This window comes from Barbatula barbatula (genome assembly GCF_947034865.1).
Source record: "Barbatula barbatula genome assembly, chromosome: 18".
Lineage (NCBI taxonomy): Eukaryota > Metazoa > Chordata > Actinopteri > Cypriniformes > Nemacheilidae > Barbatula > Barbatula barbatula.
This window is the reverse complement of record NC_136781.1, coordinates 7,045,245-7,327,375: the sequence shown is the minus strand read 5'-3', so window position 1 is coordinate 7,327,375 and position 282,131 is coordinate 7,045,245. Positions and strand designations below refer to the sequence as shown.

Genomic DNA, 282,131 nt, shown 5'->3' with positions numbered 1-282,131 from the left:
AGATTAAATGTGAAGACTGCACCATTTACGAGTGTTCGCTATCGACATATTATAAAACATTCGTCTTTATGTACGTTACAAGATGTAAAGGTTGTGTACGTGTTGCGCTGCGAGCCCTCGATGAGGAAATGTCTTCACTTAGAAGTTAATCGAGTTGAGAAATATGAATGCTGTACGCGCATTTGAACAAGAGCACGATATCAACAGTGCAGTTGCTCGTCGTGCGTGAGAGTATATCGGTGACAAATGCGAATCTTTCGTTCCTATCATTGATGACGACCACGATGTATCAATGACCACCCGTAACCCCTCCCCCCGACACACACACTCAGTCGCGCTAGGGCGTAACGTTGCATGAAATGGTTATGGGCTTTAGTCTAAAGACGAGGGACACATTTCTTACCTTACTTATTAATTTAAGTATTTGACTGGAGACGATTTCTCTATTGTAATTAAATATTGTATTTTTAAAATGTACTCCACAAACACATTATTTAATATTTTGCTTCTTTCTCGTTTATTACTATTTGTAAGGTGAATTTAAGGTGGGTTTTTTTCTATTTCGAAATATGCAATAGAATACGCGGAAATCCCAGAATTAGGTCTATATAAAAATATTTTGTTGTGCATATTGTACTCGTGCGTTGTATTTGTTGAATGAGCACACACGTGTGACCAGCCTACATTATTCTGTACATGTGTACTAATATTTAGTTTAATGTAACAGTTTTAGTTTAATGTAACTGTGTTTTTTGTGTAATCACCACCTATCGCACTTTTTTATATTATTTAAGTTCCTCAGTAACACTAACACTCGCACTCACAGGTACAAGCACATATGAAAACAGCAGCTCTCATGATCAGGGTAAAGCGTGTTTAAAGTTACAAGGCTGACACCTAGCGGCTGACACCAGACACTTAAAGAAAGTGGCTCTTATGCTCACGTGATGAGGCTGTTTTATAGACATAACTGTTGCAAAAACTAAACGTTTATTGTTGTTTAACATTTTTTCAACTATTTTCAATAAACAACATTATTGCTTATAATAAAATAATTAGTGATTTATCAGTTTGAATGCATGCATTGCATTAAGTGTAAGCTAGTTGTACATTGCATTAGGGACCCTAATGCATCTTTAAAATATTGTATCTTTAAAAGATTTTTTTGATGTGGTTTAGATTGGATTTACTTTTCAACCGCCTTTATAATGTGTGAATGTAACCTGGTAAATTATATTAGTAAAACTTTGAAGGGGAGGTTGTCTGGGTATCAGGCTCCTGCTTGGGAAGTTGTTTTATTTTATTTGCACCAATCAGACTTGGGCTATACATTTTGACACAACATTATTTGGACATGAAGGTTAATAGATTTAGCTGTTTGTCTATGTCCATGTTAGATTATAAAACAAACAAAGTTTGTGTGCATTGTTTTTTGCCCGTGTGTTGCTAATGGTGCATTACTTTTGTAAATGTGTGATTGAATAAATTACATTTATTAGACATAATGCTATGTCACACAATAGGAAACATGCACGGTATATTTGTCAACTTCCCTTGTATAGTTCAAAACAATGGACATGTTCATTGTGCAGTATTTCTCAGATACTCAGATTCTCTTCCTCCGTGATGTGGCATTATTTATTCTCCCATGAAGGATTTTTTTGATACTGCAATAGTAAGTGATGCATATGGAAGGGGGTTTTAATCTTGCTGAGTTCCATTCAATGTGATGGAAGAGAAATGACCATCAAAGCCAGAGTGAATTCAGCCCAGTGGTGAGAGACAGTGTAAAATGGGCACTACATCAGCACACAGAAAGGCAGCAATGGCTTTCAAATAAATAATAACACACACAGGATAGCAAACAGCTGCTTTGAAGTTCTTTGAAATGAACATCAATGTAAAATGAGACAGAGATTCGGAGGAGGAAAACAAGCTGTAGTTAATGAAAGCTGACAAAATCTATGTATACATTTATAGTAAATGTGTGGATAATATGTCAATTTTTATCCAAAGTGATTTCAACGCACACTTGTATTATTTTCCCTGGGAATCAAACCCATTAGGGTCCCTAATGCAATGCTCTATGAACTGAGATAAACACATTTTTAGTTCTGCTTGCTTGCGTGTTTCTATCAATTTGTTTTTTTTCAATATGCTCAATGACAAACTTTCAAAAAAAAAATTCAAAGTAATGTGGCTGCAGTCCTTTTAGCCCCGTGCCCCCCTAACTGCCAGTGGTCTTTGTGTGAATTGCTAAGTAAGGTAGCTCAAAGGTGCACACAGGCTACAGCCCAAGCTACTTTGTGCAGCAGGAGTCACTCAATCATGCAGTGGTTTGAACTTCTTTAAGACACTTTTTCCTCGAAGCCTTGAGCCAACACTTTCCACAGTACACAGAGAATTACTGATTTGATGCTATATTTTGCCACTAAAGCATGGCACACTTCTGTAGCTGGTCCCTTCTGCTCACTTTGAAAGGAATATCTGAGGCTGGCTGATATGTTGCTGCCTTATTACCCCTGCAGCCTTGCTGCTGCTGAATAGCAGGGGCGATCACTGAGACTCAGGCCTACAGGTGTCAGATGGAATAGAGAAAGAGGGAGAGAGAGGGGCGAGGAAATAAGAGAATGCAGAGAAAAGGGAATGAGGAAGGACAGTGTTGTATTTTTTTATTTTAAATTGGGCAAGATGGTGGCACTTGCTGAAAGGACAACCCAATTATGTTGTTCCTCTTTGGTATTTTTTAGGAGTTTGATTTTCTCTAATGATCGTGGCTGGAGGCAATATTTAGGATGACTGACAGCCAAATCCACAGGCCTAGCTTCTATGATGTCTTGCACTGCTATCTGTGCCTTGATTAATCTTAAAAAAAACACAAGCTCCCCATTTGAATCCCCCCGACCCCCTGCTATGCTTGGAGGACACTGTTGCACCAGTATCGAAATACTTGTTGTTTGTCTACTTTTATTCTGAATACTTAGGAAACACTATTGATTTTAAATGTTTTATGTGTTGGATTCTAAATATTCTGTGTTTTGTATTCATGTATTTTTCCTTTTAAAGGGAATACTTTTCTTGTTTCCAGTAACTTACTGATCCTTGTTGCTGTCCTTTGCCCCACTGGTTAACAGAGGTCACATTTAAAGATTTTGATCTGTAGCCCAACTTTCCTGCTTTACTGATCAGGACCTTGAAACGACCCGTCAAATATTTTAAAAGCAATTTAAAGTACAGTACACAAAAAAGATCTTCAACTAGTTGGCTACAATGCTTTGTGTTTTACAGATGCTACAGTAGCTTTGATGAAATTAAAGCATTGGTAGATTATATTTACATGTGTACAACAACTGTGAAACCTTTAAAAGCAATTAATATGTGCTGAAAGGTTTTTAGCAAAGGCTGTTTAAGATTGCATTTGGCAGAAAAAAAACTTATAGTGTGAAATGAAACTGCTGTTAACTGTTGGTGGCAACTGTTTAAACATGCAGAGCAAAGATGGGCTAATAATTTAAATGGACAGTTCACCTAAATATGAACATTCTCTCATCATTGCCTCAAGTTATTTCAAACCTGCATACATTTTATTGTTTCACTAAACACAAAATAATATATTTGCAAGAATTTTTGTTACCGAACAGTTCTGGTGCACCATTGACTTCCATAGAAACTAAACTACTATGCTAGTCAATGGCGACCCACAACGGTTTGGTTTTCTACATTATTCTAAATATCTTCTTTTATGTTTTACAGAACAAAGAAATGTATACATATGTGAAACAACACGCGTGTGATTAAATGATGATAGAATGTTCACTTCTGGTTGATCTTTTCCTTTAATTTAGTTGGTTTTGTGCCAAAGCCATTGTTTATCGATACAGAACGTGTCTTAATTCAAATGTGTTTGAGGATGGCATTTTTGGATTGTTACTACACTACACCACACTATATGATTTAGAAATATTTCTCCAGCATTTGAAGTGCCGTTAATCTGACACTGCATTTCAAGCAATTAGTCATTTTAAAACAATTAAAATAATATGGCCAGCTTGGCCTCATAATGTCAAAGACTTGCTAGCAGATCTGGAGTGGGCATACTCGAGGGACGAAATGTACACAGTAGCGGCAGTCACGTCGTAGGATTCATGACTGTAACTGGCACTCGGCACAGCTGCAGCCAATTAGATTTCACTCTACTCTAGGCCCAAACAAGATTGAGCTGTATTTACACTTCATTGTGGAACTTATGACGGCTGCAATTGAGACTAATAATTAGTAACCCAACATCCCATTTGCCTTCAGAATGACGTGTTTAAGAGCACTGTGTTTTGTCTATGCAAGATTAATTTGAACATTTCAGCATTTAGATAGCAATTAATACATGTAGTTCCGCCATCTTTATGGCAAATTGAATCGCTTTAGGTTTCATGTCTCTTTAATTGCTGCAATGGCTTTTTAATAATTTCCGCTTGAGGTTTGAATCAAGGGCACAAACATAAGCTACTTTTCTAAAATGCACACGCCCACTTTTTTATTAATATTACCTGGTTTTCAGCATCATATGATAGCACGTTTTCCATTTTAGTGGCAATGTGTAGCGTTCTTTTCTCACCTCAAGAGCACAATCATGTGTTGAATGAACCACTAGAGACTGGAATTCCAACCTGATTACCCCTGTATGAAGAAATCAGTGGCCTTTGTTTAGTACTCGGCATAAGCACAAAGACCACCTCATACTCAGAAGTAACACGTTGTCGTCGTCCTCACGCTGTTTGCATCACCTGGCCATTAGAATGTGTTTTTTGTAGGTCAAGGCCTGATTGATGTTAGAACATGTAGGGTAAAACACCTGGAAATGGGCAGCCCTGGGTGGGGCGGCCCTTTGTCTGATAGCATCAGCAGGATGGAGAGCTTATCAGCCTCTGTCCCCTGGGTGTGTGTTTACAGCTGTTCTCTAGTCAAGACAAATTAGGAGAATGTGAGGCATTAGGCCACTTCAGACACTTTTGTGTGTTTGTAAAGCTGAGGAGGTTTGTGTGCCAGCGTGCGCTCGCGTCTTTATCTCTCTTTTGTTCGGATCGTTGCAGGTAAATGAATGCCGACGGGGGGTGTGAGCGTGATAGACAACAGGGCACAGACTTTAGCCGGTCCTGCGCGCAGATTTGACAGCATGTGGTGAGAACATATGTGACTTCAATATTTATTCACAGGGGCTTAGCAGACATATTGCTGTTGGTTATTTTCCTATCTTAAATATTGTCTGTCTAATCTAATATCTAAATATATATTTCTGAGTGGCGGGGAGAGCTTCATGCCTCGTATTACTGCCAATCTCTTCTGGCATCTCGAGTCAATTGTTAGTTTAATCCCCAGAAAATATGTATTGAATAGTCTGAATTAAAGGTCCAGTTTGTGATGTTTCTGAGGATCTATTGACAGAAATTCAATATAATATACATAGCTTCGTCTTTAGAGGTGTATAATGACCTTACATAATGAAGCATTATGTTTTTAGCACCTTAGAATAAGCTATTTATCCGTCTTAACAACTAGTCACATTGACAAGCAGACTAATCAGACTTACTTTTCATATGTCAATTATCCCAATATCCCTTTTTTACGTAACTGATTCGAAGAAGTTATGACCAGTCTTAAAGAAAAAAAATAGACTTCTAAGTCTAGCTTCTAAGACTAGTCTAAGCTGTTTATAAAACCGTCCCCTGGACTCTATAAAGTCCGTTTTTTGTTTTGTTTCCGTGTACTCAAATAGTTGATGTCACAAGTCATTCAAGAACAGCAGTGTCTGTCCAGCGACCGGTTCTCGAAAGCACTTTTTGTATCAATTCCTTCATGTTATGCTTTATCAATTGCCTTTTGTGTTGTGTTCAGACTGAAGTTGCATAGCCCCCACAAATCAGATTGGATTTTGAGTTTTGTGTATATGCATGAGACGGTCAGTAAATGGATTGTGAAGGCTCCTTGGGGCTGAGAATAATATAAGCCTACATTAAATATGTATTAAATGCTGGTATCAAAGTAGATCCCTTGTCATAACAACCAATATTGATATCTGACAGAATATTCAGTAGGTTGTATCATTGACTCTCACCCCCTCAAAACATGCACTCATATCAGTTTACCTTCTTTCATCTTTTTGCTCCAGATCTCATAATGTTCAGTCTCTATAAATGCCTACAACAAACCCATGAGAGAGATCAAACAAACATTGCCAGGGAGGAGCTCTGTCTGGTGTCTTGTAACTGTAGAGGCTTTGCCAACTCGGTCTCGACAGTGTGACAGGGAATTGCAGTTTTTCTATTTGGAGGATGATATCAATAAAGGTAGCAGTCCGCCGGGACTGCTGTCAATTCAATTCCCTCCTCCCCGAGGAAATAGCTTCTGCGTTGTTTATGTGTGCGTTGTTTTCGGCTGACTTTCTACACGTACTCGGCAATGCTGTTTGCCCCCCTGCTATTGGACGAGGCACACGGCCTAGAATTAAAGGCAAAGGGGGAGAAAAATAAATTAATATGGAAATTAGCCTGTATAATGTCTTATTAAGGTGCTTTAAGGGGCAATGAGAAGATGCCGGTTTCCAATGAAGATAGCTGCTCAGGAGCAAACGCGGGGGATATATATAGAAATGTCGTTCTCTTCTCCTCTGTAAGGATTAAGGAAATAGCTTCTGAGGGGCATGGCATGCTGTTTAGAATGCGCTAATTGCACATCCAGTATTGAAAAGTCTGTTCGCAGCAGATTGTGGTTTTGTGCGTATTTTCAATTTTTTCACATTTCGTGTCTGCGATCTCTGTTCCTTTACACCACGTGAGACTTTTACGCTCCGATCAGTCATAGCATGACTAGCTTACTGCTTGACCTGATATTGCAAGCAGACACGGCATAGGTGAATATTTGCTCCTTAAGAAGGTATTCCCACTGTGCATGTGTAAACTGCGAACAGGTCAAAGTGCGACCGTGGGCTGCTTTACTTGATTGATCTGTCTATTTTTATCCTCTGATTTTTATCTGAGGTTGGCCACCCCACCCGGCATATCCTCAAGGCAAGGTACATTGGAAAACATCACCTCTCCCAACGTTTTGGTTTGCAGTAATTGTGCTGGAGTTGGCTGCAGGCTTCATTATCTGTCTTTGCAGGTAACAGACATTAGTGTGTATAGGAGGGTGGGCAGAGAAGGAGGTGCGATGGCCTCAGGTTATGGGAATTCCTTTACTATCAGTGGCAGCCAATGTTTACTTGTCCCTCAGGGACAAGGGAGGATCACAGGGTTTCAAAACCCTCGGGACCCAATGTGTTGGTTGTGCAGTGGAATGAGAATTCCCTCGGTGTCAACATTTGTTTTGCTACTATGTCATTTTCCCAAAGCTAGAATGGAATAGACACTTTCAGTATGAAACAGAGACATTTATTTATAAACCGAGTTCGTATTAAGCTGTTACAGGATTTTGCAGGACATTCAGCTCAATGAAAAATGTTATTTACGGCCCCTTGTGAAGAGATGCAGTTCACTAAGAGAAAGAAATCTTTAAATTTTACATGTTGATTTGTGTTTTTTCTGCAACTTTATTCCAAGACGAGGCAAAAACATTATGCAAATACATTAAATTTCTTCACAGCACAGCCTGAGAATCTTTTGATGCAATTTTCACATTGAAACATGATGATGTGCTATTTTGCTACACAATGCATTTCTAGAACTCTGTTGTAAGACACACTCATTCAACTTCTCTTAGGAATTTTATGTAAACCATGGTATTGGTTGTGCTATTGACAACAACAGTGTGTTATGATCAAAATGCCCATTTTCTAAAATAGTGGTTCTCAACCGGGGGGGGGGTGTTGGTGTGGTAAGCGGGGCGTAGCCCACAATGTGACCCCAGCTGATCTCCAAGGTGGCCTCAGGATAACTAATAATTTAAAATGATCATTGAAACACACTTTAAAAGTAAGAGAAACCAATATTTTGGGATATTTTAACACTTTTCCAGTTAATGTCAAGCTCTGAAATATTTTATTGGGTAGAATTTATTTGTTTTTGTGAGCGCATCTTATAATTATGTTAATGAATATTGTTGAATACAGTGGGGGGCCTAGGAGTCAAAAAGGTTGAGAACCCTTGTTCTAAAAGCTAATAACTAAAATCTTTTCCTTTTGAGCTTTTGCTAAGCTTTCTGTGATCAATCACTGGCAGTTAACAATTCCATCAGGAAGCTTTTCCTTCAAACAACACCATTATCATTTCATATGTGATGAGGTTTATTGGTATTGTTAACTGCGTTTCGTTCTTTGTTACATGATCGTATGCCTTCATGCAGTGTCACGTCTCTTGATATTTTTGCTTTTTAAAAGGCATGTGTAGATAGAATGTTTATGAGTCAACAAGATCAGCTATCAAAGCCTATCCTTTGAGCAGATATGAGAGCTGTGGTTGAACAGGTGACTTCTCCTCTAGTGATTTTATGTGTGGGCATGTACACAAATGTGCATTTGCAAAGAAAGAAAGTGCTTTCTCTGAACCCCAGAGCAATAGTGTTTCCATTCACACATGCAACATACTGCATGCATTTGCAAATTTCTAAAGTCTGAAAATAATTTAGTTGATAGTTTTTCATAAGCTGCTTAAGTAGAATGTGCCTTGCCTCAGACATGCTTCTTTACTGAAACCAATAAGATTTTAGTATTTGTTCAAAAAAGTAATGACAGTAGCTGTTCCCCGCTATAGATGGTGTGAAAGGCCAACATCATTCCCTATTGTTTACTGAAATGGTGGTGCTTGTGATTACTGTGACTGAAAAAGAGATACCGTAGCATTTTAAATCTGGATTTGAGCTGCAGTAAATGCTTTAACTAATCTCCTTGTGCTGCATGCGCATAGTCCGGCTTGGTTGATTTTTTCTGCCCTCAGGGTGGGCTCCCTGGACTGGAGAGGAGGGACAAATTTCCACCACCGAGGTTTTTCTATGAAGAACAACAGAAAAAAATGTCGACTTACACACACGTACAGACGGATACACAAACAAGCCTCCTCTAAAGGCACGGGTGATCTTTGCCAGCACTAGTAAACAAAGGAGCAGGAGAGCCTAATCCGCCAGTAAATCTGAGGATCATAAATAAATCACCTATTTTAGAGATTAAGTCCCATAACAGTCTGAAAATGACAGAGGAACAGAGATATAAAAAGTGTGTGGGAGGGGCTTGTTTTCAGGTGTTTTTCAACGGTGCTTTGTTTTCTTTCACCTCACGTGTGTCGCTGTTAGATAAGAATGTAATATGATATACTCAAAGCTGGGGAACTAATCTGATATTTCACCTCAGCAAGCGATAGGAAAGATATAAAAACACATTAGGAGTGGGCACTAAGAGGATTACAGTATGGAAACGGATGTGTGGCGGCTTCCTAATCCACTCATGTTTAACCCCTTCGAGCTAGCCAATCGCACGCGAGCATAATATTATTCTTGTCTCGTCTATGATGCCGACTTTCCGCACTAGGTTTTGCCAATCCCGATTTCGACCACCCTTGGGAACAAAAGCCCCAACCATGCCTGGACTACCACCCCGGCCTGTTGACAGCGCTATGCTCCGTTTGGGTGTGTTTTAATCTGCTGGAGACTGTCATTAAGAGTTTAGAAGGATTTTGCGTCTGGCTGCTGGTATATTTGCGGTGGAGTGCGCCTGTGTGTTTTTGTATTTACGTGGATTTGCGCATGTCTGAGCGATTGTTTCAAACACAGACCGGCGGACTTTATTTTACATGTGTAAGTCCGCAGAGGGCACTTAATCTTTCGCCTAACCTTAGTCCCTTTCTTCGATAGCTGGAGCTCTCAAACCATCCACTGCAGGAATGATTAGCTCAATCCAAAGTTCAGAGCCTGTTGCTGACCGAGCCATCATTATCGCTGGATATGAAGTCTAACACTTGAGAAGTTACTCAGAGGTGAGGTGGGGTGATAGTCATTTTACCCCTGGAGGGCTTTCTTCTGAAGTTAAAGATCCTGGCTCGAGGCGCTGACCTTATGTCGCCGCCCTTAATTAGCACATATTAGAGCTGCGTGACCTTCAGAAAGGCCACAGGCATCAGAAACAGCCCTAAAATAACAGGTGCCAGTCTTCATTACGGAGGATATGATTCCCTTCAAAATTCCGTATCAATCATCATTTAGGAGGAATGAGGCCGAGGACACTTGTACTATGTGACACCCTAATTAATTGCCGCTCGAATGGGAAATCGACACCCCCTCTTCTTCCGTAATCCCTCATGTCACCTTGGACTGCTCGTACCGACTGTTTCACAATTAGCTGATGTGTAATGTTAAGTTCCAGTACATTTAACGGGGCGCCATTGGACATAAATGCACGTGAAATGACACGCATGAGCATTTTAATGCAGAGCTCTGATGAGTTTAAATTCGTGCGGATTCGTATGCACGATATATGTGGAACAACCCGGCGTATTCTGCTTCATTAATAGCCCGGCAAAGCGATATAATGCGCCGATGCTGTGAAATCACAATTGGAGTTCCATTATCAGATTAGTTGCGGTGAATTAAAAGAGATGTCATTTGAATATTTAGTTGACCCCAAAATCTGCACTACTTTATGCGTTGCTAAAATGCAATATCACTCCGGCAGTGTTTTACTGGCTGATTAAAGATTATCCGCTCGGGGGAAAAGAACTATAATAATTAAGTGAAGAAATGTGAGAGGAATGATGAAGAGACGTGGCTTCAGACACAGAGTAAGGTACAGATATAACAGTGTTTGCTCTCTATAGTAACACAATGAATGGATGACAGTTTCTTGCGAGTCTTCTCTGGAAGTCTCTGCTCCAGTTAAGCCCACCCCTTCTGGGCTGCTGTTCATTACAGGGCCAGGTGTCTGCATTCTGAGGGGAGCTCGTTGACTCTGGGTTCCCTTGAAAGAGAGGGTAGGGTTCATTTTCTGAATCTCTTTACTCTACATACAGAAGTTGGGTTGTACTGGAGCGCCTTCTGTCCCTACTGGTGGGTAAGGCTGTGTATTGGCAAGTGCCTCCCGATACATTACATATCACAATAGATGGGTCACGATACAATATATGGCTATGTATTTCGATTTGATACACATTTGCTATAAATTATTTATAGAAAATCTGAAAAGTAGAGCTAGTAATACAACATGCTGTGCACCACCTGGGGTTTTCTGTATGGAAAAGTGTAAAAACATCCTTTACCACTGCAGAGTGGCCATGATGTGTGGTGCATTAACCTTTAGATCAGAGGTTTGGGTTCCCAAATTGTGAATTGCACCCCTCAAGTGGGGGTATGCACAGGGGAATAAGTTGGGTCATGCAAGTCACTTGGCTGTTGTGGTGTATTTACAGTTAAAACAATGAACATGGGCAGTATAAAACCCCTGGTTCATCTGTGCTGTAAATGCGCTGGTGTCACATCCGTGAAAGCACAATAAATGTCATTGTTACTTTTTGGAATAAACTTTTAGTTTAATGCACTGCAGTAGCCAAGTGATTTGGTGGGTCACGACTTGGGAAACTTACAAACAACATTTATTTTCTATAACTCATTACTCCATGATTTATTTTTAAAACCAAAGCGCACCCACACATCAGCTCAGAGAGCTCGAAGCATTCTTATATTTTTAGGCATGCTCGCGTCCCCTTTTTTTGACCGTATGTATATTGACATGATTTTTAAAAAAGTATCGATAGGAGAGGTATCAGTATCGAAAAAAATAATATTACGGTAGTTACATCTATCTATATTTTTGCACAGCCCTACTGGTGGGTATTTCCTAGCAATCCATGTACTGAACAGTTTTATGAGGAAATTAATTAATTTATTATAATGTCTCAATTATTTATTATATGTTCCCCCAGAGTTCATAAAATGACATGTTATGCTGCTCTTCAAAACATTCGCTTTAATATTAAATGTTCATGTATTATATTTAATTTAGGTTATAGTATTTAAAAATGTATAATTTAATAATAAAAATAAATAATAATGTAATATAATGCTTATCTATTTATGTTTTTTCCCGTATTATGTAATGATATTGCTCTACAAAACATTTCCTTTTTATTTAACTATGAAGATAACTCTCTTAGTGGGCGATCACGCCTTTTCAGTTCGAAAACGCAAGGCGTGCTGTGCTAGTCTTGCCTCTCCTTTCATTCGATTGGACAATGGGAAAAAAAGGAGAATGACATCAAGCGCTTTTCTTCTTAGGGTTTAGTTTTTTCAAATTTAGGCACTCAGAACGCTCCACCAAAAACGTGCAACACGCGACAAATTAAAAAGAATATATACATATAGAGATTTATACAAAGATACTTATAGATACAGAAAGTAAGTTCATGTTTTTTCCCTGCCAAATCACGTGATCCTTTCTATTTGCATGGACTGGTTTATTTAAAATTTAAATGTTGTTGTTATTGTAAATTAGACCCACACTTGCAGGCTCTCCCCATAGCCTTTCAAACGTCTATAACCCAACTAAGCCTACACAAATTCCATACAAATGTCTTGTCCATATATATGTAATTTCCATCGATCAGGTGTGTTTTTAATACCGCCGCTCAATCGTGCTCGGCTTCTTAGCGAATTGTCAGCCAACTTGCTAAGTAAGTTATGGGCCCTATGGGGGCCTCAACAAAGTGCACCATTGGCAGTTTCTGCCTTGTGTTACCTTGGGGCCGGTAATGCTGCTCTGATAAGTGCGATGACAGCCCCCTGAAGCCGTGTCTTGGTGTAACATGCTAAATGACTCCACAACTGAACACCTGCTTCAGAGACAGAAGATGTCTCTCGGGTCAGGACTCATGTAAATGCTCCTGCAAGAGATGCCGCATGCGTTATATTGTAGCTGAAGCCATGAAGCTTTAGGATGATCAGATGTTAATGGTGCAGCCTGGCAATAAAAGCAGGTGCATTCAATTACTTCATGGTTGTTTATAAGGAGAGCTAAACCCTCCAGAGAGTGTTTGGCACTATAAGATTAAAAGCATAGTTTAATTACATTTCATTCATTATGTTGAGGTGTTTTTCCAGAGCCAGAACAATATAAATGTACAGTAGGTGAAAACGTGTTTTTGATGTTTATTCCGCAGTAGTTGTGGGGTTTTAATTGCTCTGTTTCCAGACATTGTGAGCCGCCCACCTACCTGCTGACAGCATTTTAAGACATCACAGACACACATAAGCAAAGGCTTCAGTTGTAGAAAAAAATGATTCTGTCCTGTAAGATATCTAGTTTTGAAATTCTAAGTGTCTATGAAGGAAAGCCAATCTTGCATAGAGATCATTGAAATAAATAACATACAGTATATATGTGTATAAAAGCATATGTGTTTATGTGTATGTGTATAAAAATCCTAGTTTAGCAACACTAAACTGAGTAGAGTGCTATTTTTGTGTCACAGAGTTGCTGCTTATGTAGATCCAACTTCAAACCTTTGTTAAATTCAACATTTGAAGTTTTATTTTTGTTGCTATCGTGGAAGGTGTGTACATAGACAACTCTTTTGGGTCGACAACAATGTAGCTTACTAGTTCATGGAACAAATCATATGTTAGCAAAGTATCTTGGACATTAAAGGGAACCCGTTGTATAGAGAGATGTATGGCTAAATGCGTTGTAATAGCCTTACAACACTAGCGTTTGACGTTAGAAACACATCAAGTATTTTCAAATTGTACAAAAACCTAAATGTAATACTCATTTTAACCTAAGGAGGCCGCCATGTTCTTTTTCGATAACGTTAACTGGTTGCACGCACAGCTAGGCAGCCAAACTAAACACAGACACACTAATCAGTTCTTCAGTAAATATAAGGTTCTGTAGGATAATATATATATATATATATACACACACAGTATATTTATAATGCTAAAATAAGACAGAAAGAAAACAAAGATGTCAGGGGCGTCACTAGGCCCTTTTTAGCGGGGCTTCAGCGGATGTGACACCAGCGCATTTACAGCATAAATGAACCAGGGGTTTTATATGAAAACATACTTTAGAAAACGATCATGATTTATTTTAATTTACTTTTTAAAATTTAAAACATATTATTGTGTATCTCGGCATTACATTGTGCAGCCATGTCCAGAAATGGTTAAATACACACATCATTGTCTGAAAGCAACAAATGGCACAGAGAGAGAAACATCATGTGGAGTTATTTTGTTTTGTAATATTAAATATTTTTTTGTATTAAGTAATAATGAATCATTAGTGTATCATGATACACTAGAGTAAGAGTAGAGTAAAGGGATTTGTGTTTTATTTTAAGTAATTGATTTATAGAAGTGGCAAATTGATAATTCATGATGTTGTTTTTAATAAATAGAAATAAATATAGAGCAGATTAAACATATTTCCAATAGACAATTACATTAATACATGTTTTGTCTATATTCTTATACATACACTTCTGGAATACAATGAAATAGTGGATAGCAATAAGGTTAGTAGTATACAAACCTACCCTAATAGTCGAAAACGTGTGTGCTTCGATTTAGTTTGCAACCATTTTTTACATCACAAATTTTGACGCAAAAAATGGCGGCATCAAAAACTCAAATTCAGCCATCTAAATAAAAAATTTAATGTGTTAACATCAAACACAAAAAAACAATCAGTGGTATAGTATTGTGTTAGCAGCACAAAAGATTGTAGGTTTGATGCCCAGGGAACATACATAGGCCTACTGATCTATAAAATCTATATCTTGAATGCACCGCAAGTCACTTTGGATAAAAGTGTCTGCTAAATGCATACATTTAAGTGTAAAATATTCTCAAAATTAGTAGCAAATCAAATGAACAGCCGAATAAACTTACATTTGTGACCCAGTCTGTGAAAACACCTAAACATATTGTGCGTCTAACACACAATGTGTGCGTGTGTTCATGCGTGCATGTGTGTGTTTGTTGTGTGAAGGTTGGGGTTCAGTTTAAGTCCCACTCAAAGTCCATCAGTTGATTTCTTTTTCTGGGGGACCTTCGACCTCAACAGGACTACCCTTGCTGCCTTTTTCAGGATTTATCCCAATTAAACACCTAAAGAACAAATCTGACATTCAGAATTAGTTTGGGGAAAGAATACGCAGTGAGATAATGTAAACATACCAAAGTCTATTCTTTTATCATCAACACTGCCCTTTTAGGTGTAGATAATGTAGCATTTTAGCTTTGTTTAGTTACACATTGTTCGTGTAAATACATATTTAAACATGGTTTAGATAAAAGAACAAGGAAGCATGTTTGTGCTTATTTGCTCTATATGAATAAATGCCTATGCCTATTGCATTGACTTTATGAATCCTTCAAAAGGATTAAAAAGAAAACAGACAGTTCAATACATACCAAGAAGTATTTGTCAAAGAGTTGGAGGTAGTACAGGTCGGTGTCCTTCCAACATTTGAAGAATGACATTGACATACCATAGTAGGAAAAAGTCCTTTATATAAATAAATATATATATATATATATATATATATATATATATATATATATATATATATATATATATATACAAGAATGTAGTACAGCAAATAGTTCTGGGGGACTTTAGACTACCATTGTCATTTCTCCTACCATGGTAGTCAATGGGGTCCAAGAACTGTGTGGTTACAAGCATTCATTCCATATTTCTTTCTCTGTGTAAAACCAAACTAAGACATTTATAAAGGTGTGGATCAACTAGAGAGTGATGCGCAGTGTGAAAGAAACAGCAGAATGAAAATCTATTGCATCATAAGCGAGACTTGTTCACGAGATGAAATATTAATGCTGTGGACGAGTGCAGTAAGCATTTGGAGATTCTCGCCTGATGAACGATCACAGGGATGTATTTGCATTGGAGATGAAAATGTTGAACAAGATTCATGGTTACACAGTTGAAATGCAATATACGACTAATGTCGTAATCTGCGGTATGCCTTTCATTGAGTGAAAGCACAAACGCAGGGGAGGGAGAAGCCAGTGAAGCTGCAGGATGCAAACATTTTGTGATTGGAGGGGATCAGGGGATGTTTTTTGGGGGAAGCTGTGTTTTTATTAGGTCATTGTCTGGCTCTGTAGTAATTCCGAGATCTATTTTGCTGCAGCCTCACAGCTGTTGCGCTAATATCCACATTAATTTAAAAGTGACAGCTATTAACAGAGCAACTAAGCTCTTGGACCGAAATTAGAATTTTTCTTTTTGGCGGAAATGTCGCAGTGCTCTGCTGGATTTAAGGGTTCATGCTGGTTCTTTGAAGGAGCGCTACATAATAATTGCTCCAGCCTCAAATCTGAACTCTCAAAAATGATATTCCAAAAACTGTTGGTTCCTTTTCTGTCGGTCTCCGACGTTTTGTCGAGACTGAACAGGGTTTGAACTAGAGAACCTATCCCATCTAGGTGTCTAAAAGAGCAAGTTTCTTTTCGGGTCTCGCTGTGACCTTAGATGCAGCTGCCTTGTCCTGTAACCCTATAGGCACGATACCTACATTCCGTGCTTGGGCCTAAATTTTGGAAAGAGGATGTATGTTTGAGGTTAGCAGACTGGGGTTAGAAAAACATCTCAAATCACATTAGCAAGTTTCAGAAGAGAATATCAAGTCCAGTAGGATGTATTCAGGGAAATAGGGATGTGTTTCCAATGACACAAAGTGGCCCAGTTTGAACATATATGTGTTTTAATCATATATGTGTCAGTCCTATCTCTCTGAAGTGCACTCTTAAAAATTAAGCTGCTTAAAAGGTTCTTCACAGTAATGCCATAGAAATTTTTTTTGGGTTCTACAAAGAACCATTCAGTCAAAGGTTCTTTTAAGATACACCTCTTTCCTGCCATTTTGTAATCTGAAGAACCTTTTGTGAAAGAAGTTCTTTATGGAGTCATTTCCACAAAAAAGGTTCTTCTGCTGCATCAAAAAGTACCTTTATTTTAAAGAGTGTGCTTTGACCTTACAATGTCAGACTCATGTTTACAGTTTTTGGCTCTCCATGTGGTCCTGCCTAGCCACTTTGGGCTTAATCAGCTTTTGATTCGGCTTAATCCGTCAGTCTCCACAATGAATCCTGATCTCCTCTGTTCTCTTTGACGCGAAATCGGCCTATAGCTCTGCCTATTCAAACAGTCTCGATTTCAGCTGAATACATAATCATTTCTATTAAGAGTATGAATGTAACCGACTTTAAGAAGCCAAGGCAGAGATCCGCATTTATCCGAATGTAAGCCAGCCCGGGTGAATACAAAATGGCTTCGCTAAATTCCAGCGGCTTCAGTGCTGAATATGATATAAATAAAGGACAGATGAAGAAAGAGAAAGAAATAATTTCTCCCCTGAAAACAAGAGCAGAGACAAATGTCTTCGGGAAAATTCACAGAATGGCTGGCTGAGGGAGAGATGCCGAGCTCAAGGATCTGTATTAGCACAAGGCCACTTACGTCGCCCAGCGAAGGGCACTTAATCAACGCATTTGTAATAGAGTATTCTTTTCCCCTCGCTGTTCTAAAGCACACTCACCCACATCAAATCCAAAACTGTTTTTTTGTTGAGGATATAAGCTTGGAGCAAACTGCCTCCTACAAAAACCAAGGTGATATTCGTCTGATTCATTTCCATGGCTTGAAGTTGATTCATGTAGGATAATGTATTTTGCTCACGATCAAAGAGAGGAACGATTTTATTGCTGTGATCATTACTCATGAAATACTTAAGAACGTTTGGCACAAAGCGTTGAATTGCATTAGTGTCACAGCGTAGCAAAAATTTCCGTGAACGTGTGCACATGCGTGTGTATATTAGTCACAGACAACACATTAAAGATATTGCATGTGAAAATATTATAATTAAGCATCATTGCTTTCTGTCTTACTTCTTGGCAGGCTGAACCCTCCTCGTGGCATTTTGTTGGAACCCACAAAGTCACTTAAAAGATGCAATCGCTGTCTGCCTCTGAGAACTTGCCGTATAACTGCATCATCCTTACCGTCCAGAATCTTCAGCCAGAGAGATTAAGAGAGAGACGCTCTCTTCTGCCAGTCATTGCCTTGATGTCTCTGATAATATATTATCTGCAGGTAAGGCCTCTAACTTAGCCAGTTACTGAGAAGTCACTTGGAGACTCTCCACCGCTGAATCATCCACAGTCATCAGTCAAACGGTTTGTTCACTATTCTCAGTCATGCAAGTAAAGCGAGCAGGTAAAGCTTGTAATAAATTGAGGCGGGCATATTTTAACTTTAAAATATTTCAAGGGATAACATTTTCTTTACCTTTATCGACATAGTTAATTTATGGTCTCCGCAGATGTGTCCCAAAGCGTACATCAAGTATCCTATTTTACAAAGACGTCTCCACAAAGTTCACATTTTCACCCGGTGTGTTTTCAGCATTAATCAATTCTAAGGGCCCCACCGGGACCCATTACAAGGACGATAAATCAATACTGAAATAGAGCTTCAAGTTAAAGTGAAAGTAGACAGTTGTCAAGTACACAGATATTGAGTTTGAACCGGATTGAACATTACACTACTAGTGACAGCTGCAATCCAAAAGAGTGCATAACCATTGTACACTCTGTAACTTCGTTGAGAGGCAGTTGTCAGGCCTTAACTTGACTTGGGCGTTTTTAGGCAGGAGAAGGAAGGGCAAGCCAAGAAAGAGAGAGAGGTGGAAAGTGACAGTGTGTTATGGAGGTGTTGCACATCTTTTCCTAAAGTAATAGCCCACTCTGCAACAAGCCACTGTGAAGGAGGAATAGAAATTGGCTTTGATTTGAAAGGGAATGGATGGAGGCTGTGACTCTCTCACTCTCGCTCTCTTTCTAATGATGTCTTTATTTCCTCTTGCTGAGGAGATGAGCCATGTTGGCTGGGAGTCCTGTTGTAGGTATCAGGTGCTGGTTACCAAACATGTCTTTCCAGATCACATCTAAGCTAATACAGCTTTTATTCTTAAATATGCTCAAGTGGAATAATTTAAGCCTGTCCTGATTTTGCATGGGGCTTGAGTATTTCTGTCACACTTGCACTTCTGATTTTCATTCAAAAGGAGGGCACAGGGCTTTATAATGGCTTTTTTTGAGAGTGCGTCCATTCTCATTTCAAGTAATTAGCAAAATCCACCATCTGGTCCTCCATTTTTTAAGTGTACACATTTGCTTATTTCCAGAACTTTTTTGTTGTTTGTAAGGCAATTACTTACAGTATGTATGCTCAACTACTGGCGCAATGCTAAATGATGGTATGTTTGCATCATGCAGTGTTGCAAACAAAGACACTAAAAATAAAAGAACAAAACAATGGTGCAACTCTGAGTGTTAATTGTAAAGTGTGTATACACAACCACTTACAATGACAATCTTGAAAATAAGATATTGTTTCTGCCCTCTCCAGAGGGCACAATGTGTTGTTATGGATGCCTTAGGTTTCGTCAAAGATGACTAAATTGGAATTTCTCGTGCTTTTACAACAACCTAATTTATATCAAATAATGAATGGGTTCAAAATGTTGCATCAGAAGGTAAACACAAAAGTACTGTAGATACCATGACAGCTGGGGTACTATGGTGCCATGATAAAAAATATTGTGCACAGTGCATATTTAAAGGGATATTACATTTCTTTTTTGGAGAAGACGGCGATATATGTGCCCGAATTTAGATGAAGTTTAAGGAAGAGAGTTGTGAATACATAAAGGGGAAGTGGGTTTACAGAGAGACAGTTTACAAAACATTTTCTACTCTCCCTGTGAGCTCACAATGCCATAAATAGATTATTTAATAGACCTGCACAATAGACAATGCAACTCATTCTTGTCTCTACTGCATCATTAGAAGAACATATTGATGCAGATAATTCATGGGTTCAGTCTTCCCATTCACAGAGTCAATTTGCAGTCACATTGTCTGCCTAACAGTCACAAGAGCAGAATAGATTGGAAAGATATTGTCCAACTGAGAATGAGAAGATCATAGTGGCCTCTTAAATGCAGTTTTCAGTCCTCTTCTTAACATCTTATCCTATTCTAAACACAATTCAGTTGGCATTTAATTAGCATATTGTGTAGTTGTGTACAGAACTAAAACCTGGTAGCGATTCATTAAAAGCACCTTTGAGGTGTATGTAATGCTATCAAATCTTAGAATGGGTTCAGTTTGCGGAGCACCCAGAAATAACCAGGATTAACTTAACTGTAAGATGCAGAATGATTTATAAATGATAAACAAGTATAAAGTCTTAATTAGCGAGACCCTGAATGCATGTCAGATATAGCATACTGTATGTGTTGGTGGAAATCTTGGCAGATCACTCATTGAACACATGCTACAGGTCATGACTATGAAATTATGTTTACAAGTTTTAAAGTTTTCATTTGTCAACTGTCACACACACTCATGTTTTTCCAAACCATATGATTTTTATTTCCATGTTTATTCTAAATTCAAAGTTCAAAATGTAAAGAAAAGCACAACAGATATGGTATCCATGATTCATGCGCTATTTTCAATGTAATGTAGTCTTTTGACAACTGACTGGAACTTACATTTACAACTTTTCAAAGTGACATTGGTCTTTAAATACAAATGTATACAGTAAACTGAGCTACCAGGTAGATTTAGCAGGAAAGGTGAGTTTGATGTCATTTGACTTCGAGTGGTGAAAATTCTGTAAAATGTTGTTAACAGAAAAGCACAGCGCCCCATTCACTTTTATTGTAACAAATGCAAGCGAATGGGGGAACATTCTTCAAAACATCTTCTCTTGTCATACAGTTTTGAAATGACAAGAGGGCGAGTAAGTGATGACAGAATTTTCATTTTGAAGGTGAACTACTCCTTCAAAAAGACATGGAGATATGTACTCAAATGTTACGGACTGAAGCTTTAACAATTTTGACAAAAACAATTTGTCATTCAAATATGCTGCAATGATAATAGGAATATCCCCAAAATATAAATAAAATAAAATTTGTTCACAAATTTATGATAGAGAACTATGGTAATCCCCCATATCCCCACTACAAAGCTGTGCATCCCATACTTTTTGAGCCACGGTTATAATATGGTAGCATATAAAATGTACTGTAAATCACTTCTCAAATATAGTACATGGTCACGTTTAGATGCTAAACCTTGCTCTTTGAAATACAATTGGAAATTTCATTTTCTGCTGCCAAGGTTAACCTGAAATGTATCAGTGTTACATGTGAAGCTCTTAAATATTTACGAGGGTTATCCTAAATGCTTAACTTTATGAAAGTTAGTTCAGAAACTTTTTTTATCCATACCGCAGCGATGAAATCAAGGAAAAGTTGTTTTGTTCAGCTCCTGTTAAATAAAACCATATATCCTGCAGATTTATGAAGGAAGTATTAAAGTAACGCAGGAACAGCACACTGAGTATAGCAAAAAGCCCCCAGCATGCTGTTGATTTGGCACAATGGAGTAGACTGTAGGATGCTACGGTGTCAAACGTTCAAGTTGTCAAGTTCTGTGCTTTGGCTTAAAGTTGTTTTTCTACAAAGTCCAATAACACATGACTCAGATAAGTAAGATGTATATGTTGTGGAGAAAAGCTGCAAGGTTCCAATTCCAATGTCTCATCCATGATAATTTACTATCTATACAGTATTTAAAGTGAATTTCCATAAGTACTGGATAAGACATTATAATAGGAATATTTTAGCTATAATATATCTGTACTAGCATGTATCTTCTGAATGATTCTGGAACTTGTGTTGGTTTTTGTTTGTTAAGATAAATTACTTTGTTTTAATATGTGTGGCTTTAATAATGTTTTCATCAATGGATTCATCAATGTTAATTGTTTTCAAATATTATGTTCATGTTCAGTGCAGTCCAGTGTATGAAATTTAGCAGCAACTTGCGACTAGGTTGCGAATTGCAACCAACGGCTCACTCCACCCCTTTACCAGTAGACTGCATTTATTAGATATTAATTACTAGAATAATCTTGCTTGTTTTTTTAAACACCATGCACTGTGCTATGTTGTGTTTTTCTTATTGACTCCTGTAAAGCTGCTTTGGAATAATAAACATTGTAAAAAGAGTTATATAAATAAAATTTAATTGAATTTAACAGTCCGCCTTGAAACAACACAAAGCCGTCTGATCTTAGAAGTAAGCTGTCGTGTTTACAATGGTTGCTATAAGAATTCATCACGATCGAACAAACGCTTAATTCTAAGTTATTCTAAGTCTGCGAGGTTCACGGCATAAAATTATAATCATATTGTTTCTGTTAACTTTTGACACGTTCGTGAATGTACACCGGTCTGTTACTGCAGGGACATTTCCACACCTCTAACATGACGTGGCACAACGCGATTGGTTGATTTACATGTCATTCATATGGCCTCTCGAGCGGGCCTTGGCCAAATAAAGCAGCAATAGAAATAACTAATTCTAAGGTAATAAAAACATAACGCTTCATTGTGTAAGGTTTTTATACATATGTAAAGTTATGTACTGTTTATTATATTTTGCATTTCTGTCAAATGCATCCTCTACAAAATTACACACTGGACCTTTAATTATAAAATGTTAATTTTGATCAAAACATCATAAGATATTGTACTGATCATAGACTAGATTTGTTCCTAAAAGTTTATGTATTTTTTCCCAATTTAAGTACCGACCATCTGCTCGTAGCCTATCGTGGATGAGAACGCACACACGTTGCAGTAAAGCCACACCCGGCACTAGCACATTTTAAGGCATTGCTGTAACGTTGTTCAATTTTTGTATGAAAATGCATTCTGGTTGTATTTGCAGAAAAAGCACCTTTATATTTCTCTGGGTGAGAATGAAATACGGCCAAATACCAAATAGCTTCGCCCGCAGATGCGAATAGAAAAGTGTCACGTCTTTTTAAAGCAGGCTTATTGAAATGTGTTCTAAATGAGACCTGCTTCACGTCTATGAAGCGGCACGGGAGGGCCTGTCAGAGCCCGTCACGCCTCAGATGTTGCTATTGCTGGGCTATTAGAGATTTGCTTATTAATTCTGCTGCGAATCACCGCAGCCCCTGTTTTCGTCCGGCTAATCTTGACTTCATAACTGGTACATATGGCACAAGTACAGTTCATTACTGCTCGGCTCTGGCTCCTTGGCCGTGGTGTAATTTAATTCCAGCGTGGCGTCAGGTGAACTGAGACTGCCTGAAGTTAGCTGTTCTCTTTCTCTCTGGATGCACGCAACGGCACACGGGTGTGCTGCGCTTTCAATGAAAGGAAGCATGGGACTCGTCTCGTCGGGATGCGAATGGGGGAGTTTGTTCTTTGTAGTGAAGATAGAGGTAGAAATGTAAAAATAAATAGGTAGCCTGTATTTTAACAATATATATGTGATCTGTCTATTTATGAGATAGAGAGAAAGAGAGTTTTTATGTACTTGTCACAGTGTCTTGACACCCGCGGATGTCTTGCGGGAAACTGACAGTTGATGCGACTAGCATAGCACAACCGTAACAGGTGTGACAACATTAATCTGTGACTTCATCCGAGAGATGTTGTTTCTTTCACGGTGTATCATGTCACGCTTCATATTGTTTAAAATAAAAAATCATATTAATTGCGTCAGTACTCAAAAATGTTATGATGATACATAAAGGCCGGGTCATGCTGTTATATTTCTAACCTTTATTGTGCTATTATTTAATAATTTCTTAAATGAGTAAACACTGGTGTGTTGCATAATGACACATTAACGCTTGTTTTTAGAACATTTTGTACGTGTTGTGCTTCAGCTTCATGTCGAGAGATCACCCTGTGGTAAATTTCCGAGTCAAACCCCACTGTGAACATCATGCACATTCATATTTAGTTTTTCCTGGACAGTGAGCTTCTGCCGTTTTTTGTGATTGTTCAAATGCCTCGCCAGCGTTTACGACATACAGTATTGACATCAGCAGTGGTTTTAGGGACCTGTTGCCAATACAGCCTGAGAAGGCTGTCCCACTGGGTGGGACTAATAGCCTACATGACTAAACAGACATGCCAACAGTCCCCCACAAATAAAAAACACATGACCGCTTTCTGCCGGGAACTCTATAATTATTTACAAAAGCAGCTGCCAGTCACCCATGTGTGCAGGAGCATGAATGTTGAATAGAAGGGGATTTTCTCTGTTGCTTGCTGTCATATGAGCACCAGGACATGCAGAGCAAGAAAAACCCCGCTGGTGTGCTGAAACAAATACTGCTTACATTTTAAATGCAGAAACCTATGCTGTTGTTGTCTATATCACAGTAAAGCTTTATTTATTTAGGGTCCTCTTAAAAAGCTATTACTGTCATCAGGCGCCCTATATTTTAACTACAATCGTGCAAAGGGTATGATAAAATCAATGATTTGAGATAACTTTCATTCAGCACATTAACACACTGTTAGATTATTTCTACTTTTATAAGTCATGTTTCGAAAATCAATTCCCAATTACTCCTTTGAAGGCACAGATTTATTTTCTCTTCGCATTAATCAGGTTTGTTGCATCAACAAACATTCAATCCGAATGTTTTACGCTGTCTTATTGCTTTTTAAGTGAACCACTAGGGGGCAGTAAGCATGTAATACTTCCCCAGGGTAATCAACAGCAAAAGTCCTTGATACATGTTAGCATACAAACTGAGCAAGTACTGCAATTAGCAATCAACACCTCGGATTTCAACCAACACAACTGCATACTGCAAAGACTGGTCGGAGCAGATGGGTGGAAAATGACAGCAGCAATATAAAGACCTTGTTTTAAAATTCTGCACGTTCTTTCCTGCCCACGCTCAGCTGTATGCACACCTTTTTCAAAATGTGAGTTTTCCCTACATCAATACTTCCTCTATTAAATGACGTTAAGATCTCTGACTGCTCAGGTATGGTGAGGGACTGGTGCAAGAATTACTGACTGATGCAACGTAAGTGATGCGAATAGAGCGACTCCAGTGGCTTCCTGTTCTTGAAAGCTGTGTCGTGGGACCTGAGTGACTTCATTCAGACAGCGGGTGTTTAGCTGGAGAGATGGATCACTTTGGTGACACCACGGTATTGTATTAAGCTTTGTTGTTGCTGTTCACATAAATTAGGCCAGCCGATCTTTGCGCCCTGCATCGGGTTATAGATGCTGATTAGTGTGTAGACACAATCACTCGGAGAAGGGGATTTGGCTTGTCAGGTGCCAGCCGGCCCTCAACCTTCACCTCGGGGTCAGTCAGCGGGCGAGGAGAATAAAACAGCTTGGTTTGGTGCTAGATGCTGAGGGTGGAGTGCAGAATACTGTAGTATACTGCTTGAGCCCAAGTCGACCTCGACCAAGCGTAATGAATATCAGGTTTTATTTGTGACACTGTTCTTATTATCGTTGATTTCAAATGCTAAATAACCAATAGACTGTATGCACGCAGAGTGATGACGTACTTCCACTAAAATCTCAGCCAGCTAAGCCAGTTTTGCCTTCAAAGCGCTGAGGTCATTTGTCATCAAGCGATAATGATACGTTTGCAGAAAAAAACGTTCAAATTTAAGCAAACCGACAGCTCTACGGCTGAGCATTGTTGAGTGCCTGTGTCATCATGCCTTCAATAAGTACACATGTTTACTTCGTTTTATTTTCATATTTGTGGATGTAGCTTGAAACGTATAGCTTGAAGCCTTTTCACTTTTTGGTTGTCGATGTATTATGAAGTCTATTTCAGGTTATTCCTGGAAGTCATGTTATAATTAAACATTAACCTTTGAAATGTTTATCATCGCACAATGCATTATATACAGTTATAATATGCTGTAAATTTTGTTGCACTGTACTTGTATGTGTGTAATGACAATAAATTTAATCCAATCCAAAAATACAGTATTTATAGTAAGCTGCGATTCCATTCTTATCATAGCACTGTGAGGTAAATATACATAAGCTTCATTCCCAGCATGGAGACCTCAAATATATATTTTTTAAAGAGTGTGTACGTCTGTGTTTTAAGTGTGTGGGATACATGACCATAAATCCACCACATGGTGTTATTTTCAACATTTGTTGTTAGTGGGAAGGTGTAAAATTAGCACATTGCTGCTCTCACCCAATAAGGATTAGTGATCTACATAGTGCTCCTTCTTAGCATGGCTGTATCACGTTAAAGCTGCTTTTAGTCATAATTCTAAAAAGCTATTGTTTATTTTAACAAAGAGGTTTTTTGCAAAAGATCACTCTAGTTAGAAGTTCTGCAGTATTTGTGACAGATGTGTTTGTTCCTTTTTAATTTGTTGACCCAACCAGATATTTTTATTTATTGTATGCATTCATAGTGCAACAGATACAAGTGACTGTGTGGTGAAGCTGACTCTATAATTATATTTACTTACCTATATGGAAAATCCCCCACCATTCCTCAAGTGTGAATTCTGACGGAGGACAAGGCACCAGCCAGCCAGCCAACAAATAACTGATGATCTTAGAAAATCTCTCCCTATTTAAATCACAGATGAAATTGTGACTATTTTTTAATGCGAGGTGGAATACATTTATCCCTGTGTTGTCAAGACCCATATTATCTCTTCCTTTTTATTATTCTTTTTAAGCTTTACATCGCTTGAATCTCTGAACCTTTTATTGCAAGATCTAAGACTCATGCTGCACATAAAGCATCTTCCAAACTTTTTGTTACCTTGAGAAGATTTCTTTTGGGAGAAAATTTCCCATGGTGCTTTGTTTGCTCTCTTTAATGTCCTGCATTTGCATGGATATCTGTTTTCTACAATGTTATTTTAAGCATTGCTGCCTTTGTGAAAACCAGAGTCGTTTTCTCCGCTTGATATATGCAATAAGAAAAACTCAACCGTGCTTTGAGAGCGAACACTCTACCAGATTTAAGTGACATCCCCAACTGTTCTGCAGACAACATAAAAACTTAATGACTCCATATGTAGTGTGTTCATCTCCTTTTCTCAACAAGTCACAAGCTAAAAAGGTTGGTGACTAGTATGTAATTCACACTTGATGAAAAAGTGCTGCACATCCTGCACGCTGGCAGTTTATTTTCTTATACTCGGCAGTGGTTGTATTTCCTCCGGTAGCCGTGTGAAGTTGGGGGAATGAACGCGGCACTCGCAGCGAGTCGGATACCAGGTACTCATTACAGTTGGACCACAACTGTCAGTGTTTATAAGGCAGCAGAAGGAAAGGAGAGAGGCAGAGACAGGTGAGGGAGTTAGAGAGAGTTTTTCGAGACGGGACGGAGGCAGACCGACTCTCCGGAGTGTTGCGGCATGGCTGATCTCTCCTCAGTATGTTTGCTCTTATTCACTGCGACAGCTGTGGGCAGCATGTTGCCTCGGCTCACCTGTGCTTCTCGCCAAGCCCACCAGACATTCATCAAACCAAACAGCCCACATTTAATTGGTCCACATCCCCACCTGCTGTCACTCACCTTTGCAACACATGGTTGAGAAACACAAACGTAATGCCACAAAAACTCGCTGCACACACAAACCAAGCAGCGTCAGGGTCATCTGAATTGCAGATGCGAGAAACTGCGCCTGAATCTCATCCTTTGTTTTTTTCTACCGGGTTGTGTGTGGGGACGATAATGATGTGCCCTATCAGGTTACCTGCAGTCACCCTTGGCATCCCAGGATGTCCTGGGGCTGAAGACATGAGAACGCATTGAGCATCCTTCGTCTCCACCAGCAAGACTTATTTCGTATTCATCTTTTCTGCTACTTAAAAAAAGTTTCCTGGACCGGCTTAATAACGCTGCCGACTGCGTCCCTGGCATAATACCCTCTGTCTTATTTGAACCTCGCATGGCACTTCAGATATGAATTGCATATGCGCCACAAGAACCGTGTGGCACCTAATGAGCCTTTTACATTGTGCGGCTAAACCTTCCATAAAACATCCAGTGTTCCTCTTTCAAGGAAATTCAGTGGTTTGAACTATTTGGCTCAGTGGACATGAAGCAAAAAGTGACATTAATTCAGGCTTTTTCCTTTTAAATAAATAAATGCTCAAGCTCTTTTGGTCAGCTGCAGATTAGGCCAGAGATTTAACTCTGGCGGTCTGAAGAGTTGCTTTAAGTGCAGCGGATTTACATTTTTTTCTCTTTGACAGAGAGATCCACACAAAGCAGATGAACAAACTATGCAAAATTGACTGCTCATACCCATTACAGTGTGGTGTTGGAGACCAGCGTTCTTGATTTTAAAAGAAATACAGGAACAGACATTGGCTGGTGATTTGGAAATTTAGTTTTAAAGGCCTTAGAAGTTATTAACCTCAGGAAATAAAATGAATTATGATGTATAATTTCAGTGCAAGACTGGCTTTAAATGAAAATGTATATTTCCTGTCTAAATGAACTGGTATTTGTATATTTATATACACGAAGCCAAAAACTGGAATGTGTAAACAACTATTGAATATATTTTTCATCCTTATACATTATCTTATACATAGAATTATCTTCGATCTATAAGTGTTTTTGAATACCAACATTTCGAAAGCTTGCCCAATTAGACGCTTTGTTTAACAAACAAAATACAAATAAGGTGTCATGATTCTGCTGCATCATGTCATGTTTCTCTTAGTGTAGTGGCAGGATCATGACAGAACCTCATGTTTAATGTGGAGAGAGGCAATTATTATGGTCTTACAGACACTCTCTCTGGTCTCGTCTTTGTTCCCATCCTCTCGTTGTTGATTAATGCCCTACACCTGTTTCCCTCTTGATTTGCTCCCTTACTTAATGCCCTTGTGTCTTCTGTCTTGTGCTGGTTCATTGTGATTTGGTTGGTGAGTTCATGTCTTGTCAGTTTAGTTATTTGTAGTTCATGTCAAAAAAGTTAATTTAAGTCTTGTTTAAGTGTAGTTAGTTTTAGTCCTGTCATGTTATTGTATCCCTGTTTCGTTCTGTTACCCCCATGTGGGTCTATGTTTTATTATTAAAATATGTTAACCCCTTACCCGCTGTCTGCACCTGGGTCCTCTCTCCGTGTCTCACCACGAGAATCATGACATAAGGTCTATCTGAAAGACATTTTGACCTCAGTAAATTTCGAAGCAGCAATAGAAGTTTCTTATAGTCGATTGAGATTAATTCAGCACTCTTATTACTCTCCAACAAGCTTTTTCGAGTCTGACCGACTGCAATAGAAAATTCATCTGTAAAGTGAACTGCTCCTTTAAAGGCTGTCTTTTTGCATAACGGTTGGGGCCATGGCTCCAGTGAGTCGCTTTTGACTGAGGCCACCCCCGTGCCAGAGCCGAGCTGACAGAGGTGTACTTCTCCGCATTCAGCAGCCTCATTAAAAAGCCGTCCAATTAAACAGCCGTAATTGATCGCCTGTTTAGTAAATGCCTGCTCTGCTCTCACAGAGGTGTGCTGGAGGTCAATTTCAAACGCTCCAAGCCGAGAGTTTGCTTGTGTCCCCACGGCCAGACTCTGGCCTTCCTCCACCTCTCTTATAAAGACCCTTAACATCTCCCTTTTAAAGAAGATGAGTCAGTTCTCCTAACAACTGCATGCCGTGCTCCTTCGTATGATATCACAGACTAATTTAGCGAAGGACCTGGCTCACGGTCCGTGGTGTGGGAGCTTTAGTTGAATGCAAATAAACCTTTCACAGACCCTCTTGTGACTTTTGATTAATAGCAAAGATATAGCAGTTATTCAGGACCTAGTGTTTGTCAAGCACAATGCAAATCTAGGCCTCTAGGTGACAGGAAATATATTCAGTCATTTAAATGAATTTGAAGTCTGAGTAGAGTTTAAACATTAGATCAAAGTCTGGACGCAGTTGACGTGTGCTTCATCTAAAGCTATTTTAAACAGCATTTTGCTAATTCTTATGCATGGAGCTTTATGACCACATATTACTGAGAAACTGGATGGAATATTGTGCTTTTAAAATCTATCACACGACAGGATGATGTAAAAGGATCTTAAGTGGCAAAAGGTATCAAATACCAAAAGATATGTTGATCAGAGTCAGGACTTAAAGGTCCAATGTATGCAATTTAGCTGCATCTAGCTGTGAAGTGTTGGAGTAGTATATGAGTGCACAACAAGGAGTATTGTCCAAAAGGGAATGTAATACTCCAAAGGAGCATAAACACAAGAACACAACGCACACGCTAAACACAAATAATACCAGACAATGAACAAGGGAACAGATTGAGTATATATAGTCCATTGGTGATGAGGCTGATGACAGGCAGATTTGGGGATTACAGACACGAAACAGGTGCGGGAGCGTGAAGGATCGTGGGAAGGGAAGTCCTTGGGGAAAACACAGGGAGTAACAGAGGGAAACCGTGACACTGGTGGCGGTTCCGAATTGCAACATCATCGTATTTTCGCTTCTTAGCCAAAATGAGATAATGCATTTGCGAAATGCGCTCTGTAGAGCATGTTGTCAGTTTAGGGCTACTGTAGAAACAACATGCAAGGGGACCTGTGGTCTATGTAGATAGAAACAGCTTATTATAAGGTTATAAAAAAACACTTCATTATGCAAGGTGTTTATACACCTCTGAAGATATAGTTTTGTATATGATATTGCAATTCTGTCAATAGATCCACCAAAAAAATTGCAGGATACAATACCTGTCAGAAGTTTTATCTGAAATGTTTCTTGGGATCAAACCCATGACGTTGCATAGCTAACAGGAACACTTGAATACTTGGAATTGAAGTTGGTTGACAAAATTTAGATTTTTACAAATTCTTGGAAAGGAAGGGCTTCTTTGAGGATGCTATCTTTTATCTTTGCTACAACTTAAGTACCATTAAATCTGGGTAAATTTCAAGAAATGTTTATATAACTATCCAAATTGTAAACAAATTTGTAGTCATTTTTTATTGTATACTTTTTATTATAAAATGTTGGGAAATATTAATAACAAAAGTGACTAGACTTTTGAATGGTAATGTACAGTGATATTAATTATTAACACAATTACTAACAATGAAGTCATATTAATTATTAACATTATTAATATAAAATATTGATGTTGATTTATGATGCTCAACCAGCATCAAACACTCAGTCTGATCCAGTCATTTGTTTTTCCATGTTAGGTAATCATGCTCCTTGGAAACCAGAAAAGGGTCAATTATAACATCACATTTGGTGAGAATCCGGCAAGCTCAAAGTGCATGAAATGCATTCCAAGTTGATGTATTTGTTAGTGAAATTAGAGCCGTCCTCAAATACGCAACTTAAATGTCTGCAGCCAAATGACTCACTGTGATTTACTCTGAAAGACGGGACAGATAATGGCAGGATGGAGACACAATTCAGAGACAAAGCACTCACAAAATAAAAGACGACCACCAAAACTATTAACCGCCCAGTTCTTGTGCTTTAAATACCTATATCTGGCTGTGCACTTGTCTGGAGCCTCGGATGTCTTTGTAGACTCCTTAACTGCCATGTTATTGAGAGAGACGGGGCTCCATAGCTTCTCAAGTCCGTCAGTTGTAAGGTCCTAATCATCTCTCAATTAGATCTATCCCTTAATATTACTACTGTCTCCCTTGATGTGTACACAGAACAAGACAGTTCCGCTTACTCCATTATGAATAGAGACACCGCCTTATGTGGTCTCATTATTGGTTAAGTAAGAGGATACAGGAGGCAGACAGAAGTTTTAAGCCCGGCCAGAATAGACGCCATCCCCATTAGCAGCAATGCATTAACAACATCAGCGACACAAATGATGGGAGGAGAGCAAGAGTGAGGGGGGTCCAAGAGCATCAACTGTAATTACAGTGATGTTGCCATTTTGTTTCAAATTGAACATGTGTATGATTATTGTAATTGGGTTGAATAGTAAAAGACACAGTTTGTTAAACATTTCTAAAAGTATGTCAAGAAATAAACAGGTTTAACAATTTGTAATGTGAACACTGGGGAAATAGGTGCTGTCTCTTTATTAATAAGCTGTAGGATGACCATTTGCTAATAATACAGCTTCTCACAATACAACGTTTGAATGTCTGTAGTGGAATATAGTACTATTTGTCAATCAGAACATCATCTAGTTGCTTAAAAGGGGTTAGATATATTTAACTATGTAGAGTATAGCTTTCAAAACATCAAAACTATTAAATGGGCTCCGATTTGTCCTTTTTGGAAGTCATCCATTTCATGAGTTTCTTGTACTAACCACTGCTAAATGCAATGGCACAACTTGTTCGAAACCTAGTTTTGGCATGCAAGCTAGATTATATAAAGTAACCAAAGCATAATCCAATGTTTTCGTTTTCACATAGTCCAATGGGTTTTCATCAATTTGATCAACCCCACTAAATGCCATTTCATAAGGAAATTCATATTGTATGCTTGTATAAAAACAGTTTTACTTTTTTGCTGTGCTGTGTAAATAACATGGTATATATAGATATGGTAATTATTCAATACTGTGGTACAGTATATCAAGGTCATACTACTATATTTATTTGTTTAACATTCTTCATAAATCATTGTGTTCCTTAGTGAGTAAGACAATGTGGCAAGAAAACAATTCCTTTATTTATTATGGAAAATGTTGTGATTTATTTTATAATATAGTGATTAAAATAAAAATATGAAAAATATATTTATATAAACATTTAAAATATAATGATTACATGAACGTCAAATGACACGTGCATTATGCAGGTTGGTGAGATGCAGGCCACTGTATTTTTGTGGTAGTTGACGTGAAATATCACTTAGCTGAAGAGCACGTTTTTATTGCTGAACCTAAATAGCCAAAATATTGTACCAAAAGTCTTTCATTGATATCATTCATTTCGCTGATAAAAGCTCTTAGTAATTATCAATTTTGTTTTAAGCACATCGCAGTCCCAAGCAAGAAGCATGGATGGAGAGACAAGTCCTTCCGATGTGTGTCACCAAGTCATTAAGCTGCCTTTGAGGGAAATGAGCGATCTGATTCATCACTGCAATAATAAGCCAAAGATGAACTCATCAATTCTATTTTTCCCTAATATTACCCATAGACGTCTCACTTCATATCTCCTTACTGTTCTGTCTGTTTTTCATTATCTGTGTTCTCTTACCTCTCATACCCTCTCTCTTATTTCTGCTGTGTGAAGGAAGTGATAAGGCAGACATGTGTGCAGCCGGTGAGAAGCAGGGCTTTAGCATATTTTTAAGGGGCTCAGACTGGAGGCTCTCTGCTCCACTGCCTTGCTGTCTATCTGCCTCCCGTCCGTCTCGTCTTCCTTGTCAACTACACTCTTCACGACATTGACATGCCTCCTGTCACTGCTCACTTACTTCCAGAAAGCTCCTCTCCGGCCCTTTGTCATTCATATGGGGAAAAAACAGCATCAACCTGCGCTGGTCTGGCTTTAAAAGTGGAAATATAAGAGCTGAATTGACATTTGGAACATGAATAATGTTTATAGAATGTTCAGCAATTTAAAAATCAGTGTACTTGTGGTTTTTATTTGGTTATTAGAAGTCATGGTCATGGCGAATTCATAATTGTAGTGCCTTGGCAACCATCTGAGGAAACCATTCACTTTCTACTCCCACTGCTGTTAAACTGGCTCCATCTTTAGACGGGTTGACTAGTCAGTTAGTGAGTTTGATTTGGTTATACTTCACAATACGGTTGTATTTGTTAACATTAGCAAATGCATTTACTAACATAAATATTTTTGTAACATTTATTCATCTTTGTTAATGTTAGTAATGTTAATACATTTCTTCATGTTTTTTTTATGATGCATTAACTAATGTTAACAGTTACAATGCTTGATTTAAAAAAGGTATTCGTAAATGCTTAAATTAAGATTAACTGAGTTAAATAAATGCATAGGGTAATGCAATAACTAACTGTTAACGAATACAACACTTTGGTAAAGTGTTAGCAGTATTTTTTTGTGGTGTTGATTGACATGCTGACAGTGTCATTTCTACAGACATACAGGTGTATTTTACGCACTCTGACGTTCGCTATCCTATGTTCTCGGATCATGTCTAGATTTTAGATTCAAAGGTTCACTTCTGAAGCAATTGAACCCATTTCTCCCCTGGTGCTTTATGACAACCCATATTGACCATAACTGCAGATTAATGATTCATGAATAGGGAATATAATGGAGAAGCAGCTTCTCTAGTTGTAATTGAGTGGAGCCATTCTGTCGAGCCTGGGCAGTTAATGCAGCCCGCTGATCAAAGACGAGCCCGGCTCTGATTGGCATGCGATGCATCAGAGGAAGTGATGGCGTGGCACGACATCAAGGTGCTGCCTGAGCACCATTAGCATATCTTTGAAAGAACGATGGGAGACGTCCCATTTCGGGAGCCTCGCTCATGCTTGTCATCTCTCCTGAATTACAGGAGAGTGTCCCCCTCTAGGTTAAGAACTCCCACAGACATTCTCTTTTGATAACAATGCTGATTAAAACAGAAGAACAAAAATGCAGAAGCCAACACAAGTTTTGGTCCTTTAGACGTCCCGCACTGAACTCTGGGAGCGCGCCTTTAATTAACAGACTCGCTTTAGATCATCTCTGTCATTCTGTCCAAAGAGAAAATGGTTCAAGTGCACAGTGGAGTACAGCTTCATTAAACCACAATGAACAAGAAAGTCAGGGTATTACACGAATGCAGCGCTGTGGGGAGACATTGCAAAAGTCTCATCAAACCAGCCTAGAGACACAGCAGGTCAAGAAAGACAGGAAATCTCATCAGGAAACAGAATTTTAGGATCTATTTGCAACACAGCTACATATGGGTCATATATTAAACCCGATGGCAAGCCCTTGGAAGCCAGACTGAGACGTCTTTTATCTCAGTAGGGTTTGTTGCAGTTTTCCTACTAGTGTGTTTACAAAAGTAACATACATGAAAACTTAAATTGCTTGCATTTTCCCTTGGGTTAAAGCGAATGTAATCATTTTATAAAATATGCTTTTACCGATTCTGTTTATCTTGCAGTCTGACCAATGTAGACACACACAAGAGATACACCAAGAGATACACAGAGAATAAGATATAGCTGGAGCGAAAGAGAGAGTCTTTCATCTGTCTCCGAGCATGTGACTGTGTGGTGGGTGAGCACCCTCCCACCCTCACTTATGAGACTGCTGTGCATGCTGGGAAAGAGGTAATGTTGACAATTCCCATCTCTTGCCTTGTCATCCAACAATCCCGTGTCACACTTCACCAGCACCACCAATTTCTGACACCGCTGTCAAGAAATGACATTTAATTTTCACACCTCTACTTCTTACCATATCCGTTCTTCGTGAAATTTTTGACTTTTTGGATCAGAGAACTGCAACAACCGTGGGCCCATGGGCTGCTACGTGGATATCGATACATTTGACAGGCTGGAAAGTATTTTCCTGTTTTAGCCCTCCCACTCTCTCCTTTTAGTCTCTGTTACTCCCACGATGGTTAACTAGGCAGAGTTCACGCGAAAGCGGTAAGGTCGCGTGTTCCTCCGAGCTCTTCTGTGTGGTCAGTGACTCACATCGATTGGCATAACCACTTCAGCCTTGGGAGATTTCGCAAATGAAGACTTAGCATGCACGCTGGAGGACTAACAGCATTAAACCGAGTCGAGTTTTGAGTTTGCAATGAGTGGAAGATGGACAGCTTGAGACACGGCCTCTGATGGGGCGCCACTGATCTTTTTCGGCTGATCTGATTTAATATGCCCACTTTGACCCTCAATCCATTACGTGTAACGGCAGTTCTCCAGTTTCCTCTGGTTTCCATTTTATCCACACCCCATAACAGCTGCACGGATCAATAATCATACCTTTATAAGCTAAATTGAAGGCTGCCATCAGGCATTTCTCCAGATATGCAGTCACGTGGCCGGTGGGTTGTCCTTTGTGGTCTCCATTGTGGCTCTTTGACCTATTGGTTGTTTTATTCTTTTTAGTCACAGATTCGCCCCTACCTCCTAAATTAGACACTAAAGGGACATCCATCCGGGCCAGCAAGCGTCCCAATTTCAAAATCAAGGGGCCCAGAATTTGAGATTATAAGTGATTACGTTCAGCCGCTCTCGTTTGGAAAATCTCTTTAATCCTAGTCTCCATGGCTGCCTCTGACACGGCTGGCTGGTCAACAGCCATCAAAAGGCAAAAAAGAGGGAGCGTATAGAGAAGCAGGAGAAGCCCTGGCCTTGGATTGCAGGGAAAGTGGCCAGTTGGCTCTCCATCAAGAGGTGCGGCTTCTGATCAGGCAGTGGGAGCTGCCGCTTGGCCAGAGATCACAGCGGTCAGCGGGGAGATATCTGGATCCACTTTGTGCTCTGGGAGTTCTAGAGGCCGAGCACATCAAGCTGCTGTTGACCTCAGCGCCATTGGAACCGTCTGTCAGGGTGTCATAGTCAGTCTTGGGTCTTTATGCTGTACTATATCATTTCTAAAGGCCCATATCAAACTGTCAGGTCAAAGCAGACGCTATGAGTCTGTTCTGTATGGTTGTCTATTGATGGACGTGTGAATCAGCAAGATCCACCACATGTGGGTTTTAATGTCTTGAATGTTAGCATTAAAATTTTCACAAGCAGGCCTTTATAGCCATTGCATGTTTTTCTAATATTTTTATTATTATTTTATATCTTGGTGTGCGCTCGTATTTAAAAATGTAAAGGATTACTCTTTAAATGTAAAATTACTTCTGTTTGTATGCAAAATTATATACAGCAGCAGACCATTCCAAATTTTCATTTAATCTGAATTTCTAGTTGTATTATGGTAATTTAAACTGCAGAAGTGACAAAGTCATCCAACACCAATGTGAAAGACTGATAGTATGACAAGACACATGAAAACTATGATAAAAATGTAGGTCTTAACAAATTTATTTTTTACTTTTCCTAAAAACATGTACAAATATTACTGTCTATTACTTCTGTATTTCTTCAAACCTCAATTTCTGCAAAGAAAATAAGTTCATATTTACTTTAAGCTTTAAGTTTTTTTCTGCTCAAAAGAAAATATGAACTTGTTTTCTCTGCAGAAATTGAGGTCTGAAGAAATACAGAGCATCTTTTCTGTTATGTTGACCCGTTTCTCCAGTTTAAAATTTCTGCAAATAAATGCGAATAAAAACAATATTTGAAATTTGGGAGAAATATTGTTAGTAGTTTACAGAATGAAACAAAAATGATAATTTTACCTAAACACATAAATATTAAATTCAGAAAAACTGAAAATGGTATATATCGTTGTATAATATATACATAAACGGTATGTATATGTACAGTATACTGTATAATAAACTGTGTATACTATTAACACACACAGATTGAGGACGGTGTTATACTTATTCAGCTCTCTATTCAAGTATGTTTAAAAAACTGTTCGAAACTTCATTATGACCTCATTAATATGCAATTTGGACCTTTTGAAAAGTTGGGCTTTCAATAATACATTTATTAGTGACTTTACTCATAGAAATAAAGAATGGCTTTCACCTGAAATAAAGTCATCAAATTTCATTTTTTTAAGGAATGGCGGGATTCTTTTGTGTGTTTTTGTAGTTAATGGAGGACACATGACGCAGATTCCATTTAAATTTGAAACTGACAGCAGCATATTGATCACCCACAGACTTTGTGCTTGTTAAATGCCGCCTGATAGGTCAAATTCACTCTAAAACCCTTTCCACAAAATTAGTCCCTTTCATTCACTCGGTGCCTCTTTTATTCTGCAGTCCTTTAGCCGTGAGACAGAAATAACAAGGGTCTCTTTGATCAAAATCAATTTGGTATTTATTCCTTCCTCCGCTGTTTGTTATAAAAAAGGAGTTCAAGGTGAAGTGTCATTTGGATCTTTTGCATCAGTCAGGGAGGCCGGAATTATGATGAGTAGAAATTATGAACACCTGTGGTATGTTTCATTTGTGTGTGTGTGGTGTGTGTGTTAAACGCATTAGTCCTTTATGCTGTTTTGAAGTGTTCTCTTTACAATGCAGTCAGCAACTGTTGCTACTGGCAACTCCAATCGGTTCACCTGAGTCTCTTTCAAAACTATAAAATTATATAATTTCGTATGCAAAAACGTGACTTATGCAGACCCAAATTGTCATTCTACATTCTTTAAAAGGCCCTTTTTACTGTTCTAAAAAATATGCAACATTACTTGAATAATACACAATACATCTGGAAAATAACATAATGTGAAATGAGCTTCACTTTTGAGTGTTGTTGGGAAACTGTAGCTTTATTACAATATTCTTTAGGCTGCATTTGACCAATGCTCCTACATTCATTCTCTGCTTTTCTCATTCAGAATAAGAAAAGGGCACCCTAGTATTTTCTCTTCCACATTCAGTGGGCCAAATAACTTTTTATTAAAAATAACTTGTTCATAACAGGATTTCATGACCATAACTATGTGCCATTGGAGGTGTGCAATCACCACATTGCAGAGTATCTTGAATTCATTAAAAAAAATGAATTTTTAACTTCTATTAGCTTTCGGCTAAATTATTTTTATGAACCCAGTAAACAAGACTTTCACACAGTCATTCCTCCTCTCCTCTGCTGGGTTTCTTCTTATCTTATTCAATGTTATGTACTACGGGATGTGTTTTTAGTCTCATTCAGAGATAATAAGAGCTTAATGATCTTGTACATTAAAGACACTCATTAGATGACCTGAATCCCACTTAAATTGTTCTGGATAACAGTGCCATGCATGAGATTTGGAAGAAATTCTTGATCTATCGCAGCATTTGTATGAACACTGATCTATCTGTTCTTACAAGAAACAAAGTCACGCTGTTAAGTTATTCATGTTGCCCACAATGAGTGAGGTCTGGGCAATGCCAGCTAAAGCAGTAACCATTGATATTGACCTCAGCCCACCCTCATGATTCATTCATTAAAGAGTTAACTGTGTTCAGCATGTCAACAGATTGTCTTTGAAGTGATAATCTTAACATTGAGAGAGCCCTTGAATTTTTGCTTTTAATTACATTGGTTAATGGGAAATGATCTCTGTAATTCAATGAGGTGAAGTCGCTGGTAGAGTTCCAGTTAGAGGAGCTGTGTCTAATAAATTCTTCAGGGAGCAAAAGCGTGGAGAACGGGAACTGAATCTGGAAGTGCTTTCTGTCTGGTGTGAATCCATTTACTCGTAGAAATGGGACATGGAGTTTGGTTATCCAAGTGTATTTTATTTATTAGGTTTTCGACATTTTCGTCATTTTAATTAGGTGTTTTTTTATTTTAAGAAATGGTAGAGGAAGGAAATGATGTCTGACCTTGAGTGAATTCAAACCCTCATGTACTAATTCATATGACTGAATGAGAAAAGTTCACCTTGCAGAGTTCTCTGTATCTGTTGTGGTAATGGCTGTGTTGCAAAGTGTACTGGAACTGATTCAGATAGGTTTAAAAATGTGGTGCTGCATATTTCAAGGGCCTTGTGTGACAAACTAGGACGATTTCTGAATCTGTAATGGCAAGCTTTTCAGCACATTTTTCTGTGGATCACAGAATACACCCAACTCCTTGATTCACTTGACGCATGGTTTCTAAATGTTTTGTAAATGAAAATACTTCAGGAATACTAGATGGATAATACGCTCGGTTTTCAAAAGCACAGGCAGAAAATCGATCACTATCGCTCTGTTGATAAAACAGAATTCTGGGGTCCTGCCTGGGATAATAGATTTGCTTTTAATATGACCTGTCACGTTAGCATCTTCTGTATTCTGCGCACAGATATAATAATAGCATTTCCTTCTTTTATGCAGATAGCAGTCATGAGACAACTATATCTGGTTAATATGATCCGAGACTTCCAAATGGTCTCAGCCATTTCATCCTATTCTTGGTTTAGCTAGTAAAGACCTCAAAATCCAGAGCTTTGTGAAATTTAGACATATGCCACCAGATTAATATGTTCATATGTCTCTCAGTGGGGGACGGGATCAAAATGTACAGTCACTTTTTGATGTGTAAAGCCAGAGGAAATTACCTGTTCAATTCTATAGACGTGGATGGATATGGCTTAAATGTTAATATACTGAGAACAGACTTTACAGTTTACAAGTGAGCACAGTAGCGCTGCACTTAGATTAAATTTAGATTAAACCTAGATTAAATTGTGTACGTGAGTGTGTGTCTTTGATACACTCCTTGCGTTTGCTATTTCGGGTTGCTATGATTCGGAGATAAGCACTACTTCTAATAACTAGGGCCCTTCCTCCCCTGTGACCTAGCCCTCTCCTCCAAGCGAACATATTATTTCATGTGACCCCAGCCGGTTCGAAAACACACTGTAATCTCCATTAATGAAAGTGCTAATTCCAGCTCTAGAAACAGGCTACATAGGAGCATGCACTCTGCTTTGTCTGCCACATGAAATACTTCCAGGTTTAAAGCATTCATCTTTTTTCTGAAGATCTTTGTGGGATTAATAGTGTGGCCAAGGTGGGGTTGTACCAACTAGTCGATTAGCTCTAATAATAGTCAATGCTTTAAGCATATGTTCTCACTGATCGTCATATATCTTCATAGTGTATATGTGTTAGGGCTGTCACGATATTATGATTATTTTGAATACGATTACTTTCACGACAAAGTTACCGTGGCCAAAATGATATCATTAAATATCAAATTTATATAATTATATATCTAATACAAAAAAAATTCCATCGGTCAAATTCATCTTTCATTTTGTTTATTTTGCCTTTCACACTCAGAATATGAGTTTAGGGAGGCAGAGAGAGTTTATAATCATTGTGATAAAAATTCTTAAAGGTCCAGTCAGTAATATCAAGTGTGCGAATTGCAACCAACCGCTCTCTTTCGAAACACTACTACGGGTGAAAGAACATGGCGAATTACATGCAAGAGGACCCGCGGTATATGTAGATAGAAATAGCTAATTCTAAGGTAATAAAAACATAACGCTTCATTGTGTAAGCTCTTTATACACATCTGAAGACATAGCTATTTATATTATATTGCTTTTATATCAATAGATCATCCCAAAAATTACACACTGGACCTTGAAGGCCAAATAAATTGTAATAGGTGTTAAAGATGAAAAATGAAAATTCAGTCATTATTTACTCACTCTCTATTTGTTCCAAACCTGTGTAAATGACATTGTTCTGCTGAGCACCAAGGTATGTAGTAGATATTAGGAAGAATGTTAGCAGTTTTAAGTTTTAATCTTTAACATTATTGACTACCATAGTAAGATGTAAATGTCGAAGATGCCCTTGAAATGTTTGCTTTTGTAAATTCCTCAACATAGCTTTTTGGGTTCAACAGAACAAAGAAATTGGTTTGGAACAATTTGAGTGTTAATGAGTAAATGGTGACAGAATATTCATGACACAATATCTGCAGTAGAAGCGTGGTTGTTAATATGACTGTTATTGACACTACCAAAATTATGTAACACTTCTCATCTGTATACATTTTTACTTCATAGCTGTATACCCATGCACGCAGATGGCACTAGGGAGGGGGGGGACATGAACTGCCTCAATTGTGCCTGTAGTAGCAGTTACCATAGTGATCAAATGTCATCTTCTATGACTGAGCTGGTGATTTTTCTGGACTGCATAGCTGCCACATAAAGGCAATGAAGAGACAAAAAACAATCAACTCGTTTTTTTTCAAAAGCAAAACAATGTTAGTATCCTATGCCTGTTGACTTTTTCCAGATGTGGCAGATTAGTTTTGTTATTTATTTGTATAGCTAGTCTTTTGTACTTAGCAAACAAAGCAAAACGTTGAGATAATGACTATGTAATTAGGTGAGTGGACAGAGGCAAATAGCGAATTAACACAAAAAGAATGGTTGGGTAAAATGGAAATAATGTTTTATCTGGATTTGCAAGACTAAATAAGGGTCCTGGCATAACATTATCATCTAACCCAAGGAGACTTATGTTTAAATTATTAAATAAAGCATATTTTGCTGAAGGCATGACGTTTTGGTGGGTCATTGGCATGCTAGACAAATAACAGTTTGATCATGAATTGCTAATGTTGATCATGTAAGCCTTTGTTCGTTGTTCTTTGTCCATGATTTCAAATGTCATCCTCCTATGGCTTAAATTGTCCCCCCAGTTAAAAAATCCCATCTGCGCCCCTGTGTGTACAGTACACACATTCACATTCAAACACACATATTCATTGATATTATGACAGCAAAAGGAACAATAGTTAGTGGATGACCCCTCGAACTATCTGTTCATCTGTGTGTTAGAAATCAAAGTGGGAAGGTTGCATTGTTTGTGACAGGGCAAGCAGTCTCAATGGATTCATCACAGCTGTGCAGAACACAGCTGGCCCTGAGAACATAGATGCTGGATCATCTACTTAAGGTAAACAATGCATTGTCGAATGAGTGGCTGTGCAAGTCATATACTTTACAAGTAGAGCTTGTTTTGTTTGTAGTTCCAGTGTACCTGTAATGTAGATTGTGCCTCTTGTTTGTTAGTACTAAACCATTTCCATGAAGACCTTGTACTGTTCGAACCCTGGCAATTTTTCAGGACAGTTTTTAAAGGGAAACTTAATAAGCATTACTGTATATCGACTTGCTTGTCAGCTCATTCATTTGCAATGTACTCAGAGATTCAAAAGTAAAGTGTAATTTAAAAGTTGATGGAAATGCTTTAATATCCCACATCTAGTTCCCAGGGTGTACAGCCACCCAGTAGCATGCAAAAAATACTCCATTAGAGCAGGAACACTCTATTTAAGGTGAAACAGATTCTCTAAATTGAGCACGAATACCCTCACTCAGCAATCATGCGTTTATAAAAGCGTTCAGTATCCCAGAGGAGGTTTTCTTGTGTAATTAAACTGTATATTTTTAGACAAGCGCTTCTCCGAAAGCCAGACGCACTGGTGTTACCGTGCAGCATTTGGGTGATTGGAGCAGATGTTTGCTGGAGTCTGGGGATTTGATGTCAACTCGAATGCATTCTCTTGTCAGAAGGTTCTCACCTCCCAAGGCGTCTATAAAAACATTATGCCAGCACAGCATCCACGCCATCACTCTTCCTGATGGCAGTCCGTCGCAGCATCTCACCTGCCCCGCCGTGTGCAGATGCACGGTTGTGTTTGCGCATCTGGAATCTGCAGACGGTGAGACAGGAACCATTAATTTAAAAAAAAAAACGGCTACGGAACACAGGGCTGTTAAATTTGTTCATGTCGGCGTTGACAAGATTCAGACAGATCATAATATGGCTGTTCCTTCTACTTTTCAGATATGCACAAAGCATTCGGATAGAAAAATGGGCCATTAATAAGAGCAATATAATGGTGAAACAAAACTAGTTCAAGAGTTTGTAAGTCTATTTTAAGCAAGCGCTTTACTCTCGCTTCATTAGGTTCAAACGTAATTTTTGCTTTTGATCTTAATGTTTTCCGTGCTGCAGAATGCATGCCTTCTTTGTACGCAGGTTATTACATCATTACTGAGGGTCTTCTTATTAGAAATTAAGCTATTTTTTCATTTCTCTTCTGTTGTATTTTATTCTTTTATGTTGTGTTCCACTCCGTTTCTTCATCATACGATTAGGCAGAAGTCTGAATCGAGTGATACTGACAAAGGCTTTGGGCTCAAATAAGCTTGACGTTGCTGTGTAGTGGGGACTGGATCTGTTTTCATTGTGTTTGTGTGCCTTGACAGAGCTGATCTGACTGGTCAGCATTCACCTGTCATCACAGAATATCTCCTCACAGCTTCAAGATGTTTATATCTGGCCTTTGCCTCCATACCAGCCACCCATGTTTGCAAATCAGACTTCCTCTGACAGGGTCTCATAAATATTGCTCTAAAACATTAGCGATTAGTCTATCTTGTTCAGAGCGTTCTATAAATCACTGTAATTCAGGGTCTGATTTATGCTTGCAGTAATATCTAGGTTGACCTGGTTTGTTTGATGTTAGAACTTGCTGTTACTGTAATTCACATGGTGAGGGAGTATTAGGAAATACGGTTGTCGGTTGTTTTTTTATATAAACTGATGTTGTTGAATGTGTATATCTAACCTTAGGAGGCATTAGCATTGGCGTAATTTGCACTTTTTTGGAAGAAATTAAGAAATGCTTGCAGAAGTTGTGTATTGTTTAGGGGCTATTAACATCTAAAACTTGTGTAAAGCGAAGGTTGCGCTGCTTTCAAACCATATCCTGTTGCTCACACTCATAAGTGATAATTGCAGAATATTAACCTATACAATAAACATTCCCAATGAGTTATTACAGAAACAATTTATTAAAGTATTGTTTATGTTGTCTTTGTTCCCACCACTTGTAAACATTAAAACCGCCACTGCGCATTAGTAGAGTTTTAATAACCTCAACTACTTGCAGAAAACAAAATGAATGTCTTCATTATATCATGCAGAATGTTCTGTACTTAAACCTGCACTGCCTATTACTGAGACAGCATTTTAAGGCATCATACAGTATGCAAGCTCACAACATCTGTATTCCCAACAAACATATCTTAATTATGCTCTCTACTTTCATTAGATATACGTGGTTATGGCCAAAATCTGAGGCATCTTGGAGAGAGTGATCGCATATGATATATTTCATGATGGTCACTTAATAACATTAAAGGAATAGTTAACATTCAAAATGAAAATGCTGAAATCATTGACTCACCCTGTTATTTTAAACCTGTGTGATTTTCTTTCTTCTGCAGAACACACAATAAGATATTTAGAAACTATTTGGTCCTCATTGAATTCTATTGTATGGGCACAGAATCAATGCAAGTCAAAGAGGACCAACAGTGTACCAACGTTTTTCCAAATATCTTATTTTGTGTTCTGCAGAACAAAGAGAGTCATACAGGTTTTAAAGGTGAAATATCCGTTTAACATACAAGAAAGCATAACCAATGATCTAATTAAAGTACATTATTTAATCTCCGTGCAATTGTTGTATTGTTCCTAAACATCTCACTGCCATTTGTTACTATGTATTAACTATTATTATCGTTGGTTAATTTATTTGAATTTGTAACGTCGTATCCGTATGTTTTCTTACAATCTGCATTTGCCCCATACGCATTTGGACCCTCATGCTTGATTTTGTCGAATATGATGTTTCCATAATAGCCCAATGTGTCATGAGATGAATATACTGGAAATTCCTTGTTTATTTCTAGACACTGGCTTGAGGATTGTTTGTGTGTGGTGGCAATGCCTGTGAAGACTGGCACTTTAATGAGCCGGTCTGCCTACTTTGGCAACATGTTATCCAACCTTACAGAGGTCTTTGGGTTAATTTCACACCTGTTTTTGAAAAAACAACTCCTGCAAGAAGGTTATATTTGCGATTTAATTAAAGCATATATGGAACATATACACACAAGTGTATGGAAGTGTATGACCCTCGTACACTAACCCTCTTCTCTCCACAGGTAATGGTCTAGCTTTTGATGAAACTAGTAACTTTGTATTAGCACCTATTGTACTATCGCTCTTTTATGACATATCGCTTATTGCTCCTTGAACTCTTTGTAAGTCGCTTTGGATAAAAGCGTCTGCTAAGTGACTAAATGTAAATGTATGATGACTTTTAAGGTTGCTACTGTAAAAAAGAAAGAACATGCAAACATCCTCGAGGTTGCAACTTTTCATTAATGTGATGTTTATTAAGGTCAACATAATTGAACACCACGAGACAAGAAATTAAATGTATGCTGCATCAACTTTCTTTTGCCATGATTCATTCATTATAAAACAAATGAAACTAAAAACACTGTTGACCCTTGTATGTCAAATGCTTTTTGAAAATAAGATTTTCTTATTCTTTTTGGTGATTTCATCTTCTCTTGAGTCCTTTAAAAGGACAAAATTAGTATGGAAAAGTAGCACTACGAAAGTAAGTTTCGGGAACGCTACCTTTAAGGTGGAGGTTAAATGTGATCGCTCTTGCTGTGAATCATTTTGATGACCCACAACAGCTGAGTATGCAGTTTGTCATCCCTGTTTTAAAGGTACTGTTTTACTGTATGTAGCAAGAGCAAGCGTTCATTAGAGCAGAGCAAGGTTTTACAATCGCTTGGTTGTCAATGAGAGGAGCTGTGGAGTCAGATACATTTCAGACTTCCTGAGGAAATAAGAAATAGAGAGAGATGTTACATTTAGAGTTCATATAGTCCCATATGACACTGCTTTGGCTTTTATATGTTGCTTTCACAGCAGGCTCGCATGCAACCAGATTGACAATCACACAATATTCAAAATGCCCTTTTAATGAATCAGGCGGTGAAGCAAACAGAGAATATAAGATACGGAAAAATAAGCAGCATTAAACAGCGCTTATAATGGGCTAGCAGCAATACACAAGTGATCTTTAAATTTATTCACTTTTTTAAAAAGTTGCTAAAGTACAGACACTAATGAAATCTTAAAGTACATAATATTCGGGTCTAAATCGCAACATGCAGTACTTCTGGACACTATGTTACTTTAGTACTTGTAAAAAGTTTTTGTATTTCTTTTCTACATAAATGTAAGTTGTGATTGAAGTGGTGAAATGCAGTACTTTGCCTAAAAAGACAATTTCATCTTTGATGTCTTACTCCATGTGTTTGCCTCTCTCATCTCGTATCGAATACTGACAATTTTCCATAGAACCGCTGAGCCGGGGGACGTGGGGGGATATGTAGTTCTATAGAGATGTGCATTTCTTGAAGATTTTACAAAGCCATCATAATAAATTGCTCTTTTTTTCCCATTGCTTTGAAACTCAGGACGGTCACTGTGTGTCTCTCCCTCTAGCTGATGCTCCAATAGCAGGTGCTCTGCTGCCATCACCAGCTGCAACACAGACTGTAAAATCATGCTGAGGCTCAGTCGAACGCCGTCATAGCCGCAGGCTGCACGACTTACATATGAATATTTCCTGATTGAGTTCAAACCGGATTGAAGTTAAAAAAGGGGCCAGGTCTGAAAAAAATGACTGTAATCTCCACGTTTCTCATTTCGTGTGAAACCGCACTATGGATTTGAGACGGGGGTCATATTCGAATATACGATCAAAAAACAATCAAACATAAAAAGAAAGAGTGCAGCATTGCTTTCATGAAATGTTTTTTTTACGTTATGATCGCTTACATCAGGTGGTGTTTTTTTTGTGTGCAACAACCAATGTATGGCCTGCTTTATAGTTTTCGTTGTAATTTATTACTTTTAAGAGGTCATTTTGTGCATTTCTACAGCAGAAACACTTTAATTCTCCTGAAGTCATTCGGTGTCAGCATTTACTGACTGGTGTGCCACACAAGTTGCATCTATTTAAACACTGCATGAGTTCCATCTGGAGATGTGCCACTTCCTGAAAACACTCTTAATTTACAAGCGTTTTGTGTGTCGCCATTACAGAGGTCCCCTCGGATTGATTTCATGTGATCTATTGTGAGCGTGCGCGATATCAACCTCAGTCGCTGTTCTATTCCTGTTCTATTGTCATTCCACGTTACAAGTAAGTTACGAGGCGTTATCGCTCAGCCGTGATGGAGACCAGATATTTCACCAGGCAAATGTTAATGCGCTGTGGAACACGCTCCCGTTGAAAGCTTTGCAATTATCTCACGCGATCTTTACGCATCGGGTCGTCGCGCAAACAGGCACAAGGGTATGCAAACAAACAGAGATTTGTTGCGCTCAATGTCGCCGCAGCCCAGAGATTGTAACTATTAAACTGGCGTGTATATGAGCAACCTGTTAGGGCCGGGAAAGGGGGTAATGGAGGTTTCCTTGGGCACTGTCACTTCGTGCTCTCTGACCCCAGGGAATGGTTGTGGGAAAGTAATGGCCACGGCTGCAAGATGTAGCAGTCACATTTAATCAAGTCTGGTGCTGTCACTCCCGCTGTATTGATCTCTGTGAACTCCCTAGGCAACTGGCAAACTTACTAGGTTTTCCCCACAACAACTTTTCGCTTGCCTTTCAAACAACTCCTGCCACAGCGGACGATTTAATCATGCTATTTCCCCAGCCATGGTAAATAAGACCAAATGAGCAGAGTGCATTTATTCGATAATGTGTTTAATGTATCTGTTCGGGATTCTGTGTGTACAATGCCGGCATAGAATGAGAATGCGTCTGATTTAGCTATAGTTTAATGATCCACTGTTTTACATTGCTCACCTGATCGGTAAAGTCAGGATTTTTAAAGAGACTGGAAGCAGCCAGACTTTAATGTCACAGCTCATAGCAGAGATCTAATTCTACTGGTCATTAGAGTGGATCGCAGAGCCTGAGTATTACCTGGGTCATAACTCGGTATGACAGTGAATCGTGGGAAGAGAGATAAGAAAAGGCGTTTTAGTTTCTCAGGCTGTCGTGAATTACATATCTCTTATGGTAATTCAAAATCACAATTTCGTGAATTATATTCACACCTGTGAAAATAAAATTCAAATCATAATGTACTATGCATCACTATGTAAAAAGAGGATGACGGGATCAGCGGTCAGAACCACGATGTCCGAGCCATGAGCCGGTGGAGAGGTCTAGCTTTATATCTTGCCCTGGGCAAATCCTCTGACCACTAATGTTGTGCCCCTGAGCAAAGCGTTTAAATCCTAGCTGCTCTGTGGTTGATGCGAAGTGTTTGGCTCTCTGCTCCGACTAATCTGAATGTCTGGATATTTCTGATTACAAGTAAACAGGCTGAATGAATTAAAATAATGCATGAGTTTTATTATTCTCATTTATACATTGTATACCCTCCTTTTTTTAACACGTAATGCTTCTCCAGGTTAAGACAATTGTACTGTAAGTTGAATTGACAAATAAAGTAGTTGTGACTTGTGGTCTAAACATTGCTTCATTTTTTTAAATGACCTAGGTGGCTAATTTGTGTGAATTCCAAGTTGTGAATTGTACAAAAACATACGATTATTAGAAAAAGCACCTACATCGTCACTGCTGTGAAATCAAAAGCGTACTAAAATGTACGACTGAGAACGTAATAATTCATAAGAATTCGCCAAAATAAGCCACCTCGTAAAATAATGACGTTGTGCCGTCATATCGTTTTGGGTGGTGCTTAGTGGTTTGTTTGACAATCATTTTTTTTATTTATATTCTAGTGGTTGTAAAATGACTTAATCTAAACGTCACTCTGCATTTAAAAGATAGCGAATTAAAGCCCCAAAATGTGCTCACTTAGTAAATGTGAAATGTTCTTTTAAGGATTGTATTTTTACATGAGTGCTCGCTCTCATATTTCCTGGAGCTCACTTTAGACTCTCTTCTGACATTCTACTTTCGGTATTCAAGTATTTTCAACTGCCTGTCAACTAGGGATAGCACCAAGATTCCAGCAATTTTCTTTTTACAAAAATACTCGTATCATTTTCGTTATGTGTACAGATGTGACATTCTGATGGCTGAAAGAGTTGAAAGAGAAATGAACGTGTGACGTGAAATTGTAATGCGAGTCTACCAAAGAGTTTGGAGAGGATGCAGAGAGTGAACATTTGGATGAGCGATGACGACTTGTTGTCGCCTTGCTTTTGCTTCCGTTTCAATGCTCTCTTGCTCCTATTAAGTGGATAGAGAGAAATTGCATTTTCTTTCTGCTTCCGTTATGAAAACAAAAGGATGATTATATTAAATCAGAGCCTCGCATATTTCCCCACAAAACAACTGTCAGATTTGTCACTTTCAAAAATGACATTCCTATTAGACGCTAATAAAACTTGGTGGCTGAATGGGGCCAGGTCACATCAATGCAGTGATTTATCTACTGGGATGAGACATCAAGCCGAAAACAATATTTCTATGCTTTCTATAAGCCCCCCGTTTCCTAAGACTTGGGCTATTTTGCTCTTATCACAGCAGACTGCAGCTTCTTGGGATCCTAATCGATAGAGTAAATGCCAAAACTGAGGTTTGGAAGGACTGAGCCCAGCTGTGACTGATGCCTTTATCTGCCCAGCAGATGCTGTCTCTATCTCTGCAGAGGCCAGGGAGTTAACAGCATTACCTTCCTCTGGCCCCATCCACACGTTTGCTCACCCAAAAGAAATCATGCTTATTTCATTGGACTCACACTGGGGGCTTTGGGTTGTGTTCCACTGTTCCCTACAGCCTCTAATAGCGCACATGGAGGTGGGAAAACATACCGACAAAGGTGCGTTGTGTTTCAAACATACGCCTTAAAACTGCCTTTTAAACAGAATACTGTATTTAGTATATATATATTTTGTTCATGAGAGGCGAATACAAAGGAAGCACACAAACCCAAGCAGTCAGGTTTGTTATCAGAGCCTTTAAAGCCTATAAATACAAAGGATATAAATTATCAGCACAACTATTACAATAGCGCTCAAAGTCAATGTATAGTCCATGTTTTATTAGTCGTTCTTTAATTGCTGTACCAAGAATGAAGTCGGTGTAATTACTGTATCAACTAAGACAAACAACAGAGAATCTATATAAATCTCAAAGATTATGTACTTCTCTATATCTATAGACCACTAATTGACATGTGATGTTCCATGACGCTTTGTGTAAGTCGCGCTACGCTCTTAACCACTTTGATTATATTTGTTGCTTATTACTAGAAAAGTAAAGCCTTCAAGTTTTTGTATTTTATATTTCATAAAGCAAACATATAAACACATCTTAGTACCTTATGGCAATTTTGCAGATTTTATAAATAAATCTTGTTGTAAAGAATGTTATACTGCTAAACAAGAACAGTTGTTTGTGTTTTACCAAAAGCTGTATAGCTTACCTTAATACTGTATGTACATGTATTATTCTTGCATATCCTCTTGGGACCCAGCATACAATGTTCTGTTTTATTTAATGATGTTTTGGGCGCATTTTGTATTTTTGCATCTTTACTTCTGTATATTACCAAACAACCGCAAAAAAATGATGTGGTGTATATTCCTGACATTCTGGTAGTAATAATTATTTTCAGCATGTACATCTTGAAGAAATTTACAAAATCATTTGTCCTCTATATTGCTGTATCCCTGCTTTTCCCTTCGTTCAATAATTCTAATAATTAATGTAAAAGTAAAAGTGTCAATACAAAATCATTCATCCCAAAATAACTCTCCAAAGAAAATACATAATTATTATCATTTATTATTCTATTATTTGTCAAAGAAATTCCACCAAAACATCAAATTGAAGCGACGACAAACTCTATCACATGCACATTTCCTGCAGGGTTCATCCGTGATGCGTTTAAATGACTAACACCCTGACCTACCATGACACCTGCTGCTTAATGAACAGACCCGCTGTCAGTGGCCGTCTGCCTGAATCCCCTGGGCTGCTCACCTCCATGTGGCTGATGGCTACCTGTGACATGCACTGGGACCTGTGGACCATGCATAATGCATAAAGGCCCTCAGTCAGCGAGGAAGTGGGGAGACCGTTCAGAGAACGCAGAGACGACGGCTGACTGGAGGTCTTGTTACACAGCTTCGCTTTAAGATGTCCTCATTCAGCCAGGGCTCGACAGATGTCCGGAGCGGGTGCTTCTGTTGCCGGTGAATGATGGTTCAGTCACACTGTGTCTCTCTTTCTCCAGCAGGGACTGCGGTGGCTCATTGTATGTGCCGGGCATGTAGGACAGGTGCATTTACATTTATAAAGCAAAGGGCAGTCAGATTTATGGGACGCAGACACTTTGTGTGTAAATGTTCATTTTAAATGACTTGCTCCTGTTCTACTCTCTCTTTTAACGTGTCTCTCTCTCTTTCGACATAGCTGATTTATAGATGCATTTTGTACAAACAAACTCATGCCTACACACGTGTAAACATTCAGTGGGTGTGATGTTTGCATGCCTGCTACATTTATGAAAATCTCATTTCTGAGATCTGGATAAGATAACCGGTATAAGTATTATACAGTTTGTTAGTTAGCTTATGCGGCGTGACACATTCATATTTATGAAACATTTGACTGGTTATTGAATAAATGAAGATGAGCATTTTATTTACCTGGAACATAATTGAAATGAAATGGATACAGTAGCAGCAGAGATCCCAGAACTAGAATGAAATTGAGCCTGCTTTTTTGGTTACGTTTCTTGTTTATTCATTCATTTTGAGTTTTCAGTTTATTTTTTGTGGAATCATTCACAAATAGTCATGTAAATCATGAACCTGTGGTCAATTTTGATGAACCCTCATCTATGTCATATAACTCAAGAATGATCAGTGCAGAGTCTTAGTTAAAATAACCTTTAGATCCTGGTGTTTTGTTGTAGATTCTTGTTATAATCTTAACAAAAAAAAACATGAATTTGATAAACCTAATTAACTAATCCAATTGTGTTTTATTTAAATAGTTATACGTCTTAATTTGCTTGTGCTAAAACAAGTACATTTGTCTAATTGAATATGCAATAAACACACAGATTATATTTTCTCTCAAAGATAAAACACAGTTGTGGAAAGCAAATAAGGTGGAGAATTAGTTTCTCTTAAATGCAATACCACATGGGAATTTCTAACGTTACCCTTTTTCTTGATGGAGAGTTATGAAATAGATTTCCAGGCTAAATGTTTATGCATGACTTCATTGCGCGAGGAAATTGGTATTTTGGTTGATTCATTTTACCTGACCATTGAGACATGATTATCTTAAACCCATAATGAATTAAAATAGCAATTTCATTCGGTCGGAAAAGTATCTAGAACTCTCCAGAATTATGAATCTGGTAATGAGTAACTGTAGCAGATCCCCTGACAGATATTCCCTCATTTATCACTTATTCATTCATACTGAAGCATGTTATTGTATGCCTGTGTCCATCACAGTCACAAATCTTTGAAAACAAGCGGGTCTAAATTACAAATTAAAAACAAAAAGGTACAATGCAAGTAAGCGACAAGTACTATAAAAAATAAACTGAGATAGGAAAAAATAAAAATATATTATAGATAGTTGGCAAGATTTTTCCTCTTGTTTATTGTTCATGCTGTTTCCATAACGCTTGTTCTTTGCAGTCAAATTTCGTCTTTTTCATCTAATGTCATTTGGGAAAATGATCAAGTGTCACACAGAGTTATGGCGACAGCGACTCTAAAATATGTGAGGTATCCATGGAGTTTCACCTGAGAATTGAATAGTGTGACTAAAAGGTTGAATGTATATCAAAATAATAAATCATTCTAAAAATGGCACTAATTGATGTCTGTGAAAAAGTACATTGCATTTTGTAGGTGGGTTTATTATTTCCAGCCTTGTATTTAGAAAATTCCAAAAAGTGAATTCATTCTAGCAAGGTAAAGATTGTAAAGCTATAGAGGCTCACATTTGTATCTCTTGTAGTCAAAGCAAGTATTGCCCACAAATACAACCTGTTTATTGTAAGAAATCCTCTGCAACTGTTGTCTCACGGCGAACAATCGTATCATACAGCGCTTATAATCGCCTTTACATGAAGCTTCATGGGCAAGACTGAGCTCTATAGCAGAATGTTTAGTTTAAAACCATTTGGTAATGATGCTCAATGATGTGTAAGTTAAGGACTGAGCTTGCAGTAGAGACGGCTGGGGTAACTGTCCGTGTTTTGCTCTCTGCATACAAAGAAAGGGCTTTGACAGAAGCTCACAGGATGACTAACTGAAGTATCTATGCACATTAAAACATCATACACACCGTAAAGAAGACATAAATTCACTGGCCCTTCGTGCATGTAACTGCTATTGGTTGAGATGTCTTGGATGTATACGCAAAGTACTGTACGCTTTGATGGCAAAGACGAAATGCATAAGCATTCATACTTTAAAAGTGTACAGAATAGTAAATGTTGAATCCCTAATTGTTCAATCTGCTTTATAGTTAGAAAGAATTCCAAAACGATTTATGATGAAACTAAGGTGTTTGCTTAATGTTAACTTATTTCTGTAAACTAATTATCAGATGTGATTCTAGAATTTCGGTCATCGGGGAATTTAGCCTCCAATGCAGTGTGAGAATGGTACAGATTGAACACTATAGAGAACTGTGCATGAAATATTGTGGAATTGTCCAATGCAGCTCCTGTTTTCATTAAATCTGAAGAGAAATTGCATAAACAGAGCTGATGCAATAACACGTTGTGTTGCTGACAAGTTAATCACAGGTTTTCAGGGCTCTGAAATGAAAGATGAAGCCCTAGCTTATTTCCTTATTTTTATACCCCAGCTGGTTGTGAGAAGACCCTATTTATCAAATTATTTGTTGATCAATAAGGTTTAATTCCTAAATTAACCTTTCCACCCGCCCCCAACAATTACCAGATTATTTGTAACTCCAACTAGCATGCTAAGTAAATGAGGTATTGTCCTAAATTCATCAAAATCAAAGAGGCTTATGAAACATTGTTTGCAAAGTCCTGTGAATCCCTGTTCAAGTGTTTACGTCCTCTATAATTCAGCAGACTCGACAGAACATTAACACAGTGTTGATGAAAGACGCGTAAGTGCAAGAGCGAGTCAAGGTTCTGTGATATGGAGATGGGAATAATTATTTCCATAATCAAGAGGAAGCTATTCGGCTCTTCAGCTTGTTTCCCCGGCCTGATGTGGATTGGAAAGTAGAATGCAGCTAATAAGATTGAGAATTAGTTCTGTCCCACCAGTATGAGAGATGCGATCTAAAACTTTCTGAATGAACATATTCATTTTACCGTACTCAGACACTGTTTAGAAGTTAGGTTTTGAGATTCACAGCCATAGATACAATTGAAAGTTTCATGCAAGAGTATTTCGAGGGGAGACAGAGTTTACAATAAATTGTGAAAGAGGATTTCCATCTTCAATCCACTTAATAACAAAATGCAATGCAATTTGCATAAGCAAGTAAAGTGGGATTTTCTGCATCAGTTGTTTAAAAATGCAAACATATATTCCCTGGAAGGTTCTCCCCATTGAATCTCCATTTCAACCACGTGATATTGTCCCAACAAACTTAAATTGAAGTAAAAGCACCATTACAATCACACAAATGTTGTTTTTCTCTCGTCCTAAAGTATATATTCATAAATATTCAAATATCGATTTTTAAACATTGCAATGTAACTGCTTAAATACTGTATAAATGATAAAGGGAGTCGTTACAGTAAATAAAATTTACCCAGTCGTGTCTATTTAAGTGCTCAAATGTAATTTATTCCAAATGACTTTTCCTTCAAGTCTAATCTGAAATCTCTCATTGCTAGTCAGCATTCCAGGGACCTCAGAGATTTTCATCTCTTCAGCACAAATGCAGTTTTGTTAATAATAATGTGGTTTTAAACAACAGAAACATTGGTGCTGAAACTGAATAAGCCACCCGTCTGTATCAGCATTTCTGCCACTCTGATTCAATCATGCCCTGATTTCCCTTGCTTTCTCAGACCCTGTCACTTCAGATGAATCTCTGATAGACTTGAGCTCTGACAAGCCAGCCGTCTGCTCTACACTGCATACGTTTCTGCTTCTCTCTTTCCGACAAAACCAACGCTTCCCTTTAAACCTCTGACTTTAAGAGCATTGTGGGGAAGGAGGACAACATACTTAATATGTAGATATATTTTCACAGAAAGTGATGGTCTTGAATCGGATATATCATATTATAATCCTAATTTGTTACGCTCTGTCCCCATTTTGCATTCAATCTCGTACAGCTGTCGAATGATAATGAATGCATTTGTTTTATTTGGTTTTATCTCTTTCATGAACAAGGTTTCAGTACAGTTATAAGACTTTTGTTGTTTCTTACTGTACGGGTTGTGAACAGATGGCAAAGATTGGGGTAGGCAGCAGTGCGCGTGAAGGTGTTGATTGTGTGTTTCGGGGTCATGGAGAAAGGTGACAAAAGAACATTTTATCACAAATTAAAAGCTTTAAAGATTCTTGGGGTAAATCAACACAACACAAATCAGCACTGGGGTTTAGCACAAAGGAAGGGTTGCGTTTAATATACTAAAGGCAAGTTTTCATTTGCAGTACTAAAGCTGGAACGTGTTTCCTAAATATTTTTTACGCAGAGTTGTATATTCATTCACTGCAGGTTATTGTTTGCTGTTGCTTAATATCTCATGACCATCTGCCTAGCAGAATTCTGCAGAAAGAAGAAACTAAATTTTTGGGAATAATTTGTAGTGCTTATGCTATTATTAAGCGTTTTCTCAAATTCACAAATGTTCCTCCCAAATAAGCGCAGAATATATGGATCGGCATGGGTTTGCTCATGAAATGTTTTAATGTCTGGGTCTCACCCAGGTAAAGCTGGATGAACCCACTGTATGAATTTTCTACTGCGAGTCTACCCTCCATGTTTCATGATTTATAAATTCACCAGCAGTGTGTTTTATTGCAGTGCTGTGGCATAGATCATTGATACATTCATTGCACATTTCCTAGGCAATCAAACTCATCCAGATTCCCCTCCCGGCCTCAAGATTCAGCTCTCTTTTCTATCATTTAATCTTTCAGGGAGTTTGAACGCTTAGGCAGGAGACGTGCACACGCTCTCATTCTCATGGACCGACAGTATGGAAGTGAACCATTTTTATGTTCATTTTGTCTGTTCTCTTGTGGCTGGTCTTTCTGCACTGAGACAGGTTGAGGAATGTAGTTTAACTCCATTGTTGAATAAGAGAAATAATATGACAAGCCGCACATAATGGCATGTCTCCTGCAATCAAATTTAGAGGAGATTGACACTTAATTAAAGCATGAAGCTGGAGACGCTCTATGATTCTTAATGAGTTCTGACCAGGATTCTGCCCAAACTCATTGAAATTACTCGTCCAATTTCCATTATTCATGCCTCCTTCATTCAGCCTGGATAAAATAGATTCACCAATTTACTCAAAATGTTAAAAATGAATACCGCAGGATGTCCATTTGTATTGACGGGTGTTTTCAGTCTTTTTAAATCGCGCATTGACGTGTCCACTATATCATTTATCTCGTAACTCGATTCCTCGACTGGCAGTGATGAAGATAATAGATTATCACTTTTTTTCATTCTTGAACACATGAAATATCATATAACCAAAACACTGGTGCTGAATCAAGGTGTTATTCAAGAATAGTAAATGTCTGGTGAATCTGTAGAGTTTATACTGTACATGCAGAATTACCTTGACGTATTTCCTAACAAACAGCTGAGAAGACATAGGCAAAGGCAAAAAGTAAATACATTGAAAAGGGGGCGTGGTGAATGATACAAAGTTCTGAAATTCATACACATTTAAGTCAAATTCTTATGCTAATATTATTTGGAAACGGGTTGGATTAAATAGGAAAGGAATATGAAATAGATTTTCCCACTGGTGATGTGAATCTTTTGGACACCACAGTATTTAAGACCTTATAAGATACGTAGTCGGTTACTAAGATACGGGAACAAGTACTGCGTATGTATGGTACTTTTTGTCAGCCTGGATATTACGGTAAGTGTCTATTTCTAGACATATCCATGCCTTGCCCTTAAAAAGCATATTTTCCAGTTGTTTCTAGAAGGCTTGATGGCCACACATCAAAAACCCAAAACACAGAAACACATGCTACATTAAGTCCTTTCTGATTCTTTCCCTCTGCCTGGCTGCTTGCCAGAGGTCTCTAGCACTAAATCCTACTTCTACATTTTTATAGCGCTCAAATCCCATTGCCTGAACCCTATAGCAATGTGTCAGAAATAGACAATTTTAAAGTAAGAAAAGAGGACCTGTTTAAGAAGGCTATTTGATCGCATGTGGCAGAGGTCTTTATGTAGTTGGAGTTAGTGACATGCAACTCGTGGAGCTTCGCAAAGTCCTCAACACGTGGTGGAAGCATTCGCCAGATCGTTCAGTGTAATGTATGCAAAGCTGAGTCCTTATGAAGGGGGAATTAATGGGTGGAGTCAGTGTAACTGCTTTAAACAAGGGATTAGGCCACGCTTGATGACTTTGGGCAGAATGATGGGATTATTTACATTGCTCTGGTGGCATGGGCCAGGTGTCATTAAGAATACAAATCCCCTAATAAATCTCAAAAGTGTGGGGATTGAGACGGGCATCGTCAGAAACAATACTGGAGTCTTCTGCAGACTCTTGGGATTTTCCAGATTAATCTCTCTGTATTAGCAAATTTGGAGAGAGAAAGTTTTGCCTATTTGTCACTAAAAGTGGCATGTTCAGAATTTAATTCTCACAGAAGGCTGGGGAAGTACAACAATGACATTTCAGGATTTAAGACATGAAACGTTTGGAAACCACCTGATTTTGCCTAATCCTATTACAATTCATTCATGTTATTTTCATATATCTTTAGGAACTGGTATAATATTTAAATGTAATCATAACAGAACATTTTAAGTTTATTTTAAATAGATTTTACCAATTATAAGTTCCAATTATAAGTTCTTTACTTTCTATATACTTTTAAACCAATCGTCACTGTACTTCAAAATCTCGAATGACCAAATTTACTTCTGGAAAAACTGTGTTTTTTTAATGATTAAATACTGTGTTGTCAAAGTTGACATACGTTTATTGTTTAGCGACAATTGACAAACATAAAGGATGACTTATCACAAAATACAGAAATAATGTTTCAGAAGGATAGCAGCAAAATGTTCAGATTAAGCTATCTGGCATTTCCATTTTTGATTCATGATGCGATAAAAATGTTGTTAAATGTCTGTTAAAAATATCTTGTTTTATTATACAGTCTATTGTCAGAGAAATGAACTCTGTGGTCCTTTTGTGCTTGTCACTGCTGCTGAAAAGAAAAGATAAATCATTATTGGCTTGAAATATACAGTGCACTGCAAAAATATCACCATACCAAAAGCATTTATTATTTACTTCTGTTTCTGTTCTGTGTTTGAAAAGTTGGAAAGAAGTCTTAGGTGTTGTGAACTACGAGAACATTTTAATTAGGCCTACAGGGCAGCAGGTGAATTTTATCAAATTAAATATCACAAAAATCTCAAAAAAGAGTCAAAGCCAACATTGAATTTGGTCAGTACCAAAACATCCAAAAGGAAAGAAATCCCAGTTTTCTGGTAGATAAAATAATAATACATATCTTTTTGAAAGAAAGCCTGATCTCATATCCCTTTCTACCTTGTTTGGCTCGTCTCTAGGGCAAATTTAGGCCTGGGGCACATACACATTGTTGTGCAGACAACTGTTAAACTAACACGTTGACGTTAAGTGCTTTTAGTTTGCCAAGGGGAAAATTATATCTTATTAAGCAGAGAGTACGTTTTAAAGGAGAACCCACAAGAGATAAAGAAAAAATATATGGGGAGCAATATAAACCGAGGTACTCGGCCAATATTCTCCATCACTGGCTGTATGAAGAGATCTACAAATTCTCGGCCACATATTTAGTCCTCTGCAGCGTTTCATGACCCTGAATTATGAATGTGTGTAAAGTTGCAGTTTCATAAATGTAAAATCGTTCAAGCACTCCTCCTGTGAGATTGAAATGAGATATCACCGTGTGGCCTCTACTTGCTCGTTTAAGCTTTTAGGCAGCCACAAAACGCATTTTAAACTCTGTGATTATGTGTGACAGATAAACTGTGACACCGAATGCATTCATTATTCCGTCTTTCTTTTCCATCTCCTTTATTCTGAAAAGTCACTTACAACTTTTCGAAACTTGAAATGTAGGACAGAAATTTGACACGTCGCGTTTGAAATGTCCTTGTGACGACATCCCTGTGGGTGATTGGACCGCTGGTAAGCACCCACTCAATAGCTCAAATTAATCTCCAGGGATTGTGGTTTTCAATCAGAAGGTTGGCAAGTGCCTGCAGCTAATTGTTAGTTTGATTAAGCTTGGCTATGTGAAGTGGGACAGGCTGTTAATTATTGAAAACAACGAAAGCAATGAAAGAATGGACAATTGAAAAGAAAGGATGATGGGAAAATGTGTACGGAAGTGAATGCCGAATGCATTTGTGTTCAGTTTTGATTATTTCACTATCACAGAAATTCAGAGAGAAATGTATTCTGTTGTATTGGCTGACTAAATGATCATAATTTGACTATATTTCCGTTCTCTCAGCATGGGGTAGTACAGTCTAGCTGAAAGCCCACATTAGGGGGCCTGGTTTTTATATGTCAGGTATATTTAGAAAGCGCACAGGTGTGCCCCACATTGGTGTTGGGCTCTGATTTAGGGTTGTTAACCTCCAAGTCTACGTCCTAATTCATCAGCCCCGCACAAAATTCTCAATTATGTAGCAGTAAAAACACCTGGCCAATGTTGCATGACTGTCACGAAGGGGCGCTTTATGAAGAGCAACAAATGTTGCTGTCCTAACAGGTAGTAAAGCCGCAGGCATACACACTGATCAATTAGAGAATAATGCAGTTGTACTGATAGCGTAGATATTGCATATAGTTTTATTGAGACTAACTGTTATAGAATTTGCTCCCTTTGAGCAAAATATGCGATCAAAATGTTCTTTACATATTTATTTATAGTAATTGTTTCAGTGTATTTTAATACCTTGGTCTGATTTGAACAGCAAAAGATTTAAATAGCAAAAGCGAGACACACAAAGTAGGGAAATATCAAGCGAAGGAAACAGCACATTGCAAGCTCTCCTCCCCTCTTCTCTAGACATTTGTACTGGTGAGGGGTGTTGCCATGGCAACTTAACTTTATTAGCTTTCTGCCCTTAACTATCTCGTGGTAAATATGAACATAGTCCCGTTCACCTAATTTTGCATTTTAGAATGTATTGTGAGTCATGACTACATTAATTTGCAGTACGATTTCAGATGAATGAGTGCTTTATATTCACATTAACATCTGTGTTTTTTCAAATGCACTCTAAAAATATGAATCGTGGCAATGGTAGTGTATATGACATTTTTATTTTCTGTTGGTATTTTTAGAGACAGTTTAATTCAGCAACTCTCCACCTTTCTCCTGCACTTCAAATGCCCCCCACATGCCTGGTTTTCCTGCATTAATTCTGCTGTGCTGACAGCTGTTCTTCTTTATGAGGGTCTCTCTCTCTTCTACATGCAGGGTCCTGTCAGTCACAATATGTTGTTTGTCATCACGGTATCTCTCCTATTCCAGCATGTGTTTGCTTTTATTTTTATCCTTTACTGCATAAATTCATTTTCAGATGGTTTATAATGCACTTTGTATCTCTTGAGAACCTCACTTTTTACAGTTGTGATTGAACAAGCAATACAGAATCAATAAAAGTACTGCATGTTATTTAACTATATTACTATGTAGCACACAATGCAGTCTACAGCAGGGGTATTCAATTAAAGTTTCTTTATAGCTTTATAGTTTCTTCCAACCGGAGGTCCGGACAAAAAAGGTTTTTGAAAATAAATGAATATTCAATCAATTTAGCCCAGTTGGATATACTGTATAAAAGATATGATCTTATATCAGGCCATTTATTTCATATTTTGATATGTGTATGTATAGGCTCTGAGGCTTTAGTGGAATGCCCTCTTAATAGAAGTCTGATAATTAATATTTTTAAATAAATAAAAAACTACTGACAACATGCAAGCTGCAAATGTAATGTAACAATTAAAATCATAAACAGAAAACAGAGTTACTTACTAAATTTTCATTTCCATGCCATTTTCACCTTCTATCTTTAAATAATTTCCCAATTAAAAACTTGTTCATTTCAAAATGTGAAGCTGCTTGTGCAAACCCAGCAAACGTCCTTCAGAAAAACATCCGACAGAATATTCTGTGAAAATATAACAATATATTCAATATTGATGGGATATTACCAAAATCTTAGTGAATTTAAGGCTTGAAATTAATCTTTGATGCTTTTTATAATAATCGAATAGATTATGAGATGTTAGCCTGGGTTTTCACAGCGTCACAAATGTTTACATGCTGATCAATAATGCTAATGCTAAATGTAGATAAATACGTTATGGATAATAAAATATCACAAATCTGGTTGAAAGATTCTATTTTTATCAGTGCTTACAGAATGATAATGAAAGATTCATTGTTTACATTTACACATTTAGCAGATGCTTTTATCCACAGCGATTTACAAATGAAGTAAACAATGGAAGCAATTGGAACAAAATGTGGACAACTGTTAACTGAGGAACAGAGAAATACTCAAAAAACCATATCCATTGTTTTTTAGAGTTATTAAAACAAATATAATTCACAAACCTGAATTGCTTTTAATAGTTGCTTACATGTTTTTTTTGTGGTTAACAGGATAATTACATGCTCTCAAATTTATATTTAAAAGAACAATTGAACTTTATAAATCATGTTAAGAGGAGTCTTTATTAGCTCTTTTGTATTTGCTCTTGACCCTCATGTCAACGAATAGCCTACTGTTGTGAGATATATCAGTTCCAGGAGGGTTTCATTTATGTGTAGCCTTTGGTACTCGCTTTAGAAAGTATAGTGATCATTGCATAAGACATTCAGCTTTGGTTTTCAGTAGAGCAATTCATTTTCTGGACCAAGATTTATAGCTTTTGTAGATTTAGGTGCTATATTTTGCAACATGGTAACACCTAGCAATGACCAGATATTAATCAGTTTGGACCAGCTTGAAACCAGTTACCAAGTTCCAAAACAGGGTGATTATGTGGACAGCAGCTATAACCACTAGGGGCAGTTCGGAAATTCACGTGCAAAGGGATATTTCAGCCAAACCTTTTTACTCGCCCTTATGTCATTCCAAACCTGTACAGGAGATATTTTGTAGAATGTTGGTAACCAAACAACATCGGACACCACTGGCTTCCGTTGTATGGACATAGAGACATTTCTTAGAATATCTTCTTTTGTGTTCCACAGAAGAAAGAGTAAAGGTTTTAAATGACATCTAAGCTGCTTCGTTGTATTCCTTCATCAGAGTTGTGAGGACAAACACCTCAGACACCACAAACACATTAAACAATGAAATGTCTGACAAGGTGAAAGGATGAGTTTAGCAAATCTCTATCTCTCTGTCTCTCTCTCTCTCTCTCTCTCTCTCAATAAAAAGGTGCATTGGAAATGAAGTGTGCAAATGAATTGGTCTAATTACTCCTTCACTCAAACATTCAAATGAGCCCCAGCAGTGTTTGCAATGTCAGGGCAATTAGATATTCTGTGCTTAGAGGTTAAAACTCTTCTCTGCAGACTTTAGTTTATACGGCATATACAGTATACTGTAGGGATGCAGATGCTAGGCAATCTTGTGTGTAATTGATATTAGCAGCCATATAAAATAACAAGAAATGAAAGCAAACAAATTGCATTTGTGGTAAAGAATACAGATGAGCAGAAGGCTTGAGAGAAGGTGAGGCAATGGATAAACAATGGCCAAAAAATGTCTCTGCCCTTCATGAATTATGGATCGAGCTAAACACCAGATATAATCGAACCTCTGAAGTGATTTATATAGCCATGAAATAGCCATACAAATTGTGGTAAAGGCATTAATATAAGCTGGCACTACTTTGTGTTACGACCCACGGCTGGTATTAGTCATCAGCTTTTAGTCAGGTAAGTCGACGCAGCCCACCCGTCAGAACAAAAACATGACCACTAGCTTTTGGTTTGTTTGTTTTCTGAAGTGGCAGAGGGTTAATCATAACAAAATAATACTTCCTCAAGCGAAGTGTACACAATTGTTGGAATACAAAACCTAACCAATACCACCATCTGACCGGCAGTAAACCAGGAGTTGCTGCAAACCAGGCAAAACTACAAAATTTTCTGAAATGATTATTATTTATTCAATGAATTACATTAGCAGCCAGGTAAAGCTAAGCAACGATACATCAGCTGAGCAGCAAGCAACCAGACAGACGATTTTTTATTTTCGTGGGAACCATTTATTTTCAGTCAATTTGTTATAATGGCCACTAAACATTAGATTAATATAGCTCTAGTACTGACAGTCATTTCTGATAGGATGAGCTTCTTTTAAAGCTGTAATAAAGGGCCAGTAAACACACATATTTGACGGCACATGTTGTATTAATGCGCCAAGTCGCTATTTTGCATGGCAGCAGAAATAGCCAACAAAAAACTATATGACTTGGCGTGAAAACAGTTTATTCCGATTATTTTCATTAATAGATCTAACATTTTGCTGTTGCTGCTTTTTTGTAAAAGCTATAGTACAAGATACTGGAGGCATTGCATTACAGTCATTTTAATCTGCCATGCGTTGCGCTCAAACAAGCAAATGTTTATATACACTGTATACACATGTGTGTATTTTATTTTGTTATGTACTGTACAGAATTAAAACACTTTGATTTTTGAGATTCAAAATGAGCAAGAATAGACCGTTTACTGGTATTATTATTTTTAAGAAAAAAAAGAACTACGTTTATGTTTAAAATAAGTGTAAATTAAATCTACTGTAAATTGCTGGCAAACCTGCTGCAAAACTACAGCAATGTTTTACAGTGCAATATTAAAATCACACTATAAGATGATGTTTAGGCCAGTAGATCAATAGTGAAGATTCCCTTTACTGATACTAATATGATAATCCAGTCTCTAAACACTGATACAGTCTCATTGGCTCGGAGCAACAGGGCGTCATAAAACATCTCACCCTTACCAGAAGCACATTACTAATGACCATGTGATTTCATTTGCCAATTTAATGAGTAAATTAGTCAGTGGTGTGTACTTTCATCCTCACTCCTGGCATATACTAATAATTCCAAAATTATATCCTACATTACCATCATTTGCCACGAGTGCTGAAGTCAGAGGACATTAACATTTTATAATTTGTGCCTTCATTGAGTAAAAGCTGTGGATTACTGTAAACAGGCACATACACACACAAACACACACACTCAGACTGACATTCGGGGCTAATGAGTACTTCTCTGTGAAAGGAGAAGGTTGTTTATTCCTTTAGCTGACATTTGTGTAAATGCCACATATCCGCATGGTTTTGGCTATGCCTAATCCACAATATGTTAATATCAACATCCATATCAATGTACAAATTAGCCATAAAATATCATGCGATTTATAATTAGGGTCTGTTTCGCATATTAGGTCATCTTGGGAAAAAGATTATTTGATTTATTGCAGCTACTGGGTAGGTAACAATAGCTTATACACATCCAACTAAATCCTTTTTCACTTTAACTAGTGTTGAATTTGTGTGTGAATACGGGGGTGTATTCAGAATTTTTGGTCTTATTTTGAAAGGACAAAAACGTCCATCCCATGCTCTGCATCTGTATCTCTGTGTCATATAGTAAGGATTTCACATCAGTTGGAAGCCACAGGTGCACTGCCACACACAGAGCCCTGATAAACCGGTACCATTCCACACAATCCCGTCCAGCCCACCACCAACAATAAAGCCTGGTTAAATGAAGCAATCATCTCTACTGAAGGCGTTGTAGCATGATAACTGCCACATATATCACCATCCACCATACGGTTAAAGTAGTCAAACCCAAACCAATCGTTGCGTGCCAATTTGTCACGGTGGAGGCAAACATGATTAAATAGTTCGTAGGAAGCTGGGCAAGTGTCTCTGACCGCTCAGATGGTCATCATCTCCTGAGATTGGAGGCAGCAGCTGCTATGCTGCCCGTACTGGAAACACCTTGTTTCATTTCACTTTATATTGTTTATTTAATTCTTCTGTTGCTGTAGGCACACAATGATTTATCCAGTTTCTTTTTTCTTGGGAATGCTTGGTGTGGAAGACTCACTGGCTAAGTTTTTTTCTCTTAACTGTAGCTTGGAAAGTTTGGAAGTAAAGACGTTTGGAAATAAACAAAAGCAAATTTTGAGCAAAGTTCAATTTAAGCAAAAATTTAAGCTTGTAAGACAGAAAATTTGCACAAAACAAGAATAAAATTTTGTGAGTATACACTAAGGGTTGTGTATTAATATTAGTTTTTGCTTAATAAATGACTTTACTACTGTCTTTAACATCGGTAACGGTGGCAGACAACCAAAACTCCAATGATGAACAAATGAAGAAAAAACCTCGGAAGAAAACAGTCTCAGCCAGGAGTGCCAGTTCTCCTCTGATGCATTACAGCTGCAGTCAATGACTTTTAAGTAAGATTACTGAGTAAATGTTTATGATGTACAGTACATATCAATACAAATTATCTTTACCATACCTTAATCCATGCTATAAATTTTTTTTTTAAATTCACGTGCCCTCAGAATTTCCTGTTCAAATTTGAAAATGCCCTCCAGTGTCTAACCAACTCAAATAATTAAAGTTAGAGGGTTTGGGCGGAGCATCTGTAAACACCTCCCCTTTCAACTGTCCGTCTGCTCCCAGTTCTGTCTTGTTTTAAAATGCAACAGCTGTTTTTATACATCCAATCAAATCGCAGTGGAAAAACAAACCACGCCCACTTATTCTAAATTCCATTTCACAAGGAACTTCCGGTTCACAGGGACTGTAAAGGACTGATGATTTCACAAAAATTTTACCAGCATCAAAGCTCAGAGCTTACATGCTGTTTGACTGCGACCTTCACAGTTTGTGTGTAGACTCTCCAGACCTCATTCAGACTGTCAAGAACATGATTAAAATGGCTTTCAGAAGACTTCAGAGTAGGACTAAGTTCAATCTAAACTTGACATCTTTTTTTCATGCCAAAGATGGCAAACTCAAGAAGAATAAAAATCTATCAGAAATGAATGATAGAAAAGTTTATGGACGTATGTGACTTTGTCTCAGCAGAAAGCTTTGAAATCCTTTTGAACGAATTACACAGGATAATAAAAAGGGTACTAGCATCGGGGCTACAATGAGGCAATTTCCTTTTGTATTTTGTATCACTCACAGATGGAATGCATTGTGCGATGATCACATATTCGTCCTTCCTGGTTTGTGTGGAACCAAATCAATAGGAAGTGCTATACAGCAGACAGGGACTACAATATTTCCCCAGACTTCATCATTAACTCTCTGATTGCTACTTCAGCTTCTGGGCTGAACATTTATAGATTCTCAGTGAGCGTATTGATTTATTTTTAATACTAGAGTAGGACTGTGAGAATTGAGTTGATGAACTTAAGATACTGACGTTGGTTGTCTCATAGGCTTACAGATGACATCTTTTTTTAAGTTCTGGGACTGTATCAGATAACATGTTGTTTTCATGCATATTTCAAATCCAATCCAAACATAGCATAAGGTGCGTTTAAATCTTGGCAGGGGGCCAGGTGATGCTGAATACCTAAATACACCACCAAATTTAGAGCCTTTGAAGTCATTATACTTCAGTTTACACTACTTTGAGAATGATGTTTCATAAAAGTCCAGTTAACCTGTCTTTAAGATCATAAACTATTTATCAACCTCGTCTTGGATGGTCTTCAATTGTAAGCCAATGAATGTAGAGAACATTATGCTTCAATGTAATGTATGTGTCAGTCCATGCTTTATTACGATTAATAAAGAAAATGCAAACTGGAAAATGAGAGCACAGGATACGTATTCGGCCTGACGTTAAAGTGATGAGGAGTCTCGCTGAGTAATAGAACTGCCGATCAGCTCTCCACAATAATTGTGCCTGTTTTAAAAGAGTTTGTGGAAGATTGATTCGAGCATGTGCACAACAATCACATTGAGCGATGGTAAAATCACTGGCTTTACTCTTGTGCACATTTACTCAGAACAGTGTTGACTTTAATCACCCTATTTGTTGTACGCCGAGACCTGTGCTTTTTTGTGGCCAGTTATTCATTCTTTTCTCAGCATTATAGCTGACCGCAGTCAAAGGTGTTCTTCTAAAAAGAGGTTGCAGGAAAGCAATTTTCACACACCTGCTGGAGAGTGATCTGTTTTCCAAGAAAATACTGAAATGCTTCTGTGAATAAAGAACAAATAGCCCTGCACCCGATCTTTCATGAACTCAAAACATTGTATTATTAGAATTGTTGGTGTACTTTTCGTCCACTTGATAAATCACCCGCCACGCTTTCTTTTGTTTTCAAAGTCATGATGTTTTTTTTTACAAATCCACGATAAATCAATGACAGCCCTATAAAAAAGACCAAATTAACTCAGGTAATAATGGGTCAGGAGATTTGTAATTGGTTGATTTAATTAGTCGGCACAATCTTTATAAAACCTTTCCTCACAAACTATTTAAAGGATCTTTGTGGCCATAGCAACAATCTTATTATTAACTCATGTTGCATTTTGACCCCAAGCACGAAATGTTGCACTTCGTGTTTATCTGCGTCGAGGTGCAAGTGCTCTGTCAAGAAATTGTTACATTAGTCGGTGTTATTCCAAAACATTGTCTCAAACCGATCTTGGTTGCTTGGGTTTAAAATACACTCATTTTACAACACAAGAATCCTGCACAGCTACATTTTTATCAATGCTTAATCAAACACATACACCTCCCCAATGAGGTTTGTATGATATCCCACTAAACAACACTTCATATTTTGTTTATATCTGAGTCCGTACTTGAAGATGTGCATGTCTTTGATGAGCATAAAAAATTGACATTATGTACGTGTCGTAAATGTTTGTATTATTGTAAATAGTAGTTTTCGTTTCTGACAATTTTTCCAAGTGTCACGTACAAGCTTTTAGCATACCGTCAACCAAACTATTCACCACATGGTGGCCCCACAGCTGCCCTCCCTCTCGTCATATTGGTCCTTTACTCTCAGTTTAAAATCCATCAACTCGAGGTATTTTCTCCAAAGAAAGTTGCAGTGGTGTTGCTGCACCCAAATCTACAGGATTTAATAGATAAATTGGAGTCCATCTGCCGAATACTATAAGTGCAATAATTAAAGATTTGCCTCTTGTCATCAGTGAGATACGGCTTCTACAAAAGCTTGCCTGACATTTTAGTCCAGATAAATAGATTTAATGTTGCATAGCTAAGACGTTAAACATATTATTATTAAAAACCAGTGCGCTGGATCACAGGGTAAATGGGAGAACGTACCTCATATCAGAGATTCCTGGATGTCAAATAGGCTGTCTGCAGGATTAACACTTGCTGCAGCAGATGTTCATTTCCAAACCATATGTCAGTGCTTAAGTCTGGTGTAAACAGAAGCTGTGGACTGACTTTATCAGTTTTGGAACAGACTACATATTTACAATGCCTTGAGCTGGTCACAATTGAAATGTTGCCATCACCTGGACATAATGGAAAAATCAAACGTACAAAAGAAGAACTTAGGACAAAACAAATTATAAGAGAAACTGGAAAGTATGAAAAAGAACTAAAGGAGGCATTCAAGTAAGTCATTTATCTCAGCGCCACAGGTAGCGTTATTGTCACGGAATACTGCTCGTGTAATCCAAAGCACGGAGACACAGATAAATGTACAGTATAAGGCAATCTTTAATAAATCCCAACACAAGCATTACATAGACAACACCAGACAAAGAAACCCAAACATGACATATCTTAAATAGTATCAGTGATGAGTTGAGGTGATTGCTGACAGAGTGCAGGGAATGTGTTGAGGGGGAATGATGGGAAATGTAGTCCTGATGATGTGACAGACTGGGGTTGTGACAGTTATAGCATCTGCAGCCAGAGGTGTTTTAATAGGTTTGGTGTCCATGGATGGTCCAGGAATCTTCCATCTGTTTCTATTCCAGTTCAAGGTAAGAGAGGGTAAATCACCTCTCCTGACCATCCACATCTGTTTCTGGTGGATAAACAAAACATGATTCATTCTCAAACCAAACTGGTGTTAATTATTTTGTTAATAAGCATCTCTGGGTGTTTTGTGGCTATTCCAGTCCAGTGTCTGTTAAATGTCAACAAAATCAAACCTCAGGAGTGACATGAAGTCATCCAACAGAAATGTGAAAGACTGACAGCATGACAAACCCCTTGAAACCTGTGATAAAAATCACAAATACATATATATATATTGAACTTTTCCTTAATACATTTTACAAAATTTAAAGCTGATTATGAACATATTTTCTTTGCAGTGTTTGAGGTTCTTAAAAAATGCAGAGCATCTTTTCTGTAATTTTGACCTATTTCTCCAGTTTAAAATGTCTGCAAATACATGCAAACAGAAACAATATTTTTTTTTTAAATTTGTAAGAATTTGTGAGTTAGTACAATAGATAAATATAATTTTACCTACACACCTGAAAAAGCAAATACAGAAAAACTGAAAATAATGTTCACTTCATTTTTTCAGCGCTGAATAAAGTAAAGTTCAGTCTAAAGGCGTGTCTAGTCGAGACGAAAATGCTATCGGTCAAGTTGAATTATAGACTTTTAAGTATATGCTTTTTTTCTTAGTTGACAAGATAATTAAAATTGAATGACAGCTGTGTTTGTCTCATTACATTGTGCGATAAAAGAACAGAGAACAATAGTGCCAGTACAGTATGTTACAGAAAAATGGTTTATCTACGGAAACTGTCGCATGCTTTAGATATCTTTTCGATCCCACAGCTTCCACCGTGGTGGTCTATTACAGCATTTAGACATTGGAGTTCTCATTCCATCGCCAAAGCCAGAAAATCCTTCACGACCAGCTCCGAGTGATTAGCTGAAATGGAAGTCAAAATGGACTGATACACGGCTAATTATGCACATACTCAGAGCTCCTGTGTCCAAGACTAATGTAGTGTGCTATGCAAATTAGGTTAGGAAGTTACATAAGGGCAATCAAACAGCAAAGCCATCAAATAAATGAGCTCTCATGGACTTGGCAGCTCCCCAGCCCTGCATTGTCTACCTCATTTGATGAATTGGAATGAAATATGACAAATCATATTTTTTTAACGGCCTTTCCATTTTATGCCATTTCCACATTTTTGTTTTTATACCGAGTTGTTAATCAACTCCAATCCAAAACCTCTAAATAAGAGCTCATTGCTTCAAACATTGAAGTGCTGTTATGCTGAAATCAGAAATTGCAAAATATATGAGGAATATACAGAACTGTAAACGCTTTTGCACAAGTGACTTAAAGGTGACTTTCACTCACATACCCTTTTTTTATTACGACGATTAAACTTTGCAATTATATTTCGATCTTCCGAAAAAGGTGATCTTTTGTGCCTCTACAGATATTTAGTTTGGAGTGGTGTCCACATAACAATTGTAAATAATAAAGTTCTATAAATGCGTCTATCATGTGGATGATTCAGAGCATGCACTCCAAACTGCTGTTACTGCCAACACGATGAATAATGAATAGGCCTGGTATAATGTAAAAGCTATACAGATGAATGTAGTGCAGGTGAATATATTGGTTTTTGAAGAGAATTATATATCCAGCACGATGCAAATTATGTTTGTTATACATGATTCGTTTTCGGTTCAATTGCTTCTTCTTTTTTATTTGATCTCTGTGCATTGGCACAAAGTTGATTGCTACATATTTTCATTGAATGGTGAAGAAATCCATTTTGTTTATTGCATAGAAAGTGTCAAAATTTGATGTAATTACTATCAATTTGCAATTTTGTATACGTAGGCTGAGAAAATAATCCTATTTCATTAAAGAAACAGTCCCGTCAGAAGTCTCTCAAAGAAAAAAGTACAGGCCACAATTTGGCACCAGATAACTCGCTTTAAAAGACTCAATTACCAAATCCACTGCAGTCAGCAAATTGAAAATTAAGATTTTAGCACCACAGTCACACATAAGAAAAAATTATTACAGAAACGAGGACTAAGTTGTGATTTAATGATCTAACAATAGCTCATACTGTATGATGCAGAATATTTTATGAGGTGCCCAGCAGCCAAGTAGCCTAATACATTATACAGATAATCAGCAACGTCTCTGGAAGGGCATTTATTTTGTGGTTGACTTCATTGACTTTGAGAACAAGTCTGATCATTGGGTGGTGAACAACCGGATGAAAGATTGACAGATATTTAACCTCTTCTGCAGTTCATAGAAGGACAAATGCAGTGGGAAGTAAATGAACATTTACGCTTCATTAATTGTTAGTTTGGCACTGTGCAGTCAGGCGTATGTGTCTGTTTTGTTGCAAAATGTAAAAAAGAAATAACTAAATGAATAATAGTGCACAAGGGATTTAGTTTTTGTCCCAGATATAATCTTTTGCTTAATTACTTTATACTATTTATGTTTACTGTCTGCTTCCAAAGCATCTTTTCTGATTTTACAGTACATATCTGAATACAATTTATTGACTAGATTTACTTAAACAGTAAACAGTGACCTTCATTTCATGTGGAGGTCATGATTGCTTTTTTAATGGAATCAATGGCTCGAGATCAAGGGCTGGAATATCTTCAGATACGTTGTGCATGCAAATGTGTTTAAATTATTTGATGCCATTTTTCATTGAAAGGGAGGTTGAAATCCAGAGAAATGTATTTTAAAATAGGTCACTCTTAGGTTAAAATATCTGCATACAAATTCTGCGTTAATCTTTCTGTTTTTATTTAGAAATCTTTAGTGATATTCCAAAGGGATTAGGCCTTTTTATATCTGACAACCTACATGTTTCATTTAAAAGACTGCAAATATGTTGTTCTCAGGCAGAAATCCACATCAACAGGCACAGCTTGGAAAAGCTTGTAGTGTTTGGCCTCTGTTTTCTTTTATTGCCCCATTGCGATTTATTATGCTTGCGTCCACGTACTTATTTATTCGAAATAGCCTTTTTGCCACTTTCATTCAGAGTTTAGTAGAGAAAGGGCAGGAAATTATGTGGAACAGGATTGTTCAATGTTGCGAATCGGATTCAAACTTGTGTCGACTGCGTGAGCATCATGCTAAATGTACTGGAGCATGTAGGCCACCACTTTCAAGAAAAGAATGGCGTTTAAAATAAAATCATATTTTTAGGGACCTTTTATAGATTGTTGGTGGTTTTGCATTTTGCATCTTTTTCTATAAATTGAATGTAATCTTCTATTTTGTTGTATTTCTGGCTATAGAATGCTTCCGATTACAAATACACATGAAACTCTATTAATTTATGTAGTAGACATGCTCTGCATGGTCACTTTTTATGTTTTTGATGACATTATTTTGCTATACTGTATCTGTATGCAAGGACATTGTGAGCTCAAAGCCGGTTATAGTTTGAAGGCCATATATTGGTGGCGATTCTTAATCTTAAGGGTCTGATAAAACCATGAAATGAAATCCAGAACAGCAGACAGAGAGTGTGAAATCAAATGCAACCTATTGGGAAGTGATGAATTCTGTCCTCTATCCACTTTATTTCTACTTGCAACATTTCACTTCTGAAGTTTCGATGATCACTTGAGGATTTCCTTGTCTTCAGCTGTCAAATATAAAACAATAGTGTCAATTGTAATATTTGTCAGATATCTCAAATGTTCTACTGAGAGCAATTTCATTTTCTGAAATTAGCTCCACTAGCCAAAATTCCCTCTTTTGCAGTTGCAGATGTATTGCACTTCTTACAACCTAGTGAATGGTTTAACTAGACATCATCTTTAGCCACCCTTGGCACACCAATAGCAATGCCTTGCAGTTCTTTCAAATAAAATACAACTTGGATGTTTAAAGAAATATCTCTGTCTTTCAGTTGCGGCTATTTGACTTACGTGAAAGTAAAGCCTGTAGTCTAAGACCGTATATATTAAAAAAGGCTGATATTTTTCACCCAAAAACTTAAAGGATGTTAAAAATACACTCCAATATAAAAACAGACTGTTTAAACAGCTTGGCTTGATAAATGTGTTTTATATATGTGAAATATATTAATACCTTTTCTTTTGCTGTGAAGGCAAAGGTGATTTCACTTCAGAAGTTCATGCCAACTCACGATTAGTGAAATTAACTATCAATTAAGGATACACAGTTGAGGATACATTTAAATGTGAAATCGCCTTTTCACAATGTCACTTATACAAGTCTTTACCAGAGGAGTAATTATGTAAATTTAGGTCATTAGGAGATAGGAGGATATTCTCAGCCCTGAAAAAATGGAAGTTGTATGAAACATTCGCTGTCTTAGATTGAAGCCCAATGGGAATTTTTACCACGTGAAACAAAGGAAATCTGCATCTTGAACTGACATACACACAGCCCAAGGATATGGCAACCTTGGCAAAGAGTCCATTTGCCCGGATGGAGAGAGACTTGTGAAAGTCAAACACATACTTATGAGACGAAGGTGTTTGCCAGCTGACATGAAAAATCTGGTGCCTGGCCTAAGGGCAGGGCAGGGTGTGGATAGTGAAGGCCGGGAGAGTTTTGATTTCGTCCTGGATCCCGCCGTGCTCGGCGTGAGGAGCTTAACTATACAAGCTTGGAAGTTCACGGTGACCTTTGGACATTGGTTATGTAGACATATTTAATATTTAGGCTTGCATCAGTGTGGTGCAGCCTTAATACGGTATTGTATGTTTTTGTATAGACATATTCTTTACGATATGTGCAAAGACACTAAATTATTTTGATTTATTAACATTATCAACATCACTGTGGCTCATTCAGTTATTATTATTTGGGGGGGGGCATCTTAATAGTTAGACAGTGTTCACTTTTTAGACATTTCGTAAATTAAGAAGCAGGTGTGATAACACTCAATAAAGTCATTTTTCAATTTTCAACTACATCCCTAAATAAAAAGATCAAATTACCCTCCACTCATTCTCATGTGATATTGAATTAAAAGAGTTTATTGCAGTAAAACTTAATATAATCATGTTTTTTAAAAGTATTACCTGCTGTAATGCCTGCATTAACATGATTTAATGAGTAGCTTAGTCTCTGGTCTTATCCTGCATTGAGAATACATTAGAATTGGCCCATGGCCTATACACTTTGTATTTTTGCAAATACAATTAGCACTTACAGTATATCTATTGGCAATGACATCTTTTTATTAAGCTGCATTTGGGGAAAGAAACTCACTTACATTTAGTAAAACATTTAATGCGAATAGTTTGTGATTGCTCACCAAGGGCCTTTGGAGTTAATGGTATGTCAAGGCTGCTTTTTTCTTTCCATTTACGTGATTTCCCACATTCTAGATGATACACAGAAATGAGCAATTCCTTCTATCCAGGTTTTTAAAACGGTTGAGTTTTTCAAACATTAAAGAAGACTTTAATTTCTCTAAAACAGAGAGAAAATGGTTTTGTGTTATGGCTGCCTAGATAATTTTTGAGATTTGCTATTTCTGGTGCTCTGAATGGTATTAATATTTAATCACATTATGAATTGGGAAAGGAATACAATTACCAAAGTAAATACACCTATCCCACCATGCAAGAAATTGCAAAAACCCCACAGCGCACAGCTTTCCTCCCTCAAGGTGAAGAGCGGGAGAGGTATGTGCCAATATAAAGATTTGCAACACTGTACTTCTAAAATCTATTTATTCACTTTTAAGCGTGCGCATTCAAATATTTTCCTTTAAGACTAAATCACGTTTAAATTCATTGACTAACTTAACTTGCATGAGAAATCTAATACAATTAACAAACCTTTGGGGCAGGCTGTACACGTACTTGCACTCTACTCTTCTTGGGCCTATTGCTTTTTAAAAATAAGGCATATTGAAAAGTAATTCAAGAACTCTTTTAATTAGATTATTGTGCCTCAATGTCAATTACACCTGATGAATTCAATAAAAAAGTCATTAAATTGAATGCCTTTATTTATTAGGTCAGTGAAAGACGGTGCAGTAAATTTTGCCTTGATGTCCCTTCGATCTGAAACAAGATTGTAATGTTCAGCCTTGTGTGTGCGCTAAATTGTTATCCCCTATAAACACAAAAGAAAACAAATATATTTATCATCATTGTTTGTAAGATTGTTATTGGTGGATTAAATCTCAAATCAATGTTTACCCTCCATACTGTACAGAACAGAAACAAAACAAAATATATCCTGAGGTTAATGAGTTCAGTTTTGTTGGCCGGGGACGAGCGCTTCATCTGTGTGTCTTTGCCCTTCGTTTCATGACCAGGTGACACCAGGCAAGACCTTAGAAAGAGGAGGATAGGATGGTGAGCTCCATTGGCAGTATGTGTGGGTGTCTTTTGTGGATCTTTGACAGAAGAGACCTTGGCAAAAGAAAAGAGAAGATGAGAAAAGAAGGCTGTTGTCTTTGATGATGTTGAGTAGGAGAGCAAATGAACAAATCTTAAACAAATGAAACTCGCTTTACAATAAGACGTGGGAAATCCATGTGATTTCATTTAACATTTTTTTGGTAAACAAAAATATCAATCGATGTCTGCAGAGTTCTTGTTATAAAGTTAGCGTTTTTAAATAATTTCATGAATGCTTCGGCGAAGTTTCGCAAAAGTCTGACATCGACTAATGTGTGTTTACACATGGCAAGAAGCTGAAGGATTTCTCAGAAATCCGGCTTGGTTATGTCTGTGTTCGCATTAATTAACAGCACAAGCCTGCGGTTCACATAACGGTGCACAAATAACCGTGAATATTATGACGATAGGCTTTATGAAGCTGAAGAATATCATTACAGCGTACCAAGGTGACAACCTCCAGTTCACAGTGTTCACAGTTTGCCTGATTGGAAATGAGAAATTTACAGTAAATCCTCCTTTTTTGCAATAAGAAATAATTGGTATGTCACACCACTGTTTGATTTATGTTCTGCATATAGCAGCACGTTGAGCTGTTTTACGATTGATCTTCTACAGTACATAGGGATCTGTTAAAATACTTTGTTTTCAATTTCATACTCTCTTGCGGTTTTCTCTGCTTTTCACTTCTACCAAAGAGAGTTTTCCTTCTGTGCTGCTGTTTGTTTTATCGGCATGGTTCGGAAAGCCTCCCTCTGCTGACTGGAATGCTGTTTGGAGGGAATTTCTTTTGAATCTGTATACTGTAGCCTATTTGTTGACAGATTCATCAATGTTTTGAGTCAAATTTAGACAACCTAGTCGTCAGGAAATGTGTGGAAATGTCATGTTGTCCCAATCCTGTATAAAGTTCTTTGTTCGGATGAATAAAAAGAAACATATTTGAAAAATGATAACAACAGACATGTTGGGCACATTGTGACTACCATTGTAGGAAAAATGATTGTATCGTTTTTTGTATTATTGTATCGTCATAAAATAAGACATTTGTAAGAATGTAGGAAAGCAAACAGTTCTAGGGAACCTTTGACTACCGTTTACATTATTCCTACTTTGATAGTCAATGATGTCCTAGAAATCTCAGTTGCTAAAATGTTTCCACATATCTGTCTTTGTTTTCAACAGAACAAAGACATTTTAACATTTGGATCTACTGGGGTGGAGGTAGATTATCCCTTTAAAGCAAAGCTATAGCAGGATCTGTTATGTATTTACTAATACTATTATGTACATGTTAAAAAATTTGATTTTACTATTAAGCAGATGCTTTATTCAAAGAGACTTGCAAATCAGAGAGCATGTAGCATTAAAAAAAAATATTATAAGTTGTTTTCATTTACAGTTACAATGTTAAATGTTTAACATCACAGATTAAATTCAATACTTGTTATACATTTTTAAATCTAAAAAGTGCCACAATTATTCTGGCTCAATCATACAAATGTTGCCCAAAGCATTAGTTTCTTAACATTTCAATGATCTTAAAATGCCCTTCACTTTCTGACATGGTTAAACTTAAACCACGTTATATATTCATAAGTATCTTCGTGAGATGACCTTGTAAAATGTTTGAGCAAAAATGAAATATTTAAAAAATGAAGGCCACACCAGTCTTTGTCTTTGCACTTTTTCTCTTTTCCAACAAGGATCATCTTTCCACAGAAGTCAATGTCCTGGGTCGAACGTGCAGTGAGATAAGGTATGCACATGCCTCAGATCTCTGCTCACCTCTTTTATTGAGGTCAACAGCGATTTCTGTGAAAGAAGGATTCGGTAGTGGGTTACTCGTGAGAATATCGCTCGTGGTGAAGGCAAGTGGTCATTTTAATGTTCTCTTACAACTGAAGCTAGGTTATAAATATCACAGCTTTTATCCGTTATCCACAGCTTAGAGTATAGACCTCAAAGCTATGACTCAATAAAAGCACTTCTGTAATGAGATACTGTGTATAATTTCGTTTTTCATGTTGATTTGTTAGTCAATATTGGGATGTGATCTAGGATACATGTCTTGAAGAAAGATTGGTGCTTTTGATACTTTTACTTTTATTTGATATGTTATTTAAGAATGAATCATTTAATATGGTTCAGAATACTAAATGTACACTTGCAAAGTCGATTGCTTGCTGTGAAAAGACGGGAAGACATTTCAGTGCCAAAGTGAATTCTCTTGCTGGGGATAACTTTCTTCTCATCTGTTAACCTAATATTTTTCATTTGTGTGCTCTATGTGTTGCCTTCTAAGTTAGGATAGCCACAGTAGCCATCAACCTTTAAAGCGATAGTTCACTTATAAATAAAACAATTATGTCATAATTTAGTCACCCTCTTGTCATTTCAAGAGCCATATGATGGGCTTAATTTAGGACATCTGTGTACAGAATGAACCAAAGGAGGTAAGATTTAAGTTGTTCCATCCCATCTGAAAAAGAAGCCCTCCCTCTTGAAAGGAATCCCAAATTACCAATGGAGTGAAAGTTTGACGCTTTGGCTCCCAGCGAGAAAGTTTTCTACTCCGTGTGGGTGAAGGTTTCCAACGGAGCTTATCTTTGGTCTAGCTGCAGTTATGGAGAGCCACCTTTATTTCAGCAGTCAACAAGTGCTTTGCAAAGATGTGAGTTTTTATGGATTCTTTGATTAGAATGTAAGTTTTTAATGAAGTGGTAAGATCATTTTCTTAAAATAATGGTATTCATTTCTTTTATTTCTATATAGAAAATGATTTTGTTCCTTCCAAAACACTGAAAATAATTGATGAAGTGAATCTTCAGTTCATTTTTAAACTGTATTTTAATTGCTCTAGTCAGGGTTTGTGATATGTGACAGTCAGGTATGGTAAAAATGTTAATTATGTGTGACTACACGTTTTTAAAGTGTTCAGTTGTTTTGTATCAGGGACTCAGTGCTTTTTCTCCAGCTGAGTGTCACACTCTGTGAGGGTAGACGTTTGATATTCTGCAAATTATTCCACATGATTTACAATTAAATAATTAAGATCATTTTACCAGCTTTGTATATGCAATAATATATCTGCTGTGCCAAACATTAAGTTGGTGGACTTTTTTCAAAAACAATGTATCGTAAGTATTATATTATTTCAGACTGTAGAAGTAAAAATAACCATAGATCTGAGCACCGTGTGAAACCTCAACATCAATGAAAATTGAAAAATAATAAAACCCTACTTGTGTCTATTCATTTCCCTACCATCACCTCTATTTTACTGTCTCTATTTTCTTCTCTTGTGTAAATATCTCTTTCTCCTTCCCTTCTACCCTCTCTTCCCATCTGATTCTCTCTTTCTGTCTTTCTCATTTCGCCCTTCTTGCACTCTCTCTCATCAGCAGGGGGCTCTCGGCTCCCTTCATCACCATAGACTCATACTCAGAGCTGCCTCGCTGACTCTTAACCTTAAACCGGTTTAATACGGTTTTGCTGGCAGCCCTCTGTATATTTTCAGAACCATTTATATTCTGAGCAGATGGAACTTTGTCCTCCAGTCAAGTTTCCACAGCTTATGCAACCTCTGGATTGCAGCACTAGTTCTATTGACATTTTTGCTTCATTCAGAGGGAAATTCTTCTTTAGAGGAATTTGGCGTTTCTTTGATTGTTTGTCCTCCTATTTTCCATAATGTGCAGTAAAAGACTCATGCCTTGATGATTTTAACAGGGCGCTTATGACCATTTCTTAAAGCATAAATAAATATTTATATTTGTGTTACTTTTTTCAATTCCCTATTGAGTAAGTATGTGACAGTTTCACCGGACACACGTGCCTAGACCGAAGTTAAGTTCAAGTCTGTCTCTGGTTTTCAGTCTGGCTAGTGGCCAGTAATGACAATTTATTTTATATTACATTTATATTCATTTTTATTGTATTTGAATTGAATTAAATTAAAACTACTCAACAGTTATTGATTCTATGTCTAGGTTTAAGGCCACATAATGTTTGGTTATGTTGTTGCTGCTCAAACCAGACCGTATAGAAAGAGTCATTTTTTCAGTATGATCCATAACAGTGTCTTGAGGTCCCGGAAAGACCTAAAAAAAATTGTTATATGTTGTTGTCGGAGGCCCCTAATACATATAGTATTTTGACAGTTTTGATGGAAATGTTGTAACGTGTTGTAGTGTAGCAAACTAATTCCGTACATTAACCCAGTCACTATGCGGCAACTTACCAAACGCATTCAAATGTTGATGTGTTTAATACATATTTTCCATCAAGCACGAAATAGACCACAGAATGATATGAGACATTAAAACTACTATAGTGTATGAGATTGGGACAACGGTCAAAAAACATTTTAGCAGCCATCATACAAACATATTTCCCTGCAGACAGTCACGATTGACAGAATCAAAATATATTCCAAAGGTGTCCTGTAATTACAAAAATGTTTAATTCTTAAACCACAATAACGCAAAACTAATATCCATTGGCCCAAAAGGGAATAAATTACCCTTCGATTTTCAAATTAGGTGAATATTTATTTTGTTATATAAAATACACTCATAGTCACGGCAGCGTTCTCTGCCATATAAGCTCTTCTATCAGCAAGAGACAGTGCTAATTGAAGCTAGTTCCTCTACATTTATAATTCTGATTGGCCATGTCCTAAGAGATAGATAGTGGCACACACCACTGCGAATATTGAGCTTATAAACTCTTCCACATGGAGCTCAGCTGGAGCAAAAGCCTCTCTTTATTAATTTGCGGCCTTAAGCTCCGGGAATTTATTCCAACAGGCGAAATTTTAATTTGGAACAATTTTAATAAATGTGACCTTTTGTTCCATCTCAGAAGTACTGAACATGCCCACGTGACTATTTCTTTCTCAGCTGAGCACTGTGGCGTATGTGTGAAATCTCCTAATATTCTAAAATATTTTCTGTGTCTTTGTCCAGGTTGAGCTCGGGAAAGAAAAGGGGAAAAGGGTCAGGTATCGCAGATACCTGTGTGTTGCTGTTACTCTGAGCGTGGTGTTCCTGATGTTGGCCCTTTGTATCTTCAGTCTGAGATACATATGGAGAGCAAGCCCTACAAAGGTAAGAGGAATTTAACTATTGTGGAGGCCTGGAGATATTAGTTAGAATGGAGCATGACTGTGGATTAATTAAGACATGATTAGAATAACAATTGTGCAATGGAAATGAAAGACACAGAGACATCTGCACACATTATTGAGCATTCTTGGAATGGACTGAATCCAATCTTGATTTCCTTGGGATGAACAATAACATCACAGGGTTGAAGAAAACAGCAGAATGGATAGATAAATTAAAACAGAGTTTTTGTAATAAATTTGCGGAAATAATCGGAAACTGCAAAACGTAGATATTATTCATAGTTTCTCAAGTTTTGCCAATGTGCAGAAATGGACAGTGCGTAAGTAATTGGCAATACCGTCCTGTCAACAAACAAACAAATAAACCATTGCTGTACTATATTATGCATAAAGTCTCCCTAAGGATAGTGCTCTTTTAACAATTTAACAGCCATTCTTTTAGCACATTTGCTGAAGCTTCACTTAGACAGACTTATTTCTGCATCCGATATTTCACGGCCCTGCTTGAGAAGTCATCAAAGAAGGAGTGATGATTCTCACAGGACATATAATGGGTTTAATGACACTGGAAGTCTGGAGCCATAGAGATCGAGAATAAGTGCGCACATTCGTGAAATGCTGTGGTCGGCTAAGCAAAGACTCAATGCTGATATCCAGCAATGGGCACTATAATAGTACTTTAAAACACAATGATAGGACTAACCATTAGGGGGGCTTTTTAACGGCAGTATGGGGGAAATATTAGGCCAGCGGTAGGTGCGTATGTGTGTTACACAGCTGCAAGTGCTTACATCGAAATGAAAGCTGAATGTGCAACTATTGCTGCTTCAGGCATCCCAATTTTGCAGCTTAGATATGAATATTTCAAAGCAACATTGCATATTTCATAAGGCCCGCCTCCCTTTATTTAGACTTGGTTGGTAGTAAGTGTTTATCGCTTTTCTTATTGTGCTAGGTAAGGCATCATCAATTATTTCTATGCTTTTAAAGGTATAGCTGAAGACAAACTAGTTACATTAGTTTAATACATCAATACAGCTGGAGATTGTATTTGTCAGTCCATCAGTGTGGTGGTAGGGACAGGCAAAGGGGTCTCCTGTGCCTAGGTTTGCATAAACTGCCATGGAAAGCAAGGAAATTTGCTCACCATATTGTTTTTCAATATGACATGGTAATCGCTTGGGAACTTCTTTTAATTACTAACAAACATATTTTGTTACAGAAGCCCAGGGAAGATGAAGCAATTGCCATCATTCTCCGTGCTACTACAGTATTTGTTTAAGTGTGCAAGGGGTAAGGTGTGTGGTTGTCACCGCATCTTGGCTTCCGACAGTGCCTTCATGTTTATCATGTCCTAATTATTGTTCTCTTCAGTTTCTCTGGGATTAGATACCTGCCATATCACCTAAAAAACAGCATTAAAAATAATGGTATGAATAACAGCAATTGCTTTTAAATTCACAATACATTGGATCGACTCGCCTTAATGATGCCTTTGTCGGATGCAGAATTTCTCTTTACCACCAACTACACAACATATGACTGTGTTACATTATATTGTGACATCCCTGACATGTTTGCTATTGAAAAAGTACACAAAAATATGATTCCAAAAAGATTTCAAAATCAATTTGAAGTTTTCATCTGAGCCTGGTATACCCAAATTGCCATGTTAAGCTGATGTCATCTATTTTATGACCTTTTAAAATATCCATTGTCGCAGCAGGCAACTGTAATTTGACAGACTGGTCGAAACCTCACATGTGCGGCTGACAGTCTATGTTTTTCAGTCTAGCTTATCAGGTCTGAACCACCGGTGTCTGTCGTATTGACCGCAATGTCAGACGACATCTCCAATAGATCACACGCGCAGCGGTGGATAGGTGCTGTGAAATTGCCTTTGCCACACGTATGTCAGGCTCACCAGACGTGCCCCCATTATTCAAGCTGAAATTGCCTCACTCACCTTGTTGCCACGTTGTGTTTGCAAGGCAGCCTCGCAAAATGTGCCCCCAACCGCATCTTAAGGACTTGTGTGTACGGAACTCTATCTTAATGAACACAGCTGCACCTGCTCTCCGGTTATAGTGGCAGGTGCTGGGCAATGATGGCCCCCCCGAGCAGGTTTGTTTACTGTTTGTGTCCAACAAATGGTCTTTTTAGACTGTCATGTTGTCCTCATCGCAGGAAAGACTTCGTCAAGACATGCTGGTTGACCTGTTTGTTTTCTTAGAAAAACGTTCCTAAAATAGCCCACATTTTTGAACGCCCACTTCTGTTTTTATACATTCGAGTGTAATTCCTCAGGTCTTCATATGTTGAGGGAGAAGGGCTACAGTAATGAGGCAAACCGGCCAATATGAGCAGCTGCTTTTGTAACCCCATGCAGAGATGCAACACTTTTGGTGTGCAATCTTGCTTTATTTCACTCATCAGATTCATTTACTCACTTACAAGCTGATGCAACAGCCTCTCACCTCCACCTGGATGAAACAAACTGTTCCCTTGTAAAGGAGCGGCGAGGGAACAGAACAGAATCAATTCCTTTCAGTCAGGGGCTCCCGGGTGGATTTTGAATGCCTTTCAAAAAGTGGTTGAGGAGGCATTAGAAGAGTTCCTATCACTTCTGTCGTCTCATCTTTTTTGATAAGTTCTCTGGTGGTCTCCAGCATTCCTCTTGAATTCCTATGAAGAAGGAACCTTTGATACTGAGGCTTGACAAATGCAATAAGACTGTGGTCTAGAGTGGCAGAGAAGAGAACATTGTGAAAAGTTCATTTACATCCAAAGGCAGAACAGAGTTAATCCTATAGGCAAAAGCATAAATTCATCATCCAAATGTTGCGTCATAACTTATGCCGGATAACTGATCACTTCAAAATAGAAATGCCCTGCCAAATGCAAGCTGCAGTAGTCTTTCGCCTGAGTTGGCGTCCATACAAATTTTCTGCAGAACACAAAAGAAGATATTTTGAAGAAAGTTGGTAACCGGACAGCACTGGCACCCATTCAAAACCAATGCCAGTGAATGGGTGCCGGTTTACACAATTTTTTTTAAATATCTTCTTTTCTGTTCTGCGTCAGATAGAAAGTCTTACGGGTTTGAAATGATAAGAGGGTGATTAAATGATGACTTTTTTTGGGTGAGCTATCACGTTAAATGGTCTATATAGATGATATACCGTATGTAGAATTTTCTGTATAAAAATACGGTAAATGCTTATGTGAATTATTATTTAAGTCAAACAGGTTTGAAATTACAAAAACGGTGAGTAAATGATGACAGAATTTACATTTTTGTGTGAACTATCACTTTAAAGTGGGTATAAAAATTTACATTTACGCATTTGGCCGATGCTTTTATCCAAAGCGACTTACATTGCATTATCGTATACATTTAATAAAAGTAAAATTAAAGTATCTGTGCGATAAATCATGTTGGCACTTTCCGTCTGAGAAATGTCTGCAGCCATAATCATAAAAAACACAATGATTTGAAAGAAATATGCAAGGTATAATTCAGAAGATTTGGCAAGGTCCCCAAAAGTACAAAGTTAAAGCTCTTTCCTTTCTCTTGCACAAGTACTGAGAAGTAGTCCTGTCACTCTCTCACACCTGAAGAAGAGAACAGATTTCAGCAGATTAATTCATCTGAAACTGCTCCTAACACCACCTAGATCTACAGGATGTGCCTCATTATTTCAAGTAGATTAAGGTTTAAGTCTGGCAGACAGATTTAGAAATTCACAGTCATCGATGTGGGTGGAGTGCAGTAACTGAGACGATCCCATCTTGACATTACATGGGTGTCCGAAATATAAAGGAGATTGGGTAAAGTTGTCACACGTGCATGTTTCTCATGCTTATTTTTGAAAGATATATGGGGCAAAGTGTCACAATGGAACGTGGCATTAAACAGACTTTTTAACATCATTAACCAGTTATTGAACACAAACCATTTTCTCGACTAACAACTTCAAAATGTGGCAACATGGCCTAACATGATTTTATGAAAAATAACCTTGTCCTCAGAATATAACTTTATGTTAAATCTACCTTTACTATATGGTTGACCACAAAAAAATATATGTTACAGATTTCCAATGAGAGAAGCAATGCATGCAAAGTTTTAACCTGGTTGGGGTCGGATTGCATTGGAAATTAGAGTTGTCTTTTAAATCATTGACATGAAAAGATACCATAAAAATGGTGTAGCTACAGTATATAATGCTGAAAAATAGGAAAGACATGACATTTGCATGGCATTCAGAAAAATACACCTCAAGACATCAGAGATGAGAATCTTCGAAGTGTTTTAATAAAACAACACATAGCTAGTATTTTTTTATTTGACACAATCTCACCTTGAAATTGATCTGTGCATAATTTATCTCTTCAACAAATGTTGCATATGAGGCAACCGGGTATATTTTCTATGAAATAGAGAACAAGAACCTATTTTCTTTTAAACAACAATGAACCACATTTCTCATTTTTTTTTAATGTTTAATAAATAAACTGCCACATGTTTCCCCACACTAAACAGATACTAGCCATTAAGAGCAACAACCATCACTGAGACACAAACTATATTGAGCAAAAGGTGTGGCGTTTCATGTTAAAACCCTACAGTATCTTCCATCTTGTTCATCTTTTCCTAACTTCAGTTCGAGTCCTATATGTAAACATAACTTTGTAGTTTACACTTTTTGTTAGCTCATTAGACAAAATGTTAAATCTTTCATTTGCACTTTAAGTCACTTTGGATAAAAGCATATGCGAAACGAATAAATGTAAATGAGAAAATCAGAAAGCACACATATACAGTATTGATAAATCATCTCTTTTCATACATGCATAAATGTCTGTCTGAGACCATCATAATAACCTTTCAAAATGCATTAAATGAAAATCAAGTAACAATTATACAAAGTCAATGATGATTTCAATATTTCAGTTTCAAAATCACCACAGAAATGTCTTATATGGGAAACTTTACTTTTTTGGAATAGTATAAAAAGCACCTTGTGGATATTAAGTTGCTGGAATGTGAAATAATTTTCATCATCAAAGCCGAGTTCATTTATCTACTAAACACTAAGCCAAAGTCTGTGACAACAAACTCAGTAAAGGTGTTGATTCGCTGTACCTGGGTCTATAATTTTGCTCTTATAGAGGCATTGAATGCACACAGCAAAATCAAGTCAATTTAGTTCTTAAAAGATAATCATATTAAAAACCGTTACACAGTGTTGTTGTTTGCAGTAAACACAAATTCAACACACCAAGGTTATTACTGAATACAGCTTTCCAAAAAGCTACGCGAGGGTATCAGCTTATTTTCCAAACGCTTTGAATGCGCTTTAAATCTCTTCATCATTTTATAACTGAGCATGTCATTTAAAGAGTTTAATGGGGCAAAATGATGAAACATTCAAATAAATCTGATTGCATTGGAAATTAGAAAATTAGCCTCACGCATGTATAAAACATTACATGTTTCGGGTTAAAGTGACATTCAGAGAGCTTTCTGCCTCCGTATGCACTTCAAATCTGCAGTCGGCAGAAGAGTTTGTGTATCCATTTACACACCAAAGGTTAACACCATTTTGCTGCTGTTAAGTTCAAAGCCATCTTTGCGTTTAGAACTTTGTGTTGACACAATCCTCCAAGCACGAAACCTACTTGCTCTCCGTGATACCAAAAAAAACTAGCTGCAAACGCAGAAGCGAGTTAACAGTGAGAGAAAAAAAGGAGGAAGAGTACCAACACTTGATCACAAAACTGCAAGAACACTATGTTCTCAACCCAAGAAAAGCTGTGACATGTCACGTAAAGCTGCAATATATGAAAACCACCAGCTTCGGATTATGAAACATACACATACTGTATGATGGAGAAATGTATTAATGTATTGCACCTATCTGATCTCAGCTGTATTTGAATTAGTTGTACATCATATCATTACACCATACTGTATTGTAACCAGAGGTCATTCTTTTTTCTACCTATTTGATCTCAAATACTTTTAATGGCAAGAAAGGGTTGTTCCTTTGAGGTTATGTTGACTCATCTGTTGGCTAAATTGTGAGCTTTTGATAATAACTTGTAACTAATACCTTGAGAAACTCTGTTGCAGGCTTTAGATTGTTATCCTGTCCAATACTAAGATAGAAGCCTATGATCCTTCACATCCCAACTCTTGGCTCATTTAAATTTTAAGCTTTAGCGAGCATCTTGGAGAACTTGGCAAGCTTTTATTTCTTTATGTAGAACTATGCATACAGCCTCGCTCCTCATAATCTTGAGCTAAGCTTTGGAGACCAAAATAAACTGCTGCCCTTCGATTCACCCAAGGCAAGAGCGTAGAAGAATTCAGAAAGTGAGAGAGAGTAGAACATTGTTACTATGCGAGCGATGCATTATGACTCCCATCACTGGGGCTTTGAGGCAGCAGTAATGCCTGAAAAAACACTTTAAGAGCAGAGCCGAGCGATTCCAGGGCTCTTTCTGGTCTCATTGCCTGCCTCGGGTCTCCCTGTTTGCCACATTGCAGGATGGAGTGCCAGATGAGTAATATTCTACTTTCAAGCCAAGGGTTCCTATGAGATACGTTTTGAACAAATTTAAGTTTTCAAAATAAATACTTTTAGGTGGAAAATGATGTTGTCCGATCGCCATTTCCATTTTCTATCCCCAAAATTGTTGAGAGTTTAGTGTGAGGTAGCAGTCCAGTAAACACATCTGCTGGTTATTTTTCATTAAATTTTCATAACAATCAGAAAACAAAAAAATGGTCGTTTTCTCAGAAAACCTTTAGTTTCTGGACCCTAGTCGGTGGTTTTAAATGAAAACAGCTCTCTAATAGTTCTCTTCAGCCAAGCTATATTTTTGTTATCATTAGCGGCTAATGCTGTTCATCACATTACCCTGGGAGTCTGAAAGCTTGAAAACACTCGCAAGCTGCGTCTGAATGCCACTTAGCCACAGGAGTATTGAATGTCTTCAGTCAATTTAATCATTTTGAGTGACTCTGAGTAACAATCAGGGTCAACGCGTCCTCTCTCGCTCTGTCTCTTTTTGCGGTAGAGGTGACATCCTTTGTGGCTGGATGGCTCTGACGGTCCTTCAATGGGCATTTAGCTCTATATTTGGCCGTGTGAAATATGTTTTACATTCACAAAGAAGTACCAGAGTGTGCCAGGATTATGAGCAGCTTTGATGAATATTTCATGCGCTATCTCTTGTCCTATTATGACAGAAGATTGGCCTGCATTCTTATACTGCACAGGCATTCAGAGGAACAATCAATTACAGAAATCCTTGTGTGTTTCTCACATGGATAGCAGTCACCCAAACCCAAGCGGGCCTGCAAAGCAATGAGAGAAAACAAGCAAAAAAGTACAAGAGACTCACCAGAATGCTTGGGAAGGTCTTTTGTCACCTCTTGGATTTATTTATAAACTTCACTTCAGTCGCTTTCACCCTTCAGCACAGAGATATCAATCACAGTTGCGAGCTGAAGCTTGGGAGCGTTGCATCATCCAATGTCCTGAAAGTGTTCTTTCGTCCTGTTAAAAAATACTTTAGTTATTTCCTTTGAGACGACTGTTGGAAGCGACGGTTTGCAAGTGAAAGCAATGTCTCTGAAAAGGAAAAATTCTAATATCTCTATGTCTAATGTTAAACCTGCACACCTCCACAACTGAGGTTAACAAAGCTTAACCATATCAAAACCATTTGTAATCCCTTTATTCTCAAAGTTATCCCAGGTAAATGTGAGTTAACCCAACAACATAAAAACAAATCCGAGCAGGATTTTGAATGCCATTGAGCTGTTTGTTGATTTTCAACACATCATAAAAGCAAACAATGTGTTGAAAATCAAACCATGACGTCCCAGTCCCTGAGCTTCCCTTACGATTGCATGCTGACTAGGGAGAAAGCGCAATTGCTCCCAATGCTCCACGGTTCCCCCCTCCTGAACATAGCTCTATTACCCGCACAGTAGCTCAGATCAAAATGATTTATCGCCAGCGAGAGCTCAAGTTGTTTAAAATGGCTGGTGCGATTAGTCATGTATGCATTGGCTCTGAAGAAAGGGACTACGGTGCCCAGGCAAATTAAAAGCAGCCTCGGATGCGAGTCGACCACAGCAAGGTGGTCAGACGTGGTAAACGATAGAGAATCGCAGGGGATCCAGGCGGTGAAAGTGGGTCATTACGCCCCCTCGCTACGGAAGGGGAGAGGTGAATCAGACGTATAGGGACCCTTACCTGTAAGGAATTCTTAGTAAATCTTTGGTGTATAAACACAGAGAATGAGCTTGTACCTCTCAAGCGTTCGGTTAGTGAAATTCCTTCATAATGCCTTCCAATTATGCATTTAAAATTCCACAGGGAGTCCAGTTCTATTTAAGGAGCTATAAAGAGGCATTTTAGTCAATTTAACAATTTACACTGTCTTTCTTCTAGAACGTGAATTATGGCATGTAATTACGTTTGTAATGCCCACAACAGGGCTAACGTTGAGAAATATGTTCTGCGTTATTGCATCACTCTGTGTGCACTAATGTGATTTGTATTGTGTTGAGTGCCGGCGCTTTTCATTGTTTATATTTGTCTGGCACATTACAACTGCAAGTTATGCATAAGTAGTGATTCATACACTTTCTATTTCTACGAAATGTCTGCGCTGGACACTATTTACTGTATTTTTCTAGCAATGGCTTTTTGGCAAAACGAATGTTGATTTCAACTCTTACTGTTGACAGAGCTATAATAAGAACTCAAAGAGGCACAAAACGCCTAGATGCTGTTGGCCTTCTCTATGGAGGTTCCTATATATATGGTTACAATTAAACATACCAGAATAACAAGCCTGCATTCTAAAATGTCATCAGTTGTAGTTATAACTTTCAGATGTGCCTTTCATGCTTAGTCTTTAATTTTAACAAATAAGACCTTTATGGTTAAGCTTTGCTGCTACTCTAGGTCACTAAGGTATTGAGACCTCGGGTGACTTTGGAAACAAACTTAGATGCCTTGTGAAGGTTTTTTTAAATAACAAACTATAACCCTACAAAGAAAATTCATGTTTGAAAAGCCCAAGTTCCTTAAGGAATCAATGTCATCCAGTACTACTGTACTGGCTAGTGGCCATGGTTATCCCATTTTCAAAACCGGCGTCTGTTAGAAAGCACCTACTTGTCTTCATTGGACACCTCCAGATGCTGCACTTAAGGCATCTGGCAGCCCTGAAAGCGTTCTTCTTTCATTTATCTTAACTGTAATGGCCATACAGTTTGACAAGTCTTGTCATCAGTGTCTACTTCCATAATTCCTTTGTCTCAAAACAGCAAAAAGTAATATTAGTCTTTGTGCCCACACCAAATACAAACACAGTGAGCGGTCTGCGGTAATACCTGATGTCTGAGGCTTTTAAAGGGACAAATAAATGGAACAGGAACACCATTTGCATATCACAGATGTGGACGCACAATGGAAATGAACCCGCTGTTATCTGGACCATTCAGAGCAGATAAAATGAAGTCAGGCCAGATCAGGGCTGTAATGAAGAGCCCATCAATGGGCGAATTGTTATCTTTAGTGCGCGCCGAAATGAGAATATCATTTAATTCCTAGAATAATAACCGCACGGTAGCTCACACAGTAGCTTTTGACATGCGTTGGCCACATGTGAAAGCCATTTACACTGTCTCCTACCGATCTGGGAAAGTTATTTCCTGAGGGTATCTTCATTTTACAGCAAGAGACTTTGCTTCTTTCTTTCAGGGTGTCTCTTTTTGTCCGGGAATCAACCTTGTTTGGCTTTCATTACGGCTCACGCACTAGTGTCTCTTCATCTTTTCTGTGAGATGAAAGGCAGGCTGCCGATTCCACAAAGTGCGCCTTTAATTTTCTTAATGGCAAAAGAAACCAACGTCAGTAGGGGAAGTTGTACGAGTTTGAGTAGCAGTGTTGCTTCGGGGGTTGTTGTGACAATCGCAGCTGTGTTCGCTTTCGATCTGTAGGAAAAATGTACTACTTTTCACAAGAAAATGTGGGAAAAGAGATAGGAAAGTAAGCGGAGGAAAAACAACATTTCAGCAGGGAGCTCAACCCTGGGGAGGAATTTGCTCTGCTCATGTGACTACCCATGTGAATAGTAGTTGTTAAATCATCATTCTCAGGGAGTGCAGGGAGTGTGTGGAGAGCGAGGTTGGTGGAGAGAGGCAGTTGCAAGAGGACTGCAAACCATGCAGATAATTCACAAAACAGGTTTCTGATGGCTCGTTGCAACCAAACCAGAGCTGAAGCTTTCGCTTTCAAACCTACAGCTGTACCGATACGGTCGCCAACTAAAAGCCAGTTAGTGTATATTTCTTTGGGTGGCATCTGTCAGCATCCATCTGTCTGATGGATTTCTCACTCCTAGCACACAAAAACCATAACCAAAAGATATAAAACAACAATTCTGGGTGGAATATGGATATTCACAGACTGTGAAAAAACAACTCACTCACATGCTGTCGTGTACTAACTGCTGAGCAAGGACCGCTCGCCCTTATATGGCAATGAGGGTGACCCTGGTATCTGTCAGGTCCTGTCTTAGCATGGGAGCGATACAAGCAAAGCCATTGTCTCTGTTCTGAATGACAGCCGTCATGTTGCGCTCTGACGGGCGGTCATATCTCAAGGCCCTTAAGGACGACACTGGGACACGCTGTCATGAGCATACGAGCCTCTCTCCTCTCTTCTCTACTCACCTGTGACAGTCTCTGTACAACCTTTAACAGGAACCCTCAGGGGACCGGTAGGGCTTGATGATGTAAACCACTCTCAGACTTCATTGGCTTTCTTGTCTGTTATTAATTCTCCTCAGGGCGAGTCTCCCGAGAGCCACTGTATGCAGGGTGAGGACCACCTTAGAGACATCTAGGAGATGAAAAGAAGTAAACAAGAGAGCTCTGAAAACTCTTCCATATGTTATCTGTAGTAAGCGCTCAAAGTCTATTGAAGCCAGGTGGCATCAACGGGAAGTAATCTTATTGAGTTGTGAATGCATATAGTGTGTCTGAATAAAATCATCTCCTGTGGTGGTCACAAGACATACCTGCAATAATGTAAACTATAAGTCAAAATTCTCAAATGCCTTCTTTATGAAAGCAATGAGCAGAAATCGAGAGCTCAAGGTCTGGGCACTAGGGAAGCTTTTAACAATATATCTTGAGCAGACCTTGAACCTGACAGTACATTTTTATGATCTCTCAGGGATACAAGATTACATTTTCCATGTCCAGTAATACAGCTCTTTTCTTTTGTTTGGATACCAACTAAGTAAATCGATATTATGAAAAGCATACAGACATATGTGGACAATATAGTTTGTTGGGTGACACTTTACAATAAGGTTGTATTTGGTTACATTTGTTAATGTATTAACTAACATATATTAACAATACTTCTTTAAAATGAATTAATCTATTTATATTAATTTGAGCTTTTAAAAAACAAGTTAACATGCACAGTGAACTAACATGAACAATTGTATTGGTATTAACTAAGATTACTAAATGCTGAAAGACTTTATTGCTTACAGTTAGTTTGTTACCAATGTTAACCAATACAACCTTACTGCAAAAGATCAGACTTGTGTATTTCAAAACAATGGTTTTAAGCATCTTTTGAATTTGAGCACTTAATGTTTTATTTAGTATTCTAAATAGTGGAAACTGAGCCATACAATTTTCATTTTGTGGGAATGAGTGACCAGCACATTCTTCATAATATCATATGCTTTGTATATTATAAGGGTTATTAATGCAGTAAATTGTGATTTACGTGTGAAATATTCATTAAAAATAATTATACTTAAACCAGCCAGGAAATATTTAAACCTGGCATGATCGCCCTAGGATTATGTTTGGAAAGACAAACCTTACCACCCAAGTTAATGAACGCTCAAGGTAAACTGATAGACATATGAGCTCTAATGAATAAGTCTCCTTGCTTTTCACCTTGAAATGATTGTACCCGTTGTACTGTAATACCTAGGAGCTACTGTAATTTACTTTCAATATCCAAATTTTTGGTATATACAGATCATTTTGTTATGGAAAAATATCAGGTATTCACCATTAAAGCAATGAGAGTACAAGTTTAAGTTGGGTTACTCTTGGTCAAGAAATCGTCTTTAGGGTTTGTCCTAATACAGCAAAAAAGCATCATGAATAGATTTAATCAGAGCTCACTGATTTCATTTCATAGGAGCTCCTCAGTGGCTTTGCATGTTGTTGGTTTCCTAAAAATCAAGACAGAATTGCATTAACAAAATTAGTCCTTTGAACTCCAAAAATCTAACAATATTTTATAAAAGGTTTAGATTTCTATTCTAGAAATTGGCATCTGATCAGCTTTAAAATGACTACAAACACATTTATATTAATGCACCAAGTTGATGCGTTACCTAGCAACAGCAAATGGACGGCAGTTAGACTAATGAACTGTAAAACATGGAGAAAATGTGTTTATTCCAGTAATAACTGATAAATTTAACTGCTTATTGAACATTGAAGAACACCCCATACCTGTTGTAAAATGACTTTAATGCATATCCTCTCATGGCCTATTGCTTTAATACTTCATTAACTCCAAAACGCATGGTGGGCCAATCAGTTCTGCTATTATCTGTTCTTAAATAACTTACTTTCTGTATACAGATGAATACCAATTCAGAGTCATGCAAAAGTTACATTCAAGCTCATTTCGATACATTACAAGCCTCCACAGCAGCGCAGACAAACAAGTTACTATTAAATGATGTGTTTACTGCTCTGTGCTACACTGCATAAAACACTTTAATAATCAGAAAAGGCGTTGATTTGTGACATTAATCATAATGCAGTATTGTATTTGTGCGCGTGTGCGCGTGCATCTTTCGCCGTATGTCTAAGGAAAACATATTACTCAGAATCGCTACTGAGACAGATGAGGGTGAGCTCAGTGATGTAATTTCTCATCATAACACAACACACACATAAATATTAATAGCAAGGTTTTTGGCTGGTGGGCATGAATATTTTTTGTAGACAGAAGAGATCCACCCATGCATGCCCAAAAACAGCATTTAGGAAAAAGCAGAGATAAACAGCAGCGCTCCGGGATATGGCAGCGTTTATTGCTTCCAAGACCTCAGACAATCAGACGAATCAGACATGTGTTGAGTCTACTTGAAGCATACTTACATACTGACTGAAGGCGACTGCCAGATCCTATTCATTAACAGAGGCTGTAGTCATGCTGGCTGTCAGTCTAAACAACCGTGTGCACTCACTGGCTTTGACACAGCAGGCATGATTCTTGATGAAGAATAAGGACAGAATCATATTTTGCGGTCATCTCGCTATTTCAGGTACCTGAGGACAAGCATCATTCTGTTTCATTGAGCGAACCAATGCGAAGCATTGTCAAAAAAAAACTAATCGTTTGAGAATGTACAATGCATTCGACGTTTTCCAGGCACCCCGTTTAAAAATACATGAATGCCATTTCGTACATAACAATAGATCAATACAAATGGCATTTATTTGAAAGATGGCTGAATACTTTTCAAAATATATTTTAATAAAAGTTTCTTGAGTTTAATTGTGAAAACTGCCTGAAAACAACAGTTTTAAACTATTAACATTCAATATTTACATTAACTATTTACATTAAAAGAGCAAAAAACATAGTTTGTGTCTCTTATGTATAAGTTACTCCATATTAAAGGGATAGTTCACACAAAATTGAAAATTCTTCCATTGTTACTCAACATCATGTCATTTCAAACCTATATGACTTCCTTCTCCAGAAAACAAAAGAAAACTTTTTGATGAATGTTGCTAACCAAATAACATTGGTCTCCATTGACTTCCATTGGAAGGCTCAAAACCACAGAAGTCGCATGTGAAAACTCAATAATACTGTTCAAAACCAAGACATAACATCTGCCGGAAAATTCATACAATTTTAAGACTGCAGATTGTTGCAGATTGAAACATGCCATGGTAGCTACTTAAATGTAGTTTGTTGTGTTGTATCTCTCTCAACAGGTGTATGACCATCAATATAAAGCTGTACTGGATGAAAAGGAGACTGAAAGCATAATGGAAATCCATCCTGCCCAGCTCTTTGAGACATTCAAGATGGGAAACGGTACAGATGAGGTCTTGGAGGTGCACGACTTCAAGAATGTAAGGGGGTTTCACAAATGTCGAAAATATTTTCATAGTGACGTAATTCACATTCTCATAATCCGCAGCTCAGCCGAAGAACTGCTGTCAAAACAGAGAGTATTTTCTTTGTCAGAATGATGATACTGAATCTCTTGAAAATCACTGCGCTAAGCGAAAGGAATCTGCTGCAATGACATCTCACATCAACATTCATGCACTTGTTGCTTGCATCATCTTCCTAAATTGATGTGGTCAGTGGAGCAGAGCTACAAAAGAGATTAGTTTCATTCGATGCATTGCCATGGGAAACTACAAAACAAGCAAATAGGTAAAATCATTTAAATCACATGCTGAATCAAATGAAAAGTGAGTTCGAGCATCAAGCTTTCTTCTGCACTTCCTGTAACTTCTACTGACGGTTGGCTCAGACATTGGAATTGATTTTCTGAAGGAAGGATGTTGCAAGTCATTACACACACTAAAACTACAAACCGTCTCCCTTAGGCTACATCCCGTGAATGGAAATGCAGTGATAATGCCGAGAGAAGCAAAAGCCTTTCTCCATTGTTTCAGCTACTCCGAGCATCCTCTAGAAACGAAAGATGATGAGAAATCCACAACAGAAGCTTAGAGGGAAAACCAACGAGACTGTGTTATAAACCAAAAGCTATAAGTATCCTTCAGCACAAGGGGAAAAGAGAATAAACATATCTGAATAGAGAGAGAATGAGAGGGAGCAAGAATAAGAGACATCAAGAAATGCAATAGGTGTTCATGGTTTGGAAAATTAAAGCCAAGCATATCTGAAAACGTGAATAGCATGTTTATCTCAAATGTGATAGTCAAAAACCAGTTACAAAGCTGCTGAGAGGAATGTCTAAAGGGATTTGGTCAATAATCACTGTCTGGGCCCATCAGCATGATGAATTGCAATGCTTTGTTTGTCCTAAACAGACAAGATGAGCCGTCTTGACACCCATTTAATGCTAAGAGAGATCCATAAAGAGCCCTTGTTACTTTTTAACAAAGTCAAAGTCTGTTTATGATTTCCTAACACAGAAACCGTATACTGCAAGGGTCGGTTTCCCAGACACAGATTAAGTCTGATCTTGTATTGTATAATGTCGTTAATAGCGATTCTTCATAGCCAAATCGGTTTAGCTCCAGCCGTTGACTTCACCCCAATCCGGGAAGCAGCATTTGTTGCCTCCCAAGCGAATACCTGCGATGGAGGAACAGGTGTGCCAACATACAAGTAATGTGCCAATGATTGGGGCATCGGCACTCTGCCCCCTCTGCCAATTACATCATTGGGTGCTTCCAATCGAATAATTGTTCAGCTGGAAAGCTGTCTCAGAGCATACACACATTTAATCTGGCTAATGGCAAACCTGTACTTCAACACTCTTTCTTAAATCACATCCCTTTCGTATTTTTATCCGTCTAATGAAGAGTCTCTCCATTTTCCAGTTGACCGGGCTCAGCGCTAAATGCATTTCATCAGGAGATAGGTCCATCTTGCGTGTAAAAGCAAGCCATTACCAGAAATTGAAGAGCAATTTGTCACAATCATTTTAGGCACAAACAATGCACTTTTCCACTCCTCTCATAACATACGGCTATTTTTCTAACTGATGAGCTTAGGTGAAAATGACAATCGCTGTATGCTGTCAGAACACAGTTTAACGGAGGTAATGAGAGCACGGGAGATAAAATGTTTTATGCTGCAGTGAAACAGATTTACCTAAGATGCTTCCATTAAAACAGCGAAACCATTTCAGACCTGCGCTAAATAACAACTGCATACAACAGAAAAATGAGAGCAAATGTATTCCTGACCACAGTGAGATATTGTTTTTTATCCTTCTGAGTGAAGAGTCTGTAATGTTATTTCCCTTGAAGAATACTTTCAGGCTGTGAGAAACCCGGACCTTTCTTTAGACGTTTCTGCTGAAATGTAGGTTTCTCTATTCAACCGTAAAGCAAACGAATTGTGTACGGCAGACCATCGGTTTTCAAGAAAAGAAGCTCTTCACTTCACCACACAGATTAGCTTCGCAACACAGAGCATAAGTGCTGTAAACCAATGGTCTTTGCCTACATATAATCATGGCTTTAAGAAAGAGACAGATAATCTTTCTCTGGCTGAAAAATGATTCATGGGGCTTTAGTTATTTAACACATTAATTATATTTGTGCTGTATTGTTAATATCACCTACTGGTTTTGGTAACATTTAAGGTCCTATTTGTTAGCATTAGCTCACATTAGCTAGCAATACGCAATATACTTTTACTGCATTTTTATTAAGAAAATAGAAAATGTTACATAAATATTAAATATCAAGTTCATTATTAGATTGATTGTATCAAGTAAGAAATGGAACCTTATTGTAAAGTGTAAGCAATTGTGCTATAAAAAGCATACAAATGAAATGCATTGCTTGAAAGCACTGTCATTTTTGGGGGGGGACACTGCCAAATGCATAAATGTAAATAATAAAAATGTGTTTTTTCAAGGGCATAATGGGAATCCGCTTTGCCAAACACCATAGATGCTACATCAGAGCTCAGACCAAGGAAATACCCAAGCTGGTTGATGTGGACACAAAGACTATCGATGTAGAGGTATTCTAATCTCTCCAAGCATATCTGTACAAATAAACAAATGAAAATCATGAATTTTGCAACAGAGCACATCGGAAGAAAGATGTAAGGTTGACTAAAATGAAACTTACTCCAACCATCACTATTTATCCTTCATTCAGCTAACCACCACACACCCCCTCCCCTGCCCCAACAAGCCCCCACCCTCATCTTCCCTCCAGCATTTTTCACAAAAGTATAAACTTGGGTCTCCTGTGGCCGTGAATCCATCCGAAAGTCCACAATCCTATAACCCCTTTGTGGCACACATCAAATGGTGTTTGCAGTCAATCCTGAACTAATATTAATTTTTAATCATCTCTTCTGAAGCCTCAGCCCAAACAGCCTTAAGGAGAGAGAGAGGTCCTTGGGAAAGGTAAGCCATTAAAATGGTATTTGAAGATGTTTGCTCCGTAAATTTCACTTGACTCAGGGCTGAAGTGATTCATCTCTGTTCTCCTACTCTAATGGCTGTCTGTGATGCTCGGAAAGAGTGATGGGCGAAATTCTATCAATCAAGAGTCCAATTTATGGGTGTCACAGAGAATGGCAGGTGGTTTTAAATGCGCTAAACTCTCTTTCAGGAATGTTCCGTCGCAGTTCATATTTGAAGGAATGAAGGAGTGCCAAAAAGTGTTGCGCATCTTTTGTGAATTGCATAAAAAGTGCATTGATCTATTGTCATCCAAGTCCCCGACACCCTCTTTGACTTTTGGAACAGAAGGTATTACAGTCAGAAACAGCCTGGTTGTTCTCTCCCTCATCGTTTTAATGTCTAATCTGTGTTTACAGATACTAATTGCGAAGCAAACGCCATATGTCGCTGCCATCTCTCCCTTTTTTGCTCATTGTGAAACCTAATTAGATTTTTCGCCCAAGCTTTTTTTGACAGATGTGAAATCAATCAGAGTTGGCCAGGGCTGAAGCAGTGAGGCTAGAGAGAGACAGGAAGAGGGAAGGGTAGACAGAAAGAGAGAGAGAGAGAGAGAGAGAGAGAGAGAGAGTGATACGCCTGGTTTTTCAGAAGGGGAACAGGGACACGTGGAGCAAGATGGAGCAAGCAAAGACGTAGCTAACCCGAAGAGCATTCTTATAAATGATCTCTCATTTATTGCCTAAACCAGACTAAACAGTGTAAAAGCGATGCACGTTGTGGGCGGAAACTGAAGGCAAAAGACATTGAGCAGGACTGCTTACTGTCTTTATTTACATTCCTTCTATCTCTAAATCTTTGATTATACACATGCAAGCATGGACAACTGAGATAAATCAAGTTGCTATTAAGACCAAATATTGTTATTGTGTGTGTGCGCGCGTGTGTGTGTGTGCACGTGTGTGTCGGACCGGGAGAAAGAGAAGCAGGCCTTTTCGCCAAGCTTGTGAGCATGTAAAGGAAGCAGAGGTTAAAACCCACATTATTAGCACCAAGTGCACCTGAGCCGCAGGGCATGCGACTGTGGTCCCAAAGCAAGCTGCCTCGACGCGTTTCACCACAAAACAATGCTGGCTGAGGAGAAACTGCATGCCACTGATAAGAAAATAAAGCAGGCTGCAAGCACAACCAGGTGACAAGCTGAAATTGTATGCTGGCAGTTTGTTTACCATTTTCAATTTGTTCGGGCTGGGAAATGATGAAAGTAATCCCTGAACTTCCTGCTGGTCTCCAACCGTCCGAATGTGTCCGATGAAATCACGACGGCCTGCTCACACCACAACTGTTCAGTTTTGGGATAAGTGTGGGCTTGGTCTTATCTCTGTTTCTCATACTTTCCTCCTAGAAACAATTATACATGCAGACATGAATTGCACAAGTTTAAAAAGGATAACTTTCAATAATTCTGTTTAGATGTGTCTTTAGTTTTTACTTTCAAAACCTCTCCTTCTGCAACATTTAGATGTCCCTTTAAAGGGATACTCCACCCAAAACTGAAAATTCTGTCATCATTTACTCACCCTCAAGTTGTTCATAGCCTGTATACATTTTGTTGTTCTGTTAAACTGCAAAGAAACATTTTTAGGGGACAAAATGTTAGCAACTGAGATTTCTGAGGTGGTTCTCAAAATGGCAGTCAAAGCTGCCCCAGAACTCTTTGTTTTCTTAAATTCTTCAAAATATCGTCCTTTGTGTTTAACAGAACAAAAAATAAACAATATTTGTTTCTACTATGGTAGTCAATGGTGCCCCAGAATTATCAGTTGCTAACATTCATCCAAATATCTTTCTTTGTGTTCTACAGAACCAAGAAATGTATTCAGGTTTGGAATAACTTGAGGATGAGTAATTTATGACAGAACGCTTATTTTTGGCTGAACTATCCCACAATAAATTTCTGTACAATTGCAGTATAAGCCGTCAAGATCAGCAACCTTTATTTTCTTCCTTAAAAGGCATTTTGATGCAATTTAGATTGCCAACTAAAGCGCTCTATTTAGATTACTCTCTTAGTTTTATTTTAAATTAAAATAGCAGCCTTCATTGCTCGAGTCATGCAGGCTGTCTTTCCAGTCATCATTAGTATAGCGTGATGTACAAGAACTGACCGTCTCAAAGAGAGGAGTATCTGAGCGAAGCTTTAATGGGATGGAAATGGATCTGCTACACTTCCCAACAAACAGGAAATGGCAGTAAAAATGACTTCCAATAAACGGAAGCGGGAAGTAAAGGTTAAGTGGAGGTGAGGCAGCGAGGAACTTAATATAAATGACAGTAGTTCAGACAATGGCCCCAGGATTCTCCATCAAGCTTAACTATTAATGTGCAATTACGCCTCAGACGGGGAGAAAATCACCTTGTAAAAGTATTTGTCATGGGAGGAGTGGTTTGTTGGTATTTGTATTTACACATAACTACAAGCTCAACAAACACACATTTCATGCGATTACATTACCCAAAGCTCATTTCTAGATCTCAATTAGAATCGAACTGACATACAGTCACCATCATTAAGCAGTAATAGTTTACTTAACAGCTCCTGAACTGCAGAGTCAACAAATTAAGCATATTAATATTAGTTGTAAAACATTAGTAATTGGGGGATGCGGAACGTTGTACTTTGTTGTGTCTAAAACATAGGCCAATAGGCTAGCACATAGTCTTTCAAGTCAATTTAAAGGATTTTTTTAACCATGTCGCCTGAATTAAAATGCAACACCTCTAGTGCCGTCAGAAAAGGGCAAACTAGGAAAGAAATAAGTCTGTTTCACAGGAAAGTACAACTATAGTCTTTAAGAGAGGTCAAATGAAATATTTTACCTGTGGTCAGCAGTTAGTTTCCTGATTCCCTGCTGAGAGAGAGAGTAAAATCAATCGAAGTGACAGAAATAGGCAGCGTTAGCTTCATCTTGATTGGACCGTATGAATGAGACGTTTACATTGTATTCACAGTTGGATGAGGAGAGCGAGGGAGATATCCAGGTGGTGGACTCACAGATATGGATCCCTGCAGAGGAACCCATCTCCAATCGAACGTTTCTGCTCAATTCAAAGATCTGGGAGATTTGCCAAGAGTTGCCCATTCATTGGATCCACCCATCTCCTCTCAGAGGTGTTTACAAACTCTAAATTAACCATAGAAATAACATGTCATATTTTTATAGCTTTCTTGAAGAGTCAAGCCCTTTCTTTTTTGCTTTACTTATCTTGTAAGTCAGTGTAATGGAAACAATCTGTAAATAAATAAATACCTGTAGCTCAGTGGTTAGAGCATGGCGCTAGCAACGCCAGAGTCACAGGTTTGATCCCAGTGATTGACATACTCAGAATTTAATAGTGTAATGCAATGTTAGTGGCTTTGGATAAAAGCAACAGACAAATGCATGAATGTAAATATGGAGAATTTGAAATTATCACATAATTTTGCAGTTAATGCTCAAGCAATAACACAAATGTTGTAATCAATCAGAAACGGCAAGGTAAAAGAAAAGTTTCATGAGTGCCTACCACAACTTCTAAACTTCTAAAAACAGATTTATCTCTTTCTTTGGGGATTATATAGGGTTGGAGGATTTTATTCTCAAGAAAGATCAAAGAGATCACAATATCCATTTTTAAAGATCACAATATAATTTTTTCAGGACCATGTTTAGCAGCATGTGCACTGATGACTGATCCGATCTTTATCTGTTCCTTCCAACTCAGATGCTGAGTTCCATGATGTAGAAGATGTGGAGGAGATGCAAGAGCTGGAGGCGAGAGGACCACGTCAGACCAGGGATGTCATGGACCAGTTACCAGTAAACGACTACGTAAGCATGAGCAAGAAGTAATGTTCAGACTATGGTTGAGCTAGACAGTCATGCTTTGCTCTTTCTTCATATAAATCGTTCATTAATCGATGTTCCCTTTCCTAGCTTAAAACAGACTATATGGACCACAGGGCATTGAAATTGCTCTATATATCTACTTAAATCAGGCCAGTTCACTTATGACTCCCTTAATGACTTGCAGCTAATGGAGAGGGATATTTTGCCTTCAAAGGAAGCAAGCTTTCCTCAAGCCCTTGCAAGAATTTTTCCTGCCTCCCTTTTTTCGATTTTATGTAGCGAGTGATGTACAAAGTCAGGCTCCCAAGGTCGCTCATTAATGAATAGATAAATATATTAATCATTCTTTAATTATCAAAGCATGAAGAATCAAGCGGCTAAAAGATTGTCCTTTATTTCTTTCTTGATGTGAAGCATATGTTCAATGATTAATTATCCTGAAGTCACAAGCGGTAGCGTGGATGAAAACGCTCACGCGTCGCACACCGTGACTGCAGTATATACCTCCCTTAACTAGCTTGCGACTTCTCAGAGCACAGGGACAGAAAAAAAAGAAAAACATTAGGGGGAAAAAGGCACATTTATCTGCAGAGGCCCAGAGAATGTCTAGCCTGCCTACCTCATCCAGCGACAGCGGCCGCAACGCTCCGTATAATTAAAGCAAACCCAGATGAAACCACCTTTCTTATTTGAATTCCTCTCTTTCTATCAGCTGGTTAATACACACCAATCCAGCCAATTCCAAGAATAAGCGCTGGCGGGCTGTGTTTATGGGCAGAGCGATAACAAAGGCTTTTGTGAACGTCAGAGGGGATGTAGCTCAGGGTAATTGGAATCTGGACTCATGTAGATGCTGCTGGGAAGCCATACATCCCAGACCTTTCAAAGGATCCCAGACCCGAGCCAGTTGGCTGCCCCACTGGCCAACGTCTGCCGGTGTGGTGTGGAATTCATTTTTCACTAACCCTATTCCTGTTGTGCACTTTTTATAAATAATCATCAAAGTTCACAGAAGGCCTGAGATATACGGGGTTGACCTTTCCCGAGTCCTGGCAAGCAGATGCGACGTGCACAGGCATGACTCTGGTTATCTTTCAAACTGAAAAACTATCATCCGGCCGCAAAGAGAAATTGCATCATGGTCCTTGACCTAGATTGGGAGGACGAGTCTATGATGATTGGGTCCAGTTGGATCTCAGGCTTGCGGTGCAGTTGATGATGGTAGGCGGCGTGACCCTGCGTGCAAGCTGAAAGAATTCTGGCTTACAGATCACTGACTAAACTTGAAGAACTTGAAGATACACTGCACGGTCAAGCAACGGTTGAATCAGGAGCGTGTTGTCTGGAGAAACACATAGGCAGCATTCCCTAAAAAACAGTGGATGAAATAATAACAACTATTAGTTCACATAAAGCATAGTACCTTCGATACACTTGCAGTATTTACCTGAAGACTACGCCAACCCAAACTAAAGGGGAAAACGACCCAAATAAGGTCACGCATGTGCGCACCACTTAAAAAGACAGGGATAAGAGGCACAAGTTCCCATACAAAAATCATTTATTCAGATTAAAATAATTTGGAGGAGAAGCGAATTTAACCCCAAGATGACTATATTAAGGACATAAATCAAAGAAAACACAATCACCCAAAATCACATAAGGAAATAAATCAAACAAGGAGCTGAGGCATCCTACATTAAGGACGGGCTAGTACGACAGCACCGACTGTGCAAAGAAAGACCACACCAATCAAAGTCACAAGACTACACAGCAAATTATAGCATGGCAACAGTGACACAGCAACACTTGGTACAATAAAGGACCAGCCCGCCTCCGGATGCACTCAGCATAACAGTAATGTATACAGAACTCGTAAGAGAACTCTCTTGGCCACTACAGCAGCCACAGCTAATACCGTTAAATAGAAGTACAAGAGCGGGAGCCCTGAAGGCAAACCACACTCCATTGCTCATAGCGATGAAAGTTTTTTGTGTGACTAAAACAACCGGTTTATATAACCAGCCAGGCAAATACTAATTGGTCACGTAATCGTAAATGTCTTTGATTGGTTTAAACATACCAGGCATCACTACACAATCAGCATCAAGTAGTAAAAAAATGTAACTTGTTTTGGCTATTGTTTTTAAAGCAATATAAATAATGCTATGCATTTAATACAGTGTTCATCTGTTATGACAGAAGCAGAATAAGACAACATGTTTTGTTGTTGTGAAGAGAGGAGTGCGAATGAGAAAAATATCACAATTAAAGGTGTCAATATTGGAGAATTACAATATTGCTGGTGTTACATACACTGTACATTTGACCTAAAAATATATATATAATAGCTTTGTAAACATTAAAGGAACAGTTCTCCTAAAAATGAACATTTCTTCCGCAGAACACAAAAAAATATATTTTGAAGAATGTTGGGAAACGAACAACGGTGGTACCCATTGACTTGCATTGGTTTTGTGTCTATACAAGTCTTTTGTTTTCTGCAGAAGAAAAGTAAGTAGTATAGGTTTGAGTTGACTTGAAGGTTTCGCTTTAAGAATTTCAGTACTAGCAGATGTACTGCTGCCACCCCAGAAGTCTACCACAGTCAAGTTAAAGGAACTTCACTTTAAACTTGCCACAGACACTTTAATGAAGCAAAATCTTCCTCAGGTCTGCTGTTAAATCCGCCTGTCCAAATAATTGAAAGTTAAATGCGTGAAGGACTGTATACTCCACATACTGTAAATATATATTTAATGGAACTCTGTTGGGAAATAGCATATCTCTAGCGTCCTGATTATCTCTGAGATGATTTATACTCTCAGAAATCGTGGTCTGTGAAATAACTCGGCAGGGCGTCAAGTTAAGAATCAACTGTATGATGAAAAAAAAAATTGAATTGATGTGACCTGCCATAATAAATGAGCGGATTTTATACATCTTGCATTAAATATAACTACATCACACTGGGCTGTCTGTAATGTTAAACACAACAGAAAACATGACAGGGATTTTGAAGCTAACACAAAACAATATAGTCGGCTATAGGAAACTTCTCTTAATTATTCTTACTTGTTTATGCATGACTGACAACGTTTCCCACAATGCATCATTCCTTGTCAGTCCAACATACAGTACACTGGCACATTCCATCTCAAGCATGTTAGTTATTAACATACCCTTGTTTCAGAGGGATCATCAGCTTGATAAATTTGCCTCGGCGGAACAATAGCATTCATACTCGGTTTGTTTTATCCTAATCACACATAATTTCAACGGCAGAAAAACGCTTATTTGCACAAATAACATCCACCTTTCATGCCCGCAGGGGGTTTTCTGTGAAAGCCTGATAAAGCAAACAGCGCCACGCTGACAGGCTTTGTGCCGTTTCCAAAATGAATTGTTGTGTCAACACTCTTGACCCTAAACGTGACAAACATTATGGATCAGTAATTGTCTTCATACATTTGTGAGAGTAATAAATCAAATAGTACAGACATTCTCCTGCAGCAGTCCAATCATTAGGAGAATGCAATTTTTCCAACCATTCATCACCACATACTGAGCTCATGAAAACTCATACATGGTACGTTTATGGGGAATATAATGAGGGATGGGTCTCCAAAGTGGAAATGAATGTCATTATGAGTCTTCACACGCACAGGCACATACACCTTGTTTTATCTCGAAACTGAAAAGATAAATAAAACGTTAATGTATACCTGTTTATATGCTGGGTTTCAAATTTCGAGCAAAACAATGCAACACAACATTTTACCCTATATCTGAACCATTGCCACACACCTAGAGAGCTACAGCTTCATCTGTCAATCGCATGCACATCAACTGATGTGACGAGACCCGCGTTTTTTAATCAGGCAGATAACGTCATATTGTCTCTGCGTCCTCAGCTAGGAAAGATTGAAACTCAGTCAGATGAAACAGTGCAAGTCGACTGTTCTATCTGCTCCAACAGTTACGGGAGATACAAAGTTAAGTGGTACTTCTCAGAGCCCATCTCGCTGCGCCGGCGGATCAAAGGCATGGCACTCAACCCTGGGTAGAGGGCACGCGTACACGATCACAATAGAGAGGGCCAAGGGCCATTAATTCTACCCAATTTACCTTTCACTCCACTTTCATTTAGCCCTTACACCAATTCACACCCTGGCTGGGAGAGCAAATAAACCGATCCTTGTTGGGTGATCATTACCATGTTAATTGCTGTAGGAACGTGCCATTTGCTTTATGCCAAAGTCAAAGGAGGGCAGGCGATTGCATGGGGGAGAGTTCTCATTTCTAAGCTCAAATGAGCCCAGGGCTTGCCGCTCGGACCGAGGCGCCTAGGCTATGCCTTTATGGGAACGGGAGGGCTGCGATGAAAGAAATAGCATGTAATTATCTCAGCGGCTGTCTGTGTCAAACTCGCTCTGATTGAGAACGGTCAGGCAGCCGGGTTAAGAGACTCGAATCAGAGATGCTAAAGCAGAACGATGCCACCTGCGGCATAATGGAAAGGTCAAGGGCGTTATATCACATCTGATACCCCAGCTTGGCATATCAAGTTCATCTACTTTAAATGCCACTGTCCTCGTGACATATCTGAGCATGACAGGGCTTTTGTCATTGCATGTATACGCCCCATAATCACTCTTCATTCCCCTTTCGAGCCGAGGCTTTTTATTGCTAAAATCAACCCATCAGTCATGAGCCCCACGGTGAGATTGCAGCTATTGTTTGGCCGGTGTTCTGACCCTGTTGACTCACTGTGTTCGCAGAGAGAAATTGGGTTGGAGCTGGACAACAGCCTGGATGAGCAGGGCTACTGCTGCCAGTACTGTCGTCGCGGGTACCGTTACTGCCGGCGATACTATGAGCCCCTGGGTGGCTTTTCACCGTATCCCTACTTTTACCAGGGAGGACGGGTCATCTGTCAGATTGTCATGCCTTGCAACTGGTGGATAGCAAGAATGCTGGGACGTGTTTGAGGAAGACGGTCTGAACCAGCGGTCCTATGCTGCTCAGGGGTATGCGTAGACCAGCTTCATTTGTGGGAAGCGTCACATTCTTTGTCTAAAACGTACAGTATATGGTTCTCAATATTTTCATTTTAAATGTATATGTATACATACAGTATATGGGTATGCATACCACGTCCAATGTTTTAGTTTTGTTATTTTTCACAATGTTAACTGTTCCAACTACGCTAGCTCATTTTATATCTTAAAGTATGACAAATTGCCAAACATAGAAGTACAAACATTCTATGAAGGATCTCTATAAATATTGTCGTTTAAACTGCATGTATGACTATTACAGAATCAATATATTACGGTTATATAAGATTAGTGTATTAGATAATAGCATACAGCATACGGTCACATCGCATGCCATGCCAATTACCCATATGTAATTCTCTTCTATACACTGCTGCATTTTGTAAGATTGCTGATTTTGTATGAACTAATATAAGTAATCTTGCACTTTTCTTTATCTTCTTTAAAATGCAGAACAGGAACTTGAACAGAATGCTATGGACTGTTACTGTGGTCTGAACCATCCATTTACATGTAGTTACTGTTGCTCAGCAAACAGAAATTGTTTTAGTTCCATTTTGTGTGTTTTATGTGTGTGTATGTTGGACACAAAAGCTGTACATGACATGAACCTTGTTGAAGGCCCTTGATCAGAGGCATTAGAAATCCGGTAATATGAGTAAATGTACATTCAATTGCATTTTTATATGATAAAATATTATTTCAAATGTATTTAAAGCGTAGATTACCCAAAATGAAAAATCTTTCATCAACCTGTATAACTTTCTTGTTTCTGTAGAACACAAAAGAAGATAATTTGAAGAACGTTGGTTACAAGACAACATCGATGCCCTATTGACTTACATTGTAAGGACAGAAAACCACTTCTCCAAAAATCTCCTTGTGTTTAACAGAAGAAAGAATCATATACAGGTTTTGAAGGCATGCGGGTGAATAAATGATGACCAAGTTTTCATTTTTGGATGAACTATCCCTTTAATGCTAAAATATGATTGCTTAGAACTCTGAATTCATTTCAGAAAAAAAGCCTCATTTTCAGTTTAGAACAGCAGATCAAACAGTTACAGTGACATTGTTAACCCTATCATTTTACATTTAAGTCTCTGAGTTACAATCAATTCTCGTAATCTAACAGAAATGCTTTATGAAATTCATTTATTGAGTCTTAATGCAACTTTTTTCTTTTGAATAAAAGTTTCAAGGTCTGCTACTAACTTGTTGCTGCGTAAAAAAAAATTCAGTTGCTGCTAAATTATCTAAAAAGACACAGTGTCATAAAATGGATGAGGAACAGTGACAAGCAGTTAGTAAATATCTCTTCTGCAGATTCATTGGTTTCTGCAAATATACCGTAGACAGAGACATAAAGGTATAAAATAAGAAGCAGTTGTATTCAGAAAAGAAAGTGATTTCTAGTTACCCACATTAAACATTTCCCTTCAATAACGCTCATAAATTACAAAGTGGTTATCAGGAGTGAGCAATCGGGATCTATTACAAATTTTATTGTCGTGAAATGTAATTAACTTGACAAGTGGGACCATATCTACATCCAAATTATATTTAATCCATCACCAGTGCCATGTACCACCAGCTAAGCTTCGGGACTATACAAAACCAGATAAGCAACATGTATATTTTTCGATATTCTCACAAGGCACAAGCAAACCTTAAAAGGCATTATACTGGCAGCACACCAATACATCAATTCTGAGAAAGCAACAAAAGGAGCAGAACACTGGGCTTTCATCTCAAAACAAAAGATGCCACATCTGTGACAAACAACCGCCATAAAGCCACAAATCAAACATACAGGAAGTTAAAACTCACCTTGATGTTTATCTGTTTCACATCCACGGTCAGTTTTCTTTTAAATGCAATCTTCATCAGCCATCTCTTTTCTCAAAACACTTCATTCGTCTGCAAATACTGAGATCTAATTTACTAGAGACCCGGGGTAAATGGATCAAAGCAAAAACTGAAAACATCTCATGGAAGGCATATTACATCCAATCCTGTTTTTTAACACAATGCTTGAAAGTCCTTTGAGACACCGGCACTCATCTTGATGCGACGCTGTCAGAATGATACCTCAAACATAACCGGGGCCGTCATACTGAGGGTTACATAAAGTCTTAAAATTTATTACTAAATAGGGAGTAAAACATCAGTTATTATAAAATCAGTCTTGGGACACAGGAATTATGCATTTCGAGTATTTTTTTACCAAAAAACAAATAGCCGTTAAATAAGCGAACACGTGTTCGCATTTTGAATTCAGCAAATAATAGTAAGACTTCAGCAGCAGTATGTAGCTATAACAACTAACGGCCACATTTAGATGTACTGCAGATAAACAAACCTAAGAAAATTTCACTCAAGCACTGCTAAGATGCAAAAGATTGAAAGTACTGTAAGCCTGCAGTAACAGTGACTGCATTAGTCTGAGGGCAAAAAATCTGCGAAAGGAGGTGGAGAGACTGCACATTGCACACAAGTAGGCATGTGAATTAATTCCTTTTGTTAGCACATCAAAAGTGCATTGTAATTTACCTCCAAGCTGTTTGTTTTAGGTCCCAGGATTTAACTCGTATACTTGGAGCAGGTTGCCTGGGTTTTCTGCTCGAAACCAGTCTACGGCCTTCTAGGGGAGAGAAACGCTGTGACAGAGATGTGTCACTACTGCCCTCCAGTGTTTCTATGTGCATATGGTAGTAGTGTTATGCATTGGGTTGATATGACATGGGAAATAAAGCAGAGTGTTGATCGTTTCATTTTTCAAAGCTGAAATTTTATCAATTCAAGCGGCGGAGGGATACAGGGTTAGAAGTTTAATAGCAATGTCAGAAAATTGCTTTTAACTTCCATAAACGCTCGCTGTGAAACGACCGCTTTTTGATGTTAATATAAAGTGATGAACAAAGGACATAATTGGAATGGATGTCATTAGTTTTAGTTCAGTAGAGAAATGAGAGCATTGTTTGGTCTTCTCTGTGTGCGCGTGTGTAAAGCAATATCCTAGTGTGTGAGTAATCTTAGCACTGCTCCTCGCTGGAGGCAGATTTCTAATGACCACCATCCTTCAGCCACCCCGCCACTCCATACTAGAGAGAGGCCATGATGCCATAAACACTCGCTCTCTTCAAGCATGTGATTGGCCTCCAGCTTCTTGTCGTCTTACTTTAAAAATAGACCGTTCCTAGAGCTCATTTTTGCAGCTGTGTTGATTTTAAAGACCTGGAATGACTGCTGAATCACGACTGTCTGCAAATTTCAATAGGCCTACTTTTCTTGAATTCTTCTTTTTGAACTATAAAAGGTTGCTTCCGTTTAGCAGTTTGGGGATTATAAATCTTAAAAATAGGTTTTCAGGAATTAAACGGATATTATTGACATCTAAGATTTACTTTTTAGGACTTACCACATGTAATAGGTAGTTAACATGTCAGGTCACACAGTCGGAGTATCCTGCAGCGCATGCTACTGTATAATTCATCTTCACACGTTATATTTTTACACTTTTTTTTTAGAAATTGAAATAGCTTGTAATTGAACGCGTGTAGTTGATCTCATATTAATTTAGGAGACCACACAAAGCATTTGTACTTTTAAAAATGTAGGTGTCACATGGCAAAGGAATTATGGGGAAAAAAAATCAAGTTACACCACACTTTAATGTAAGGTAGCGTTAATCTCAATAACTTCCCATATGAAAATTTACTCTACATATTCTGTGAAAAAAACTTTCACAATTGAGGCGTATTGTTCCAAAAGGTCAAAAATGTGTCTTCTGTATTGTTTCTGCGCAATAACTAAAATTATAGAATAGTATTGAAGAGTTGCTTCACAGTGCAATTCATGAACCATTTAAAGAACCACTGAATAATATCTGAAGAAACTTTCTGTTTCACAAAGGGTTCTTTGTAGTAGAAGGTTCTTCGGACAATAAAAATAAATAAAAAATGGATCTTATAAGAACCATTTTGGTTTCCCAACCTTTTGTAGCACTTTATTTTAAGATTGAGTCGCAAAAAAAAGGCTTTTCACTGGAATATAAAAACTAGCTTCAGTCGTCCCTTTATATTCATTTTAACTAAATTTTTAAATGTCCATGTTGATGGGCAGGGGGAATTTTATGCATGATACACGTGATGCAATATTTGTAGAAAAGCGCAAGAGGATGTTCAAACCGTGCCAACCGTTTTTTAATAAATAACCACATTCAGTTACCATTTAGCACAGTTCATACTTGTAGCTACAGTTGCATTTAACAGTTCGAGTATTGTGTTTTCCTGGATGTTATTGTTTTATTTTCTGTGTTGCCTGTAGGGTTCAGAGTGCTGTGTAATCTGCAGCTGTGTGTGAATAGTAGACTTGGGGGTAAGAGCTCCAGCATGTACCAGCTGCCAGATGGCTCCATCAGCAGAAACACATGCCCCCCACCCACACACAGACACACACACACACACACACATCCCAGAGTGTAGGCTACGACCAGCGAGCGCCTCTCCAAACCCAAGCCACTGAGTAATAACACAATCATTTCTATCCTCTCCCCAAGTCATGGCGCACACAGAGCTGCAGGTGTGAAAACCGTTTTGTGTCTGCAGGACGTACATCCAACATTATAGTTGTTTACATTTGCCAACCAAATTCATTTCATTCCACATAAGAGAAGAGCGGACGCAGTTAAAATGCCTATGCTCTTTCTCACCCACTCAAACGAGGGCACCCGTTAGCTTCTCATCTTTGATTGTTCAATTACTCTTTTGCCTTTTTATTTTCTGTAGTTAACAGATTGCGCTCGTTCTGCCCGCGCCCGATGTTGCTGCGGCAACTGTATATTCTCCAGACGGAAGAGTCGAGTTGAATAAGAGCGCATATGGTTCGAAACAGAGCTCCCTGCAGCAGATTTGATTCACAGCAAGATGTTGTGAGATACCTGCGAGTGCATCTGACCTCTGTTAATTCATATTAACAGAAGAAGCGCTTGTGGGGATGAACCGGGAACAGAAGCTGTTTTAAACAATGGAACGGTGCTGGCAACAACCTTCTTTTTCTCAGGTAATATGTAATCTTGAGTTGAAATGTTTCAATGCAAAAGGGAACAGGATATCACAAGTTTCTGTTAAGGCAAAATGTGTTTTTATTATATTTCTTCTCCTTTGGTTGTCTCACTTAAATTTTTTTTTAGAAAAAAATCTATTCTATTACAAGAATATTAAAAACAAAAGAAAAGCTCCAAGAAAAGGCAAGGTAAAATTATAGGAAAAGCACTGGCATACGTTTACCCTTAAACGTCAAAACCTGTGGTCGACAACATTTTACACAAAACAGGTCACATGCTGGCCATAGTGCAGTGCAGCGGAACAATTCTCTTATAAGAAAAAGATCACGGATTGTCCTGTTGACATAGTATTGCATAATACAAGTTGTAGCCACGATTGTCAGTGCACCACTGTCAATATTTCGCTGAGCTCTGGTTCCAGACGAAAAGAGTTGGGGCAGAGGCCTGCTGCCCACCATCGGCTTCTGGGTGTCAGGACGTCCACATTTACACCTGACTTCACTCAATTTAGCTCGAATTTTGTTTGTGATGAACAAGGGGGCAACGACCACACGGTCTGCTAGTGGAAATGAAGCTATTAAGAGAGTGTGCTCTAGATTCATTGTATATAAATGAGGCGAGGGAGGAATTGAGGCCAAACACTGAAGACTGCATCAACTACAAATAAATACATTTAACAAGTCTAGAAGCATCTATCTAAATGTCACAGACAACACCAGCTGCGCCTGAGACAAAATCGGTGTTAAACTTTGTCCTGAAAAACTGGTGCGTAAAGAAAAGCATCAATAAAGTAAAAAAGGGTAAAAGTATGACAGCTCGAAAGGCAGAACCAAAGGCATTTATAGCACATACGCTCTGTAAAAATGGCTTTAAACATGTCACAGTGAACAAGAACAGCATAAAGCTCATAAAGCTACTTTTGTATCCCCGTATATTGAAAAATAGATAAAATATGAAAGGTGTGCAGATTACATGGAATGCTCTGAATTGAAAAATACAGCTTGCGATAACAAACATACTAGTTTTATGTTATGGGTAAAATTAGCCCTACACACTGCATAATTTCCCTCATTTTTGCATTCGTTTAAAAAGACTTTTATACAGAATTTTAAATTCAGAAAATAAATAAATTTGTGGCCATAAATTGAATCTCCGTTGTATATTATATTTATATATGTATATATACTGCGTTCCATTTCATATGAACAAGATTATAATCGGGGAAATACTTCAGCAGATGATTTTGGAATTTGTCGCTATATTCTCTAGTCTTATTATATACACACACAAAGTCTACTTGAACTGTCTCTTTGGACAGACAATGCCCACTTCCGTAAAAAAAAGCATTGCTTTGAATTTGAGCGTGATGGTATTATTGTAAAGGGAATGAGATAATGTCCTAATTCTGTTTGAAAAACAGTGTATATTTAATCCTCCCTTCAACCCATCACTTCAAAAAACAAATCATTAAACACCTGCAGCCTTCCCATGAGGCACTCTCTCTGTCTTATTCCAAGAGGCATACTTATGGGGTTTGAAGTCCAATGAGATCTCTACTTGAAAGAGAAACAAAGGCATCTCCACTTGTGAATCCTAAGGAACTGTTTTATCCTGAAGTCAACGGTATGTTGTTGGTTTTATTTTGGCTATCCACCAACTCCTGTGGTCCGTCGGCTGGATTAAGTCTTTGGATTTGTCTGTGGAGATGAGCAGAGACGAAAACATCTCAACTGGCACATGCGGTGGGAATTTCCCTGGTTGGAGAACGGCTGCTCTCTTGGTGGGGTTCAAAGGGGGTGACAGAGAGCAGGCCAAAAAGAGCTTTTATGACATCACAGTCGGTATCCCTTAACGTTCAATATCAAAAGTACAATTTCACAACAACATTGAGTAAACGACAGTCTTCAGGTCAGCGGTGATTCTAACAATCAAGAGCAATAAATCACAGATCATCTGCTCCACTGAAAAAAAATCCAACATGTTGGCCGATTGTGTCCATGTTCCACCGCTGATGCTTTAGGTATCAGCCGGCTCTGTTTTTACCTGGATGAAGTGGGAAGCTGACATCTGCATGGTAACCGGCAGTTCCTGCATATCGTGAGAGACCTCTTGAGAGAACTCTTTGGCCTCATGTTCTGCGTGCAGGGCGACTTCTCCCCTTACTTCCAGCTCATCCACAGGGGTGAGACCCTCACTGGGGCTGCTGGCGAGCAGACCCACATTTAAGTGTCCGTTGTGGGTCTGGCTCAGCTCCTGACCTGCATTGTTGATGATCACAGTCCTGTAGCTCAGCTCCGCTGCTCCCTCGTCGACCTCCTCTTTACAGTACGCGAACAAGTTGGGGTTGCTGTTGACGAGACACTGGAGGTACTGGGGGTCTAGCATCTCCTCTTTCAGTTGCAGGCCTTGAAGCTCACTCTGCTTCAGGACGGTAGCGATGACCGTCCCAGGCTGCTGAGCCACTACAGGCTGCCCATTGCCGTTGAGGGTGACCAGGCGGGTGATGCCGTTAAGACAAGCGGTTTGCTGTTGCGTGGTGCTGATGACTCCACTGCTGGATGAGCTCAGCGTGGAGACAAGGAGCTGCTGGTGCTGAATGCTGTCTGTAGTGAGAGAGGCAGTCTGGATGGTGAGCACATCTTTACCCCCAGGGCTAGAGGAAGGCACGGTGTGAAGAATGACCCGAGGCGGGGAGGCGTGGGTGGAAGAATCCCCAGTGCTCAGAACGGAGGACAGGGGCAGGGTCTGCAGGGTGACTGGGCCTCCTCCTTGCGATCCTGATGTGATGACCATGGGAACAGAGCCGGGCATATTAATAGTCCTGAAAGATAGAGAGAACACTTTAGACGGAACTTAAAATAGCTTGTTGACTATTTCAATCATGTTGGAATAAATATAGTTTTTTACAGTGGTGAACAGACAGGAAAGCATTAGATACAGACAGGGGAGTGGGACCGGCAAAGGACTGCCGAGACGGGAATCGAACTCGTGTTGCACTGCTAACCACATGGCTATTGGTGCCGACACCAAATTTATAATCATCTTAAAATGCCTTATTTTAAATTTTATGCTTTATACTTGTTTTGCAGAAATAGTGGTTATATAAAATCCACTATTTATTTATGTTAAACATATTAGTAACTTTACCAAATTTTACATTAAAGCCATATTTTGAGATAATCCAAGACAGCATAAAGGGTAAAGAAAGTATACCTATCAACAGTTTAACATCAAACGTAAGGAATCAACTGGATTTGCTGTGCATTTTAAAAGTCACTTACGAGGCATAATGTAATTTAGGATGCTGCCTAAAAAGGCAGCTGCCTATGTTGGCAGTAGGCTTCAAAGCATGAGTTCACACGTACATACATCTCTACACCTCCTGCTCACATCTGAGGTATATACTAGGTGTTTGTGCAGATGCACGGCACGCCTCTCACCTTACGGAGTGTGTAGGCGCAGGGACTGCAGCTCCCTGATTGGGCTGAAGAACGTGAACCGCCTGCAGCAGCTGTTCTGCTTGTCTTCCGTTGCTCGTCAGATGAGGGCTTATTTCTCTTTTCACCGTCTTGGCCTGCGTATTTCCTGAGTTTTTCCCCTGCGCGCGCGATGTGCCACGCCCTATCCCCCGTCCGTGAGGAGCGGAGCGGTGCCCTGCGTATCCGGGACTGGGGTCGCCCCCTTGGCTTTCGTCCTCATCAATAATGACCAAGTCTGGCGGCATCTCCTTAAACTGGTAAACAAGCCTTTGTCCTTCAACCTTGGCCAGTATGCCCCTCTGGTAATAGTACCTAAAAGAGAAAAAGGAAATAGGAGTTCAAGAAAAGCAGTTTCTCAGACTATGATCGATCCCCTTGGGTGATGTATTTTTAGACTTTGGCTCACCTCAGGGCTCTACCCATGGTCTCATAGTTCATATCAGGCTTGTTTTTGTGCTTGCCCCACAGCTTGGACACCGCCTTGGAGTCGACCAGCTTAAAAATGCCTTTCTCTCTTTGAGTCCACTTGATGTATTTGGGACAGGTGTTTTTGTCTTGCAGTAAGGCCAGAAGGAACTCCCACAGGTAGATAGTGTTACCTATAAGAATGAAGGTCTTTTGTTTATACCTCCATTGACTCATTAAAAGTTTAGACTTATAAAACGCTTAACCGCCTTTCATATTTCACACCCGATTCCTCAGGTTTTATTTAATAACCGGAATTGGCAGAGGTGCAATTATTGTATTCGTTCTCATAACCTTAATAAATCAATTCTGAGTTCAAGCTAGCCTGAGCAGGGCTGGAAATTAATTAGAGGAGCTTGGCAGTAGATTATTCTTGTTTGTCGTGTGCTTTTGCCAGAAGTGGTTAAAAACAGCTTCCCCGGCAACCGGGGCTGGAGAGAGACCAGACCTGAGTGTCAGGGTGATGTATATGTATGCGGCCGGTCTCCTCGCCGAGCTGGGAACGGTACGCATGCATAAGGGCCTCTATCAGGACAGCATCGATGTACCCTCCAGCCCACTATCACTTTTAGTTCCCTCACAAATGCAGCACTTTGAGAGCACCTCATCAATTAAGCAGCCTGGTCCTGCCGCAAAGCCCCGGCCAGCGGTGTACAGCTCATACAGGAGATAGATCCGCTACCTTCCAACTTTTCCTCTTAACTCTCATGAGGCTGTCTGAGGTCACGCTTACCTTTGCCCTCCTTGCTTTTTTTCTTCAGTGGGAAAGACGGATTGGTGATGGGGGAGCAGGGCCGCACCGATCTTGGTTTGCGCACTGCGGGAAGATTGCAAGAATGGATATTTTAAAGAATTTCAGACGCCATCAGAGCATCAAATACATTAAGAAGTCTTTTGTCCAGAAGGGTAGAAACAACATAAAAAGTGGGAAAGGCACACTGAATAAGTATAGACTTTATCAGAGTTTATAAAGTATTTCAGGTGACGTTATATTCAGCACATAGTCAACTGGTTAAGCGACATTATATCACAAAAAATAGTTCGAAAGAACGCAAAAATATCCAAAAGGGGTTATAATCATTTTAGTTTATGATACAGAAAAGCAGACAGGCAACAATGATGTGCACACCGCCCCATACTGGAGGATTGTGGTACCTTTCTTTCTGGCAGGCTTTGAGTTCCTCTGAGGGACTTCATCCATCGATGACGTCTCCTCGTCCATATGAATATCCATGCCATTTGAAAGATGCTCCGGGCGCAGGGAAATGTAGGTCAGGTCTGATTCCAGTATATTCCCATATGCGTGAACTACGGAGCAGTGGAGGTCAAAGAATGTGAATTTGTTTACAATGCAGCCTTCTCAAAAACTTGTAAGAAAAAAACTACTTCTACAAGAAATAGCATCAGGATGTGCTAACATGACAAGACCGTATAATGTGTTTTCAGAAAGTATTCCCACAAGTAATGCTGAATAAACATTAGAGTCTAAACAGCCAGTGAGTCATTACATACTCATGCGCTTCTCATCCAGGATGTTATTAGGAGATTCCATGTTCAGCAGGGCCTCAGCTGCCACAATTGTTTCCATATTGTCCTCTCCGCCTGAGACTGGGGTCTCTACTATGGAAAAAACACAACAAGCAAATAGTTATATTTGATGAAATACTGGTCAAATCTATGATCATGGGTTTCTTAAAATATAAATGATGCTGTAAATAATACATTAAATAAATAGCATATCTACAAATGAGCTGCTCCTCGATTCTGATTGGCTTATAGTATACGGTCGGACTCACCAGACAGCCCCACATCTCCCATGATGTTTTCCTCCACCACGTCCTGAATGGCGTCCACCATAATGCCATTCGTCACCTCATCTGCCTCCAATCCAGAGTACACCTGCATGAGGTCAGCGGCGGGCACCTGCTCCACGATCACGGCTGGGAACACTGAAGGGTCATCCAGCTGTAGGCAAACAAACAAAGAGGTAAATGCGCCATTGATCTAAAACCCAACAAATACATTCACTCATGCTTTTAGCGGAAAGTGCACTATAATTGCTGTAAAACACATATATTTGCCCCTTCATGTAGACGAATCATTCTCAAAGGCTTCCGCTAATGGGCCATACATAATGGCTTTAACCTAAGCAAGTTCAGTCACTTGTACAGACAATATTCATGGAACTCAGACAGGCTCGTGTGAGATCATGTGATGCCTTGTGAGCAGATGACGTAAAAATACAGCCACAGAAGAATGTATCCTAGCTCCAGTAAGAAATTATGTACACAACAACCCTGTTTTTTCCCAGAGATATGAGCTTCATGCCAGGAACACCGGTTAGGGCTTCCTCATTTCCACTGTGGCATTCCTGAGCGAGGGTGGAGATTAAAGTGGAACTGCACATGGGGGAAGAGAGGAAATAGCTGGTACTAGACTCCAAAGCCACAGGAGACCGGTCTTCACCCCACCATAGACACAGCAACATGTACTAATACATCTCTTTGGTTTTTCTGTTAATAGTCAGTACGTGTGGAGGACACGTAGTCAAGATTCATTTAACAATTTATTCATCTCGCTCACTCTTTTCTATTCACAGCAACAAAACACGTTTTCATATCCTGCTGCGGTCACACGTCTAAGCCAATCAGTAATGAGATTAACACAGCATTAAATGCAACTATAATGCTTGTAAAAGATAAACAAGGTAAAACAACTTTTTTTTACCCAGCCTCATTTTAAACATTCCATTATTTGAAAGTATATTTATAATTTGTTGTCACGAAAGGGTGCCTTGACCTGATGAGGCATGAGAAAAAAAAACTTTGCATTGATGTAACATTGTCAGGGTTGCACAATTTGATAAAACAATTATCGAACACACTACATTCTTGTGACTGTGTGCACGAGCAAGCGGTCAAAAGAATCTCAATAACTGAATAGCAGCCCTCATTAGATCTTTTGCAGACGATACGTGCAAACAAGGCAAAGGGTATCAGATATGAGTGAACACTGACACAGTGACTAATTTAGAAGAAACAGCGGTCTGACCAAAGACGTGTGACTCTCTGGCGGCTAAATGTTTCAAGACTGTATTCAATTATACAATGTATCCAAATGCATGTCAAATGTGAGTAGAACGCAGAAGTGTTGAAGATTAAAATTTGGTATATTGTCCACATTTCGTTTGTATTTAAAGTAGGGGGTTAGTTTAAAACAAAAATAGTTGTTTTGTTTACTTTGGTAGACGACAAACATTTTTGCTTAACAACCTTAGGAAAATAGACATAAATATACATGAGATTCACTAAGTTACCACCAGATGGTAGCAGAGTGGAGGGCATCCCCTTCACAGCTGTTCAACTGTGATCCATGATAAGAAAACAAACCAATGCAGCACGTCTAAAATCAGCAGTCATTATAAAAAAAAATATGATAATAATAACTAATAATAATAATAGCTAAACAATGTAAAATAATATTTCTGTATTGTTGAAGACATGTTGCTATGCCATATAAAACAATCGTGAAACACATGAGCCATATTACATCGTCCTCTGACAGGAATTTCTGTTTTGTGCCGTTATTCTCAGACTATTCGCTGTTGTTATGGCACTTTCCCCTTGAGACTCTGCAGATCTTAGTTCAAGGTCAGATTCATTCACTGTGTGATACAAAGAACTACAAACAAATTCACCGGAGAGTTCTATCTACAACTGTGCATTACCAGAGCAACACTTTTTGTTTAATCGAGCAATACATCAAATCAAAGTTATAGTTCACTGTAGGATTTTTAAGTATATTCGTGCGAGTAAATTAGAGATTTGCACACGAGACTAGCTATAGACAGTAATGAAGTACTTTTGAAGGATGCCAGTCATCAGTTTACTTCAAGAAGCATTTTAACTGGGCTAGACAGATAAACATGTGAGTCCCACGCGCCCCCGTCTCCTGAGTAGGCAGGAGACACATTCCTGCTCTCTGCATCCATCGAAACTTGCCCTGCTATCCTCCCAGCTTCCCATCCTGTGGTAATGCAGACATCATATATCACGGATTATGCAAAAGAAAACCTTTGATCAGTTTACGTAGGCTCTTTCCTACATGTAGATGCAAAATAGTAGAATGTGTCCGATCTGACGCTATACACTTCATAGCACAGAATTCATGGCATTTTGCCTTTAGCCAATTTGTCATTACTTGTTTTACGTAGCTTGTAATTTGTAAACGCAGCTGTATCATATTCCCATCGCTCAGTCTATATTATTAGACAGGTGCATATCAGTAGATTCCAAAGTTCTAGTTTTACTGTTAGACAGTGCGGACACCTGCAACATCCTTCTTTTTGGCAGTAATCAACCACATTTGTAATAGGGAAATATCAGATAAAGTATTTGCATAGCGCAGTTCCGTGTTCTTATAGATGAGAGCATGGTGGATGTTCCGCCGTTTTTTTTTCTTCTGCTTTACTAGATGCTTTTTACAATAATAGACTTCGCTGTTGATGCGACACAAGACCCTACTTGCAGTATCGGAGATGAATTTCGTGTTTTTATATCATTCACTAATACCGAGTGATATCACACAACAAATAATTTGTCTGTCAATACTGAAAGCTGCGTGATGCCAAACAATGACGGCTATCAGACCACATTTGATGTTTAATATATACGGCAGTTATGTGGAACTATGTTTTGGACGAGTGCATTACATGGTTGGCATTACAAAGTAATGGAAAGCACTTGCATCACTTGTAAGAACAACACAGTTATACAATATATGAGTGTCAAATGCAGACGAAAACTGGGAAAAGCTAATTGACACTGATATCTATCTGTACTGGGCTCAAAACTCATTCAAAACCCGAACAAGTACAAATTCTTGTTTTCATTCAATTTCTGTAATGCTTTAAACTAAAACCATGCAGTGTTTGTATTGCAATTAAACGCTGCCACACAATGTCACCAACAGAAGAAAAATGTGAGCAAAGTGTCACAGTCTGACTTGGTTACAATTCGCTTATCGCTAAATGTCGCCAAATTTCATACACTAGACCTTCAAAATGATATATCATAATTATAAGATTTGTATTGTGTTAACATAAAAGGTTACAGATTGCAGCTTTAAATGTAACAAATATATTACATTTTTTTTAAATGACAGCATTAGTCAAAATAAAGTTATTATCAATACTGGCACATACTAAAATGAAAGCATCAATACTTTAACATTGTCCCAAAAAATGGTATTGTTGCTGGATTTATCGCACAGTTGCTGTTGCGTGCAGTAGCCAAACACATTGGATTAATAGCATTTTACTCCCGTTACAAGATGCTTCGACGTATGAAGCTAATTATTGACTGCAGAATTCAGTCCAAGACAGCTAATCATTACAGTAAGAGAAAGAGCAGATGAGATCTTCCTCCTCCACCATGGCTGTGTGTGAACAAGATTTGCACTTAAGATCATAGTCTTGTCAAAAAGGCAGCTCTACTGTTTAAAGAAGAGTCAGAAAGATATTTTTTACTTTGGGGCGATTGGTAAGTAATATTTTTGTGACTGTTGTAATAGAGTAAGTGGGTTTTTGGGAGTGACTAAGAAGCCAGTGTCGTTTCAATACAATGGTAGATTTCTGGGTGGAACAGGACTCTTCTCCAGCACTGCCTTGCAACAGGTCGGGCAGGTTAGGCCTGAAACTAGCTTTCCGTTTTCTTTCAGCCTGTAAGGGAAAAGCCATGGAACACAGTAGAAGACCTGTCACGCCTGATCTATTCACATGATGACACAATCACACACAGACACGCTGGTAGGATGAAGATTTGGATACTGGAATCAACTGAGATCAGACGGACATTGAACAAATTCAGACGAAGACATATTGCAAACATCTACACACTTAAAGGAACAGTTTACCCCCAAATTCTGTCTTTATTTACTCACCCTGAAGTTGTGAGAAAAATGTATACATTTCTTGGTTCTGATGAACACAAAGACAGGTATTTTGAAGAATGTAGGAACGTGAACAGTTCTGGGGCACTTTTGACTACCATTTAAATTTTTCCTACCATGGGACTCGATGGTGACAAAGAACTGTTTGTTTTCCTAATATATTTTTCTGCGTTCGACAGAACAAGTAAATGTACGCAAATTTGGAACAACTCGAGGGTGGGATAATGATGACATTATATTTTTGGGTGACCTGTCCCTTTAAAGAAACACAAAAGCCCACTCTCATGTTGATCTAAATCTATTTTGGCCAGTCAAGGTAAAAAATGACAAAACACCAATAAAGTACCATTCAAGTGGTAAACATTAACAATTCATAATTTGGTCTGTTATGGATTATAACATCGAATTGAAACTTGTAAACTTGTTGTTTGCCCTTTACCATTTCGACTGTATGAAAGAAGAGACCTAAATTCTTCAAAAATGTACCAAACAAAGTCATACATGTTAAATGACATGTTAAAAGCTTCCGAAAATAATAAAACAAACTGTAATTTATAACGATGAACTATCCGTTTACTAACCAAAAATAATAGTAGTAAAGGAAATGTCATTTTTGTGTGAACTAGTCCTTTAAGTGTCCTTTGCCTCTAATAGTACCGTTATTCCCAGCTAGCAGTACAAACACACAGACTGGCTGGCAATTCCAGCATCTCAGTCTTTCCATCTAAACCCTGCCAGCAACCCACACATCCATCTCTGAACCCTCTCATCGCTCTCTTCATTTTCCACCTTCCACCCTCCCCTCTCTTCACCCCCTTCATCAAAGGCGCTGACCTCCGCTCACCCCTCCGCTCATCCCAATCTTCCTTTTTATACCTGGCAATGCGCATCTGAAGTAACAAATATACTATTTAAACACAGAGAAACCACAAGTTTACATGCCTATTTCTGGAATCAAACTATTTGGGGGCATTTAGGTCAACCGGATGTCAGATACTGAATATTCCGTGCACACAGAAAACAACAAACTTGATTGTGATGTACCTGATTGATTTCATCCATCCCATTGCTGGCGAACTCAAAGACAAGCTCGCTAGACTGGACCGCAGTGGTCATGGTGTTGTAAGGAGAGAGAGGGTAGGATACAGGCTGCCAGGCAGAGGGTTCCTATCCCTCAGTACACTCCCCGGACCGCCTTGCTCCGCACCACACCCCTCGATGTAGGAAACCCTCTGATGGCAAAAACTATTGGTCCTGACTTTATTCCAGCTGAAGAAATAGAGAGTGTGGCTGTTGACTCAATAGAGCAGTGGAGACACAGGTTCTTGTTGCTCTGGTAAACAATCCTGCTCCAGCTGCGTCTGGGGCATCTAAACCTTCAAGGAGAAAAGAGAGAAAAACAATGAGAAAAAGGAACATTAGGGAACTGTGACAGCAAAATGGGCTGCGTCACATCGTCGGGGCTCTGATGGCCAGACGAGACAATACCGCTGGGACCTGAGGCGAGGGGCTAATTTTCTGACTCTGTGAAGCATTCGCTCACTCCAGGGGAGACATTCGGCTCAGACTGCCAGGAGCTGCCTCGTAGTTAAGACTTGAAAGAAGTCTGGCCGGGCAGAATGAAAATGGATAAGTGGAAAAATGTGCGCTGCTTTCCAGCAGCACAGTGTCCTTTCTGTCATTTACCCTAGAAAGCCCACAACTATTGCATCAATCCGCAAATGATAGAGGTTATGTTTTTAGGAAATGTACAGCAAATTGCAACATTTCGTATAGTTCATACATGTGCTGCCAAGAAGCAGGCTTAAAAAAGCAATAATTTATTCAAGTTTAGCTGTGATAAGTAAAACTATGGTTGGTTGTGGTGGTGCTAGTGTGGAGAAAGGGGGGCATGGATCACCACAGGATATGAGATCACCCAGCCTGATCAAAGGGGTACTGTAAACAGGCTTGGACTATCAGTCACATGAGCAGAGGAGCCCAGAACAAGCCCTTATTCCAAAGTCCACAACCACTCCACTATATCACTCGCGAGGAACCCTAAAAAGCAGTCACATGGTGTTGAGAAAGCGTACCCTCGGCCCTCAGGCGACGAGGAGGAAGAGGAGGGGTCTGGTTAAAGATTAAATGAATGCAACGGGGAGAGGTGATGAGGCTTGGCAGAACCACTGAAGGGGTGGGGGGTGTAAAATGGCAGTGCGGCGGCCTGTCTCCTCTATGGCAGGGTGGAGCTTGTTTGCTTTGAAAGGACAGTGTGTGTGTGTCAACAAGTGCATACTATGTTGAATGGTGTCCGGAGGGGGGGGGGGGGGGTATAATGGTAGGCAGTTAAAGAGAATGAGAAAGATAGTTTGCCGGTCTGTGTGGGAGAGTGGGTGGGAGAAAGGTCAAACAAATGTTCGGTTAAGACTTAGTTTTGGCTGTCACTAAGACCCCTTTAGCTCCTGGAGTCTTGTCCTCAACATGTGGCCTTGTCCAACATCTCCCCTGGGAAGAGAGTAACAGGATGGGGTATCCCAAAACAGAGAAGCCAGCCTATTATTATCGCTAACCAGACGGACTCCCCAAGAGTCCCAGTGCCCTGCCTCCCTCTCCTACGGCATGCAGCCAACATCTGGAGCACCCTGTTCCCATTCTGTGTTCATATAATATATGAGGCGTGTATATTTATATGTATACATAAATTCACAAACATAGGCCTAGACAAAAGGAGTAATATTAATGCAATATCGCTCGAGTAGGACTGCGATATTGCTCTTATATCAGGATGGCTGTGAATAGGCCGGAGGCAATCACATCCGCAAATATAAGAGCACTATCACACGACTACGAAAGCGATATTGCATTTATACAACACGGCACAAGTATAGATATATCAGAAACCGTGGTGATCCTGGAGGAATATCTCATTGGTTTTCAGCCAATCAGATTCGAGAACCAGAAAGTTATATATATTTATATATAAATATATATATTTTATATATACACAATGTTAATTTTATTTAAATATACATTCATTTATATTAATGTAAATATTTGTTATAGAGGTGTGTGACAAGATCTCGTGAGAACCGGTGTGTCTCACTTGATCCGATCAAAACATTTTGCAGTGTTTACATAATATTAATGCATAGTATAAATCATTAAAATAGAAGTTTAATTTGTTTTATAAAATACAAGTTGATTTTGTAATGCCTACATTTATCGCAATTTGTGTTTTTAAAAATAATAAGAGACTTTTAAGAGAGATTTTTCCCTATGTATTTCATCATTGAGGATTTCTTTAAAAAATGAACCCAGTCTCGTGTCTCGTCTCGTCACACCCCGTTACACAGACACAACTATGTAAGTGCAATTATTTATACAAACAAATATACATGCCACACATGTATATTATATACACACAAACATTTATTTTTTAATCAATTTATCGCAACATTTGACAGCGCTAGAAAAGATCTAAATCCAAAAGTACTGCAAAAAGATCTTCAAGATCCTTCCTGCAAAGCTATCTTAAAAACTGTGCGACAAACACTGTTTTAAGGGCAGATGTTGGACATACCAATTTTGATTTGGTTAAGTTAAATGTCTTTTTGTTGCATTTTTCTGAAAACATCCTTATTTACAGCATTTTCTCACACGCGACTAAAACATTTATCAGTACAGTAATTTCCAAGTAGGATGTGCAGAGCATGTCTTTGTTTGTTTTTGTTGAATGTTATATTTAAAGAAACAGTTCACCCAAAAAGAACCCTCAAGTTTACTCACCCTCAAATCTGTATCAATGTATTTGTTATGAAGAATGCAGAGAAAGGTATATGGTAGAAGGCTTGTAACTAAACAGTTCTTGTTACAATGGTAGTCACTGAAACCATTGTAACCAAGAACTGTATGGTTACAAGCATTCTTCCAAATATCTTTCTCTGTGTTCATCAGAACAAATAGATTGATACAGATTTGGAACAAATCGAGGGTGAGTAAATGATTTGTGAGTTATTTCCTACTTAGACTTAAACAGTGTACTGTATGTTTCTATAAAACGTATATAAATTATCAGATTATCAGGATGCCCCTTGTACAAGACCACACACAGGGTGCGTGCAGTCTGGAAAAAACAGTTAGCCTTCATGTCTCCAGAGCATGAGCAAAGGGTCACAAACATTGCCGATCGAGAGCATAATGTCAAACTTCTGACTCATCCATTACCATGAGGCTCGAATTCGCCCTGAATCTTATTTTCAGTTCTTCTTTCTTTTTCAAAAAGCCCTCTGTACCTCAAACAAAAAAATGGCAGCTGCATTTGCGCATGCAACAGCCAAAGCTCGCAGCTTGAAATTCTATTTGACAATCTCACTGAGAGCCCTACGGTCTTGCTTTTGAGTAATGAAGTCATCCACACCATTTGATGGTGATGTGCTGGCAAATGAAAGCGTAAAAGTGGATTGATGGGTGCATTTCGCAGACAGATATCTGCCTGGTGGGGAGCAAAATTGTGCAAATCTGTGATTGTGCACATCACGCTGCTTTCCATGCTAATTCCCATCATCCCTCTACAGGACTCCCAGCGGTAACTAACCAGCGCACGTGGCGAATGATCTCTGTCACCACAACGGTGATGTATAACAGCAGAGAACATGACAACAGCTGCCTTGTTCTGACATATACAAAAACAAACGGGCCTAAGCAGGGGTCGTAGCCAGCCTGCCAGACGTCATCCAGAGAGGCCGAGAGGGAGGGACGGCCAGCGTGCTGGAGTTACTCAGTACTCAAGACTTCAATAAGCAAACAGTCAGCAGGGTGGGGCTCTCATGGAACCAATCCATGGTTGAGGTCTGCCAGGGATACATGCTCAGTATGCATCGCTAAACTTTAAGGCGTCTCAAAATACATGAAAAATGCTGTGAAGTTATCATCCATCCAAGTTTCTAATTGTCTTAATGCAGCAGCTGATACAGGTGGCAAACAGCCCAGGCCATGTTGTCAAAAAAGTAAATATAAAGTCTGAAGTTGACTATAAGTAGGGGTTTTCAAGGGGTTAAAGGAATAGTTCAACTATGAAATGAAATATCTGTCATCATTTGTCATTTGTGTTCTGCAGAAGAAAGAAAGTCATACAGGTTTAAAATGACAAGAGGGTGACCACATGATGACAGAATTTTCATTTTGAAGGTGAACGATTCCTTTAAGATGGCTCACACTAGCAGTCAACTCAATTTCCGGTGGTCACTTGACTGCATCTTAACTCATATTTCATTCCTAATTACAAGGAAATGTAAATATTACTCCACTAAACGATAACTGATGTGTATCTACTCCCTCATTTCCATTTAAAAATATTTTGTTGGGTCTTGGAATGAATGTTTGGGAACCCCTGGTTTCGAAGGATGAATGATCTTACCCCATGACCCTGTAGACCCCCTCCCCTCGCTAAAGTGTCCTCAGCTGATCTCAGTGTTGACCATGAAAGGAGGTAATTTGAGCCAAGTGAATGACTAAGCCGCAAGTCGCCCTGACAATGGAATTAATGAAGGATCAAGCAAATTCAAACATGAAAATACTCATCTTTCATAGGCATAACATATTGATTGCTAATGTGCAGGCTTACAAATGTATTATATAAATATAAGCTGACAAAGTTCGATGATGTAACCAAGGTGGACAAAAATGGAGGCTTTGGCAATGGCAAAACGCTTCCCTGTTATATGCTGTGGGGAGTGATGTCAAGGCAATAGTGATGTCAAAGTATTTAAGAAAAAATGCTCTTGAGCCCCTCTCAAAATAGCTTGGGATTCTAAAACCTTTCAGAGAGAGAGAGAGATAGACTTGGAGAAAAAAGGGAGGAATTTGGAGCACTTTTCCAGCTCGGTCAGGCATTCCTGGCATTTCAGAACACGCCAGGTCTTAATCTTTTCACCAAAACGAGCTCCTCAATGCTCCACACACCATCCAAAACGCTTTGTGTTGAAGCATTTGAAGCCTTGTTTCCACTTGCCAAGGGGAAAAAAAACACTGGGGGTGTATTTATGCCAACAGCACCCATTCAATCAATATGGAGGACAAAGCCTCTTTCAACAAGGTCATACGCATGACTCAGCCGAACATGCCGGTTTTAGGCCAGTTCCTGGGAGGATGTGGTGCTTCAACAAAGTCAAGTCCTGTAAGGCTGTGATAATGAACATGGGGCTGTCAAGGGTTGGATAAACTTGTGCGACTCAGTGGACAATCATCTATTCACCGGCAATGGTATAATATCATAACAATGAGGTTGCAATGTGTAAACAGCCCTGAAGGAAGCTAATAGCCTGCTCCTTTACAATGTCAAGCAAAAAGCTGTCTATTCTGAAATTGCTGAAAAAGTGATGTGAAAGTAACACCAATACACACCCCTTTACAGAAGTGGAGAAGAGAGAATTATGCGTCAAGATGATGGGGTCAACTCCCTGTGAAATTAATGTATGCTAATTTAACAAAACAAGAGAGAGGGCAAAAAAGAGCTAAATGTCAGAAGCCACTTCTGCATCTAAGAACAATGAAACAACTGAGAAAACTAAACCACAGCAGCTGGCAAATGCTCTATGCAGGCATGGGTCATGATCGTCAAGTTTGTGAGTAGTTTATCCCAAAATTCCCTTGCAAATTTAATAATAGTTTTGATATTTTAGTATTGGTCCGTCAATGTATTGCACAAGACATTTTAAAATCTCTGAGAATCTCTACATTCATCCTCATGAGAGAGACAAACGCTCTGCTTCAAGATCTAACAATCTCATCGACATCGAAACAGGAACCGCCTCTGTCGTACTAAAAACAGAACGAGAAGAAAGATTCTGCTACCTTTGCGGAGGTTGCAACGAATTGAATCTGCTCTATTGCAAGTAATTTTCCACTACGCCTCAAGGCGTCGAAAAGGCTCCAAGTCAAGGCCCCACACCCACCTGAGACTGGAGCTGTTATCTGTGAGCCTGAAGCTCAGCTCTCCAAACATCAAAGGTTGGGAAGAAGAGACTGAGAGAGTATGTTTACACGATAAAAAAAGGAAACGTTTTTGAAAAGTTTCATGTACACATGACAGCATTATCAAAACTATCTGCATATGTATTATGCATGCCAGGCCAGGCCAGTGGATGCCGATGTTGCGCTGTAAAGAAACACTACATGCCTGCGCACATACGCATACCATGTTTTCATCTAAAAGCTCTTTTAATACACGTTGTCAGCTTGTATGTGTGTTTATAGTAATGTGCATATAAATACCACGTCTCCTCTCCACTGGTTGTAATGGTGGAGGAAATTTTCCTTTTGCTGGAGAAATTATGATAATAAGTATGTCACGCGGCACAAACAAGCAGCATGGAGGTCTCCATTATTGTTTGGGGAATACTCTCACATGACTGAACATGTAATACGCATGTGTATGAAGTCATCGTTTTTGGAAAACGGCGCCTTCAGAGTTTACACGGAAACAATAATGCTTTTCAAAATATTGATTTTCAAAGACTTGCACTTTGAGATCCGTTCTCGAAAGTTCGCGTTTTCAGTCCCCCAAAAGCCGTTTTTGTGTAAATGAACGTAAATGAATGTACGCATCAAATGTTTTCCGTTTTAAGTTGAAAATGGTCTCGTGCAAATGACCTTTTAGGACAGGTAAAGGCAAAATCCCTGCCACTAAATTCATTAAGGTGTAAAGATGCTTGTTTATCATCACTAGAGTTGTATTCGTCTCTGAGAGTTGACTTCTTTGAGAATAATGTGATCGTTTTCTAATTTAAAAGTCTATGATGCTTTACCAACCATTGTTTTAAGTTCAGCTTATATTTTTTATTTGCTTAAAAAATGGTTTAGTGCCTTTGAAAAAATATTCTAAAATCTGCACCATCTTACACAAGACTTGGTAGAAGGAACCCTAAAATGAAGATGGATAAACGCAAAAGGAAACAGAACAGCCACTAACTGACCTGTGAATCTTGCAGTGACAGGAAATGCATCATCGAGCAGTGGGTTTCTGCTACTTCCTGACTGTTAGACCACAAACAAGCGAACACTTCTCTCTCATTTTGAGAGTGGAAACTTGTTCCTCTTATACTCTGTATTTCTCACTTTTAATGTGCTCAATACATTTTAGTGAAACATTTTAATAAACAATCAGTACAAAAAAACGAGGAACGATAAAAACATGACACGGTCTACTCATCAACCCTAAGACTCTTTAGACTTTAACACAAACCCCCCTTTTAATCAAATCATGTCACCCTTCAGTGGTTAACTTCTGAGAAAAACAAAAAAACAAGTCTGGTTCTCAGAATTCTTATATCTTAAAACATCTTCAGAATGCTTCAAATATCAGATATGACCGCACAATGAGCCGATATCAACACGATCAGAATTGTTTTAATTAAAACAATAAACCAGCACAATTAAACCCTAACAATACTTTATACTCTTCCTAAAGTATAAAACAAAACAAAAAAACGTTTAGAAAAATGCTCTCTATGTATTCCATTTTAAAATACTAAATGATCACAAGCTGTACAGTGGGGGTACTGAGGTTGAACACTAAGAAAACAACATAGAGGAACAGAACTTGATGCACCCTTACTCACTTCCTCTATCATACATCTCACTCTCTGACATCTCATGCTACAAAACAGTTACCTACTTCCTCTATGTGGATTCAGTGTACTGCGGCATTAGCACAAATAACGACAGTCAAGAGAGGCTGATCTTTAAAATGCTTTCAAATGTAGGTAGATTGGTCAAGTCTTACCAGCAGCGAGCGAATTCTGTTGAACTTCTTTAAAGGCGCATGGTGTGCTACAAAATGTTAAAAGTGCTCTTCCCTGCGTTGTGTTTCTACTATGTGGCAACAGGCCGCACACCACAGATAGGAAGACACGTCAGAGTTGTGAAAACAGGACAGGAAATTGCTACAAGGGCTAAAAAGACTAGGGTCCTCCAACCTCGACAAATAAAGAGACAAAATGTCACAGCGCACAAAGAAATATTTCATATTTTGAAGCGGACAATGATGTGTTATGGATAGGATTATGAAATGCTGACTAGGCTTCCCAGTATCTAATTTTTAGGAACTTTTGAACTGTGTCTGTGCTGCCACCAGCTGCATTTGCAATTTGAAAAACATTTCAGGTATTTCTGTAGGGAGACAAAATGTTTTGGCTTCTGCACTGCAACCATTCAGAGCATGACAAGACTAGAGAAGCTCAGCCCAATAAAAAGTGTAAGCACCGCCCTCTGACTCTAGTCATCTGACCATTTTTAGAACCTGTATAATCGGTGACATATTAAACACTTTATTATGTTTGGTTTAATATATCTTGATAACTCCCAGAAAAACATCTAAAGAAAAGTCTCTCACCATCTCAAGCATGAGTCAGAAACAAACTAACTTGACAGCTCAATGATCAACATGCACAATGAATCAAAGTCCACTTTTAACTTGGTTTCAGTTTGTAAAATGAAATCATCAAAAGTGTCCCTGCTTTACTGGGGCTGTATAAAACATGCTTGTGCCTATGGCGACATATACACAGTTGTGAAATAGCGCCACCCCCGCCATCTTGACTCACCCATCCTTGATGTGTTTACACTCATACCAATACCGACGTGTCACAGCACATGTCTGAAGAAGAGGAAAAATGCACCCTGAATGCAGCAGCAAAACACGCCATTAAACGCACACGCATGATTAAAAACTATATCCCATGAACCATAAACAGCCACTGATGGCAGCTAAAAACCTCAAAGTACTGATAAAAGTGTCATTGCAAGGTTTTGTACCTAAGCAGTAAAATTCATAGTTCATTTTTTAACTTTCATTCACAAGAAAGCAGGTGCAGTGCAATAATGTCAATTCAGGCCTTTGGGAAGACAACCATGCATGAGAATGCAAGCGAACGCTTACAAAGAAACTGTCTGTTAAAGCAGGTAAGCATTCCAAAAAGGACTGGACATAAACTACACATGGTGTCCACATGGACAAGCTGCAGTCTTGCCTGCAAAGTAAGGGTCTAGCCAAAACGGTGTCGTTTTTTAACCCCTCCGAATGTTATGACACTGAAAACTGCATTTAAATATCAGTAATGCAACAACAAATGCTTCAGATCAGAAAGCTTTTAAATGGTTTATGTAATGTTCATTTCAAGCAATTGAAAGGAATTCCCAGATTAACCGCAATTGATTCACACCTAATTGTTATCTACAAAAATACAACGAATGTTCTTAAATATATACCTCAAGCAGGTTATTAGAGCAAATTGAATCTGTCTCTGTATTTATCAATTCCAACAGACACTAATAAAATCATCAGACAGTGAAACTAAAGACATATTCCTTGCTCCCCAACTGACACTCCTTGATATGCATCATAAAATACTTTATAGCTAACAAAACCTGACTTTCATTACATTTATCGTATCTTATGTAACGTTTGCCTTTGAGCTGCAGGGGCCATGTGCAATATGCACCGTAGTTCTCATTTCCAGTCACTTCATGTGGTCTCAACTATAGCATTATGGAAGAGGGGTTGCAACACGTAAGGAAGTTGCTTATGTCTCCATAAACTACTTGCATATCGCTACACATGCGGCCCGATTCAATCTATATTCAATTCCGCACACAGTATAAGCTCGGAGAACGTAACAAACCTAATAAAAAATGGTGTATATGCGTGCGCCTGAAGCTAAGATTAGACTTATCATCCAACCAGACCGTTCACTTTTGTTCTCCATATCGGCCTGAGTTTATTAAACTACAAACATACCACATACAAGCTCGAAACAACATGTTGACAAGCTCTCTGTGGTATTGTCCATGTGGAGTTCATTGATTCTGAATGGGCCGATATATGAAGAGCTCTGCTGTTATTATACTGCGGGAGCTTCATGAGCCTACAGTATGGTAAGTGATATGTTTAGACAGCTTTCGGATCCATGCTGGCTAATAAAACCCAGAGGGGAGTATGTACAGGCAAACATCTCTGTTCATCGACTACCGACTGCAATCTAATTGCACGCAATTACTCAAGTCATGATCCAAAGCTGCAACTGCAGAAGCTGCAATTTCAAGCGCAAAAAAAACAGCGATGTTATGAAATCCACACGTACAATCAGCTGTGAACGGACCCTCCGTAATTTTCTAAATTACACGCATGTACTCCTGACACAATGTCTGTTTGCTGCCATACATCTTTGAACGGGTTGGAAATTGTGCTGATGTAAATGTGGGCTTAGGTGTCACCTGCACGGTGAAAAACCGCAAACACAGCGGCAATAAAAACACGCCACGATAAAATAACTCTTCTCTCCCCTGTCCATCCGTTTTCATAGTTTGAATACAAGAAACGAGAGAGGAAAACCTAAATAAATACAGAAACTAGATCCAAGGACTGTCAGAAATAAGTGATGGAAGGAAGATTACAACCTGCCATTTTGTTGACGCCATTTGTGGGGAAGCCGCAGATGGCGGAGGGGGTTTTATTCAGGTCAATATTTGAAAAGGAATGCTGGTCTTTGTGGAGCCATCGTTTGTTCATGATAGCGACGAGATGAGAAAAGCCAAGCATTACATATAAGGCTGTAAACAAAGAGGTTAAGTAGCTATCGTCTCACTTCTACAGATAGCAGATACAATATCCTGAAATGAGGCGAGAACTTACAAACAGCACCCTTTCAAATGACTGCAATAATCTTCACCAACGTCGTATCATTAATCAAATCCAGAAGGGCAATTTGATACTAAAGGATTTGGGCTTGTGGCAAGGCACAAATAACAAAGTGCATGGCGCTAATTTGTGTGTAGGCAATAGACAGAGTATCTCCTGAGGACTGTGAACACTAAATGAGATCCGCAGTGAAAATGTAAACAAGGAGTGGCTGTTGCTTGGAAACCGGTTGTGATGCAAAAAGTTGAAAACAAGATATATTCCAACAATATATAGTAGGCTCGTTGTTTCATGTGCTCTGTTAATTACATTAATTAATTTTTTGCAGAACACAAAAACATATTTTGAAGAAAGTTGGTAACTGAAGATCGGCGGCACCCATTCACTTCTATTGTATAGACACTACAAAACCAATGCAAGTGAATGGGTAATGTCGCTGTTCGGTTAACAACATTCTCCAGAGGAAAGAAAGTCATACAGGTTTAAGATGACAAGAGAGTGAGTAAAGGATAACAGAATGTTTGGGTGAACTATCACTTCACATCTTGTTGGGCTGGATTAACAGCTCTGACAGCACCAATATAAATCTAAAAGCCTATGTGCTCAATGTAACAAGGTCACATTTGACAAGAACAAATGAAGAGTTTGGTTCCAAAATGAGATAACTCATCCAAAATGAGATAACTATGTTAACTCATTAACATAAATGAGATGATTTTTTCATGGAGCATTCCAATAATATCCGTCAAACTGCAATTGGTTTGCTTTATTTAAACCATAATAACTCAAACAATCCAGCTAACTAACACAAGCAAAAACATGATAACATAATAAAAACATGATTTTTCACTTTTTTTAAACCGAGTTATCTCATTTTGCACTCTTCAAATATTTTATAATTGTAAACAATCCCATGTAACTCTCCATTAGAGTAATGTTGCATTGTTACAACATGAAGAGAGGGGAGAGAGCGGGGGCTAGATGACATCGTCAGTAAAAACCAGGTCTGCTTACATGTGTATGTTCGATGCTCAAACAGTTGAATGATCTGCATATATGATACCAATACAAATCACATTCAAACAACAATCCTTTAAAACAAAATTGCCAGCTTGCAAAAAATATTTGCCAGATATTACTCAGCTTGGCCCCCTAGGATGTGATGTAACTACAGAATTTGTGCGTAAACGTTCCTGTTATTGATGTAATGGGGTTTCCTAAAGACTTGAGTACGATGAGATCTTAGATGCATTAAATGTCCACTGAAGCCGCATCACAATTTTCCATCAACATTAGCTATAGAGATCCAAACGTCACTCAAATGATGCCTCAGTATACTGCTTTAAAAGATGACTGATGGATTCACACTTAACAATGACGTGGTTAAGGAATCACGAAGAAAAGATAAACAACATCATTACAGCTGCTTTGCAACAATGCAAAACTGTGTAAAGAACTATAGAAATAAACTTTAACACAGAACACAGCTTACTTCGTTTAAAACGTGTTTTCTGAAGAGTCATCTGAAGCCAAAATGACACTGCATAAGTGTATACTATGAACATTTAATTTCCAAACGACAAACACTTTCAGTCTGCATTCTTTGCGTATATATTCTGCGGTTCTGAACCATCACATCACTAACGTGCTGGCTTCTCATGCTTAACATGGTCAACTTGCACTCCAAATAGTTTCAGAACGTTTTTAATAAGTCTGGATCCCTGTATTGTAACAGGCCAACAAGTTTGTGTGTCCAAACTTTTGACTGGTACTGTACTATAATATACATGAAGAATTTCGGCCGATATATCGATATCGCACTGTTTTACTCCCTAATATTGGTATTGTATCGCCCCCCAACAAACCCATATCGGTCGGACTCTAATAGGTCCTCAAGATCAATATGGGATTGACAGAAACTGAGTTTGTTACCCGATCTTTAAGCCGTCAGAAACTCACACGTTTTCATTAGCATGTCTTTTTTAGAGTGTGCGACTTGTGGTTTAATGTTCTGTTAAACACAGCCGCCCACAGCTTTTAAAAACCTGTCTGCATTTCTCTAAAATGCTAGATACTCGCATAGCTCTCACCACACGTGTTGCATTAGCTCCTAAAAGCCTTCCCTTTTATTCGCATCTTATAACCTGTGAAACCTTTTGCTCTCGGTTTTTGTCAATCGGAACTGCAAGCACATTTCAGAATGCGCCACACTTCTGTCTTAAGCGGTTCCTGGGAAGAACAAGGAAATGTCATACCGAATACCAGTCACATGACAGACACACATTGTTTACAAAGGCAGACTAAAATATGGATAAAGGAGTTGCCCATGTGATGTAGTTATGGGAGGCAACCCCTAGGCCTCATGTGGCGTATCGCTTAAGCACTGGTTAGTGTGCATACAAATAAACAACTGTGTTGCTAAAGCACTACGAGGTAAACTCTTCATACTCTGGCCTGTGCATAACACAAAGACTGTGCTACTCAACACTCAATTAGTGTCAGCAGTAAATATTTTATTGCATGCTGCAAATGTGTAAATGTAATTTATGTCCTTTTGAGTCTGCAAGAGGGAAAAAACTGCTTGAATGCTTTTTAAATGAGAATGCCAGGCGGCTGACAAACTTGACTCTCTGTGTATAGTTAGCACAGAGAGTTGGTTAATTACAGACAGAGCCCTCTCCTATCAAAAGAGGAACTTGCAACTGCTTTGAAAAGAGTAATGAGGTCTGGAAAGCACAGTGTTTGCCACGGATTGTTTCATAAGATTTGTAAAGCTTTCAAAATTGTAATCCTGTTTTTTCGGTGATTTTGTACCACTCTGTCATGAGACACTTGGCTATGTGATGTTTTTCTGACTAATAATGTGCAAAAGCGTATAAGCAGTGTGGTTTACATGGGAAGTGGGTTGACGTATCATTCATCTGCTAACATGTGACGTGTAGATCATCTATGTTGAGATACGACTATTGTAATAAGCAAAGTGATATTGAATTTTATCATACTGACTCAACTGTATAAAAAACATGGACTTCTTTATATGTCTATGGTCAGTTTGGATCTGAAAACCGATCCGGACTAACCTAGACAGACTTCAACATCTTGAACTGACCCCTCACTTCAATTTGGGCTTGTTGACCTCTTCCATATTTTATGATAAGTTATCAAGATTAGGTTGAGGCCTAATACAATAGATGATAATATATGCCTTAAAATGCAAATGGCCATCCCCACCTGAAGGCCAGAGCTTCCTAATCAATAGAAAGAACAATTTAGTGGATTAGTAAATTAGTAAACTGGAAAATCACCGACCAGATCTTAAGACAAAAACAAAACGGGTGTAGTATGTGGGTGGGAGTCGTCAAATTCTTCAACAAAGGAGAATGTGCAAGAAGAAACTGCAGGCCACTGTAGCCGCTGTCCTTCCAAAATCATGCAGTTACATATGACAAAACTTTTACTACATCATCTCTAGCTGCTTGGAATTGGTCAAAAACTAAAGGAATATGTTTTACATTTTATGTGTGACAAAGAAAAATCTAATTTATTTTAGTTATTTGCTCTATGTAGCAGAATCGAAAACAGATTCATTTTGTCTTTATCTACGACAGAGTATCGTCCTCCAGTATATCTCACTATACCTGAGAATTGAGGTTTGCCAGTCTGAGCTTGTTTCAGGAATCAGACCGTTTCGACACTCAGAATGTGTGTTGCTCAATGGAAATGGGGAGAGCAGTATGAAAACATGATGCAAATCTGTCTGGGCAGCCAACAACATATAGACAAAGGAATGATTGCCTGAACTATTGCAGTAAAACACAGAAGCTTTCAGGATTCGTTTTTAAAACTACCCAACGGCAAAATGATTGTCATCTAGTATGATGACCTCGTTTCACTTTTTTTGCTTCTAAATATCTCAAGTCTTTTTGCATACAGAGGTCATAAGCATCAAGGGATGTTTGAATTAAACATTTTAGAAAATAACAGCTTGTAGGCGAACACCTACATTGATGCCAGTTGGTGTGGTCTTGGTCTGGCTAATGGCCCAGTATAGTCATGCTGTTTACCAGCAAAAAATGTTGGTCAACCAGTCTGGTTTATCTAACGAAGCTTAATTACCACAGCAGTGTAACTGCCTTAAAGATGATTAAGCTAGTTAAGAAGTTTGATAATGGTACCAGTTTTAGCTTGGGACCAACGTCCATCAGAATTGCTTCAAAACTCAATAGATATCGTTGACACATCCAACATTGCCACCAATCCAGCAGGTTCCTTAATCTAGCATGTCAACATGGTTTTCAAGCCATAGTCTGCAATATGAGCCTAAGCAACTCTCAAAGCATCAATGCAAGTAAGTCAGGCACACAATGCTATGACAGAAATAGGCAAATATTCTTTCTCAGACTAAGCACAGCCCTCTTCTTTTCTCCATGCTAGACCAGCTAGAGCAGTTTAAGCCACTCCTCCTGCACCACGGACCTAATGATCCAATTACAGGCATGGACTTGTTGATGTCGTTTTATGCGAGAAGCCAACCTGACACTACCGGCCACTCTGCCAACATTGACAGAAACTCAGCCCTGAAGAGAAGCCCCAAACAAAGCAATTCTCAACAGAGGGGCCTATGCCTGACTACTAGCCAATTCCAGGTGCTCCGGCTCATTTACAATACAAATCAGAGACGGCTGGGTGGGGGGTAGATGAGAATGGTTTGAGTGGAGTCCGTATATTCTGCCTAACAGGGGGTCTGACAAGATAACAAGGCCATTAAAGCAAAAGCAAAATCTGATATTGTCCTGAACACCTGGGGTCATATGACATTGGGTGTGGGGGAAATTCCGGAGAATCCCAAGCTTTCTGAGCTCCACCAAACTGCGTTGACATCTGAATTTAATGAAAGGGACATTTTATAGATAATTTAGACCAAAGCATGAACTTTACTTTATTTCATTAATTACCAAAACAATGCATTGAAGAGGGGCAAAACTCTGAAGATATTTATTTAACACTCCCAACTCCTTTTTAGCCACAAACCTTATGAAACCCTCTTCACACATCCTGTCAAAAACTACTTTTTTTTAAGGTCAAGAACCAGTTGCCTGCTATTTCAACGCATGCAAGGGAGATGACACAAGTTACTATAGAAAGCACAATGTCAGACTTAATTACACGTGGTGAATTTAGGCAATGTTCAGACGTTCCAAACAGAGAGGATTGTATTTTTTTAAATAAAGAGAGATTGTAGAGAGATTTAAATATAGAGAGAGCGTACAAGATTTGTTTATCATTCTTTTCTGAGTCTCACTGACATTCTGTGGGGTGTAAGCACAACAGGCTGAGCAACATTCAGACCAAGTTCCACAGTAACGATGAGGCCCGATAAGCCAATATAAAAATCTAACTGAAATCTACACAAGCCCACGTAATGGAATCGATGACACACTCCAGCAAAAACTGTGACTTACACGTACAAAGGCACGTCTGAGTGCTTAAAAGATATAATGCACGGTTCATATTTGGCAAATGTGTGGGTGTAGGGCCAAAACTGATGAAGATGTGATGAGCAAAAAAGTTTGTTTTAACACTGCAAACATTGTATGGGCTTGGTCAATACGCTTGCAAAACATGATTGCCTACCTCACTCTCAGTACCCATATAAGGCAATAATTCTTTCCAAAACATGTCACTTTAATACTCTATAACCCCACACACTATATAATAAACATTATTCATGATAACACTGTAAAGGGTCTTTCAGGTAAAATTACATTACGTACTCCACAATCTGTTTTTCACACGTCAAGAGTGATTTAAATGAACGTTGATCGAAGATGAATTTAGTAAAACTAGATTAAATGCAAAAAATTATTTGTACGAACCCATTAGTCCGAATTTCTTTACTCAAACTTTGAGCTGAAAATCAGCTGATGCACTTTCATGAACACAAAATAAGCGTGTATGTTACATAGTCATCATATCTTTTTTAAATTACGAATCAGGCTTACAGAAGAACATTTTGCGTCACAAATCAACGAAAGATCCAAACCTGCATGCTATTACATAATAAAATAGCGCCACTAACCTCAAAAGTATGGGGTTTCCTGTCAAGCTCCATGGTCGTGATGGAAAACATATCAGAAAAAAATGTAGATTAAAAATTATCTTAAAAAGAGTGCGATTACATTGGCGGGTGAAAAAAAATCCAAGGGTGTGTCTACAGCAAACAAAATGGCATGTTCAAGGTGCTGAACACTGACCTGCCCTATGCCTCTCCCATTCACTTCAATGGTAGATAGAGCGAAAAGGAGAACACGGTTTGGGAGGGCAATGGCTGAGGGTTGAAATCTTAAAAAAAAAGAGAAGTACTGAAACGCAAAGCTCTCTCTCTCACTGTGAGTCACGTCTCCTGAGCAACCACTGACAGATGAGCTCTAAAACAGAACTTTAGATTGGTCCAATCGGCTGCAAGGGCGGGCCAAATATGCAAATGACTTCAGGTGAGCTTAGGCTCCGGTTTCGATTGGCTGGAGACAGCGATGGGGGAGGGGGAGACCTGGACAAAGTAACAATCGGGCTACACCTTGAGCTATGCGAGAGGAGTAACACAAGACTGGGTGAGAGTGTAAGGGTTTTCAATTGGAAATGAATGTAGACGTGGCAAGAATTCAGTTGAAATGTGGAATAAATGCTGAGAGATATTATAGGAAAAGGTAAAAAAATTAATAATTGAACTGATAATAAACATTTGAGCATTTGAGAAGAGGAATTTCGAGTGGCCCTCCAGGCTAGAAAACGCCCCATAACGCAGGCTTTATGTTTGATATATGGGATGAAAGAGGCCATACATTTTCAAACTGGGAGGGCAGCCCCACCTGAAAAGAACAATGAGGAGAAACCCTAATTCATCTGAGCCCTCACCCACAGTTTTTATTACCGTCACCTCTTCCTAAGAGAAAATGCTGAATTGTGTTAAAACTCTGCGTTGAGGTTTTGCTGATACCTGGTTTAAGTGTGTCACAATATTTAAATGTTATTGTTCCGGCAAAAAAAGAACATATTTACTCTCTTCTGAGAGAACAGAGATATTTATCTGATAATGAGTTATTTCGTCCAATAAAATGATGCATTCCTTCTTCCTAATATGACCTATTTCTAATTCTGACTAGCAATAACAACTAGCCAATCATGTTCAAGTAAATCTTTTTGTGTCATGGCTCAACTTCCTGTTTCAGTAAATATGTCAACAGAAGTACTTCTTATGCAGCTCTCATACTTTAGATTTTCCTCATGCATGCAATTTTTGTGAACACAGGATCGGCTAAGAATAGACAAGCAAATAATGTGCAGGTCACCTATAGGCTATGTACATGATTTTTTTAACATTAAAAAACAATATTATCATATTGTGACTCACTAGCCTATATATTATAATATATAGTTAAAATATATGGTAATGCTAATTCCTGACCTCTACTAAACTAACCACAGAACCAAACACCCTTTCTGCGGTACTGGCCCATATGGCCAATTAAGGTTGCTTACATTGTATCTTTGAGAATAAGGAGGCAGTCACACTTTTTTTATCTGAGACAATTTGTCTGACAAACAGGAAGTCGGGGTCTGTGGCATGCTGTGGCTGCAGGTTTTATCAAAGCACCATTTAGGGGAGTATAGCAAGAATACACTCTAATGAAGTTATTTTAGTTAACACTTTTCAAGCTACAGCGCCAGTTATGTTAGAGCTTACCAGCAACTACCTGTCCTTTTCTAAGAAAACATTAACTGCACCAATGAACTATTGAGAAGTGACAGAGTTGTCAGGCCTCTTGGGCAACGTTCATTGTCGTGGGCGTGTTCTACACTTCCTTAGGAATATAAAGCCAGCGGTGCATTACATTGCATACTGTCATTTTAAGTTTAAAAGAGAATTTCCAGATAACTAATTTCTGGAAAATCTATTTAATGCAATGTCAAAAACTGTACGCAGCAAGCACATGCGTATGGCATTAGAGAACGACAAACAAACCCGTATGTGACGTCAACACAAATGGGACACCACAAACGGGTTCAACCAGCTCCAGGTTATCCTGATAAACGCATAAGTCGTTTGCATAAAATATTTGTTTTCACCTGGAAATTGTACTAAATGCTAAATGGATAAAAAGAAAGTGACATTTTTTGTTAACAAACATTAAATAAAGTTTTATTTATAATCATACCTGTAAATCAGGTGACATTTTGCTCAATAAAAAAAGACTCATTAATGCATTAACACGGTGTTTATTTTGCCAGCACAAACACCCAAACATATAGAGGTGGTTTTTCCTAGTTCCTAAGCCTAGTCCCAGACTAATTTTGATCGAAAACAACTTACACTGACATATCTTAAAATACTTCAGTGTGATTGTTTTGTCTCAAGATGCACATTAGTAATGATTTTTGTTTGTAATGAAGTAATGAAGTATGTTTTAAAAAACTATTTAAACATCCTAATTTATTTTTATAAACCTAGTCCTGTTTAAAAAAGAATCCCTGTCTGGGAAACCGCCCTATAATCCTTCAACTTCATCCACAGATCAATGTTACACTGTTACAATACAACTCAACCTGCCAACATATACAAACAAACAATGTACAAAGAAACAACATGTGGATTATGTGGTTAAACGGTTATGTCCAAATAACAATAATACACTTGGCCTTTTAAATGAATGTGTGTAGAATTCGGTTGCCCTCATAGCAACCAGAGCTACAGTTCATCACATGCCTCTGCTGACAAAGTGCAAAGACACACCTTTATATAGCCTAAAAATAAAACCAGCCCACTTGCTTTTACTAGAACTGCATGACTGAGTCCAAGCTAAACACATTCGGGCCACAAAGTGGCCTTATTTTTTGCTGCATGTTCACTTTAAAACATCCTAGATATCATATTTTGGTTTTGCCCATGTCCGGAATGGGTGTTTTATTCATTTCTTTACATTTACTGTAAATTAATTGCTGACATAAGAACTATCCATGTGGCCTGACTCCTGGCTGTGTTGTTTTAAACTTATGTACGCTTAGTCAATGTACCCAGGCCAACAGACGTGTAATTATCTCAACAGAATCCTCTTTAGTTCATTCAAAGAACTTGTAAATGTACTTTTTCCCAGGTGACACAACACAACATCATACTGCACTTATTTCAGTTCATGACTGTGAGATGGAAAAACATTGGGATAAATGGTCCAGAAATAGACAAAACCTTGAGATAATCGACAAAGACAAAGCATTTCTTAGGGCTGGTCACGTTGTTTGTGAGAATCTGAGGTCAGGTGCTGAATGCTTCAAGAGCCTTTGAGCTCAAAGGAAAGCCCTCCCACCTTACAAAACTAAATTTTCAGGAATATACTGGAAATTGTATAATGCAATGTATTAAATAATGCTTTTCCATATATTGGAACCAGGTGCTTATATTTTCCAAATATTGCAATAGTGTAATATATGATGACTGTATTATTCTTAATATTTTCAAGTTTTAAATAAATTGACAGTCAATTTTCTTTGTGTAAGGACCTCTGTACCATCCTGCTCTTAGCGCCATTCTCAAAGTTAAACCCAGACAGAAGTCAAGAAGAAGATGATTTTCTGAAGTTGAGATCGGTTAAATTGAAGGTTAACATTCTTGTACATTCATAAAAAAGGTTTCACTAGGAAATTAGCCATACCAAGAGTCTGACTATAAACATGCCCTTCTAAACTCCTAGGTGACCAAAGTTCAGTTCATTACGTGCTTCAATTCACTGACGAATAAAAGATGCCATGCTACAATTCACAAGTACTAAATGGTGCTCTAAAGTTGGAAAACACAAGGTCAACCTTAAGAAATATCAGCAGCTAATAATGACAAAAACAAGATGTGTATGTGCTTCAGAAGGAACTTCCGTTACTACACTTGAGATGCTGACTCATTGCTTCCGTGACCCACTTTGTGTGATAAACCGGCCACACTTTGAAACAGGTAAATAAAGACACTCCCACTAAGGCCTCCAGCAGATTAAATTAACATTGCAAGGTTAATATATTAACCTGAACTGAACTTGTAGGCTAATATGAGAGAAACAAAAGTTGCTTTACATCTTTATTGTCATTTTTATTCCAAAATATTAATATGTCATCATTTACTCACTTCCTTTTTAAAAGATGTAAGCCTGAACAAGAAAGTTACCACCTTTTGCTATACACGCCTCCTCACAAAACCTCAACCAATTAAACATTACACAAAGAGCAAGGCCAACATTCCAGACAGCCTAAATCAACTGACAGTATTGACCAGAGAAGTGGACAAAAACACATTCTCTAACCACACTCAACCCTATATACATAGCCTAACTTCTAATCGGTTTGAATTAAAATATGAAAAAACTCGCAATGACTTCAACTCACATTATTGTGGAATATATGAAAAACGGAGTGGCTACTGCTGGTGCTGGAGTCTGTTTCAGAGCTTAATTGATCAAATGGCATGTTTTCTCTCCGAGGACACAGACACTGGAAAGTATTATGCTAGATGAATACCTAATGTCTCCATCCATTTAAATAATTTACATCTAAGCCCGAGGGAGGAACGTCCGATTGTTTTGAAATTGCCTTTACAGAAAAACTAAATAAGTAAAGAAGCATAAATAATGTTCGCTAATGCTTTAATTCGGTTATATTCTCCGAATTAATGTTTACTTAACAGACTTAAACTGACTGCTCTGCAGTCACTCAGTGCGAACAGACCTATATTTAACTTGCCGTGATACTTTACATGTTAAATTGTTTATGCCCGAAGTGTAAAAAGCTGCACGAATTAGTCACATCTGCTCCTTTAATGGATCTAAATCTCTAACACTCACAAGAACATTTACTTAACATCCAGTGTCATTTATTCCCACACAGTGACTCTAAATAAAAACTGAATGTTACAGTGTACTTGGATGACTACTGAAACATAAGCCTGGTTACTCTTGTAACTTTGGGGCACTGAAGAGACAAATAGATAATCACAAAAATACTACATGATCTCATGCCTTTTTACAAAACGGTCTCGCTTTAGTCTTTGTTGCTTGGTTTAAAAGCAAATCCACCACCTCATACACACACACACAACGTCATTCATATTACCCAACACCAACAACGTGTCTGCAAAAATTCCTTTCTGTCTTTTTTTAGTCAAAACAAAGACAGCCAAAGCTAAGTCAAAGGAGTTTAACCTTGTATCTTCATAATGTCTTCCTTAATGGGACTCCCACATATTTGGCTACTGACATCTGAGCAGCGAAGCTACACAACCATGACATTACACTAAATATATCAATCTGTTAAGCTAACATAAAGGCAAACAGATGGCTAAGATTACTTTCTAAATCTAGGATTGTGGCATAATGATTAAGAAAACGTACACAACAAAGTAACTGATTTTGGGCATTCAAATAGCTAAAATGGGTGGGAAATGGCTATTTCTCTTAGTATGTTACAAAAATTCCTATTGGTCTAAAGTCATTTGTAATTGAATCAAGCACAAAGAACAAAATTAAAGTACACTTTGAACCATTACACATGACTTGTATGACAACATCCTTCTTCGTCTTTATCATGTCTCATATCGTTGTTGCTTGTATATGAACAACACCACCTTGTGGAAACATATGGACTTCACTCAGTGTGGCCCAATGCAAATTTATAACATCTGTTTTTTTGTGTGGTTGTCAGTCTTTTAGAACTGAAAGGCATATTTAAATTAAAATATTTACTCAATAGACAGTGACTAGAATTAGTTTTTTCTACAGACACACGTTGTACGCTGTTTGATATTAAACGGTGATGTCATAGTTACTGAAAAATGATGCGTCATCTCATGCATCTTTTTCTAGCACGCTCCAAATATATTTGCTGATGCCTGTAATCTGTCTGCAAGACGACGGCTCATGTTGCACATAGCTCTCTCAGCTGATGATGCCCTGGTGATGCAGTTCCTGGATACAGAGTTTAGAAAGACTGATGTCTTCAAATGTGGAGACAAATCAATAGCCAGCCCATTAAGCCACATCAGATTTTTCTATACCATCAGGCCAAGCCGAAGTGTGGAGTGAAATGAATCAGGTTGAACTTCTCCACATATTCCAACTTCCATGTTAACATCACGCATTTCGTGTATATTTCAAAGTGAGCATACGTGAGCTACACCACAATAGTGGAATATGGGGATGTTCCCTGGATAAGGCGACCCACATACATCTCATTGTTGTTCTGGGATATCTCAGCCATGTGCCTCATCTGCTGAGATGCAGTGAGAGTCTGAGAGCCCCTTTGTGTCTTCTGGCAAACCAGTTCAAAGGCACAACGCAGCCATCGGGCATGAGTTCTGAGGCGTAGTCAGAGGAAAAATACGGGGGAGTACTTTAACCGTTTTTGAAAGACAAGGCTCTGCTAGAATAAGGATGTAACCAACTAAGGGGTATATAGGGCTTCTCATTCAGTATAATTAGTTTCAGAAGACTGGAATTTCCAGCTATCTAAAGGCCTCTGGGGTGTGTAAAGGGGGCTTTAATGGGAGGGCGGTTTCAGAATCAGCTGATAACATTTCTGGATGAACCGAGCTGACTAATTTCACAAACTCCCAAAGCAGGAGAACACAAGCCCTCCCTGGCCCTGCACCTCCCAATGGCCGGTATCCTGAAATCACCACAGGCCTACTCCAACATGGACAGCCCCAAATATGTAAACATCTGGTACAAGATGAACATTTAAACAGTCGGATAATGGCTGAGACATCAAGGCACAAAAACAGAAAACACATTAACAAATTGACGACACCTCCTCAAATGAGTTCATATGAGCGGCTTCGATACTCTGTTAATGGGAAGTTATGGTGACACACCAGCCTAAAAAATAAACGTCCAGAGTTTGTCAAATCAGTGTTTGGACTGGACAAAGACAGTTTTGGTGCACAAAGAGCTCAAGCACAGATAACTGGATAAATGATTGTTAAAAACTCATGTGAAGCCCGTACTGTCAGACAATGTCAGCCTTACAAAAGAGGCTCTTACACTAAACAAGTCATTCTGGTCACATGCCCTCAATCATCCTGGAGCAACTCAGTGCTCATGGGAGAGGGGCACAACGAACTCTGCTGTCTATCCGAGAGGCTTTAGAGAATGATGACTACAGTAATACGTTTCCAGGTGAAACATTGTATCTTATTATAAAATCAACGTAGTCATATATGGGATTCGTTTGAACATCATCACGCGCACCTACCAGAAGAAACAACAACAACAACAACAACAACAACAAAGTACTTAGAAACACGCAGAGTTCGTTGGATGCCACTTTACAAACACTTACCTTTCTGTTTCAACGTGCCATAACAGTGGTGCAGATGGTGACTTCGGCTGTTTAAAGTTTAACACGGGGTAAATGGAGACGGATACAGTGCGATCATCTCAATGAAACCAATACTGAGCGATCGGTCACCATTTCGGTCCTCCTTTTCGATTCACTTTTAAGATGTCATCAATGACTTTATTCTCTCTGGCAAACGGGGAAAACTACCGAAAGCTCATCGTCCCCGAAACTCCAGAAACGCGAGCTCTGTCGCGTGCTCCTGCATGCCTAACATAAGGTTACACTGTTTTCACTGCGTGGGGAATTCCTTGCGCTCATATTTTCCCTCGAAAGCGATTGGCCCGGCAGTCGGCATATACACCCCATCCACGCTACGAGGGAGCGACGCGTCAAACTACAACGCCACGGTTTTAATCAACGAATCTGTCCGGGCTGAGAGGGCACGACTAGCGTTTCAGTTTGTGGATAGAATCCCGACGTTGGAGCCCGGTTGACCAATCGAAATACGCCGTTTCGTGCGAACAGTGTAGGCAACGTTAGACTTTAGATGATTAAAATAAATTTGTAACCTATTAACTTTGTCGTTTAACTAACTGAAATGTTCTGATAAGCTGTGAAACGTTTTCTGAATATCATTGTGATTGCCCGACCCCTTGGTTAACCACTCACAAGGACAGCCCCTAATGTTTACAAAACGTAAGTTTGATGGGAAATAAATTCAGACGACCCATTGAAGTCAATAACTGCCCCGCCCATTATCGGAAAGTGCCTGTATGGGGAATTTCAGGGTGGGATTTTAGTGATGTTTGTGAGGATGTTATTTAAATGATAGATACTTTTTCTCCCAGGCTTTAAGACAAAACAGTTCTGGTACAACGTCAGTATTTTCCGACTTATTTCCAAGGAAGATTTATTCGAGAACTGACTGTACGGCAGCACATTTTATTACAAAAAGCGCACAACCTAACCGCAGTTTATTTTCCTTTCTTACCACATCGCGTTAATTTAAGCGACATTCCCTTTGGTCTCTTTTAAACTAGTTTATTACCCTTGAATGTGTTTTGCAGTTGTTACAGACATATAAGATAATTGTTCGCTTACATGAGAGCGAACGCAAACTCTCTGCGTCGCTAATGTTGTTTAGTTGTTAATTGTCGCTTTCTAAACGTCAAAAATTTTGCTTCCCATACCGGGAGTCGAACCCGGGCCGCCTGGGTGAAAACCAGGAATCCTAACCGCTAGACCATATGGGACACTGTCAATGGGGCCGGAAACACTGAGTAAATGCCTATTGCCACTTAACATTTAGTTAATTAGTTGCATCTTGCAAAAAGCCTGCTTCCCATACCGGGAGTCGAACCCGGGCCGCCTGGGTGAAAACCAGGAATCCTAACCGCTAGACCATATGGGAGGTTGACGGACGTGTCGAAAGTAGAGCATAGATTCGGCAGTAGACCTATTTATTTTTGTATTATTTCAATTACTTTGTATTTCTTGATCTACTGTTAGCCTAACACATAACAACCGAGCGCATTTTATGGTAAATTGTAATTGAACTCCAAACACCACGTGTAACACTTGTCTTTACAGGTCTTCAAATGTTGTAGTTGCAGCTTTACAACAGCAGATGTCAATCATTCTCTAAGCCAAAGAAGAAATCGCCCGCAACAATTCACCGAGGAAGTACCGTTTTGCTGCATTCAGTTCCTGTCTCACGATATATTTGTTTTTGTATGAAATATATTATAAAAAAAACATTCCAGTCAAATTCCGCATAAGTTTGTATTAAGCTCAACGCATTTCCATACGAGACAGCTTCTGTAACGTTAGCCTATTAGCTTCCCGGTGGTGGGTGAGTATTTTATCTACATGCCTTTGTTTTACGTCTATTTGTTTCTTATTTACATTTATACTTATTTTACATGCTGTCTTGTCACTATACGAAACCATATTTCAGTTGTTTCGTTTTGTTTACTTTACATACAGAATAACGAGCCAAACATGACCTCCAAAACAAAAAAAGGTAACGTTATTGCAACACACATGTATTCACTTTATATATCTCTTGCATTCATAATTAAAGTATGTTACTGTGGTGGTATCATTGCAGAGTATTTTATATAAACACCACGTACGGTCTACGTATATCTAATGTATGAATCGGCGTCCCATGTTGTTACCATAACATACATGACTATAGAGCTCCGGCAGTCACGTGACCCTTTTCTGTTTACACCGCCATCCTGGCAGGCAAGAACAGGTGGTAACCAATATGAAATGAATGTTTCCAGCATGAGTTTCAAGGCAACGTAATAGATTAAACCTAACAGATCCCTATAATGATTCTAACAATATAGAAACGGACACATGTCCTAACTTGCAGGATCCTAATATCTACAACTAACTTGCCTCATCAACTTTTCATCGTCCTACTCCAGAGACTCTTTAAAAGCCTGGAGTGGTAAAAATTGACATGAATTTGTAAAGTATATTTAACTTTGGAGTCTGTCGTCATTGGAAGAGTAAGACGACCGTGTTGTTAGCTAACGTAATCGACCCTAGCTGTCCTTGTTTAGGATTTGGCAGTTAAACATTTAATAGTCTTCAGGTATTCAGGATCTTAAGGAATATGATAAAATATTTAGCATTTTCCTTTCCGCTGTTCTGGCATACAGCAGCTGTCCATCATGTTAAAATAGTGCGATTTATACTGCCGGTTTATACATTATTGTTTGAGCACTGTTAAAACCAATGGTACAGCCGCTCTAGCTCTCCTGAATGCCTGTCAAAATGGCCGTATTCAGATTGTGTGATGTCAACTCCGAAGCTCTATAGATCCATTAAACAACATTATTGTTTCAGTGGGAAAGGTTGGGTCTAAAAACAAAGAAGATGCTCCTCATGAACTGGAGAGTCAGTTTGTTCTGCGGCTTCCTCAGGTCTGTTTCTTTATAGTTTCATTTGTTTTTAAATAAAATGTAATATTCCGCCCAATGCACACATTCAGAACATTTGAACCGACATTCATCGAAATAATGGGTGATTTGAAAGTCTTATTTGGTATGATGACAGCCTCATAGTTATGCATTTATGATGATGATAATTCAATTGATGTAAAGCTAAAAACAAGATCACATATCATATGTTGTTAAAAAATAACCAGCTACGCTCTTAAGGAGTTACAAAATATTAGGATAAGATAATGAACTTATTGTGCAGTTATTCAGCATGACAGTATAACTCTATACACGCTACACTAACTTATTCTAACAGAATATTGTATTTAATTTGGAATATACCTATATCTATTAGTGTGTGTAATTGTGGGAAAACTCAGTCCACTGTCAAGTTAGAACAATAATGCCAAGTCAGTGGGATGCAAAAACTGTTTTTGATATTTTAAATATTAAAAAAAATTAATTGAGTGATATATTGCCCCTCTAGGAATATGCCTCTACAGTCAGACGGATTGCCCAGTCCAGCAGCATGAACATGAAAGACAGACTTACTATAGAGTTACATGGTAAGTAGGAAAAGTTCAGATGGATCCTCTTATAGGGCTGCATGATAAATATGGGGTATTGGGACAGTATGGGGTCAGTTGTGGCCTCGGGGTTAGAGTGTGGGCTTGTGATCAGAAGGTTGCCGGTTCTAATCTCAATGCCAGTAGGTCATGACTGAAGTGCTCTTGAGCAAGGCACCTTACCCCTGATTGCTCTGCAGTAATGTGTCACTGTAAAAAACGTCTTGTAATTCGCTTTGGATAAAAGCGTCTGCCAAATGGATAAATGTAAATCTTATTTTAATTGTGATAAAATTGTACATTTTTGGAGTGTTTAGATGCTTTGAAATACAATGTTGGAGAAGTAAAATTGCAGTGGATTATAACATATTCATTGGCTGTAAAGTATAATAAACACTCTGAAGTGAAATTATTAACCAAAGTTTTGACCTGCCAAAGTAATCTTGTTTTTATTAAATGTGATTGAGTGCATTTTACCCATAATCGTGCTGTTCTAGATTCTCAGTTTATGAATCAAAGTCACTTGTGTATAATACAGTATATGTGCCGAGCTGACACTCGTTTATGTTTTTGGAAAATAAATAAAAATGTAATAAATTTTGCCCAATTGGATATACTGTATATACTTTATAAAAAATATGACCTTTTATCAGGCCATTGTATATCACAACATACAAACAGAAAACGTAATGTAACAATTAAAATGCTCTCGTCATAAACAGAAAACAAAGTTACTTACTAAATTAGCCTTTCCATCGCATTCATAGCAGAACTACTTCTATATTTAAATAATTTTCTAATTAGAATGTGTTCATTACTAAATGTGACCCTGCTTGTGAAACCCCAGAAAACGTCTTTTTACTGTTTTCTACATAAATTCATTCTACAGAATATTCTGTGAAAATATAACAACAATATCTTCAATATTGACCGAATAATCATTTTAAAGATTGAAATCTTAGTGACTATTAGTGGACTATTATCCTCCCAAGAGGATACATGCAACATAGGGCGGCAACATGCAACATAGGGCGGACGTCAGCTTCATGCGGTCCGGATGAAACTAAGAAAAGGTCTTGATCAGGCAAGCGGTTCGCTAATTGAGGATGACTGGTTTAAATTGTTACCTTTTAGCTGATGGTCGCCATGGGATTGTACGTGTGGACCGTGTTCCTTTAGCATGTAAATTAGTGGATTTACCCTGCATCCTGGAATCACTGAAGACTGTTGACAAAAAGACATTATACAAGACTGCTGATATCTGTCAGGTAAATTCTCTACTTCCAAAACACTCTGAAAAATGCTAAATGGACCACTTTTAAAATTTTAATCCTAACACCAAAGTCCCTGCAACCTGAATTTTTAATAGCAATAAGTATTTTTCAAGTGCTCTAGAATCTCTATTCCCTTTTCTTGTTTTAGATGCTTGTGTGCACTCTGGATGGAGATCTCTACCCCCCTCTTGAGGAGCCCACTGGCACTGCAGACTCCAAAAGCAAAAAGAAAGATAAGGACAGAGACAAGAAATTTGTCTGGAACCACGGCAGTAAGTACCCCCACTCTCTTCTTCTAGAATTTGTTTGAATAGATTTGGAATAAGTGTGAAGACAGCCTACGAGTAATTGAGTGATCAAACTCATGTAATATCCATTTACATCTGTCTCTCCTTAGTTACCCTGCCTCTAAAGAACACTAGAAAGAGGCGGTTCAGAAAGACGGCGAAGAAGAAGGTAACCTCATTTGATTTCCTTCAAGCGTTTTTCCAGTTTGTCTTCTCTTTTCATCGCTCTCCTTTTCTGATTCCAAAATCAGCCCTAGTTGGTAAAATGTTTACTCTTGCAGGAAAAGATCAATGAGTTTATGGTAACCTACGATTTACATTTAAATAAAACATTCCATCTTCATTTGCCACCAAGGTATGCAGGAAAGCAATTTGCCTGTGGCTATGATTGAAGTGACTGCGAGTGAGTGCAAGGCTCTTGAATAAATCTTCTTGAAGTTGAAGCCGGCTATTGACTTGGCATCCTTTTTTAATCGCTAATGTGTTCTCTGGAACCCAGCCAGTCCCTACTGTTAGTATATGTGTGCATTTAGATGCATGTGTGTTTTCCCGGGGCAGCATTCTAACCTGATTTATTTTTACAGTACATTGAGTCTCCTGATGTGGAAAAAGAGGTGAAGAGGCTTTTGAGCACCGATGCCGAAGCTGTCAGTGTTCGTATCCTTTTTGTTTTTATTTTGTTCTTACTCCCTCTCTCTGTTTGCTGGATGCAAATGTCAGAGCCAATTTACATGCCTGTGTCATGCCCTATTCCGTTTTCTTTAATACCGAGCATTTCCACCAGGTGGCAGACTTGCTCACTGATAAAATGGTTGGTGAAGTTCAGAATGACCGTATAAGAGGATAAAAGATGTCACGTATTTGTGGGGCTTGACGGCACAATGATATAACAATTTTAGCTGGTCTAGAAAGAGATTTAGGGATTATTAGGTTTCCATAAAGGGATTATTGTTTTATGAACCTTGACCCTGCGGTCAGGATGGGAGATTATTGCTGAAGATGAAAGTAAAGAACCTGACAACAGCTTATCTCTATCCAACCTTGAGTCCTCACCTGGAACCTCTGGACACAAGGGTCATGGCTCCTCAGGTAACTAAGCTAATAAACTATCACCGTAGGCATCGTAAGAGCAGTCACGATCCAAACGATGTTTTGAATGCCTCGTTCTCGCGTAAAGCAAGCTTTTCTTGCCAATTTAGTACAACACGACGAGCTTCGGGAGATCTTCAACGACATCAGCAGCAGCAGCGAGGATGAAGATGAAGAGGGAGAACGGCACGAGGATGAAGACCTCAACATCATGGACACTGAAGACGACATGGTCAGGCAACTCCATGAGAAGCTGAACGAGAGTGACGGAGGACGAGATGAGAACGACAGGAACCGCCAGATTGGTAAGGGCTGACTAAATCAGCACTGCAGCACCCAATTTAAAAACCTGATTCAGTAGCGCAGGCCGGCATACTAACAACAGCCGACCTAGATTAGCTTTTGAATGATGAGCGTGCTGCTGTATTTAGGTCAGATGTACCGGCCTTCTGGAGCTTTTACCCATAGTAGTGAGTGACAAACACATGACCTTCGTCTTTCAAGCTTGTAACCTGGCAGCTTTCATTGCCACATTAGCGCTAAAGCCAAACTGACAGGAAATGTGCCATGCTGCTTATCATCATCATGTCATTATGGTCTGATAATCGTTAAAGAAAAGGGTTTGCCTTTAGATAAACCTAAATTAAGCTACATATTAGAACATGTATGGTAAATATGAAATTTTTCTTAAAGCGATAGTTTACCCCAAAAAACTTTTTATTTTACTCAACCTGATGTCATCCCAGATGTATGTCACTTCTTTTCTTCAGTTAAATACAAATAAATAGGTTTTATATTAAAATCCAGTTATCCACTTATTCAGCTCTCGATATTTTGCCATAACCATATGGCGGCAATTGATTTGAAATCTGATGGGTTTTTGCATGTTTTAGACATGTAAGAACCAGTGATTTAGCGTATATTAATGTGCCGCCTGAAGAAAGGAAATCATATACATATGTGAAGCAATAAGAGTGAGTATTAAAACTAAGTCACATAATGTTTGCTTGATTTGTTGAAACATCTTTCATCAGTTCCTGTTTATTATCCACAAAGCTTGGTAATGTTTATATTTCACCATTGGAACCAAGAATTGAACTGCCGAATGTACGAGCTGCCTTTCAGTATTTATGCAGTCTGAAGAGTGTATGGAGTGTGGAGGGTTTTACGGGTAATTGGGACCTTAGATTAAACGAACGTTTACAGTTCAACTTGCTCTCAAAGGTAAAGAAGAGCTCTAAATGAGGGCTATCAACATCAGGGCACGCTACTAAAGCTCACGCGTGTTAACCAGGATTCTTGCGTAAGGCTCACAAACTCTATTTGATTTGCAGTAATGGAGTACGAGGTGCAGATCAACAATCTGAAAGCCAAACTGCAGGAAACACGTGCCCGCAAGAAGCAACAGGAGAAATTGATCATGGAGGTGGAAAATCAAGCCTTGCGGGTGAGTTTATTTTATTTACATTTTATCGGTTACGCATCTTTTGTGCTGTGCACCTTGTAAAATGACTGGAGGAAAGTTTTGGGTATCTTTTAAAGGCATAAATATTACATTTGCCACAGTCAGCTCTTTTTACATAACTCAAAATAAAGTATAAAAATGCAATGCACTGCCAAGTGCTCAATTGGGAGGATTTAGATGCAGTAAAACAGGGTTGGAAATGTGCCTTAACACTGTCATTTTAGCGGGGCTGTGTCGACGGCCACATTTGTCAGCGGTCATTACAGTCACAGCACACAGGGAAAGGTCATGCTTATCTGAGCTCTAGTCACCGGCCACAAATCAAATAGATCCGTTTACAAGCAGCTGAGACATTCACAAACAGCAAGCATCAAAACTGTGTAATGTCCATTTCATCAAACTTCTCTCTCTTTTTTTCAGGATCGCTTACAGTCTCACTTGAACGACATGATTCATCAAGAGGAGCAGGAGATGGAACAGGTTAGATTATATACAAACCCAAAGGCCTGCATGAATGGAGCATTGAACATGAATTACTTTGCATTGTGAATGTAGTTTTCCTCATGCAATATTGTTGAGCAGTATAGCGGTATTGTTGCATTACATGTCTTCTACTTAATTCACCCCATCCTAAAGCCCTTGATCAGTGTCACTTTCTTCTGCACTGTTTGTTTACACCTATACTGACTTGTTGCCTGAGGGTAAAAAAAGTAACAACGTTGGAAGTGCTGTAGAGCATATTTCACTTGCCTCCAATTATACCCCTACTGCTAGCCATCCATCATCTCTATTCTCTTTCAACAGCTGGCCTCCCTGCAAGAGCAGCTGGACTCGCTGATGGACAAGTGATGCCTGACAGTTAAATAGATAATGCATTACAAAGAGCCAGAGACAACCGCACTCCACAAGTCTAAGTGATTTTGTATTGTAACTAAAACTTTAAAGTGATGAAAATTTTGTCTTTACTTACCCTCTTGTCATTTCAAACCTTTGACTTTCTTTCTTCCTCAGAACACAAAAGAAGATATTCTGAAGAATGTTGGTAACCGAACAACGGCGGCACCCATTCACTTGCACTGTATGGTCACAAAACCAATGCAAAGTCAATGGGTAGCGTCGTTGGTTCGGTTACCAACATTCATCAGAATATCTTCATTTGTGTTCTGCAGAAGAATTTAAGTCACACAGGTTTGAAAAGACAAGAGGGTGAGTAAAGATAGAATCACACTTTTTGGGTGAACTATCGCTTTAAATTGGTTGTTTGTTTAAATGATAAACTTGGAAAGATCTTTTTGTTCTGAATCAGATTTGGTCTTGGGGGGCCACTGTCCTGCAATGTTTAGTTACACCTGAAAAAAGTTTTTGTGATCTTTTAATATTTCTTGAAGATTACAGACACGTGTTATGGTTGGAGCTAAACTCTGGAGGACAGTGATGCTTCAGGACAGAAGTTAAATAGATAATCACACACACGCTTCTGTCATACCTTTTTTACGAGATTGTTTATGTGTACTTTGTATGGCTACTGTATTGAGTCAAATAAATTCCTTTAAAAAATGTTTTGTGTCTAGTTCATTTGAGACAGCAAATTTGAGCTACCCCATTACAAAGTTTAACAAACTGGAAAGTCAAAACTAGATACTTCTAAATCATTCTGTCTGCTGCAGTTTCCGCTCAATTATACCAACAAACACTCTGGGATAACTGACTTCTATTGCCTTCCAGAATGATCCCAACTCCCTCTGTGTATTGAGCTCTGGTTGCCCGTCCTTTCTTACAGGGGATTATAGTAAAGATTCAGGAAGGTTGAAGGATTAGCCTAGGCAGATTAAAGTGGCTATCCTCAACCTGTTAATCCAGCCATCTGTCAGAAAGCAGACAGGCAGCTCTGGGCTTCGGGGTGTGATTCATCTCTCTACCTCAACCTGCTAATTAACGCTGCCAGAGACCTGCACTCACCAGCTACACGACATTACTTCTCAGACTGATTCAATAAAGTGCACATCAGAAGCACTCTTTCCACGAGAGCAAAGAATGGAAGAGACGTATCTGCTTAACCATCCCGGAGTGAAGAAGAAGATTCTGCACGGGGGTCAAGGACCGCTGCCGCATTTTCCGAAGGGTACTAAGGTAAGAGCGCTGGATGACGTGAGGGGGTTTCAGATTAATGAACTGCGGTGATAAATGTGTTTTATTAGACGTTTGTTTGGATGCGTTAATGTCTAACCATTTGCGCTGATTGGAAATCGTTGTCGCCTGATTTTATTGATGATGGAAAGGTTGTATCTGTGACCCAAAACATTTGGTCCATATAATCGCTCAAAACACATTTGGCAACCCGTCGGTTTGGACAGCGGCAGAGGTACATGGTATCTGTGCCAGGTGACTTTTCCCCTCTTGCTCATCCAGCCATATGGCCCTCATCCTGGAGAGGATGACAAACATTTTCCATGGCAATGCCAACATTAATCCCTCCATTTACCAGCTGTGTTTTGTATTCTGTGTGCTCCCATTCCATCAAGGGGCCTCTGTCAAGATACTTACAAATGGCAATATGTTCAAATGTCCTTTTGGAGTTCTGTGTTGGTTTCCTATAAACATTAAGGGCCAAAAATAAAAATGAGAAATTGGAAAAAGGTTATATACATTTTAAAGAATGAAGCTTTAGTCCTGCCTTTCTCTGCATTAAATTACAGGGTGTGAATTAGACGGGAATAAATAATCTCTTTAATGCTGTTCTCATTCTCTTGTCCTCTTTTGTTCTACCCACACAGCTGGTGTTCAACTTCCAGACTATGTTGGACGACTTTGAAAGAACAGTCATTGACGACAGTCGCAAAAACAAGCATCCCACTGAAATTTTCGTGGGGAAGATGTTCAAGATGGAGGTGTGGGAGGTGCTGTTAACCTCCATGAGGATCGGAGAAGTGGCAGAGTTCTGGTGTGATGCTACTGTAGGTGCTAGAATTAAAATGAATTGTCTTTGATTTGCCTTCCCTTGTTTGTACTCTTCCTGCTGGTGTAATCGCTTCAGTTTATATTGGATCTTACTTAATCTTCAAATGAGGATGGATGAGAATTCCTCTAATTCATTAGGCGTTCCAGACGACCTTTGGTGGCCTCCCACATTTTCTATTAACATTCGCATTTGTTATTATTCTCAAAACACGGGAAAGCAAAGAAATCTATTCTGCATGTCAAATGAGACTAAAGGCTCTGGTTAGAACTGAGGTGAAAAAAAATAAGTAAAAGTTTGTCTTTGTCCTCAGCACACAGGCCTTTATCCCATGGTCTCCAAAGGGATGCGATTGATCGCTCAGGGCAAGGACCCTTTGGAGGGCCAGAAACACACGTGTGGCATGGGCAACATGTTTCACTACCACTCAACTGGCTTCCCAGAGCTGGATGAGCTAATGAGAACACCACAGCCTTTAATCTTCATCATAGAGCTTATCCAGGTGGGCCAGGTGTACTCAAAACAAGTAGTGTAACAAACATATACAGTTGTGTTCAAAATAATAGCAGTGTGTTTAAAAAAGTGGGTCCTCAAAATCCTTATAATAACTTTGATTTCAATACACAAATGCATTGGGAACACTGCACATTCTATTCTAAATCAAAACATGAAAGACTAATATTTAGTTGTATAAACACAGTTTAACAGCAAGCATGTTATGATTGTTGGGTCTGTCGGTTTTCTATTACTGTACTTCACCTACTAGTAAAATATTTGCCATATAGAAATATAATTTCTACCAAAAACAGTGACTGATCTGGTTAGTGATCTTGGACATGCTATTATTTTGAACATAACTGTATACACACGCACCCTTGAACACAACCACACTTCAGTTCAACTTCACTTCAAACAGATTTCTCACCGCTACCCGAGCAGAGCATAACAGAATGTTACGCAATCGAGTGCTACACGCCTGGAAAGAAATGCTGTTCCCAATTCACAGCTCGTGTTTTCAATCCTCAGCCATGCGAGGCGAGCACGCTCCAATTGTCTGTCTTCCTCAGGTGGGCGACCCGTTTTCTTACCAGCGTGAGTCGTGGATGATGGAGAAGGATGAGAAGTTGAAGGTCGTGCCCAAGCTTCATTACCTGGGCAACGCTCTGGTCAAGCAGGGCCAGTTTCGCGAAGCCGCGGAGAAGTACCAGGAAGCTGTGGTTATGCTCCGTACGGTGCAATCCAGGGTAAAATAAGGGGGCATAGAGAAATCATCAGGGTAAAACATCAAGTAAACAATTTCTCATTACATCTAAACACTTTAATGAATGCAAATGAATGTGTTCCCATGCAGGAGATGCCAGGAGACGAGGACTACATTAATCTGGGCAGGCTCATCATTCCTCTGGTGCTGAACTACTGCCAGTGTATGTTAGAGTTAGAGGAATATTACGAGGTCATAGAACACACCACAGAGCTCCTGGACAAACACAAAGGTGCGTTTACTGGTATACATATACAGTCCTGGCCAAAGGTGCTGTCCAAATTTTGACAACTTACATCTTTGCCTTTTATTCATTTATAGTATTAAAAATGTATAGAGTGTAGCTTACATCTGGAAGCATTTGAGCATTTCTGGTTCCATTGACTTTTTGGGTAAATGCCTGAAATAAGATCTGTGGTTAACAAATATAGCTCTAAATATTTCAAATATAACTTCATAATACATAAACACCCCACAAATAATGCAACATGGGCATATACAAATATAAAAAACGTGGATTGGTTCAGTAAGTCATTAGTTCTCAGAAAACGTGTTTTAATAAGAGTTGTCCAAGGTTTGGAAGTGGTGATGGCGACCATGGTGTAGTCTGCTTATAGCGATTGTATTTATAATTCAAATAATTCAATATTGTGTTCATTTTATGTTAAAATGATCTTGATAGACAAAATGTGTGCGTGCGTACCTTTGTTAATCACAGAGCTTATTTATTCTGTGAAAAACCTATATGGCGCAAATTTATAGTATGACCTACAAAATGTCTTTGCTTATTCAAATAAAATCCATATTCCCTCTGTAGCCAATAGGCCTACCTGAGGGGTACTACCAATTCAGAGCTACAAATAATAATATTTCTAAAATTAACCCCAGTTACATTCACTATAATTATATGTGACTGTGCGCATAGTAATCGTGGTACTTGCTGGTTTTGGTTTGTTGATACACGACTGACTGCATGAGTAGAGAGGACAGAAGTTGCTCTGTGAAGTCTTCTTGAAGCATGTAAACTAAAGTGACAGATGTATCGCCTCTCCAGCAGCGTGGGTGGTTTTCCTAATAAGCCGTATGCATATGCAGCGAGCGCAGCGACTTTAGCCACCCGCAGTTCTCTTTCATCAGGGACACTGTCCCCACCAATTCCAAGCATTAATTTCCTCCTGTCACGGCCGTGTGTCACCCACACCTTGTTGTCTCATCGACTTCAAATCTTCCATCTTTGCTCCCTGTACCATTCCTCTCGCGTGTCACCCGGGAACACATACTCTTTCTGAGGAGCCGCTGTGTTTTACACAGAAGCTGACACTGGCCGGGGGAAGCGTGTTTAAATGCTAGCCGGGTGAAAGATTTAGTGAGGAGAATGATCAAATGAAGGAGGGAAAGAGCTGTCAATGGGGGATCTTAGCACCCCTTTGAGTGCACTCAGCACAGAGTGAGGATTAGATTATGTATCTGGGGTTGTGGGAGAGCTCTGAGGCTTTTTTGGACTGAAAATTGTTGAAAATACGACATGCATTCAAATAGGCTAAAACAACTAAAATTTGATATTCTTTGGCGGTGTTGACAATGGCGCTTTTTTTGGTTACAAATAGCCAGCAATGTTCAAAGACAGCATTGGTGCACGAAGGCAGCTTAGAAACTTTTATTATAAACAGAGAACGTCTTTCCAATAATAATCAGACACATATTTAAAAACTACAATACTAATTTCTCGCTAGAAATGCAATCAGAAGTTATTGAAAGTGACAATTAAACCCACATATACAAAACTATGCTCCAATAGGCGTTTCGGCAGCCAGTGTATTTTTTCGAGGTTGAGCCTTCTAAACCAATCACGTTCCTTACATGTTGTTATGGAAACGACAGGTCTCTATCATTGGTCAGCAATGAAAAGGTCCTTGAGGGAAGACGTTTTTTTCACAGAAAATTTGAACTTTGTTCAACCTCAAAAGACGCTCCGAGTGGCACAAAAAGGCAGTGGCGTTTAAAAAAGCGCTCAGGACCTTCTTGAAAACACAGTTTACTCAATAGAATTATAATGTTAAAACGATGCTAGCAGCTTCAAAAAAGAAGTCAAGTGTGAACACTGCCTTAGTATTCTGTTGTTTTTATAAAAACAAATCTAAATATTTCTATTCATGCCAAACTCCAGAATATTTTATTGGCTAGAAATTAGAAATTGTGAATGGGCAGGGGGATCCAATATTGTTGTGGGTCATTATACAAAAATAGCCGCATTTGACCCATTCAGTAGTTCAGAAGGCATTAGAAGGGCAATTCACACAGGATGCACTCTTACAAAAACAGATCTGATCTTCTTTCAGCTTGATATTAAAAACACAGCACTTTGCAAAGATGTCAGTCTAATGCATATTTACATAGCAAATACGTGAATATTAACACATGAAAAAGGATGCTGCTTCAGCAGCTTTAGCATTCTAATAGCCTTGACATGTCAGAAGAGCAAAAATATACATAAATATATATATTATCTCATTGTACAATGTCTCTGCTTTTTATCCAGATTGCGTAAAAGCTTACTACAAGCGAGCAAAGGCCTATGCAGCCGTGTGGAGCGAGGAGGAGGCCAGAAAAGACTTCCAGAGGGTGGCCGACCTTGATATTACACTGGCCAGACTGGTGCACAGAGAGCTGAAGCTTCTCTCTGAGAGAATGAAGGAAAAAAACTGGGAGGATAAAGAAAGATACTGGAACATTCTGGAACATAAACAAAAGATCGAACCAGAGGAGGAAGAGACGGATGTCGCCGTCATGCATGTAAAAGAGGAGAGCCAAGGAGAACATTCTCAAACTCCTGAAGAGGTCACAGAAGCAGAGGTGCAAATGAAGAGATCAGCAGTGAAGGAAAAGAAGCATGCCATCGAAAGTGCAGAGTCCAATCGCAGGAGAACAGCTCTGACCAAGGACAAGGACTGGCAGCAGATGCTACGGCTAATTATGCTGCTCCAGGATGAAGGCAATTTCAATGTAAAAGAGCATCGCTACACCGAGGCGAGTGCCAAGTTCAAGGAGGCTCTGGAGTATATAGACCATCTCCAAACTAAGGTGAGCCTGTTTACTGAAAAGGCTGCAAATAACACTGTGAACTGTAGAATGCACAGCTGTGTGTTTATGCAAAATATTAGTGATGCTTGTTTACCATTGTTATTGATTTGAACCACCGCCTGACCTTAAGCATTAAAATTCAGTGCATAGCCCGCTCCGTAATGTTTGTGCGGAGGACATGAATGATACCTCATGCATGCAGCTTGAGAAGAGGTGCACTTGGCGGATGATAATAGGGGTAAAACAATACCCTTGACTTACACTGAAGGAGAGATCCGAACCATCTAGAGTGAAAATATCATAGAGACATGGGCTCCTTTGACAGAGTAAGCAACCACAAATGTATATACAAACACAGTATGGTGTGCTTTTGCCGGAAGATGCTAAATCTGCTTAGCGAGTCTGACAAGGAAGTTTAAAAATCCCTCTGGGGATTTTAGCAGTCATATGGCTGGGTGAGCATCTTTCTCTGTGTGTTTTTGAGGTGGAACATAAAGGAGAAGACTGGGAATCTCTGGAGAAAGTTTGTCTGCCACTCTATCTGAACCTCAGTCAATGTAAACTGGAGCTCAGGGAATACTGTGAAGTGGTGGAATTAAACACTGAACTGCTGAAGAAACATAAAGGTGAGTTTATACAGTCATTCACTGTATAAATGGACAGATATATAGCAGATATGGATCATGATAGATATGATTATAGACCGTTATTCACATCTGCAGTATATACTGTCTCTCATGTAGACATGTCTATAATGAAGATTATCAATAGACCTCTGTCTGACATGTAAAGTGACCAACCACTGTTTGTTTTGTCTTAACATGGCATGTAGGTGTGGGCTTATCTGGAATATTTTATAAAACAGTAAGAGACATCGTGAAGAGAATTGATTTGCATGATGGCACAGCAGTCTATAAACAACAGTTAACATTGAAAAAATACGAATGTGCATAAACTACAGCATGACCATTATTTACGCCCACTCTCTCACACTTTTAACTCAAAACTTGAATTGCAGAATTGAATCTACTAACCTGACAATCTTTGGTAAATCCAGTGATTTGTTCTTCCTCAAAAGTGCCTGCATCCATCCTCGTAAAAATTGTATTTCATGGAGGACTGATCAAAAATTATAGCCTTGTTAATAGATAGTTCTATCGTGTTTTTTTGGACCCACAGCACTGCACATTTTTTAAGTCTTCCTTATATAACAGCTGTTTCACGTCAGCTCATTAGTAGAGAGATACATAAAACTGCGATAAGAAATGTTTAAAACATCAAAAGCTGTGGGTTCCAGATAACATTCTTAAGAATCTAGTGTTTACTAGATCAAGAAAGTGCATCCCACTTTTGATCAATATGCCTCACCTTTCACTTTTTACTGACTCGAGAAGTTTAATCAGCTGCTGCAACATTCACCATATTGAATTTTCCCCTCGTATCTTTCAATGTAAAGATTGAAATCCATTGTTTTTTTTAGATGAATTATTTATTCTGAATTCCATGCAGTGTGGCAAGGTCTTATATCCCTCTTACTTTCATCTCGCCTGCAGACAATCTGAAGGCGGTATACCAGCGGGCTCGGGCTCACTCTGCATTATGCAACGAGGATGAAGCGCGCCGAGATTTCAATAAGGTTCTGCATCTGGATGCCAAGTTCAAGCCTATCGTTAAGCAGGAAATAAAGATAATGTGCGATAACCTCAGAGCGAAGTGCATCGGCGAGAAGAAAAACTACTGGACCAGCACCCAGGAGAAGTGGGAAAAGAAGTTGCAGGCCAACAGCAAAGAGAAGAAAATAGCAAAACGGGAGGGTGAGGGTAAGATGTCATCAGGAGAGGTCAGCGCTGAAGCTTCCCCTGAAAACAAAGGCGAAGGACATAAGACAGCAGACAGCCATGGCTGGCCAGAGGAGAGCTCAAGGGTTGAGGAAGGTAATAAAGATGAAGGACAGGAGAAGAGAAACAGCCGGAACAAAGAGGAGAGATCTCTGACCCCGAGCGAAGAGAAAGGGAATACCGATAATAAAGCTGTAGATAAAGATAGGGACTCGGCCCAAAACAATGCAGAGGGAGATTCAGAGGATAGACAAAGATCAGAAATAGATAGCAGGGGAAAAGAAGCTCAACTGACCAATAACGTCTCAAAGAGAAAAGACGAGGCCGCCAATGAAGATGAGGGATCTACTGCAAAGCCGGACAAAAGTGAACACTCCGGAGCATCAGAGGAAGAAAGACTAATGGAGCAGAGAGACATGAGTGAAGATGGTGTAAGAGAGAAAAGAATGACATCTACTGAATTGAAGATGGAGAAGGTTTGTGTTGGGTTATCGACAGACACATCCTCCGCGAAGCTTGAAAAATCTACCCAAAGTGTCAAACGCAAACAAAAAAAGAAAAAGAAGCCAATGTTGAAAGAAATTAAACAATGAATATTCTGTCTTTATTTTCTCATCCTCGTGTTTTTCCCTAGTCGTTTTAAGAAGACAAACCAGAAAAGGTGTATAACAAATAAAAATTTATTTTTTTGTACATAAGTAGAAAGCAGCCAGTAACTCATTCATTTTTAAAAGGCCTTCACATTTTGTACAGATTAAAAACATGAAACAAAAGGACATGAATTGTATTGTTAATAAAATCAACTGCATTACATACCGATAACCAAAAACATTGCAGGGAGACATAAAACAACACGTGGAATGTTTGCATTCAGGTCACTTGAGCGAAAGAGAACAAACATCATGAGGGTTGTGAGGATGTCACGGGTCTGCAAAAATCTGCTGATCCAGAAACATTGGGGTTTTGACATGTCTGCTACATACAAACAAAAATAAAAAGGGCAATTGTTAATGAGGCAGATGGCTAATATAGCTCAGGCAGCCCTTAGCAATGCTTTATAAACCATAAAATATGTATTTTTTTAACAACCTACAAACACTCAGCACACCTTGTGGTTAAAGAGTATATATGATACGAGTTAAACGCTGGATATCTTTGTTTAGGGTTTCTAATGCATATTGTGTGTAATGTGTTGTAGACCTTCTATGTAATGTTATGAATAATGCTACATGATTTGCTACTATGTATGAGCTTTGTATTTGATCATACAGTATATCTCCCTTTTGCTAGGAGCTGTAGACTACTTCAGTTGAAAAACTCAGAGCAGACTTAAAATGTTCTAGTGACTAATAACATCAGATTTTTTTCAAGTGGCACAGTTGAGGTTTTATATATGTATCATTCGTGTAAGCATATTTCAATAGGCGCTTGTGAAAATGTATAAAACTTTAACCTTGGAAAATGTAAATGCAACAAGCCAAAATAAATGTTTTTATTTGGACTGCACCACTGATCTGAACAAATTTTGAGAGTGCTGAAATTTCATAAATAAAATACCTAAAGCTGCAAGCTGTAACTTTTTAAAAATAAATAAATAATCTGTTATTGACCAAGTAAATTAAAATAAACATTCAAAACTGGATCCTTAGAAGTTGAGCTGTTGGGCAGATTTTGCAGTCTGACATCATGTGACTTCAACACACGAAATAAATACACAAAGTATCCTGCAATACAAACGGCGACATAAAGGCAAAAGTTACAGATTGCAGCTTTAACTTGCTGTATTTTTTAAATAACCGCCACTAAACTTACTTTTCGTGTTATGACTTAAAAAATGTAAAATGTATGTAATGACTTCATACAACTGTTCCCAGATTTCTCATTGGAAAATAAAAAGAGATTTGGAAGAAGAAAATGTAATGTTGTGTGCACATGTGTGAGATGATTTGATTCAGAAGCACTGGAATGATAAATAGTTGAACACCAGATGTTCATCATAATGAAGATTCACGCAAGTTAAACAGAGGCAGGCACACGGTGCAAATAGCCCATCAATCTCTCTCTCTCTATCCCTCTCTCTTTCTTCTCGTCCTATCTCTATTATGAAGCCACCTCACCTTTATGAAGACCAGTATGGAGATGTGTCCTCGGGGACAGTTCCTTAGCAACTGCATCAAAACAAACAGGCAGATCACCACACGGATGTAAAATGAAATCCCAGTCATGGTGCGGCGGGATTCAAAGCAAAATATACATATGTTTTTTGATGGAGAAGGGGGGAACGAGGAACCGCCATCTGCGTCGGAGGATAATAACTTCAACGTGTTTGCTGAAACAAATGGAGAACATCTCGAGCTCTCTCAACGGCAATAATCTCGTTCCTGTTTCGGGGGCTGCCTTGCCACAACCCATCACAGTGAAAATATACACGCTTTTGTCTTTCCCATTTGCAGTTTCACGCCGTATCTGTTCCCCCTCGCTCTCTGCCTATCTGTTTCTCTTCTCTGCTCTCTAGATCCCCGGCATCTTCTCCTCTCATATAAATCTGACAGACCAATCACGCTACCAAAATAAGCCTTTCGCTCTGTGTTTACAAAGACCGGGATCCATTTGCTGTCCTCCTTCCTCTGCTTGATGTTAAATCATCCTTCTATGTTCTCACTTTCATCTCCTTCCTTTAGATTGTGTTAATGCCGAGATATGAAAAACAGCACAATTGGTAAACAAAACACTTTTAATGAATTAAATGATATAAGGCTGGTATTCACAAAGTGGCACACTGCTCGGTTTGTGTGAGCTGTGAAGTTAAGGCATAATATCTAGGTTGTGTGGGTTAGAATGAATCAAGACTGTTACTTGGTGTAAAACAGCTTCCTCCCATGTGAATCGGTCAGAGGGCGCTGAACCTGGATGAGCTGTCATTGGGGGATCTACTTTCCTGTTCTAGTCACGGAGGAGAGCTGTAATTTAACAGCAAGTGCTCTGACAACAAAACATCACTATAAATCTCCATCACCGAGTGGCCTTTCCTTTAGTGCCCAGAAAACCAATTGCAGAGAAATCCGCTCATCTCTGCCACGAACATGTGTGAACTTATGTCTACACTGAAAAAAAAATGTTGTAGTCTTTATTTTTTACCTCGTTTTCCGTCTGAACTAAAACAAGATACGTTTACTTGTGCGGCAAAATGTTTTTTTTTCCACGAGAAAACACTTTTTCAAAACAGTTTTTCTAAAGCTCAAATTTCCTAAACTCAAAATAAAAGGCTTTGAAAAATTATTATCAGATGAGAATAAAAGCTAATTCTGATAAAAAAAATTCCTAAACTCAAAATAAAAGATGGCTTTGAAATGTTTTTATCAGATGAGAATAAAAGCTAATTCTGATTAAAAATACAAATTTTATGAAATTATGCTTCACAAGTAAATGTATCTCATACATTACATTTTCTTATATATTTAAACAACATAGAAAATAATCGAATCAGTGTAGGAGTGTATCTGTATATGTGAAAGAGAGAAAGAAAGATGCCCAGAGGAGAGCAGAACAGGGTAGGAGCACAGTGCTCACGGGCACTTTGGCATCTTCAATAAATGATAGCCTTTGTTGAAGATGTGTCATTTCTAAAGTGTAAATAAGCTTGCTGGGTGTGCCAGCGATTCCTGCTTTTTCAAGGGCCGAGAATCGCCAAGCATGATTTACCACGGGGTTTGTGTGTGCGTGTTTATATGCGCATGAGTGAGTCTGAAAATATTACATTTTAAAATGAAAAATAAATTACAACACAGAAGTTGCTGGCACAGAGGTACTTAGGGGGAGGAGCGCCCCCCCCCCTCCCATATGGTGCAAGTCTTGTTTGTGGTTCTTGTGCTGTACGGATGAAGCCACACATCTTGCATTACTACACGGGTTAGCACAGTGTCCGGATCGGTGCGGGCCTCTGGCACCATGTAAACATCATTAGTTTGTTTAGTAAGCACTCAGGTATCCCACAGCTCTTTGGGATCGACAAGTGGCCACAGAGCGAGCACGGTGGGCCGGGGGGGGGTGTGTCTTCCGACACATTTCTCAGCCTATTTGTCTCTCTAGCTGTGCATCGTCACAACCCTCTGCCCACCTCAGCTGAGCATTATGGCACCTGAAAACAAATGGAAAAAAATGCCATAAACCTGAAATAAATTTAAGCTGAGGCACTGGTTTGAACATAAAATAAATTAAACCAACTGTATATGGCAATATTAAAAATAAATCCTCAAAAAGCCAACAGCACAAAAATTGCTACAGTTAAACTAAAATAAAAAAGTGAAAACTAAATTATAATATATTTATTAATTCAAAATATTAATAAAACTACAATAAAACTGAAACAAACACTCCATATATGCTGAAAGACTTCAATCACTAAAACTAATTTGTGCATTCAAATCTAAGTAATACATTAATGACATAAAACATCTTTGGTTCTTTCATGTAACATGACCGACTACTCTTTTAATGTTTTATTACAGGCATGATATCAAATTGTTTCTAAAATAATTCAACAATAAGTGCAATATGCACCTGCACAATATCAAGCCTCTGAGTTTTGATTCAGATTCTTCATGGACCTGGTTCAGATGGGAAGACGTTCCTCAGCTGCTCGATTACCTGCTGCAGCTGCAGCACAGTGTCATGCTCATGATCCAAATCTTCACCTACGAAACACAAAAAATGTTCTCAGCAACTTTCATTACACACTACCAGACAGCCTAATAAGCCTTACTGAAAGTCTATTTAAAAGTTATGTCTTAGAATCGTATTATAGGTAAGGAGATTGTTGGCAGGATGACAGTAAATTGCATCGGGTTGCAAGGTTGTTCCAGGTCATACCTGCAGCTTCAGTGTCTGTCTCCCTACTGGTCGGCTCCCCCTGGTGTCCACCCCCTGACACCGGAGAGGACAAAGAGGATGGATCTGAGCCATTGGCCTCCGAGTCATCTTTGGGCTAAAAGAAATGAAAAAGAATTAGAAGAAAAAGAACTACATTTCAGTGAGAACAGAAGATATTAGGTTGTGTTACAAAAATTTTGCTCTAATGTTTGTCACTAGATATTCGAGTTTCATACTTAGTGATGATTCATCCCCAATTTCTTTTTAAATCATGTATTCACCCTCTTGTCGTTCCAAACCTGTTTGACTTTGTTTCTTCCGCAGAACACAAAAGAAGATATTTTAAATAATGTTGTACCGGTAACCATTCACTTGCATTGTTTTTGTTTCAACACAAAAGAAATAAATGAGTGCTGTTTGTTTACAAACTGTCTTCAAAATATTTTCTTTTGTGTTCTGCAGAAAGTCATTCAGATTTGAAATGACCTACACACAAAAGGATGAACATTTGAAATGACAAAAGGATAAATAAATGATGACCTAATTTTCAGATTTCTGCAAACTCTCCCTTTAACATCAGCTTAGACATTACATACATGTGCATCATGCAGTAAGCAGCAAATTGCAATTGTACTCCACACAACAGTCATGCTCCAGACAGAAAAAGCTGCTGTCAGTTTCTATGATGAAAACATAAATACTCAAATGCAATGTTTTCAAACGCTGCCGAAACTTTGGTGTTATCACCCAGAGATTTGGTCTCTTCTCCATACGTTAGAAAGGCAAAGTGATAAGAAAATTGGGATGACTTGCCTCTTTCTCACATCTCACAGGCGATGAGTTGAATCAGGGACATCTGCATGAATGCCTTAAGTTATTCAGCACTTAACTCTTTATGGCTGTACAGAGACGTCCACAGAGGTAAGACTGTTCTTTCCCAGAGCCTTTCAACGGCTGCAGCACGAGGAGTTCAAATCTCCATAATCCCATCCCATTATTCCTTCCCCATGACACGTCTCTCATTCGACTTCTCTCTTCCCCTCTATTTCCTCCTGACTCTTTTTCATCTACTGCCAGAGCCTCAGTGTTTTCCTTTGCCTTCTCGCTTTATCTGAGCTGTCAATCATCCCCCGCCAGAACCTCACTTCACTTCTGGACCATCTGCACCGGTACCTTCCTCATTCACTCGGCTCTGCCCAAGATTTCCATCTTTCTTTCTTCGGAGAAAAGGACTCGCTGCCCTGTCCATCTTTCTCCTTAAGCTTTGTGTATGTCAGCTTGAGAAATGACTTACCGTCAATTTCTTCCCACTCCTCATGTACGATTTCATCCCATCAATGGTGTTCTCCCAATACATAACTCTTCTCTCTAACTCTCCCTTTCCATCTTAGCAATTTACCAGAAGCAATTTACCAAAAGTTACTGTGTCGTCTTCTCTTTCTGGCTCCACAGCTCTTTTCAACCCACAGTAATAGGTATTTTTTAACATCCTCTACTGCTCGGCCGAGACCAAGTGAGATTTATAAATACAATAAAAGTAGATATCATTGCTTTAGAACTGTATTTACATCGTAGAGGTCTGGTTGTTTGTATTTATATTAGGGCTGTTAAACGATTAATCATGATCAATCGCAACCAGAACTAAAGTTTGTGTTTCCATAATATATGGCTGTGTACTGTGCATATTAGTTTTGTTTTTACAAACACATACAAGTACAGTATATATTTATGAAAAATATTAAATCTAAAATTCAATAAAGGTTTATATATATATAATGTAAATGATATGGAATCTGGCCTCGAATCCCGGCTCTCGTCCTGCCTACCTCACTACAGTGTATGTGTTCATGAATACAAAATAAATATGCACAGTACACAGACAAATTTGTAAACACAAACTTTCATTCTGAATGCGAAATTGCGCTAAATCGAGACCTAATTTATAGTTGGTTGGTGTATGAGTTAAACATAAGGTTTGATTTTACTTCACACTAATACAGAACATCTTCTGTGCTCTAGATTTCCTATGTATTAACTCAAAATGTTTACATTACATTAATGTTGATGTTTGTGTGTAACGTGTCATAACAATATTTGATTTGTTTATTCGTGAAAAGCTGTTACTTATACAGTAAACAAGCAAACAAACAGTAAAGTCTGTGCTGTGATACAATGCAGATATTTCAGCCTGCAAAGTGTTCCTAAACAACCTGCATTAGTAAGCATCACTGCCTCTATTCGTCTCTTTTACCCGTGTACACGTGATACATCAAGGCAGTCTATAATGCAGTCTCTCCTCGAGTCACAATCTGCCTACTCTTTGCCTCCAGCTTCAAATACTATTCTTCCCCCTCAATCTCTCTCCTGCACAGTGTTTTGTAGATTGTGTAAGCCCATCTTTTGTTTCATGCTGGCTGTAAACTCCCGATATTCCTTTAAAGCCATAAACATTTGAGACTAAAGGCACAGAAATGCCTGATTTACATATGTTATGGTCCAATATTTCAAATAGCGAGTCCCTAACCAACTGTGTCTCATATTTTAGAACTGCATGTGGATATTTGCTCCTTTTAAGGGACAGTGCACACAGAAATAAACCTGTATTTGTAAATTGAAGATTTATTCAAAACTTACAAACTGCTGTCTTTCATATATGTGAATGACAACCAGGGGCTTTAAGACTCTACATTTTCATTGAACTGAAAAGAGCATTGACACTCATGCTGTGTTCACAAAAATAAAGTCATCCATGTTTTCTAAGCAGACCCTTGTATCCAAAGCGACTTACTTCTAAAACAAATGTATTGTATAATGCAATGTATGTACAATCCTTGGGATCGAACCCATGATCTTGGCATTGCTGGCGCCATGTTTAACCACTGAGCTACATGAAAGCAGTCTCACCTGCAGCAGTAATTCTCTGAGTCTGTGTAGCTGTGATTCTAGTTGCTTGTTGTGATCCTCCAGAATCTGCATGCGCGTCTCCAGACGGGTCTTGTGCTGCCGGAGAACTCGTGCCTCGGCTAGGAGTTCCTCGTCCTGCTGACCGGCCGGTGACCCCGGACCTGACTCCAGTAGTTGGGGCAACGCTGCTGCTTCCTCGTGCTTCCATTTCAACCGCCGGTACTCACTCTGCAGCACTCTTCAGATAACAACACCATCAATATTTCAATGACATCATCATCATTTGGATCATCATACACTCAGGAAATATGATACACACAGAACCCACTTTGCTGTTTATGATGATGCGTTTCACTCTTCAGTTCTGTAGTACAAAAATGTTAGGGCTGTGCAATAAATTATAATAGATTTTCAATTTAAAAAAATCTAATTTTGGCTACCAAGGACTACGAAAACAATATAATCGAGGTAAAACCATTATTGGGCTGCATTACTCTTTGAAAGGATTGTCTCATTTCTTCTTAAAAACTAACTTCCCATAGGCATTTTTAGTCAGACATGTTAAATCTAGTTTACCAAAACGTTGAATCTATAGTTCTTATAGTATCATTTAAATGCATGCCTTTATAACTCATTTATTTGATGATATGTTTTGCATTTGTTTTTATTAATATATAATCTTAATTTAATTTTTTTATTCAATGACCACATGTTAAATAATCATGATTACAGTTTCATTATAATCAAGCAGCCATAGTAAATGTATATTCTCAGATATACACATACCTACCCCTACTTAGATAATAAAATAACCACAGTATTGTGGCATTACCATGGTACTCATTTCATAGTTTCTCAGAGCGAATTATCACTGTTACATATCCAAAATAAGTAAGTATATAATAAGTAAATACCATTGTAAACATCAGAAATGACACAGGTTAACAGGGCAGATTCTCCAGCTCTTTCTGGTCCAACAATGACAGGGACCCTGATTTATTTAGAAGCTTAAGGTTGCAGATACCCTGAAGACACTAACAATTAATCTTATTTTATTGACCTATTACTCACTCATTACAAAGCCCAACCGTATGAGAGCTTTAACTAAAAGGTCAGAATTCATGAAAAAAATGCTTTTTCCTGTTTCTAAAGCCTGTTTTTATATATACAGACAAAATCTCATTCATCTGTCAAAAGATCACCTGACCTAACCTAACCATTTTTAATGACCACAGTTTCTTGGCATTTTATCTCAACCAATTAAACTATTATCTCAATCCTCCGAAGAGCTTCAACATTTAAAGGGCCAACAGGAAGAGTACCGAGAGTCATAATTACACAGACAAATCATTTACCCCTTAAATATAATAGAGATAAGTCTAAGAGCCTCATATATCCCAGAGCATCACTAATCTCCGAGCAAACGTAAGTACGCCATTTAGTGCTGAATAATTTGCATACTTTATCTTCAAATGTAAGTGTGAATGTGTGTTCCTGGCATCGCTCCCCACCTGTTCTCATTCTCCAGACGGTGGAGTGTGTGCTGCAGCTCCTCTCTGTCCTGGCAGTCCAGGTGGACCAGCAGGTGGCCGTGGGGGGAGTCCTGCTCGAGGGCGGGGCTGGAGTGACGTAGGAGGTACTGATCTTCATCCCTGAGTCCCCCCACACAGGAGACAGTGCACACTGAGCACATTAGCCAAGCCACACAGAAGCAGACACAAACACGCATACAGAGCCAAGCGTGCACACGAGCAGCAGGTACATAAGCCAACTGCAAACAATGCAGCAGAGGCATATCTTTACAGAACACATGCACACATATATTAAATAAACTATGGATGACATTCAGCGGAGTACACGGGCACAAGGCAAAACACGGCATTATCTATAAAACAAATAGCTGCTTGGATGCCAAACAAGTGTAGATCAAACAAAAATACAGAATGCACTCTTGGTAATCTAAGCACTCTCCGTTTCATCAAAAACAAAAAGCTAGAAGCGCAGGCAATAAACGAAAAACACAAGCATTACAAAACACGACAGACAGGAAGCAGTGCACCAATCACAGCTCTGTCATATCAATAATAATAAACTTGCTTTTTTACTGCACAAGACTGTTGTGTTATGTACGTTTCATATTAAATGATTTTGACACATAAACGGTCTCTCTTTATCTTTAAAGGAATAGTTTAAAATTGTATTTACCAATACAATACCAGGTTACATATGAAAAGTCATTTCAAACCTGTATGACTTTATTTCTTCTGCACAAAAGAAGATATTTTGAAGAACGATGGTAACCAAACAACATTGGACCCCATTGACTTCCATTGCATAGACACAAAAGCACATTTTTCAAAATATTTTCTTGTAGAGATGCACCGATACATCAAACAATATTCTCTATCGGTTGATAAAACCCATTTTTCACACTATCTGCTATCCGGCCATAGCCGATGATCAGGGCTGATATATCCTGTCAGTCAAAAGAGAACAGCACAATGCAATAAATTTGTGCTCTTTATATAGATGTTTGATGTTTTATATTAATAGTCATTATATGATTTAATAACAATCAGAAAGTTTTGAAATATCAGCAGATATCACTTTGAATGGTGGAGAAATTTCTCGGTGGAGAAATTTTGTATTGGTGCATGTCTATTTTCTTCTGTTCTACAGAATAAAGTCATATATAGGTTTTAAACAACATAAGGGTGGATAAAGTATGACTATCCCTTTAAAGTCCTGGTGAAAGTAAATGTCATGCAATATTGCAGGGTTTGTTATAAATAGATTTTCAGTGTCATGTGTCCTCATAATCTTTAATCAAATTCTGAAAATGCACTTCCGCCTCAGATGACGTCAGTTAGACGGCATGGGCAGGGCAGAGCTGTTAACTCCTCCCCTTCAACTGTCAGTCTGCTGCTAGTTTCATTTCAATGAATGCAATGCCTGTTTTTATACATCCAAACAGATCGCAAGGAAAAACACAAGCCCCAGCCACTATTTTTCTCAGTCATATTGCACTCGAAAATGCGTCAGATCGCAACTTCCCGTTTACATGGACTTTAAAGGATCTCCACATAGATTACGGTTTGTTTGTTAGTTGAATTATTTTGTTATGGGCATGTTCATCACACAAAGCTGATCATAACTGCAGAAGTCTTACGGGACTTTAAAGTGCTTAATGTCCTTTTGGAGTTCCATAGCCCCAGCCCCCTTTACGTTTTTATGATAAAGAATAGTCAAATTATTTCTCTAAATTCACTGTTCACTGTTGAATGTCATGAGGGTGACCCGCTTTTCATTTGGTTGAACTATTCCTTTAAATGTCTCTGCGCTGGAAATGACCCGTACCGTGCGTGAGTGGGAAAAAAAGAGAAAGGCAAAACATGTGCCTCTGTGACTCTGGGCTGTGATGATATGACCTCTTTTATGAGTTTTGTGTTTTCATGGAGTCTCACCTTATTTCACATATATATGCTCATAACTCAGTGCCATGCGCTTGTTCAAAAGCCTGTAGATCTTACCGTGTTGTTCAATGGCATTTCAATAGCCCCATCTCTCTCTCTCCCACTCTTTAATCACACAGACTTAATACGAAGAAAAGTGAAGGCGCACATCGCCACGGGTCATTTTCATTATCATTTTTTAATTAATGTGACTGCCAAACCAAACCCAAAGTCACACATGCATGGCCACGCACACATACAGTACCAGCGGCGGATGGATATGTGTGTTTATGTATGGTATGTAAGGGGAGGCAGAAACTCACAAACTTTCATCGGGAGAGAGGCTGTCGGTGAAAAAAGAGCAGTTCTGGTTCTCCATCTCTGCCAATCTGAAACAGAAAAAGCAAGTGAGAAGAAAGAAAATTTTGTGTTACCAAGCACATGATAAGTGTATAAAAACAAAGCTGCCGTAATGTAATTTGTCACTGTGGCAAGATGCCGTGAACATTGTGTCTTCAAACAGACAGAGGCAGAGAAACAGCACACGTCTGGCAGGGGAATGATAAAAGACAGCTGTGACTCATCCAGACGTCTGCCTGAGGTTCCTCCTACCCAAAAATCACATAGCCTCATCCTACCCTGACGTTTCAGATGCTACTTACCTGGGAGGCGAATTATCATGCGACTGTCGGATCAGTGCCTCTCGGCTTCAACCTCAGCTCTCTATTACCGTGACAAAGCCACAGGAGAACCAGTTCCCCTTTCACTTCATTTGTCACATGAATTTGTATGACACAAACGGCTCTCCTGGGTATCTTCTCTACTGGCATGTTTTCATTTCCAGCCACAGGTGGCACGAGACAACACGAAAATTCTTAACCAGATCTAAACAAGATCTACACCCCATCTTAGGTGAAAGACTGCACACGGAAGCATATCTAACACAGCAAGACTTCTTGTGCCAACCTAGAGCTAAAATTTTTAGATATCTGATTCAGAGGTGAAATATTTGTGCTCCTAACAGGATAACACAAATCTTAAAAAATACAGTTTTCAAACAGGATGTCCAAACATCCCTCCTCTGCCATTGGTCAACCAAACAGAGTCTCAACCCCGCACGTCAAGTAGATTTGTGGGATGCGAAACAAAAAGTGCAGTGTTTGAAACCACCAAGGAGCTTTACATCCCATCAACAAACCCACCAACTGATAACTAAAAGTAGTCAAAGATATTACGAATAAGAGTAGAAGAAAAAATTAAATTAGAAGAATATATATTAACATGGATCGAACGTTTTTTTTAAACAGATTAGTGGTGGACATCTGGGACTAGGGCTGTCACTATATAATGTTTAATTGTTGCATTTTATTCACCAATGAATGACACAAAGTAAATGTGTAGGGAGGCAGAGAGCTTCCTCTGATCACTCTGATTTGTTATTGAGATTTCGATTGACAGTTCCTTTACTAGGATGTCAGTACTGAAGTCAGTGGAGCGGATTACAGAGAGCGATTTAACAGGGAGTTCACAATGGTCCCTGTTCTCACCTTTGGCGACACAGGGTGAAACTTTGCTTTTAGCAATGCTCTGCACTTTCCCGTAGACTACCCTAAGGTGAGAGATGGGGGGAAATGTCACTGCCGTACCAGGAAAGCCTGTGAATTAGCAGCAATGTAAGAGCCCCAATAGGGAGTGTAATGAGAAGCGCTAAGTGCATTGACGTCCCGTTGCTTGTGAGAGCTGCAAGGAAAATGCCAAATTCATTTTAAGAACTGCAGAGAATACAAAGCCTACATGCAGGATGGGTCTGCCTCGGAGAAGAGCAGAAAGTCAACATCCATTCACCCACCGGGTGTCCTTCAGCCAATGACAGCGGTGGTGCTGGTTAACCCTTCTGCTTGTAATGACGCCCGCTAATTGGTAGTGTTGCAGCAATCAGCCGGATTCAATCAAAAGGTGTCGAAGACAGACAGTTCCACAGACTACAGAACGGAAAATGAGGTCACGGATTTCAGGGTGCAAGGTCAAAGGAGTGGATGTACACACATGCCTCAATGGTCGTCTTAATGGATATTTCTCAGTGTTTGTGGTGATTTGCTCTGCCTTGTTTGATACAGAATGAGAGGTCACACACTCGGATCACAGGTACATGACAAACAATTTCTTCCTTTGAGAAGCTTAAAATAGACAGAGAACGTGTGTATGTTTAGAACCAGAGCAGTATAACTTTGTTACGAGAGTCTCTTTCCTTTTCATGTCTAACCAAGTTGATTTATACTGCCACCACCTCCATCTAGATTAGCTTATAATGTATTTGCTTATAATGTATTTGGTATACACCATAGGCTATCTGATATATTTTTTCTTTTTAGAGTTTAAAGCGAGTGTTCTTAACAATGAAGGAATTAAGTAATGTGCTACCTAATTTAGCACATTCTGGTAATCGATAATATTTTATGAAGGATAGAACTATCAGATAAAAGCGAATTAATGTTCTGTTTGGCGGCGAGAGGGATGTGAATTCTTCCATTAAGACGTGCAAAGCATTTTGAAAGCCACAAAAGGTTTATCTTTTTTAATTTTGCTGACACTTAAATCAAGCGGCACAATTTCGGAACGCACATTCTCAAAAGCAGCGACACAAATGCACATCTTAAGATTCTTTATGCTCGTCGAACTCAAAGGCTCAGATGAAAACATGACACAAAATAGTGAATTCACTAAGAGTAAAACACTCTTATGATAGGTCTCCCATCTCCAGATCCATCGCCTCCGTCGCTTTGACCCGCCAGCCTGACAAGCGGGTCTGTATACGGCGCCACCATGGCAGCAGGATCAGATGGCTGCTTTTCGGAACTGGATTACTTATCCCTGTTGCAAGTCTTTTCTATGGTGTATTGTGTACATGTTTTTCTCCTCACCTTCCCCATGTTATGCTTTATCTTCTTCTAAAAATACATTTCGTTGCACTGTACTTGTATGTGTGTAATGACAATAAATTGAATCCAATCCAATCCAATTTGTCGCCTGGTTTACTAAAGGAACTAAGCTAAACAGCTCACCGCACACATGGTGAAGCCACAAAGAAAACAAATATTTAGAAAGAAATTCTGAAAAATGTATTTTTCTATTCTTTCCTATCAGACAGTTTGGATCCACACACTTCAGTTAAAAGAATAATTTCTTTCAAGATTTTCATTTTTCCTTGGCAAACATTTTTACATCAGACTGCAGGCTTTGGCAATTAAACCCCCGGTGAAGCAATGCCCGGACTGGGTTGGTACACAATCATAAAATATGAATAAGATTTGTACAGTGTAAAAAAGATATGTCAAATGTTTTTTTAAACTATTCATGTGACTAAAACAAGTGTGAGCACACTTATGTGCACAATTGGACAGATAGTTAATAAAGCAGATTGTAGCTGTTATCCATTCAATATTATTGATCTCATGGATATGCTAATTAGAATGTTACTTCAGGGTTTACATAATATAGTGTGAAATCTTGAAACCCAAATAGCAAGGATGAATTATTAATCCAGGGTATAAATAGTGTAAATCATCCATAAAACCCTGCATTTACCTAGGGCTTAAAATGGGTTCAAAAAGTGTAAAAGCCCCTCGGATGTGCAGCAAGCTTAACCGACCTTCACCGATAACCAGAAGAGTAAAACATCGTTTTTTAACATTCAGACATTTTCATATGTAAATTAGTCAAGACTATTGTCACTCGGTGAGGCGAATATCCCAGAACGTTTTACACATTCATTCAGTGGAAAAAGGACCACAGCGAAACACTTCAACTGGTGACAGCTGAAAAAAAGAATAACTAAGTTCCTGTTCAGAGCAGGAACAACTAATGTAGACAGAGCAGATGGGTGTTGGGGGAAACCAGAGATGTCAAGAGTGTGGAAAGTCAGAGTAAGGTCATTAAAAAGGAAACAGAGAAATAATGACCAATATTGGGAAGAAAGAGGGAAACAGAATAAGACATTGAAGAGTAGAAGTTGAAATCAAGCATATGACGAAGGCAGTTAAATAAGCAAAAAGGGAGAAAGAGTGTATGTGCACTGAAAAAAAGGAAAAGCTGTTTTGCTGAATATATTAAAACAAAACACTTACAGTCTACTTAATAATTTTATGTTTGAAATGCAAACACAATTGTATTGTGTAAAGTCTAAATGAAATTCAAAACAGTCATCAAAACATGATATGGTCACTTTGCAAGAATATGTTCAAATTGATTAAGATGTCCAACAAATGGTGTTCATGTAAAATGATTTTTTCTATTGTTTGATTTACTTGATTAAAATTAGCTCATGTCACACAATTACTTTGTATTTTCATATAAACTTAATTCAATTGCATACAATTAAAGTAATTCATTTTTTTAAGTATACTAGGCCTACATAAATATGATTTATTGCATCAGTGTTATATTGTTGAATATTGACTGAAAAAACATGTATGCAATGAAAAATTATATTTATACAGCATATTACATATTCTTAATAATATTATTACAAATAATTATTGCTTGTTTTCCGTTTTTATTTTAAAAAATTACTTTACCATTTTACCTTTGTAAAATATTTTTCTGACAAATTGCTGAAATACCACTTTAGGCTTTTTTATTTAAAAAACATAAAATGTTCACAGACCAGAAGTAAGCCGCTTTCGGTACACGTTTGCGCGGGAGCAAGGTGCACGAGAGCATCAGCGCATGCGCTTTGAAAACTAGGACCGTTGGTCTGGGCGAGGACGCTTGAGGGGGCTGACTGATTTGTTTCCAGAGCTCGTTAAAAGGTAAGAATTTAAGTAAATATCGTATGATATAAACTAAAAAGGAAGTCATTGTCAGAGTAAATGCAACAAATAGTGTTTAAAGATAAATCATGTCGACGGTCTATTTCTTCGAATTCTTTTTTTGAGGAAAGTCAACGTAAATATTACTCGTAGTTTATCACACGTATTCGACGTGACAAAATCAGTCATAAATGTTAATTATTCGTCAGGCGAATAATATTAGGCTAACGTTACCTGTCCATACCTTGACTAAAATTGTTTTGTGCTGAGGTTTGATAGGAAAGAATGCGTTTTGTAGCCTATACGTTCTTATGTCAGGGCCTGGTATTGGTAATGTACAGCAAGTGAATTAGACAACCTAACGTTAACGTTTAGTATTAACAAAAAAGGGGAAACCTTAGCTTCCAAAATCACTGCTGTGTGATTTTAGGACCGTCTTCCACTATATGTCGGCACCATTATCATATAACAGTAATGGGCAAAAGCGCCATCAATGTCTGTCTAAAGGAACGGCGTGAAGTTGACTGATATACCGACTGTGACGTAACGCATCGTCAGCTTAGTTTCTCGTGTTGTTGGCACCACTGACGCTTTGACATTACCACACCGACAAAGTTAAACATACAGTATGGTTTTAAGTTCAACTTAATGACCTATAAACGTCCTATAATGTCCACAATCATAAAATATCTCCCACAGCCAGGCTTTAGATTATAACATTAAGATTTCACATTGGGAGTGTGTGCGACCTGGACCTGGGGTCAGCTGTGGCCTAATGGTTAGAGCGTTGGGCTTGTGGTCAGAAGGTTGCCGGTTCTAATCTCAGTGTCAGCAGGTCATGACTGAAGGGCCCTTGAGCAAGACACCTTACCCCTGATTGCTCTGCAGTAATGTGCCACTGTATAAAACAACTTGTAAGTCAAGCGTCTGCCAAATGAATAAATGTAAATGTAAACCTTTAGTGCTGATTACAACCTGATGATTGTAGTGCTGATTTTGAAATTCTTCAAAAACTCATAATGGAGTTGGATGGAGGGGAACTCTCTATCAACAGGGTGCCTGTAAATTATCCTACACTTAACATTGAATGAACATTAATAATGTCATTTTGTACACTAAAGTCTCCAGGCTAACGGAATCTCTGACATCAACATTTTAATAATTCAGTAACCATGCTTTTCTGTCATTATATGCTTGTGTACCTCAACTTTTTCACCCCAATGTTTTTGCATCCCCGAATATCACCATTTACATTTCAGTACGTTTCACTTTAGAAAATACAGATAATAGCTTGATTGATACATTATTATTAACTTTTGGTGAATGAGACCCATTGTGCTCTTTATTTTTATTATGTTTTGAGTAATGTTTGTTACTAACCTTTCTTTTTCTGCTCTGGCTAATTTTCTTTAAGGATGACATTGATGCAGCTCGTGAACTTGCCATCAAAGGACTCTGTATCTATCTTAATGAGGACCCTAAAGATCTCATTCAGGAGTATGTGGTGAGTAGTTATAGCTTAACCAATGGAATCTGTACTGTGTAGCAACACATTACTACATCTAAAAACCATGGTGTCATCAAATATGCACACTGCAGCATACATTTAGCATTTACATTTATCCACTAGAAATATTGTTTATGTGTTAACTACATATTCCTCTTGTGTTCTATCTTTAGGACATGGACGAAGATCTTTTACAGAGTGCCTTTGAAAAGACCACCATGGGCATCTTCGTGATAAAGGACACTGCTGACAATGAAGCCCATGATGTCGGAATTGTGCTAGAGGGTGTGGCAGTGCTTCATGATCTCGACAGTGTGGCTTTTGCAACGTCAATGTTGTTCGGTCTAATTTATGCTCTTAACCTGCAGTACCCCAAAAAGTTGCGTTTTACTTTAGAAATTCTTCAAAAACTCATAATGGAGTTGGATGGAGGGGAACTCTCTATCAAGGCACAACATTTCAAATCTAAGCTCCACCAGTGAGATGGACCGCCTTTGAATGGCTGCTGAGACCCCAGAAAATTTCCAGCAGTCCTCACGCAAGACACCACTGCAGAGTGTAAACCGTGATCGCATCGTCTTTTAGACTGTTCCTTAATCCTAAAAGACTCTTGTTTCTTAATCCGTTTTTGTCTGTATGTGGCCCTTCTTTTTATACTGCAAATGTTGATTGATGAGAGAGTTGATTATATGACATATGGATGAAATAGCATAATACATTGTTTATAGTTTGGGTAAGGGTCAGATACTGTCATGATTATTTTTACATTTGACAGTAAATAATAAAAAACGTTCAAGCTATGATGTTTAGCAGAGACTGCAAGTAGATTTTTTTTATTAATCTACATGTAAGTTTTTAAATGCAAGTTTTTTTTCTTGGGTACAGTTTTGAGGTTTAAGAGAGCAGTAATTTTATGAAATAAAGTTATATATGCTAAGTTTTTGAAAACGATGTTCTTTAGACATTTTATTTAAATGATGCATTGTTACATTGATTAAATAAAGGCTTTAAAAAAGGTTTTTGTTTTATTGAAATAAAACAGTATACAACAACCCATTAAATCTAATTTAAGTGAAATTGTCAAAATTATGTTAGAATAACCTAATTCAATTGCACAAAACTAACATGATTGCAGCATATATCTAAAATAAAATAATTATGTTAGGCTAACATAATTGAATTATGTTAGTAGAACTTAAAAAGACTATTTACACGTTACCTTTTGAAAATACATCTGATTAACTCGATAGCATTATAATGAAATTACATGAATGCATAGGACAGGTTGAACTCAAACTAAATGTGTGGAACCAATGTCCATAATTCAATTGAGTAAATCCAACAAATCTTTTTTTTCAGTGTGTGTGTGCGGGCGTGTGTTCTGGTAAGAGGTAGCAGGGTGTGAACGGAGACAGTTGGCAGCACAGTATGGTAGGTTAAGCTAAGAGCTGATGTTCTGTCTATTTGCATGTGTTAGGTGGTTGGCAGCGCAGTTAGATGGGGCAATATCCCTTGTAGTCAAACCAAACCAGCCACACTGCGCTGTGAGATTCACCACAGCTCAACAGCCAGCACAACAACACTATGGCTATGTTAGTTCCAAAAGAGATACTAGTATAGGCAGTAAAGTCGAGGGAACCAGATGAAAACATAATTTTTTAAGAGAAAACCTGTTCTGTTAATACAGTTTTGGAGGGATAATACTTCAATGATTAGATGTTTTATTTTTGGTGTGGTTTATTTTACACAGTCGGAAGTAAATGGTAAAATTTTTTACCAATCTGCCACTGGGACAATAACCTTTTAAATGGTCCTAACATTTAGGTACATTAATACAGCCACGGAAATAATTAAGAGAACATTTTTCAGTTTTATTTTTATTGTTGTATTCATATAATTGTTTTCAGTTTTTCTGAATTTATAATATATAGGATGTGTTTAGGTAAAAATTATAATTTTCGTTTCATTCCGTGACCTACTAACAATATTTCTCACCAAGTAAAACTGGAGAAAATACAAACTGGAAACAGGTCAAAATAACAGAAAGAAAGCTCTGCCTTTATGTAGCCTAAAATACTGCAAAGAAAACAAGTTTATATTCACTTTTATGTATTTAGAAAAAGATCAAACAACCTTTTTTATTATAGTTTTCATGTGTTTTGTCATGCTGTCAGTCACCCGCATTGCTGTTGGATGACTTTGTCACTCCTGAGGTTTGATTTGGTTGAAATTCAACAGACACTGAACTTGAATGGTCACAATGCATCCAGAGATGCTGATTGGAATGGTTTCTTATTTTTTCCACAGCTGTATTTAGTACCAATGAAATACTAATATCTTATACATTTTTACCATTTTCTGATAGTGTATAGACCATTATCATTCCTTTTAAAGTAGAGAATGTTTTCAAAGTTTGTAATGTACACATTATGATATTAAATCAAAGTTTGAATTAATGTATTTTATTATATTACTGTTTTAACATTTTCATACTGTTTTTGTAATGTCTCTAATTCTTCTTTGCTAGATGTATTTTCTGTAAGCCTTATTTCTCTCCTGACTCTAAACTTTCTGCTTTAAGGATGTTCTTTAAAGCTGCTTTTCAACATTACAAAATACTGAAAAAGTGCTATAGAAATAAAAAAGAAAATGCAATAAACTTTACACTCTGTATCAAATCCCACAGCAATGACTGTATATATGCATAAGAACTATATCTAGCATGTTTCTGTTTTGGCTTGTGTCTATTTCAGCGTGTGTAGTGTGCACCACGGTCATACCAGAGTAGAGACTGATCTGTGCTGGCAGCTCCCTTCAGCCCTCCAGACCCTCCACATGGAGCTTTCATTCTTCTGCAGGAAAGCATCTGACCCCTGTCTACCCTTCTGCATGCCATCTCACCCTTTCTCTCTTTTGATATCTCTCTCTCTCCCTCCCTCTCTCTCTCACCATCCCTCTCTGTTGTTACAAGCCCACAGTTTGGAACAGTGTCCATGCAAAGAGGATCAATATGCCAATGGGAGCTCAGGGGAGTGAGCAGCGAAGTCGCTGGAAGAGTATCAGAGCAAAGGTGTGGTGCGATCGTTGTCCGTGAGAGATTGAATTCCTACCTGCTGGCAAAGTGCTCGATTCGGCTGTGTGTGTCCGCATGAGGCAGCCTGGGAGATGAACAGGGCCTGTCAGAACACACATACACACACATCTGTTAGCAAAGCAGCATGTTACGTACAAATGCTTGTGTATAACAACAATTAAGTTGTGAAGTGGGTCATGTCAAGAATCACTCCCTCCCTGCTGTCATAAACCAACTGTGCTGTGTTCCATGGTTCTCTAATAATACACCTTCAAAAAGAGCAAGATGGTGCTTGGGAGGAGATTCTCATCAGAGGAGACCGTAAATCTCACTCACGTCTCAGAGCTTTCCACCTCTAGCATGGATTGGACGGGCAGGTAACCCCTCTGAGGATGTTTACTAAAATACTGCTTCGAGCGGAACTTGTTCTTTAGCGTCTTAGCAAAGTCCCGCATCTTCTCGCCTGAGGTGGTCTGCAATGATTCAGAGAGAGACAGAGAGAGAAAGACAGAGAACGAGAGCCAGTGGCGATGTTCATTTCTACACAAAACATTAAGCAGTGTTTTGAAAAAAGTTTTATCATGTCGTATTCATTAGGTTTAGTTGATTTTACTTTGAATTCCAAACCTGCAAAACTGTGATATTTTGAAGAACGTTGAATGACATGAGGGTGAATAAATGATGACAGAATTTAAATTTTTGGGTGAACGATCCCTTTATTGTTTAAATAATTGTTTAGGCAATTGCATTATGTACAGCACAATTTTACAACATCATAAATAGCATGCAGCACATTCCCAGGTGCATTTGGTTTACTGTGTGCACAAATGTAATTTGTAATTTTACCTTTATGAATATAGCTGATTAATCTCATACATTCTCGATTCATTTGGGCAAGATAATAAACTCACACATCTGAAGTGGAGCAATCTCGAACATAATAGGATTGGATTATTTAAATAAACCATAATTATTGCTCATGCTCATGCATTGGTGATATGTTGCAAGTGTTATTTACTCATATCTTCTATTTCAAAGTTTTTTTCATCCTAATACATTATTTCATTTTAGCTATCATAAAAAGCTCTCCATCTGTCAACAGTTTTTTCAGTAATGCAACTGATGAGATTAGCACTGCCAATGGAGATAAAAAACAGAGAGATAAAACATCCCCTGAATAAAATTTATCCTAAAACAGCATCAGTTCCTCCTCAGCACATTTATCTGCTTTCCTTTATCAATATATTATCTTGAGCAACTACAGAAAGCCAGTGCATAACAAAGACAGCCACCTATAAAACTCAGAATGGAGAATGGGAAAACCATTAAGCAACTGGCCTTGTGCTGTAATTCATTGCAGAGGATCAATTCAACTCAATTTATATTTATTTTGTATAGTGCAATTGAACAATAGCGATTAAATGTGCTACTTTTGAGCAAGCACACAGCTGCCAGTTGGCAAGGAGAAATTCCCACAAAAAGCAAGCGTACATACCTGTGTGTAGTACTCCATGATGGGGTAGTGTAGTTTCTTGCCCTTGCTTGTGCGGCCGGTGAGAAAACACGTCTGGCAGATGTCTACATTGAACTGCTTCAAACTTCGGTATCTGCGATAGTAAAAATGTGAAGAAAATGAGTTTCAATAAATTAATTGTACCCTGGTGAAAAGTACAGCTTTTTAGGGTTTTCCAAAAATGCTTCACATTTGGTTACATTTACAAAAATTTATATTCTGTCATCATTTACCCACCCTATTGTCATTTCAAAGCTATATGACTTTCATTCCTCTGCAGAACACAAAAGTAGATATTTTGAAGAAAGTTGTTAACCGAACAGCGCCGGCACCCATTCACTTCTGTTGAATGGACACTAAAGGAAAATAAGTGAATGGGTGCTGGTTAACAACATTCTTCCTTTGTGTTCTGCAGAAGAGAGAAAGTCATACAAGTTTAAAATGACAAGAGGGTGAATAAATAGTGAGTGACAGAATTTTCATTTTTGTAGGTGAAGTATTCCTTTAATTCTTTTTAGTTTGATACTAGATAAAGACCAGGGCTTTCAGCCGTCAAAGAGGACAAAAAAGCACCATAAAAACATAAATGTAGTCTATAAAACACTTTATCTAGGACTGAGAAACCGACTGCAATTTGTCGACTTTCACTAAAAATCATGCTTGACAGCCGTAGCCACCATTCACTGTCATTGTATCCAAAGGTGCAACTCCTTTTTTTGTTCCACAAATGATGTGCATTTGCAGTTCTATTAAAAGGACAGTTCAACCGAAAATGTCTTCATACTCACAGTCATGTTATTCACTTCCTTGTGCAGAACACAAAAGAGGACCAAACAACACTGACCTGCATTGATCCCCCTGGGTGACTTTGGGTGAACAATTGTACTTACAATGGTGCCCATTGATCAAGAAAAACACTTATCATTCCTAAGCATTATAGTTCCTCACCTGAAGCCCTTGATAGGGCACTGCTTACATATGTGGCAGCGCGCCTGGTGCTTGGCTGTCTCAGCTACAGTCACTCGGTGGAGAACAGGAAGCCAAACTACTGACTGAGGCTCCAGACTCATCCACTCAAGGAAGTGAGACACCTCAATGGAAGATTTACCCGGAGCCTAGAGATAAACCATAAAATAAATTTACAACAAAGGCGGATGCCATACTGGTCATAGTGACACGCCCAATTAGGTACCCAAAACATCTGGTGTCTGATGGGAACTCCTTAACAACTGTGTGATTATAAGTAAAGCGACACAATCCCCATGAGGCTGCCCCTTCAAACCGTGACACAGCAGGAAATACGAAAAACAGGAAATAACCCTAATAAGAGAAAATGGCACACAAATCTGGAATGTACTAAATTCTCATTAAATGCGCATTGGAGATGCATTAAAAGGTTGATTTCCCCAGGGCCCTTTCTGTAGCTCGGGCAGAGCTGCATAATTAACACGAGAATCTGTAGCGTAGCGCTTCGCAGTCGCTGGAGTGTGGTGTCTACTGAGGTTGTGTGCATCCTGTGTGTGTGTGCGTGTGCGTGTGTGTGTGAATGACTGTGTTTATAGTCAGGGTCTTAGGCGAAATTTTGTAGTGTGGAGTTGAAAGGAACACTCCAGAAGTTTTACTGAAAAAACAACAAGGGTTCCAAACAGTCAATGGCACAGAGAGAGCCGAAAGTCTCCCCAGAGATCTGTCCATAACTTCAAACAAAACGCACCAGTCTCTTCATCAGGCATATGCCCAAGCACACACAGCCCAGCCAAGACGCATCGCTCTATCTGTCTGACGTGATTAATCCAGACGGTGATAAATTGGGTAAATGGGAAGTGCTGATTGGCACAGCGATGGCATTTCCTCCAGTAATAAAATACAGACATGGAACAAATGTGAAAATAAATGGATTTTAATTACGTGCGCCTGAAATTGCACACATGCTCCAAAATGGGATTCAATTTAATTACGGGCTGGCACACCCAGGAATAAAAGGTTTAAGGGCATTCAACAAAAAAAAAAACTTCGCCCTACACCTATTTCGCAATTATAATGAAGTGCCAGGGGTTTTTAGAATTACAGATTTAGATATGAGATTTGAGAAGATTTCAGCAGGGATTACATCTGCACTCTCCAAGCATAGTGTGAGCCACAATACTATATGCAATAACATGAAAGCAACACTTTAGTTTTCAAACCCTGAACAAGTTCATTGGCATAGCAAAGTCTTCATTTAGTTCTCAGGTCAACAACGCTTTGGTCAAGCATTTCAATCTGCATATCAGCGTAGAGTACTTTTCTGGCCGAAGACTCACCAAAACCCAGTGGAATAAAATTATACAACAGCTCTTTAATCTGTGTGTGTTGCAGCCCAACAAAAAAAACCTTCACCCTACACCTATTTCACAATTATAACGAAGTGCCAGGGGGTTTCAGAATCACAGATTTAGATATGAGATTTGAGAAGATTTGAGCGGGCCACAATATACTATATGCAATTACATGAAGCGGCACTTGTTTTCAAACCCTGAACAAGTTCATCAGCATAGCAAAGTCTTCATTTAGTTCTCAGGTCAACAATGCTTTGGAAAAACCCAGTGGAATAAAATTACACAACAGTTTTTTAATATGTGTGTGTTGCAGCCCGAACAAAAAGGAGCAGCACAGCCCAGTTAGGAGAGAGTGAGAGAGAACGTAATAAAAATGTGACAGGCAATAAAAAAGACAATTGAGAGAGTGGGCCTTTGGTACAAATGTTTAAGAAGATTTGCTCATTACAGAGAGCAGAGGGCCCGTGCAAAGGGATCCATTACACAGCATATCAAAAACAGAGAGAGAAAGAATATCCTGCAGGCTGAATATGTCTCAGCCTCAGACGTCACCCCCACCAAGAAACACAGGTACGTCTTTAAGATGTCTAGAAAAGATCTGCTGTGCAAAAACATCTGCTAAAGGTCTGAGAAAGAGCCTTTTTACATACATTCTAAATCAAAAACATCTTACAGACATCTCTAGATGTCTACAGTATATGACATCTCATAGGAGAGATCTCAGAGGCGTATAAGTAAACAATCCTAAAAATACGTCTTGCCGGTGTAAATACGATGCAAAAAGGGTGCAGACCGCCCACAGTCTGCTATTTGTCTTTTCTGTATTATTCACTATTTCACACTATTCTAGACACACACAATGATGCATCGATCTCAGTCAAAAGAAGCAGTTCTTGTCCATTTTAAGTAAAAAATAGGCACCGGACCTTAAGTTACAGTCCCAGTCTGACAGTCTTACCATTCGAAAGCAGCTACGGACACTGGGCTCCACGTTGCTGCCTCCGAACGCCGCCACCTCCCCGAGCTGCCGAGGGATTTGAATGGCCTCGTGCAGCAAAAGACTGAGATGTTTCAGATCTGTCAGTCCGGCTGGACCGCACACTTGTCGGAAAAGATCTGCGACACGCACACACAGAGGAACAGACGGAATAATGCATGAGGAGGAGATGCTAGACAAAAAGGAAGAGTTTTGTGTCAGCTTGAAGACTTCTATAGGTGGGAGTGTGAGATTTAAATAGGATCTTTAGGTCACAAACACGTCATGGGGAAGGAGACAGGATGACTGGCATTAACGTTTAGTGCGTTTTATTCCAGAAAAATAAATGACGTATTTACAACACTTTAAAGATGTCTAAAGAAATGAAAAATACCGATTGGGAGATGATTTTTCCGACGCTGAGACTGGTATTATTTGCATGCGTGTTCTTAATAAATGCACTGATGTAACGGGACAATGCCTAACATTAGGTGAGAGAACTGAACCAGTTTAGATAGTGAGCGTGTCACGAAACTAGTCCTCATGTGAACAGAGTGATTCTGACAGGAGTGAGAACGTTCTCTGCAGTGACAGTAAAAATAGCATATATCTGTGGTGGCTGGCACACACTCTTCCTTACCTTGCAAACACACACACACAATTCACAGCGACATACAATGTTGCCGCAAACACATCAACAGGCCCCACATCTGCAACAACAGGTTGTGATCTTTACTATTGAAATCATAAAGATTATTTTATCACAGAGAGCAAAGACTGGTCAATCAAATAGTGTTCTCCCGCTCTCTTTACTAATATAAAACTCACTTGCACGCATGTTTTGGTTTTATGATGGTCGACAGATGGAGTTCTGACAGCAAGTATGTTAACACCCGAGTCTTTGCCTCCAGTGCATTCTGCAGTGCACTGCACCTGACTCTTATTTACTGGCTCATGACCGCCCCGTCAAAACGCCCTCTCAGATTAAATTGTAGGCCACAGATATATGGCATATCAGAAAACTGAGAAGGAATCCCCATGAGAGTAAACTCAATGGTTGGGATTTTGCACTGTGACATCGAGCTCTGTTTAGTTTGATTGGATCACATGTTCCAATAATGATAAAGGTGTGGGTCAAGTTTGGCCCACATAGTGACGACAACAACCCCACTAGGATATATAAACCCTGACATCACCTACACTGCGGGGGTTGATGTGGAAATATTTGGTCTTCACAATGCATTCAAAATACACACGGGGATAGTGAAAGCAACCAACAGTGCCCACAAGAAAAACTGCATAATAAACAAAGCAAGTCTGAATAAAAAAATAAAAAGGGAAATTTAAATAAAAAATAAATTAAATAAAAGGGATCCAGGGTGCAGCAGGATTAAAGTTCTTGACTCACATTTATATTTCTCCTGGATGTCAGAGTTGCATAGAATCACCAGACCTGTCTTGAAGGAGAGCACCCGCATCTTACCATTACGCCCACTGGATACAACAACAGAACACATTTCACAAAGTTAAAGATAACAATCACAAACACATTCAAATGCTCAGAGATCCTACCACTCATTTACTTTCAAAGACATACGATCTGGTAGTTTTAAGGGGGTGGACAAAAGCAAACTGAATTGTAAGTCCCATCACATTGTAATGCAGAATGTACTGCAGCACATCTAGCCAAACGTCAACTAGAAAAATCATAAACAATCCAGGAACCTGGAATGCAGGAACACCTGCCTATCGCAGGTCTACAGTCATTAAAAATATAAAGCTGCTATACGGTCAACATATGAAGTTGTGGAGGAGCATCCTACTCCACTTCTGAATCCTGATGAGGAATCTGCCGGGGGCTTGTACACTAATAAAACACATACAGCAACAGGGCCAGAGGCTTCCGAACACATATTATACAAATGCAGCAATATCAACAGTTTAACAATGACCAACGGATATTATTACAAGTATAAATACACTGATACAGTGTATATATGTGTTTATACAAGCTGTTAACTGATTTGTACAAAAGGTCAGATCTCTTTGCTTCCATTGAATTCAAAGGTTGAAGCACAACTTCTTGAAATTCAGACCTTCTTGTTAATCCTGCATTTAAGTGTCACTGATAAAATAAATTAGCATTTACAAAAAAGAAAAATGTGAACCTTTCACTGGCCTCAGACTTATGAACACCACTGCCTATTACATGCTGTATATGTACATTACACATCTTGAATCTAGTTCCACAGGCCATCTGTCTAGTTTGCTGCAGAGATTCACGCACAATCTGTTTACATTTGCTGGTAACACCTCATTGACATTCCATTGTTTTAATCCGTGCTGACATACATCTCACTCACGTACTGTATATATATTGTTTATTATAATATATAGTGTGATATATTACATGACACACTCATGCTTTAACCCTTGTGTCTTGTTTGGGTGTTTGGGAACTGTTCGTGGTATTTACCAAAGAAAATTATGAGATTTTTCTCAACTTTATGCATTTATATGTATGTTTGTAGTATGTTTTTACACCCATATTATGGATTTTTCTTAATACCCATAGATAGTAAAAAGAAATATATACCACTAGTGTGTGACATATCGAGTAGCGTTTCTTGCGCCGCTTCAGCTGCTATTATAGTAAAGGGGCGGAACGCTACGGATTCTAAATAGAATTTGATAGAATAAAGATGTTGACAAGACAATGTAGAATTATGTAATCATATTTCTAGATTATTTTATTTCTAGAACGTGTGTGTATGTATAAAAAATAGCAACAAAGCTTAAAACAGGTCAGAAAGCAGTGGAGCTTCTCTGTGATGGCACCAGCAAATCAAATCAGATTGCTTTCGTACACCTGCGAAGGTCCAAAAATGTTCTAGAAAGCAGATCAAACACTGCGCATAGTGCAAGAAGAAATCCTCTGTCTGTGTTGCAACCAAAGGGAACATTTAGTATCTTGTTTGCCTTCTTGTTTGACTGAGAGCATGTCATTATCATTCTCATGCATGCTGCTTATTCTTATTCCCATCCAGCGTTTGTAGCAAAACAAAAAAACAATTACAACCAATTATTTGCAGGGTGGGAGCACTGATTTCAAGTCATTAGCAGCAGGTAGTTAAGAACCTGCTAGACATTAAAGACAAATATCTGATTGATATTTGAAAAAACAAAACAAAGAAAAACATTGCTTTCATAAATAAATTGCCAAGTAAAAAAAACATTTGCTAGGAAATATGTTTGATGTCCTCAGTCAAGAGCTTGGCACAGAACTTGATATTCCGAGTCAAGCAGTGAGGCTGTTAACTCTTCCTGTGGTCTGATTGGCTGCCTGCCGACATGACTTTTAGTGCTTAAGTCATCGAATTCATTTTACACTGGATCCCGCAAAATATCATACCCTGTAATGCAACCGAGAGGTTAAAAACCTTGACACGTGAATGGGACGGGGGTCTCTCTGTATGATAAATGGATCTTGTTGACAGAAGGTTAGGGTCACTGTATACAGGGATTATGGGTGACACTACGGTCAGGGTCGTACCTGTCGTAAACGTTCAGCAGCCAGTTGAGGCACATGTCGACGCAAAGGGGGATGTTGATCAGTACGGACCTTTCCTCCTCCAGTCTCTCGTAAAGGGAGGTGAGAGCGTGGATGACCTCCACCACATCCATCACGTGTTCGCTCTGCAGAAGATCCTGTTCTCTGAACATGTCCACCACGCTGCTCAGCTTCAGCAGGTCCACTGGAGACATACATATTGCCAGATGCTTATTTGCCCATTTTCCCTGTTTCCAGCTCTCACGGGTGCACATTATGTGTGTGCGATGTTAACTAATTGGATTTGACTGCTCTAACATCATTTCCTCTGGCCATCTCTAGTGCATCGGAGATAGTATGGGGTTAAGGGTGTATGCTGATGTCATCATAATTGGATAATGACATAATGAGCTGAAAATGTAGAAGGCGAGTGGCTACGGTGCTTTCAGGGTTAGGAGGTCAGTCATAGACACTAACAGGCCTTTGTCGATGTTCTTTTCATATACACTTTCTCAATAATGACAGCCAGCCAGACGCACAGAACAGTGTAGTTTCTATAGCAGCCTCGATAATAATTTGTCTAATGACGTGAATGAGCGAACCAGGAGAGAGATTGAGGACCGGCGAGAGAAAATGAGAAATGGAGAGCAACATATGTTGTCCTGGGAGCAGATCTAAATAGCATGCTATGCACTTTGATGGGTCCAACATGTAGCATTTGTCCTTTCTACATGTACTCTTCATGGATTCACCTGCCTAACATTTTTTTACATGCCCGTTGCATGTACAGACTGAGGAGGGGTAAAGGATGTGAAAGGGGAGGACATACCTACCGTATGCCACTTGTTGAAAAATAAATCTGGCATTTCCATATATTTCGGAACTTCTGTTCAAATTTGTTAAAGCTGTACATCTGGACAACCAAAAGCCAGTGAAGGCATCACTCAAATTTGAGACCCTTCCTGTGAAAGCCCACCCAAAGTCTTTTTTTGTGATTTACTGTTACTGTTTCTACTAACTTTATTTACTGTAGGATGGTTTTAATGTAATAATTCTGTAAAAATATAGAATTAATCTCGGCTAAGTAATGCCATGTCAAAGATTAAATTCACACTTAAATTATTGGTTAAAAATCAAACTTTGATGCTTGTTATCTCAAAATTAGATTTTAGGACTTATTTTTCACAGAACGGGTCACATTTTAAATCTACAATGTAGAATTTGATTTAACCTGATAGACCTGAAAATGTTTTTTGATATGAGCGAAACAACTCCAATTCATTATCCTATACAACAAGTATTAATCTTATATTTGATGCATTAGAGGCATAATACTAACAGTGATAGAGATGTCTTTACCTATTTAAAGTAGACAGGAGCTATTATACATGTATGCCTGTTTCTTCGAAAACAGCTGCTCGGTGCATCGCCAAGACAAGCTGTTGAGATAACTGACCTGCATTTAAGGAATTTTAGTTGGGAAAGATGGGAAAACTCTACTGTCTATGCAGTGTCACGGAGAACCAGCGGTTAATTCCTCTTTTTAAAGATCTCCCTCGAAGAAGTAGAATCACACCAATTATTAGGCGTAATTAAGCCGCATGAAAATCACTGGGCTCTAATGAAAAACACAGATCAGAGCCGCGCAGCGGGGCCGACAGCGTCCGCGAATAATCAATGACTTATGCGCTCAGAGAGTAGGAAAGGAAAAGGGCAAACCGGCGTGACTTTCAGCAAGATGTGCTTCTCTGTACGTACATCTTAAAGCCTTCTGCACATGCCGCAGCTTCATAGCCGTCCGATAGGCTGAGAACTTGATGTTGTTCAGGTCGGCTGCGAGAGAGAAGGAAGAAATGGTGAATACAAAGAAAAGAGAGAAATAATGTGTCACTTTGGTGGGGTTTGGTGCCAACTCTAAACGTTTGGACAAGCAGTGTCATATCAAATGAATACAGACAGAAAAACGTCCTTTAATCATTATTAATTAAAAGCTGGCGAGGCAATCACATGGTTGGCACAGCTGCCCTTGGGTTAACAAGAGAGTCGGTTGTCTACACCTCCAGGGTGAGATGAAATATTGGGCTGTAATTAGAGGTCTAGGTAAAGTAATAGAGCTCAGCGTGAGACCGTCTTGTGGTTGGTATATGCATTCTCGTGTGTGTTCGCGGCAAGCTTCCCTGATGGGAAGAAGACACAAAGAACGCCGAGTTTAATTGTGTTTAATTGCCTTACCCAAAGCTTGGTATAATTCAGTCATCTTTGGATGGTCCCAGCAGGTTGTCTGAGCATGATGGCTATAAAGACAGTAAAAAAAAATTCGCACATTAGGGAAGCCAAAAATAGAGACACTGAATAAGATGCAAGAGAGCAGAAGGAAGAGGGGGGAATTTCAGAACACGTACACATTGCAGCTAAATACAGTTGTCACTTTTACAGGGTTGTCACAGGGTTCTTAATCCATAATCCATAATCCTGCAAATATTTAGATTATTTTGACTTTCTACAACTGACATATATTAAAGGGACAGTTCATCCCAAAATACAAATTCTGTTTGCATTTACTCACGCTCAAGTTGTTCCAAATCTGTATAAATGTGTTTTTATGAACACAGAGAAAGATATTTGGAAGAATGCTTGTAACCAAACAGTTCTTGCACACCACTTACTTACAGAACAAAGACATTTATGAAGCAATTATTCCTACCATGGAAGTAAATGGTGGTCGAGATCCGTTTGGTTGCAAGCAACTTCCAAATATTTTTCTCTGTGTACGTATATAGATGTATACGGATATGGAACAACTTGAGGGTGAATAACTGAAGACAGAATTGTTGGTTCTTCTGAACTTCTAGATGCTAATATGTATTGCCCTATTCTGTACTGTATGTAGCACATGTTAAATAAATTAAACAGATTTAATCCAATGTTTCTGTTCACGTCAACAACTGCAGAGTGAGTCTTTCATTTCATTCGTACACATACGAATACTTTAGATAAATAACCACCTGTCTTCGTATCTGCCTGCCCTCTGCAGCCTCTACAGCGCCAGCAGCAGACGGCAGGAGCCATGAAATAAAGATATCAGATGAATAAATGATAGGAACAAATGAATAAGTGAGAAGGCCTGATGCAAGAAGTTTGCCAGTCCTTCACGCATTCATCATTACCTGGGCTGGTATGCGTATTGATCTGTGACATGAAAACTGTAGTATTTCTCAGTATTTTTACACCTCGGCAACTGAGGACGGCAACTTCTGCCCTCCCTATTCAACAATGTTGTCACAACACACAAAAATGTTGTCGTGGAGACCCTGTTTCTTATTTCACAAAGCAATAATCGAGCAATAATCGAGTTTGCTCTACCTGGTAATCTGACATCTCCATCACATGGTTTCACAATGTCAGTCTTGCTTCTGATGCTCATAGACTGTTCATGCTTAAACACTGGACTTACTTGATGTAGTATGGCACTTTGTTTGGGGATATGGCACGTTCCCAAGGTATCTGCACGGAGCCTGGAGTTACAAATAAAAATGAGGGCAAAATCAATCAGAACGAACATGTCAAGCATGAAAAGCTATTTTCCAAATTTTAAATAGCATTGCTCAAGGTCTCTCAGGGATAGAGTTTACACTCCGAAAGCCTATGAAACAACAGCACCTCAAAGGTGTTTAGAATATTAGAGTGCAACCCTGAGGTCAAATGCTACTGCCTTCTGATATACAAATCATAAAATCTGTGAATAATATACAATAAGTGATTCTCACTGTGTTTCATCATCTTTACATCACATTAAGCTAATCCGAAGCCCTTACTAGTCATCAGAAAATGTTAACATCTGATACATTAAGTATTAGCTTTCCTTCTCATCGGTGGCAGACCGAAGCAGCTAATCTTTTCGATTTTTCATTCTGTCTCCCTCTCTGTTCCAGTGAAATCACAAAATGAAGTGCAACCAAACATGCCACCATTACTGATATGTTATGGGGTGCAAAATATGAGACCATTATTGAGAATCCAGATTTTAAAATCTAATTTAAACCTGGAAATAAACAAAAAGATTAGGGCGTTTCTAATGTTGCACTATTTCTAAGTCACTGATCACGATAACTCTTCAGGAAAAATCGGATTTCCTTTTCTGGAACATTCTTTCTGAAGCATCATGGTTTAATAAAATGAATGTTCAGCTCAAGCTTGTGGAGTCAATGCCAGTACATGCTGTCATGAAAAGAGGACAATAGTTTTAGTGGATATTTTGTTGTGTTGATGTTGACATGGTAATTTAATAAGTTTGTATTAAATTAGAAAATGCACTTCCACTAATGGTCTCAGACCTTTGGACCCAACATTATATCAATTGGCTAAAATATGATATTTTAAATAGATTACAAAATTGCTAGTCAGGCAAAATTTAACCTGGCAATGTCTTGCGCAAAAAATATATCGTCCCCCAGGTCAGCTTGGACATTTCTTGGAGGAGCTGGATGTGCTTCTTTCATCCTTCCCTGAGGATGGTACTCCCCTGGTGGTACTAGGCGACTTCAACATCCACATTGGAAAGCCACAGGCTGCTGACTTCGTCAACCTGACCGCATCATTTCTCCTCGAGCAGGTTTCCACATCAGCAACCCACAAGTCTGGAAACCATCTAGATTTGATCTTCACAAGGTACTGCTCCACTCATCACCATCAGGTCACCCCGCTGCACACGTCTGATCACTTCTTCGTCACCCTTGACCTCGACCTCACTGCTCCGGATATCGCAGATGTCTCACCGATGGTCACCTTCCGGCGCAACCTGCGGTCTCTCCCTCCCTCTTGTTTTTCCTCTGCTGTCCTCTCTGCACTCCCCCCCTCTGATGAGCTCTCTCTTTTGAATACAGACAATGCCACAGCCACTCTGTGTTCCACGCTTTCATCCTGCTTGGACAACCTATGCCCTCTTGCATCTGGACCAGCCCGTCCATCCCCATCGGCTCCCTGGTTATCGGATGTACTGCGCGAGCATCGTGCCAGCCTCCGGTCAGCTGAGAGAAAATGGCGCAAGTCAAAAGACCCTGCAGACCTCTCTCTCTCCCAATCTCTTCTCTCTTCTTTCTCTGTAGATGTCACCTCTGCAAAAACAGATTACTACCACTCGAGGATCTGCAACTCTCCGGACTCTCGAACGCTCTTCAAAACCTTCTCTGCTCTCCTCTGTCCGCCTGCTCCCGCACCTTCATCGGAGTTAACAGCTGCTGATTTTGCATCGTTCTTCGTAAAGAAAACTACTGCCATCAGCAGCCAGTTCTCTACGCCACCATCTGTCGAACCCGCCCACATCCCTGACACGTGTGTGCTCCCTGCCTTTTCTCCTCTGTCTGAAGCTGATGTCTCAAAGATCATTGGCTCCAACCACCCTACCACCTGCCCACTGGATCCCATCCCCACCCATCTCCTCCAGGCCATCTCTCCAACGGTTGTGCCTGCTCTGACCCACATCATCAACTCTTCGCTCACCACTGGGACATTTCCCACAGCGTTCAAAGAGGCTCGCATCACACCGCTTCTAAAGAAACCCACCCTGGACCCTACACTGCTAGAAAACTACAGGCCTGTCTCCCTTCTTCCCTTCATCGCCAAAGCCCTGGAGCGAGTTGTGTTCAATCAGCTCTCCTCCTTTCTCATGCAAAACAACCTCCTGGACAGCAATCAGTCTGGGTTCAAGACCGGTCATTCCACAGAGACTGCACTGCTCTCAGTCATCGAAGCCCTGAGACTGGCAAAAGCATCATCCATGTCTTCTGTGCTCATCCTACTGGATCTGTCTGCTGCCTTTGACACTGTCAATCATCACATCCTCATGGCTTCTCTCAGTGCTATGGGTGTCTCTGGAATGGCGTTGCAATGGTTTGAGTCCTACCTCTCGGGTAGGTCATTCAGAGTATCCTGGAGAGATGAGGTCTCCGCGTCCCAACAGCTCAACACGGGGGTGCCACAAGGCTCAGTGCTTGGACCGCTACTCTTCTCCATTTACATGACATCCCTCGGCTCGGTCATTCAGAAGCATGGCTTCTCCTATCACTGCTATGCGGACGACACACAACTCTACTTGTCATTTCAACCGGACGATCCGACGGTCGCTGCTCGCATCGCGGCATGCCTTAGTGACATCTCGCTTTGGATGAAGGATCACCACCTGCAGCTAAACCTTGCAAAAACGGAACTGCTTGTGATCCCGGGCAACCCAAAGATTCACCACAACCTTGCCATTCAACTAGGCTCATCAACGATTACACCGTCCAGCACAGCCAGAAACCTGGGAGTGGTAATCGATGGTCGGCTTAACCTCACAAGTCATGTTGCCAGCACCACCCGGTCCTGTAGATTCATCCTCTACAACATTAGGAAAATTAGACCTTTCCTATCGGAGCACTCTACGCAAGTCCTAGTCCAGGCTCTTGTCCTGTCCAAACTGGATTATTGCAATGTGCTTCTGGCTGGACTTCCTGCTTGCACAATCAAACCTCTCCAGATGATCCAGAATGCGGCGGCAAGAGTGGTCTTCAATGAACCGAAGAGAGCGCATGTAACTCCGCTCTTCATCAGGTTACACTGGCTCCCTGTTGCCGCCCGCCCATCGTATCTCCACTCGCTAATGCAGATCTATGTTCCTGCCAGATCACTGCGGTCTGCAAAGGAACAACGACTAGTGGTACCATCCCAAAAAGGAAAAAAGTCACTCTCCCGTACCTTCACTGGATCTGTTCCACATTGGTGGAATGATCTACCTGCTGCTACAAGATCAGCAGACTCGGTTGCCATCTTTAAAAAACGCCTAAAAACGCATCTCTTCCGTCAACACGTCGCTGATTGAGTTTTTCCTAATTCTCTTCCCTTTCCTTCTTTATATATAAATAAAAAAAATAAAAAAATGACTAACCTCACTATTCTTAGCTTTCATACTGTGCTAGGCTTTAATGGACTAGTTTGATGCACTTATGTATTTTCTTTGCCTATGTTGTTATAATTGCTTCCAATGTTTCCTCATCTGTAAGTCGCTTTGGATAAAAGCGTCTGCTAAATGACTGAATGTAATGTAAAATGTAATGTAAATGCAAAATAGTCCTCTAAGCCACATTTCAAAATCCTATACAGGGCCGGGACCCCAAAGCTAAAACAGTGAACTGACTGCTAAATCTATCTTTTCATCAGTATCTTCAAACAGCACATTTCTTGTGTCTTCACACAGCTTTACAATCTACCGCAGGACTTATCTAAAGTGATTTTGAGATCAACCTCTCTTTACCAGGACAACATAAGGGGAATTTCTCCTGCAGTATTCTACACGACAGTCCAGGTGTCAGGATGACAGCAAGATTGAATTAAGGTACGGCCCACCCTGCCCACTAAAGAATGCTGCTTCTGCCAATCCCACACGGCTGCTGGCAGTCCCTCTCCGGTGTTCTCAACACTCCCAGACCAGCCCTCATTTCATGCCCAGCATCAAATTCCAGTGGGAGACTGTACAGCTTCAAATGAGTTGGCGTGCTTACTGGAAAGAAAATGCTGTGATCCGGGGCCAAAATCTCTGTGGGCATCTTGCAAATGCTTTAGGCGTTCTTCAATTGAGCCCTATGTGTGAACAAGAGAGAGAGAAACAGATTCAGACAGAATGACATCACATTGTAACGTCTATGATGTGAAGATAATTAAGTTTAGCTACAGATGAAACAAAGGATACATGCTTGTTGCCATCAAATAGCTTTTGAAGAACAAATGTGACATTACAGACAGGCGTTATTTCCATAACTAAAAGAGCGCTGATTTTCTGAAAATGCTGTTTAGTAATGAGCACTACTGCCTACCTACAGAAAATCTGATTTAGTTTATGTCAGTCAAACTAATTAATTGATGTTATGAAAACACTATGTCACTTAAAATTGATTTAGTAGACTATTTTTATTTGGTGAATTTGTAAAATTACTTTGAAGGTAAAAATTCTAATCATGTCCCTGGCGAAATTGAAAAGTAAGGGTATCAAAAATGAAAAGTTCAACCATATTATGTTATGTGTGCACACTGGTCTTAATAAATTGTAGTATTCTGTAATATAATCTGTTTGACATAAGAGTGTTTTCAAATAGGATATCCCTGCTGTCCTCCTTTAACCTTGTATTTCCATATTTCGTGATTAGATTTTCACCATAAATCATTATTATTAGTCACCCTTCATGCGTGTCACTGGTTTTGCAAATATCTTACCAAGAAAAAATATTAAAAGGTGCTTGTCAACAAAGTATTATTACATAATTTAAAAGGTACAGTGTTTTTTCCATTTTTAGATTTTGGACATCTGAGGTTTCAAAAGGACAGCGACGATGTCAAAAATATCGTACAATATATGATAAATTAATACACTAGACTTTGTGTGACAGTAGTCTTTGTGTGTGAGGCCAGTGTGTGCACGTAAAAATATTTATTGTTTGGAACGGTACTTTCGAAGTTTGGGAAACCCATGTGGATATCATAGGCTTGAATAAAACTAACAATATACTAACAAAAAAACTTCTCAACCAGGGACCAGTACCCACTAGGAGGCCTCAAGATGTCTTAAAGTTGGTTTAAAACTACAAATCAAGACATTTCTTTATAAGAAACTTTTTATATAATCTATATTCAGATTATACAGAGCTCTAAAATATATGTGATGCTTACTGCCAATCCTCGTTTGCCACAATAATGTAATGAAATATTTTCACTGCACATAATGAGAGGAAGACATATGCATTCATTTATATTTAATTGGATGAATTATTCAGGATGTAATCAATTTGATTAAATAAATTGAATCAATTGACAACCTTCACAAACATACATGTAAGCCATAATAAGTGTCATTCTCATCACCTGCATACCACAACAGACAAGCTCGAATACATCTTTCCCATATGTCTTCCATCACATTTATAACACACAGACTGCACGTGTATTGCAAATACTGGATTCCCACACTCAGAGTATATGCTTCTCATTTAGTCTGCACCTCTTTGGCTCCCTTAAGCTCATCTTGCACATAAAACAAACAGATGCAATCGAAGCACCCAATTTAATTTTACATCCTTCTTTTTTCTCGCTGGAAAGCCCTTTGTTTTCCCATGAGCATGTAGACAAAAGCCACTTCCCGTGACCGATGATAATAGAGCCATCACTGCTCGCAGCCAGGCACGACCAAACCATTATATTCCATCTCCTGAGCACCATATTTCATCGTGCATATGTACAGATTCAGCTAGCATTGGCGTCTGTGTATGGTCTCCGTAGGGGTCCATTAGGAATGCTGTGCAGGAAAGGATGAGGTGAAGTAACTGCTGTGTATTCAATACCTGAAGAAGTTTCCATCTGTTGTTGAGGTGCTCCAGGACTCTGGCATTTTCCATGGACAAGTGCACGTCTGATATGGCCAACTGGTGAGCTAGGTCATTAATGTGTTTCATTCCTTCCTTCACCTGGGTGAGCTCATCCTTAAACAGCTACGACAGAAAGAGAAAACAACAGAGAAGGTCAACCCCAGTGCATTCTGACAAAGCATAAGCCCTGAACTTTCACTCTGTTCCGTTGGTACTTGTCATGCAGCCAGGAATACTAATGAAATACCGAAAGTCTGCATGACGTGCCATGTTCTGACAGCAGGGGAAATGTTCATAAATGTTCCACCTCCTGTCAGCGCAGAGCTTGAACATGTCAGTTCAGAGTCCTAATTCAGTTCAGCCTGAGCTCAGAATTGCATCAGCACAGAGCTTTAGGTGGACAATGATTTTGGTGGAACTTCCACAAATTGGGTAAACATTTTTAAAACTGGAAACAAAAAATATGTCAGTGAACGGAGCTTAACGTTTTAAAAAGTCTTCAGTGTCAACCAGTATACAGCTACTTAAAAAAAGTAAGAAACCATTAAAAATTTCCATTAAATCCGCATTTCTAGATGTATCACGGCCACGTCTGTTGAATTTCAACAAAACAAAACCACAGGAGTAACAAAATCATCCTACAGCAATGTAAAAGACTGACAGCATGACAAGACACACAGAAACTGTGAAAAAGCTTTCACAGGTTTTCCCATACGAAAATACTTTTTGAACTTTTCCTAAATATTTGCAAATGTAGCCTTCAGTAAATAAAGATGCTGTGTGAATGGCATACTGTAGAAATTAACAAGTTATAACACAGCTGATGTCAACAATTTTCTGGGTAAATTGCAACCTTTCTAATTGAAAAATTGCCAAATATCTATTTTAAGGTGATACAGACATCTGACGTGTTAAAAAAACATCTTTTCATGCTGCGTTCATCAAACTGAACTAGTTCTACTAGGTTTTTTGGTTCTAATGATTTAAAAGACTTTTCAAAATTTTTGACACAAATTACAGCTACAATAACACTCAAAATTGGCAAATATCATGTTTGTGTATAATTTTGAATCAAGCCGTTTCTTTTCACAATCCGGCACAATCTTACTCCACAATCAGAAACATCTTATTATCTTGAAAAAAGACATGTTTACACCGACAGAAGAACAGAAATAATATTTTCAGACCTAAAGAAAGGTGCTTGTTTGTTTGGACCTGAATGCCAGAACAGAATATCTGCCTGACTCACTGATGCACAAATCAATGGATCCCTAAAGCAAACTGTTCCATATCTATAATAGCATTACTTATCTCCACGGAAACAACCATGATCATATTGTCAATAAATAGACCGGCAGCTGAGGGAGTCAGGCTCTGTACATGCTCACTGAAAGATTATGCGGCGACACGTGAGTGAGATGAGTTTTTCTGAACTCCTGGGAATAGAAAAGTAGGTTACAGGATAAAGCATTCAGAATCTTCATCTATCAAATCGTTCACTGTTACATAGAAGGGGTGTCCCTGATTTAGGATTTACATAGTCGAATCAGAATTGTCACGTCTTGCCTATAGTCGACTGATAGTCGAATCAGACGTGTTTGTGTGTGCGCATGCGTTGTGGGGACGACACCAGGTGGTGAAGGGTACAGCGCAAAGTGATGCACCAAAAACAATCACACATTAATTTACAGAATTTGTTTAGAACAGAATATACCTTTATAATCAATACAAATAAAAAACAAAATAAGCCAGACTCAAGTCACAATGTGCAAAATAAATGTGTTTGGCAAAAATGTCAAAACTAGCCACAAATAGTAAAATGAATGGAAATTTTCCTTAAACATCACGTAACAATGCTGTGCCATACAATACTAGACCAGATTTCGGCTCAAAACTATTTTTAAAACTACTCGATAATAATTCATTCTTTTTTACAAACAGGAATACAGCTGTACGGTCATTCCCAATGAACTACAAATAAAGTTACTTGATTTACTGCATGTAAAGGAGGAATGCACCAAAGCATCTAACCATTAAAACAGTCATAAAGTCCCTTTCACCTTTTTTCCTGCGCACTCTTTCTCCGTCCTCTTGACATGCACGCTAGCTTTCAGTGCAGAGAATGACAAGCTCTATAAATCTGCGCCGTGCTTGCTAAATGGGTTGATTTTGGTTATTTTACTTCATTTGTTTATTTGTTATCATGCAGCACAAAATTCAGCGCAAAGTAGCGGACTACGTGCATTTAAAGAGAAGGTGTTGATTCATATTTAAATGCCCAAACATTCAGTAAATGGCAAATGTTTGGTAACGGAGTACACATTCATTTGTGAATCATCAACAGGTGCGTGCGGAATGTGCTCTCCGCGTCTTCTGTTCTGTGAAACTGGTAACGAGAAGCATCTCGTGCTCGTATGTGCCGGGGGTTGATCACATTGGACCCGAAAGAAAACCAATAAACACATGGGATGAAATTTGTACAGATGAGATCAAGAAAGCACCAAGCAAATGCTACTGGATGCTATTCAAGTTCTCAAAAAGAAAGGGTCAGTGTGACTGAAGAAACTAAATGGCATATTTGAAAAAAGGTTAAAAATATAAAAAGATCGCATTAAAAGTAAATTATTTGGCACATTTACATCACAGTACTATTATTTAATTATTTACAAGAATAAAAATGTGCTTAAACCCTGCAGAGAAAATTAAAAGAGGCCTTTATGTCATAAGCACACTATTACCCTTTCGATGTCCCCATTAGAATTTGGCTGAAAATCTAAAAGTCTGTAACATGTGTGAGGGCCATTAATAAATCAACAAGGTGTTCGGTCCACAAGTTAATCAAAAACTCACCCAATAACCCATCAAAACCATTCATGCAGAATTCTATTGAAATCCATTAGCACACCTCACACAATGCATTGATATATGAGCTGAAAAAGACGTTTTGAATATAAATGTAGCACATTAAAGGCACAATATGTAATAATTTTGTCATACAGTTGTGTACTTATACTATCCCAAATATTCCCAAGAATGAACTATTTTAAATAATGGTTCGTCCCTTGTATCCCTTGTTATTTTCGCTTATCAGTGACTTAATATCCGCACTATCCTCAGTTTCCGGATGTAGAAACTACAGCAACACGCAAATGCGAAAGTGGCGCATATACAGCATCTTTTGTTCTTTATACAGCATCTTAGCTGTTTTGTTTTTCAGTTATGGATCACGATTACTCGGCGAATAAAGAAAATCCTCAAATAAATTTACGTAGCACAAATGAGGCAAGCAGGCTCATGGAGAAAACTTGGGAATAAAACAAGGATTAATATCAGCGTGAACAAGTCTATGGCAGTGTGAATAAATACAGTATGTGTTGCAAATATGTAGCCAACGTTACTTGTAAATACTGTGGGTTCGTTCAAATGTACTTTTTAAACGACGACTGTGTGGCGGTTTTAAACACGTAATCTGCACAGCATTACGCTATCAAATCCTTTGACAAAGTCAAATATCGGTGACGGACTAATGTTACATTCCATGTTTCTTCCAGCTAATTCATTACGATGACATAAAATAATGTTATCAAAGGTAAGAAATTCAACATGATGGGCGATCTCCATACGCCTCTGGATGGTGAGAACGACATCTCCCATCATTCCACTCTCCTGCATAACAACATTAAGCTTCACCCTTGTTGTTTTCGAAAGTGCACCATCTAGTGGTTCAAATTTACATATGGTGACTTTAAACCAGCAACAGAACCTTACAGCTTAGCTATAGCACAAGTTGTGACGGTGTTTAAAGCAGCACATTCATAGCAAAATTGAGTAAATACATCAAATCTAGACTTTTTATTATATTCCTAAATATTCCCACCTGTCCTCTATAATGCAGAATTTAATGCAGCAAAACTGAGCCTTGATGTTTTCATTGGTTGTTTTTCTAAGTTTCATTTGCTGTAACTAAAAATAAATCTGAAGCATTGCATTATGGGCCCTTGAACAAGGGGACTGCACAGATTTATTATAAAAGCAAGTTCAGCAATGGGATTTAATGCCCTGTGATTTAAAGGCACATAAGACCAACCCACAAGCTCTCTGACGGCTTTTCTGTAGCTCAACTGGTAAAACAATGCCAAGTTTGGTGATTCGTCCCATCTAAGAGTAATAGACCCCCTGATCTGTCAATCAACTAATATGCATCAATCAGACTATTTGCTTACGCATTTGACACAGATTATAAAACCAGATCTGTTTAAAACTGACCACTTGTGATTGGTCACCAAAGATGGATGATAACACCAGACTTAAACACTCCCAGATTCCCATAATACCTTGGTAGCATCTATATGGTCCTGCAGCGAATCAATGAACAGGTCACCCACAGGCTCCCAAGCATCTCTCACACCCTCCGCCTGCTCCAGTGCCACTGCCAGCTCTTCCATGGCAGCCTGGATCTGCAGCAGCCTCTCCATGGTTCGCTCCATGTGCCGGTGTCGGTCCACACAACGCGCTGTCAGTTTCTCCCACAGGTCACTGGCCACGTTGGCCTGCTTCCACACAGAGCGACTGACATTGAGGATTCGCCGGCGAGGGGAAAGCTCTGGGAAGGAGAATAAGGGAAGAGAAAAGGGAGGGGTGAAGTGAGCCATTGGTTGCAATTCACAACCTCACCGCTAGATGCTGCTAAATTTTATACACTGGACCTTTAAGTTCGATCAATCGAAGTATCTACAGTAAATGGTCCATGATTGGCTTCTCAACAGAAGTTGCATTAGGGAACAAACCTTTGCCATCTTGCAGCGTTTCCTCTGGCTCTTGGAAAGGGTGCTGTGCCAGAAAGGTCTGCGCAGACTCCAACACTGAGTAGATGTATGGCCCTCTGGATTTGACATCTTCCATGAAAGCCTGCACAGACGACCAGATGTTAACTAGTGCTGCATGCCAACACGATCGTGCTGCATGCACTCTCTCCGGTCTCGTCTTTGGCCCCGCCCCTTTCATTTAGCTTTCCATTAGTGTTTCATTTCTCACACCTGCCTAGTGTTAATTTACCCCTTGTTAGTTTCCCTACATAATGCCCTTGTGTTTGTTGTCCTGTGCTGGTTCATTTGTATTATCCTCTTGTCGTGGTCTACTTCCAGAAAGTCTAGTTTTGGCAAGATTCCTGTTTTACATAGTGCCTGTTCAGATTAGTTATTTTTAGGGTTCGAGCCCGTAGGGCTAGAAACCTATTGTATTTGTTGGTTTTATTAGGGTTTCGAGCACGAAGTGCTGAAAACCTATTGTTTTTGTAAGGATTTTTATTCTTCTTCTTCTTCTTCTTATTATTATTATTCCGCCATAAAACGCGTCGCCCAGCCCAAACCGTAAGTCGTAGAAACTCGAGACTTGGTCAGATGGTAGTAGTCTTGCACGCTACTCAGATACTCGGAGCCAGCCATGTCGGTCCATAGGTGGCGCTATAGCGATGGCCAATGCGTTTGGGCTCAATGCTCGTAAACCGGATGTCACACAACAAAGTGTTTGGTGTCATTGGAATCCTTGGCTCCAAACTTAAAAAACGTATATCTCCGATTTCATTTCCGGTATGCAAATTTTTTCGCTAATTTGCATTTTATGAAAAAAAAAAAAAATGAACTAGTCCCTGGATTTTTGCCCGATCGGAACCAAACCAACGCTGATGAATTCTGTGGAGTGTGAATATAAATAATCATAAAAGAAAGTTGAAAATTCGATTCAGGGTCGCTAGGGGGCATCAAAACATCCGAACCGAAAGTTGCCTATTTCGCTAAAATGGCTATACCTAGAGAACGGTTTGAGCTATCTTCACGGGGCTTAGACCATATGTGAGGACCCTCAGTCCGGGGTCATAATAAAAAAGACTCGGTGTTTGGCCACTAGGTGGCGCTATAATAGCAAATATCTCGAAAACGGCAATAACTACCCAACCGTTGGCCCGATCGACTTATTATTTGGTATGGTGTGTCTTTGTGTCATGCACCATGACTGTATAAAAGGACTTTGGGGTTTCTCAAAAAACATGGCCGCCATCGGCCAATGAATTTTGAGCACTCATTACACAGGGTTAACGGAGGCCGATCGAAACAACACTCGCTGGGCTTGTTCGACTCCTGGTCCTGAAGGTCTGTAAGAAATATGAACTCATTCGGCCACCGGGGGGCGAAGTAACGTTTTTGGGGTGCTTAAACAATTGTGTATCACGTGACATTTGACATATACTCAAACTATTTACATCATATGATAGCTCTTCTCATTCTGAACAACTTTGCCTCTGGACACGCTTCTGTCGATCAAACGGATCGTGAGTTATTGCTGATAATGTCAAAAACCTACTTTCGCGAACTAGTCCTTGGTTTTTCAACTGATCGGAACCAAACCAATGCAGATGACTTCTGTGGAGTGTGAATGTAAATAATCATTGAAAAAAAGTTGAACTTTGTTTTCATACACGGTAGGGGGGGCCAAAAACTGAACTGGGCGGAGCCTATCACATTAAAATGGCCATAAATCCAGAACGGATTAACACATCATCATGGGGCTTGGAACATATTTGTAGACCATCACTCCGAGGTCACCTACAAAAGAAGGTGGCGTTTGGACACTAGGTGGCGCTAGACCAGTAGAAATGGCTAAATTGACGTGTATTTCATCAGTTAAACAATTGTGTATCACGTGACATTTAACATACACACAAATTATTGATATCATATGATAGCTCTTCTCATTCTGAACAAATTTGCTTCTTGATCTATTGATGTCAATCAAACGGTTCAGGAGTTATTGCTGATGATGTTAAAAACTTACTTTTGCAAACTAGTTGTTTGATTTTCAAGCAATTTCAAAATTTCCACCATAGTTCCATTCTCTGGACTCTCTAGGTCAATAATTATCAAAAACATGTTGAGTTTTTTTTTGTTGTGTGACCATTACAGGGTCCTTTATTATATTAACCTGAAAATGTACGTTAAAGGTCGCTACTCCTTAATAAATAATCCAACTGACTTGCAATTAAGTAGTATTATACATATTATGACTCAAAACAAGCATGCAACATCTGATGCTCATCGGAAGAGACATGCATTCATAAAAGTCCAAAAGGTGAAATTTTCATTCTAATGGGCTTTTCATACATGTCTTTGTAAGCATGAGTAGTCTGCATAGACCGTTACTGATCACCTAAGTCAAAATTCTGGGTCTAAAGGCTTATCATTCATTGAGGATGTGTGTTAGGGCCATTTCTGAAATGGATTTGACTAATTTATCCTGATAACGTGAGTCTCGCTACTGAATTATCTGAATGACTTGATATAAGAAAATGTAAAGTATGTCCTATATGTGCATGTGTGTGTGCTCATGCTTCGGTCTGTATGAGCCAATGCTGACCATCTGACTCATTTTTCTGGGTGTGGGGTTGTATTGTCGATTGTGGACATGTTAGTTTGCCATCCCTGAGACTGGTCGACGTTTACTTACCTAAACTTCTCGAAACCCGATAATTGCTGCTTGCAGCTATATTTATTCTTCTTCTTATTATTCTTCCCTAAAACTGAATGGGCAGCCCAAACCGTAAGGCCGACAGAGCTGAGACTTGGTCAGATGGTAGTAGTCTTGCTCGCTACTCAGATACACGGAGCCAGCCATGTCGGCCCATAGGTGGCGCTACAGTGATAAAAAGCGCCTTTACGCTCATTACTCCTAAACCGTTTGTCGCACACCCAAGTGTCTTATATCATTGTAATCATTGGCTCAAAACTTAAAAAACGTATAGGTCCGATTTCATTTCCGGTATGCAAATTTTTTCGGTAATTTGCATTTTATGCAAAAAAAAAAAAAATGAACTAGTCTCTGAATTTTTGCCGGATCGGAACCAAACCAACGCTGATGAATTCTGTGGAGTGTGAATGTAAATAATTATCGAATAAAAGTTGAAATTTCGATCCGTGGTGGCTGGGGGGCGACAAAACGTCTGAACCGGAAGGGGCATATTTGATTAAAATGGTTATAACTCGTGAACCGTTTGAGCTATCTTCATGAGGCTTGGACCATATGTTTATACTCTCAGTCTGAGGTCACAGTATAAAAAAGTCGGCGGTTGGCCTCTAGGTGGCGCTAAAATATACATTTTCTCGAAAAGGGCAATAACTACCCAAGAGTTTGCCCTATCAACTAATTTCTTGGTATGGTGTGTCTTTGTGTCATGTACCATGATTCTAGAAAAGGACATTGGCGTATCTAAAAAAACATGGCCGCCATCGGCCAATGAAGTTTGAGCACTCCTTAGACCGACTTAACGGAGGCCGATCGAAACGACACTCGCTGGGCTTGTTCGACTCATGGTCAAGAAGGTCTGTAAGAAATATGAAGTCATTCGGCCACTGGGGGCGAAATAACGTTTTTGGAGTGCATAAACAATTGTGTATCACGTGACATTTGACATATACTCAAACTATTTACATCATATGATAGCTCTTCTCATTCTGAACAACTTTGCCTCTGGAACCGCTTCTGTCGATCAAACGGTTCGTGAGTTATCGCTGATGATGTCAAAAACCTACTTTCGCGAACTCGTCCTAGGTTTTTCGATTAATCGGAACCAAACCGATTCAGATGACTTCTGTGGAGTCTGAATATCAATAATTATCGAAAAAAAGTTGAAATTTCCTTTCAAGGTTGCTTAGGGGCACCAAAATAAAAAAATGGGCGGGGCCTACTACATTTAAATGGCCATAACTCAATAACTATTAGAGATATGATCATGGGGCTTGAAACACATGTGAAGACCATCACTCAGAGTTCACATGCGTAAGGGCGCGGCGTTTGGACACTAGGTGGCGCTATAACAGTAAAAATGGCTAATTTTAAGTGTTTTTGGTTGCAAAAACAATTGTGTTTCACGTGACATTTGACATATACTCAAACTATTTACATCAAATGATAGCTCTCCTCATTCTAAACAACTTTGCCTCTGGAACCACTTCTGTCAAACAAACGGTTCGTGAGTTATATCGCCGATGATGTCAAAAACCTACTTTCGCGAACTAGTCCTTGGTTTTTTGACCGATCGGAAACCAAACCAATGCAGACGACTTCTGTGGAGTGTGAATGTCAATAACTATCGAAAAAAAGTTGAAATTTCCTTTCAAGGTCGATAAGGGACGCACGCCAAAAGTTCTTAATATGCGGAGCCTTTTACATTAAAATGGCCATAACTCAAGAACTAGCTCCGAGGTCACCTACTAAAGGCAGCGCCTTTTGGCCGCTAGTTCTCTTCGTTCTGAACAATCTTGACGCTTTAGACTGCTCGAACCCGGGAATCGCTGCTTGCAGCTATATTTAGGGTTTCGAGCCCGAAGGGCTGAAAACCTATTGTTTTTGTAAGGATTTTTATTCTTCTTCTTATTATTATTATTCCGCCATAAAACGCGTAGCCCAGCCCAAACCGTAAGTCGTAGAAACTAGAGACTTTGTCGGATGGTAGTAGTCTTGCACGCTACTCAGATACTCGGAGACAGCCAAATCGGCCCATAGGTGGCGCTATAGCGATAGCCAATGCGTTTGAGCTCAATGCTCATAAACCAGATGTCGCACAACAAAATGTTTGGTGTCATTGGAATCCTTGGCTCCAAACTTAAAAAATGGCTATCTCCGATTTCATTTCCGGTATGCAAATTTTCCCGCTAATTTGCATTTTATGAAAAAAAAAATAAATGAACTAGTCCCTGGATTTTTGCCCGATCATAACCAAACCAACGCTGATGAATTCTGTGGAGTGTGAATATAAATATTCATTGAAAAAAAGTTGAAATTTCGATTCAGCGTCGCTAGGGGGCATCAAAACATCAAAACCGGAAGTAGCCAGTTTCATTAAATTGACCATAACTCGTGAACCCTTTGAGCTATCTTCACGGGGCTTAGACCGTATGTGTAGACCCTCATTCCGGGGTCACAGTAAAAATAACTCGGTGTTTGGCCACTAGGTGGCGCTATAATAGCAAAGAACTCGAAAAGGGCTATAACTACGCAACCGTTTGCCCGATCGACTTATTATTTGGTATGGTGTGTCTTTGTGTCATGCACCGTGACTGTATAAAAGGATTTTGACGTTTCTCAAAAAACATGGCCACCATCGGCCAATGAATTTTGAGCAATCAATAGACAGGGTTAACGGGGGCAGATCGAATCGACACTCGCTGGGCTTGTTTGACTCGTGGTCCTGAAGGTCTGTAAGAAATATGAACTTATTTGGCCACCGGGGGGCGAAAAAACGTTTTTGCAGTGCTTAAACAATTGTGTATCACGTGACATTTGACACATACTCAAACTATTTACATCATATGATATCTCTTCTCATTCTGAACAACTTTGCCTCTGGAAATGCTTCTGTCGATCAAACGGTTCGTGAGTTTTCGCTGATGATGTTAAAAACCTACTTCCGCGAACTAGTCCCTGGTTTTTCAACCGATTGGAACCAAACCAATGCAGATGACTTCTGTGGAGTGTGAATGTAAATAATCATTGAAAAAAAGTAGAAATTTGTATTCATACACGGTAGGGGGGGGGGCAAAAACTGAACTGGGCGGAGCCTATCAGATAAAAATGGCCATAAATCCAGAACGGATTAACACATCATCATGGGGCTTGGAACATATTTGTAGACCATCACTCCGAAGACACCTACAAAAGAAGGTGGCGTTTGGACACTAGGTGGCGCTAGACGAGTAGAAATGGCAAAATTGACGCGTATTTCAATACTTAAACAATTGTGTGTCACGTGACATTTGACAAACACACAAACTATTGATATCATATGATAGCTCTTCTCATGCTGAACAACTTTGCCTCTAGAACCATTTATGTCGATTGAACGGTTTGTGAGTTATCGGTGATAATGTCAAAAACCTACTTTCGCGAACTAGTACTTGCTTTTTCAACCGATCGGAACTAAACCAATGCAGATGACTTCTCTGGAGTGTGAATGTAAATAATCATTGAAAGAAAGTTGAAATTTATATTCATACACGGTAGGGGGGGCAAAAACGGAACTAAGCGGAGCCTATGACACTTAAACGGACGTTGTTAGAGAAGGGTTTGAGATAGCTTCACGGGGCTTTACACATATGTGTAGACCATCGCTCTGAGCTCACTGTAAAAATAACACGGTGATTGGACATTAGGTGGCGCTATAACATGAACAATGGCACTAAATACTGTAAATATGCAATAGTTATCGTCTCGGCCCAGGAACTTCAGACTTCTTGAGTTTGAAAGCACCTTCTCTTCAATTTAAAAGCCAACAACAATGAAAATCGGATACTCATTAACGAATTGTCCAAATGATTTGACAGTCAGAAAATAACATTCTTGTAGTATACGTGCATGTTTCTGTAAGCATGCATAGTTTCTATGAGTTCATACCTGTCATTTTTCTGTGTGTGTGTGTGTGTGTTGGACTTTGATCCTTCACGCGTGTGTTGAGGTGTGACCCCCTAACCTGTTCATGAATGCACGACTGCTTTTGACTGCCTTAAACCTCGAAACCCGCTAAATGCTGCTTGCAGCTTTAATTCCTATTATTATTCTGCCAATAAAACTGATTGTGCAGCCTAAACCGTAAGGCCGACAGAGCTGAGACTTGGTCAGATGGTAGTAGTCTTGTTGGCTACTCTGACACATGGACCCAGCCAAATCGGCCCATAGGTGGCGCTACAGCGATGAAAAGCGCCTTTACGCTCATTACTCCTAAACCGTTTGTCGCACACCCAAGTGTTTTATATCATTGTAATCATTGGCTCAAAACTTTAAAAACGTATATCTCCGATTTCATTTCCGGTATGCAAATTTTTTCGCTAATTTGCATTTTATAAAAAAAAAAAAAAATGAACTAGTCCCTGGATTTTTGCCCGATCGGAACCAAACCAACGCTGATGAATTCTGTGGAGAGTGAATGTGAATAATTATCGAAAAAAAGTTGAAATTTAGATTCACCGTTGCTAGGGGGCGCCAAAACGTCTGAACCGGAAGTGGCACATTTGACTAAAATGGCCATAACTCGTGAACCGTTTGAGATATCTTCACGGGGATTGGACCACATCTGTAGACTCTCAGTTCAGGGTCACAGTAAAAAGGAATTGGCGTTTAACCACTAGGTGGCGCTATAATATACATTAACTCGAAAAGAGCTATAACTACGCAACCGTTTGCCCGATCGACTTATTATTTGGTATGGTGTGTCTTTGTGTCATGTACCATGACAGTCTAAAAGGACAGTGGCGTATCTAAAGAAACATGGCGGTCATCGGCCAATGAAGTTTGAGCACTCATTAGACCAAGTTAGCGGAACTCGATCGAAACGACACTCGCTGGGCTTGTTCGACTCGTGGTCCTGAAGGTCTGTAAGAAATATGAACTCATTCGGCCACCGGGGGGCGAAGTAACGTTTTTGGAGTGCATAAACAATTGTATATCACGTGACATTTGACATATACTCAAACTATTGTTATCATATGATAGCTCTCCTTATTCTGAACAACTTTGCCTCTTGAAATGCTTCTGTCGATCAAACGGTTCGTGAGTTATCGCTGACGATGTCAAAAACCTACTTTCGCGAACTAGTCCTAGGTTTTTCGACCGATCGGATCCAAACCAATGCAGATAACATCTCTGGAGTGTGAATGTAAATAATTATCAAAAAAAAGTTGAAATTTTCTTTCACGGTTGCTTAGGGGCGTAAACATTTTAAATAGGCGGAGCCTATTACATTAAAATGCCCATAACTCGAGCACTATTAGAGATATCATCATGGGGCTTGGAACATATGTGTAGACCATCACTCCGAGATGACTTACAAAATACCGCGGCGTTTGGACACTAGGTGGCGCTATAACAGTAAAAATGGCAAAATTGACACATCTTTGGTTGCCTTAACAATTGTGTATCACGTGACATTTGACATTTACACAAACTATCGATATCATATGAAAGCTCTCTTAATTCCAAACAAATTTGGCTTTTGAACCATTGATGTTGATCAAACAGTTTGTGAGTTATCTGTGATGATGTTAAGAACCTACTTTTGCGAACTTGTCCTAGGTTTTTCAAGCGATTTCAACATTTCCACCACAGTACAATTCTCTGGACTGTCTAGATCAATAACTATCAAAAACATCTTCAACTTTTTCATTTGCGTGACCACTACAGGGTCCTTTATTATATTCAAGTGAACGGTGTACCTGAAAGCTCGCTTCTCCTTAACAAATAATCCAATTGACTTGCCATTAAGTACAATCATACATCTTATTAGACTAAACAAGCATGCAAAATATGATGGTTATCGGACAAGAGATACGTTTCCTGTCTCACAGGAACAAGATGTTAGACATATAAAGCACTACACATTAAACGTTGCTCCATATTCACACGTCTATAAATATAGAACACGTCCAGCTGGTTGTAAGATGCTGTTTTGCTTAACATAACACACACCTTTATTATGTACACCAGTTTAATTGCATGTAAACACACATATCTACTCAGCAGTCACATGGCAGCAACTCAATGCAATTAGGCATTTAGACGGGGTCATTTCTTAAATGGATGTGACCAAATGAACCTGAAAAGCTGATTCCCCTCAAGTGTACTCTATGTGCATATGTGTGTAATCGGGCATAGTGTCTGTGAACCGTTGCTGACCGTATCTATAATTTTTCAGGCGTTGGGAGTATCTTCCACTTGGGTGTTTTAGGATGAGAGTCCTCGGCCTACTTGATGAAGGCAAAGATGCTTTGGATGCCTTATAAGTGCTCGAACCCGCTAAATGCTGCTTGCAGCTTTAATTAGGGTTCGAGCCCGTAGGGCTAGAAACCTATTGTATTTGTTGGTTTTATTAGGGTTTCGAGCACGAAGTGCTGAAAACCTATTGTTTTTGTAAGGATTTTTATTCTTCTTCTTCTTATTATTATTATTCCGCCATAAAACGCGTTGCCCAGCCCAAACCGTAAGTCGTAGAAACTCGAGACTTTGTCGGATGGTTGTAGTCTTGCACGCTACTCAGATACTCGGAGCCAGCCATGTCGGTCCATAGGTGGCGCTATAGCGATGGCCAATGCGTTTGGGCTCAATGCTCGTAAACCGGATGTCGCACTACAAAGTGTTTGGTGTCATTGGAATCCTTGGCTCCAAACTTAAAAAACGTATATCTCCGATTTCATTTCCGGTATGCAAATTTTTCCGCTAATTTGCATTTTATGAAAAAAAAAAAAAATGAACTAGTCCCTGGATTTTTGCCCGATCGGAACCAAACCAACGCTGATGAATTCTGTGGAGTGTGAATATGAATAATCATAAAAGGAAGTTGAAATTTCGATTCAGGGTCCCTAGGGGGCATCAAAACGTCCGAACCGGAAGTAGCCTGTTTCACTAAAATGACCATAACTCGTGAACCGTTTGAGCTATCTTCACGGGGCTTAGACCGTATATGAAGACCCTCAGTCCGGGGTAACAATAAAAAAGACTCGGTGTTTGGTCACTAGGTGGCGCTATAATAGCAAAGAAGTCGAAAAAGGCTCTAACTACGCAACCGTTTGCCCGATTGACTTATTATTTGGTATGGTGTGTCTTTGTGTCATGCACCGTGACTGTATAAAAGGACTTTGACGTTTCTCAAAAAACATGGCCGCTATCGGCCAATGAATTTTGAGCACTCATTACACAGGGTTAACAGGGGCCGATCAAAATGACACTCACTGGGCTTGTTCGACTCGTGGTCCTGAAGGTCTGTAAGAAATATGAACTCATTCGGCCACCGGGGGGCGAAGTAACGGTTTTAGAGTGCATAAACAATTGTGTATCACGTGACATTTGACATATACTCAAACTATTTACATCATATGATAGTTCTTCTCATTCTGAACAACTTTGTCTCCTGACACGCTTCTGTCAATCAAACGGTTCGTGAGTTATCGCTGACGATGTCAAAAATCTACTTTCGCGAACTAGTCCTTGGTTTTTCAACCGATCGGAACCAAACCAATGCAGATGACTTCTGTGGAGTGTGAATGTAAATAATCATTGAAAAAAAGTTGAAATTTATATTCATACACGGTAGGGGGGGGCAAAAACTGAACTGGGCGAAGCCTATCACATTAAAATGGCCATAAATCCAGAACGGCTTAACACATCATCATGGGGCTTGGAATAAATGTGTAGACCATCACTCTGAGGTCACCTTCAAAAGAAGGTGGCGTTTGGACACTAGGTGGCGCTAAAACAGTAAAAATGGCAAAATTGACGTGTATTTCATTACTTAAACAATTGTGTATCACGTGACATTTGACAAACACACAAACTATTGATATCATATGATAGCTCTTCTCATTCTGAACAAATTTGCCTCTTGATCTATTGATGTCAATCAAATGGTTCAGGAGTTATTGCTGATGATGTTAAAATCGTACTTTTGCAAACTAATTCTTTGATTTTCAAGCAATTTCAAAATTTCCACCATAGTAGAATTCTCTGGACTCTCTAGGTCAACAATGATTAAAAACATGTTGAGTTTTTTTTGTTGTGTGACCATTACAGGGTCCTTTTTTATATTAACATGAATAATGTACGTTAAAGGTTGCTACTCCTTAATAAATAATCCAACTGACTTGCAATTAAGTAGTATTATACATATTATGACTCAAAACAAGCATGCTCATCAGAAGAGGCATAGCTTCATAAAAGTCCAAAAGGCGAAATATTCATTCAAATGGGCTTTTCATACATGTCTTTGTAAGCATGCGTAGTCTGCATAGACCGTTACTGATCACCTAAGTCAAAATTCTGGGTCTAAAGGCCTATCATTCATTGAGGATGTGTGTTAGGGCCATTTCTGAAATGGATTTGACTAATTTATCCTGATAACGTGAGTCTCGCTACTGAATTATACGAATGACTTGATATGAGAAAATGTAATCTATGTCCTATATGTGCATGTGTGTGTGAGCATGCCTGGGTCTGTATGAGCCAATGCTGACCCTTTGACTCGTTTTTCTGGGTGTGGGGTTGTATTGTCGATTGTGGACATGTTAGTTTGCCATCCCTGAGACTGGTCGACGTTTACTTACCTAAACTTCTCGAAACCCGATAATTGCTGCTTGCAGCTATATTTCTTCCTTATTATTCTTCCCTAAAACTGAATGGGCAGCCCAAACCGTAAGGCCGACAGAGCTGAGACTTGGTCAGATGGTAGTAGTCTTGCTCGCTACTCAGATACTCGGAGCCAGCCATGTCGGCCCATAGGTGGCGCTACAGCGATGAAAAGCGCCTTTACGCTCATTACTCCTAAACCGTTTGTCGCACACCCAAGTGTTTTATAACATTGTAATCATTGGCTCAAAACTTAAAAAACGTATATCTCCGATTTCATTTCCGGTATGCAAATTTTTCCGCTAATTTGCGTTTTATGCAAAAATAAAAAATTGAACTAGTCTCTGGATTTTTGCCCAATCGGAACCAGACCAATGCTGATGAATTCTGTGGAGTGTAAATGTAAATAATTATCGAAAAAAAGTGGAAATTTCGATTTACGGTGGCCGGGGGGCGCCAAAACGTCGGAACCGGAAGGAGCTAATTTTACTAAAATGGTTATAACTCATGAACCGTTTGAGCTATCTGCACGGGGCTTGGACCATATGTTTATACTCTCAGTCCGAGCTCACAGTATAAAAAAGTCGGCGTTTGGCCTCTAGGTGGCGCTATAATATACATTTTTTCGAAAAGGGCAATAACTACCCAACAGTTTGCCCTATCGACTAATTTCTTGGTATGGTGTGTCTTTGTGTCATGTACCATGATTCTAGAAAAGGACATTGGCGTATCTAAAAAAACATGGCCGCCATTGGCCAATGAAGTTTGAGCACTCCTTAGACCGACTTAACGGAGGCCGATCGAAACGACACTCGCTGGGCTTGTTCGACTCATGGTCAAGAAGGTCTGTAAGAAATATGAACTCATTCGGCCACTGGGGGCGAAATAACGTTTTTGGAGTGCATAAACAATTGTGTATCACGTGACATTTGACATATACTCAAACTATTTACATCATATGATAGCTCTCCTCATTCTGAACAACTTTGCCTCTGGAACCATTTCTGTCGATCAAACGGTTCGTGAGTTATCGTAGATGATGTCAAAAACCTACTTTCGCGAACTCGTCCTAGGTTTTTCGATGAATCGGAACCAAACCGATTAAGATGACTTCTGTGGAGTGTGAATATAAATAATTATCGAAAAAAAGTTGAAATTTCCTTTCAAGGTCGCTTAGGGGCACCAAAATAAAAAAATGGGCGGGGCCTACTACATTTAAATGGCCATAACTCAATAACTATTAGAGATATGATCATGGGGCTTGAAACACATGTGAAGACCATCACTCAGAGTTCACATGCGTAAGGGCGCGGCGTTTGGACACTAGGTGGCGCTATAACAGTAAAAATGGCTAATTTTAAGTGTTTTTGGTTGCAAAAACAATTGTGTTTCACGTGACATTTGACATATACTCAAACTATTTACATCAAATGATAGCTCTCCTCATTCTAAACAACTTTGCCTCTGGAACCACTTCTGTCAAACAAACGGTTCGTGAGTTATATCGCCGATGATGTCAAAAACCTACTTTCGCGAACTAGTCCTTGGTTTTTTGACCGATCGGAACCAAACCAATGCAGACGACTTCTGTGGAGTGTGAATGTCAATAACTATCGAAAAAAAGTTGCAATTTCCTTTCAAGGTCGATAAGGGACGCACGCCAAAAGTTCTAATTATGCGGAGCGTTTTACAATAAAATGGCCATAACTCAAGAACTAGCTCTGAGGTCACCTACTAAAGGCAGCGGCTTTTGACCGCTAGTTCTCTTCATTCTGAACAATCTTGACGCTTTAGACTGCTCGAACCCGGGAATCGCTGCCTGCAGCTATATTTTTCTCTAGTTTTACCCCCTCATGGGAAGTTTTTGGTTTGCATTTTGAATGCTTTTTTAGTTACCTTGTCTGTCCCCCATCGTTGTAGTTGTTTTGTTTGTATATTTAAGTAAATATTTGTTTTCGCTGCCATTTCTGTCTGTGCCTGGGTTCTGCACACATCCGTGACATATATCCATCATGTAGCATTTTCCATATAACTAGCACCACTTACACTCATCCTCAATAGTTACTGACAACTTCATCTATTCATCTTGCCATTTTCAAGAAATAATATCAAGAAATTAATTTAGACGAGCCAACAATTCAATCCTCTTACAGCATAAAAAGATTCATGTTTATTTTATCTTTAATACAACCCACATGCTATGCTACACTGTACACGCTGGCTGGAAATTCATGGATGTTTAGCTCTCAATATTGCCCTCCCCCAGTAAAATTGTTCATTCCCATGAAACACACCTTCCATAAATTGAATTAGCTACCGAGGAGCTCTAAACTAAACTGAAATCAATCAAACGCAGCCAAAAGTATAAAGGGTTTCTGTAGAAAGCTTGTCCTATTGCCAGTGTCTCGCTATTCTGTATAATAACCTAGACTTGAAATGTCTTTCATTTCACCCAATGTAAAACTTTTATAGCAACAAAACTTCTTGAGAGCTCTGTCTTTGGGTATGCGGATGAAAATCAGAACGCAAGATCAATTATGTATCAAATATACCGTACATTTAAAGTAAAAGCTGCAGGAAGTGATTCCATTTCAGTCTTTTTATTCCCCAAAAGACACTTAAACCTATTGGTGGGATCTTCTTAGGTTTACGGGAAACCATAAAAACTCACAAGTAGTTACAATAAGTTTCCATATGAACACACTGTATGCGTGCCAAACCATGCATAAATAACAGTATACAAAACTCTCGAACTACTGTATACACACTTAAATAAGAAATGATGAACTTAAAAGAGCCTGGTTTAACAGCAGACATACTTGATCAATAATTTAAAACTCTTAAAAGGCTGTAATTCTCTGCAGAACCGCATATGTGAATTTGCCCACCGCTTTGTCTGAAAAGATTTATGGCCATGTAGTTAAATTGGAAACATGGACATATTCGACTTTGAAGGGGAAACTGAGGATACCAGCAAAGTTTGTGACTGATGGAGTGATAAGGATAGGTTTTTTGGGGTGTTGCATGCATGTGCATATGTTGCATATGTGTGTGTGCAAATAACATTCACAAACAGACCTTCTCTTCACTTCTTTTAGTTATTATAAGTGACACAGCATCACACAACCACTTGTGAAATAAACACCTCTCAATGCGAAATAACAATTGAAAAAAATGCATTTTTATAAACAATTGCTATGTACTGGCTCAATAACAGTATTTTGATTATTTCTATCGGAAAATTGAATTGGAAGTCCTCTGCAATTTTCTTCAGATACTAAACTATGTACTGAACCATGACAATGAAAATCTCTTAAGTGTGGAGCAAGTAAATCCCAGAGATGGGGGTATGTCTTCTTGATTCATAAACGGATTATAATACTGTCTCTCTTCACTATAGATTCTCTCTCCAGCCAAGGTTGCAAACAAAACAAGCACAAACAAAAGTCAGTGTCATTTAGTAAAATCATCTAGCAGCTAATACTAGACAGGTGAAACCCTTTGCATTAATTTTCCTTCCATAAGATGTCAAAGCAGTGTTATGGTTATCATAACTTAACTGTCGCAATGTCAGAAATTACACATTCAAAAGCAGTTTGCATGTGAAAAGGAAGCAACAAAGAAGCAAATGAAGACAAATGTGAATGCCAGAGAAGGGACAGTGAAATACAGGCCTGTTAACTGGGCGGCTGATTTCACATCTTGTCAAACAGTCATGAATAGCTCGCTCTCCCTGTCTTTCTCGCTCTTTCCTTCAATCTTTCCTCAACCTTCTCAATGTCCCTCTTTCTCCGTATCTCTCAAAGTTGACAGCACTGGAAATTGGTGCTAAGAGTATCCTGCAGTGGAGGACCAAATTTTAGCTGTGTGTTCTTTTCAGAGAGTGTGTTTATTGGAAAAAATCCTGAATCCTGACAATAATGTCTACGCAGATATCTAACTGTGCAGTAGGTGTAATTATAGAAAAAATCTTAAACCACTTATTGTGTATGTATTTATGTGATGCCGTCATCGAGCCTTTTGTTGTATTTTTGGTGAGGTTCAGTGTGGGTTAAGAACAGTGGGAGGTTTACATTTGTTTATTAACATGTTTCATTCAGAGCTCCTGCATCTGATAATAGATTCAGAGGTTCTTCATTAGCTTACAGGTGGGTGGGCTCAAATCTTTAATGTCATTCTGTTTGCACTCCTGCTGCCACATTGCAGTCTTAACTATTGAATTGATTCTGTTATTGTGATAGATGACTGGGCAAAAAGCTATGAGTGTCTGTGTACAACTCTATACTTGTACTGTACCAAAGTTTTGAAAATGTAAAATATTAAGAGACCACTCCAAAAACATTTTCAGTTTTTCTGAATGTACCATTTATAGGTGTGTGTTTAATTATAATGAGAAATTTTGTTTGATCCTGTGAACTAGTGATAAGATTTCTGCCAAATTAAAAACAGATAATTACTGCAAATAAATATATGAACGTTTACGCAACACAATACTAATGTTTTGACATGCATTTTAGGATCAATTTGAAATTAAATCGACCTATATGATGAAATGCTTTCAGTCTCTCACATTCTGTTGGATAACTTTGTCATTCCTGAGGTGTGTTTCTATTGAAATTCAACAGACACTGGACTAGAATGGCCAGAATACAAGCAAAACTGGAATGGTCTCTTAATTGTTTTCCCATTGTTGTATAGTTAATGTGTCGAAAACAACTCCATGACCTAAATCAGGTCTGCAAAAATGCAAAAAGGTTAGTCTGGGTTTAGTAATGCTGGGGTAGCTTTTAGGGGATATAAAATATCAACACGTGTCATCTTAACATAAAAACAAACGTGTTGTGTGTTTGTGTCAACCACACCTGGTGGAACTCGCGCTGGTGTTGCACTGCCCCGACGTCGCCCCCTATGGGCAGCTGCTCAGACAGCTCCTCATCTTTAGCTGTTAGCCATTCGACGATCTCCTGTAGTGACAGCTGGAGCTTCCCGCTGTTGTCAGAAAAGGCCTCCAGCCTTACCCTGCCAACACAGCAAACGACAGCCCACCACAGGGCACAGACACATGGTCAAAGCTTAGACAGAACATCCCTGAGATCATAACACTGTTAACACATAACAATGGGGTTACTTTTATGGGTAGAATGCACAAATGTTTACAAATGCTTATAGTAGCAACCTATGCTCTCTGTTGCCTCCAAAACCAACACCCTCCAGCATAAATCAAACTGGACAGCCACAGATAATCAAAACAGAGATACTGTATGGCAGGGAGCTAGATCTGAATCAATAACTCTAACATGACCACCATAGATCATTAGGTTTAGATCACATGCTAACCACGAGATCCACTGCTTTACACTTCTCCCATTCCCAACCCGGGCATGTCAAAACAGACTCACCATGATGTTCACGTGTGTAATGACACAGGAAGGCACATCTCAACTCATTGCCTTGCATTTACACGGAGAAACTTTCATCTGTTAGCAAGAATCACATATTCAGAAGCTGATAAATAAAATATAAAGCGGGTAGTTTAGCCACCTGCCCATATGGTGTGGAATTGTTTTCGAGTCAGGTAGATTGTGCCAGCGTCACATAGAGGGTTGAGAGAGAGAGAAAGCTGGTGTTTCAATTACCTGCGGTGTCCCAGCATGCGGCAGGCACTCACAACTGCATTATTTCCTGCCAGCTGTATCATGCCACTCAAGAGAATTGTCAAAACCAATGGAATAAGAGAAAACAATAAGGATTGTACTGTATATACGGTGCCTTTCAATAATATTGTACTAAATAACAAACACTGTATACCTTCAAATTTGTAAATTATGACATCCTAAGCCCTTATCCTCAAAAGTGGATATTAGTAGGAATAAGAATCAGCTATAACAATATTCTAAACTAATATGCTACAAAGTCAATAAATAGAAAAATAAAATTTGCTTGCATTAGTATTCAATATCTGTATTGTATTGCAACAATACAGTGGGTTTGTTATGAGTGAAGTACTTATACTGTTTAGATGTCATTTCTTCATCCTTCCTGTCAGATTTTGCTTCCGGCCATTCAGGTTAGTGTCATGATACCCGTGCACAACCATTCGGCAGCATTAGTACATTCACTTATTTGTGTTATTTTTTGGTATCCCGAAAGAAACTGTCGTATTTTCCCATTTCTGTATTTTGCAATATCCTGTTCTCCTCTTGTTTTAACAAGATGCTCAACCCCTGCTGATGAACCGCAGCTTGACAGCATGACGCTTCTCAGCGCTGTGTTAGATGTGCGAGTCACAAATTGTTCCGAATTTTAGACAAAAACCTCTGTTGGGGCACATCTGACCGCTAAGACTTTCCTCGTACCACAACTGGGTCACTGGTACTCATTAAATGCTTTTATTGCAGGTCAAAGAAATGACTGAGAGAAAGAAAAAAGACCAGACAGCTTCATACCAGGGTGAGACTGAATTTTCATTTTGGGGTTAGATGTTCCTTTAAACCAAGCAATACATGCGCTGTTGCCCTTGAACAAGGCACTTAGCCCCGGGTCACTCCAGTGGGAGCGTGGGCATGTTCTGTAAGGATGAAAGTATCTGCTAAAAGTCAACAAAAGGGTTGATATCAAGCATACCAACACATTTTCTGATCAAAATTTTACTTTCTTTTGAACCAGCATACAGCCAGCAAAGTAAACAAAGTATAAATCTTTGATTTAACAGAATGATTGATTGACAGACATGTAGGTAGTCGGATGCATCAGAACAGATTGCAAAAACAATGTGGTCAACATGTGTTTTTTACATCCAAATGTGGATTTAGTGATCCGATCAAAATGTTTTGGACAGCCTTTACACTTGGTTTTAGTGCTGTGATGACTTTCTGAGTCTGTCTTGTTAGTTAAATATAGCTTCCATTTACTGATAATCGAGGCAACAGTGTCCGCAGGAACATTTAAACCCAAATGTGCTTGTTATTTTAATCATGCACAAAAAGAGGATAATTGTTCTAGAAACAAAAGTGTCACGGAACGGTAGGACTCCAACAAAGAGTTTATTATGAATCTCAGAAAAGCAAAAATGTCACTTGGAAACCAAAGGTAATGAAGTGGCGTAGTGCTCTCCGCGCTCACATCCAATGGGACAGTAGGCAGAGAGGATGACTGATGGAGTTTAGTCTAGCACTCGCAGTCCGGCCTAACTGTCAACACAAAAGGTATAATTAAATCCTCGCCAGAGGGTCCTGGACACTGTTTAAAAACGTTTAGAAGAGGTGCACAAAACACAGCAATACGGCACATAAGACATACCCACACCGACAGAAGACTAGGGCTGTGTACGATATCGCATACTGTGACAGTACGTACTGAACTTGAATAAGTACCTTTCGGCTGTTAAAACAGAACATTCTATATAGTATGAGTGGGAGTAGTATGAATACATTTCCGACGTAATGTGTCCGCCAATGTTTTATGGTCATGTGACCCGTACGCTCTTTGACCTATGATGTACTAACAACAACCTACATGTGAGCGTTGATAAAAACATAATTTAGTCACAAGAAATAAATTTTTTGGCCCTTTACATTGAAAATGGACATCCGCCTTAAAGTTTTCTGCTATATTTATTTGATTTACTTTTGAAATTTGACTGTTGCTCAACTCCCGTGGCATTATGGGATAGATAAGCGTCTATCCGATCCACACTCATGAATCTCAGCGGAAGTAGTAGACAGTCCGGGTACTTCACCACTACTGTTTTTTTGCATACTGAGGTTTCAGACATACTATTTATGACTCGTACTCATTTTCGCCTACTATATAGTATGGAAGTAGATGTTTACAGACGCAGCCAAGGACAGGATAAAATAAGGGATGAAAAACGTGCGGCTGATTACTCCACCACATTTGGGTAAAACTGACCGGACCAAAACAAGCCCCATGTGCAACTGACAGTGACCGCACATCGCAACGTAGCAAGATCATGACACAAAATATAATCTGTGAAATGTCTTTGTGTCCAACAATTTAATGACAATGGGGTCCATGTTGTTTGGTTGCCAACGCTCTGCAGAAGAAAGAAAGTCACACAGGTCTGAAGTCACACAAGGGTGAGTAAATGATGAAAGCATTTTAGTTTTCTTGGTGCACTGTCCCTTTACTATGACATGGTTTAGTTCGTAAAATAATCTGTTACATTTAATATTAAAGTTTTCAAATGTATCATTAATTACTTGCTTATTAACATGCATATTGGTTGTATGTGTCCAGATAATCGTATAACTTTGTATTCCAGAATTTGATATCGTGGTAATCCTCATACACGAAAAGACACCGTTGAGATCACAGATGTGTAGTGTTACTTGAGTCTGAAAAAAAGCACAATACTCCATTTGCTTAAGAATTCAAAGATATCTTCTGTGTGCTTTTGCTTTAATATGTTTCTGCAATGCAGAGATTTAAAAATAGACATGATCTCATGTGCCTAATACATTTTTGTTGAGAATACTTCAAACATACAAATTAAGTAAATGAAAGAATATGTTATTATACTCTACAATCTAAAAGAGAGTGAGGACGTGAGAGAGAGAGATATGAAAAGCCACCTTTACTCTGGATCTTTATTCTATTGGAAAGGGCTGGTCATGCTGCTCCCTATAATGATGTGTTATTAGATTCAATACAGGCAGCCAGTGTGCAGACGTTTCATTAGAGAGCTCTCCACTATACTTGCCTAGAGGTTCTTTCATCGCATAGACAAAAACAAACAAGCACACACACCTTCACCATTGGGGGATAGCGCGCACACACACACAAAGTGAAAGAACCGAACCCAGGAAAATGCCACTCACCCAGCTGCTCCTATCAAAGGGTCACAGCTGTAGATTCTTGTACTTTTCACATCAAAGATCAAACAAAGCTCCTGTCAGTGTGGGTTTAATGAGTTCATGTAGCATTTCCACTCTGCGGCAGTGGGCTCGGCTTACTTAGAAATGAAAAGGATGAGCTCTTGAAAAGGTCTTTTGTCACATGGTTAGCCTTCAGCTTCAGTATAACCGTCACACGATGGTTTTGATTCTCGGTTACAGGCATGTGTGTGCTTCTAAAATCAGTGCAAAAACAAAAATCAACATGAACAGTTAAATAGATAAAGCAAAAGATCAACATTGGATCGCTGATACCACTCGATATAAGCATAACTTCCTTTCTCCCCTTGTTAGTTTCAGCTTTCCTTAACTCGCTTGACTTGTACCTAAAGCTCCTAGCACATAGTACGTCTGCTCTTTAATCTCTCCTATGGTATGATCTGTTCCTTACAGTCCCTTCCAATTCACTGATATTATACAGCTACGGAAAAAATAAGCATTTCTAGATGTGTTGTCGCCATTCCAGTCCAGTGTCTGTAATTTTAAGAAAATCTAACTTCAGGAGAGACATCAAGTCACCCAACAGTAATTTTCAAAATGGATATGACAAGTCTTATAAAAAACAAGATTATCATATAAAAATAATGTTTGAACTTTTCCTGAATACATGAACAATTATAATTTATAATATGAATTAGTTTTCTATTTGACCCGTTTTTCAAGGTTTCATTTTCTCCAAATAAAGGCAAATAGAAAATATTTTTATGAGACATTTGGGAGAAATATTAGTTCACAGAATGAAAATTGATTTTTTGATCTAATCTCATACATAAACAGTCATTTTAAAATAGTCTCTTAATTTTTTCAGCAACTGTTTATATATTACATATATTTGAGAAATTAGTCACGTTTATATCACATTTATAATTCAGGTGACTGGTTATAAAAAGCTTGCCAGGCTGCATGCTCTGTCTGACAAATAAATTAATGGCGGGCTTTTAATGGCTTCTGGCCTGGAGCGTTGAGATGGTTCATGCTGGTGGTATCTGGAACAGTTCAGTTGTGGAAGGTTGAGAACATTTAGTATGGACACAAGGCTGACTCTGACTACACGAGTAATGCATTAGTGTCTGTTTGTGAGAGTGGAAGCAAAAAGGTGACAGTTGTGTGGAGTGATCTGGCAGCTTTGTAACAATCCTTGTTCCATATAAACCATCAAACATGACAGCCAGCGTGGGGAATAGTATAACACTAGCCAATAAAGAGACCGGCGAGCAGCTACTTTTGTACTATTCACATACAGTATATCAACACAAGAGCAAACCATTCCTTTAAAAATCCAAAATGAAGAAATCGAAATCAGATTTGGTTTAAATCGAGATGAGCTGCAACTATAACTACGCAGCAATTCTGTGTTCTTTTTTTCACAATACTGGGAATAACATTTTTGCAGTCTGTACTTTACCCTGTCACTTTAATAGGCAAAGACTGTTGCAAGACAAAATGGTTATTGCCATTAAGTTTGATAAACATTATCCTGGCCAAAACTCTCAATTAAGATATGAAGGGGCTGTCCGTCTGACATATCAAATCACATTTTGTTTCATTTACCGTGACGTTTGGGTGCAGGTAATAGATTGTGTGATACACAAGTGATCCTTGACTTATTTAACTCACAATCAAAACAAAATGACAATGTGTTAATATTACACAGAAATGTGTTATTAAAGGGATGGTTCACCCAAAAATAGAAAAATGCTGTCATCATTTACTCACCCTCTTGTCATTCAAACCTGTATGACTTTCCATCTTCCACAGAACCCAAAACAAGATATTTTGAAGAACATTGGTAACCTAAACACGCAGGCGCAGGCAGACATGAAATAAACAAAACTTTATTTAAACAAAAGACCCACGATGGGGGTCTTGCTAAAACAAAACAAGAATGTAAACCAAAACTTCCAACAAGGGGGACAAAACAAACGCAGTCCTTTAAATAATATTACAACAAAATCCTTAAATTTAGAACAGGAATAATCCAACAAGGTGCGTTCAACAGGGATGATAATGACAATGAATCAACAAGAGACAGAGGGGAAACTGGGACTAGATAAAGGGAAACACTAACGAGGACTGATCACACAGGGAGAGTGGCGGCAGGTGACATGAATGAAACACTAAGGGAAAGATGGACCAGGGCTGGTGACAAGACTAAAACTAATGGGCCGCTAACAGGGAAACAAGGGGCGGGGCTAAATGACGTGACACCGGAGAGAGAGCATGGCATGACAAACCAAAACAATGCTCTTTCTCCATACAAAACACATGGGACTGACATGATCCTGCCACAAGACTCGAAAACCAAGACAAGGAGAGGCAGGATCATGTCACTTCTATTGTATAGACACAAAATCAATGCAAGCAAATAGGTGCCATTAAAGAATTGGCAATTGATCATCTTTTCTGTTCTGTGGAAGAAAGAAGGCATCCAGGTTTGAAATGAGTAAATGATAACAGATTTTTGTTTTTGGGTGAAATATCACCTTAACACCTTCTCTTTGAGAGTGTAGTTTGGGGCATATGCAGTATCTCTTAACTTACAATCAATCTATTACCTTAAACTAATTCATCATAAACAAATCCAATACATATAATTTCACCTGCCACTATGATACCAAACTTGCATCCTTTCCCACTAATGGAGACCATGGAGTTGGTGTTTATCCACTTGAGGTCATGTGAAATGATGTGAATCACAGGTCGAGGGGATGTTCAGGGGCCAGTTACAACTTAGCCTAGTTTTGACTTAAACGGGCATCAAGTTACAACTTATGCACTACTAAATATTTTTGAGTTGCACCATTCAACTTAGTTGAAGCATAATGTTACGTATAAACTTATTTAAGGAAGCCTCCCTTCAGGACTAAATGTAGGAATAAAATAGCAGGCTCACTGAACTAAGTGAATAAGCTCTTGTTTCACTCGACATTCTTCAATGATTTACACACATGATAATGCTGACATTAACAGTTACTTTCCTTTTAATATAGAGAACATTATGTGATGAAAATTAATTTTTGACGGCTCTACAAGAACCGTCCTTGCGCACCTCTGTGTGTGTATATCTGCCTGTGTTGTGCATGTCAAAATAAAATCAAGCTTTCATTGGCGGTTGGTAGTAAAATTAAATCACCCATATCGCATGTCATTTATTATTGAGTCAATTGGCTGTTTTTAATTAGCATTTGTTTATTAATCTAATTTGAAATATGTTATAATATTCTATATATAATATTCTATTCAATACATTTTTTTAACGTTAAAATAAGTTTAAATCAAGAACGTTTCAATGACAACATTTCAACTTTTGAATTTAAAGGCTGCTATTGGACTATTAAAGGTAAATGTAATATTATAAGACCACGATTACTTCACAGAGAGCTTATGAACTACTAGCTACGTTCTGCCTTAAGACCAAATGCAACCGAATAACATACAGATTTAGTTACAAACTAGCTAGTTGTTACTAAGCCTCTACTGTGGACTTTACGTTCACATTTAAGAAAGAACTTACGAATGGCTGTTGCAACGCTACCCTGAAGTCCATTGTTACCTCCACTATCTTCACTGTCTGTGAGCAGTCAGTTTTAGATTATTATAGCTGCTCCAGAACACGAGATGTTCATTATACAGGAACATTAACTTGCCTCATTTTTACCAATTAAAGACACACCGAAACAGAAACACATTTGTCGAAATCTGGCCCTTTTGTCGGCGCTACGATAACCATCAGTGAAATGCTTGCTTTACGGTCACAGAATAATTAAATTCTAAAGATAAAAATGAGCGTTGTGCGGTGACTTCCTTTCATTTCCATTCACGTTTCCCATTTTAAAAGCGTAGCCCACAGCTCTCTGTGAGGCTTGTCTTCTTAGCAACATCAGTCTAAATGTTACACTGAATGGAAAAGAAAGAGGGTTGGGAGGTTTGTCCGCGAGATACCCCAGTGCCATGGGGGAGATTAGCCTTACAATAAAGCACTGCCTGTCTCCACTCCTTCATTAAGGATTTACATGCATACGAATACAGCATCTGTATTATCATCCTGCTCCCATATGTGTTTGGGTGTTTTGTGTCCAAATGTAAAATCAGGTTCCGAGTCTATTTGATAGCACATTTTTCAAATAAAAACATGAAACATGATATATTTTATCAACAAACACTTTAAATGAAAATTCAAAGAAAGTAAATGAAAAAACTATTTTTAAAACAAAACAAAAATGACTCAGTGGTTAGAGCATGGTGCTAGCAACACCAAGGTCATGAGTTCAATCCCATGGATTGCACATACTTAAATTCAAATGAATAGTATAATGCAATGTAAGTCGCTTTGGATAAAAGCATCTGCCAAATGCGTACATGAAAATGTACTTCTTTAGACACAAAACCAAAAAGTCAAAGGGTACCGCAGTGACAGAAGAAAGATTTTATTTTTTCCCTTTAACATGACATGTCCCCGTAATACTGAATGGCACTAGCAACACCGATGTCATATGAAAAAGCACATATGAAGAAAATGTGAGCTAATTTACACGTCAGCCAAATGCGTCAATGAAAATGTAAGGAGATGCTGTCTTCTATCCTCTGGTGTTACTCTTAAGCAATGTCACATAATACTAGAACAATGATGGTTTATACAGTATTGTAGCTCATATTTTATCAAATTTCTTTTGATTTATTTTTGTCCAGTTGAATATTTTCAAGGAAGCAGTGCCTCCCCCGAGCACTTCAACATAACCATGCGAGACAAAAGCGGATTTCCTCCAAGACACTGCTTTATGCATCACGCACGCACACTAACTCACATATTCATATATTCACTCAACTCCAATAAAGTCCAGCTTAAAGAATAAATTATCTCTGCTAACCTGAGAGACATGTGTAAATGCATTTTCCCAGGCAGATTGTGGGCCAGGTCTCAGGTGGGAATGAGCAGACGTGTGAGTTAAACAACTCCTGTCAGGAAAGCGCCGGCCTGTGCTACTTCAATAAAGATCTGAACTGCAGCATCCCCGGTCTGTTCCGGGAGGTCTCGTCTTGGCCAATTCCACCATTAGCTTCCCCAAAGTGAGACTCTTGCCAAGTCAAGAACGATGAGCGCAGCATAAGTGCTGGGCTGCCTCTCCCAGCAAAATTTGACTTGGCTTTTACTACAATTTCTTATTTGTCTGAAGGACTGATCTTTTTACACATGCTGGTCTGCCCGTCCCGCTTGGTTGTTTGTCAATTCGCGACTGTTATTCATTCGGAGAGATTCGGACGCAGGCACTGAGAAAGAAGGCAACTGTTTCAGCAGTGCATTGTGTCTAGCAAGCAAAAGAGTGATCGGCTCTGCCCCGAGCTGATAGATGAGCACGCCGGACTAGCTTTATTTGATTTAAACACAGTCGGGGAGACTTACTATACTAAATTATTCATGCACTTCGAAATCCCTTTAGACTCGTTCATTTATTAGGGGGTCTGAAAAGCGGGTTTATTTGCAAACCCAAGCAAAAATCTCCACAAAAGCCTGAAACACAACAGCATCCCCGTCCAAATAAACATCGACCGTCTCCTTTATGTGACTCTTTATCTCAGGTCCCTTGTTATGATGCAACTGATGCTGTTTCAACAAGGGCATAGGTTTGAAACAAGTGTCTGGCACAAACACAAATGTGTGGGTTTCAGCACAGTATGAAAAAGTCGTGTTTACAGCTGGCTGCTACACGTTTCGAAGGTGCCCCATAATGAGCAGACAATGTCAGAACTCAGTCCGAGCTCAAAATAAGCCAAGCAGACAGAAAAGCACGTCTTAACCTCTCTGTGCTGACCAATGTGAGACTCAACCACAAGGTAATATTGATGCCAACATGTTTTATAACAATATATATAATTAGTTTGTGTTGCACTTGCAGTTTATTTTATAAAAGCACACAAAACTCATCAACTCTGATCATTTCAGCAGCTGGTTTCTTATCAACATCTGTAACCGATGTAAGTTTCATGCTGCCCACGCACAGCGCCAATCTACAGTTCACAAGATAGTTCTTCAAGGTAAGGAACATCTTGATTCAATAAAAAAAAGAAAAGAGAACGGTACTCGATTTCCACTTTTTCTACGCTCAAACACGTGAAGTATGCGCATAACATGTGTATTGAGTCAAGCATAACATGAGAGTAGACCCATTAGCTCAAGGCTTTTACTTTCTAATCTCTCAGTTTAAGAGCTGAAAGAAGAGACAGTAATTAGAATGCTGTTAGTGCTCAATCAAGCCTTCGCTCCCTGCTGTTGAAAAGAGCAGGACAAGGCTTTGCTGAAAGGTCACCAGGCTCTTCCCTGCTGTTCAGTCCTGCGTCAGAACACAACAGAATCAAAGTCTAATAGAAGTCCACTACTTTTACCGCTGTGTGCGAAATACCCTTAATCATAAGTATGATTATGAAACTCTTTTTCTGTGGAATGATTTACTTAAAGAAATATTTCAAAGCCATTTTTTCAGTATTTAAAATTGACACGAAACGTTTTTCAATATACCACTGTCCTATCCAGACGTGACACATTGTGACAAATTAGAAAAGATATCTGGTATCATTCTAACCAGCCACGACGGCAATACACATCAGATTCTATAGATGACTTCGCAAGACGTAATGGTTCAGAAGCAATTCCATTTTTTTTTATCTTACATGCATAGTTAAATATTTGTTTAACATTTTGATTAAGTTATCAATGTTCTGTTGGTCGTATTTTGTAGCATGTTGTAGATTTGTGCAGTGTTAAAAAACTGAAACAGGATGTTCTTCTGGACCTGGTTTAAGGGAAAGTTCACCCAAAAATCAACTTTGTGTGATTTCTTATAATTTAACGATCGATTTATCGATTAAAGTCTGTATTTTGGTTTGTTTTTCACACATAAAGCATTTTTGTCGCTTCAAATTCTAATTTAACTGAGCCACTATGAGCGGATGGACCAATCTAACAATGTATTTGGTACTTTACTGGACCTTGGCAAAAACTGACACCATGACTTCTATGAGGAGGCCTGGAAATCTCTCTGATGTCACCTAAATATCTTCATTTGTGCTCCGAAGATGCCAGAAGTTATGTGGGTGAGTAAAAAAAGCACACAAAGTAGATTTTATGGGTGAACTTACCCTTTCAGACACGGTGCCCAACAAAAGCTCAAAAAAGCATCAAGCACAAGATTTCAAGTATGTTCTTGAATCTAATCATTAATGCAAATCATGAATGCGCTCTCAAATAAATACGACTTTAATGCCACAGGTTGAGCATCAATAACATCAAAAAATCAGTTATTCTAAGGCATTTTATGACCAGATATTAGGACTTGGATTTAATTTTAGAGCTGCATGATGAGTTCCCCAGGCGTTATTGTACATAAGTTACTTTATACATACATACAACTAGACAAAAAATTATCAACACAAGTCGTACACATCATTTTTAGGGTGCTTTTATGATTGTTGACCGCTTGTAGAGCTTGACTGTGGGATTATAAACTGTTGTGTAAAGAACCTTCAAACCTCTCCACTAAAAAATACCAGCATACAGGACAAAATGAGACTTAACAAACAGGGGGAGAGCGGGGCACGTTGTCACACTTTTCACACTGTTTAACATTTACTGAGCACCATACATCACAATTGTATAAATGTCATACCAAATGAAAGAAGAACGTCTTGGGCACATAATTTGTATTCATTACATTTTCATATCTTATCTCATTACTGAGTTGTAGACTGTTGAATAGAGAATGTGCACTTGTGACAATTTGCCCCATCGGCAGGTAAGTTGTCACATAGATTATCTGAAAAAAAGAACAACTACTTAATTGTGAATATTGATTTTAATTTTTAAATTCAATCCAGAACTGGAAATATAAACAATCCAGAACTGGAAATATAAACAACCAGGCCAAGAGAATTTGGAAAAAACAATTATTTCAATCCAAACAATACACATTTGAATCAAAACACATAAAATGGCAAGACCACTTTACTTTGAACTTTATCCATGACAACTGAATGGAATGCAGCAGATAACTCTCTTAATTTAACATCTTTAACATCTGAACAAATCCTGTATCTGACTAATCAGACTCATCTTCAGAGTCACAATTCTGGCACACATAAATTGCCTGGCCTGAGGTGCAAGCATCATGGGCCCATTTGTTGCATTTCACACATTTTACCCTTCCTTTCTTCCAAAACTGTATTGCAATTACAAATAAATAACAATATCACAATGTTTTATGTGTTTATTTGTACTGGGGCAAGTTGTCACATGCGACGACCTGCCCCAAAGTCATTGAGACAACTTGCCCCAAACTGACATGTGTGCTAATGTTGGCTAAATCTCAAGGTTAGCTCAACATAGCACGGCAGCAAAAGTATCAAAAGACTTGTTATTGTCTCCTTTATTTTGTGCAAAATAATATTTTTAAACAATTTTATTTAATAAAGCTCTATTGCATAAAATTTAAAGTGCCAATTTTTTACTTTTTAAGCAGAAAAAAAAGAAAATTGTGCTAAACTCAGATTAGAGCGATCTTGACCACATGTGAACAGGACATTTACTATAGAAGAAGAAGTCACACAAAGTGGCTATTTGATTTTTGAGATAGTGCCTCTAGTGTTGGAGTTATGAACAGTGTGACAACTTACCCATGTGACAACTTACCCCGCTCTCCCCTATTTACAGAAGCGTCATTTCACATCATGCACTACCACCTGAGATGACTTAATTTCTACTTCATTAGTCAATATTACGCAATTTAAAATTGAAATCAAAGTTGACCGAGTTCAAATGTGTTGATCATCTATAATTTATCACAGACAAAGAGATGTTTTCTGAGCAGATTTAAGGATGGGAATGACTCACACCATCAGCGCCCACTCACAGCTGGGCAATCAGAGAGGTGAGAAACATCTAGACACGTCTAGAATCACACATTCCCAGCATGCCACTGTCCCCCCATATACCGCCCCAGCCACATACCCGCCCGGTCACAGCACATTCACTGTAGAGTGAGCGGACACCAATAAAGCAAAACAAAACATGTTCTGTTCTGTCCCGCCAGCGACTTCTATTATGATATCTCGCATTGTCAAAGAATAATAACAAAAATGCTAAATTCCAGGAAATGATTCATGCCCTGTCCCTCTGGAAGACAAAATCTTCTTACAAAATCAATCAGTGATTCAGTATCAGCTATACACAGTAAAACAAATAAAAGCAGTTCGGAAACTAGTCAACGCTCCACAAAACAAAAATGCAGAGACAGATAAACTTGAGACTGACAGAACGTGAGCTTAATCCATTATTTTTACGTCTGCAAAAAATAGTTTCGTTTTTAAACAAAAAAGAGAATATAAATTGCGGTTGCCAAAGATAAAACATCAAGTCACTAAATAAACAGGACATCTGTCTGTCACAAAAACGTCCCAGTTATAAACTCGCTGACACGCTGGTGCAATATAATCCCTCTGGGTCTTTTGTAGGGCCACTTAGTATTCCATCCATTTCCATTACGTGTTATGGCTGTATGGCTGTACCCTTCCTTCTGGGCTGGATGATGTCGGCATACTGACGAGGCCGTCCTGGGATGATCCTATTACCCTGTGCTGCAGGGAAGCTGTCCGAACCAATCACATACCGTTAAACGTGTCCCCAGAGAAAAGCTGGGGTCGAGACTGTAATTAGTAGGCTAAGTATATAAACAAAACTCAGCGCATCATAGACATCCAAATGACATGTGAAACAGTTGTGCTTTACACCGGCCAGCGTCAATCAATGACTTCACTCGTGCCCGTGAGACTCTTGTGAGAATTAGAAATACATGCATGTCTAATTGGTACTGCAATAAAAAGGTTAATTGTCTTGGGAAAATATGGACCTGCTAGGGAGGATGTGACATGGATGCGTTACCTGATGTTGTGGGATTTGCGCTTGATCTCGTTCCAACAGAGATTCATGTCGTGGTCCGTGTGGTTTTTCTTCTGCCCCCTGCACTGGGTGGGCAGCTCTTGCCCCTCAGCATCCACCGCTGACTGGCAGGGTACACAGTGGCATCCCGGCCACAAGGGCCGCCCTGCAGCTGCAACAGACAGTGAGAGATCATTTAGGAACCTCCATACACTTTTGATAATGCAACATGTTTTTTTTTTTTTTATTGAACAGATTAGTGGAAGAAACAGCATAGGGATTTTTATGGCCGGTCATAGAATGAATCAGAGAATCATAATGCTTCATGCTCAGTGTAGCTTAAGAATGAAAGTTAATCATTCAGTCAATCAAGAACACACACAGACCAGCATAAAAATGATTTGAGTGATTTCAGCTAAAGAAACAAAATCTTTGATTGATGGAAGCTCTTATGAATTTTAAGTGGTCGTTTTAAATAAAGAAAACTTTCATGCCCCCAAGAATATTAGCGTTCGCATGAATATGGATACATTTAATATATCAAAAGAAAGAACAGAGCCTCTGCTTAAAAACATGGCATTACATTACATTTTTACAACAACATTTTATTCTAAACTATTACAGTTTTATATAAACACTTTAATGTGGGATAAAACATTTCAAACAAAGAGCTGAGAGACTTTGTCCAGATATGTTTCAGAACCATGTAAATGCTGTACTACTTCAGAGAAAACCAGAAAAACTACACAATTACCAGCAAAACTGTCAATGGCAAGGAAGCGCTATGTCATACATGACAGAAAGTCTCATCATTGGGGGAGAAAGGTAGTTCACCCAAAAAAGAAAATTATGTCATCATTACTCACTCTCATGTCATTCCAAACCAGAATGACTTTCTTTTACAGAACACAATATTTTGAAAACATTTGGTGACCAAACCCCATTGACTTGGACACAAAACCACTGAGACATTTCTCGAAATATCTTCTTATGTTGAAGACAAAAGAAGGAGTCATATACAGGCTTTGAACCACATGGGGTGAACAATCCCTTTAACTTGTGCCTAGGTGAGTGATGGGACTGGGATGATTAACATAAGCACCAAATAGGCTACAAAACAGAACACTGCTGTCCTTCTTCAGCCACACGAATTTTGTGATTTTAAATCATTATTATTAGTAACCCATTATGTTTGTCACTGGGTTTTGCAAATGTCTAACCAATGGAAAGTTTTAAAAAGTGCTTTTCAACTTTGAAACCGCAGTATTTCCTTGTCTAAAAAGTCTTTTTTTCCATTTTCGTGAAAACAGCGATATTGGACATCCAAGGTTTCGGAAGGACGGTGACGATATGCAGTACCCAGCAGTTAACATGTCCAGCTAAATGATCATAACCATACAACAACACTCACTCAATTAAAACAACATGATCCACAACAACAGTCACCCACTGAAACAGGTGTACTTCCACCGTACCCTAGAGCACAAAGCCCATTAATACAATATTAATACAATGTGCAAGCCACGTAAGCTCTATATCTCACATTCACAGACAGAGTGTCAGAAATGCTGCTGTAACTTAATGCAATACTGAAATTCAGCGCACGTCAAGAACAAAGAGACGCAGACGTCAAAAGTCTTAGGATTGAGAAGCCTCCTTCATTCATGAAACCCCTCGTGTTTTCCTAGACCTGCTGCCAGTATGTTCTCTCTTTGCTTTCCATTACCCCCATCATTCCTTACATACAGAAACTTCACCCAAAATACTCAAACACTGCTTTGGGACCAGCACTAAGTGAACAAGACCGACAAACTGTCAGCTAGTCAATGCTGTATAGTATCCACTGACATCTGTGCAGCAATAAACATATCCGGCTGTCAGGACCCATGTGGCCGTGACACGTAACCAAAACGAAGCGAGCCTGATATGCATTTAAGTAAAGAAATTCTGTTATCGTGTCATTCTTAAAGGAGGCCGTGCACCGTCCCCTTCATTCCTCTCTATATAATCCACTGCCTCTGTGATTAATTCCGGTTGTTTATAGTTCATCAGATATCTGGATGGGGGCTTCAGATAATGTTCTAACTCAAAACTTTCAGAACACAGTGAGGTAGGGCCTGTGGTAGACAGTATTGAAGCACAGCCTTCTTGCAAGACCACTTTCAGGATTAGTGGTTATGTGCCATTATGAGTCCCTGCACACGCACACGCAACTCACTGATTTGTGTGTTTGACAAAAATTTTGCTGAATCAGCTTAAAACAAAAAACAGTCACGGAAATGAGCCTCCGGCTAGGACTTGCAGAGCGCTGCCTTTCCACCAATGAGAAACGAGGAGATGGAACACAGTCTGCTGTCCACTGCCAGGACCCTGCACCAATTCTTCTTGCCCAGGCGGCATAGGGACTGGCATGCTTAAAAAATCCTACATCTTCCAGAACAAACACACCCATCTTGGTATCTTTGTGGAGACTTGCATTTACATTTAGGCATTTGGCAGACGCTTTTATCAAAAGCGACCTAAATTGCATTATTTTATACATTTTACGTAGGTATCTGCAATCCCCTGGGATTGAACCCACAACCTTGTGTTGTTAACGTAATGCTCTTACCATAGACCTAACATAGAAAACTGTACCCCTAACCACACCCCCAAATCTAACCCCCACAGAAAATGTTCAGCATTTTTACATTTTCAAATAGGAATAGGAGAAAGTAGACGTTTTATAATATCAGATCAGAACTTTGTCAGATTTGTTTAAATATAGTGATTGCAATTTAAAAGTATATAGAAAAACAGTGAAATTGAACTTTTTAATGTTATTTGTAACAATTGTAATCATTGTTGAAAAAATTCCCTGCTATTTAATATATTTAGGATTTGTTTTAAAGGGATAGTTCACCCAAAAATAAACATTTTGTCATCATTTACTCACCCTCTTGTCATTTCAGACGGTGCCCATTGACTTTTTTTGTGTCTATAAAATAGAAGTGAATGGGGACTGCGGTTGGTTATCAGCTTGTGTGTTATGCAAAAAAAAGTGACAAAATATGACAAGAGGGTGAGTAAATGATGATAGAATTATGCATATCATTTAACAGTATCTTTTTTTTCTGGGCAATAACAGTGGAACTATTCAATAACTTATTTCATACTGTAAAAAAGATATATGGCCACAGAAATGGACTTAAAAAGCCTGAAACGAAAAACTAGCTTACATAATGCATTCCATTGAATCTCTGTGGGTTAAAAACACATTGCAAGAATCGAAAGTCTGATTCATGTTACAAGTTCACCTGAACTTTGCTTTGCATAATTAGACTGAAACACAACTAAATATATAAATACTCCCCCGAAGAATTACTTCTTCAGCATATCCACATGAGTTGGCTTAGAGCACATATTCAAAGCTTAGTCAAAGACAAGTCTTTTTATTGATGCACTACGCGCAAAATGTTCCCTACTGACCACTGCTGAGCCATCACGCTTTTAAGTGCTTAGCCTTGCTGTCAATGACTGACTTAACCATTTTCATGTCACTAAAATAAAACACTTTGCTTGGAGCACAATCCCATCTCAAATGACATAGAAGCACGAATGTCAGGTTATCAAAGTCTGGAAAGCAGACAGACAGCCTATGTAATATTTAGAAAGTAGATCTGACAATCTAATTCCTACAACACAGTCCTGTGCTTTCGGCAATACAGCGATAGTTCTTACCTCGGAGTAGAGGCCACCTCAGAAGTTATGCTACTGACACCGGCATGTGCATGCAGGGATCTGTCTTTTCTTATATACACATACACACCCTGTCTGCTGCTGTAGATCTGGAGGGAGTACTCAAATACTGATGCAGAAGTCCTGCAATCAAAAGCACTATTGTCTCTCGCATTCGGCATCACACCGACCTGGGTTGTCCACCCACCGGGTTGGAAAATGCCATGTTCAAATTTCAGCATGCTGCAGCTGGCTGCCCGCCTGTCTAAGTGACACTCAACACATGGCAGTTGGCCACTGTCGCCTCTGGCCAACCCAGAGTCCTCATACCTAAGGTTCTTATGGGCAAGATCTAACTTAAACAAACTCAAACTGACCCGTATTTGGGGATAGTGTCTAACTGGACAAATTTTTTTTAGTAAAAAATAAAGTTTTCTGGCAGCTGAGGCGGCAAAAATATACCTTTTTTTTACTGTGAAATTACAAGATTTTCCTGGTATACTTGTAAATTTGCAGTATTTTTCTGTAAGTTGACATTCTGTAAAATTACAGTTTTCTTAACAGTGTAGGTCTGATCGTCATGCCAAACCCAATGAACCATCATCATGATAGAGTATGTATTCATCAGCTGACAAATTTCCAATAGTATACAAATTCAGAAAACATGGCCTGTGAAAATTGGGCATGATTGTATATAATGTAGTAAGGTTTACAGACTGACTCAAGCCCAGGGGTCAAGATCTGCCAACAGAGACTGAATATTTAGCGAGGCAGCGCGTGTAACGAAAAACGTATCACTTCTGTTCAACAGAGCGCCAAAGTAGTTTGCCCTCACGACAACCTATTATCCCCTCAATGACATGCAGTATTTCTCTGTGTAAAAACATGCCACATGCACATTTATTTATGGAGACTATGCCCTTGTTTTACACCCTGGGGAGCCATGTTGGAAATTAGACCCCCATTAGCATTAGCAGTCATTATCCCAAGCTATGTTGCTTCAGCGTGATGACAGGCCATTATTTTTGGCACTTGCGTAGTGCCACTCTCGTCCCTTTGCATCAGATGAACAACCGATAAGCAAATGTTTTATTCATACCTGTGTACGTGTAGGCTTAAGCGCCCAAGGTCTAGCAGTCAAACCCTGGAAGACTACTTATCCATGCTAAGAAATGATTGGAACCTGTAGTCGTACCCCATGTGGGAGACCATTTGCTACACTGGGAAAGTAGGTGAGGCTCAGAAACACAATATTCTGAGATTCATGTAAAGGTCTGATGGCTGGATAGACCCTTCAGTATAGCGCCTCTTTATCTGAGAGCAGCACCCATAGGGGAAATGTTCAGGAAACTAAAGCAGCAACTTAATGTAGTTTACATGTCGCAATTATGTGTCAAGCTGTTTTAAATGTATGCTTTGCTTCAGCGCGACTGTAAGCTAAGGTTTATTTACAGACGTGACTGCACTGGCAATACATTTGAATATAAGGTTTGTGTGCTGTTGAGCTCTTGCAGTTTCTCAATGAACTCAACAACAGACAATCAACTCTCATTGAGATGTACTGAAACAATCCAGCTTTATTAAAACAAATTCAAGTAAGATGGGATGACTAAACATGATAGTATTGTAACAGGTATTTCTGAAGCATATTACGGACCTGATATATTCACATGCAGTTTTCTTTTGTGTTGATCAATATCTAATTGCAAAATGGGGTTCGGTAGACTCATTTTGTATGGTAAATTGGTTCAAGATTTTAATTTGTTGGTTATATACTGTACATAAACCTACAGTGAAATGTAAATCTGGTATACTCTACAGAAAAAATGTAGAAAATATATACAGTATATATTATAACCAGCATTAAGAAAACAAATATAAAAAGAATAAGAATGCAATGTAAGTTGCGTGTAAGGCTATAAGTACAAAATGAAAAAGTATAGATGCATTCCAACCACAAACCACAATTTGATATTGACTAGTCATTTTCGGGAAGTATTAAAAGGAGATTAATTCCCATTTCAAAGAGTGTCTGATCAAACAAATAAACATCTACAATAAATAAATAAAAACATTTACTTATTTACAAAAATGTATTTGAGTAAGATTGTAAATTAGTTTATTTGTCACAGTTAAAGGCATAGGATAAATTATCACTTGCAAAATATATGAAGTTGTTTTTATTGGATCATTTGGTGTATCGTGTGGCACATGAATTTCAAAAGGGAGCTTTTTCAAACACCAAGAAAGGGAAGAAAACAAAGCAATTAACCTTTGCAGGAATCACTGATGATATTGTTTTCTTGCCTTGATGCGGAAATATCTCTAATGATGAGTTACTGATTAGAGTAGTTTTACAATTAGCAATAAAAAAATCTCTGTGCAGAGGTGAAAGTGTGTGTGTGTGTCAAGTGCAAGGAAATAAATGGGAGAGACAGAACAGATGCTTCATTGGTAATAAGTACAAGAAACATGCTGTTTGACAATAAATCCTTGAAAACATTTGTATATAATATTGGTATCAGCCTCATATCAGTTTAACACGTGCTTAATGAACAGTGGCTGTCCATCATCCTATAGAGAGCTTCTCCAGAGACTTAATAACCTAACAAATCTGATAGAACACAGTACGATTCTGATTAATGTGTGCAGAACAGATGACCGCACAAACTGTGCCACACATCAAATGAACTAGACCTCGCCTGTATGCAAGACTGTCTCGGAGCAAAATTAACATCCTCAGAAAGGGATATTTAGAGATAACTCATTTAGGACCTCAATAAAGTGATTTTTATTTATGTTCACTGTGCCTGTAAACTCATAACAGAAATTTGAGAACAGTTTACTAAGCGCTGCAGATATAGAGTGTGAGAGGAGGTAAAGTGAGATTAATCTGCTGAATTACAGATACACTGTTAAACAAGCTGGCAGATTGATTCCCTTGTGACTGTCTCACATCATATGTAAAGTGTGGCATGAATAAGTAAAATGTTATATGGTGCTGGCTCAAACTAAAATTAAAAGTGAAAATGAAAAGTCTGCTCATGTCACAATTATTTACATATAGTTTGGTAACATGTAACCAGACTTGAGCATTTCCATGCAGTATAAACATGGTGCATTAAACGCAATGAGTATAAAGGGCTAGTTTACCCTAAAACAAAAAAGTCATAATTGAATGACCTTTAAGAAAATCAAAACCTGTACAGTATGTGACTCTTGCTTTTGTGAAGAACAAAATAAAACATTTTGAGAAATGTCTTTTGTGTCCTAGTGAAGTGAATGGGGGCCAATATTGTTGGGTTAGCAATATATGTCAAAATATATAATATGTTCCGCAGAAAAAAAGTATTAAAGGTTTGCAACGACATAAGAGTAAGGAACTGAATGATAAAATACGTTTCTTTTTGGGTGAACTATCCCTTTTATATCAATGAAGCCACCAGAGTCTGACTGTCATGCCTTGCAACGAAAATGTGGCAAGGTAAGCTATCAGAACTATTCCCTTAGACATTTTGATAGAAAGCACAGGTCATTTGGACTTCTTTCACAGAGTTCTTTCTTGTCCTATTTCAGGCTTAAAATATTTCTTCACCCCTCTGTCATCATCTACTAAATTCTTCAAAACCCATCTGACTTCACAAAAGGAGAAAATGTATAGGTACGGTTGGGTGAATAGAACACAACAGCAGTCTAACGTGACCTTAATGCTTAAAAAGCGCCATAGTATTTCTCCAAAAATGGCTTTATCAAGGTAAATTGCAATTGGTGTTTTAAGTTTACCCAACTGGGTGTTTTAGAACTTTTTCTGTTCCAAAGAAAAAATGCATGCGAGTAATGAAAATAATGACAAAACTTGGATTTGGGATGGACTCCAACAGTCAAAGGTTTGCAAACCTGAGAAACGAGAGCTCACTTTTAAGCAAGCTCATCTTGTTTCTAGGCGACAATGAAGCGGCCTCACACAGATTGTTTTTGTATGAACATTTAAACCTAATTAACCATGATTTATACAGGGACACTAAACGTGCTCCTCCTTGGCCTTACCGTGCTGAAAATGTGATTAATATACACCCCTATAGCTGATTTTAACAGCAACTTGGTCCAGCAAATCTCTAATTTACAAGCTTATCACGACCATATTGTACAAAGTTATTTTTACGATAGGTAGTCCAAGCATGTGACACTGTGAAAATATGCTAGTTCACACCTCTGTTGGCTTTCAGATCTATCCTTGCATATATACAGATGATGGATGTATGTTCTCGCATGCACAGACACAGAGGGGTCCGTGCCCCTAAACACACAAACAGTATGTCAAAAACATGGACCCCGCCACGCAATAAGGAGAGCCGAGGCAGATCCGCAGCACTATGCCTCATTTGAAATCTGGGAATCTCATTAAAAGTGAGAGAAAAGGCTTCTGACAGCCTTCTGCGTGATGTCTCACCCTCTTCTGCCCGTCCACGTGGGCTTCCCTGTCAGCCGTGTCACTTCCTGTTTGCTGAATGAGTCATTGAGATTCTATGAGACGGGAGTCGGCTTGACAGCTTGTTGTTGAATAAATAGGTGACCATAAATTATTAAATCTTCCAGAATATTTGTACAGTCCACCCACCCACCCAGACAGCAGTAATAATGGTTGTAGCTGGGATGAATGGCTCCCTAAACTGTTAGGAAAAATCAACATTGATCAGATATGACAACATTCATTTGTGGATGCAGACAAACATATCGCATCTAATTCATGGCATCGGCAGCCAAATACAGTATAACAATTTACAACCTCAACATCCGTTCCTCTTAGGGACATAAAAGAGGAAATTGTGAGGTTGCTCTTCAATGAATGAGGACCAACATTTTCAAGCTTCAAAACGAAGTACGTGCAACAGTGCACTTCTTTCAAATCTGCCATTTGTGCTACATGGAAGAAAGATAGTTACAGTAAAGGGCTTTGCAATGACATGAGAGGAAAGAAATATTGCCAATATTGTCTTTTGGTTTTGCAAAATGAATGAATCAATAAATAAATGAATCGATAAATGAATGAATCAATAAAATGCATCACCTTTGCCTTTGTCAAACATTAATATGATCACACGAGTTGCTGCTCAACAAGCAATGACTCAATTCCTCATTTATTTACACACACCAAACCGAATTAACCAAAAATCTGATTAAGATATTTGCATAAATCTCAGACAAACAGAGCAGCAGACAGACAGCAAACAAAAAGAAAAGACAGAGAAGGAGAAAGACCCAAAGATACAGCGACATCTTTCTCTCCACTGTCACAAAAGCTTTTTAAAGTGCCAATCACTTAAGTCACATGGCATTGAAATAAAAAGCCTTCCATCCGACAAGGTCTCGCTTGGACTCAGCAGGGGATTGATATAACACACCAGTTTCGTTTCCATTCACCAAGCTGAACAATCACTTCACAGTAGTCAGGTTCAGGTCCTCAGCCTTGCTTCGCCTAAAAGGGCATCAAGTAAAGCATGTTTCAAAAAGCTGTAATTGGCTTGTATCTAGAATGGGTCCTACTGGCACAGAAAGGGGTTCGGCCTCACTGTCTGCCGTTAAATGAAAGCTCATTACGGAATTATTTTGGCAAAATTTGAACGAAAGAAAGCTAAATTAAATGAAACGCTGTAACACTTGAAAACATTTTGAGATACGTTGATTTAGTGCAAAGAGAGCAAGTACTGCATTGTACTGCATCGTTGGAACCATTTTCAAACACATATAGGTCAAGAATCTGAGATTTGAAAGCAAAATATTGCCGGTCAAGCTAATTGAATAAAAAATAAAAAAAATAAATGGAAACCACAGTAATTTCAGCAGCGGTGTGAAAGCAGAGTGGGACGAATGTCCACCTGAAAATATTGCAACAATAGTAGTTCATAATGTGAGAGATATTTTTGTTGTGTATTGTATTTGTTAGTTTTCTTATTAGGGGTCAAGCCACAAACTATTTTATTTGTGTATTGCTTCCGTTAGTGTTCTAATTATTGCGCTTCTTCCGCCTTTGAAGTCTATGGAAAACCATACAACAGTAAATGGGAAAGTTGTAAAACTTGGCACACACAAAGTGGACAGTTTGAACTGTTACCATGGCAAATATCGAGTCTCTAACCCTAACTCCAAAGCGCCACCAACAGTTCAAACTTCCAAATCTTTTTGCCTTTCGTCTTAAATATGTTTAAACCTTACATCCTAGAAACAACTTTTTTTTCCGCTGAACTCCTGGCTCATGCCGATTCGAATGCACAATATGAAGTAATTTTCTGTCATAAATATTTTTCCGCGTTTTAGATTTTTTTTTTTAAACTACTTTTTCAAACTCGTCCTAGACGGTTTGCCCAATTTGGGTGAAATTTGGTATGCTGCATCTAGAGACACTGCAGACAAAAAGCTATTAGAACATTTTCAAGGCCAATCCTTTCTCGTATAGCATATCTGCGTGACAACAATCACGGTAAAATGGATTTGATACTGTAGCTTGGCCAAACTTTTGTGTATCGACTGCCATCGCTGTCATTACCTAAGGTAACATACAAAGTTTTGGCATAAAAATGGCTATTTTTGTCCACATGTATTTCCCTTTGTGGCCTTATAAGGCTTGTCCCCGTAATTGTTATATATTTCGTATATTTTGTATTTATACACACATGCTTCATCTCTCTCTCTCATCACCCACACACACACATATACACACACACACACACAAACACACACAATGCAATTTATAGTACATTAATTTCTATGAAATCCAGGATTAAAACTGTGTTTATTTATAGAATTTGCTCCACATGCGACTTATATTCATGCTGGTTACCAGATGCCTGAAGGAACTTGTAGGAAGAACTCGTATGCAAGAAAACCATTAAAACAATGTTAAAAATTAAAATTAAAAACAGTATCAAGCATATAAAATATGATTGTAGTCTATACAAGGTAATAAAAAATATTTTTTGATTATAATGCACTTGGCAACAATTGCCAGTTCCTGAGAAGGTGAGTAATGACGTAGGCCGTGTAAACTCATTCTAAGGAATGGTGGCCTTTTGGCTACACAGTGTGGGTGGAAACAAATGAGAGAGCGCCGCTCCCATGACATTTTAGAACAGCCAGTCAATCCATGTCCCTTACTGTGCGGTTCGAATAAAAAAGAAACACGACTTTTATTACTTTGCATGCCTGTCAAATGAACAATAGCCTAATTTCTGAAAGAGACTGAAGGCTGGGTTATTTTTCATGGTGGATTGTAATGACATTGGAGAGCCATGATAAGGTAATGATATTTTGGATTGGAAAATGGCATTGTGTGTCAGCGCTTTCATGAGTTAATTAAATGAACGTGCTGCCCACGAGAGGGTCCGCCAAGAGAAATGAGAACAAATACAGTGTTGGGAAACGGAAGGAGAAACATGTTGTGACCGTTAAATAAAAAATACATGTAATGTGTGAGCAAGCTGCATGACTGTCATCGAGACTTGATGAATAACACGGTGCTCACCTTGAAGCTTTCATTCTTCAGTTAACACCTATATGTGCAGAAAGCACATTCACATGCATGGCAATGGCTATTTTGTGTAAGTCGGTGCAGGCTACAAAATGAAGAGCAAAAGATGCACAACATGTGACTTTATTTGTTATTTAAATCTCTTCCCACACAGAATAACAGGAAACATAGCCTCGGTGCACAAGCCTCATAAACTGACTAAATGAGTAGTGTTTACTGGCGAGCTTTATCGCTGTTCTTTACTCAACAACACAAAAAGCAAATGAGCTAAATTGTAAAGTCAACGCTCACAATTACACTGTAACTTCGTATTATAAATACCAGTTCGCTTCCACTATGATTTGTAACTGTAATTGGCACACGCTTCTGATCTTCTTCACTGCGGCGATGTTTACACACTCTCATCATGTAAATACGATCATTTAGACTATACGCTGTAAAGGCTAATCAAGACATACTGCTTCTTTCTCAGTGAGCACAGAAATCCAACTCAAATCCTTGTGTGGAATATGACATAATTTCCCTCATGATGGCTTACGATACAGGCTGTGTAATTCCACCCAGTGTGCAGTGACATCCACATGATTACAAATGGGGAATTGGAAACAATTAGCATTTTATATATCACCCTTTCCACCTCACGATTTACTCCATTTCTGCCAGCTCTGAGTTTTTCATTAATCTGCCTTTCTTCTCTGCTCAGCCTGATTTAATGAGACTGACCTTATTGTGATACACACCTGCTTCTGAATATCAAATGCTGTGTACACACTCATTTCAAATTCATGCGTCTTTTGAAAGGAAAAAATACGAAAAAACAAAGCACAGCGCTTTTTCAAAATACCTCAAATGGAACTTGACATCTTCCCTTCAGTGCAGGAGACATCTGAATTATAAAATGACAGATGCAAATGCATTGCTCAGTGTGCTGGGTTTAGGTTGCGTATGGGATTCTTAAAGAAAAGCAGATCCTAGAAACTTAGCATCAAGAAAGGTTTCACAGCATATTCATGAACCAGATCCGAAATCAAAACTACCTGAGTGCCAAAGAAAACTTTTGTGGCCTGAGGTGAAAAACAAGCTATGAATTGATGGATGAAGCTGCCGAAAGCTGTGGAAAAGACACCTGCTCCTGCTTTCTCATTTGTATTTCTTCTATTGAAACGCAACAAAAGAAAGAGAGAGAGAGACTACCAGTAAAATCCTAAAAAAAGTGACAGTGTGTTGTATTGTGACTATGCTGCTGGAAATTTTAATTACCCGCTGTAACCTTTGTCTCCAAGATATCTAATCCATCTAAACCAATCCTGAGCAAAGCCACATTCGGTGTTCTCTCGTTAAAGTAAATGAAAAGACAAAGTCATTTAAATACGGGAGTTTGCAAAGGGGTGAACGTGAGAGAGAAAGACAAGTGGGGAAGAAAACTTTCAGCAACAAAGCATTCCCCGTCTGTACCGCGGGTAAATCTGAGTGACTTTGAAGATCACAGCGATGCCAGAACAGTCCGCGTGTGCATCGCTGGCTACTTATAAAGAAAACACCAGCCTCTCTCGCTCTCCTTCTATTATTCTGTCTCTCAACCATCAGGCTTACTCACTCTGGCAGCGACACAATTTTGTGTAGTGCACGGCCAGCTCAACATCTCAGTTCTAATTCGGCAAGACAAACCCCGGTGGGACGGCAGAGTGATTAACTGTAATCAGCCACATTAAAGACCACAGGAAGGTTCACAATGAATGTTCCCAGGTTAAAGCCATTACGACCAAATTAACTCAATAAGAGAGAGAAAATGGCACGACGGCATGAGTTAGGAAAGCTGTGCTATTTATAAACTACGGATGCAACTGGGAATGTTGGCGCTATCAGCCCGAACAGCATGCACAGGTGCGATGGATAAAGAATACCATGATGACACCTTTGGCTTACTATTTTCAACATAAGGACAACTACCATACTGTATTATTTAGGAAGGATTGGGACCTCTTAGTTCTTTCCAGAAAAAGCTGCTTTTTTATAGACCACAAGGGTCCCGTGGAGTACGATAGCAGAAGAGCTGCATGAGATTAAAAGGCAACGGGATTTGAGCACATTTGTGTTTGTCAAGGGATTGTGCATCTTCCTTCATCAATCCCCTGGTGAGTCTCCTAAAGCTTCACGATTCAAGCACTCTACATCAGGATACCTAAAAATCAATGCTGGTGCCTCAAGGGTGAACACATTAAATTCTCTATCACTGGGCCTGAGGCGCACCTGTCTAAAAGAGCACAGTTTACATGAACAGGCATAAGTCCTTAGTGAACTGGTTACCTTTGAACGGTGCTGTTGGACGCTGTTTGTGGGTCTCGGGTGGGCGGGTTGATGGTGACCCGTCACGGCATACTGCCTGGCACCATTATGAAAGCCATCAGACACAAGCACGATGGGAATTGTTTATAGCCCAGAGGAGGGTGGCAAAAATTAGACCTCGCCCTTTGGGTGTGTGTGACAGGCATGCTAAATCACCCCTCCAGTGCAGGACCGTTACGCTAGCTTAGCGCCACTGAAACTAGCTTGCTGCATCACCCCATCGCCAAGCAGAGTGAATTACCAGCCCCAAGAGTAAACAACAGCATGAATATAATCATAAGGTTAGCTGTATTCATGATAACCCCCCCTGAATTCCGGTGTGACCCCCTCCCAAATAACTGGCAGGGGCCCACATTTCAGCCAAACCTGTCAATACAAAAAGATTGCTGGGTTAAAAATCGCCATGAGACTGTATTAACTTGTTTGTTTAATTTCCAAGTGCCACATAAATTCTTCAGGCAAAGGTTCAAACCCATGAAGGAAGGGAGGCTGTTTTTTATCCACGGTGGTGAACTGGTTGAGCTCTATGTTATTTATAGACCAGCATTTAGGTGTGGGCATTATCCCTCATGGGAGACTGCTGACAGTGCGGGGTGGGAAATAGAGAGGTTATTTACCTAATATTACAGCACTTGATACATTTACAGGAAGTTTTTCATTTAGCCACGATTCTCCAGCTCGAGAGAGGTTTTTTGAATTATTTTCAACCATGACACATTGTTAAGGCTCGAAAATACAATTGAGACTAAATCGCATTGATAAAAATAACAGCATGTTTATTTTCTATTCATTTAATTTAGGGCTGGGATTATCGCATCGAGAATAAAAGTTTGTGTCTACTTATTAATATATGTCTGTGCACTGTGCATATTTATTTTTATTTATAAACACAAACTTGTACACATACATACACACATACATAAATATATATATATATATATATATATATATATATATATATATATATATATATATATATATATATATATACATATACATATACATATACATATAATTAAAATTTACATATCATTTAAATGATATATAAACATTTATTCATTTTTATTTATTTTCTAAAATATATACATGTATGTGTATGTGTTAATAAATACAAAATGAATATGCACAGACACATTACAGTATGTAAACACAAACTTATTCTGAATGTGATTAATCGCAATAAATAATAGAGCAGCCCTAATTTAATTATTTACTGTTTTATTCAAACTAGTCTGGCTTTGAAAAATAAGTTTTGCTCATGGCATTAGCCCACACATATGAATATACTGTAAATTACAAACACCATAAACAAGACACGTTCCCATGACCACATTTGCTTTTCTAGTGACCCCGTGTGGGGACATGACCTCATCCTAAAGTTATATGCCAAATGAGGGGCTCTTATTTACAATTCGTTTTGATGATTATGCACATAAAATACACTGTGCACGGACAATAATTCATTTCTCCTTTGACATGGGCTATTTATTGCAGCTCCCAAATACCAGCAAGCAGCTGTGCAACCAGTAATTATTTCAAGGTTTTTCAACATTCTGGTTGTTTGATGAATTAATGTGACTATAAGGGCAAATTCCAAATGGCATTTTTGCACCTCAGAAAGGCACTGCAGAAAGGGTCATTTCAGGTCATTTTGTCTTTTCCAATCATGTGATCTTAAATGTGTTGTTTTAGAGAAAATACACGAAGAATATGCTTATTCAACAATATTTATCTTAAATTACAGATAAAAAGTGTTAATAAAAATAAAAGTTCATTTTAATTTAAAAACAGTCCAGTAAGTCATATTCAAAGTCTTCTGAAGCCATGCTTTAGCGCTGTGTGTAATCATCAAATCCATGACACACAATGTAATTTGATGTCAAACCAAGAGAGCACACCCAATAGTAAGCTCAGGTGCCCTCATAAACTATTTTTGACCTCAAAAGCTATCAAAAGGTTCGAAAAAATTTCCACACTCCACAGCCATTTGAAAAAGTATTATTCTCTTGTTCAGAAGCTTGCTATTTAAAAGCCACCATGTCTTTTCATTGTATGGAAAACCTGCCTTAGGGCATTCTGGCCAAAATCCCCTTTTGTTTTTTTTGAAAAAAAGTAAAGAAAATAAAGTTGAAACAGCATGGGGTTGAGTAAATGATGACCAATATTTTATTTTGGTGTGAACTTTTCCTTGAAAAGAAATTGGTTGTGACACATTGCCTCAGGACAGCACTGCCCTGTTCTCACTTCAAGCGCTCTGTCTTTCAGGATGAGCAAAGCATAATGATGCTCACTTTGATATGAATTGCTGTGGGATCATTTAAAATGTCAACACTATTCTGCCTGTATTTTTCAGCTCCGAGATATGTGTCACAGCTTTTTTAAACTGCACCCCACTTTACGCCAGTGAAGGGTGTCCTCTAAATATTCAGCCGTAGTGGAAACAAAAAAGGCAAGAAATAATTAAGGGCTTCAATCAAGCGAATAATTACATTGATTGATTCAGATGGGAGCACACTGGCACTTCAGACTCACAAATGAAAGACAAGGATGCTCAGGGGAAAGTTAATGAAAAGACAAGGTGCTCGGCCAAAAAAAGAGAGAAGAAATTAGCCACATATGGAAAAATCTGGGCTAAGCCAAAATATGTAAGCGTTTGCACCCGGCAACAGCATTTTGTGGAGAGGATTAATTCAATCATATTTAGTGTGGCTTGGTGGTAGCTTGTCTTGAAGCAGAGCCAGTGCGTGCTTGTCTTGAGTAGGATAAATTAGCCTTAGACTCTAATGCTATGCCAGCAGAGAGTCTCTACACCTCTTATCTGTGACCAACCACTATAAAACCCAGTATGATGCACAAATCTGACCCAATCCACATACACGGCTGGACAGTTGGAATCACTTTGATACAACCAGAGAAGAGCGGGGGCGAAATTGTGCTTCTTTTCTAAACTGTCTTCTTAGTGAGGTGAATAAACAAACATGGCAGAGTGTATTTCAGCATTTCTTCTATGAAATTGGAAAAAAGTGCTTTGCACTTTTCCGCTCCAAACGTCTTTGCTACACACATAATTTACATTTCCTGAAGAGAATCAGCAAGGACGGATTTATTATTCTGAATATTATTTTACAATTTCGACTTTTTTGTTTTGTTTTTTTCGCATTATTATTCCATGTTTCAAACATCAAGGTTGCTGAAAATGTAAACTGTTTCCTCCTTTGAGTCTTATAATATTTGAAGCGTTCAGAGACCTTCTCTGAACTTATAACTGTCTTTGAAAGCTGGGTTTCTCTTTGTCAGCGTTCCTTCGGATTCTTCCGAGCAATATTGCCCCACCTAAAGATGTAAGAGCATTTCTTGCATTTGGATGCAAGGCTTATTAGCTGAGCCACTGACGCAGCTCAAAAAAAAACTGTAAAATGCAATTGTCTAGACATTATAATGTTGTTTACAACTGTTTTCACATTTTATTTCTATGACCCACAGCTAACTCTAAATTACCCTTTTCATTGGCTGTCACAGCACTGCGCTTATACTGCAACATCCAAATACCCTTAAGAGATGGGAGAGCTGCGGATGATCTAATTATTTTTACACAGAAAAGAATTTAAGTTAAATAAAGAATGATTCATCGCTGTACCAAAACATAATTCGAAGAAAGAGCACTATTTGCATCACTGCAAAGTCTGTTTTGCCTTTCCCTTTAACAACTAGGCCTACTGGTTGCTAACTTGCTAGAGGGTCAAAAACCTTCTTTGAAAGCCCCAGTAAGTCTACATCAGCTGTAGAATCATCAGGATTGCCAGAGTGGAAAATTGAGTGAAGAGACCTAGTTATGGATGCATGAAATTATGTTCAAACACTTCACTGCTTGACAGACATGAACACGACCGAGTCTCCTTGTCATTACATTATAATCCGAATAAAAAAATCAGACCATAACTCTTATCTAATCGTGTTTTGATCATGTGATAATTAATTTTGTCATTATTTTCTCAATATTTAAAGATAATTCTAACCATTCTGAAATAAATCATCGGGCTGTCAGTTCCTAAAACTGTAAAATAGCTCATGAGTCATATGAATCACTTGACTGCTGATTTTTCTGAGTGCTCAATCAAACCATAAACTCTCATTTGCGCATTCATGAGATCCGTCTGATTCATGAAAAAACGTTTCATATCTTTTAAATAAATCTGTTGATCCCATAGAATTGATCTGAAGAGCTTATTCACAAATCAGACACGGAACAATAATTCAGTTACAGCAGTTAAACATTTGAAACTGTGCATTTCAGCCAGTTCCTCGCACAAAACTGATGTAGTTTTGGAATTTAATGTGAATTTAATAGTCTTTTGTAGTATTTGGACTATATTATTTGTATTTGTCTTTTTGTAATATTTTACTTTCATTGTAAAGTTTTTTTACAAAAAGAAAATAATAGCACAAGAATGATGACACAATATTTCTCATAATCCTGATTTTTAAAACTGTCTTGCACAATTTGGATGTTCGGAAGAATGTAATGCAAATAAAGCTGCTGTAAGAAGAGGAGAAATGTTGTGCAAGAAATATAGCAAGTGTCTATCTCTAACCAAGCAAATGTTATGTCCTTTTAATCTCATATGAAAGCCTGCCCACTGACGTACATTTAATTACACACAAACCCGTCATGTTTTGTCTCATTCACCCTGTCAAACACACACCGACACTCTTGTAGCAGTGTAGTCTATCACAAATTGCTTAGTGGCCATTGACCGAAGATCATGTACAGATAGAAGCACAAGCACGCCATAACAGATAAATCACTGAACAAACACATTCAATCATTGTACATTCACAAACACAGAGAAAAAAATGAATCTGTCTGTCAACAGAAACACCTACTATACATCTAATAGCAAACAAATAAGCAAATGAAATCCCCACACACAGGCAAACACAAGATAAAGGCTTATCGGTGTCACATTGAGCACAGGATCCTGAACCCCATACTAACACAGAAGCGGGGAAAATATTCTGGCATCTTCAGGTCTGCATCCTTCCACCTTATGTCTCTCTACATCACACACGCAGATACACACACACACACACACACACACACATAGAAGTAATTTTCGGGAGGGACATGTCCCCAGCACTTTTTAGAAGACAAACTCCAGAAGTGCGACCAGAATGAAATGCGTGCATTATCTGCGTTCGCATAGCTTGCTTGTGCGTGAGAGTGGCAATGTGTGAAAGGGCAAACTGGCCTTCAGAGATTTGCCTCTTTGCAGAAACACACACACACGGAAAACCCCTCAGCTGCTTTTGGAAAATAGCATGAGGAGGTGAAAGGGTGATGTGAACAGGAGAAGATTTGAAGTGTGAAAGAAGATGAGAGAAAACAACACAAGATGCCCTTTTACCTGTATGTGTCAACACCGATTCGTCATACAGAGAATGGTTTCAGTACTGAAACTAAAATGTTACCTAAAATGTTACCTTAATGTGATGTATAACAACAAGTGATGGCACACCCAAAAAACACAAAATTGTGTCAACACTGAACAAAAGAAAAATATATTTTAAGAAATGTCTCAGGGTTTTTCTATCCATGTATAGAAAGCGAATAGGCATCCAATGTTGTTTGGTAACCAACGATATTCAAAATATCTTCAATTGTGTTCTGTAGAAGAAATCACGTGACACGAGCGAAACATAAAATAATTTTAAGTATGTGTCAACTATCCCTTTAAATCTATCACATGCACCCTGAACAGGGTGTTTTCCTGGCAGTTCCAAAAACCAAAATAATAACAGAAAGAAAGACAGAAACAGAGTTCTCATTCAGAAAACATGTGACAGAGTTGCACTGCAGACACACAAAGCAGAGCTGTTTATTCCCTCACACGCCTTGAAGGACAACAAAACGACACAGCTCTACATCCAGAGCCAAACCTTACTCCAAAATACCACCTTCTGAAACTTTACAGAAAAAAATACAGGTACAAATCTTCAAACCATATAAACCGTCCTGAACATGTCAAGTACAGCTCAGCCTCCTCCAGTGCAAACACCCAGCCTGCTTTCCGCAATCATAACCATCCTATCATCCCAAAAGCCTCAGTCGCTTCTATTCCTGGTCCATCGTACAGCCTAGGTGTCTCCTAAAGGGCAGATGTTTGCTTCGGTTTAAACTTAAGATAAGAGAGGATTTACTGGCAGATCGAGAGTGATTGACGCAGCTCATGCAAGGTCACTACATCTAAATAAGACCTCGCAGAGGGGTAAGTGGGCATTTTGTCAGCGGTTTGTGTGTTAGAGCGTCTTTATTTAATGTGTCTATGCATGCACGCCTGATTGCGTGGGTGTTCCAGCAATCTCCATTTAAGCAATTACACACACTTTTAACTTACCATTATGTTCGCCACTGGAGATAAGAACTACCTTTATATATTATTATACAACGTAAAAAGCGACATATGCAATTAGAAATTGTAAAGTACAATGATTAACTCATGTAGAGGATAAAAGCAAAATAGAATATAAAAGCTTGATTTTATCCTCAATACAGGGATAATGCACACAGGCTACAAGAACTTGCTTTGTTAGAAAGTGACTGCAAGCAGACTACTTTTTGAGTGAGTAATGTTTTAGTAATAGAGCTGCACGATATAATGAAGTTGAAATATGCATATCGCAATGGTTTGCAATCCGGTTTGTTAAGCCTGACGTCACGCACCACATTTTCCAAATCCAACCGTGCTAGGCAAACAAATCTTAACCTTTATCTCCAAAAAACCTAATCCAATAAATCCAGACAGCGGTTCTTTTTCCAATTTATTCAAAATATTGATGTCGGAGATTCCGTGAGACTGTGTACACTGCAAATTAATAAAAGTTTTGTGTAAATGTGTAATTTGGATAAACAGTGCTCATACATGGCTGTTTAAATAGTACCTTCACTTGAAACGAATGGAGGCTTAGACCCAGATACAGTATTCTTTACGACTTAGCAAGGGGATAAATTAATCATTTAATACTTCAAAAAGTTAGATTGATGCAGATAACAGATAAACTGGAACATGAATGTTTGTGCCCGTGTGCAAGAGTGCATGTAGACTGTAAAAGAATGCCTGTAAAAAAATTATATTCTATAACTAGGGCACCAGAAAAAATTTGTTTGTCATGTTATTTTACACACAACTTTCCTGTATTGTTCTGTCATTTAACATTTTTGCTGCATTTAAAAAATATGTGACAATTTTGGAAAATTAAAATGACAGTTTTTACAGTTGACATAATCTGACATTTGGAAACTTAAGCTTTATTGAATAATAAATCACATTGTTTGTTATCGCATAATGCATTTTTCTTCAATATTCTGGATCCCCAGTAAATTACATTACTATGTAGGCCCGGGCGATGTGACGATGTTATCGTATATCGACGATGTCTCGCAAATATCCCGATACCAGACGATAATAGATAATAATGGAAAATACCCGTTATAACATCATCATGCGATGTAGGCTTTACCGTGAGCGTAAATGTTCATATGCCCAGGCATTCAGTCACAGTGACATAATCTTGGAAACTGTGTTTTGATCGGTCAGTTAGTTGAATGAGCTGCTGTTTTCTGCCGGTCGCTGCACAGATAGACCAAGAGAAAGACGAGCTGCGTTGGCAAAGCAAAACATCACGCTCGCGGGGGTACCGGTGTTCGAAATTGTCCTACAATGTCAGATTTTCTTACCGCCGGGCAAAACTTAACATCATCTATATTAATATAATAATATAAAAACACCCGATATTATTGGGAATGACTTTACAGTCAAATTAACGATAAAAAAAAAACATTTAAACACATCCCCCAGCCCTATTAATGTGTAAATATTTTTGAAAGCTCTTCTTCAGATTGTGATAAAGAGCCTAATATAGAGCTCTTTCAATGCACTATGATGCCATATGACAATGCAAAATCAAATCACTCCTATTAAAATAGACAAAGCGGTCTAAACTGCAAGAATCAAGAGGTCCATACAAAGACATACGTACTCAAAAAGCACCCAAACACTGGTGTCTTCCCCATAAACAAAGTAAAGTGAAACAAGTATTGCAAAAAGTGGAAAAGATAGAACATTTGTCTTCGAAAACCACAAAGGAAAAACAAAGCCATCCTCCTGAGGTTCTCCGTATTAAGCTTTGTAAAGTAAATCTACGTGAAGACACCAAAGGCTATTGGCTTATTCACAAAGGTCTGTTTTCAGAAAGAGCACACTTTGAAAACTCACAGGTGAGCCTGACATTAAGCCACGCTGGGACCTCTTCAACGAGTGATATTTCTTGCAGTCTCTCAGCTTTAAAACGATTCAAGAACAACAACAAAACAAAACCTTGGAGATTTGAGCACTCTCACTGGCATGCTGGTCTGGAGAAGCCAGCTCAATGCGGAAAGCCGCACAGAGGACTCTAGATAAACAGATTAACAGACAAAAATCTGTCTTTAATCTGCTCACACCCTGCTTTGAATGAAGACGCCTGCAATTTGCACTTGAAGTAATTACCCAGCTGTGAGGACGTGATTGACGTGGCGGCAGGTTCCCGGAGTCCAAGGCCGTGTGCAGAGGGGACGGACACGTTCTCCAGATGCCACGCAGAGCACAGTGGACAGGAGAGGGAGCCCTAGCAATCTGCGTATCCTGGGACCTACAAGAAGAAAAGGATCATATCATCACCTTTCTGCCAGAGGGAAGATTTGATAAGAGGCTAAAGAAAACAGACAAACAATCAGCTGCTCTTTCCCTAAAAGCCCTTGTTGGATCTGGGCTGAATGCCAGGCGAGGACCCACATATGAAAATCGAGCCATACTCTGAGCCACTGCAGCCAGCGAAACCGAGCTCTCCCACCTCTGTGCTTGACACGAGGCTGTAGGCCCAGTCCTCCCGGTTTCGCTCTTTTGGCTAATCAGAGGAGACTGGCTTATCAGGGGACAGCACGCTCCGTCCACACAATCCCAACAGCCGGCTGAGCTCACACATGGCCGATGGCGAGGAAAGAAGGGTAGACGAAGTGCGAATGCCAATGAGCGTCGTCGGCCGAGCCAAGATTTCATTACTTCCTGGACAAGCTCTCGAGCCACAAACAGCTTCAGGCCTGGCCTGAGGTCTGCCACCTGTGCCGCTACGAAAGCAGAGTTCCTCTTTAATCTCTAAAGTCTTTCGATGCCTGACCTTTGTGGGCGTCGATGGGCACAAATCCTACCTTGATGGGCGGATGAGACAACCGGGTTGGCGTGGGGTAGAGGGGATGGACATCCAACCATGACAGGAACTAAATGTGAGCCACTCGCCCACAAATCAGCCTGCTCAAAGTACATAGGTGAGCAAAAACTTCAAAACAGAGCCATAAAAGTTTAATGTGCAGCTGGCAGGTAGTTTTACAAGCCAAGGCAACGAGATGAGCTATTTCAGAGACGTAGCCAGCATGCATAATTTACATTATAGCTTCAGCTAAGAATAAAAGTCTCTCTAAATTTCTTGACATCCCTGTCCCGTGTCATGTACGCTGTGGTGTCACTTGTCGAAGCGAAACGATATGTGTGCAATAGCTCTTGAAAAACACCAACCAAATGGGTGAAAAAAATCAGTCCCTGAGAGATTTCTGCTTCCCCACATCTGACTGACAAGCAACAAGAAGCCATTAATTTTAACATCCACCAGGAGGGACAAAATCTATGAACGGCTTCTTTTAGTTTTTGTTTCTGTTATTTTCCAGTAAAGCACTTAATCTTATTTTTTTGACTGTGATCTAGAGTGATATATTTTATGTTCAGCACTTAAAGTATACTAAGATAAAGACACAAACAAGTGTTTACAATGTATACTAATACTTGCCTAAGGATATGTTCATGACATTTTATGGTGCTTTTGCATCCATTTTCAGGCCTCAGTCCACATTCACTGTAACTGTATGGATAATATAGCCAACACAGCCTTCAAAAGCTTAATTTTGGTTTTCCACAGGAAAGACATTAGAGCAAAAACTGTAAATGACCTAATCTTTATGGCATGTCATGATCGCCTCTGCTCATTCTGGCTGAAATGAGAGAATTTTAGAACCAATCTAGGCTTTGTCACCAACGGGAAGTCTCAAGTGACTTGAATATGAGTAGAAAAGTGATGGATACATAAAAGACACAGAAATATACTGAGAGAGGGAGATTGAGTCAATACAGTGAAAAACACTCAGTCTATGTTTCGGCCAGTACCAAACAGTGGCACAAAGGACCAAGAGCATTTAGTCACAAAACTCACAAACAAAACACTTTACCATGTTGAAGTGCATTTTCCACACAACCTAATCCATCATTCACCGTGTTAACTCTTCTGTCCTTCCCTCTGCCCCCTGATAATGAACCATTTTGTCGCTATGAACTGGGAGCATTCAATCAGATAAACTAAGATGGATTCAGGACCATGCAATGATTTTTGATGATGGGTCAAAACCAGGTGGAGACTGGCACAAAGTATCTGACCAAGACCGAAACTACGTGCAATGTAGAAATAAAAGTGCAATGTAGTAAAGTAAAAAAACCTTACAAGGTAATTCAGAATAACAATTTTTGCATTAGGCCTTGGAGAAGAAATTCTGGCTAAATAAACCTGCAGATATTTACATGTCTCTTTACGTTGTATCTTTACACTATGGGGTTGTTTCCTGGACAGAGTTTACTACAATAAATGTTAGAGCTGTCTCAGCTCAAGGACATATCTGAAAATATACCAGTGCCATTGTTTGTATATGCACACCAGTCATTTTTGTTTCTTGTTTGTAAGGCGTGTAAATAAAAATGTCATTATATAATTTAAACCTAGTCCTGTTTTAAACTGCCCCAAAAAGTTTACAGTAGTAAACAACTTTGACCACAGATCTTTTTATCTACCTGCTAACTAACTGATTTTGTTTATTTTAAGCAAAAAGTATTGCTTTAATTCATAAAGGAGTGTGCCAAAAAAACTGCACTACAATTGAAGAGTCCAGATGCAAATCCCTCTAAAAGCCACCTCATTAAAAAAAGAGATTATGATGTTGAGTGAATGCTCTCCACATATATTATACGTTACTCAAATAAATTTGCTTCAAAACCTGAAAAAATAACACACTCTACCCGGTCTGAAATATATGGTATTGCTAGAGTAAGTGTAAGAGCCTGATAAACGAATGCTCACTTAAACGAGAAGACGTCTGACTGATTTAATGGGTTTCGCATGTGAACTCTTCAATTACGATTACAGATGCATTTTAATAGCAGTATATTATGCTCCACTTTACCATGTAAAAAAACCTCCAACAGTGCAATAAAGTGGATCGATATTTGACTGGAAAATAAATTACAAACGTTTTACTTTCCTTATTTGCAGTATTTTTGTTACAAAACCAGTCCAAAGAATCATGAATAATAACATTTAATCGTACTGCCAGTATTTTGCTATAATGAAAGCCCTGGTTTAAGTAAATGTAAATTAATTAGCAGAACAACCCAGCGTGCGCGTGTAAAATGCCCTTCCATCAGCATCCCACAGATTTACACAGAATGTGTATTTATGTCAGCGAAAGAGCTATAGAGATATGCAAAAACATATCAGTTAGAGAGGAAGAGAGTACTAGGCTGATAGAATGAATAGTGCGGTTCGAGTAGCGCTTTCTGCCACTCTCACCTACACGCAGCCGCATCGGCGTCCCCAAGGTTACCATCTGCCTCTCAGCAGAGAGAGGCAGCTCTCCACGATCCACACTTAATCACTGCACAACCTCTAAGACACTCATTTCCTGTCTTTGCCGGAGAAACCTGCAACTAACAGAGAGGATTTTTCAAAGTGCCGATACACAATAGCTGTCTTACTCCAGAGTCTGTCCATAGTCTCTCTTATTCTTAAGATGTTTGTTTTAACCATCCACCAGCACATTGGAATCAATTCATCAAAAGTTTAAGAGGCTAATGAACTGAAATGTTAGAAAAGAAAACGTTCAGGGTAGAGAGAATGGAAAAGATATTACAGAACAAAGGTCCCGGGTGTTGTTCCTTAAATGATTATAATTTTGATTTTGAGGTTGGCGTTAACAAGAATACTCTACGCGACATTTTAGATAATAAACTTCGAACCAATGACATTTAGTAAAAACTCTGAGTTATTTATGATGTGAAAAGAATAGTTTTTTGAAAAGCTGCCCAAGGCCTGTGAAAATAATGGTGTACAATTCCCCCCCGGTCTGACTTCATCCTTGATTCCAAGTTTATTTTCCAGAGACGAGTCATATTTTCTTTGTTATCAGCTTCCAGAAAAAATAAAGTATGTGAATGTTTACCAGCATGAGATTGCCGCACAGGAACTGACAGCCCACATTACTTTACGTTTACACCAGCGTTTATGAAAAAACATGGCCTAAATAACTATATACAGTTAACTATAACACTGCATGAACAAACATCCACATCATTGCTTACATATTTATTGATTTATCCTATAAAGAGACCGTTTCAAAAACTCTTATTGCCCATCAAATCTGGAAAGACACTGACCTTTTATATCCGGAGCATTTATAGCCTTAGCCACATGCATAGGCACACCACAAATCCACCCAACGTCTTTGCAAAGCTCCTCAGTCTTATCTTCTCAACATGCGATGTCTGTGTACCAACTCATGCTTAGCACACACAGCTGGAGTCTCCCCAGAGGGGGTTAAGTGAGCTGAGCTAAACGTGTGACCTGCCCGGCATACTGTATCCACACTTCTCCCACAATGCCTCTGGAATCAGCCTGCCAGGGTACAGATTTACAACGATCTCCACTCTACCCGGCTGGCTACGCTATAATGCACCCACAAAGAAAAACACGAAAAGCTCGGCAGATCCCGGTAATGAAAGATTATATGAAAGATTAAAGCACTGGCTTTATCGTCTTAGATTTGCTCAACCTTTACAAGTTCTGATGTCTCCATAACAATATTGCAGAAGATAATGCTTCGAAGTGCCATCGTAGAGACTGACAATAGGCAATTCGATCATGTTGATATCCTTGATATCCTCATCCGAAGGCTATGAAACTCAATTGCAAATTTTAATGGAGTTAAGTGAATAATTATGTTGCCACTCTGTGTTATTAAAGTTTAAGATATTAAATCTTTGAATCCAATTTCCGTTAGTGTTTAATGGGAGTTTAACTCTATTAAAAAGTTACTTTATGAGACAGATGCATAGCAACATAACATTGTAATTAATTATTTTAATTTAGAGAGCTTTCTTAAAACAGCGAGTACACTCACATAAGAGCAAAGTCCTTTTAATGTCTCTTGTGCATTCAGTCATGAATATGCAAAAAGTGATGCTCAGCTAATTAATTTGCATATTATTACAGCCAGATTCTAATATTCCAAACCAAAACTGGCTTGTGTTGCTAACCAAGACAAGAGCTGAAGAAGAAGCGGTTCATTGTGTATGCTGTCTGAAGCATTTAGCAGTGATATGATAGCGGCAAGTAAACAGTCACTTTTGCAGCTTGAGTTGTTGAATACAGAAAAACATGTAATTTATTTAGATAATTCTATTGGAAATGCATATGGGTAAACCCGACGTACCACAGTATTTTGATCTGAATGGAGGGGGTTCAAGCAGACCAATCATAGTGCTTGAGGCATGTGTTAAATTTTTGGGGAGGTCAGGCTCATAAGTAATAACCTCCGTAAGGCTGACACTTTCTACTTTCTACATCCAAACCCATGCAGAGTGATGTACTACGGCCCCATTATAAGGATTGGTCTCACACATTCATTTTTCCTTAATGGGGTTTTGGTCGACTCTGTGAGATTGTTCTTTCTTACAGGTCGATTGGAATACATCATGCTCATATTCTGGGTGATATTGATCTAGGACTAGTCAATACTGCCTTTTGTGAGGTAATCAAGAAAAAATACCAGCAAATGAACGAAACTGATATGCTTGCTAAAGGGCCAAATGCTAGGGAGGTAATTAAACAACTTTGAAACTGTAAGGACATAAATAAGCTATTCAAAAGTGCATCTTTACATGTTTGAGTGTGTTTTGCGCGAGACAGAGACAGAGAGAGAGAGAGAGAGAGAGAGAGAGAGAGAGCGGAGAGAGACAGAGACAGAGAGACAGACAGAGAGAGAGAGAGAGAGAGACAGAGAGACAGAGAGAGAGAGAGAGAGAGAGAGAGAGAGAGAGAGAGACAGAGAGACAGAGAGACAGAGAGACAGAGAGACAGAGAGACAGAGAGACAAAGAGAGAGAGAGAGAGAGAGAGAGAGAGAGAGAGAGAGAGAGCGGAGAGAGAGAGAGACAGAGAGAGACAGAGAGAGACAGAGAGACAGACAGAGAGACAGACAGAGAGACAGACAGACAGAGAGAGAGAGAGAGAGAGAGAGAGAGAGAGAGAGAGAGAGAGAGAGAGAGAGAGAGAGAGAGAGAGAGAGAGCAAGAGAGCGATTGGAATCTTATCAAATTTTAATTATTCTAGCTCTGACGAATAAGTGAGAGGAGGTATAAAAGGAGGAGTTAAAAAATAAAATAGAGGCAAAACAGTATTTATTAAATTCATAAAGTTATCTTTATCAGTTTCCATGGTGAGCCTGTGATCATTCTCACACTCAACTTTAATGAAACTTTAACTTGTTGACTCTGTCATGGCTTTAGAAAGATATTTTTAAAACCACACACTTCCACTTACCAGTGTAGCATGGATAAGGATAAAAATGTCACAATATTTTAGAACTTCAAAAAACATGGATATATTCTAGAATTATGCAGAATGACTACAGAAACTTCCTGGCAATGAATTTGAGTCACATGTTAACATCTTAGAAACAGTTAACAAATGATGTTTAAATAACAAAGTTCGGGAGGAGCCGTAGCATATAATCAGCCGGCTGGTCCACAATCAGCAATCACTGCACATACACAATCAGCCATTGCGAGAGAAATAGAGAAACCATTTTAAGATTAAGCATCCCTCCTCCACCCGGCTCCTCTACCAAACTCATTTTCTTGCAAGAGCCCCGGGGGGTGTGCTCTGGGCTCAAACCGGTTCCGAGCTCGGCGCACTCACCCTGACCAAGGTGTAGTGTTTCGGGTTCGGATAGATCTGGCGAGCTCGGAGCCCGCTTCCCGGACAGCAAGCCAAATACGCATTACCTTCATAACCAAGCTCTTGCTTTATTATCCCTATCAACATCACTGTTATCTGCGCAGGTGAACTCGTGAATTGCTTATTGTTCCTTCAGGAGACCTGTAGAATACTGCATGAGTCATACAGACAAAACGGTATTTCTGTTTTTATTGGATCTTGACATTGCAGTCAAATTGAATCTGAATTCAGAAGGACACAAAAGCAAGAAAATAATGAACAAATTTTCATTTTTTAAAAGATGAATGATGTTTAAAGGCAGAGGGGATTTATTTCAAGCAGTGCAATTCAAAGGTTTAAAAAAGAAAGAAAGAAAATAATGAAATCAAGGTATTGATTTTAAGCACAGCCCTACAACGTGATCTATGACATTTGATATTGGATCTGAGATGCGGTGTCTTTTCTCCTGAATAAAGTTTGCAAGAGCAAGGTAAAAACACACTGAAAGAACTGTATAAGAAGCCTTACCACCTTCAACGGAGCTTTACACAAGGATGAATATGATCGAACATCAAGGAAAACCCAAGGAGAAATCACCTCATTCACAACTCTGATTGCAGCAGTGGAAATAGATTTGAAGTGTGTGATCAGAGTGAGGAAAGAGAGGAGTGCACTTCAGCCTTCAGACACATATTCTCCCAAAAGTTCAGGCAACTTGGGCACTTTTGCACTTTCTCAAGTGCCCAGTCATCATTCTCCCACAGTGCACAGAATTGGCAGGGGTTTCCTACCTGTCAACTGCAAAGACTTCAGCTCCAAGACCAGCCCACATCCACTTGTCTCAGGGCTGACATTTGTATTTGTTCCTAAAAATACAATCTTCCAAGCCAACACTGATATTAAATCCAATCCGATGCAGAATTATAGTGAAACAATTCAGCTTTTTACAGTGATAAACCTTTCAGAATAAACTTGAGTCAGTGTTTTCATTGATAAATTCACGCTTTGAAACTCAAAGGACAGAAATGAAAAACAAGACTATTTACAGTAGGTACAATTCTTGACACAGCTATTTACACACAGTATCACTGAGTTTCTCACTGCAAAGCTTATAATGTAAAAATAGTAGCTGAACCCTTGCGATTTAAATAGCCATTAAAGTTAAGTTCATTGTTTGGGAGAAAAAGCTATTGAAACCTGATGTCCCTTAGCCACACATCTCACAGAAGAACAGTTTTTTTTACACCAGTGTCACAGCCTGCACGGACATTTTCACACAAGCGCATTGCCTAGTGCCGATAAACCACTTTGAAATCCCAAACCACAAACAATGCCTGGAGATGAGGAAAGACATCAAATCAGTTTCACTCTCTATTGAAACCCTTGTAAAATAACACAGCGACAAGGATCTCTCATTCGAGTGGGTGTCACATTCTCCACTGAACAGTTCCAATCACTGAAAATGACCTCATTATGAGCACTGTATTTAGAGACTCAAATTAATTCAACAACATGCCAAATGAAAACAGTAATTGACCACGTTTGCACATGCGAGACGCGAAATCATTTCCCCGAAAACACAAACACACCGACTGAAAGTGCGAGTCACAACTGCCAGCCATTCTCCCGGAGCAGCATCTCATTCCCCAGGGCCTTCATCTGACTGTGCTGAGCCTTTATTGACAAATAAAGTGACACGGCTCTCAGCGTGCGAGCCTTTAAAACTTAATGTGAGGGAAAATGAAATGTATTACGAAGTCGAGGCTTGTGTAAATCACGTCCAGCTTTTACCTCATTTAACTGACTCATCTCGTGGGGGGGGGGCTGTCTTACAGATGCGATGCACTTTTGGATTTCGCTGTCAACCTGGCTGGCCAAGCAGAGAGTAAACTGCAATCTCCGACTGTAAGACCTACAACCCTAGAGTGCAATGAGAGAGCTAAAGGAGAGGTCATTCAATTATGAACTTGATCTGTCTCCAGGGCAGCTGGAAGACCCACTGGTGTGCGGCATCGCTCCATCCGATGGCTCATTTGGAGACAGGGACTTATTGGTTGGAAAACAATAGCTTCTGCACATCCTGCTCTTGGTTTATCTAATCAGTTTAATACAGTCATGGGTTATGCAATCTGTTGTTAAAGGAACAGCGCACCTAAAAATAGTATAATTTACGCATATAACTGCACTTGGTTTGTGTGCATACAATAAAAGTGAATGGGTATCACTTTAAATGTGGTTCATTACATAAAGCAATCAGATGGTTTCAGAAGACTTGGACTATATCCCAAAAGTGCTATGGGTTACTTAAAAGCACATTAACATTATCTTTTGTGTTACACAAAAAACAAGAATTGGTTACATAATGGTGTGTAAATAAAATCCTTTGAAGTATTGAAATTAAAAGTAGATATTTACAGTAGCATTATAATTAACCCACCTTTGAATATTTATCTTGACTATTATCATGCATTTGATTTCATTTTCAGCTCTATATGTGTTTCACTGTATCTCTCAGAAGGTTAAAGGGCTGTGGTCATCACAGCCATATGGAAACTTTATGCCTGTCTGTGCTAAAATCATCCAACCGGAACACAGCCCTTTTCTCCCACTCACATATCCAGCGATTTTCCTCTCTCATTGAATCCCACACCCACAGCTAACAGCTGCCCTGCCGAACTGAAACCAACACTGTCTAAACTGGCAATGAAAATGTGCGTGTCAGCGAGAGCCTTCAAGGTCAAACTTACTCTTCCACTTACACAGCCGTAGGGTCACTGGTTATCTCCGCCGAGAATTTCAGTGAATCGCAATTCAAAAGACTGAAATGCACTTAGAGAAAATCCAGCGCAGTAAGCAGATGTATCATATTAAGCCTAAAGCCCAGCTGGCCAATTCTTTATCTATTTTTGTATATTGCGAGTGTACTAGACAGTGATTTCATGCCATCATTTCACAATCAAGATATGATTTCTTTCTGTATACGTGTGACTTAGCGAAGCCGGTGACAAAGATGACAGACCATTAGTCGCTGGAGTGTTGCCCTAATAGTTTTTGATGGAGTGGACAAGGCTCATGAATTTTCTGATTGAGTCGAGGGGGTGCAGGTCAAGTGCGGGTGCCAAACATGTGAAGCGGTCTGTGCAATTCTCTGGTTAATACAGACAGGCTGGTCTGTAGAGCAAAGCTTAGCATCCTTTCATCAAGTGTCTTTTCACAGCAAAAGGACAATAAGTGCACCACCTGCAATGTAAGAGACGGCATGGTGAGATGATCCTGTAGGGGAGCAGGAGAAGCCTGAATAATCACAAGGACAGTTTGTCCTCAAAACAGCTATCTTTGAATATTCAAAGAACATTTACTTATTTTTATCCAAGATGAGTATATTAATATGCTTTAAAAAATAGGCTTAGTTATTTGGGTAATTGACAAATCAACCGCACATGTGCAAGCTAAGGTCGGTGCAGTCGGAATTGGAGGCTGTGGAGAATCTAATCCAGGATTTATTAGAGAAGCAGGTACGGCTGTGAGAGCGGAAAAATGCACTGGAAACATCCCGGTTAAACTCTAGCAAGCCTGCGAGGTTTTGGCACGGTCTTAATACTCCCACCTCTTCTACTCTGCGTGCTTCTCTGCAGAGCCCAGCTCCGAGAACGCAAACAGACCACATGAACGTCACTCATGTTCTCGATGTTTCTGTGCAGGTACCCATGATCCTGAAGGGAGACAGGAACATCGGAGTTGTCGGGCTTCCTGCGGGGGTTACCGACATCAGGATGCGGCACTGATAATCACGACCTAATTAGTAATCAATTGTAAATTGCGTAATGCGTAAATTAGAGCGCAAATGGAGAGTCTGCCCTATAAACCAACATCTTTCCTACAAAAAACAACCTACACAAAAACATTTCAGACAGGCTTTAGGCCACATCATAACACGGAAACCGCACTTGTTAAAATTACAAATGACCTTCTCCTAGCATCAGACCAAGGCTGTTTTTCACTACTAGTTTTACTTGACCTTAGCGCCCCATTTGATACCAGAGATCATGCGATACTGCTAGATCACTTACGGAATTATATTGGTATTCCGGGACAAGCCTTACAATGGTTCAGATCATATTTATCCGACCGATATCAGTTTGTTCATTAAAATGGGGAATCATCAATTCAAATGCCAGTAAACCATGGATTTCCTAAAGGATCAGGTTTAGGACCCTTGCTTTTCTCTATAAACATGCTGCCCCTAGGTAACATTAATATTGGATGAGAAACATTGCCATATCTGCAACATGCATATTCTGTGTATTTCTGATGCAGAAAACTAGTTCAAGCATTTTTGACTTCAAGACTTGATTATTGTAATGCACTACTTAGTGTTTGTTCTGCATAAGCATTAAACAATTTACAGTTAGATAAAAATGCAGCTGCTAGAGATCTTACAAGGTCTAGAAAGTTTGACCACATAACACCAATTTTAACATCCCTTTACTAGCTAACCATTACGTACCGTATAGACCAGGAGTACTCAACTAGCTTAATAGGTCCAGAAAATGAACCCTCCTTACCAGCCGAGTTCCGGACAATTTAATACCTAAAAACATGAACTGATGGTCTGAACTAAGCGGATCTTGATGTGCCTGCTATAAATTTGATTGCATTATAAAATAGTGTTCTTTTAATAGTGTCATTTATTCATTATTTCAAAAGGCTATGAGGTCCGGACGGACGCATCTCGCGGTCCAGACTTCTGATGATACCTAGAACTAAATCCACCAAAGGGGGTAGCGCTTTCTCATATGTAGCACCTAAACTCTGGAATAGCCTTCCTTATACTATTCAAGGGTCAGACAAACTCTCCCAATTTAAATCAAGATGTAAAACACATCTCAGCAATGCTAACATATGTTGCATACCAGTGTAATCTGTTGTTAATAAGTAAATTAACAGCAGCTACGTTAATAATTCTCTCTCTGCCCTCCTCCCCTACCTTGCCGATACCCATCCCGAGGTCACCACAGATTATCCCGGCTCTAGTAGGACACCTAATGTCATCCTCATTTGAGAGCCTGCGGACTGACTCACCATCAGGATACCCATCCAGAGGAACTACACATTACCTTCTCATGTGAGAACTTATGGACTTCATGTGTGCCATCCTCCTGCGGGATCCTATGAATTTAACTCATCATCCCAGCTCCAGCCCAGAAATCTCCGTCAACAATCAAGAGCAAACATGGACCCTTGTTATTTTAATATTAATACTATATTTTGTTTATTTTTGTCTTCCTGAAAATCTGCTTTGCAACTATGAAATCTTATGAAAAGCACTATATATATATATGCATTTTTGGAATTCTGTGGTGTGAGTGAAATTTGATAAAGAAATTATTATTATTTATATCATTAGATAAAATAACATTATTAACAGTTTGTTTTCAAAAAAAATTCTGTCACACCATAGGACACCTACGGTTTATTTGTCAACTACCCAAGTGCACAATACAGTAGTTCTCCAAAAACCACCAAATGGCAAACTGCATCAAGTCTGCACCATAATCTACAGCTGTCAGATGGATTGACAACTGTGTTCGGCTACTTTGTGAACACAGGAAATCTTTCTTGACACTTGTGGTAATATAACAGTCAGTAACATCCACACATGCCAGCCCAGAGAACGTTATAGGAGAAATTAACTCTGTTAAACTGCTGTTTTTTTCTAAATTATTTTCTGGAGCCTTTAGAGCCGAGGGCCAAAAAGTCAATTAAAGAACAATCCTGGAAGCTGAAACTTCTTCCGCTTTTAAATATAGAGTAATTATTTCATCCTTAAAATCGTCGTCTCTCAATCAGGAGTAAAAGGAATGTCACTTTGTGAGGCTGGATGGCAATAACTTTCCCATTTTCAATCATAAATTCAATTTAATATTGCGATAGAACAGCATCCATATTTGATGAGAGCCTATATCTCAAATGAAAGACCAATAAAGCCTGTGCACTACATCACAGGAAATAGGAGTGATGAGGTCTTCCTCCTGTCACCACCAGGCATGTCCTCAAAGGCTGTCTCTCTAGCTAACATATGCGCCCCTTGCCCATCCTTTCGTTGTGTGTGATAACAGAGCTGCAAACTTGTCCTAACTTCGGGCAAGAACAAAAAGATGGAATAAATAGTACTTTTGTCAGCCAAATGAAAGGGAAACTGCGCTTACGCTTATTTTAAGCTACACACAGTCATCTGAAAAGCACTAGTCATGGTGCCATCAGGCCATGTGGAAAACCTGCAACTTATTAAACTATTTCTCCCCGCAGTAATTTCATTGCATCAGAAAAACATTTCAGGGTAGAAATGTAGGCAGAGAAAGAACAAATTGCTTTCATGTTACAGAGAGCACTGCCCCTGGATAGAGAAGTGGAGGAGATGCCTTCAATTAACAAGATGCCAAAACCCTGTATTTAAACTGATAAGACGTGATTAAAACCATTTAGTTTCATTTAAAATATTTTCACATATAGCTTTTTTTGTATTTCAAGGCAATAAGCCTTAGACCACTAATGAAACTTTTTTCATTTTAAATGCTATTAGCAAAAGAATTTCAATGAAACATTTAACAGAAATCTGAAATTCATATAATTGGTTTTAGCCCTTTACTTTGAAAGACAAAATGCACTTCAGCAGGCATTGACGGAACAAATTTGTGCAAAACGTATTATTTCTGTATCATTTGAAAACATTCTAAATAGCATCTTGTATCGATCAATAAAAGCAATGCAATTGGTACGAAAGAGCTGAACGTGTCTGTGTTTGTGTTTAATAAATGAAACCTTGTGAATATTCTTAAATATTGCTTCATATTTGTCAAAACCGTTTCTTTTACTAAACATCCTGGGTTATTTTCAACCCAGCGTTGGCTCAAAAAGGACAAACCCCACTTTTGGGTTAAATTAACCCATACAATGTTTATATATAACCCAACAAGGGGTAACAACAAACAAACTTAAGTTGCTAATAAATTACAATCCAACGGTTGGGTTTGTCCTTTTTTTATAGAAACCCGGGTTGCAAAAAAAACCTGCGTTTTTAGAGTGCAAATATAAACTTCCAGGTATAAATCAGATACATTCCGATTTAGATTTTTAAAGTGGTCTCTACCTATCATTCTTTCCTTTTCAATATCCATCCAATTTATGGCCCTATCTATCTCATTTCAAGCACAACCCACCTATCTCCACAACGGGAATGCTTTTCTTTCCTACCAATCCCCTCATTCCTTCATCTCTCACTTCCTCACAAAACAACGCCTTCCTCAGAGCACTGCTGTGAAACTGCAGACCTTACAGGTGTGATGCACATGAGCAGCCACAGCAGGTTTGCAAGGTTACACCATTTACACAAGTCAGTGTCTTCTGTTATTGGCATTTACTGTCTTTTAACTGAAATGACTGAATAAGAACGATTCCTTGAACCCCCCCATCAAATAGCAACAGTGAGACCCCCAAAGACCGAAAAGCATGTTGCTGGAGGAATAAAAAACAATACAAATATAACTTTAGACCATAATGCATTAGCCCCGTTCCATATGCTAAATATAAATATAATAAAATAGTCAATACACACATTTGTGATGAATTTTATATTACTATACCAATACACTAAGAACACTAATAGAAAAATGACTTTAATGTACTTGTTCTCCCTTATTGCTTTATTAACAGACTAGCACTACATTCGCTATGTGACCACAATACATTATCCTGACTAAAACAAATAGTTTTAGGACATGATGCCATCACAATTAACATTCTCATTGTTTATCAAGGACTCGCATCACAAAGCACTGTTGCCCTGTCTTAATTTGACAGCTAAATTTATGAACATGATATACCATTAGAGATATATGCAGTTTAATGGACTCATAAATGCTGGCTAGCAAAGAGCATCTTAATCAACCCATTCATCTAAAGCCACCAATGAGAATCCTTTGTTTGGATCGATAGCTTCCAATGGCTATCTATCTGTGGGCTGCATTAGAGTGCTTTGTATCTGTAGCTCAGTTAATGGGGCAAGGCGCTACCAATGCCAAGATCACGGGTTGGATCTGCAGTGAACACACAAACAGATAAAACGTAGCTAAAATGCAGAGTCACATTTGATTAAAGCACCTGCCAAATGCATATGTAAATGTACAGAAATAATGTTTAGTGCTTACCATTAGGTGTGTAAATGGAAATACTGTATGTTTGGAAGAGATCTGTCTACGTTTGTACAGGTGACATGCTGACTTCATTTCTTTATAAGTTGGCCCTTGTTCCTGTATGGCTGTCAAATTCAAATTCCCGCTGTCACCCTCCACTGAGACAATTCAGGTAGGGCTGACATATGAAGAGATACACACAGAATACAACATGTGAATGCACACAGATCTTTCTCTTGCTAATGAAACCACATTTAACCCTCAAGCTTCATGAGAATCAAAGATGACAACACTCTTTGATGACAACCAAGCGTGATTTATCAACAAGAGGGTATCACACAAGAGCTTAGCACGACTCCCACAAAATACCTCTACCCCAAAGGAGTCATGGCGCTTCAGCTTTGTGTGATGCCACACATGGAGCACGCCTCCTGCAGTGGAGAAATCGGATAAACTAAAGTCGGACCACCCACAGTCCGTGCGCAAACCTTCACAATATTTCACAAAAAAATGGCAAGAGGTGACTGGAATATGCAGCACGACTCTGAGCATGATGTTTATTACTGTAATCTCAAATATTTCATAAAAACAAATCTAATCGTGACTGGTCTTTTAGTCACGATTAGACAGACCTTTCCTGTCTAAGTAGGCGGTTCTTGGCCAGAATATGCTGCAAACTGGAACAGACTTCATGCCATTAGTCAAAAGTCTGGCTATGCGAGACTAACAACTTCCCCGCAGAAGAGAAACAATTAGCCGATTCTACATGAGAAGTGGCCAGCCAGGGCATGGAGGCCGGAAGGAAGCAGGCAGGCAGAGCAAATTGTGGTATGATGTCAGGTTCAATTAGCCAGCAGGGACTGAGCATTCATTACTCACAAAGCAGGAGATAGAAGACTCCAAGGGAGAATTTTTTACCACAAATCTACCTTTCTGCTTCATACTCACAGGGTATTGATAAAAGGCAGGGCAAAGTACCAGCGCCCAGGGTCAAAGACATCAAGTATTTCAAAACTTAAATCTTAAAAAAAAATTATTTGAAAACAATTATTTGAATACACGGATATATGTGTCAAACGGTTACGGTTGTTTGGAATCATGCGTTTAATGGAGTAAAACAGAAATCTGCTTCACTCCTCTTTTCGTCCTATCACCCTCACGTATCCCAAAGCCTGAGTTCTTATTAGTCAGATATCGAGCCGACCTCGGTTTGACAGCATACGCATTTGCTTGGCAGCGTTCAATCGATAGCGCTTGCCTCGATATCTATGATCTCTGACGTTGCAATTACAGAGGCACTTCAACGATCTAAATGCAATTCCTTTGACATAAATCATTCAAGATTTCAATGGTGTGACACCACTGTCCATTTATATTGATTAATGGGATAAACTGTATCACCAGGCTTTAAAGTCACCATGAAATCAAACAGGAAAATTCTAAGTGTTTTACACAGAGTTGTAGTGATTATTTCAAATGATTTATCCGTGCACACCATTATTTTGCACTTGTAATCTTTAATCAAAAACACTAAGCTCCTCTCCCCCTCTCAACAACAATTCTTCACCACATGACATCAGCAACAAAAAAAAGGTAGGACTATACTGACTGTCCAATGGCCAGGCATTTTTAGCCCTCCCCTCCGGGCCCAACTTACAACAAACCAATCACAAAGGGAAGGGCAAAATAAAGCCCCGGTCTACATTTTTCTTTATTTCAAAAGCCTTTTCACTAGGATATACGTCACTATACATAAAAAAAGTAAATCGCAACTTCCGTCTCGTGGTGACTATAAAATCCACTTGGCTTGTTAAAATTTGAGGCCTGGCCTACAAAGGCTTTAGCGGACAATAATGACTAGCACCTTAACTGTCAGCTTTCTCTAAAAACAACATTTACCAGTGAAACAATAATTGGTGGGTTAGAGAACAAAGTCAGTCATATTGGTTGGTTATTCTCATAGCCCGTGTGTCTAGTTAATAATTAGAATGCACCTGTTCATCAGTCATATTCGCTTCCATATTGAGCAGCACACACAAAGATAATAAAGACTTGAACTGCTAACTGGAATGCAAAATGATTAAATTAATAAGGCTGATTTGTGACACAACCGCCAAAGTAGAATAAATGAAGGTGAAAGAGGCATTTGGAGTTAATGGATTTCTATTCCTTTGCCTTTAATTATTCAAATAAAATCTCCCGAATGTTTTACAGAATCCACCACAATGCACTCGAGGTCCAATTTAACAATACCACAACGTAGATCTATTTAATTATAGCACATGGGAGTCAGCATAACCTTCCTTCCTCTTAAAAAACATGAAGATTGCCTTCCCTCGCTCAAAGCAGGTTCCATGAAATCCACCCTGATTTCATCTTGAGACACTCCAATATTAATGTAGTTCAGAGCCTCCTGTGAGCATGGTCTTTGAAAGATGTCCCAAGTCTCTAAACTTTGTTCCTCTTTGGATGTTGCTGGTACTGAACGGCTAGTCCCTCTAGCACACAACTGGCCTGTTACAAAGATTCAAGCTGTAGACTTGGTCTTTCTAACGCTAAATCACCAGTACGTGTCCACTACAGCTGAACAGGAGCAGTGCCAGTTAACATTCCATAACTTCCCTGGCGTATTTAAATCTCTATCTCCATTAGAAAGGAAACATGAAACGCTTTCTGTCAAGTCCTGATGTAAGGTTTTAAGGTAAGAAAGATGCCGGATATGGGACTGACGGCCTGAGATTACTTTTGATGTTTTTGAGACTGCAAAAAAAACTGACGTGATGGGAACAGGGGAAAAGCGCTATGGGAACAAGCCACCCATTCTAATAACATAAAAAATACGTGGCAACGAACAAATATTGAGGTATTACTCAAAGTGGCATATTTGCAGTGACACCTCTGACTTCTATTAAAGCATGAGTCTCAAACACCCCAGTGATTGGTCCATCACAGCCGATCATCAGATAAAACAAACTCCGCTGGGGAAACATGCCATTTAAAATCGTCATTTGCATTTAGATCAAGAATTGAAGTTGTCACGTTGGTTTGACAAGCCATAAAACAGAAAATGAGACGTCAATGAATTGGGAAAACTTACTTAACCAGACCAGCGCGAGGAGGCAATGTGATGATAATAGATGAGGAAATGTAATGGATATTGAACCAACTGCCATAATTGTGATTGGGACATGATTGACTTGGAGAGCCTCTCTCTACCCGGGTTTAGTATGCCGATGTTGTAAATTTTATCTGAGAACAATGTCATGGGTGGTCAATGTGAAATCTTGTAGAGTGAATTGTGGAGATGATGTTTGCCAGGGCTTAATAAAATCCCTTCTATTAAATATTCATTTAATGCACTCCGAGATCGGTTCTGAATACAATTAATAATGTTAAACATTGGTTAAACAGAAAAAAAATTATTCATGTCCTAATAAAGCTTCGACTGTTTGCAATTCTAACTATTGTAAACAATTTTAAACATTCAAATTAGCCTAAATTTTTTGTCCCTGACACCATGCAAACTAAAACTAATTTAAAGTCAGGAAAAATATGGTAACTTCAGAACAGAGCTTGGCAGACCTCTGTCCATCCCTTTTTATCCGAAGTGGTTACTGGTAATTCAATGCAAGGCAATCATTCCAAAAAGAACTGACACAGTGAGCAAATCTGCCTAAGGCTCAAATATCGTGCCAGCTTTAACAAGATTACACTGAGTGGATTAAACTATGTACGTAGTGGTCTTAAATCTGACACCTCTGTCACAGATGTGAAGTCTAAGCAGCAATCATCTTCATAAAAATAGCATTTCAACGTCAAAGCTCTATATATAACAAGAAACACACAATGTGAGTGAGGATTAGAAGAGATCTAATATGTACAGGCATTTGTAGCACACATCATCTCAACAATGAGATTTGATTAGCAGCATTAACCCAATACTGTTTAATTGAATCATGCAAGGACACGTCCCAACACTATCACAGGCACTTGCCCTCAAAATGTATGAATTAGCCTTTAAGAAAGGACAGTACAGATCAGTGTTTTTAATCTCACAATGAAAATATAGCTATTCAAGATTATGCTCAGTGTCATTTTGTGCCTGGTTTGCGTTCATAGTTCCCTTCCTGTGACTCACAGCATCCTCATCGAAACAGATCAGGAGTGAGCGCACTCAGAGGAGATCAGCTCTAAAAATAAAGAGGATGAGGCATGATTAGCATATACTTCCTGCCCTCTTACTTATACCAATGTCTCGGCAGACAGAAGGCAGCAGATTGTTTCAAATCTAAAGCCTCTTCTTTGTGCTGCAGGCTGTGGCAAAGACAGCCCGCCCTTTATGCCATTAGAGCTGTGACCTCTATTTCAGAGCAGGTATCGGGTGCGAAACCGGAGGGGAAAAGGCAGGCTTTTTCGCGTGCAGTTGAGGTGCCTGGGTTTAAACCGTCCTCATTCATCCATGGTTATTCATAAGTCAATGTCAATCTGAGAAAAAGGTCATGCTTTATATAATCACACAGCAGAATCATTTGGACCTGGTCTGTTGAACGACTTCCAAGCGGTTCAGAATCGAAAACTTTAGGTTTGAGGGAAAAGGTCAAACTCTCTTTGCCCTTGTAGCTACAAACTGCCTAACAAGAACACTATCTGTAAAGACAAGGCGATCTCATGCCGTTAGATTAGCCAAAATGATACATCTAAATCTTTTAAAATTCACGGTTTCCATAGGAACATGACATTTAACTTGTATCAGCTCTCAGTAGTTAAAGTCATGATCAACCAGCAGAAAATGCTGCAAAAGACAAATGAGAAAATATGAAACAAGTTGAATCATTCAAACGTGCCTCTCGTGTTGATGCATCTGTGCTTTAAAAAAAAAAAGCTTTAAAGTAATACTCGACCAAAAAATATCATTTACTCACCCTTAAGTTGTTCCAAAACTCTATAAATGCGTTTGTACTTTGATATTTGGACAAATGTTAGCAAATGACATCTCTGGGACATCATTGACTACCATAGTATGAAAAGGTTGTTCTCTTGAACAATTAGATTTTAAAGACTTCAGGAAATCAAACCTGTCCCTGTAATATTTATGTTAAACAATAGTACTTAAGTCAATTTAAAACAATAAGTCACAATTAAAACAGTTAACTGTTAAGTGAAAAAAGGACCAAGGTTTAATATGATTGAGTAACTTGCCCAGGTTTGGAACCAAAGAAAAACAGAACTCATTTTGTATGAACCATCCCCAACAGTTGTCAAAATACTTGCACTTTTGAAAATTTTGAGTTTTTCCTTGGGTCTAAAGATACATTTAAAAAGATTTGGAACAACAATCTGCCACGAGTCAAACCTTACAAAACCATTAAGAGAAACAAACTGTAGTCATTTATGCTTTATTGGTTTGTTCAACACACACTTTATCATTGTGTTCCAAAATCGTCGGTCGGGTTGGCCCGGGTCTCGTCGGTCGGGTTGGCCCGGGTCTCGTCGGTCGGGTTGGCCCGGGTCTCGTCGGTCGGGTTGGCCCGGGTCTCGTCGGTCGGGTTGGCCCGGGTCTCGTCGGTCGGGTTGGCCCGGGTCTCGTCGGTCGGGTTGGCCCGGGTCTCGTCGGTCGGGTTGGCCCGGGTCTCGTCGGTCGGGTTGGCCCGGGTCTCGTCGGTCGGGTTGGCCCGGGTCTCGTCGGTCGGGTTGGCCCGGGTCTCGTCGGTCGGGTTGGCCCGGGTCTCGTCGGTCGGGTTGGCCCGGGTCTCGTCGGTCGGGTTGGCCCGGGTCTCGTCGGTCGGGTTGGCCCGGGTCTCGTCGGTCGGGTTGGCCCGGGTCTCGTCGGTCGGGTTGGCCCGGGTCTCGTCGGTCGGGTTGGCCCGGGTCTCGTCGGTCGGGTTGGCCCGGGTCTCGTCGGTCGGGTTGGCCCGGGTCTCGTCGGTCGGGTTGGCCCGGGTCTCGTCGGTCGGGTTGGCCCGGGTCTCGTCGGTCGGGTTGGCCCGGGTCTCGTCGGTCGGGTTGGCCCGGGTCTCGTCGGTCGGGTTGGCCCGGGTCTCGTCGGTCGGGTTGGCCCGGGTCTCGTCGGTCGGGTTGGCCCGGGTCTCGTCGGTCGGGTTGGCCCGGGTCTCGTCGGTCGGGTTGGCCCGGGTCTCGTCGGTCGGGTTGGCCCGGGTCTCGTCGGTCGGGTTGGCCCGGGTCTCGTCGGTCGGGTTGGCCCGGGTCTCGTCGGTCGGGTTGGCCCGGGTCTCGTCGGTCGGGTTGGCCCGGGTCTCGTCGGTCGGGTTGGCCCGGGTCTCGTCGGTCGGGTTGGCCCGGGTCTCGTCGGTCGGGTTGGCCCGGGTCTCGTCGGTCGGGTTGGCCCGGGTCTCGTCGGTCGGGTTGGCCCGGGTCTCGTCGGTCGGGTTGGCCCGGGTCTCGTCGGTCGGGTTGGCCCGGGTCTCGTCGGTCGGGTTGGCCCGGGTCTCGTCGGTCGGGTTGGCCCGGGTCTCGTCGGTCGGGTTGGCCCGGGTCTCGTCGGTCGGGTTGGCCCGGGTCTCGTCGGTCGGGTTGGCCCGGGTCTCGTCGGTCGGGTTGGCCCGGGTCTCGTCGGTCGGGTTGGCCCGGGTCTCGTCGGTCGGGTTGGCCCGGGTCTCGTCGGTCGGGTTGGCCCGGGTCTCGTCGGTCGGGTTGGCCCGGGTCTCGTCGGTCGGGTTGGCCCGGGTCTCGTCGGTCGGGTTGGCCCGGGTCTCGTCGGTCGGGTTGGCCCGGGTCTCGTCGGTCGGGTTGGCCCGGGTCTCGTCGGTCGGGTTGGCCCGGGTCTCGTCGGTCGGGTTGGCCCGGGTCTCGTCGGTCGGGTTGGCCCGGGTCTCGTCGGTCGGGTTGGCCCGGGTCTCGTCGGTCGGGTTGGCCCGGGTCTCGTCGGTCGGGTTGGCCCGGGTCTCGTCGGTCGGGTTGGCCCGGGTCTCGTCGGTCGGGTTGGCCCGGGTCTCGTCGGTCGGGTTGGCCCGGGTCTCGTCGGTCGGGTTGGCCCGGGTCTCGTCGGTCGGGTTGGCCCGGGTCTCGTCGGTCGGGTTGGCCCGGGTCTCGTCGGTCGGGTTGGCCCGGGTCTCGTCGGTCGGGTTGGCCCGGGTCTCGTCGGTCGGGTTGGCCCGGGTCTCGTCGGTCGGGTTGGCCCGGGTCTCGTCGGTCGGGTTGGCCCGGGTCTCGTCGGTCGGGTTGGCCCGGGTCTCGTCGGTCGGGTTGGCCCGGGTCTCGTCGGTCGGGTTGGCCCGGGTCTCGTCGGTCGGGTTGGCCCGGGTCTCGTCGGTCGGGTTGGCCCGGGTCTCGTCGGTCGGGTTGGCCCGGGTCTCGTCGGTCGGGTTGGCCCGGGTCTCGTCGGTCGGGTTGGCCCGGGTCTCGTCGGTCGGGTTGGCCCGGGTCTCGTCGGTCGGGTTGGCCCGGGTCTCGTCGGTCGGGTTGGCCCGGGTCTCGTCGGTCGGGTTGGCCCGGGTCTCGTCGGTCGGGTTGGCCCGGGTCTCGTCGGTCGGGTTGGCCCGGGTCTCGTCGGTCGGGTTGGCCCGGGTCTCGTCGGTCGGGTTGGCCCGGGTCTCGTCGGTCGGGTTGGCCCGGGTCTCGTCGGTCGGGTTGGCCCGGGTCTCGTCGGTCGGGTTGGCCCGGGTCTCGTCGGTCGGGTTGGCCCGGGTCTCGTCGGTCGGGTTGGCCCGGGTCTCGTCGGTCGGGTTGGCCCGGGTCTCGTCGGTCGGGTTGGCCCGGGTCTCGTCGGTCGGGTTGGCCCGGGTCTCGTCGGTCGGGTTGGCCCGGGTCTCGTCGGTCGGGTTGGCCCGGGTCTCGTCGGTCGGGT

General features: G+C 39.2%; 5 protein-coding genes across 10 annotated transcripts; 3 read left to right on the top strand and 2 right to left on the bottom strand.

Annotated features, from left to right (window-relative positions):
• The first annotated feature begins 78,513 nt into the window (after nucleotides 1–78,513).
• tnmd (tenomodulin) lies at nucleotides 78,514–108,500 on the top strand. The gene is made up of 7 exons (XM_079479162.1): nucleotides 78,514–78,646; nucleotides 80,943–81,083; nucleotides 95,199–95,339; nucleotides 97,840–97,947; nucleotides 101,351–101,510; nucleotides 102,104–102,210; nucleotides 107,010–108,500. Exons 1-7 carry the CDS (start codon nucleotides 78,599–78,601, stop codon nucleotides 107,217–107,219), a joined length of 915 nt encoding a protein of 304 aa, XP_079335288.1. The 5' UTR covers nucleotides 78,514–78,598; the 3' UTR covers nucleotides 107,220–108,500.
• A 3,919-nt stretch (nucleotides 108,501–112,419) lies between these two features.
• elf1 (E74-like ETS transcription factor 1) lies at nucleotides 112,420–147,928 on the bottom strand. 5 transcript variants are annotated; one of them, XM_079479337.1, is made up of 9 exons: nucleotides 147,298–147,928; nucleotides 123,294–123,625; nucleotides 118,097–118,265; nucleotides 117,813–117,920; nucleotides 117,456–117,608; nucleotides 117,034–117,117; nucleotides 116,242–116,434; nucleotides 115,797–116,147; nucleotides 112,420–115,177 (listed from the first exon to the last, which is right to left on the bottom strand). In XM_079479337.1, the coding sequence occupies exons 2-9, from the start codon at nucleotides 123,363–123,365 to the stop codon at nucleotides 114,373–114,375; spliced, it is 1,935 nt and encodes a 644-aa protein (XP_079335463.1). In that variant the 5' UTR covers nucleotides 123,366–123,625; nucleotides 147,298–147,928; the 3' UTR covers nucleotides 112,420–114,372. The 5 variants fall into 5 exon arrangements, with proteins under 5 accessions (XP_079335463.1, XP_079335466.1, XP_079335462.1 ...); XM_079479340.1 differs by having other exon boundaries at nucleotides 117,813–117,917; nucleotides 147,298–147,804; XM_079479336.1 differs by lacking the exon at nucleotides 147,298–147,928 and adding an exon at nucleotides 140,006–140,331.
• A 938-nt stretch (nucleotides 147,929–148,866) lies between these two features.
• On the top strand, nucleotides 148,867–156,487 carry taf7 (TAF7 RNA polymerase II, TATA box binding protein (TBP)-associated factor). Of its 2 annotated transcripts, XR_013787952.1 has the most exons (14): nucleotides 148,910–149,149; nucleotides 149,284–149,320; nucleotides 150,160–150,236; nucleotides 150,742–150,820; nucleotides 151,955–152,088; nucleotides 152,243–152,366; nucleotides 152,492–152,550; nucleotides 152,966–153,038; nucleotides 153,360–153,470; nucleotides 153,581–153,775; nucleotides 154,805–154,917; nucleotides 155,356–155,415; nucleotides 155,740–155,973; nucleotides 156,050–156,486. XR_013787952.1 is itself a non-coding variant. In XM_079480470.1 (13 exons), exons 2-13 carry the CDS (start codon nucleotides 149,299–149,301, stop codon nucleotides 155,782–155,784), a joined length of 1,092 nt encoding a protein of 363 aa, XP_079336596.1. In that variant the 5' UTR covers nucleotides 148,867–149,149; nucleotides 149,284–149,298; the 3' UTR covers nucleotides 155,785–156,487. The 2 variants fall into 2 exon arrangements, 1 of the variants encoding a protein (XP_079336596.1); XM_079480470.1 differs by having other exon boundaries at nucleotides 148,867–149,149; nucleotides 155,740–156,487.
• A 317-nt stretch (nucleotides 156,488–156,804) lies between these two features.
• LOC306907797 (uncharacterized protein) lies at nucleotides 156,805–165,983 on the top strand. The gene is made up of 8 exons (XM_079480176.1): nucleotides 156,805–157,065; nucleotides 157,710–157,889; nucleotides 158,205–158,393; nucleotides 158,959–159,135; nucleotides 159,243–159,384; nucleotides 161,692–162,233; nucleotides 162,718–162,859; nucleotides 163,787–165,983. The coding sequence occupies exons 1-8, from the start codon at nucleotides 156,970–156,972 to the stop codon at nucleotides 164,662–164,664; spliced, it is 2,346 nt and encodes a 781-aa protein (XP_079336302.1). The 5' UTR covers nucleotides 156,805–156,969; the 3' UTR covers nucleotides 164,665–165,983.
• An 806-nt stretch (nucleotides 165,984–166,789) lies between these two features.
• drp2 (dystrophin related protein 2) lies at nucleotides 166,790–259,666 on the bottom strand. The gene is made up of 23 exons (XM_079480177.1): nucleotides 259,560–259,666; nucleotides 237,429–237,597; nucleotides 223,448–223,604; nucleotides 207,218–207,338; nucleotides 206,765–207,033; nucleotides 202,407–202,553; nucleotides 200,577–200,655; nucleotides 196,496–196,556; nucleotides 195,274–195,335; nucleotides 194,800–194,874; nucleotides 193,045–193,246; nucleotides 190,900–190,985; nucleotides 189,474–189,631; nucleotides 187,146–187,312; nucleotides 186,180–186,291; nucleotides 185,021–185,157; nucleotides 184,722–184,787; nucleotides 175,620–175,685; nucleotides 173,356–173,496; nucleotides 171,845–172,082; nucleotides 168,941–169,055; nucleotides 168,632–168,765; nucleotides 166,790–168,209 (listed from the first exon to the last, which is right to left on the bottom strand). The coding sequence occupies exons 2-22, from the start codon at nucleotides 237,473–237,475 to the stop codon at nucleotides 168,671–168,673; spliced, it is 2,601 nt and encodes an 866-aa protein (XP_079336303.1). The 5' UTR covers nucleotides 237,476–237,597; nucleotides 259,560–259,666; the 3' UTR covers nucleotides 166,790–168,209; nucleotides 168,632–168,670.
• Between the last annotated feature and the right edge of the window lie 22,465 nt (nucleotides 259,667–282,131).

Bases quoted from the DNA above. Each gene is read 5' to 3' on its own strand.
- tnmd (XM_079479162.1), top strand. From the start codon at position 78,599: ATGGAGAGCCACCTTTATTTCAGCAGTCAACAAGTGCTTTGCAAAGAT. The intron at 97,948-101,350 runs GTATTCTAATCT...TTGTATTCACAG, and splicing joins CAAAGACTATCGATGTAGAG to TTGGATGAGGAGAGCGAGGG. The intron at 101,511-102,103 runs GTGTTTACAAAC...CTTCCAACTCAG, and splicing joins CCACCCATCTCCTCTCAGAG to ATGCTGAGTTCCATGATGTA.
- elf1 (XM_079479337.1), bottom strand. From the start codon at position 123,365: ATGACCACTGCGGTCCAGTCTAGCGAGCTTGTCTTTGAGTTCGCCAGC. The intron at 117,921-118,096 runs GTGAGTCCGACC...TTTTTTCCATAG, and splicing joins GGGAGATGTGGGGCTGTCTG to TAGAGACCCCAGTCTCAGGC. The intron at 116,148-116,241 runs GTGAGCCAAAGT...TTTCTCTTTTAG, and splicing joins ACCATGGGTAGAGCCCTGAG to GTACTATTACCAGAGGGGCA.
- taf7 (XM_079480470.1), top strand. From the start codon at position 149,299: ATGACCTCCAAAACAAAAAAAG. The intron at 153,471-153,580 runs GTAACTAAGCTA...TTGCCAATTTAG, and splicing joins CAAGGGTCATGGCTCCTCAG to TACAACACGACGAGCTTCGG. The intron at 154,918-155,355 runs GTGAGTTTATTT...TCTTTTTTTCAG, and splicing joins TGGAAAATCAAGCCTTGCGG to GATCGCTTACAGTCTCACTT.
- LOC306907797 (XM_079480176.1), top strand. From the start codon at position 156,970: ATGGAAGAGACGTATCTGCTTAACCATCCCGGAGTGAAGAAGAAGATT. The intron at 157,066-157,709 runs GTAAGAGCGCTG...CTACCCACACAG, and splicing joins ATTTTCCGAAGGGTACTAAG to CTGGTGTTCAACTTCCAGAC. The intron at 157,890-158,204 runs GTAGGTGCTAGA...CTTTGTCCTCAG, and splicing joins AGTTCTGGTGTGATGCTACT to CACACAGGCCTTTATCCCAT.
- drp2 (XM_079480177.1), bottom strand. From the start codon at position 237,475: ATGAATCTCTGTTGGAACGAGATCAAGCGCAAATCCCACAACATCAG. The intron at 207,339-223,447 runs GTGTGGTTGACA...TCGTCTGTGCAG, and splicing joins ACCAGCGCGAGTTCCACCAG to GCTTTCATGGAAGATGTCAA. The intron at 169,056-171,844 runs GTGAGACTGCTT...CATTTCTTTTAG, and splicing joins TCAGAGAATTACTGCTGCAG to CCCAAAGATGACTCGGAGGC.